This window comes from Leopardus geoffroyi, chromosome C1 (genome assembly GCF_018350155.1).
Source record: "Leopardus geoffroyi isolate Oge1 chromosome C1, O.geoffroyi_Oge1_pat1.0, whole genome shotgun sequence".
Classification (NCBI taxonomy): domain Eukaryota; kingdom Metazoa; phylum Chordata; class Mammalia; order Carnivora; family Felidae; genus Leopardus; species Leopardus geoffroyi.
Genome location: NC_059328.1, coordinates 169,497,700 through 169,786,057, shown reverse-complemented (window position 1 = coordinate 169,786,057; position 288,358 = coordinate 169,497,700). Strand labels below are relative to the sequence as shown.

At 38.7% G+C, this 288,358-nt stretch overlaps 3 protein-coding genes across 7 annotated transcripts; 2 read left to right on the top strand and 1 right to left on the bottom strand.

Annotated features, from left to right (window-relative positions):
* The first annotated feature begins 34,356 nt into the window (after window positions 1-34,356).
* Window positions 34,357-38,581, top strand: NEUROD1 (neuronal differentiation 1). Its single transcript, XM_045480405.1, has 2 exons — window positions 34,357-34,548; window positions 36,197-38,581. The coding sequence occupies exon 2, from the start codon at window positions 36,208-36,210 to the stop codon at window positions 37,276-37,278; it is 1,071 nt and encodes a 356-aa protein (XP_045336361.1). The 5' UTR covers window positions 34,357-34,548; window positions 36,197-36,207; the 3' UTR covers window positions 37,279-38,581.
* Window positions 38,582-52,116: 13,535 nt separating this feature from the next.
* Window positions 52,117-160,561, top strand: CERKL (ceramide kinase like). Of its 4 annotated transcripts, XM_045480400.1 has the most exons (13): window positions 52,430-52,967; window positions 91,782-92,024; window positions 128,139-128,270; window positions 135,713-135,776; window positions 142,266-142,408; window positions 147,539-147,613; window positions 148,590-148,767; window positions 148,848-148,907; window positions 149,503-149,528; window positions 149,624-149,732; window positions 152,393-152,489; window positions 157,875-158,050; window positions 158,702-160,561. In XM_045480400.1, the coding sequence occupies exons 1-13, from the start codon at window positions 52,730-52,732 to the stop codon at window positions 158,781-158,783; spliced, it is 1,623 nt and encodes a 540-aa protein (XP_045336356.1). In that variant the 5' UTR covers window positions 52,430-52,729; the 3' UTR covers window positions 158,784-160,561. The 4 variants fall into 4 exon arrangements, with proteins under 4 accessions (XP_045336358.1, XP_045336360.1, XP_045336357.1 ...); XM_045480402.1 differs by having other exon boundaries at window positions 52,117-52,967; window positions 156,296-160,561; XM_045480404.1 differs by lacking the exon at window positions 157,875-158,050 and having other exon boundaries at window positions 52,126-52,967.
* Window positions 157,615-255,044, bottom strand: ITGA4 (integrin subunit alpha 4). 2 transcript variants are annotated; one of them, XM_045480398.1, is made up of 28 exons: window positions 254,493-255,044; window positions 254,011-254,132; window positions 235,110-235,216; window positions 234,884-235,013; window positions 233,082-233,149; window positions 231,703-231,832; window positions 230,073-230,158; window positions 229,097-229,159; window positions 228,870-229,007; window positions 224,873-224,984; window positions 218,837-218,931; window positions 217,437-217,527; window positions 213,355-213,400; window positions 212,835-212,989; window positions 210,172-210,326; window positions 188,008-188,157; window positions 185,385-185,461; window positions 173,728-173,878; window positions 172,270-172,365; window positions 171,501-171,580; window positions 171,045-171,134; window positions 168,641-168,731; window positions 165,985-166,092; window positions 165,068-165,193; window positions 164,343-164,462; window positions 162,442-162,540; window positions 161,938-162,057; window positions 157,615-161,345 (listed from the first exon to the last, which is right to left on the bottom strand). In XM_045480398.1, exons 1-28 carry the CDS (start codon window positions 254,696-254,698, stop codon window positions 161,247-161,249), a joined length of 3,111 nt encoding a protein of 1,036 aa, XP_045336354.1. In that variant the 5' UTR covers window positions 254,699-255,044; the 3' UTR covers window positions 157,615-161,246. The 2 variants fall into 2 exon arrangements, with proteins under 2 accessions (XP_045336354.1, XP_045336355.1); XM_045480399.1 differs by lacking the exons at window positions 157,615-161,345; window positions 161,938-162,057; window positions 162,442-162,540; ... (6 more) ...; window positions 172,270-172,365; window positions 173,728-173,878 and adding an exon at window positions 182,558-183,141 and having other exon boundaries at window positions 254,493-254,812.
* Window positions 255,045-288,358: the final 33,314 nt, after the last annotated feature.

Sequence of the window (288,358 nt, the reverse complement as noted above, 5' to 3'; positions counted from 1 at the left end):
AATTAACAGGAACTCTGGGAACTTACAATTCTTCAACTGAAAGACATGCATTTTTAATGAGAGCAGTCTAGGAAGAAAGCCCATTTGCAAGCAGGGTGCCACAAGATGGTAGAAACCATTTGCCTCCACATAAAAGCCAAGCTGTTTATATCTCCCAGTTATTCACAAGACTGTGCTAAATGATCAGTGTAGGTTCAACAGTGAGCCCTGTACACGAAGGTGGCAGATACATTCTGGTAAACACATATATGTGCCTGTTTTCACATCCAAACCCTGCAAAAAAAAAAAAAAAAAAAAAAAGAAGAAGAAGAAGAAGAAGAAGAAGAGGTGGAACTTCTTCAAATAGAATAAGTAAAGGTTGAGAGGGTTTTTTAAATAAAAGTGGTCTTTTGAGCTATGTTATTCCTCTCTATGTGCGTGGCTACGGGTACACTATTGATTTCTTATTTACAAACTTTAATTAATTAATTAATTAATTAATTTAATGTTTTAATTTATTTTTGAGAATGAGAGGGAGACACAAAATCTGAAGTAGGCTCCAGGCTCCGAGCTATCAGCATAGAGCCTGATACGGGGCTCGAACTCAATGACTGCAACATCATGACCTAAGCCAAAGTTGGACACAACCGACTGAGCCACCCAGGCGCCCCATGTAACCTTTTATTTTTAAATTAGAGATCCTATAAATCTGTGATACTGTGTTTCCTGAACCAAAAATTTGGGTACAAAATCTGACCAATGATTTTTAGAAATTTCTATATTCATGCAAACTGTCGCTGTTACAAATACATAAGAATTAAATTCCACGTGGCTACATTTAATGAAGCACCTAGTGAAGAGCACAAATATATGAAATCAGAAAAGCCCCAGAGAATCTGGGCACCACGATAGAAAATCAAGTGACACTGCCTTAATTTCCTTTTCCAGGCTTTTCCACAGCAAAGCTCATTGTCCTGCTCACAGACTTTCAAGCTGGATTGATTAGCTAGGCCATCATCTTTGCTATATCCAGTGATAAACTATAGTTTTCAGGAAGACAAGGATTTGGTCACACAATGGAGTTGGCAGAACTCGGTTTCTTATTGTAAAACAAGATGGAGTCATATACTCACTCCGTAGAAAAGTGTTCTTGTTGTCAGAAGCTTACCTTGGAGTCTGGTTGGCTTATAACCTTTTAACAAGCTGTCCTGAAGATGGCGCCACGTGCTTAGCTATGTTACAACCTGTATCATTCGTGATTTCCTTCTGAAACCAAGTCCCTAATGGCGGCACCGATTTACAGAAGGATCTGTAGGAAATGCTACCTTGAAGTGATATTCCTGTATTAAAGAATACAGATTAAACTAAGTCACCCAAGTACTAATCTAATTAGATCACCTCTAAATTTTCAGTTAGAAAAAAGAATTTAGAGGAAAAAATACAGCAAATGCTGTTTGAGTAAGACCCGTGGCATGTTCTGAAAGTCAAAGTCCATCTCTGACCTTGTTCCTTCTCCTTTGTTTCCTATTTGCAGTCAGTGGTACTATCATTGATCAGATTGCTAGAGCCAGACACTGGAGTGACATCTTTGATCCTTTTCTCTACTTTAAATTTCCCCTACCAGTGATGCTCCTTCCAATCACCCAGTCCCATGTATTCTAGTTGGTAAGTGTCCACATCCTTCTGTTCCCTCTGTACCAGTGAAGTCTCAGAGCACAGTCACTTCCTCCCCACACTACTGAAGAGTGTGTTAACCATTTCCCCTTTATCCTAGTTTGTCCCTCTCAGTCTGCTCTCTTCATCTAGAGTGATGTTTCAAAAGACAGACCCAATTATGTAATCCCTTGGTTTACAATCTCCCATGGCTCCCTAGTGCTCTACATGCAGTCGGAAGTCTCCTTTTTTTTTTTTAATGTTTTTTTTTATCTTTTGAGAGACAGAGAGAAACAGAGTGCAAGCAGGGGAGGGGCAGTGAGAGAGGGAGACACAGAATCCAAAGCAAGTTCCAGGCTCTGAGCTGTCAGCACAGAGCTCAATGCAGAGCTCTAACCAACGAACTCGAAATCATGACCTAAGCCAGAGTTGGACACTCAACCTACTGAACCACCCAGGCACCCCCATTCGGAACTCTTAGATAGCCTACAAGGTTGTTTATAATCTAGCTGCCCTTCACCCCCATTTGTCCAGTTTCATCTTGCAACACTGTCACAGTTGTTCTTTTGCCTTAGTCATAAGAGACTCCTTTTCAGTTCCTGGTATGTTCACCTCAGGGCTATTTATTTTCATTGCTTCTGCTTGTGCCTCCAGCAACAGCTCCATCTCATGCCTCCCCACACCCTGAGCCATCCCCCCTCCATCCAATTCATGCTTCTCTGGTGGGGCTCAGCACACACACCATTTCTTCATGGAAGAGACCCCTATAGTACATCAGGACCCGGCACTCCATATCATCCTATTCTTTTCTATTTCTTTTTAAAAATAATTTTTATTTATTTTTTATTTTTTTACTTTTTAGAGAGGGAGAGAATGCGCATGTACATGCACACGAATTGGAGATCGGCAGAGGGAGAGAGAATCTCAAGCAGGCCCCATGCCCAGCTCAGAGTACAACGTGGGACTTTCATCTCACAACCTTGAAATCATGACCAGAGCTGAAATTAAAGTAAGATGCTTAACCAACACAGCCCCCAGGCACCCCTATACTTTTCTACTTTTAGTAGTTATTTTATTTTATAATAATTAATCATGTATTTTTCCCTTGCTAGAGTACAAGCCCTTGAAAGCGAAGACAGTGTCTTTCCCTCTGTAACATTCTTACAGTGACCGATAAGGCCTTGCATCATCTGCCGCCATCACCTTTTCTGCTCTCATTACCTAAATTCTCCCTCATTTCTTCGTTTCAACTTCCTTACTTGTCTCTCTAACTTGCTTTCTCCAGCTTGGCCTCTTTGCTGCTTCTCTAACTTTCCAGGCATGATCCTGCCCTAAGGCCTTCATACGTGCTATCCCCTCTACCTAGGATGTATTTCCTCCAGTTTTCTGTGTGGCTCTCTCCCTCATCTGCTTTGGATTTTTTTTCAAAGGCCACATTGTCAGTGGAGTCTTCTCTGACCATCCGATCTCTTACCTCCCACTAACATTCCTATCCCTCTCCCTGCTTTATTTTTTACTTTAGCTTTTACCACTGTCTAATATACTTTTATGGTTTAATATCATTCTCCCTACACTAGAATGTGAACTCCATAAGGGCAAGGACTTCTGTCTTTTTTCGTTCAACTGTCTCCCCAGTACCTGGAGTTATGATCTAACACAAAGGAGTCAGTGGAACTGTTCCCGCTACTCTGACCCTAGTCATTTTATAAAATAAGCTGTTCATCTTTTTAGGCACTAAATTATTCTAATCACCTGGAAAGTCTTTCATCTTCCTGATTGCTTTAACCTGTTATTTCCAGAATAAGTATGTCTTTGGAGGGGATGGAGAAACCAGAACTAAAAATCAATCTTCTCATGAGAATCTGAAAGCAGAAATTTACTGAGGTCCTTTAAGTTTCAGTTGTATCTGAATAATAAATATCCTGGAAACTAAGAGAACATTTGATGTGAGGCCAGAGCTACTGGTCTTATTAAACATGCCTCCTCCCCCTGGACAGCTCCTAGGGTAATGGTTCCTTATCTTTCTGTGAAGGGAGTAGATGCTCAGGGAAAAACTGATTCTCTCAAGTCACTGATGCCCTTTTTATGTTGAAACCCATGGATTGGCCTGGCAGTACAATCAGCCTGGTCATTTGGGTAGAAATGTGAGGTTTCTAAAGCCAAACCAGCTGTGCAGTTAGATGGAGACCCATTTCCTGAGCAGGAAATGGCAAAGAAGAATCATATTAAATGACCACAATATGGGTATCTAGTCATTTTGTAAAATTCCAACACCTTGCAATGATCAACAACTCTAGGGGAAAACAACATCCAGTCTCACAATATGTAAGCCTGATTCATGACTAATGATTCATCACAGATGTTTGATTCAACTTCCATTTTCAGAGTTATAAGATGAGCAAACAGATGCTCACCACCCTGTAATTTCAAGGGAATATCTTACTGCAACTACAACTAAGCACAGTTTCTATAGGAACATGTGAAAAATTGTTACAGAGAAAACTGGGAATGATCATTTATAACACAAAATAGAAGTGAAAATAAATACAGCAAAATTTGAATTTTTGACCCCCCAAGGTAAAGATCCTAGTTCGTTAAAGCCAAAGAAAGGAGAAAATGGAATGCCATATTTGATTGGGTGTTCTAAACACAAGATTTGCAAAAACAGCTCATGCCATGTCATCATTACAAAATAACAGAAGACTTGCCAACAAAAAGGAAATCATGTGGGTACAATGAGAAAACGGAGTTGAAGAAGCTGTTATTTAGTTAAACGTTCTAACAATGCAGAGGATTTGGGTAACAATTAGGCTGCAAATGATCAGGATAAAGTTTGGGAGAAGAGGAAGATAGCAGCCATCAATTGTGTGTTGCTGGAGTGAAGTTCAACGGGAACCAAACTGAAATGTTTGGAACCAGAATGAAAGTCTACGTGATAATTTAATTAAAACAGACGTCCAGACCAGCAGAGAAGGAAGGAAAAGAGAGAGATGTAGAACTAGAAAAGATAACTTCTGGAAGAATTTCCTGTAATTGGGAGCGATTAGGTGAAATGGTGAAGTATGGTTGTAGTTCAGAAGAAAGGATTAAAAAAAATAGCTGAGATATGAATGAAATTATGTAAACTAAGCTATATATTTATCTCCTTCGTTCCAAAGCACTAATCTTTGGAAGTTGTTAAAGGGATTATATTCTCAAAGATTCTTCAGTTTACCAGGGGAAGGAAAACCAGACAGAAGAGAATAGACTTGGAAAAAAGAAAAAAAAGAAAAAAAGAAAAAAAAATTTCTTAAAATTCCAGAGGACATTTTGTACAACAAAAACCTAAATGATAAAATGAGGACTACAATTACTGATAGCCATTCCTATTTGGTTTTGGAAATGATTACCCTCTATCCTGATCAGAAAAAAAAAATTAGCATATGTAAGTCCTAGACTTGGTTCAAAGACAAACTGACTGGAAGGAAGAGCTAAATCCTGGGGAGAAAAACAAAACAAAACAAAACAACACAAAACGAAACAAAAGTATGCTTGCTTGGTCCCATGTTGGAAAAAACCCTCCCTTATATTGACACTATTAAAAATAAATAAATAAAAACCCATGGAGGGACCTAAAATGAAACATTTTACCCAGTTCCACCATGAGGGGTCTAAAAGCATGAACAAATAGAAATCAACTTTCTCAAAATATGTTCCACTGAATGCTATTATCTGGTGAAGCACGCTGGGAATTTCTGGGTCAAACAATATTTGTTAGAGTTAGGAGAAATAATCCACAGTGGTTCCTGAGCATCCCCACACATTCTTGCTGGCTATGCTGACATTGCAAGCCCCTGATCATTCCTTTCCTGGGTCGCTTCTCGTGTCTCGTCATGTGTTGCAGGGAGCAACTTCAAGTACAAGTTAAGTAACAGTAACTTCAAGGGATCTCTAGGAAGGAGTTGAAGTCTCCCTCTGGGACAGGAAAAGACTTGTTAGAGATGAGGTGGGCTCCCCAAGCTCAGAGGGGAAAGACCTGCCTTCGCACATACATCTCTTTCCATGGCCTGTTATGCTCCTCACAATTCCCACCATTTCAATTGGTCCTTGGGTAAAATGCCTTCTTTCCAGAAGGCTCCTCCTAAAATGCAAACATATTACCTGGGCTTATGAATATATATGAATATATTTATGCTTTAATGGATATTTATTTGTGCTTTAATGTCGATTAACACCTTAACATAGAAGAAATTTGGAGAAGAGAGCTGGGCTCTGAAGGAACATGGAGGGTGGCCTGTAAATTAGGAAAGGTCCTGGGATTGAATTTCTATGTGGCTAGAAGAGGCAAAATAGAAATACTGCAGTGATGCGTCATCCTTTTTCCTTCCATCTTCTCCCCAAATACAGTATCTTGGGCCAGGATTTATGATTAAGATGAACTGTAAATATGTTTATCTTGCCCCTTTCTTTTCCCTTTTAAAATCGTCTGTTTTTCCTTTTGAACTAGAATGTAAGTTTGTCAGACTCACCAAATGTATAGGTAAGAATTTGAATATTAGGTTTTTAAAAGGAGGCTCGAGTCAGCATCATTTTGGGGAGCAGGGGAAGAACTCACAGGCAAGTATTTCAAACAATATTTTGAAATATTTAATATTTATTATTTAAACAATATTTCAAACAATATTTTCAAATATTTTCAAAACAAACTTTTCATTTCTTTGAGGACGTTTTTGGAGGGGCCCAAAAAGCATAAGCAAGGATCTGGGGCTTCAGGCTTACGTTATCCTGACTCTGCCAAATGCCAGCCTTGTTGGTCTGGCATTTTTATTTATGTTTTTGCTTTGTTTGTTTTATATGGGTGTTTTTAAAGCAGGAAACTGGGAGGTTTACAGTAGATATGGCTCAATAATTCTTTCAATTACGATGATTTCTGCTTGAAAACAATGCATATTCTAGCACTCTTACTTGACTCACAACTTTCTAGAAGCTGTTTATCACAGTTACTTAACTTGTACATGATTTTGCTATGTTCTCACCACCATTTGGAGGAAAGTTATTCAGAGAGAATAAATTAAGAGTTTTGTATTTGCTCTTAAAAAAAAAAAAGTTGTGTGTACTCAGCACTCAGGGCATTGTGCTGCAAAGAACTGAGATTTTCCATAAAAAAAAAAAAAGAAGTTTTCCCTGCGGTGTTTACAATGTGTTCCACACATATCAGGTTTTGTGCCAGAGCAAGGACCAGCACAGTGTCATCATGCAATGGCATTTCAAACATCACCATGCCAGATGGGCTATTACAAGAAATATGTAAAATGATCCAAAACAGCCAATTAAATTTCTTTGTGTTTTATAACCAGATCTAACATAAAGTATTCTCTCTGGAAGAAAGTATTTCTAGATCAACCAACTCTCGTTCTTATGTTATATTCAGGGTCATTTTCATTCATGGAAAGCCTTTGAAAAGTCAGCCTGAAAGCTTGACCTTTGGGATAGGCATTGTATAAAGTGCTGGGTCATGTGGACCTGAGAATTCCGAGTCACCAGGGCACATGAAACCCCACTTTAACATTGTTCTCCTCTGGATTCCTACATGGTGAAAGTCCAGACACAATGAGAACTCTCTGGTTCTCAAAAACAAATTCACAAGCAAATTGTGAAAGATAAGACTGACTGCAAGGTATTTTCATTTCTGATTACAAAATTAGGACACTCCTTTGATCATTATAATTCACATCACATTGTACTACTCCTTCCAGAGATTTAACAGCTTTTTCTGGCATAGGAAGATCATTTAAACATTCAGGATCATCAGTGTATTGGCACCGAACCTAAAAGAAGTCACCCACTGACAAATTAACACCAAAAAATATGAATTTTCATTTTACTTTCCAAAGTCTCAAGAGAATTTTTATTGAAAATCTTCCTTCCACTGAAACAGAGGGAGCAAAATATTTTTAGCAGTGGACAGTTTTTGTCATGTTGTTTTATTTTCTCTCAAGGATTATTATTTTTTTCAGAGGGGAAAATGCAATTTCAGTCTACTCAGAATTAAGAGTTAGTAGTAAAAACAGGAGTTGCTCTTCAAATGCAACTAAGTTGCACTTCTATGGTATAGTGTCTGTTATGTTTAGGGCAGGCTACCTCTTTTAGTAAGTGCTTCTTTTTTTAAAGATATTGTTAAAAAGTTTATTTATTTTGAGAAAGAGAGGGAGGGAGAGAGAGAGAGAGAGAGAGCACACACGTGCAGGTGAGTGGCAGAGAGAGAAGGAGAGAGAAAATCCCAAGCAGGCTTCCCCCTGTCATCAGGGAGCCCAGGAAGCCCATTGTGGGGCTTGAACTCACAAACCTCAAGATCATGACCTGAGCCGAAATCAAGAGTCAGTCGCTTAACTGAGTGAACCACCCAGATGCCTCTTAATAACCACTTCTTGCTGGTGCCCAAGCCTGCTGGAATGTCTGTCACTGTAGATACCTTCTTCAGAAATTTCTCTTAGGTTCCATCTCCTTTCTTGTTTCAACTCATGTTTCTTCTATCTGGCTGTCCCCGTTGGTATCCCACTGCCCTCCTGACTTTGATTATGCTCCATCTCGGATGCTGTTGTCATCCTGCCCATAGCCCCCAAGACCTTGCCAGTGTAGTGCACGTTGGCCAGACTTCTAGCTGCCAGCATCCGCATCTCACTGCAAAGCTTGCTCTGCCCATGTGCCTGGGAGTGGCTCCCACCGATGACTGATAAAATGTTAAAGTCTTACCATTTTGTCATTCCTCAGTAAAGCTGGGAGTTTGGGGGGTGGAATTGGTGTATACATACCCCAGCTCTCCCAAACCCAGGTAGAATAGTTCCGAGGCATATGTTCTACAATGGCTCCATGATTTCTCCAGCAGTATTAAGCTTCAGTTACTTACAGTAGTAATTGCTGATAATGCATTCTTTATTAACTTTCTTAATTTTTTTTTGTATCACATCTCCATTCCCCTGCCTATGTTTCCTAGTATAACCTCCCAAATAACTACCTGGTTTTATCTCAAGGCCTGCTTTTAGGGAACCTTAATCAAAATACTTTCCCTGGATTTCCTTCTTTGCTTACATGCTTTCTGTCTCCATTCAAGTGATGTCATACTCCATGTCCCAAGTAGGCAGACAGATAATATCCCAGTGCCAGCACCCTATATATCTTGGGGCAAGGTTGACAATTAGATGCCCTATTTGTACTCAAAAGGCATGATTTTATATGCAATATCTTTTTCTTTTATTATATCTTTATCTGCCTCAGTGAATTGATCTATATTGTACTACTGTGCTAATGATTCAGAAATCTGAGTCTCCAAGCCAGAGCTCTGTCTCATATTTTGAACATGTATATCGGACAGCCTTGGATATGCTCACACCCATTACACTTACCATAAGCCGTCTTTAGCCCAACAAACTTCCTTTTAATCGTTTTTTTGCTCCCAGGCTCCCCTGCACCATTCACCCAATTGCTTAAGTCAGAAACCGGAAAAAAGCTTTGACAGTTCTCATTTAATCTGATATCAAAGACGCACATGGTCAGCTCCATGGTAGACAAGTCAATTTATACATCCTTGATTAAGAGCAGCTTAAATGACATTGCTTTACTTTTCTCACATAACAAGTAGGTTCAAGGGAGATGACTGTGGTATTGATTCAGTAGCTTAACAACACCCAGCATTATTTCTGCAGTTCACTTGGTGTTCCCAATGAGATCAAGATAGAGTTGCATTATTTCTTCTTTGAGGAAAACAGAAGTAGAAAGACACAGCAGCAGGCATGAGTCTCTTCCACCAGGAGACAAAGCTTTTCCTGAAGAACCTCCCAGCAGATTTCTCTTTGGCTTATTTGTCAGAACAGAGCAGATGACTACCCCAGCTCCAAGGGAGACTGAGAAAGCCGACAACAGGATTGCTACCATTGGATTACCTCAGTCAAGTTCCATTGCCTCAAGATGGGCATGTTTCCACCTGAGAGTACCAAGAGAAAAGAGAAAATAGATATTCATTAAGTAATTTGCAGCATCTGCAACAAACTCCATCCTTCTTCCAACCAAGGATCAAGCTGGGTGTATTGTATCCCTTAAATATCAGTGAAATGTGTTTACCTCACCACCGCCTCCACTTTAGTGTAAACTGTCATCCTGCTCAGGACAACAGCAACAGACTCTTGCTAGGTGTTTCTGTGCTTTAAGTCATAGTTCCTTCCCCCGGTCTCTTCTCCAACCCTATCCAGAGTGATCTTTCATGGAGATAAATCTGAACTTGTTATCCATCAGAATTAAACCGCTTCAGCAGCAAATGCCAGGGTACTTAGGTCCTATGCTTATCTTGTCCCCACTGCTTAGAACTTGTTTCACCAACCACTTCCACTTACTGCATTTAGCTAACTCCTAATCATTCTTTAAGATTTTCTCCCTCTTCCCATCCCATCCCTCATCTCCCAGATGAGGTGGGTGCATTTTTATGGGTTCTCAATAGTATATTGATATTGTATACTTGTTCTATATCATATCATATCATATCATATCATGTATCATATTTTATTGTTATCATCACTGTTAGACTTTCTTTCAAAGAAAGGTATTTGTTGCATTCACATCCAGGTCTCCACCAACCAGAAAATATTTGACATATAGGGTTCAATTAATGCTTTTTGAAAAAACAGACTGATTGATTAAAGAAGAATATTTGCATATTGTTAATTGAAAAAGTTGGAAAGTAATTATTTCTCTAGACAGCTGTAGTAAAAGGATGAGCAAGAGACACCATAGTGAAGTTATTGAGAATATGTATTCTGGATTGCTACAGACTAGCTCCACAAGGTCAGCTCTGTGACCTTCTGTTAGTTAAGTTAATCTCTTTGTGTGAATTTCCTCACGTGTAAAATGTGGATAACAGTAATACTTAAAAGGTTGTTATAAGGATTTTAAAAGTTAATGCTTGCATTTGTAAGTAATTCATAGAATGATACCTGATAAATGGTGAATATTACAAAAGTTTTTGAAATAAGTGAATAAGACAGTTGTGATTCCTGTCCTCATAGAACTCATAGTAGAGGCCAGTGCAATCCAATAGAAATATAAGGTGAGCCACATATATAATTTAAAAAGGTCTAGTAGCTACATTAAAAGTAATTGGATTACAGGTAAAATTAATTTTAAAAATTCATTTAAACCTATATATCAAAATATTACCATTTTAACATGCAATCAATCTAAAAAGTCATGAATAAGATATTTTGCATTCTTTATTTTGTAGCAAATCTTCTGAATACAAAGAATATTTTATGCTGATAGTGTATCTCAATTCAGCTGTTTAATTTTAATCTACATTTAGATTTAGTTTACTTACAGTTGTAAGTAAAGTTGTATTTAGATTTAATAAACTTACAGTTGAATAAGTAGACTCACATATCCAAGTAGTTCCAAATATACCTAATTTTACAATAACTGTTTTGAATATAATTTTTAAAATTGAAATTTACTGGGACACCTGGGTGGCTCAGTTGGTTGAACGTCTGACTTTGGCTCAGGTCACGATCTCGTAGTTGGTGAGTTCAAGCCCTGCGTCAGGCTCTGTGCTGACAGCTCAGAGCCTGGAGCCTGCTTTGGATTCTGTGTCTCCCTCTCTCTACCCCTTCCCTGCTCATGCTCTGTCTCTCTCTGTCTCTCAAAGATGAATAAATGTTAAAAAAAAGTTTTTTAATTGAAATTTACTAAAATTAAATAAAGTTAGGGATTCATTTTCTCAGTCACACTAATTTACATTTTAGTGTTCAAGAGCCACATATTGAACAGCAGAGGACTAGAGAAAAATATGATAAGTAAGCAGGTGATTGTAGAATGTGGTGAAATGCTATATTAGGGCAAGGATAGAGTGCTCTGGGAGTACATATAAGGGGTGTTGACATAGTGTAAGCAGAAGGAATTTATAAAAGAATTTCCTGGAAAAAATGCTGTCTGTTCTGAGACCTCAACAATAAGCAAGAGCCGGCCAGCTGACAAGGAGGAAAGAGTGGCTGACAGAAGAAATGGTATTAGAAATGAGAGGATGAGGTCCCAATAATTCATTTTTGCTCTTATTTCTCATCTTTGGAGACACATCAAGTAAGAAGTTGCTGTGGCCGAGGTCAGATATGTTGTTGCCTGTTTTCTCCTCTAGAATTTTGATGGTTTCCTATCTCACATTTAGGTCTTCCATCCATTTTGAATTTATTTTTGTATATGCTATAAGAAAGTGGTCCAGGTCCATTCTTCTGCATGTTGCTGTCCAGTTCTCCCAGCACCATTTGCTAAAGAGACTCTTTTTTTCCATTGTATATTCTTTCTTGCTTTGTCAGAGATTAGTTGGCCATACATTTGTGGGTCCATTTCTGGGTTCTCTATTCTATTCTATTCATCTAGGTATCCGTTTTTGTGCCAATACCATACTATCTTGATTATACCATTGTAGTAAAGGCTAGAGTCTGGGATTGTGATGCCTCCAGCTTTGGTTTTCTTTTTCAACATTACTTTGGCTACTCAGGGTCTTTTGTGATTCCATACAAATTTTAAGATTGTTTGTTCTAGCTCTGAGAAGAATGCTGATGCTATTTTGATTGGGATTGCATTGAATGTGTAGACTGCTTTGGGTAGTATTGACATTTTAACAATATTCTTCCAATCCATGAGCATGGAATGTTTTTCCTTTTCTTTGTGTCTTCTTCAATTTCTTTCATAAGATTTCTATAGCTTTCAGGGTACAGCTCTTTAACCTCTTTGGTTAGGTTTATTCCTGGGTATTTTATGGTTCTTGGTGCAATTGTAAATGGAATCAATTCCTTGATATCTCTTTCTGTTTCTTCATTAGTGGTGTATATAAATGCAATCAATTCCCATACATTGATTTTGTATCCTACAACTTTGCTGGATTCATGTATCAGTTCTAGCAGTTTTTGGTGGAGTCTTTTAGGTTTTCCATGTAGAGTATCATGTTATCTGTGAAAAGTGAAAGTTTGACTTCTTTGCCTATTTGTATGCCTTTTATTTCATTTTGTTGTCTGATTGGTGAGGCTAGGACTTCCAACACTATATTAAACAACAGTGGTGAGAGTGGACATCCCTGTCATGTTTCGTATCTCAGGAGGAAAGCTCCCAATTTTTCCCCACTGAAGATAATATTAGCTATGGACCTTTCATATATAGCTTTTATGATGTTAAGGTATGTTCCTTCCATCCTGACTTTATTGGTTTTTTTTTTTAATTAAGAAAGGATGCTGTATTTTGTCAGATGTTTTTTATGCATTGACTGACAAGATCATATGGTTCTTATCCTTTTTTCTATTAATGTGATGTATCACATTAATTGATTTGTGGATATTGAACTCTTGGGACTTCATCAAGATAAAAGGCTTCTGCACAGCAAAGGAAACAGTCAACAAAACTAAAAGGCAACCAACGGAATGGGAGAAGATATTTGCAAATGAAATATCTGATAAAGGGTTAGTATCCAAAATCTATAAAGAACTTACCAAACTCAACAGCCAAAAAACAAATAATCCAGTGAAGAAATGGGCAGGAGACATGAATAGACACTTTTCCAAAGGAGACATCCAGATGGCTAACAGACACATTAAAAGATGCTCAATATCACCCATCATCAGGGAAATACAACTCAAAACCACAATGAGACACCACCTCATACCAGTCAGAATGTCTAAAATTAACAACTCAAGAAACAACAGATGTTGGCAAGGATGTGGAGAAAGGGGAAACCTTTTGCACTGCTGGTGGTAATTCAAACTGGTGCAGCCACTCTGGAAAACAGTGTGGAGGTTCCTAAAAAAATTAAAAATATAATTTCTCTATGACCCAGCAATAACACTACTAGGAATTCATCCAAAGATACAGGAGTGCTGATTCATAGGAGCATGTATACCCCAATGTTTATAGCAGAGCTATCAACAATAGCCAAATTATGGAAAGAGCTTAAATGTCCATCAACTAATGAATGGATACAGAAGATTTATATAAGATACAACAGAATACTACTTGGTTATCAAAAAGAATGGAACCATATGGATGGAACTGGAGGGTATTATGCTAAGCTAAATAAGTCAGTCAGAAAAAGACAGATATCTTATGTTTTCATGCATATGTGGAATTTGAGAAACTTAACAGAAGACCATAGGGGAAGGGAAGGAAAAATAGGTTACAAACAGAGAGAAAGACAAACCATAAGAGACTCTTGAATACAGAGAACAAACTGAGGGTTGGTGGGAGTGGGGGGCAGGGAGGCTGGAAAAATGAGAGATGGGCATTGAGGAGGGCATTTGTTGGGATGAGTACTCAATGTTGTATGTAAGTGATGAATCATGGGAATCTACTCCAAAGTGAAGACTACACTATATACACTATATGTTAACTAACTTAACAATAAATTATTTAAAAAAAAAGAAATGAGGGGAAATATAACATTTTCACAGACCTGAACATATTTCAGAGTGACAAATTCAGAGTGTACATGTGTGTGTAATAAGTGGAGAGCAGGTTAGGAAGGAGGAGCTGGAAAAGGGACCAGGTGAGAGGGGAGGCTGGGAAAGGAAGCAAGGGAGGAAGACAAGCCAGCGTTCCTGAGATATATGAGGAGCCCGGACGAGCCTGAAGGCAATGAGGAGCCACTAAAGGATTTAACAGGGTAGTGACATGATCATCTTGTGTTTATTAAAGATCATTCTGACTACCTTATGAAAAACATTTGGACAATGAAACTGATGGCTGGCATGTCACACCCATTAGAATGGATACTATTAAAAAAACAAAACAAAACAAGATAGAAAATAACAAGTGTTGGCAAAAATCTGAAAAATTGAATCATGGGAATCCTTATGCTCTGTTGGTGGGAATGTTAAAATGTTGCAGCCACTATGGAAAACAGTATGGAGTTTCCTTAGAAAATTAAATTAGAAGTACCATATGATTCAGCAATTCCACTTCTGGGTATACACTCAAAAGAACCGAAATACCTCTTTGAAGAGGTATTTGTGCACTCATGTTCATAGCAGCACTACACACAAGAGCTAAAATGCGGAAACAATCCAAGTGTCCATTGACAGATGAATGAATAAGCAAAATGTGGGGTATATACAATGGGATATTATTCTTCCTTAAGAAGGAAGAAAATTATGACACATGCTACAACATAGATGAAGCTCAAGGCCATTGTGCTAAGTGAAATAATCCAGCCACAGAAAGATAAATACTGTATGATTCCACTTACACTAGGTATCTAAGGTAGTCAAAATCATTAAGACAGAAAGTAGAATGATGGTTGTCAGGGCCTGGGGTGGGGGAAGAAGAATGGGGAGTTATTGTTTAATGGGTATGGAATTTCAATTTTGTAAGATGAATAGAGTTCTGGAGAAGGATGTTGGTGATTGTTGCCTAACAGTATGAATGTACTGAATGCCACTGAATTGTACACTTAAATATGGTTAGGATGTAAATCTTATGTTGTCTGTATTTTACCACAATAAAAAATGTGTAGGTATCAAGTTAAAAGAGGTTATCACTGGGGGAATGGTTTACCTTTCTCTCTGTTTATAACTTATTTTTCCTTCCCTTCCTGTATGGTCTTCTGTTAAGTTTCTCAAATTCCACATATGCATGAAAACATAAGACATCTGTCTTTTTCTGACTGACTTATTTAGCTTAGCATAATATCCTCCAGTTCCATCCATGTGATTGCAAATGGCAAGATTTCATTCTTTTTGATCACCAAGTAGTATTCCATTGTATCTTATATATCTTCTGTATCCAGCGCTCAGTCGGTTAAGCCTCTAACTCTTGGTTTAGGCTCAGGTCATAATCTCATGGTTTCATGAGTTTGAGCCCTGCATCCGGCTCCGTGCTGACAGTGCAGAGCCTGCTTGGGATTCTCCCTCTCTCTCTCTCTCTCTGTCCCTCCCCCACGTACACTGTCTCTGTCTGTCTCAAAATAAATAAACTTAAAAAAAATTTAAAAAAAATAAAAGAGGTTATCATTGTGATATAGTCAATAAAGAAAGGAGCTGAAATGGGGTAAGAGAAATATGGATGGAAAGAAATGGGTTGATTTCAAGGATATTAGGGGTACAGATAACAAGAACTTGTTGGTGATTGATTTTTGTCAAGTAGGAGGAGAGTCAGAAATCAAGCTACGTCCTAGGTTTCTAGTGGTGAGGGAAATAAACCGTTCACCTTCAAACACACTGATTTTCAGGTGCTTGCAGTGAATCCAAGGGAAATTGTCTAGCAAGGAATTGTAGATATAGGTCATAATTTCTGGAGACAGATCCTGGAGCCACTTTCATACAGAGGGTAATTAAAGCTGTAAGAGTTGATGATTAACAATGAGTATGCCATAGGCATTTATGGTTTGTCTGCCAGCACATTTCCCTTGGTTTTCTTTTGAGTATTTTACACATTCTCACCAACAGTCTGTGTGATTTGGGTGGCAGGGGACGTGGTGGGGAGGAATCCCTTCTGGCCTTAAGGATAGAATATAAGACCCAGGCTGAGGTCAAGTAGAAAATCACATGCACCTAGAAGATCAAATACCCATAACGACTAGGGTAGAGGAGTGGCAGCTTAAGCTAGTTTTTAAAGTAGGAGTCTAAGGACTTGTACTGGAACTACTGGTTAAAAAAAAAAAAAAAAAGTCTTCTATTCTCAATCCCATTAGTCTAGAACCTAGAGAGATATGAAACTAGAGCTATTGCAGCCATCCTTGCTACGATGAGAATGAGAATCACTTAGAGCCTGAGAAGGAAACAAACACATAGATTCGAGATGAAGAAAAACCTGAATTCTTTTTATGTCATTTCAGCCTGAATCCAGCCATGCCTTAAAGAATACCTAGCCTTGCACATTTAAATTATGTGAGCTAGGGGCGCCTGGGTGGCGCAGTCGGTTAAGCGTCCGACTTCAGCCAGGTCACGATCTCGCGGTCCGCGAGTTCGAGCCCCGCGTCGGGCTCTGGGCTGATGGCTCAGAGCCTGGAGCCTGTTTCCGATTCTGTGTCTCCCTCTCTCTCTGCCCCTCCCCTGTCATGCTCTGTCTCTCTCTGTCCCAAAAATAAATAAACGTTGAAAAAAAAATAAAAAAAAAATAAATTATGTGAGCTAAAAAAATTGCCTTTCTTCTTAAGCCAGTTTGAGTTGAGTTTTTAAGATATCTGTATTATAACGAATACAAGCAGTCCTCACTTTGCATGGTACTGAAGGACCATAAAAATGCTCTTTCAAGCGGAAACCAGGCAGTGATCTTAAAAACCAATAGGAAAAAAAAAATACAATTCATCTGCGACCTTTAAAATGTTCTTGTCAAAACATTAAAAAACTCTTTAATTGTTGGAAAATAAAAATGATCATAAAACTAATATTTATTTAGTACACAGAAATTTAAAACATTAGAAACATTGAGAATTAAAGTGTTCTTTTTCTTTGTGCAAAACTCATCAAAAAGAGTTTGAATAGTTTTTGCCTTCTTCTCATGATGTAACCTAAGATATAGAGAATCTTTTCTAGGCCTTGGTGAGCTCTCATATTCCTTTCTAAGTTTGGATCAGCTTCCAATATTTTATCTTTTGTACCTAAATGTCATGAGATTCTCCATGATTTCCTTTCCTTTGGGCATTTTTAAAAAATTTTTTTTTAACGTTTATTTATTTTTGAGACAGAGAGAGACAGAGCATGAATGGGGAAGGGGCAGAGAGAGAGGGAGACACAGAATCGGAAGCAGGCTCCAGGCTCTGAGCCATCAGCACAGAGCCCGACGCGGGGCTCGAACTCACGGACCGCGAGATCGTGACCTGAGCTGAAGTCGGACACTTAACCGACTGAGCCACCCAGGCTCCCCCTTTGGTCATCTTTGCCAGTGTCACTTCCTCTGGGACATCATCCTTGGTGTCCCAACCACGTTCCATACTTATGTTGGTACATTTTCTTTCCAGAAGTTCCTGTGGCTGCACGTCTAGAGTCATGGACAGCAATAGTGTCAACACTCCCACAGTGAGCTATTTCTTTTGTAACTCCATTTACATTCACTTCAAATTCTTCAAAAATCATGCCAATTTCTGAAACAATGAAGTAAGCCTTTACCTGCAGTAAAAGGATCTTATTCAGTCTTCTTACAATTACTGTTTTCTTTCAATGTAGCACCCAACTTCAGCACTTGGCCTAAATGCTCGTTAAACTGATTAGGTATGTGTTTTCCTCATAATCTTCAATCCAAAGTAGAAGTAAAATTTCTGTTTCCACCACTTAGTGGCTTTCTGTTCTGAGTGCAACTTAAACAGTCTTGAAGCCACTTTACCTTGTTTTTGTTCGATTCATCACACTTTTTCAATATTGTTAATTCAGTGGCTTCATGCGGTCCAGGTCTTGTCCTATCTTCGGTCTGCTGTCCCCATTTTCAAATCTAATCACGTCCAAGTTTACTTCCAGAATTAGCATTTTAAATTTCATTGCTGCACTTTCAGCTTATTCCATTATTCATTTTTGTAAAATATCACACAGGTTTATCACTGAGAGACAAGGAGATGACTCAGCTCCAGACTTTGCTGCGTATAAACTGAACAACTGGTATGCAATGGCCAACCATCAATAGACTTTGAAAGAAAGAGTTCGGTTGGTCACTGATCCCTATGTGGGTCTGTTATTTATGCAGGGATTTGTGGGGCTAGCTGTGAAGTTTATGTTTTATGCAATTGTAGTTAATGTACAGTGTAACTAAAATTTGAACCCTTGTTATTGGAGGACTTGTGTTATTTAACTAAACCATGGTAAATAAAATTTGCACACATCAGAACTGTTCAAAGCAATGACTGACTGCCTTACTACCTAATGCAGAGATTATGTAAGGAGAAAACAGAAGAAAACCTAGAAGAGAACCCTGAAGAAAACCAAGATTTAAGGAATGGCAAAAGAAGAGAAGCCTGCACAATAACTTATAAAAAGTGGCCAAAGAGGTAGGAGGAAAACCAGAAGCTTGTGGTATCACACAAAGCAAGGAATGAGATATTGAAATTGCATTTTCTACTTCTTTAAATCAAAATATCATTTTCATCTCATAAAATATGCCATTTTAAAGTGTACAAGTATACTCACAAGTATACAAGTATATTCACAATATATAAGTATATTCACAAGTTGTGCAACCATCACCACTATCTAATACCAGAATATTTTCATCATCCCCAAAAGAAACCCTGTACCCATTTGTAGACCTCCCATTTCCCCTCTTCTTAAACCCTGGAAACTATTAATCAACTTTTTTTTTTTCTTATAGATTTGCCTACTTAGGACATTTTACATAAATAGAATTATACAACATATACCCCTTTGAATCTGACATCTTTCACTTAGTATATGTCTTCAAGGTTTATCCATATCAGAGCATCTATCTATACTTACTACTTTTTATGGCTGAATAATATTCTATTGTGTGGATATACAACATTTATTTATCTATTTATCCAGTGATGGACATTTGAATTATTTCTATTTTTTTGCAAATGTGGCAATGATCATTTGCGTAAAGTTTTTGTGTGAACATATGTTTTCAATTTTTGGGGGGGATATACCTAGGAGTAGAATTGCTGGGACATATGATAACTCTAACTTTTTGAAAAACCACTAGACTATTCCTGCAGTGGCTTTACCATTTTATATTCCTATAAGCAAAGTATGAGGGTTCCTTCATTTTTTTCAAAATCTTTAAAAAATCTTTTTAAAATATGTGGATATTTCCTCTTATTATATTCTGTCTATTTTCTCATTTTATTTTACCAATCATATTTTCTTCTTGTATCTTTGACTTCTATATCCCACATTTGGTGAAGTTACTTCTACCTGTGCAAATAATAAATTTTCTTCATACTGCAAATCATTTATGGTTTTCCTATCCCATAGTGTATACAATTTATTTAAACTATGCAGAGCATAAGGTCTCTCATATGTCTCAAGTCATTTGTCCAAGCTGTTTATAACCACCAAAAACATTTCCCAAGTTGGTTAAATATAGATAAGAACCCTGACTGTATTTACCTTCCTTTCATCTTCAATTCAATTTATTTAATTCAATTTAATAACTTTGGATTTAAAACCTGCCTAATAATCTTAATGGTAGGTGATGCAAAGTGAAGAAAATCACCTTTTACTTTAAAAGAAATATCTGTGTGTCCCCCACCATTGGACCCTCAGAACCTTCACTGAGGGATCAGCCTCCTAAATTTTCCTTGGATTTACTTTCCATCCTCTGGCATGTGTGAACCTTCTTAATGCATCTATAGTATCTGTTGCTTCCTACATTCCACACCTATCGACATAATGCCGTTGATGTAGTAGACCAAAATGACGTTCTATAGAGCAGTGAGGTGATCAGAGTCCTCAAAGACTAAATTACTGAATATGCCTCAAATAGAATATATCAAGGCAAGTTGTTTCTGGTGTTCTCTGCTTATTGGGATAAAGAAAAAAAAATTGTCAGAACAGTAACTGGATACCAGGAATCAGGACTGTGTTGACTTACTCAACTATAGAGATCCTGTGGCATAGCACCTACATTTAAAATCATCACTTGTTTAAATTTAATGTAACTTGCTGACATTCTCCAAGACCCATCTGTCACCTGCATAAACTAAAGAAGAGGTTTTTTGGTTTTGTATGGGGATAACACAGGAATCATTACCTGCATTTGTTAGCATATGAATTCATTTGCTGGAAAGAGATCCAAGGTTATACCGGCATTAACAAGATGAAAATTTGTTTCTCACTAAAGTCCTTGTATAAGCAGACTAGAGCTGGTGTGGTGGTACTATCAGTGACCCAGTTCTTTCTGTCTTATTCTCACACTGTCTCTAGGGATATACCTTGGTCTGCCTTCCAGCTGGCACAAAGGGGAAAAGGAGAAGGGGTAGACACATCACTTCATTATGATGGCAAGATCCAGAAATTGCTGTCATCACTCTCACTCATGTACCATTGTCCAAAACTTAGTCACATTGCCATACATAGCTATAATATGGCAGGAAAATGTAGACATTTCTCCAGAGAGGCTATTTTTCTAGCTAACACCTGGAGATGTTACTTCTATAAGAGAAAAGGGGAGCACCATTGGGGGACAACTGGTAGCTTCTGCCATATCACCTTACACCTCTCAAACTGGTGATGCTGGACTAATCTCTGCGATCCCCTTAGTGTGCAGCTTTGCCCTGGGTAAGGTTAGTAAGCTCAAGATGCTTTATTTGACCCTTTGTTCCATAATAACCCTCGTTGGGTGGGGGGAGGGGGGTTAGGGAGCCAACCTGGATATTCAGTCATCTGTATATGCGGGAAATATGGAAACAACCACAGTGTGGGTTGCCGACCCACAGGTACCACTAAAACAGAATTAAGCCCCCAAATCCAAATGTCATGTCACTTTCATACGTCCCCATTCTGCTAGGTAGATCATAGTGACATCCTAGACTGTGTTACTTCAGAATCAGAGACCAATAATCCCTGAAAGATCCAGCTATTTCCCTTTTCCAAATACCCAGTTACCTTGGTAAATACTCAAAGATCCTTTTGGAGAAGGCTGAAAGATTTATAGGATGTGCTTGTGATAATGTTACAAGGTCTTCCTTCAAGGTTGGCTGATTTCCTCTAGATTCAAAGAGCTGTGGGTTTGGAGTGGATTCAAGTGTGGGAATTAGGTGAGCAGCCATGGTGATATTTGGCGACTTATGATAAGCCTCTATTAGGTTTTATCATTCATTTATTATTATTGTTATTATTATTCTGACCTAATTCATTCCTAGGAAATCCCATGGAAGTTTAAGATACCACCAAGGAATTCTCTTTTAAATTACCCCATTCACCCTCCAGCTCTGCTACACATTATGGTAAAAACTGCACTTTGCTTCTGATTTTTCTATGAGCCTCCCTGGCCTGTTGCTCTAGAACCTGTCATCACAATTGCTATCAGCAATTGCTGCTCAACAGTAAATCACCCTCTTTCCTTCCCACCTGAAGGGGGGCTTTTAAAAAGATATTGTTGGTCCCAAAACAGTGTACACAGTGCTTCTGGTCATAGTCAGACAGAATGAAGAGGTAATCAAGAAGGTTCCAGATAATGATGAATTCACTCTGACCTTTTCTGCTTAAAACTTTGGATTGCTTTTTCTTATATCACTGCAACAAATGTTTTGCATCTCAGCTTCATGCCATGTAGGTCATTTTTGAATGTATATTTTAGTCACCCTCTTAACAAACATTAAGAACTATTCCCGGGGACTTCACTAGCACTTTGGATCCAGAATGACTAATAATTACAACAATATCCATAAATTCAGTCTGATCTGAAGTGGTACTCTATCCTCCCTAGACTAGTATGTTCAGAATCTGTTCCCACACATTTGCCAGTCATTTAGGAAAATAACAAACAAAACCTTGCAATTATTTACTGGCCTTCTGGGCATGCCATTACTCTTGTCTCACCTGAACCCTGCTGGGGTCTAACACAGTCATCAATGAGAGGCAATGAGAAGTGGGAGGAGTGGGACAAGAACAGAATTTCTACTCTCTTGCACGCTGAGTACTTCAGGCAAGCTTATACGCAAACCCAGACCAGCCTCACTGGGTATGTCAGGAGGAGGTGCTATAAGTTGGACATAAGTCGGACATAGGAAGGCTCTCAGTATAATTTGAGTATTCAGAGTAGTTGGAACCATCTCAGTCCTCCCCAGAGTTGCCATTACAGTTTTCAGTTTTTGCTCTTTTATGAAAAAAAGATCTGCAGATGGTTGTGGTGAAATATTGAGAACCTATAGTGGTTCTCAAACATTAGCATGAGTCAAAATCACATTGAGGTCTCCTTAAAACCTAGATTTCTGGGTTTCTCTGTCAGTAATTCTAGAATGAAGCCCAAGAACTTCCTTTTCTAATGAGTTCTGGCTTGGCGCTTATGCTGCTGATCCAGGGACCACATCTTGGGCAACCTACATTTGACATCTGGTTGTATCAGTTCTGTAGTTACAGATGATTGGAGTTTCATACAGAGAAATCAGAAATCCCTAGCTTTTGATCGTCTTTTGAGTTAGTCATGTTCTTTCCTAAAGTTATTCAGTGTACTTAATGGCAGACAGCCCACTTCCATGCTCTTCTATTCCTGAACTCCCATAATGGTTCACTGCAGTAGCCACTCAGTGTGGCATTATTCCCGGTGATCACAGGTGAAAAGTTAACTAATCTTTTGCTGGGTGCCATGGATTACTGTCATCTCTTCTTTTAAAAGCTCTAACCCAACCACATATATTAAAAAAAATTTTTGATCACGTATTCCCATCTTAACATTCTGTTGCCCGTAAACCATTCTGGTACCAATTACTATACAGGGAAGAGTTTTTAATTACAGACAATATGATCAACTCTACCTGGAATCTGTGCAAATAGATTTCATAGTGGTTATAGAAAATTCACAGAAATGATATGAGGCCTGACGAAAAACTGGAGCTGAGATTCTAGGTGTGAGATCCCAAACTATATCACAGAAGAAAAATACTGTCTCTCTAGAGTCAGAAAGCTGACAAATCAAAAAGCCACCACCGCATCTGCTGGCTTCACTACATTGCACCAGAATTTGTGCCAACTGAATAAATCCCCTGTCTTCTGACTCCCCCCCCCCCCCATGTAACTTTGCTCTAAACTCAAGCCTAGTGCATATGATTAGCAAAAACACATCTGGGGAGTGTAGAAAACATTTTTAATGTATTCCTTTGTTGTGGCTCTCCAGCCTTCTCACTCTACAAAAGCATGCAGAAAGGGAGTGAGATTAGGTGCTGAGTGAACCAATCCATATTATCTGTTCCAGGTAGAAAGTGCTGTGTGTAATTTGTATGACTGTGCTTGGCTGGCTAAAAGAGAATAGGCACTGAGAGGATCATAATGCTGACGGGAAAGTGGAACCAGAACATGGTGGGCCACAAAGTTTTCCAAAACGTCATACTTAATTAAATTGGTAATCAACTAATCTGAATAAAAGTAAAGGGTAAAAAGTAAAAGAGCTTCACCCTTTTCTAGATATGTAACTTTGAACCAGATACTTAACTTCTCTGTTTCCTCATCTATAGAATGCCAATAATAATGAAAATAATAATACCTATTCATAGAGCTGTTAAAGAAAAATGACATAACTTTTCTATATCATTTAGCACAACCCCTAACACATACATACTAGTTTAATACTTATTATGAGGTATAGAATCAGTTTCAAAATTCTTGAAATACTTATAAGTGTAGGATATTGATGGAAAGTCTCACCTGAACATATATTTTCAATTAATCAAAACATTGAAATCCCTACTCAATTTGGAAGAAATTGAATTTTTTCATAGTAGTGTATCATTTAACTATTGCTGCCTGGAAAACTAACCCAAAATGTAGTAAATTAAAGAAACAAACTATTATTTCTCATGTATCTATGAGTCAGCTGAATGCTTTTGTTGATCTGGGTTGTATTTGTCAGGATTCTTAAGTAGCCCTTTCTACTCTCATGGACTCTGTTATGCCTCAGATTACATTGTCTCAAAACTAATAGTTTATAGGACTCCCTTCTCTATGTACTAATATTGATGCTTGATTATACACAGTAGTTTTTAGATATTAATATAACAAAAAATAAGAAATTAAGGAAGCCACAACTCTCAAAATCTAATTGCTAAAACTAATGTTGAATTATTTATAAACATAGGGTTTATCATCTTCAAATAGAAAAATAACATACCTGGTTATTTTCAATGAAAGAATTCTATTGCATTCAGAACATAAACAATTTTCCAGTTCAATGCTAAATATTAAAAAACAGTAAGTTTCCAAAGATTATATACTAGAATTAGGCAACATTTTCCCTCAAGTGGTGGTTTGTCCAGACACGCAAGAATAACCAGAAAAGTTATCCATGAACTGGGGGAAAGCAAGGCTTTACTAACCAGATCAGGGACTAAAGGGGAAAAAGAGTTCAAGAAGACACACACACACACACACATATATGTGGAGAAGGGAGCAAATGGAGGATATGAGTGAGTATATGTGTGTATGTAAAAGTAGGAAACACTAACATTTAATGTATAAATAACCCTGAAAACCACATCCAGTATGTTTTCTGAAATAGACAACTTTTACAGCATGGTTTCCATGAAACTAACAATGACTTTCTTCAGCGAAGGAAAAATGGAACTTTATTTTTCTGCTTTCCAGCCATGCATTTGATGTATCTGCTTATTAGCTGCCCAAATTGAAACACATGTATTATTGACTTTCTGAATCTTTTCATGTTTAGAAACTAAGAAGATCATCAATAAACTAATTACATTAACAAGCGATGCCAGGTACAAGGTTTCCCTTTGCTCTCCCCCCATCTCCATGTGAAAGTATACTCCTTTAGGCAATGTGTTTGCTAAGGAACAAGGGCTGAGTTGCAATTAAATAAGATTGTTTTTCTGAATGAAAAAGAAATCTTCAATTCTTTATTAGAGGCTAACGTAGAAGCATATTAAGTAAGGATTTCTTATTTTGAACTAGGTAGGTCCAGAGCCAAAACAATTTGAACTCATTAAGGAAAACAAATTTTAGTGTAATTCTCAAATAATGGGCTTTCAATGACAATGATTATTCCTATGATGTGGAACAATTTGTATGATTTCCTCCAACTTGATACATTTTATCAGTTAGTTTGCCTACAAAACTTGGATGCATAAAACTGACTAAATCACTGGCTACCATTCCACCATTCTTATTTCTAGAAAGACTCAGCAATTTATAGTACAGTTGTATTTATTAATGTTATTTTTAGATTAATTAAAGGATTAAACTGAAGCTTAAAACTGTTTGAAACAAAATTAAAGTGTGTGTGTGTTTATAAAACATAGCCTATAAATAAATCTTGGTCATATCCTTTTTTTTGGTACAATGTAGTAGCTAAAAGGTACAAGCTTTAGAGTCAAGTAGACCTGACATTGGGCATATTACCTGACGTATATAAGCCCAATTTTTCTCAGCTGTCAAATGAGAATTATCATTGTTGTTAACTCAGTGCACTTGGAATGTCTTAAGTACTCAATAAATGTGTGCTGTTGTTCTATTACCTGCTTTGCAAAGTAGGCAGTACTATTAGATTGTAATTTTTTAATGGGTTCATAAGTTATTATTGAATTAAATTAAAGTCAGTATGTTACTTCTGAGGAAACCAACAATATTCATCCAAAGTTGTAAAGAATCATGGTTTTTGGTGGCCATTGGGTAATTCGTGTGAAACCAGGTTGTGGTTTCAGGGTAATCTTTCTAACTCTATCGAAATATGTCCACTAACTTCCTCTGCAACCAGCCTGGTTCAAGTACATCATCTCTTGCAAGGAAAGCTGCAACAGCCTCCCTTTGTTTGACTCACCCTTTATGTAATCAGATTTCTATACTGCGATTAAAATGATTGTCTAAAGGGGCACCTGGGTGGCTCAGTCGGTTCGGCTCAGGTCATGATCTCGCGGTTCAGGAGTTCGAGCCCTATATCGGGCTCCAAGCTCACAGCTTGGAGCCTGGAGCCTGCTTTGGATTCTGTGTTCCCCCCTCTGTCTGCACTCTCCCTGCTTGCACTCTGTCTCTGTCTCTCTTTCAAAAATAAATAAACATTTTAAAAAAAAACTTAAAAAAAGTGATTGTCTAAAAATGTAAGTCCTACTCAAGTTTCATTCAACTGCTCCCAACAGCTCAAAGCTCTTCAGTGGAAAGCAGGCTCTGGGACCTGTCTTCCTTTTGCTACCTCACTTCTTACAATTATCCCTCCTCTCCTTTGTGCTACACTGCATATTTTTAGGTTCTTAAACTTCCTATGCTACTCTTGCCTCAGGCCCTTTACATATATTCTTTCCCTTGCTTGGAAGACTGCCCCCCAGATCAGCCCCCTTCACTGGGTAACATATTTCTCATTGCCTCAGCTCTGCTAATGTGGGGAGCCCTCCCACATCAGTCTTTACCAGGTTCTTTTGTCCTCAGGTTTATGGACTAGTGAGTTTTGTTTTCCTTTCCTGTGCTTTATTTCAAGTCTGATGGGAACACACTGACTTGTGAGTCAATCTTATTAAAGTCCTATTTCTTTCACTAAATAGAAAGCTTTGAGAAAGCAGAGACTAATGTCTGTTTCCATGTGCTCTGTATGCCTAACACGTAATGGTAGCACAGTGCCCGCCACATAGTGGCACTCAATATAGATTTGCAGGATACATGTATTAGTGAAGCAGGCAGTTTCTGGAAGGAAAGTAATGAAGAGACAAGCTCTCCAAAAAATAAACTGAAGCAACTTTAGAGCCTTTGCGTATGTCCAGCTCTGGCTCCGTACATAGCCTCTATACCCCAGCATTGTGAACCAACATGAAAAGATAGGACTTTTTTGCCCCATCAGAGATGATCAATCTTTTCCACATCAAGCCATATGAGGTGGGATCCAGGAGTGAATGTAAAAGAGAAAAAAAAACACATTTGGTTTAATGGAGGACTGCTTTAAATTATATCTCCTTCTCTCTACTTATTATTACTATTATTTTTAGTTCCTTGAAAAATAAGGTTCTCCGCATCCAAAATAAATAGATAAAAAGACCACAAGATTTGTGACTTTCTCCTTGTGCCATCAAAGCATTTGAAAGTTTCAGTAAATGATGGCCAGAGACAGAGCATCCCAAGAGGCTGGACCCTCTTTAGTCCCTAGTCACATATACCACCACCTTAGGACGAGTCTCAACAGTAGTCAGAGAGACTGTAACCTGCATAATACAACTGCAGCAGGACATGGTTCTCCAGCCTCCATCCAAAATATACTTCCCTTAGGCTTATTCATCTATGAATGTCAATACCAAGTACTCATTTTCTTTCACTGTACTTTGCAAGTGCTCCAGGTAGAGGCATAAAATTAAGTAGCATCTCTCTCTTTTAACCTCTTAAGAAGTATGAACTTACAGATTCCTTTCACCAATAAGCATGGACCAGAAAGAGTATAAAGGTGCTTCGAGCACCTGAGGGGACTTGGAAAGGTGTCACCAGTAGCAAGAAAACAAGAACATGTAAAGGGTTAGTGTGGGGCAAAGCAGATGCCAGGGTCTAATTTATAATCTTGGCAATATCGGCTGTAATCTGCCTCATCAAATTAAACCATCATCAAGGAAAAGAAAAAGAATTATGTAGAAGCACATATAGTTACAAATGGGTAGACGAAAATGTGTCTTGCATCAGGCAACTGTGGATGCCTCACCTCACAGCTTCTCACCATATGTTAGGATCACCGGGGTGGCCAATTCCCTTCAAGATAACTCTCAGCATTCATACTCTTCCCCCTGATGCTTTTTTTACTGATGCCTATTTTTCTTACAAACTAGCTTGCCTGCTTAGGAAAGGAACCAGTCAATGAGTATGAGTGATAAAAGTCTCAGATCAGACCATCTCACTAAGGAGCAAAGATCTCACAGGAGGAAAATAGACTGAGGTGTTTATCCATAACCTAGGAAGTCGTTTTTAAAATCAACTCCCATGACAAGTAGATCCTTTTATGACATCATTGTAAAATGCCTAGAGCTTAGGCACATTTGTGTCATTTGGGTATGTATATATGTGTTTAACTATTTATCTGTTTATTTATTATTAGAGCCTAACTTCATAATCAGATCCTCCTGGTTGGGCCCCAAAAGTGGCTTGTCACTGAATGAAAGTAATTTCCCATGGCAGGTGCTCCCAGCAGGTGGCTGCTCACAGTACCTGCATCAAAAAGGTAGATTTAGTCAGAGATTTTATTTTAATATGAAATCTGTATTGCAGCCTGAGCCACTACTGGGTGATGTGCCAAAATTCATGTCTGCAGCATGATTTATTATGTGAAAATACCACAGAACTAATCAGTGGAGTTACTAATTAATACAAATCTGCATTTTTTGCATAAGCAATTAGTGCAAGGAGAGAGCAGTGAAAGAGGAAGTTTGACTCCTTTAATCTCAGTGCCTACTCAAGCAGAAAGACCCACCAGGGCCAAACTCCAAGATCTACATTTGGAATTTCCCCCTTTTGATTAGTTAGAGACATAAAAGGTCAAATTATCAATATTTAATTCATATGAAAATGTATTTGTTAAAGAAAAAAGGAAACATTTCATTTAAAGAAAGTGAGACTCTAGGTGTAAATTCTTGGATCAAAAATAATGTATTTTCCATTTCAATAAAGTCTGAATATTTTATAAGGATTTTGATTGCTAATAATAATGACATTTTAAAATTACATCAATAATGGGGGAGGGGTTTGTGGCATATGTTTCTAAGATGTTTAAACCACCAAGGTGCTTGTTCTTCTCAGTTGTATCTCTACTAGACTTTTCCCAGTATATTTTGGATATCATGTGTATTAAGACACAATATTCTAAATCTAGTATTTAGATAACGTGGCTCACGAAATCTGAGTAAATAATGCCATTTAACTTCAGTTGGTTTATTCCCCCATTAATTTAATAGAAATTATTTATAATATGAAATAAGTTGAGAGTTGAAAGGGTGATGGTGATGGAAAAAGATTTATATCATCAATAAAATGTACACTCCATACAATAAAAGCAAAATTAAAAAAATATTTTTGATGCTCTATTATTTCTGTGCACAGCAAATTTAAGAATTCACTTTGATTTTCATGCTGTGTGGCAAATAAGCACAACTATCTTTCTCAAAGTTACTCAGTCTATCATTTCTTTGTTTCAGACTCCCTAGCTCAAATGATAATTTAAGCCCTTCCCTCGCCTCCCTGGATTTCTAGTTTTCCAGGAAACTTATTCTGAAAAGAAGGTGGCTAATTAAACGCAGATTTACAGGGCTCTCTCATTAAAAGTTCAGATGTGGTGGTCAATGTTTTTGCGAAAGAAGGCAAATAGGAAAAAGCAGAAGCTGCTGAAAGGGTTTTTTGTTTTTTTGTTTTTTGTTTTTTGTTTTTGTTTTGTTGTTGTTGTTGTTGTTTTGAATCTTAGTACCGCGAATTTCAAGGCCAAGGAAGTGGGAATTGTCCACGGTGCTGATACCTTGAGGAAACTATTTTTCCTACAAGATGCCTGGGGCTCTAAACCTGGCTTGCCTGGCTTCTGTGCAATCCAGGAACTTGCCCGGTCTCCTCCCCCAACCCCGAAGCAGCCATTGTTCAGGGCGTCGTCGGTGTTTCTCTGCTCTCCGTACCCGCAGCAACACCCACTTACCCGGGATTGTTTGCTTGTAGCTTTCTTTTAAGGCAAAAGTAGGCGCTTGTCAGCTACCCAGCCCTGTGGTCCCCTTTAGACCTCAAGCTGTGCCTCAAGTCTCACAAAACAGACACGCACCCTCCTTTTACCCTCCCCACCTGAGAACAGAAGCTCCCACAAACACTCATGCACACACTCACCCACATTTAAGCTCACATAACTCAGACACACTCCCTGACACATCACATATACATTCACACACACTCATTCACATACATACAATCGCACACGCTCATTCACACAATCTCATACACTCATACTCAGATCCACACACACTTGTACGCTTAAGCACACTCACACACATAGCTTATCTAACGCACCAGGCCTTGAGCATTCGTGTGGGTGACCTACGCTTGCCACAATGCTCAGAGTTGCTTTGATTTCGCATTGTGGATGTGGGTGTTGGATGGTTTAAGGAAAGCCCCTCACTTCTGACGGAAAATCAGAGACGAAGTCCCTTGGAGCCCTACAGGCGCCAGGAGGGGAGCTACCCAGGCCCCGGCGGGACAAGGAGAACGTAAATAATACATAAAAGAGCCCAGGCAGGCCGAGCTGGGGAAGCCCGGTACTAAATCACTTCCCAAATCACAGCCGCGTTGTGCTCCATCCAATAGCTCTAAGCGATTTGAGGGGTTGGGGGTTGGAATCAATTTTTTTTCCGTTCTCGCAGGTGCAATATGAATCAATTATCTTAATTAAGATTATGCCGCAAGCCCAGGAGATTTGGGGAGGACGGGTTTTGCGCTCGGGGCGACGGCGAGGCATTTTAATAGCTTCTCTCTTGCTCCCGGCTTTCCCCTGCCGCCTGCCTGTCGAGCCCGGGCAGCTCCAGCCTCTGGCCAGGACCTAGGCGCCCAGTGGCCTCCCTGGAGGCATAGGCGCAAACCTGGCGCCGCGCCGGCGATCTGGAAGGAGCCCGTAACATTGTCCTCTGGCCTCCCAAGGGCCTCTGAGCTGCCCAGCCTTTGAAAGACCTACGTACAGCTCTCTGCCCTAGGGCTTCTTCGGCCCCAGCGCCCTATGGTCTCGCCCGCCTCTCAGTCTCCCACCACCTCCCACCTCTGGAACAGGCTCAGGCCAGAACACCCCTTTCCTGGGAGGGGAAGGGAGAGGACGTGAGGGCCACTCGAGGTCGGTGGGGCCACCCGAACCACACTTGAGTCTTTCATGGAACGCAAGCCTCCCTTTGCAAGCAGCAAGCATCTGTTTCCGCGAGAAACAGGTCACCGCCGGAATCGGCGGTCCTGCCCCTGCTCTTTATCTAGGCCCCGCGAAAGCGTTGAACACCCCACCCCCACCCCCCGCCGCCCGCTACACGCTTCTCACTCCCCTCATCCCGACCACAGGCCTCCTTCTATCCCCCTCCCGTACACGGTGGCACACGCCTCCCTCCCCCCATTGTCCCCGCCCAGGCCACAGCCCCCTCTCCCCGACCCCAGCCACAAGCATCCTCCCGCCCTCCTTCCCGCCGGCGCTCCTGATGCCGCTTTAACGGCCGGGACCGCCCGGCCCGCGCCGCGCGCTCCAAGCGGGGACCCGGGGGGCGACAGATTTGGGGCATTGCTCGAGGGCAGTGAGTCATGAAAGCGGCTTTTGTTACCCGCGCGTGCGGTTCGCGTGCCGCTCAGCAGCCTGCAGCGCCCAGTGGGGACCGGAGCTGGAGGAGTACCGCTAACGGCAGCGCGGGCAGAGATGAGAGACGGGGCGAGAATTTAGGGAATCGGGAGGGGAAAAGTGTGCAACTGTCGAAACAAAGTCCAAAGAGGGAGAGGAAAATAAGGAGGCGGGGTCGGCGACTGTGCCTCAGTCCGTCCTTTTCCAGCGTTACCGCCACCACCGTTCTTCTCTGCCCCCACTCTCTCGCGCTGTCCCCTCTCAACAAAAAGCACCTTAATCTAGGTCTAATCTGCACTCCTCCCTTCCCCGCCTGACTACTCGGCTGCCGCCTGGGGGAGGTCCAGCCACACTCTCTGGGCGCCAAAATTCCCTCGCTGGGGGATCGACGTTCCCCGCGCAGAGGAGCGTTTGCACCCAAGCTCTGTGGGCAGGGAAGCTCAGTGAGAGCCACCGTGAGACCGAACCTCGCCAGGATTCTGGAACATCCCGGAGTAGCCTTTTCTTTGTACACATTCCCAGGCCTGGGGAGACGACGGGCAGTGGGATTAGGGGTGAATTTATTAGAAGGAGAGGGAAGGAACGCGTCTAATAATTCCTGCACTTTGCGAATTTGAGTCCAGGCTGGCGAAACACCCGGGTTCTTTCCCGCCTGGAACATCTGGTTCCACCAAGAATCTCCTGCATTCCACAGGAAGTCGCAAAGTGAGGAAGTTTCTGCTACCCAGGGGGAAGAGGGATCCCCTAGGTCATCCCCAAATCTTCGGGCAGCTGGAGCCATCTCTTGCATCCTCCCCCAACATTTCCCCTGAAGCTCCTCTAAGACAGAGGAGTAAGAGCTAGGGCTCGAGTTCCATATCCCAGCAGCACGGTGGACTAGCCCGTGGGGCAGCTGCCAGGATTGCAGGGAGCACCTGGTCCAGCCTGGCCGCCAGTGTCGTGGACCCGCCTCTTCAGTCGGGTAACTTCGATGCCCCTTGAGTTTTAGCCCATCACTGATGATACAGACGGCGCAGGGGTAAATAATGAGACCAGGCTCTTAGGTGCATTCTTTTATCTTCCTCTGTGCTCTTCGTACACTGACGAGCGAACGCAGAAAAGCAAGACTCTCTACAGCTCTTCTCTTGGAAACTCAGTACAATTCATGTCACGCTTTCCGCAGCGGGTCAGGGAGCACACACCCCCCCCCTTTTTCCCCCTTTCAGATTTGTGCTGGATGGGGAAGGGTGCATACACCGCCTTCCAGACACCAGGTGATTTCGATAGAACCCTTTTCCCCTCTCCACAGTGTCCCCCCTCTGGTTCCCAGAGGCACCTAGCTTCAGCCTCTCAACCCTGACACTGTTTGCAAACTCAAGGGGCTTTTAAAGCAACTGCCTTTAAATAAGCAATCCAAGTTCGACAAATTCATTTCAGGGGGCTACAGGTCTGGGAGGGATAGGGGTTTAGTTAAGGGAGGATTAGAGATGAAGCTGGTGGCGAAGGAATGGAAAAGATGTAATATATAATGTATGATTCTAAAACATGCCTTGGTGGGAACGAGTAAATAAAGAATCGCCATTTAAACACAAATATGGCTCCTTCAGAATTCGTCTGGAATCTCTGGTCTTTGCCTGACATGCAAGGTGGAGGTGAAGACTCATCAAGTCAGAGTCTTTGAGGTCTGGAGGAGTCATGGCCATTAACCCTTTCCAAAAAGAAGAGAGAGAAGAAATATTTAACAGAGGCCCATTGCATCCTCCCATTGAAAAGGCTTGTCTGAACCAAGTACCTATTTACAGGCCTAAGAGTGGGGAGTGCCAGCCTGTGGCACGGAACAAGAGGCATCGGATGAGGGCATCCTTTGCAACAATCCAATGGCCTTGGTTAAAAGGCAGAATCCAAGCATCAGAGGAATACCCCAGCTTTCACATCGAGAGCTCTAAGGCCAAAGGAGCCAAGGCCTGAGAGCGTGGACTAGCTTGCGCCGAGGACAAGGACCTCTGTGGGGAGGGAGGTTGATGTGTTGAGGGGTCTCCAGGGACAGAGGCAGCTGAAGGTGAGGGCACGCCAGGTTGCATGTATGGTGAGGTAGAGTGACAGGTACTGTAGAGGCTGGGAGTGAGTGATCCAGGTAAAGGGGCTAGAGGACTAGCATCAAAGCCGAGTGCACAGATTAGGCCGTTTTTATATGGCGTACGTTTTCTTAAGGGTTTGATGGAGAAGAGGAGAAGCCACCCTTTGGCGCCAATAAGCAAAGCGTCTGCCAAGCGGGGGAAACCAAGAGATGGACAACTCAGAGAGGGCAGAAAGTCTTGGTGCTCAGAAAGCCAATGTCTGGGCGCGGCATCCTACGGAGTCAGGACGCTTCACTGAGCACCTCAGTCTCCAGGCTTCCGCCTCTTTCACCTCCGCCCTACTTTCCGCCCCTACGCAGGCCACTCACTCCGATCTAAACCCAATCTACGTTAGCTTTCCCGCTCCCTTCCCTCAATTCCCCTCCCCCCCTTGCCCCCTCTCCCTTCTGCCGCCTGAAAGGGTTAATCTCTCCTGCGGGTAAAAACAGGTCCGCGGAGTCTCTAACTGGCGACAGATGGGCCACTTTCTTCTGGCCACAAAGGGGCCGGAATGGAGCGCTCCGCGGCATACAAATGGGCAGGTCACGTGGTTCCCGGCTCCTGGCTGGACCGGGAAGACCATATGGCGCATGCCGGGGAGGAAGGAGATGGGGCGGGGGTAGGGGTGGGGGAGAGGGGAGCTGGAGTTGGAGGAGGGTGGGAGAGGAGCGAGGCTGAAGGGGCGGGCGGAAGAGAGCGCTCAGCCTGGACGCGTGCGCAGACGCGGGACGCAGGGACCTGCTAGCCGCTCGGCTCCCGGGCCCCGCCTGCGCTCAGCATCACCAACCCGGCTATATAACCTGAGCGCCCGCGCGGCGGGGACACGAGGAATTCGCCCCACGCAGAAGGCACGGCATCCGGAGGCCCCAGGGTTATGAGACCATCACTCAGGACCTACTAACAACTGCAGGTAATTACAACCCTTTCGTTTTTGTTTGGGAATAAAAGCAGTAATTGAAGACCGGATGTACCTACACATATTCTGAATGTGTGCGTTTGCGAGCGCGTGTATGTGTATTGAAGCGGGCATTCCTTCCCTTGATTGCCCGCAAGTACTAACACATTTCGACTTGCCTTACTCAAATACCCACCGCAGGCTTTCTTAAAAAAAAAAAAAAAAAAAAAAAAAAAAAAAAAAAAAAAAAAAAAAAGAAAGAAAGAAAAGAAAAAGAGAAAAAAATGTGTTAGTGTTTTGGTTTTGAAGGGAAATTATAGGAGCTATTTTGAATTAAAAAAAAAATAACGCACAGTAACTCTGATTATTTGCTAGTAGTGATTTCAAAGTCCTGAAAGCAAATAACTACTTCACTTTCTCACTTCTTCCAATAAGTAAAAAGAAAAAAAGAAAAGCCCTTGTTACCAGATGTGTTTTGTGTGCATGTATTTTGTGCGCATTGGAAGTGCCAAGTTATTTTTTCAGTGCATAAAAGGGACATGGATACCTTGGCACACACATCCTGAGAAATAATTGCGTTGAGAGATAGTTTAGTTGAGAAAGTGAAAAAAGGTGGAGAAAGGGAGAGGAACCAACTCCTGCTACCTGTTACTGCTCCAGAGGCAGCCAAGTCCCTAGCAGCCACTGCAGAAGCCAGAAATTCAGTTGTCTCACTAAAGGCTTTTTATTTTCTTTATTAGAAGCGCAACTTCACTATTGCCAATCGCTGACCATTATAATTACCCAATCTTTTAAAAAGAGGTTTGAGACGAACTTTGAAAAGCCCCAATAAAGAGCGGGCAGCTATTTCAATGGGCTGTTTATTAGAGAAGAGCCTTCCGCACCTGATCCCAAGCGCATGGAAGGGTGCTCTGTGCGGTGCCCCCAGCCCTGGCCATATAGCTAGTGCTTTTGTACAAGGTGGAAATTCAGCAGAGGGGTAGTGTTGGGAGGCGAGAAAAGAAAGGCGAGGGTGGCATGCAAGACCCCTGCCCACTTTTGTTGCCAAATGTTTCGTTGATGGTGAAATAATTTGATGGAAACTACTTTTTCTCCACCATGAATTTGCTCTTCAATCTCCGGTTAGTATAATCGTCTTAAAAATCACTGCCACCGTGAGTAAATTACGTAATGTCTCTTAACTGTAATCGCTAAGTGCCAAGAAGCCAGGGAAGAGAAGAGAACAAACAGAATTGCAATTTTCAAAGTCATCATTTTTTGTGTGTGGATTGTGACTTTGAACTCATGCAGATAACCATGAAGTAGTGAAACGTTTGCTCCTTTTCGTGCATATCATCCTGCTACATAATCACCATAAACACACTTTTGCCAATCATTAGAAAACATACACACAGGAGTGCACATACACATATATTTACTCTCTCCCCCACCTCCAGCCCTGCCCTGTCTCCTGTATGCCAGTGGGGCACACACACGCCATTATAAAACAAGCCATTTAACTTTTCCTTAGGGGCATCCATTTTGTAATGAGCTGGTAATTCTCTTCACATGGATTTCTATAAAGTTAGGTAGTGAGTGGTAGCTGAAGGCACAGGTAGTTCGTAAATGTAGCATTTTTCTCCTTTTCTTTCTGTTCCTCTCCCCCCCCCCCTGTTGAATGTAGGAAATTGAAACATGACCAAATCTTACAGCGAGAGCGGGCTGATGGGGGAGCCTCAGCCCCAGGGTCCTCCCAGCTGGACAGACGAATGTCTCAGTTCTCAGGACGAGGAGCACGAGGCAGACAAGAAGGAGGACGACCTCGAAGCCATGAACGCGGAAGAGGACTCACTTAGGAACGGGGGAGAGGAGGAGGACGAAGACGAAGATCTGGAAGAGGAGGAAGAAGAGGAAGAGGAGGACGACGATCAAAAGCCCAAGAGACGGGGCCCCAAAAAGAAGAAGATGACCAAGGCACGCCTGGAGCGTTTTAAGCTAAGGCGCATGAAGGCCAACGCCCGGGAGCGGAACCGCATGCACGGGCTAAACGCGGCTCTGGACAACCTGCGCAAGGTGGTGCCCTGCTATTCCAAGACGCAGAAGCTGTCCAAAATCGAGACGCTGCGCCTGGCCAAGAACTACATCTGGGCTCTGTCGGAGATCCTGCGTTCGGGCAAAAGCCCTGATCTGGTCTCCTTCGTACAGACTCTCTGCAAGGGCTTATCTCAGCCCACCACCAACCTGGTTGCCGGCTGCCTGCAGCTTAATCCTCGGACTTTTCTGCCTGAGCAGAACCAGGACATGCCTCCGCACCTGCCTACCGCCAGCGCTTCCTTCCCTGTGCACCCCTACTCTTACCAGTCGCCGGGGCTGCCCAGCCCGCCCTATGGTACCATGGACAGCTCCCATGTCTTCCACGTTAAGCCACCGCCGCACGCCTACAGCGCTGCTCTGGAGCCCTTCTTTGAAAGCCCCCTGACTGATTGCACCAGCCCTTCCTTTGACGGACCCCTCAGCCCGCCGCTCAGTATCAATGGCAACTTCTCCTTCAAACACGAACCGTCCGCCGAGTTTGAGAAAAATTATGCCTTTACCATGCACTATCCTGCAGCGACCTTGGCAGGGGCCCAAAGCCACGGATCAATCTTCTCGGGCGCCGCTGCCCCTCGCTGCGAGATCCCTATAGACAATATCATGTCTTTTGATAGCCATTCACATCATGAGCGAGTCATGAGTGCCCAGCTCAATGCCATCTTTCACGATTAGAGGCACGTCAGTTTCACCATCCCCGGGAAACGTACCCACTGTGCTTACAGTGACTGTGGTGTTTACAAAAGGCAGCCCTTTGGGTACTATTGCTGCAAAGTGCAAATACTCCAAGCTTCAAGTGATATATGTATTTATTGTCGTTACTGCCTTTGGAAGAAACAGGGGATCAAAGTTCCTGTTCACCTTATGTATTATTTTCTATAGCTCTTCTATTTTAAAAAAGTAATATGGTTAAAAAAAAAAACACCACAAATTTGGTGTAGCTGTTTTCAGATCATATTAATTATCTGATCGGGATAACAAAATCACAAGCAATAATTAGGATCTATGCAATTTTTAAACTAGTAACGGGCCAATTAAAATATATATAAATATATATTTTTCAACCAACATTTTACTACTTGTTACCTTTCCCATGCTGAATTATTTTGTTGTGATTTTGTACAGAATTTTTAATGACTTTTTATAATGTGGATTTCCTATTTTAAAACCATGCAGCTTCATCAATTTTTATACATATCAGAAAGGTAGAATTATATCTAATTTATACAAAATAATTTAACTAATTTAAACCAGCAGAAAAGTGCTTAGAAAGTTATTGTGTTGCCTTAGCACTTCTTTCCTCTCTAATTGTAAAAAAAAAAAAAAAAAAAATTGCACAATTTGAGCAATTCATTTCACTTTAAAGTCTTTCCTTCTCCTTAAAACAAAAACCAGATCCACAACTCTTAAGAGGATGAAAAAAAGAGATTTAGTCCCTATCAAAACATATCAATTCAATACATTACTTGCACAAGCTTGTATATACATATTATAAACAAATGCCAACATACCCTTCTTTAAATCAAAAGCTGCTTGACTATCACATACAATTTGCACTGTTTATTTTTAGTCTTTTACTCCTTTGCATTCCATGATTTTACAAAGAATCTGAAGCTATTGATGTTTCCAGAAAATATAAATGCATGATTTTATACATAGTCACACAAATGGTGGTTTGTCATATATTCATGTAATAAATCTGAGCCTAAATCTAATCAGGTTGTTAATGTTGGGATTTATACCTATTGTAGTCAATTAGTACAGTAGCTTAAATAAATTCAAACCATTTAATTCATAATTAGAACAATAGCTATTGCATGTAAAATGCAGTCCAGAATAAGTGCTGTTTGAGATGTGATACTGGTACCACTGGAATCGATCTGTACTGTAATCTTGTTTGTAATCCTGTATATTATGGTGTAATGCACAATTTAGAAAACACTCATCCAGTTGCAATAAACTAGTATTGAAAATCTGACCAATTGTTGCATTCCTTCTTAAAGTGATTTTTTAAAGTATAAATAATTCCTAAGCATCATAGATGCTTTATTCACTGAATTAAAACTAAATGCTATTTGTAGAATAAAATAAAAGTTTACTTTAGCATAGTCTCCAGTCTGTTGATCTTGTTTAGGGAGTCACCAGCTTTTGTAGATAATGAAAGAACCAACTCATATTTCATTACATGGAATATGAGGCTGAGGGGTGGGGTGGAGAGACAAACAGTTGGGTTTTCATTTTTCTTTGTTTTAAGTATCTTCACTTTTAGCTTTTTGGGTTTTATTCTTTTAAATGATTGTATTTTGATTTTTCCTATTTTTTAAGAAGGGGTATTTAGTTAATTATAACAAGGAGACGCAAACAAGCGCCCTAACTTAGTTTGTCTATATATTTAAAAATACATAAGAAAACTTTACCATTTTCTTAGTGCTTTACTATCTGTATATTTTCCCGAACTGAATTGAAAATCAGTACTATCACAGTACCATTGCACTTTGCAAACCAGCACTATACAATAGCAGCATGCAATATAGTACTGGGTTGCAAACCAGTAATAACCCAAAAGAAAGTTAAATACCTTTAGAAAATGCCAGGAGGAAATGATTTAATTAATTTAAAGAATCCAAGAAGAAGTGGCACTTTGTAATTTTTTAATGAACATCTTGTGATGATTTCAAAATTTTTTTTTCCAGGAGAAAATGATAGTAAGTTATTTGTGTTCAAGAACATACTATTTGTAGTATAATATATTATAGGATGATACAATTGTGTCCCTTCCCTTTTTTGGAACACTAAATACAACTCAGTGGAAAAACTTACAGATGACTCTGCCCATTGTTAAGTCCACTAAAAAAAAAAAAAAAAAAAAAAGTTTGGCATTTCTCTTCCTCTGGATGTACTGACTGACAGGAATGCTTCCTAGGGAATAACATTTTGGCACTTGTGCCCTGGCTCTACCATGGTGCTCTGATTACTGTCATTAGTAACTCCATTGTTCCTCCTCTGATTCGGATGCCACATTGGATGACTACCTCTCTTCCCAAGCTTGTTCCTTTAATCTCCTTCTCATTGGTGATTTAGGGGTTCCAGAAAGCTGACCTCATTTAGCAAACTGCTCCAGAAAAATGTGAGTAATCTAATGGACAGGAACAATTAGCCATACTAATAACATTGCCAATGGGGCTATGTCAAGCTGTGACAGTAGCAGTAAGGAATATTTCAACATTAAAAAATGTTTGAGTTCAATTTAAAATATATCATTTTAACATGTTTTCCATCAGCCTTCATCACATGACAGAAATACTTTTAAGTTAGTCTCAACTTTATCCAAAATGCAATAATCTCATTCCAAGTGAATCAGAGTTGTTATTTTGAAATCAAGCTGTTGCTTCTAGGATTGCTCTCACTGTTCTTACTTTATGAGACATAATACTGATACGATATCTGAACATTGTCAGCCTTCCAGCCTAGGAGACCATGAAGTGAACATTCAGATCTGATGTGATCTATTCAGCAGCTCAGTTTCACCTAGAATTAAAATTATACATCTTCATGCAAACCAAAATCTGTTGCCTTAGTAAACAGAAGAAATAGAGAATGCATTTTAAAGATTCCAGCTTTTAAGACTACAAGCAAGGAAATCTATACTGTGGAGATATATATATATATATATATATATATATATATATATATATATATTTGTATGTAAGGTAGAAATTCGGACTGTAAGCTGGGTTTTTTTCCCTTCAATTTTTCCTATATAACTTCATTCTAAAACATAAGGATTCTTTCAGTCAGTCAAGGAGTAACTCACATGCCACCATCTTTTATTCAAAGGCAGGCACAGATGTTCCTTCTGCAGGGGAGGTTTTAATTTATGAAAATGATATTGTTTATGCATGAATGAACTGAATGCACTCTGCATAACACACAGCACTTCCATCTGATCAGAGAAATACCACAGAACCAGTGCCAATGTCAGAAACATATTCTACAAATTTACTCACTTAAATGTTTAATGAATATTTGGAAGGCATTTTCAAACCACAAGAAACCTTTTCAATTATCTTTTTCTTTTCTTTTTGAATTGCTACCAATGTTTAAAAGAGACACGGGTTTTTATAATTGGCTAATGCCTATATCTAGCTTATAAGAAAAGAAAATATTTTACTAAGTGTAAAACCAGCCAAAAAGAAGAAACACTGGTGACTTTGGCTTCGTGGAAAAAAATGTTTTTTAGTGTTGCTGTATATTGCTTGTTATGAGTAGCATTTAGGGTTTTATGTGTTCCTTCGTCTTGGGCAATTACTATTCCTATCAAATAAGATGCTTAGATCTACTTACTTAATGTGAAAATGTTCTAAAGAGTTATTTCCAGAAAAAAAAAAATGGTATTTAAAATCAGTAGACAATTTCATAGTGGGAAATGAAATTTAGCTAAATATTTTAACCAGTGCATAATTCCTTTTGAATAGAACACTGCATAACTTAGATTTCATTTACATTACCAACTGCATTCATAGAGTATGATCTATCTACTTTTAATCCAAAAAATACAGTTAAATGAAAATTAAAATGAAGGATCATAGTATCTTAAGAATATTTTGGTAATTTTAGGTTTCTAATATGGTACAGTAAAGTAACGCTTGAAACAAATTGTAAATGTTCTAATGTATTAATCTTAAAAAACTCCCCGTGTTTTTACACTCGAAAGTCTATAATTCTTACAAAATTAATACATTTCTGAAAGAAGGTAGCAATTACTAAAATGATATATGGATCATTAGCTAACAGTTTGAACTAAGCTATTTTAGTTCTATAATTAAACAAGAGATTCAAAGTGAAAATATCTATTAAACAGTTAATAAAACTAGGCTTCCAACATAAGCCGATTTTGTCCTAATGGGGATTGTAAAACAGTAAAGCTCTTCTTAAAGTACACTACGACCTCCTCTCTTCCCTTTTCATCTCCCTCCACCATTCATTTCCTAAAAACTGTCTAAATAAAATCTTTAATTCCAGGGTCTGATAAAGAATAAAGGAGCCAATATAACATCTTGTGGAACACCAGGACTGAGAACTCTTGTTGCTACCATTGCACAGAGGCATTCTGGCGTCAGATACACAGTGATTTGTATGGTGGCATAATCATTGGCTCCTCGCCAGGCATTATGTTTCAGAGGACACTATTGTCAAGAACCATTCAACTAGAAATTTGTGCTGTATGCACTGAAAAGTTGAGATCATCTGCCTTCCCATGTCAGGAAGAATTTTGTGCTGGCAATTGACTCATAGACTCTTCACACACACTAACACTTGGTTCAATGACTCTGATGGAATTAGCTGGGTAACCAAACTAGTGGCATTGACAAGACAAGACCACAGCCTCTGGGGGACTTCTGTTTAAATTGCTGATTTTAAAATATCTTAAAATGCAGAGTATTATGTTAATGCTGGACTAAGCCTTCAGATACATTAAATGTGGATGTGGCCATCGAAACATTACTGTACTATTTGCCTTGCTAATATAGAGGTAAGTAAGTGGGGAGTGACAATAATCATTTTTATAGATCCTCAGGTATAGAGCAATCCAAAGGGATGGATTCACTTGTAAAATAACACGTAGAGATAAGAGAATAAATTTTATCTCACATTGATGAGGCAACTTGGTAACTCATTTTGCTGTTAACAAGATTAAAAGCTAACCCTGCTTTAGGCTTTGATGTCTTAAAGACACATCTACAGAGGATGGCCTCACAGGCTTACTGGGTCAGTACTCTCTGCTCTTTATTAATTTACACATTTCATAACCAAAGCAGCCATATGCCTTATTTTACAGATGAATGACTGCAGGAACCTGGGATACCTAGATCCTTGCATTACTGGTTTCCTTTCTTCATTTAGGTTCTAGCGCAAATGCCGCTTCCCCAAATCCCCAGCTGAAGTATTCAACCACTTTCACTCTCACCAAAATCAAAATTATATTGCCCATTCCCTTTTCCAGAGCATTTATCTGATGTTATCTTGCTTCCTTATTTGTTTTGTTTTTGTTAAATCATCTCTCTCCTGGTAGAACGTGGGCTTCATAAGGACAGAAGCCTTGTCCCTTGTTTGTTGTTTCTCTGGTGCTTAGAAGACCTAGGAGATCCTCCATACGTATTAACATTACAAGAAAATCAAACCACACTACTCTAATGCCAAACGTATGTTATAAATCAGGTCAGTTGAGAATGGGAGAGGACCACAAATGATGCTCAACTCAGTGAAAGTTATAAGCATTAATTCTAGAAAAAGAGAACAATTGAAATGAATTTCGTACTACCTAGCACCAAACAGCCCTACCCCCACTCCGCTTTACGGTAAAAGTCATGATTTGGCAGTTCTTTCTTTTTGTTAACATCAATTGGTTAAGTATGATTTTGGAACTGTAATAAAAGAGGAACTAAAATGTTGTAGGCTCTTTCCAGACCCTGCTTTTTTAAAAAAATTCTTTAAGAGCTTGCATGCTACCTTTTTCCTTTGTGTTCATCATTCTTCCAGCAATTGTTCTTGTTCTTGTTGGTGTTACATAAAATTGTCCCGAACTTCCTTACCATCGTTGAAGAATTTAGATGACAGCAGACCAGAATCTAACCCATAAGTACTTTGTAGTCTAGCAATGAGTTTGAGAATTTGAGTAACGTTCAACAAATAAAAAGTAAAATAGGTTACCCATAGGTAGATGATAGCACGGAAGTAGAAATACACACTATAAAAGAGAGTACTGTATCATCACAATAGTTACTTGTTACATTTATCTTCTTTCAAAGTATCAGTTAGAACAGAAAAGTGGTTAAGTTTATGGGGAATGTAATCGTCTTTGTCAATACAACACAAATGAAAGAAGAACACAGAGTGGTTGTTTTTAGCAACATCAGGTATTCATCTTAGCACTGCGCATAAATTATTAGGAGAGGTGCTCAGGGACGAGAAACATCAAAGGATCAGTATTCTTGGGAGGTGATTTTGTTTAAAATCACTGAAAATGAAAGGACAGCTAATGTTCTTTATAATCATTGTATTAATACACATCTTCGTATTAATACACAGTGTGTGTTCCTGGTTGAGGTAAATGCTGCTGAATTACCTAACCTATAATTTCTACTTCAAAATGTTCACTGTGTAAACCTAGCACATCACTATGATTTCTTTAGTGTTCTTTCTAAATGATGTGTCAGTTAGAAGATCATCCCCACTTTCAGTGACTTCAATGAAGGGGTATTACAATGCTTAAGAGACTGTTAATTCCTTACCGCTGGTGTCACTAACAATGGTAGGGCTAGTCTCCTCATAGTAGGGCATTATAAATTTATAATCTGTGGTAGGTTGCAGGTATGTGACCAAGAAATGTTCACATCCAAGACTAGAGAGGGTAATAAAGCATTTTAAAAAGGAGAGTTGGGCTAACATCACTTGTCATTGTTAGGTAACTGAATCAGCTTTACTCCAGACGATGATTAAATACACAGCAAACAATAGTAACAAATGCATGCAAATTATAACTAGAAGATAAGTAGGGTTATTTATCAAAATGTTTCTTTACTGGAAGAATTTCCTAGTTAATAGAGGCAAGGCTGCTTATTATATTCTTTTAAATTCCAACATGAGATTTTTGGTTATAGAAACTCTATTTTAATGTTTCCTTTACTCTGGCTAGCATGTTAAAAATATTGAGGAAAGAGATCTTTTGCTTCCCAAGGTTTCATTTTTGCCTAATTAACAATAACACACTTATCTTAAAATATATTTCCAAGAAAAAAACACACATATATATAAAATATGCATGCATTTGTTATATATATATATACATAAACATGTATATATACACAAACATGCATTTGTTATGTATATACATATATATATATACATACATATATACACATATATACATATACACATATATATAGTACTGAGTTAGAGAGTCCCATATCCCAATTCCCCAAAATTCATGTCCAGCCAGAAATTCAGAGTGTGATCTTATTTGGAAACAGTATCCAAGTAACACATCCTAATGTATAAGATGTAAATTAAGATGAGGTCGTACTGGATTCAAGTGGTCGTTATAGGAAGAGGACTGATGTCTTTATTAGAAGAGGATGGAACATGCAGACAGAACACACAGGGAGAATGGAGATATAGGCAGAGATTGGACTGACATATCAATTCACCAAGATCTGAAAGAATTGTCAGCAATCACCAGGGGCTAGAAGAGCGGCATGAAACAGATTTTCCCTCTTACTCCCCAAGAAGGAACCAACTCTGCAGACTCTTTAATTCTGGACCTTGGTCTTCAAAACTGTGAGCAATACATTTCTGTCATTGTAAAGCTCCCCAGTTTGTGGTCATTTGGTATAGCCATCCTAGGAAGCCAATACATATGCTAAAGTCTACAATAAACTCATGTTAAAAATGCATAAATATGGGAGAGTTCATTTGAATTCTTGTGAGAATATTACCATGAAGTTTTAGTGACACAATACATAACTACTAGCTTATTTCAGTTAATACTAGGTTTGATATTTGAACAAGCTGACAAATAATAGCTATTTCATAAGCATCTGAATTATGTTAAAGTTTATCGGTTTTTATTCATGTGAATTATTAAACTGACATCTAGATTTAGTGAAGTGTGAATGGGCCTACTTAATAATCTAAGGATGATTTTATTTAAAATTCTTAGCCTAGAATTTATAAATATATCTATATTTATAGAATTTAAAAATACAAACTGCCATTTATTCTTCATGTGAAAAATGCCATATTTATTCTATATGTGGGGGCAGCATGTATACTAATAGATGGACCTCTCAAAAGAAAAATATAACATTTTCCCTGTTTTACAAACATTTAACATACAATTCTATGACATGCAAAATTACATAAAATATCTTTTTTTTAATGTTTATTTATTTTTGAGAGACAGAGAGAGACCGATTGCAAGCAGGGGAGGGGCAGAAAGAGGAGGCACAGAATGTGAAGCAGGCTCCAGGCTCTGAGCTGTCAGCACAGAGCCTGATGCGGGGCTTCAATCCACAAACTGCTAGATCATAACCTGAGCTGAAGCTGGACGCTTAACCAACTGAGCAACCCAGGTGCCCCACATAAAATATCTTTAATAATATGGTCCAAGTGAATTTAACTGCCATGACCTCTAAAAGTTCTATCTACCTATTCCAGGTTATTTAGGGCCTGAGCCAATACTCCCCTTGTAAGCTTAAAACCCAAGGATAGGGGTACCTGGGCGGCTCAGTCGGTTAAGCAACTGACCTCAGCTCAGGTCATGATCTCATAGTTTGTGAGTTCAAGCCACTCCAACCTTAGTTGCGTAGGGCAACACATGTCATTAGTTGACTATTTTGATTGCTCAAAATACCAGTTACTGATGATATCTTCTGAAGGTATTCAATTAATCATAAGTTTTAGTTTATATAACTCTGGGATGCTATCTTGCTTTTAATCTTTTCTTTTCTTTGGAAGAATATTGTGTTATTTGGCTTCTTTTAGGGTCTTATCAAAAGTGACAAACAGGGGCGCCTGGGTGGCGCAGTCGGTTAGGCGTCCGACTTCAGCCAGGTCACGATCTCGCGGTCCGTGAGTTCGAGCCCCGCATCAGGCTCTGGGCTGATGGCTCAGAGCCTGGAGCCTGTTTCCGATTCTGTGTCTCCCTCTCTCTCTGCCCCTCCCCCGTTCATGCTCTGTCTCTCTCTGTCCCAAAAATGAATAAACGTTGAAAAAAAAAAAAGTGACAAACAAGCATAATTCAGAGGAGCTACAGAAGGCCCAGGACAGACAGTCTGGCTCAAAAAATATTCGAAGAGCAAGAAGTGGCCTCAAATCAAAGACGAAGTTCAGGCTGCTTCTAGTTAAATAAGTCTTCAGGTCAAGCCTCAATCAAAGGTATGGTTGGAAGACACAGTTTCCCTAGAAAAAAGTAATTCTAAAAACATTAGAAGAATTATACCCTGATATTCTGACTTGGAGTCCAAAGTATAGAGGGACTAATATCAAAGAGATTTGTGGAAATAGCTCCTGTATAATATTATAGAATATGAATTTTTATATATATATATGCACAAATATCATATATCATATATACATATATATATGAACAACATAAAGCTTACAAAATTTCTAAAGGAGTTATACACATTTGGACTAACACTTCAAAATTAAAAGAAGCCTCTTGACCTCCAACTTTTTACGGATAAAAAAAGGCTGAAAAACGACTCAGCTGTCATCGTGGGCAATTTCTTGTCAAAAAGAAGAATGGTATAAAGGGCAGAACCAAAATCGCAGAGGTTGGAGGTAAGAGCTGTGGAGAACAGTGAATTAGAGAACCTCTCCTAGGGAGCAGAGCTGGACGTGAGATAAGGAACATGTGATCTAGAAACACATGCCTGCTTGAATCTCAGAATTGCTCTGAACAAGTGATTGTGATGTGCTTTCTGCCCCACCCTTACCCCCACCCTCGGTTTTCCAGTGGGAGCATTTACTGTGGTTATTCTCTGCACCTCTCCCCATTGTATGTTGATGTGTGGGGGCCGATAACTTATATTTGTAGTTCACAGTTTCCCAGAATACAAGGAGCACAAAAAACCTATGTGATCTGGACTTTGAATCTGATTCTGTAATTTTTGCAGAGACCTTTTGCCCTCTACCTTTTAGGCAGCAGAGGCCAGAACAGCAGGAACATTCTGACAAAATGTCCACTCAGGATGAGAGGGAGGCTCCCTTGGCAAGGTTCCCATTTTGCATTAGAAACACCTGAGAGGGGCCCCTGGGTGGCTCAGTCTGTTAAGCCCCTGACTCCAGCTCAGGTCATGATCTAGTGGTTGGTGAGTTCGAGTTCCATGTTGGGCTCTGCTCTGAAAGTGCAGAGCCTGCTTAGAATTTTGTCTCTCTCTCTCTCTCTCTCTCTCTGTCTCAAAAAAAAAAAAAAAAACATTAAAAAATTAGAAAAGAAAAAAAAGAAATTACTGAGAGCTGGACACAATTAAAGCTCACTTCACCTACAATGTATGTTGATATGGAGAAATTAAATATGTCCTGAATTTTTCTTTTTTCCTTACCCATGAGATACAGTATGTTCAGTGATACCAACAATTAATGCAGGAACTCAATTTATTCCTTTATGGATTCAATGAACATTTATTGAGCATTTATTCTTCTCAAGGCACTCTTTAGGCATGAGATAGAGCCATAAGCAAGCATACCAGGTCACTGCTGTCATTGAGGTACCCATCTGATGGGAAAGGGGAGACAGACAGAAAACAAGTGAACAAAAAAACCAATGACATACACTCAGATAGTGGGAAGTACAATGAGGAAAATAACGTTGAGTAGGGGTAAACTTTTAACTGGCCAGGGAAGAGCCTCTGAGAAGGTGACACGAAGTTGACCTGGGCACCATGCAAAGCCATGCCATAATAAAGATTGTTCCACACAGAATAAATAACAACAGCAGAAGCCCCGCATGAGGACTAAATTTGGTTTAATTGAATAATGGAAAGAAGGCCAGTGTAGTTGGACACAAGTATAGAAAGAATGGAAGAAAAATGATAGGAGATGGGGTTTGAGTGGGTGGGCAGGAGTCAGATCATAAGGAGTCTCCTACGCCATGGTGGGAGTTTGTATTTTATTCTACCTGCATGGAGCAGTCCTTAATAAAAACTGTTCTCTAAAGTAAACTGGAGTTTGCAAAAGACGATGTTGATGGTAATTTGATAACACAGGTACTCAATTATTGCTCACAAAAACTCCAAACTTTGACGCCAACAGAGACTGTGCGAGATTAAGGGGAGTGATCTAAGATTATCCACTGGCCAAAGCTCAGGCGTCAGAATTCTTTGCCCCTGCCCTTAATGCAGTAGATCTCGATGTCTCAGTGGGCTGTAACTTCACCGGCCTCCATCTGTGGAACTAAGGTGTCCCTGACTTCAGGAGGCTGTCCCATTAGGTCTAAATCTCCTGGATTTGCCCAGATATTTAATGATATCCTGAAAACAATGTTAATAGCAGAGAATTTTTCAAAGTCTTTTGCTCAGACATGAATTTCTAAAAAAACAAAAAAAACAAAAAAACAACAGGGGTGGAGATTGTATTTCCAGATCTAGCCAAATATCTTCCAAACATACAGCAACCATGTGCCTGTTATATTAGGACTCTTAATGTTTAGTGCTCTGAAAACTAATCCCCAAGTTTCATCCAAAGCAGGGAAAGCGATGTTCAGGAAGCTGCCTGAAAATTTTCAGAGAGCAATGTTCATGCATTAGTGGATCATATACATGCACCACTTATGGGACAACTGATCCTTAAGAACTAGGGAGAAAACTATTGAGGTACTTTAACACTAGTATTACAAATAAGTGTTAAAGGAATTCATTCATTCTTTCAGATATTTTTTGAGCACATACTACATGCTAAGCCCTGTGCCAGTACTTGAGAATTTAATGAAGAACAAGATAAATTCTCTGACATCAAGGAACTTTTATTCTAGCAACAATAACACTTAACATTTATTGTTTCTTGTATTCCAGCACTGTTACTAAGTGCATTAACTCATTCAATGGGAAATCTAGACAATAAACAAATAAGTAAACATACAGCAAGAGGTAATAAGGGATGTAAAGGAAAATAAAGCAGGAGATAGTAGATGAATGGTGGCCTGCAAATATCTATGTCCTAGTCCCCACAACCTGTGAATGTGTTACCTTCCACAGCAAAAGGGACTTTGAAGATGCAGTTAATGATTGTTCAGATGGGTCCGATGTAACCACAAGGATCCTTATAATAGGGAGGGAAGAAGGTCAGAGTCAGAAACAGAAGATGGAAGGATGGAAGCAGAGAGAAGATGCTTGGCTGCTGGCTTTGAAGATGGAAGAAGGGGCCATGAACCAAGAAATCCAGGCCACCTCTAGAAGCTGGAAAAGACAAGGAAACGAATTCTTCCCTGGAGCCTTCAGGAGGAACTCAAGCCTGTTGATGCCTTGATTTTAGTCCAGTGAAACCAAATTTGGATTTCTGACCCCCGGCAATGTCAGATAAAACATTTGTGTTGTTTTAAGCCACTGAGTTAATGGTAATTTGTTGCAGCTGCAATAGAAAACTAATACACACAGTTACGGGAAGGTGAATGACGGAGGAGGGTCAGCAGTGGTCTCTTAGAGATGGTGATCTTTCAGCAGAAGGAGGGAGCCATCTGGTTGGCTGGCTGGAAAAGCATTCCAGCAAGAGGAAGCGGCAAGTCAAATGCCCTGAGAAGGGACTAGTCTCAGTGTGTCCGAGGACTAGTATGGAGGCTTGTGTGAGTGAGCAAGGTGGAGGGTATGAGTAAGTGACCTCAGAAAGGTAACCAGAGCCCAGATTATGTAGGGTCTTGTGCACTTGCCAAGAATTTTGAGTTTGTTCCAAGAGTGATGGGAGATCAGAAGAAGGTTGTGAGCAGGAAATGATATGATATTGTTACTTTTAAAAAGAAGCAATGTGATTGCCAGGTGGAAAATAGACCCTGAGCTGGAGGAGGCAGTATAGGCAAAAGGGAAAGCAAAGAGCTGGGAGGTTGTTGATGTTGTCCAGGTGAGAGGTATAGAGGCACAGACTGGGAAAGCAACAGGCTGAAAGGAGTGTCTTTTGCAGATGGAATTGACAGGATCTGCTAGTGGATTGGATGGGAGGCCTGAGACAATGAGAAGAAATAAGAATGACATCAAGGATTTTGATGAACCTATTTGCTGAGATTTGGAAAGTTCTGGGAAGGATAGGTTTATAATGGAAAATCATAGATTTGGTTTTAGATATGTTTCCGATGGTTATTGGACAGCCAAGTGGTGATGTCAGGTAGGCAGTTGGACATAGAGCCTCAAGTTCAGGGGAGTGATTAGAGCTGGTGACATCTCTCAAGGAGCCCTGAGGAGGATGGGAAGCCATGGTGCTGATGCCAGTGTGGCTAATCCTGAGGACAGAGACCATGGGCACTGCAACCTTCAGAGCCCTGGGAGGGGACAGCTCATCAAGGGGAAAGACCAGAGCACAGCCATTACTTTCATCCTCAAGAAACATAAAGCCAGTGTTTCTGACTCTGACCTACTGAAGCAGGAGAAAGGGCAACTTGTAAAGGTCCTAAGAAGCAGCCACTGCCTTGGCCTATTTGCCCTGGCTCTCAGTGAGCTTTGAAAATGCCAGTGAGCTCTGTGTTGAGGGTCCAACAGCTGTGAATACAAGATGCTGACTCCAGAGCAGCAACTCCTTCCGCAAGGGCACCAGCCTCCCCAGGAGTGACTGCTGAGCTGAGCCACCTGAAGCCTGCGTGGGTTCAGCAGCAGCTGCACTTCTGCTCCAAGAAACAGCTCTGTGCCATCAGATCAAACAGCGGCTCTTCCCTGCTTCGCTTGGAAGCTTGGGGATTTGTTTTCAGAGCATTAAGCGGTGAGAGTCCCAGCTTAACTGGCACACAGGCGCTTCGGCTCTGAAAGGGATTTGGCTAGGCCTCCAGTCTCCCTCCCTGGTTGTTTGAAATCCAAGTTTGAGCAGAGAACCTTGAGACACTCCTGCTGCCATGCGCTCTTCTGTCTGGCTTTGCGGTGTGAGCAGGACAAGAAGAGAATGAGAGGAGCTTGCGTAGCTGAAGTCACTGGTTCCGCACCAGCACCCTGGAGCTACATCCACGAGTCTTCAAACTCAGTTGGCTCTTTACCTCCCTCACCCCTAACGTTTTCTTGATACAATTATTCTGACTTTCTAAAAAGGCTGCTGACTGACCTCCCACGATGCTCCGATGCTCCTCTTCCAGAGAACTCCGTTTCTCTGTTTCATTGTCACAATTTGTCAGCTCCCTGTGAATACACTGCTTTGAGCAGTGATTCTTAGGCCTAGCTGAACATTGGAATCACCTGGAGGGCTTTAAAAACTCCTGAAGTCTGGGTCCCATCCCCAGAGATTCCAATTTAATTGTCTTCAAGTGTAGCCTGGGCCTCTGGATTTTTTTTCAACTCCCTACAGGCAACTCCAACGTGCAGCCACAGTTGAGAACCGATGCCTCCAGACTCTGTGCTAACAAATTATCAGCTAATTTCATGAATCTCTACTATCAGAAGAAAGGGAAGGATAAACCCACCCCCCAGGGCTCTCTCCATTTGCAGGTAACACTACACTGTAGCAACAGCCTTCCAGAGAACAAGCCCGGCTGCTTGTAATCTCCCTCCAGAGAGTGCCAGATCCAGGCAAAGACGAGTTTGCAAAGGAGAAATCTTCCGGGGAAATTAGGACCCTCAACACTGACAGCACAAAGGCACCTTTTATTCATTAAGGTGTTTTTTTTCCTATTCCAGTATAGTTATCATCCAATATATTAGTTTCAGGAGGACAATATAACGATTCAACAATTCTAAACATTACTCAGTGCTCATTATGATAAGGCACCTTCTGTTTGTCAGGTGAGAATCTGTGAATGTAAACCAGAGACTTTGGCTTCCTCTCGGGGCTTTTGGGAAATGAGCTCTCTCCACCAGGTGCATAAGATCAGCTAACTACCGGGGGTGTGCCAGCACGGTTATATAGCATGACCTCTGCCTTCTGAGGGAGCCCACTGGGAAGCAGGTGGGGAAACGAGAAGCCCTTGCCACTCAAAGTGTGTCCCGAGGACCAGTGGCATGGGCGTCGCCGTCATCCCGGGGCTTCTTAGCAATACAGCCTTTTGGGCCTCCTCTCAGACCTCAACAGTAAGAAACCGCCTTTTAACAAGATGCCCAGGGGGTAAGTTTGAGAAGGGAGGGCTTATAGAACTGTGGGAAACTCAGTGCACTAAATCCTACTGAACAGGGAGGGCTAGGCGGAGGGAGCCACTTCTTCGTCTGCCAGAATGGGGGACCTTTGGTGGTGAGCGGCAGCGACCCGAAGCCGGCGGCCCAAGGTGCGGGACTAGGTCCGGGCGGCCCCGCCTGCCTGCCCCGCCTCCCTCCTGGGTCTCTGCTCTGCGCGCGGTTGCTGTGGCAGCGCCGGACGCAGATCGAGCCGAGGCTGCTGCGGCCTCCACCTCCGCCTCCAAAGGCCTTCCCAGACCCCAGGCTGCCGCTCAGCTAGCGTCTCCGCTATGCCTCGGGGGAGGCGCGGCGGCCGGGTGAGCGCCCTGGAGGGCGGCCCGGAGGAGGAAGCGCCCCCGGCGGCGGCCGCGGTGCCCTCGGCGCTGTGGGCGTCCCAGCTGCAGCCGGAGGCGGCGGCCGGGCAGATCCTGCTGCGTGGCATTTTCGAGATCGGGAGGAGCAGCTGTGACGTGGTGCTGAGCGAGCGGGCCCTCAGGTGGCGGCCCATCCAACCCGAGCGCCCCGCGGGTGAGTGTCCCGGCACCTTAACCTCCAGCCTCGCCTCCTCTCCGCCCTCCCCAGGCTCCTCCCCGCCGCGTCGCGAAGCCCCCGCCCGCTCCTTCCGAACTGGGGAGTGCAGTCTTGTCTCCTCGCGCCCCCGGGGGCCTCAGGCTACCCTCCCCGCCCGCCTGGCTCCCCGCCTGTGGGTGCATTCCCTGGAGCAAAGTCACGTACAGCTTCTGCTCTAGGAGGCCGAAAAAAGAGTTGAGCCCCAAAGGGCCGGTGTTTTCCAAACTGCGGGAAGGTCCTCTCCTTCGCTCCAAACTGGTGGAGTTTGAATCCATCAACCTCTGCCCGTCCCCTGAAAGTATAACCACTTTACAGAGTACATCTACACGTGGGTTCTGAATCGAACTCTCACTTCGTTGACTTCCGAAACTTTAATTCCCTTTTGGGCTCTCTGGACTTCTCCATCCCTCACATTCCTTGCCTTGTCTAGGATCAAGCCCTCTACCTACGTAGAAACCCGTGATTTTTTTTTTTTTTTTTTAAGTGTTGACTTTAAAGTCCTCATGCTGCTTATCGCCCTCGCCTTTTATTGACTTGACTTTAGTTATTTGGAAATGTTACAGTGCTGTATTTACAACAACTATTTCAAGTCTTCGTCGAGAGAAGATTGCTCAAAAAACCTTCGGATGTGACACTGTCTCTCCTGGCTAAATACAAACTTAAATTATTTTTAAAACATTGCCTTCCGTTGCAAAACCAGGCGCCCTGTACTACTTCTAGTAAAGTATAGAAACATGCCACTGTTCTAAAGTTTCCCGTGCAAAAAAAGCTAACAATGCACTGAGTAGGCTTAACTAAAATTACCTTCTACCTTAATTAAAATGTTTTCAGGTGTCATGAAAACCAAGGTAGAATGTTTTATTGAACCTCTGAGTTAAAACCGAGGGATATGGATGTAGAATTATTCCGTGAAGTTCTTAAGTCCGTTTGAATTTGGGAGATCTAGAAGTTTCTAAGTTATATGAAGTTTAGGTGAGCCTACAAGAGCCAGCTTAACCTACAATGAAGGTGAAATACTACATAATTTAAAACGAGACCTTGCTCAGTGAGAGCTCCTATAAATAAGTGTTGCGGTACTGGGACACAAAAAGGCAAATAATGACACCGAAAAAGAAATGCTGTTGTAAATTAAGTGGTGATGGAGGAAAAGCAGGCTTGCTTTGTGTTCATGGAAGTAGAATTTAAAAACTATACAGGTTGAAAGTTTTGATTGTTTTTTTTAAACTTTGCTCGAAACCCCTTACTTTTCTTTCACCAAGGTGTATTACTTTTTTCTTAACGAAGGCCTAGTGTGCAAACCTCTTCAGGCCTTTAAAATTGGAAGTACGGAATCCTAGCACCTTAGTAAGAACTTGTATTTATAAACAGATGTTTTACCTAGTAAAAGAAGTGGGGAAAAGAAAAGGGAATAAGAGGTATATTTAAATGAAATGATCTCTGATGTAGAATTAGTTTAGATGTGAATGCTGAAAGACCAATGAGATTGTCCAGATAATAGAGGATAAGTTGTGCCAAGGTTACCATGCTTGGGAGGACGGGGTATAGGAGGATGTAGTAGGGGAGACCATGGGTCTATTGGTCCCGGGCCCATGACTGGCGGCTCCAGGAAGCGTGGGGGTGGTGTGGTGTGGGATCACTGGGCTTTATTAGATCATACATAGGATATATTTGCGACACCACTCAGTTTTTGAATCTCAGAGTACCTTAGTTGCTGCTTTTAAAAGTAGATTTCATTTTTTAGAGCAGTTTTAGGTTCACTGCAACATTGAGCAAAAGGTACAGAGATCTCCCATGTGTTCTCTGCCCCCTACACATGCACAGCCTCCTCCATTATCCACATTCCTCATCAGAGTGGTACATTTGTTACGATTCATGAACCTACGTGAACACATCATCACCCGAGACCATAGTTGGTGTTACAGTTCGCTCTTGGTGTTGTACATTCTGTGGGTTTTGACAGATTTGTAATGATGTGTGTCTTGGGGTTCCCCGGGGAAACAGAAGCTTGGCTGTATGTTTGAGGAGGTCTACCATGGGGTTACGGAGGCTGAGCTCTGCCACCGTATGCCATTTGCAAACTGGAGAACCAGGAAAGTCAGTGGTATAATTCAGACCAAATCTGAGGGTCTGAGAAGCAGGAGAGCTGATGGTTTAACTGTCGGACTGGATCTAGATGGGGAAAAGGAAAGCTGTTCGGAACCTGTTTTGTTTGCTGTCGGTACCTGGAAGAGTACCTGACACGAAAACCATTGTTGAATGAATTTGTTAACTGGCCTCATGAACCTTACTTTTGCCTACTGCGTTGTACTACTGACTACACAGCTACTTGTGACTATTCATCACCTGCAAGAGTATCCTCTCCCTTTTTGTTAAGGTATTGGAATTCCTTTCCATAAAAACATTCTTAAGCTAATGTTGGCCTACTTCTCCACTGTGGGTATCCTGGCCAGAAGGTTCCATCGTGCTAAGCTGCAAGGTGGTAAGCACTGACCTGGACATAGATTGACCAGGATGCCACCACTATGATACAAAATGTGTACACAAAAGGGCATCACCTGTTCAGAAAATGTTAACCACAAACTGCTTAATGATCTTCCTATTGGAATCTTAAAATTTGACCATTTGTGAAATCATGAGTTTATGCATGTGAGTATAAAGTAATTACCGAGTTAGCTGTGACCTAGAAAGGAACAGAATCCAGAAGAAATAGAGGGATCAGGTGAGTTCTTTGAGGCTTCATGAGAAAAGTCAGGCAAGTCTGGGGCATGGAACCCAGACCAGGCAAAGCAGATCAAGGGTAGTACCACAGTGTGGGTAGCCCCCAACGGTCTCTGAAATTGGGGAATAAGGTGTCAAAAATTAAGGGCACACAGAAAGGGGACATGGGCAGATGTATTAGACAACTTTGCATATTTCACAGCATAGCCCTTCACTTGTGCTGTTACTGGATCAAATATATTCCGAGTTCAATATTTTCAAAAATATCACAGATTGCCTGTTGGCATTGTTCTAAATCTCAGCCAAGGACAAATTTCTAGGCATGTTTGCTTAGCAAGTAGTAAGCTTCTATTTGAAATGTTAGATGGAAGCAGAAGGTAGAAGCATTTTTGTGCATCCCCAAATCGGGATCTGCTTACTGTACTGTGTGACTGGGTGATAATGCTTTCCCATAAAGGAAAAGCTACGGGTGAGGAGAGTCAGTAATGGGTAGGATTACACTGTATTAAGCTCAAATTTTAGTACAGTTAAGAATGATCAATTTAGGAATTTCTGTGACACGAATGTCAAATGCCCAGAAATGTGTCTGCCATTTCACAGTGGGAACTTCACCATTTACTAATGGATAGCACCTTGACATAGGAAAAACACGATGGGATCTTTTATAGGCTCCCTGCTCCAGCTGTCTGTACTCTCCTGTCTGTGATGTAGGAACATTTTCAGGAGTGGGCACCAAAGGATATGAGGTCTTGTCTGCTACTAACAGGACCATAACTGACTTTGGGCAAGTAATTTAATTCCACTTTTTCATCTGCAGAATGAGGCATTTATATTACAGTTGACTCTTGAACAACTTGGGTTGGAACTGTATAGGTCTACTTACACACAAGTTTTTTTCTTTTTTTTTCTTTTTTTTTTTTTTTTGATGCAGTACAGCACTACAAATCTTTTAAGATTTTCTTGACTTTTTTTTTTTTTTTGTAGCTTTATTGCAAGAATACAGTATACAATACATTTAGCATACAAAGTATGTCTTAACCATATCATGGGTAAGGCTTCTGGTCAACAGTAGGCTATTAGTAAGTTTTGGGGGAGTCCAGAGGTAGACGTGGACTTTTGACTGTATGTGGGTCACCACCCCTAACCCTTGCATTGTTCAAGGATCAGGTGTATATAATCATTGAAAACCAACTCTCAAGTTGCGTTTTAAAGAAAATACCTATTTTTATTGACTTCAGATGTTAGGACATCGTAGGTAAGTCTCTGGTTTGAATGCTCAAGGGTCAACAGTGTGATGTGTGGGAGGAGGTGTTGTATTTTCCAGCAGGAGCTTCTCCACCCTAATGAACTTCTAATTAGAAGAAACATGGGAAATACGGGCCCCTTGCTCCCCTTCCCCCAGCTTCAGGGCATAGTGATGAGAGGTGGAGGGTCATCTCAGCACAGGGCCTGCCTTGAGAGAGGAAGAAACCATTTTCTGATAGAAAATTATTGGTCAAGCTAGTCATCAGACTTTTTTTTTTTTTTTTTATGGGCAAAAGGACTAGCTTAGCTTTGACATCATTTCCTCTACCTTAAAAAAAGTTTTTTAATGTTTATTTCAGAGAGCAAGAGAGAGACAGAATGTGAACAGGGGAGGGGCAGAGAGAGAGAGGGAGACACAGAATCTGAAGCAGGCTCTAGGCTCTGAGTGGTCAGCACAGAGCCCGACACGGGGCTCAAACCCATGAACTGTGAGATCGTGACCTGAGCTGAAGTTGGATGCTTAGCCGACTGAGCCACCCAGGTGCCCCTCATTTCCTCTACCTTTTAATCAAAGTTCAGGGCAAGGATTTTACAGTTTGTCCGGTTAGCATCTGAAAACTATGTTTTAAATATTAAAAACAAAGAGTTTCAAATCTTAGGGCTTAAAAATCTCTATTTTTCATGGACTTTCTACTGCAGGTTGCACAATTTCATGTTAGGTTTTTCCAAAGGGTTGTTTGTAACTCCGCTCTTAGCTGAGTTGAAGGAGAGCAGTAACCAGAAAATCTGAGAAAGCTGGGCTACAAATTAAGGTCTCTTTTATGAGAGCTAAAATGATTTGCTTTAGATTTGCTGGAAACTTACCAATGTGAAAGGTAGTGTGGGAAAATGTGAAAATGAGAAAATAATTTAAAAACAAGAGTAAATGGTTGTTTGGGACTTAGCAGGGCTGGGTACATTCTAAGTATTAATCTGCCTAAGCTGTTTGGGAACAGATGTACGTGAAACAGATCCCAGTCTTCTGTTGTGTACATCCAAAGTGAGACATCTGTCGGTGGACCTTGTGGTCAGAAATAATGGAAGCAGGGGTTAAACCCCAAAATGACCTGTTATGTGAATTATTGAAGGATTAATTACTCAGTAAAACCTGATGCTTTGATTCATCAGTGTACATGTTAAGAAAATACTTCTTTAAAAAAATTGACAATCTGTTCCTACACTGTCAAATTTGAAGGAATTTTTAAAAGATGGGTGTGAAAAATCAAGCTCACCCTGTAACTGCATGTACTGTTAATGAAGTTTTTAAATGCTTTGGAAGGTCTGTTAACCTATTATATAAATATTAAGTAGTTATATTGTATAAATATTAGCTTTTCATTAAAGTAAATTGGTCCACACAGAGAAACAAATGCAGAATGTATCTCTAAAGCATGACCGTGGAGTTAAATTTTCTGTGGTGATGGAATGTTCTGTATCTGAACTGTCCAGATTGCACCATCCATGTGTGGCTATTATACCTGAATTGTGGCTAGTGTGACTGAATAACTGAATTTTTATTTAATTTTAATTTGATAGCTGCATATGGCTAGTGGTGATCACATTGGACACCCTGGCTTTAATGCATGCAGAGTTGAAATCGTTTATTTCCTTTATTCCTAGGTATTGGTTTTAATCTTTATAGGAAGGCAAAATTTCAAATCTTAATGTACAATTGATATGGTCATACCACCTGAGCTACCTATTTAAGGATAAATCCACTTAATCCAGAAATGTCAAAGTGGCAAAGTCCTTTCACGTATTTTGTGAATACAAAAAATACTTTGTTTATTGCAAATCATTTGATAGTAAAGTTGAAGTCTTGTCTATAAAAGTTGTATTATTCCTCATAGTTATTATTTGAACTGAAATTCAGCAAACTTAATCTCTTTCTTACTATAAAAATAGTATATACAAAATAACTGCCCTGGCCTGTGTACCCTGACCCCCGAGGAGTCCACATATTAATGTTATTCCTTAACCATGTGGCACTATCTGAAGGCAAGTACTTTGAAAAACTTGATTATGTCCCCCTTCTTTTTGCCCTCCCCTACATGGGATCTTTGGGGCTACAATTGGCACATAAATACCTTCCTAGGAGTGGGGAACAGTACTTGTGCTGAAGCCAAGGGACTTAAAAATTGAGGGTCCAATGGCTGGATCAAGGTCAGTAAACCAGAGAGGTAAATCCAGATGGGATTGTCTGAAGCGGGAAGATCTGAAGTGACTTGCAGAAGTCTAAACGTAAAGCTAAAGAATCAAAGAGCCATGGCAGTAGGTAGAGGGGTTGACAGATACTTTGGGTACTCAGGAGGATAGTATTGCCTCGACTAGGCATTTTTGTGCTCTCTGCAATTTGGGAGAACGGACCATCGTTGTTTAAAAGACTAGGGATACAGCTGGGTGGCTCAGTAGATTAAGTGTCTGACTTCAGCTCAGGTCATGATCTCCCAGTTTGTGAGTTTGAGCCCCATGTCAGGCTTTGTGCTGACTGCTTGGAGCCTGCTTTGGATTCTGTGTCTCCCTGTCTCTCTGCCCCTCCCCTGCTTACGCTCTGTCTCTCTCTGTCTCTCCTGTAGGAATAGGAGATGTCTATTGGGGGCAAATGTCTGGGAAAGATAAAAGGTAGGGGGAGACAGATTGGGAGGGATACCCTTGTGACTCTGAGACCTATAAAAGGAGGATAAGGCAGCCAGGGGCAGGGAGAGCCTTGGCCCATGATGCATATCTGGTCAGGTCTCTGCTTACCTATGGTGAGATTTTGGGGGAAAAGACTGCCCATTAAGAGTCCTGCCTTGAGCATAAATAGCCAAACCTCAGCTGTGTTTAGTCCTGGGAACAGTGTGACCTCAGCAACAAAGCTTAGGAGAAGCCTTGAAGGGACCAACAGCTGGAGGCTGGCTGTTAGCTAACTGCACTCTTTGCAGCAGAAAGGAAAGTTCTTCCTCAAAGGGACAGGACGGCAGCCGCAGTGACCAGTGAGGTTTACTGTCATCGTTATGAACTCAGGTATTCAAATGTATTAAATAGGCTTCAATTTGCAGAATGCCAGTTCTTACTGATTCTCAAATTGTCCTAATTTCTGGCATTTTGGATGAATGGGAACCCCTCCAAGTTGACTTCTAAGTTTTTTTGACATTCCCTTGGCTGTCTCTGATAGCTTTCTTGCTTTCTTGAATGGCAGGATATTCCAGGCTAATCTACATGTCATGCCCCAGACATAGCATCAACCTGATCATTAAAAGGAAGCTTAGTTCCTTTGAGTAGGGGTATTTAGAGACCACAAGTTGAGCTCCAGTTGTGCTCATTGCTAATATTTTCCGTTTTCCAGTTCTTTCAGAAACAGCAAGGAAGTATGTATTTTTCTTCCAAAAAGAAAATACATCATGGAATTATGCTGATACTTTCAGTTTAAATTCAGGACTAAAAGGTGTTTACTTTGTCTCCTTTCTGCTATCCTTAAAATCTTGATTTCTAAGTGCAACAGTATCATTGCCAACCATATCATTGCTCATTTGCTTTATCTTGTAACATGTGTAAATCACAGAATAACAACACCAATGCTACCATTAACAGTACAACTTCTGAAAGTCATTCTGTAATTTTTTATTGTTGTGTATAGAGTACATACCAGGGTATGTGCTGTGTGTAGTCAAATTACTGGGGTTTTAAAAAAATGTTTTTAATGTTTTATTTATTTTTGAGAGATACAGAGTACAAGCAGGGGAGGGGCAGAGACAGAGGGAGACATGGAATGTGAAGCAGGCTCCAAGCTCTGAGCTGTCAGCATAGAGGCCAATGCAGGGCTCGAACCCACGAACTGTGAGATCTTGACCTGAGCCGAAGTTGGACACTTAACCGACTGAGCCACCCAGGTGTTCCAAATTACTGTGTTTTAAAGACGCTTACAGTCCTCCCTATCTGTGATGTTATATCCTCAACCCAGTATGCAGAATTGTCTATTTACGTTTGTTTTTGATTTTTGGCATTACTTCTTTAAAATTCAGTTTTATTTTGTAATTATATAAACTATTTATAGGGTTCCAGACTCAAACTTACTAAACAAACTATATTCTGGGAAATATAACTTTTTATCTGGGTCCTTTCTACCCTTTTCTTCCTTCCTATTACAGGTAAGCTTATTTGTCTTTTCAAATTTGGGGGTTGTTCTTTTGTAAATATAAGCAATCGTGTATATGTATATACTTATATGCATATGTGTATATATTCTCCTTACCCGACTCCTACCCCACTTCCTTAAATGCATCGTAGCATACCATATTTTTTTTCCATCTTACTTTAAATTAACAGTATATCTGGCATATCACTCTAGGGTGAGAGTCTATGTTTCCTTTTATATCTGCACAAAAATCTATTGTGTACTATAGTTTATGGAAAGATTGGGTTGTTTCTAGCCTTTTTTTGCTATGGAAAATAGTGGTGTAATGAAAAACCTTATGTGTCCATTTGATTTTTTTTCAGTATATTTTTGGAATAGATTCCTAGAAGTGGGATTGTTGACTAAAAGAATAAATGCATATGTAATTTTTATTAGATTTTATTTTTTAGAGTTACGTTTTAGGTTCACAGCAAAGTTGAGTAGAACATGCAAAGATCTTCCATGCACTCCATGCCTGCCTGTATACCTTGCTCAGTATTTCCAAATTACCTCATAAGAATCGTACTATTTTGCCTTTGTATCATTGTTGTATCAGGGCACCTGTTTCTGTGAAGTTTCTTCTAAAGAGTATATTGTGAAACTTCTAAAAAACCTATCTGATGAGAAAGGGTATCTCAGCATAGTTTTAATTTATGTTTTTCTCATTAAATCATTCATACTTTTAGCTTCTTTCTTCCCCAGTTAGGGAGCACCTACTATGTGCTGAGTTTTCTGATAGGTTTCAGAGATGCTATAATCAATTCGACATAGTTTTTGCTTCCAAGTGTTCATAATCTGCAGGAAAATTTACCAGCAAAATTACTGATGATCTATTTTATGTGCAATTGAGATATTATAGGGCATTATACACATACATGGAAATGTAACTAAAGGAGAAAATCATTTTGTTGGGAGGCGGAGGAAGAGGTCAGGTAAAGGTACAGAGGAATGTGAGGTTAAACTTGAATATGGGCCTTGAAGCATGGCTAGGGATTGGCAACACAAAAGAGTAAGGAAACCGTTCTAGGAAAATGATAACTTTTTTGGCAGGGGGAATATCAGGAGAGCATGCTTTGACCCATTTGGAAAATAAGACCATAGTCTGTGAAGAGAGTGTTAATGGAAGAGATGACAGTGCTTGGTGATAAGTCAGTGGTTTGTATAAGGCCCTGAATAACAGGCTAGGAAGTTGGTTTCTAAACCTAAGGGTTGAGTAAGGGGTAGCAAAATCTGAAGGTTTTTGTTCTTTAAGTGAGTTTGGGTTTCGAGAAGACCATCATGGAACCAGGATGGATTTTAAATGGGCAGTACACTGGAGAGCCTATTTCAGTGACTAGTATACCAGAAGATCCAGGAATAGTGTGTATGTGGCAGGGAGAATGGAAATGTGAGGCTAAGTGAAGAGATATTGTCAGAGAATTTGGAGGATGTGGAACTTGAGGGAAGGGGAGGAAACTATGGTGATGCCGAGATTTTTAACCTGAATGATGGAATGGATACTGAACACTGCTAAAATTCTCAGATCAGCAAAATGAGAAAGTATCTTACTTGACGTGTATTGTACCATGTATCAACTATGCTGGTGACTAGCAAAATGTCCAAACATAAAGGAAATTGAAAGCTTAAAATTGAATGCATAAGCTGGAGAAATGGCTCCTGAAGGGACTGTACGTTGAACTCTCTCAAGCCTAAGGTCTGTGTTTTTCGTGAGCCTTGGGATGTCTCTTGTGTCCTGTTTCTTATTCAGTTGAGGCTACTTAAAATTTAAAGGTATTTTTGGAAAACATTGTTCATTAAATATTGGAAATAAGGTTATGATCTTTATGCAGCCATAATATTTAGGTATTACTGAAATGAAAAAAATGAACACATCAATTTTTATATGTAGAAAAGAACTTCTTTATCATTTTAAACTCTGAAATTCATTTCGTAAGATCAGTTTTTTGTCTAGTACAAATATTCTATGTTAGACTTTTAAGTGTACTGAATGTTACACATAATTCAAAGTACTTTCTATGTCCATCTGTACAGGAGGAATAAGATCAATAAAACTGAACAACTGTTAGCGTATATTGGTTTCCTTATGTTTTAGCCATGTTTTCATGTATTGAAAGTGTAAAGGAAGACAGTGTATGTTTTGTTGTTTTCATTCTATAGGTAGATGCTTATTATAGTTAAAATCTCAGATATAATGCATTTTTAAAATCCCATCCATAACCAAGTTACTTTAGATAATTTATTTAAATACTCAGGGTATACTAAAAAAATATAGACTTTTGTCTTGGGATTTGATCGATAATCTCTTATTTTAGAAGTAGAAATAAAGTTTTCTCTAAAAATCATATTTCCATTTCTTAGAATTAGCATTTTTCACATTTGGGGAAAAATATCGTGGTATTCTAGCTTTTGCATTGGAGACAAATCTATCATTTTCCAGGTTACTTGGATGTTTTACAGGACTAAGCCTACTCTGTCACAGGGCTTCATGCCATGGAAACATCTTATGGGTGAGCCTAATATTACTCCAATTTTCTTGATACTTGAACACTTTGTTAGGTGTATGCCAAATTCATTCTTCCATGCAGAAGCATTAGATGCAAACTATGTCATTGAAATTCTAAGAGCCTTTTCAAATGTAACTTTGCTATAGTATAACATGAGTCCCAACAGTTAGTGTAAAAAGTTATGCAATGCCTTTTGGCTTTGACTATTGAAAGATCTTTAGTCTATAACAATTAGCATCAGTTGTGTGCATTGTATACTTTGGGGCGATAGGACTAGTTCCAAAGAAATACCATAGAAGGTCTCAGACTTCTGAGGTTGAGGTTGATAATACACTTAATAAATTATTTGCAGTTTTACATTACAGTCGTGACCTAGCAGTTACCAATTGCTTAAATACAGAGTATAGGACACCAGGTTGAATGCATTGATTTTGAACTGAAGAATTCCTGTTCATGTCCCAGACTTATCAAGTATTATCATTAGGTTTGAAAATAAGAGCTGTCTTCACCATTATTCTTGGTAGCCTGAAGAAATCAGAAAACCCATCTTAGAGGCTCTTATAAAACCTTTAGGGTTCTTATTTGGTTAATATTCTGCCTTGATAAGAGTCTCAATAAAATCAGTTAAATGCGAACTCTGAAAATTCAACCTACTGTCTGTCATGTTCAGTTTACCATTAAACAATAGCATGCCCTGGATATAACCCACTAATTTTATTTTTTCACCTTAATGAAAGCACTGGTCATTATTGCTGCCACTGATGCTCTTTTGTCTGCACATACTGTTGCAACATAATGTGTTGTGCATTTGATACGGATATTACCATATTGCCATAAGGAGCTGCTATTATTTTAGACACCAACTGATTCCATGATAGTGTCAGATTTCTTTAACATATGCTTATGTTTTTGTACAAATGACCTCAAGAAACATCTGCTAGTTTTGTGGTGGTATCTACTGTTTCTTTTTTAGAATTTGACCTGTCAGTCACTTTTTAATGTGACTATACAGTATTTCATTATAGTAGGCTGTCTGGTTTCTTATGCTGTTGATATTAATTAATGACATTCATGGCATAATTCAGAAAGAAACTGAAGTCGCCCATGCACGTTATTTTAAAAATATCTTTTCATGGTTGCTGTTTTAACTTTTTTGTCATTGATACTTTAAAATAGAAGAGAGCCCTTTTAGTGGATCCTTTAGGATCCAAAATTTTACGTCCAAAATTGCTTTCTAATGGTTCTGAAATTACTCTGAGTTTTATAAAAATGTGTACTAGTTGTGGCATATCATTAATTCATATCCTGTGCTCACTGCTAATCTTTCTCAGTATCTTCGATGGGTTTAGAAGGGGCAGGCAAAGGAAAAGAAAATTTTCTATGACGTTGTGAAATCTTTGCTTTAGGATACTGGAAAAACTTGTAGAGAATATGAGCTATTGATTCTATTATAGGTGGGATCCCTTCTTTTACTTTGGTATGACCCTGACCAGAAAGCAAAGATCACACATTTCCATTATCTGGAATTTTCTTTTCTGCTTCCTCTTTGTTGATTCTACTTTTTTTCCCCAAGACCTAGCTATTGATTCAAAGAAAGCAATACGGCTGTATATTTATGGTACTTAAAACATCAAAATGAAAGAACTGTCTCTGAATAGCAATATTGGTTCATGTTTTCCAGTGGAAAACCTATAAACAGAATTTTTTTCCAATTCCCTTTATTTTATTAGATGACGCTGTGTATAAAATTTTCTTACCTAGACATTTTACACCAAATCTAAACCCAACAGAGTAAATATATATGAGGTAATAGTCTTAACCATAGTTGATGTCTATGTTCAAATAATAACTAGAACAGCTTACTTTTATTTTCTCCTCTTCCATGCATCAGCTGTTGGACTCCTTTAGACTCTAAACATGTCCTCATTTACATCTCTGTGCTCATTCAGTCACCCTTGCTGCTTTTAGGCTCTCTTTGTCCCTTGGGTGACTTATGTCATTAGGACAACCTTCTGTCCCCTGTTTGCCATCCCTTGGCTGAAACTGAGTGGAGGTCCTTGCCAGTTACCTGAGGTGCTGGCCCTGCTGTGGCTCATCTTTGGCCTTGGTGATGTCTGTGTGCTTTTTATGCCAAAACTTGGTTCTGTGATGGGTGAAAGGGTTACTGAAAGCTTTACTTTCAGTGGTAATACCAAGCGAGGCTATGTTGAGTGCCTAAGCAGCTTTCTTTTAGGCCTGAAATAGGAGAGGCAGGGGCCTCAATGTCCCTTGAGAAAGAGGGATTCCCCTCAGCCTTCTGGGCCCAAGGCTCAACCATTTAAGTGAGCTAGTGGCCTGGACCCAAAGGGGAGTATAATTCCCCCAAATTATGGTTTAGTTTACCTCTGGGTAGGATGGGTATTGGACCATCTAAGTGAAGTCCCCAGTGACTTTTCTTGCCTCTTACAGAGCAGGCCATTTACTAGTTTCCATGCCTCTGTCCCCCCTACCCTATGTGAGACATTGGAGGAACCACAGGGATAGGGGATGTTCATGGTTTTCAGATGTTGGGTATATCTGGCGTTGTATTTGAAGTATAGAGACTGTTTAGTGGTTTTACTTTACTTACTGTCTACGCTTTTTGTTATTAGTTTTTAGTGCAGGGAATTTTGTCTGTATGATCATGGTGGGGTGGAAGAGGGGAAGCAGAATTAAGCATATTTCCAAGAACATTTTATGGTGCCTGGCATGACATCATGAGCAGGTGGGCCCATAACTATTTACTTGATGCTCTTTTTAAGAAGTCCCATTATATCATGGGAAATGGAAAAATAGCAAAAATTTGTTGATGCATTCTTTAGGAAATCTTGTATGCATGTTCACTAGAGAAACATGGGGTTTCTCCCTTGAAGGACAAAGCTTTGTTTTGTTTTTAATAAGACACACTCTTCGTAATTAAAACAAAATCCCAGTGTTAAAGGATTACTGTCTTAAATAATTGGATTTCTTTCATTTGTTTCCCCGATCCCTATATATGAGAATAAATCTAATGGCGTCTTAGGATAATACATATTTCTAGATTAAATAGTTCTTGTAGCCACTGAATTTTATTAACACCTCTCAAGGTTTATGGATAATCTAGAAAATCATGTAAAAAATAGAAAATAATTTAAGGTGAGGAACTTATTTTATGTTTGGGAAGGGGAAAGATCCAGAAACTGGTTAAGAACAATAGAGGCTGTGGAAACACTTGTGAAAGATGATGTGTTGCTCTTTGCAATAAATTATTCAAATAAACTCCTTATTTGCATAACTTTCTTTAACCCTGCCCTTAAAATACCAAATTTAGTATTACATATTTCTTATTTCAGATGGTATTTTAATATCTGAAGATGGTTTAGGTTAAAAATGGTTAAGATTTCAAGTGATACAGGGGAAAAGCAAGATGTCCAGCAGTTGTAACTTGAGAAAAATTCACAGAAAAAGCTCTGTTCCCCTGCCTCTTCTCTTTTTTTTGTCTGCATACTCCAGAGCCCTTTTCTAAGACTCTTAAATCATGTGGGAGCCTGGGGGAGGACAAACACTAGGATGAGTGGTGTAAGAAGGGGGAGTATTTTGCTTGCGGCAAAGTATTCCTCCATATGGGACTTTCTTAAAGCTGTCCCTTCAGCCCCTTAAATCCACATTTGAGCTCTCGGGAAGAGGCTGTGTTAGGGGCAGCAGAGGAGAGTGAAGTGTGAAGGCAGACGAAGGGTCATTTTTCTAGTTGATCATTTCTGGGCTCTGGTGGACCTTTTCAGACTGCCCTGTCTCTCCATTTAATTCTGGGTCAGTCTTGACCCCAGTTTCCCCGGCATAGCGGTGCTCAGCACCCCCTGGGTTTGGAAACTCAAATAGGCACTGGTTCTAGTTCTGGTGGGAGCAAAGATATCAAGGACTTTGGAAAGATTTTCTATTTAATGCTATAGAGAGGCGACATGAGAGAGGAATGTAAATGATACTTTCAAAGCTTACACACATTTCTCACTTAACTTCACCTGCCTTCTCTGGGCCAGATTGTAGCGCTTGCTATTTTGATGAATTCTCACCTAAAATAGTGTCTTCTCTGTGTAAGTCTGGTGTTCTAACTAATGGTAAACGAGGCAAGTAAAGCTTTTAGAAGGAAAAAAAGACATTTGATCAGTTTCTCTGTCATCTTTCGCTTGATATGGTGATAAGACGAAAGGTCACCAGCATGCGGCGTTTTGTTATGGCAACCCTGGCAGACCTATATCCTTCCTTAGGTTTTCATTTGTTCTTCCTGTGCCCTCATGTGGCCTGCCTTCTGTGTGCACATGGGGAAAAAGAGAGCCTGGTTTCTTCCTCTTCTCATAAGGATACCTGTCCTGTCAGGTTAGGGTACCACCCTTATGACCTAAGTTAACCTTAATTACTCATTGAAAGCTCTGTCTTCAAATAGAGTCACATTGGGGGTTAGGGCTTCAACATCTGAATTTTGGAGTTGGGGGATACAATTCAGTCCATGACAGGTGGATTTACTCGTTTAGCTAAATCTTTTCCAACCCTGAAAGTCATTTTACCGCCTCTTCCAAATTCCTGTTAACAGTAAGAGGTATTTTTTTCTTTTTGAATTTTAATATAATGGTTAATGCATGGTTACTTTTACATTGTTTATAACACTAAGAAGTAATAATTGTTAGGAGCATCAATCATATTAAAATGGTTTGGAAATATGGGTTATTTCTTTTAAAGTAGGTTTCCTCAACTCTAAATCTCTATGAAATTGGACAATCTAATCAGTCTAAATGCAGCCCAAATAGTAAGCTTTTGGTTCTATAATAGCAGCTCTTAAAAGATAGTGAAATACATTTGAGTACCACAGACAGAGTCAGGAGTTCGCTTGACCTACTAAACTTTTCTGAAAATGTGCTGAACTTATAACTTGAATTTTTGGTCTGTGATTACAAATGTTTGGTGAGAGATGATGGTGTCTGATTTGTTTTTCTCCCATTAAGGGTTCATTTCAGATTTGGTACTGAAATCAATGTTCACCATCTCTATCTATCTGGAACATCTTGCCAATAAATATCTTACATATTGAAAAATTCTCAGGATTATCCGATGGTTAGGCAACCTTAAAAGGCTATGCAGAGAAGTGATTTGGATCATTATTGCCCTGCTTTCTTCAAGTTTGAACAATTCACGTTTGTGGTGTAATCAAAATACTGACCTACATTTGAAAGTGCAACACTGTCCTGTTATCTAAATCCACTGTGCTATTAAAGGGTGAAATAGAGAAAAGAGGTCACCAGCATTATTTTTTCTTCTGTCCTTGATTATAGGTTGCTTTTGTTGTTAATTGTTCGATGGTCTGCTTCTGACAGATAACTGAAGTAGAAAATTCAACTAAGATTTCTATATGAAATCATAATAAAGATAACTCATTATTAAATAATAAAAAATGATATAGCTGTATTAAAATCCAAGGACTGAAATGAGTTAATTCGATTTGGAAATATTTAAATTAGAAATAGCTTTTACTTTTGATAAATACTGCTTAAAAAAATTCTGTGTATTTAAGCTTTTAATACTTGAATCGTTCTCCCTAAGGTTGACATACAAGCGTGTCCCTTTGGTTTGGTAAGGCTCTGAACATGCAAAGCGACAGATGTTACACCCAGCATAATTATATGTATCCTGGAAACACATCTTTATAGAGTGGAATTGGTTCTTGGGAAAACAAAAATTTGGCAAACAAAGGGCATTAAATTGCTGATCTCAGCAGTAATTACCTGGGATAGATTATAATAATCTTGTGTAGGTGGTAACAGCATCCATGCATTGGAAAAATAATGTAATTCTAAAATACATTAAAAGGAAAATGAACTTGTGTAAACTTTAGCTCATCTATCCCTTTAAAGAGCGGAAAAAGCCCTCAATTTTTTTTTCTTTCTTCCTTCTTCTTTCTTTCTTTCTTTTTTTTTTTTTTTTTAATTATTACAGCTCTTTGGGAAAGATTTCCAGGATTCCAAATCCTAATAATACTGGTTTTTGACCATGTCTCTGTAAGGTTACTGCCCCTTTTTTTAAATGCCCACTAAAAATAGACCATTTTAAATAAATAAATTGATCTCTAACCTTCCAGCACCCAAGTAACTCTGTGAAACGAATTAGGCACTGTAAGATCCATAGTTGGTTGTACCAATAACCATACTAACACAGTGGTTTCTGTAATTTTGGTGTCTTCATCCCAAGGGCATCTTAAAGCACCCACTCTCCCTTCCCCCCAATAGATAAAGCAAAACAGAGCTACTTAGGTCCTGTCATGGAAGATCTAGAATTGTGTGAAAGTCATTTGGAGAACCACTGTATCAAATGTTTCTTAAATATACACCTATAGAGTTGTAGAGGTCCTTACAAAAACTTGAGAAGTTGATGGTGTTGGGTTTTGGTCTGAAACTTTTTAGTTTAGGTTTGTTTAATTTGGGAGAGAGGGAGTGGGGGAGGGACAGAGAGAGGAAAAGAGAGAGAATCTGAAGCAGGCTCCGCAGTGTCAGCAAAGATGCAGGGTTTGAACCCACGAACTGTGAGATCATGACCTAAGCAGAAATCAAGAGTGGGATGCTTAACCAACTGAGCCACCCAGGCACCCTGGTCTGAATCTTTTTTAAATAAGAATTTGTCAATAGTTGTGGTTTAAATACCCATTTAGCACCAAGATCATCTGAATGGAGAGTTGTTTACTTTTTTTCCCCCCACAAAAAGATTTTGAACACAAATGAAACCTTAAAGGCAGACTTAGGAAATTCTGAAATAATTATGCTATGGATCTTGTGTATCTTAGGTGACGGGCATGTATTTTGCTGTTACTGATGATCATTTAGATATGCTATCACCTAGTCTCAAATTTTTAGCAGCTCCTTCACCTGTAAACTGTTGCTATGACATATTTTTCACATCTCTTGAAAAGCTGAAGTGGTGAATTGGGAAAATGGCACATTTCAGGGCTGGTTTGCCCTCATGTCTAGCATTTCTTTCCAGTCAGTGTGTGAAGATTTTCCTCCTCAGCAGCACAGCCTGCGTGTTTCCATAACAAAATCCAGGATCCAAAGAAAAACCACAAGACGATAAAACCAGGTGATTGTGATCAAATTTCTGTTCCACAGAACATAATCATTAGTGCTTCTCAAAAACGCTGTTGTCCCATCCCGGGGGAGAATTGAGGAAGAACTTTGTGTTGTGAGTGGGGCACACAAGCCCTTTTAGGATGAATACAAACTGAGCCTGATACATTTCCCAAAGTATTTGGGGAAAATACTTGTGCCTGATGAGGATCAGAGTAATTAGAGCAATGTGAGTCAACTTCCAGTGATTTTTATTTTTTCCTATTATTTGTAATATATCTCCCCCTTCTTTTCTTTTTTCTTTCTTTTTATTTTTTAGGGAGTGAGAGAGCACAAATCCATTATTTTCTATACTCTCAATTCCTACTTTTCTCCTTCTAACCTATTCCACAAGTGCCTTAGTAGACCCTTGACCAAGTAAAGTTTCCTAGTCTGCTTTAGGGAAGGCACTCAGAGTGACCCCTTCTAATAGGAGCTACTTAGTAAACTTGAAATAAGGCCTGAGAATTTTTGTATTTTAAGTGTAGGGTAGAGTCCTACTCAAATCATTCCTGCCTATTATCATCGGTCATACATGCTGTTTTTCTAGTTTATCTAATTCAGGCATTGGTGTGGTGACTGCAAATGGTTTGTTGAATTATTTCAGGTAATAACAGCCAATACTTACATAGCACATTGGATGTGCCAGGAACGTTACCGGCATCTTATTAACTCCATGAATCCTGACAAAAATCCTCTGAGAGTAGGGGCTATTATCACTTGCATTTTCTAGATGAGAAAACAGAAGAGGAAAACTTTAACTTCTCTAAGGTCATACAGGTACTAATAGGCAGGGGAGGGGAGAGAGAATCCCAAGGACGCTCCATGCCATCTGTCACCAAGAGCCAGACATGACTTGAGTTGAGATCAAGAGTCTAATGCTTGACTGAGTCACCCAAGTGTGGTTCTTTACAAGTTTTCCTGGCTTCTAGAACAGAAGAAAAGAACATGAGCTTTAAAGTCCAGTCTTCGGTTTCAGTTAAGGCTCTGCCATTTTCATCTGTCATTGATGAGCCCCTTTGCCTGAGGATCTGTTTGGTCTCTAAAATCAAGAAACAGGGATGGCTATCTTTTTTTTAATTCTCACTGTAACCTGAAGACAATTTAGAGTCAAATGAGATGGAGGGTCTGATTGAGTGCCTAGCCATTTCTCTGTGTTTCTATGCCATGCTATTTACAACAAGAACTGGCTGCTACTTTGCATGATGATGCAATCTTAATAGAATATATGTATAGTAAGGTAATTTGGCAAAGAGAGGAGTTTTATTGCTTAGTATTAACTTTATATCTACCGAGAACTTGGGGAATAGCTGAGCCTCTGAATACAATATTTTCCTCTCTTGTCTATCATTCTTAGCTGCCTCATAGTAGTTAATAAAGCACAGAAACATTTGGCATGGAGAACTAATTTCAGGCAATGTAAAAACTACAGGTTTGAAATGTTTTTTTTTTTTTTTCTGATTATATGTATACATTGTACTCCATGTAGAAATTTTCAACAAATGAAGAATGTGTAAGGGAAAACATAAAAGCATGTTTCTCAGAGGGAGGTTTAGTTCTCATTTTACCTTTTAATGCAGACTACTTTTTAAAGAGGCCTCTAGAGCACATGAATGAATCTGAATCTCTGTTGAAAAGGTACTTTAGATAGAAAACTAGAGTGACAAATAGAGAAACATATCGGATTGTTGTTTCTTAGAATCTCCAGTGGGTCCACTGTCCTTTTGTGAAGGAGTAATTTGGGAATAATCTGGTGAAGTTCCCCACGATGGTAAATTACCCAGTGAGCTTTTGTTCGCCAATATACTAAACTGCTACAGGGACAGAACCATATCTAATCATCCTTCAATCACTATTTAGTTCAGAAAACACCTGGCATATAGTAGCTACTCAGAATTTGAAACTCCATGGATTATATTATTTCCTGTCTCTAAAATTTATAAAGCAATATGATCTTGAAATAATCTTCATAATACTAGGAAAAGTGCTAGCTCAGAATGGTTCTGCAAAGGGAGAAAGCCAGGTACTCTAATGTCACCATTCTCTGTTGAAAGTGAGGGAAAACAAAATGGCTACAGAGGCTTCCCTGTGCACCTGGTTTCGGCTAAAGGTCCTGATGTAAAGGGAGGGGCTTAATCTTGGAGCTCTACTGAAAATCCCAGGGTAGCCTCAGTTGTAGTCAGACCAGGCAGCTCAACTCTGCCTCCTTTCTTCTTCTGTTTCCTGTAAGGATTTCAGCTCAAGAGCTTTTTTCCTTTTTAATGTGGTTTTAATGTGGTTGTAACAAAGAATATGAGAAAGTAGCTAGGGCTCCTTTATGAAATATTTTAGGGACTGTATTTACTTTAAGTTTATTGGAAGTGTTGATTCTCAGTAGGGTTGGTAAATGGACAATGTGTCTGAGTGACTTGGCAACAGAATAGAAGACACACCCCCACGCCCCTCTGTTAGAGCAACTCTGGAGCCATGTTTGACAAGGCCTGTCTGTTGTCCTATATGGTTATACCTGTGGTGTCTTGTGGGCCACCATCTGAAGGGCTGTTGCTATTTCTCCTACTCCTTCCAGACCTGGTTTTTGTTCACGATACTGTAGTGCTTTGGTTTTCTTTTGACTTTATATCACTATTCACTTCTACTTCCGAATTTTCATTTTTTTTTCTTTTATTCTTGTTTCCCATTTTGAACATTTAGAGACCCATCCAGAAAAGTAAAATAACAGGAAAGTTAAACACTAGTAAACTGAAATCTTTTTTAAAAATTTTTTAACATGTATTTATTTTTGAGAGACAGACTGAGCATGAGCAGGGGAGCCGCAGAGAGAGAGAGGGAGACACAGAATCAGAAGCAGGCTCCAGGCTCCGAGCTGTCAGCACAGAGCCTGACATGGGGCTTGAGTTCACAAACCGTGAGATCCTGACCTGAGCTGAAGTTGGCCGACTGAGCCACCCAAGCGCCCCTGAAATATTTTTAAAAATTTTTTAAGATTTTATTTTTTTAAGTAATCTCTACACTCAATATGAGGCTCAAACTCACAACCCCAAGATCAACAAGAGTCACCTGCTGTTCCCACTGAGGCAGGTTCCCCTAAAATAAAATATTATAATAGTAACTTACCATACTATTGAGAGTGACTAAAGGATGGGTTCCTGGAGTAGTACTGTTACAATTTAAACTTTGTCACTTCCTGTGTGACTGTAGTACAGGTTATTTAAGCTCTCAGCTTGTCTCCCTCCCCACCTTTTGTAAAACAGGGCATAATAACAGTACCTAGTTTACAGTGCTGTGGGGTTTCAGTAATAAAATAAATGTAAATTAATTTATTACTTTTAATTTATTACTATTAATACTTATCAAACAGCTGTTAAAGTATTTTAGAGCTGAAAGAAACATTAAATTGAATATTTGTCATTTTCCTTACCAAAGGGTTAGTTCTTGCCTTTTTTATAAACCACTGTTTAACACCTAAAATAGTATCCAGCAAATAAAGACTGAATAAATATTTGCTGAATGAATAAATGAATCTATCCCAATCTCCTGATTTTAGGAATGAGCTATCAAGCTTAAAATTTAAGGGAATAGCCTCAAGATTGGTGACCAAGCTAGAGCTCCAATTAAGGTCTCCTAAGTCCTACACCAGTGTCCTTTCTGGGAAGACGATGCCATTTTCTCAATATTTATTTTGTGTGGTGAATTCATAGGAAGCTGCACACTGGTATGAGGATGAACTTAATAATCACATGTGCTTGGAAATAAAAATCTAGCATTTTCATTAAATCCTTGGTGCACTACTTATCTTAATTTGCACATCTTCATCTATAAAATAATTTCCACCTTACAGAGCTATTATGAGGATTAATTAAGATAATCCACATAGAGCACTTGGTCCCATTTCTTTGGCCCTTCCCACACACCCTGATTTATTAGTCTAGCTAGACTAATTATACATTCACTGTCTCCACTTAGTTTCTCTCTCTCTCTCTCTTTTTTTTTTCTTGAATCTCCTATGATCAGGCTTTTGACTCCTGTGAGTCTACAGCTCACTTGTCAAAGTCAGTACTCATCTGTCTTGACCTATGGACAGAGTTTTAAAATATCACAGTGCTCTTTCTCTACAATTTTTTCTTACCTTCTAGGACATCACTCTCTTGATTCTGTCCTGTCCCCATTGGCCTGCTCCTTGTCAGTTTTCTTTCTTAGCTGTTCTCATTTTCCCATGTCTGTTCCCTGACCTTTTATTGTCTATTTTTCACTCTCTCTCTGGTTTAGCCTCCTCTAGTTTGTGGCTTCTAATACTATCTAAATGCTGATGACTTTCAAATTTCTATCTTTAGTCCAGACATCATCTCAGAACTCCAGATTTATAAACCTCACTGCCTACTTAGACATACTTAAAAGTCCACTAGATTCCTCAACCTTAGCATATTCGAAAATAAACCCCATATTCCCTCCTACAGCCTACAACTACACCCTTCTATGGATCTTCCCATCTCAGTATGTGAAGATTTCATCTTTGTAGTTACCCAAGCCAAAAACACTTGGAAACGTGCTAGAAATGGAAATGTTCTACTCCTTATCTCTCTACATCCAGTCCATCAACAAATCTTGTGGCCTCTTCCTCTGAAATATATCCAAAATTGAGCAGCATCACTGCCATGTTAGTAAGAGATATCATTTCTCACCTGGACTATTGGGTTACTTTTCACTTTGCCCAGAAACATTTGGAACCAGCTATATCTTAAAATTGAGATGTTTACTAATTTTAGAAAGCTAATGTAGGGCATATATGTGTATGTAACACCCAAAATGAGCCTCAGGTAGCATCCCATAATTGAATATTAATATTTCTGAACGAAACATGAGGAGTACCCATGCTAAGTGGGGTAAAGACTTAAAATGCCATTGTCAGTTTGGGTCCAGTTTTGCTACAAAATGAGGTCAGCTCAGGTTTTGCTCCCAAATGATTTAAGAAAAAATGTACGAGTTTCAGAGCTTTGGGAATTTTGGAATTGCAGATGAGAGATTCTCAACTTGTATTTACATGACTTGTTGCCATATATTTTGTTTCCCCAATCTTTATTCAGTGATTATTGGGTAGTCAGGGAAGATCTCTAAGATTCTCTTTGTAGAACAAACCTGACATGTGGAAAGTATCTAGTTAACAATTATTGAAAGAAGGAATAAAGCTGAAATGATTTTTCACTTAAATATGTGTTATTTAGAATAATGTATGACCAGCTTAAGAATAACCATTGTTGAAAACAAAATACTATTTTATTAGTGATAGTTCAAATACATATTAGATTTTTTTAAGGTTTTATTTTATTATTACTATATATATATTTTTTTTGGGGGGGGGAGAGAGAGAGAGAGAGAGAGAGAGAGAGAGAGAGAGAATGAGCCAGGGAGGGGCAGAGAGAAAGGGGGATACAGAATCCGAAGAAGGCTCCAGGCTCTGAGCTGTCAGCACAGAACCCAATGTGGGGCTCAAACCCATGAACTGCAAGATCATGACCTGAGCCAAAGTCAGACGCTTAACCGACTGAGCCACCCAGGCGCCCCTCAAACACATATTAGTATTTAGAATATCAGACATTGTTAATGGATGAGTCATCTGCTGATATAAAACCCATTATCTACTCTAGTGCCAGGTAGCCTAATTGGTTCGACCCTGTTTCTTGATCTGTTATTGATTTGTCATGTAACTTTAAATCCCTTTTTAGTATAACTCGATCCTTTCCTGATCACCCTGTGTCTTGGAGCATTTCAAGCAATTGATCAAGGATAGTGCCACTATTTTAATGTAATTAAAATTAAACATTTTAATACTCATCCATTTTTAAGTATCCCATATAAAGTTGAAAATAAGTGAATAAGTTTTATTAAAATCACCTGAAATTTTAATATTATATACCTTACATAAAGGAAATTATTTTTCTCTACAGAAAATGTAATAAAGTGCTATATTATTATTTGTCTTAGTTTTGGTTGAATATCCATAGAAGAAAGTCAGGTATGAGTGGAATCATTGTAGTACCACTTTTCCCAGTGGTACTCAAGCAGGAAAGATATTGTATACATTTAGAAATGAATCATTTTTCTCTTCTTTTGTGCTCTTAGACCATAATTTTATTTAAATTGTGAATCTGTTTTTGAAGGATACATAATAAATTGTTTTAACATTTATATGCAATCAGATTTGTAATTTGTATGACTTTTTCAGAACATTGGAAAGATTGAATTTAAGAAAATGAGAAAATGGAAATGTTATTGGAGTTTTACTGTATTTTAAAAAGTTGGCCCCTGATCTACAGACTGAAATCATTCTTCAATTATGAATTTTTATTGCTTTTTCTCTCACAGACTAGATACAGCAGCTGTGATTTTATTTTTTAATTCACATTATGGAGAGAGCTTTCTTTGGGTTCTATGGAGAGGATTTTGTTTCTTACTGAAGTTGTGTAAGAAAATGCTATTTTAAATACAAGCAGTAATTTACTTGCAGCCTTAAACTTAGCAAACATGCCTTTAGATAGTATTTTTGAAGATCTGTGTCTGACCACAATGGCTTATATTCAACAGTGCTATTAAATGAAATAAACATGGATGCCTCTCCTGCCACAGAGGCACAGGTGGACATCTTGGTAGCAAGCCTCATGCGGTGTGACACATGGCGCAACCCAACATGGGGGCAGAGAGCATGCAGCTTGAGCTAGGAGTCATTTTCTGGATACGTTGTTGCAAATTTGTGTTTTTCTATGGGACAGCCATTATTCAAAACATTTACATAATATGGTGTTTTTTAAATTATTATTGTTATTAAATGTTTGTTATTTCTTAAAACATCCTGGCTAGCATAATCTACTCGGGAGCCAAAGTTCCTGCACCCCGCCCCTCGCTATCTATATAAATGATATTTTTGACTCTGTCCTTTATAATGTTGGCACCCTGTGCATATTAGATGTAATCAGGGCTGAAAGGAAACTTGAATCCATCTGGAAGCAATAAACTTTTCTAAAAGACTGCACAGTGTTATTTAATCCTGTGATTTCTTACTGTGAGTGAAATTAAGGTTTGATGCAGTTGTGTCACATCGTATTGATATCAAATTTATCTTTCTAAAAAAAACCTGACAGTAGTATTACAGCACAGAGGAGATGGCTTGCTGTAATCCCATAAGCTATTTTGCTTTGATTACATGTTATATAGTGTAGCTAAATATATCCTTTATCTAGAGTATTTAAGTTTTCTTTAAAATTTTTACACTATCAGGTAACAATTTCTTACTTTTACCCTTAATTTTGTCTTTCTGTCATCATCCTAACTATATGGTAGAAAATATATTATGATGAAATGCATGGAGAAGAAATTCTTATAAAACTCCTTTTCAGTAGGAACACCTTTGCATTAAATGCCATATATGTAGGACACCAAGGTCAAATATTGAGCTTATTTTCATATAGGACTCTGAATTAATTTAAAATTTTTCAGAAAAAAATTAGCTTCCAATTTTTACTACAAAATAGCTTTAAGTTTTCTTTTTTTACTTCAAGTATAGGTAGAGGATCATATTTTGTGTGAATAGTAGCCTAAATGGTATTAACTGACCAGCATAATTTATAGAGTGTGTGTGTGTGTGTGTGTGTGTGTGTGTGTGTGTGTGTGTATGTATGTGTGTATGTGTATGTCTGTTTACTAACACTTACATTTGTTCTTTACATTTTGCCTAAATCCAACTGAAAGTAAATGAGGAAGTTAGGAAACTTGGCTACATTTCATAAGTAATTTCATTGTAATTTTTTTCTTAGTGAATCAATTCTCGCTGGGTTTACTTAGCCAGTTTTTGAATGCCGAAAACAAAACAGAATCCAAACATGTTTGTCAATTATATGCTTTTAATGGTGGAAATGAAATAAGGGCCATATCCCCCATGTGCCTAGCATATTAAAAATAAACATGAACTTTGTCTTGAGTGTAAAATTAGATTTTTTCAATAAAACCATGATAAGCTATATTAAAATTGTGCATTACTTTCCTTTGTCTCCACTAAGCCTAGGTCTGCAAATCCTCCTCAAATGAATAAATATTTACAAATATTTTTAGAAAATCTCAAATTATGTCTTTTTGTTTATTTACATGTAATTGGCATGTAGCATATAAATTTCAGGTGTAGGACATAATGATTGGATATTTGTATATATTCTGAAATGATCACCACAGTAAGTTGACATCCATCTCCATACATAGTTACAAATTATCTTCAGTGATGAGAACTTGCAAGATCTACTCTCAGCAACTTTCAAGCATGCAGTACAGTAATGCATAGACACCATGCTGTACATTACGTCCCCAACACTTACTTATTTTGTAACTGGGAGTTTGTAACTTTTGACTACCTCCACCCATTTTGCCCACCCCCCACCTCTGGTAATGATCAGTCTGTTCCTTGTTATCTCTGAGCTCAGTTTTTCTATGTTTGTTTGTTTTTGTTTGTTAAATTCCACATATAAGCGAGACTATGTGGTATTTCTTTTTTTTTTTTTTTTTTACATTTCCCTTCTTAGTACAGTGCCCCAAGGTCCATCCATGTTACAATGGCAAGATTTCTTCTTCTTAAGGCTGAACAATATTCCACTGTGTGTGTGTGTGTATCACTTCTTTATATTCATCCACTGACGGACATTTAGGTTATTTCCATATCGTGGCTATTGTAAATGTGTACATTTTAAGTTTGCTTTTGTATGTTCAGTATATGTAGCTTCTGACAGTTTCTCTCCCTTCCTCCCCCATGCACAGTGATTCCTTCACTGCAAGAGGGCCAACTCTGGCCCCAGGAAGATATACTGATAGTGAGTTCAGATGTCCTGGAGGCTGATTAGGTGAATCTCTTCCAGTCTGTTTCTGGACAGTCAGGACTGTGGCACTCTGTTCCTGCACTGTCTTGGCTCCTCAGATGAAATTCTTACTTTCTGGTACTAGGACCAGTCCCTTCATCAAGGAAAAGTTACTGCTTTGTCTCTCATGTAATGGTTCTTCCTACTCCCTTCCAACAACACAGGGCTGCATGTGCTTAGTTCAGTAGTCCTGGACTTTGAGTAGTTATTCTCAATATTTTCTTGTTATCTTGGGAGCAAATAATTACTGTCTTCAGGGTAAACCTGAATGGAATTGGTAATACAAGTGGGTTTCTTAGTGTCTCTCAGTAGCAAAACCCATCAGATTATCTGGAGGGCTGTGTGATCTCTTTGTTGGGACTACCGTGAGGTAATGGGGGATCTGACTTGCACAGCAGGGCATTGATGGCTAGTAATGGCAGAGGTGAAAACAAAGTTGGTGTGACAATCTTTGAGGTCCTCAGAAGGAAAAAGCCTTTACCTGACAGAAAGCCCAGACCAGGCTATGTTAGACACTGGCGCTAGAGATCCTCACTCTGGCTTAGATACATATAGTCCTGTTCCCACAGCCCAGCGAGTTCCAGGTCATGAAAGATGAACTCCTTAACCTTTGTTCTCATAGAGACAGTGATCCATGGAGATTGTTAAATTTGTATTAGCATTTTAAGATACACACAAAAGTGCCTGAAATATAGCAGGTGTTCAAATATATTGAAATGGTAAACTTTTGGGCTTACCCTAAAGAGTTACAGTCTCATCTTTAGCTAACCCCTTACCCATTACCATTTTGACCCATCAGTTAGTATGGTAAAAATATATAACTTAAGTTCTTAAAAGGCTTTGAAGGACCTTTGTGCTTTTGCCCTCTGGTGAGTTAGGAACTTCTGATATGTGATTGAATCTCAACTGTGTACTGGGCCATAGGAGCTCAGAAGGACTGGGAAATGAAGAATGTCTCTTAATGTGCTTTGACAGATGGTTAATGTTTGAAAATGGAGTCAAGAAGGCCTTTCGTTTCCTGGGAAATAAAGGAGCAAAGGTTCAGAGGTCGAAATGCATACAGTGTGATTGAGATATCATCTGACTGATGGTAAAGACTGTCAATAACAAACTTCTATTGGAAGCCAAGCCTATGTCCGAAGCATAGCGCAAGGTACTGGGATACAGAGATTAGAGACCAGGAGGACGATGAAGATATTGTTAAAGTGAATTGCTGAGAGACTAGAGAAAGGAAGACCAATTGCTGTACTTCAGAGGTTCAAGGGGTATCTGACAAAGGCCATCTGGTGTGATGTATGTAAACTGTACATCATGGTATGCATACCTGAACTGATAATGCCTGCCAAATGACTAGAGTATAAGGTTAAGATGAATCAAGGCCATATTTTCTATTGGTGCCATTATCAGACACTTTCCCTTTTTATTTATTTATTTTTTTTACATTTTATTTATTTTTGATAGCACAAGTCGGGGAGGGGCAGAGGGAGACAGAGACACAGAATCCGAAGCAGGCTCCAGGCTCCGAGCTGTCAGCACAGAGCCCGAAGTGGGGCTCGAACTCACAAGCCACGAGATCATGACCTGAGCCGAAGTTGGACGCTTAACTGACTGAGCCACCCAGGCGCCCCAGACACTTTCCATTTTTTTTTTTATTTTAACGTTTATTTATTTTTGGGACAGAGAGAGACAGAGCATGAATGGGGGAGGGGCAGAGAGAGAGGGAGACACAGAATCGGAAGCAGGCTCCAGGCTCCGAGCCAACAGCCCAGAGCCTGACGCGGGGCTCGAACTCACGAACCGCGAGATCGTGACCTGGGCTGAAGTCGGACGCCCAACCGACTGAGCCACCCAGGCACCCCCACTTTCCATTTTTAAATGCTTTTCGTGAGGAATTGAAATGGAAGTGAGCATATAAAATGCAGGCAGAGGCAAATATCTAAGTAGATCATCAAGTCAAGGATAAATTGTCCCAAAGGAAGTAGCACATTAGTGCTCTTGCTGAAGTGAAAATGACAAAACCCAATCACATTGCATGATCAGGCCTGCTATAGAATGTGAATTTTGCTAGGTTTCAGATGTAATAGGGACTCATGGAAGAATCTAAGAATAACCTAGTATCATCGTATTTGATTTAAGGTGGTTAAAGATGAAATGCATGAATCATGCCATCTCTAGGCTGCATTTTCTTAAGGTTAGGCCTATGTTCACAACACTATAGTGCAGGGGTTCTTGGGCTTTTCAGCCCTGGGACCACTTTATAGTCTGAAATTATCAAAAACCACAAAGAGCTTTTGCTTATAAAAATTACACCCCTTGGTACTTATGGTACTAGGACTTAGACATTTAAGAATATTTATTAAATATAATAGTAATAAATCCATTGCATTTAAGATAAAATATTTTTGTTAAAAACGATTACTTTCTAAAGTTAAAAAATGCCAGTTTATTATGCCACTTTATTATCTTACATTTTTTTCAAATGTCTTTAATAGAAGACCTAGCTTTTTAAAATAGGATGCTTAATGTAAGACAGCTGAGTTTTAAAAATTGTGTCTGCATCCAATCTATTGTGAATATGTTGTTTTGATTAAAGTATATAAGGAAAATCCATTTTCATATAGATGTGTATTTGGAAGAGAAGTATTTTAATCATGTTTTCAGATAATTGTGGCTATCCTTTGATATTACAACAAAACTCAAGTGCCAGTTTAGTAAGGCTAGTTATAATGTTGAATCTGAAAACACAGCAATGTAGTTATGTAGTCTATTTGAAAATCTACTGGTTTGTCTTGCACTTTGAATAAATCTCTTGTGCATGATTTTATAACATCCTGCATTGCCTATTTGGAAAATTTGATGTAGTGAGTTAAATAGAGCTTCTAAATGTTGACACATTATAATACCCAATATTTAAAAAATATCAGATACATTAATATGACCACCAGTCTCATGAGAAAATTTTTTAAGTATTGGGAAGCTGTCAAACTCATTGTGATGGATACAAGTTTTCTAAAATTCTAATTTTTTACGCTAAAGCTTGAATTTTGTCATTGACAGTTTTAGTTGTTTTTCTTGAGCGACTGGCTCACTTTGCTCATTTTTCCAGGGAATGTTTGCCAAATACTCCTGTCTGAATACCATAGCTTGTCTGTCAGTGGATCTTTCAAGTAAAAATAGTCTTCCACAAAACCAGCTAGTTCAATTGCAACTTAAAAGTATGAGTGCTTTTCCTGGAGACAGTCATCACTTTCATTTGTAGCAGAAATGCTTTATGCATAGTTTCCATTTCATCTCACATAATATTTAAAGAAAAATGTAGTCCAGGGTGGAAATTAAAAAAAAATTAGATTGTTCCTACTTCATCAGGGATAGTTAAGTGAAATGGACCTTTTAATTTCTAAACTGTGAGTTTGGAGTGTGGTAAAGAATGCAACAATACTGGTAAAAGTGTCGCTGCCTTGATGCACACATCACCACTTTTGCACTCGAAACATCAGTGCCAATGCCAACGCGGTGTAAAGGCAAATAACATGTTTAGAATTATCCTAAAGATCAGTTTGACCACGTAAAACCTCTGAGACTCTACATTGAGAACTGCTGCTGGGTGTTTTATTTTAAGTATTTAAATGATTGACTTAATTTGTCAAGTTCTCCTGATTATCTGCTCTGTATAAAATAACAGTAAAAGTATAGACTTACTTTCTATTAATAGAGATTTAGGGGAAAACTGATCTCTAAGAGCTCACTAAGATATTTAGAACATGAATAGGTTCTGACTCAAAAGTTTTAAAGCCGAAGATTGCCTATGATTGAAAGTTAACCTAAATTTTCAATTATACTGTTCTTTAACAATTTTGTATGTTCATGCTTAAAACATACTAAGTAATTTAAAACTTCTCACATCACTTAGCATCATAGGCATTAAATGTTGTTTGGAAGAAGGAATTACATGTTGCCTATATGTCAAATCTGCAAACCAAAGACTGATACTTACATTTTTTTGACTGGCTAGTTCATTTTGGACTTCTTGCAAAAATACGTAAATATCTCCAATTAGTCAAATTTTTAACTCTATCTAAGCTGTTTACACATGATAGAATAAGTGGGGAAAAAAACAGGTAGAAAATGAACGTTAATTTTCTATCTGATGTGATAAAAATGTGACTTTTGGATATTGGATTGGCAGTCTCTCTACTCTCTGTGAGAAGTTTAAAATTTCCTGTATAATTTTTTTTACTAGATAAGAATGCTATATCTTGTCACTCTTGATATGTGTATGTATTTAGAAACCTTTTCTGCTAACGAATGCTGTGTCCTAATTCTTGAGGATAGTAATGCATTGTGAAGGTTTTTTCAGTAAATTATAGGAGCAGCCCTATTTGTTTAAACCCTGGTTTAACCTGATTATTAACAATTAAATTGTGTTTTCTTCTTACAATTAAAGTGTATTCAAATTTATTGGTCCCCTGCTTCACAGATTTATCTCAGTATGTGGTGTATTCAAACAGAATTTTGTATTTTTAATTAGGGGATTAGATAAGTAATTCTGAAGAGCCAAAAAAAATTGTTAGACATCACATTGCTTAACCATGTAATATACCATACGTGTGTCTCTGCACTGTGTTGTGGGAGCTGTGTATCGGGCAGGCCTGTTTTTCAGGCAGTATTTTAAAGAGTGGGCATGTGCAGAAACTGTGAGCACAATTAACGCCAAGCAGATAAATCCCGCTCTAATCCTGTTTATGGTCCGCATCAGACAGATGTGCCAAGATTGATTTAGACAAGCCCTGGGCTTACAGTAATATTTTTAAAAGCGCCATTCACTGTTCTATTTTTGTTAAACCTTTGTTAAATATTCTTAAGTGTTGTTGGTTTTACTCTTCTTTTAACCACTGTAACCTACTTTAAGTAGGTCCTGCTTTGCTCTCGTGGTGACAGGGTCATCTGCCAGGAGAGGTTATCTTTATTCCCTGTAATTAAATTGACTTTTCCCCCCAAGAAAATACAACAATAGGAAGTGGGTGCTGAATTAAATAAATAGCATGATATCCAATAGACATATACTTAAATCCCTTGCAAGAACAGATGGTTCCCAGTATCTCTGTAAGTAATGTGAGAGGACAGTTAATGTTCTGAAACAACTAGCTATAACCAATATGATACTAATGAACCAATAGATTTCAAATAATAAACCACATGCCACAAAGAAAAATTACATGTCATCTGTAAGGTTTACGTTTTCATAACCTGAAAAAAAGTATATGGAAGATTTCCATATTTTTCTCTACTGTTATAAAATACTATTCTATGGATGAAGGTTTATTCCACATTTTTCACCAATAAAGATGTCTTTTAACATTAAGGTAAAATTAAAGTTGCATTTAAAATACATGCCCCAAAGTATTTTTTTAACTCCTCTTGTAACATACAGTTTGCCTGTGCTTGGTTGTATGTGAAAATGTGGGTTTTGCATACAATTATGAAAACATTTGTGTTTTCTTTTTTTTTTTTTTTTAATTTTTTTTTTTTCAACGTTTATTTATTTTTGGGACAGAGAGAGACAGAGCATGAACGGGGAGGGGCAGAGAGAGAGGGAGACACAGAATCGGAAACAGGCTCCAGGCTCTGAGCCATCAGCCCAGAGCCCGACGCGGGGCTCGAACTCGCGGACCGCGAGATCGTGACCTGGCTGAAGTCGGACGCTTAACCGACTGCGCCACCCAGGCGCCCCAAAACATTTGTGTTTTCAAACATTTTATTTGTGGAGGAAATTGGTTGTACTATAACAGAGGTGGCTAGTATGGGGATCGAAGCAGCTATCTTGTGGATGAAAATTTGAGCAGATATACGACCGAAATTTTTTTCAGCACTTATAAATTTATAAATGGTTTAGATATACAAAGCAGTATTTTTTTTTTAATCTGGAGAATAGTCTGAATCATTCTTAAGGTGCTATTACGAAGGGGTCCAGATAAATGGGCAATTTTATAGACCCAGAGCAATAGTATTTTCTCTCAGAATGTTTTTTTTTTTCTCCTTAATCTAGTTTCTCATAAATGTGTGTGTATTCTAAGTATACCCCGAAGAGTAAGTGTTTTGGAGTGGGGATTGAGGAGACACAGTGACCTGAGACTTTTCAGTTTATCCTATTAGATGATCTCTAGAACCGTCCTCCTTAACTGGGGGTTAGCCTCAGGGCTTTCCACCTGGAAACCTGAAGAACCTTGGCCCTAGCTCTCTTTCAAGTCCGGGAAACCAGTGTTCTGCTGCTGTACCGAGCCAGCTGGTCCCCCGCTCATATCTTAAGAACTTCAAAAACAAAACAAAGGCCTAAAAAAGTACCACCCAGTCTGATGTCTGGTTAAACAATAAACAGTTCCAGGCCTTTAAATAAAAACATCTTTAATTCGGGTTCACAGAATTCTAACAAGGTTTATTCCTGAAGACTATATTCAGAATGAAAAAGGTTTTCTGTAAAACGAGTAATACTGTACACATCTTCAAATGTCAGGAAACAGTTCTATCCAAAATTAAGTGAAATCTGATTAGAAAACTGGGCAGATTGACTTATGTAAATGGTTACCATTGCAGAAATAAATAATAGATCAGGGATTCCGTGTAGGAAATTGGCACCTGAGAGATTGATGTAGCTGCTGAGAAAAACAATGGCAAAGAACATCCATCTATCATGAACAATTTAAGTGTTTTATTCACAGATCAATTATCCTTATTTTCCTATCAAATAAAAGGACAATGTTTGCTTTAAACCTGTAGGTCTTCCTCTTAGTCTCTTTTGTCACTTCAGCAAAGTAACCATTCGCATAAAAACCCCCAAATTTGAATCTGTGGGCAAATGTGGGAAAAGACCCTGGAAGCCTGAGCAAAAAGAGTGGGAAATATGGCTCCGAGTTACAGGGATTCGGCATTGTATGTAAATGATGAATCACTAAATTCTACTCCAGAAACCAACTGTATGCTAGCTAACTAAAATTAAAATTAAGGTTAAAATTAAAAAAAAAAAAAGCTAAAGGAATTCTCAGAATGTTCTCTGTAAGCTCCTTGTTGCTGTAATCTAACCTCACATTTCCCTCGTGGTCAACTCAGTCTGATGTAGTACTACTCTGTTAAGGGACACATTTGTTGTCTTGCTGTTAGAGACACAACGGCTGTTCACCTAGTGTTTTAAGTTGGACTAGACTTAAAAACCCATCTAAGGGGCGTCTGGGTGGCTCAATTGGTTAAGCGTCTGACTTTGGCTCAGGTCGTGATGTCACAGTTCGTGAGTTCAAGCCCCACATCGGGTTCTGTTGCTGATGGCTTGGAGCCTGGAACCTGCTTCAGATTCTGTGTCTCCCTCTCTCTCTGTCCCTCCCTTGCTTGCGCTTGTGTGTGTGCTCTCTCTCTTTCAAAAATAAATATTAAAATAATAATAATAAAAACCGATCCAGAAGGTCAGATGAGAGTGGGTTTACCTGAAGAAGCTCTTTAGGTCAGCCCAACGTTGTTACAAAGTTGTAAAGACCAGCTAAAGTGCTTGGATTAAAATCTTGGGTCTGTCCCTAGCAGATGTATGACCATGGACAAGTTACACACACTCTGTCCTGAATTTCTTCTCATTTAGGAAACAGCATCTGCCTCTTAGGGTTGCTGTGAGGATTAAATGAGATAATAATACATGTAAAGCGTTTAGGGCAATGTCTGGCATACAGCACATGCTCATTAAATATTAGCTACTCTTTTTAGGGAATGGAATTTTAAAAATTAAACAGTATCAGGAGCTATTTTAGGATGAGCAAAGGAAACTTTTTCAATTGGTTATAGAATATTCTCATTGTAGAAAAATTAGAAATTCATATATGCAAACAAAATCACAATCTGACTACCCTTCCAAGTTTTCATATGCATTTTCATATAAATGTGCATATGAAAATATATTACATGTACACAATGTATTCAGTAAACATACAAAACAATAATAGAAATGTGCTGTGCTACTTTAGACCCTTTTCTCATCGGATTTCTACATTTCAATGGCTGAATAGCATTTTGTTATATGAAATATACTTTATAGAACCAATACTCTGTTACTCATTTAGATTATTTCTAAGTTTCACTCCAATAATGCTTGGGTAAACATTCTTCTAGTTAAATTGTGCATATTATCTATTCCCTTAGGGTAAATTCCTGGAAGTAAATTGCTGGATCAAACATATGCATACTTTAAAGCATTTTTCCTTTTCTTCATTTTTAAAAATTGTAAATTCAATGCTGATTATAGAAAGGGAAATTATGGAGGTTTATAGGAAACAATTAATCTCCTGTTCCCTCATATTTCTCTTTAATAGGTGACCAGTATTAAATTTGTTGTGGGTTTTCTACTTGAGTTTCTTTTTTCTTTTTAATGAAATTGAGCTTAAATCCCCCAGATTACTTTGTGACCTGCTTTTATTCTACTTATTCATACCTCTTAACATGAATGTCCTAGAGTTCTAACTTGTTCATTTATGGGCTGCAGAAAACTATGGTTGAACCATTCTCCTATTGAAGAACTTGAGCATTGCTTTAAATATTTCTGCCACTCTACATACTGCTGCAATTAACATTTTGAAATCTTTTGATACATATTCCCAACTTGTTCTCCAGCAGCTACCATTTTTGCATTCCCACCAGCACTGGGATTGGTTCCCTTTACGCGCACCATCATTGAGCATTATTTTTGATCTTGTGCCAATCTAAAAGGCAAAAAATGGTATCTTGTTGTTTTAATTTGCATTTCTTTGATTACTAATTAGATTGAACTTTCTCATATGTCTATTGGTCAATTTGCATTTCTTCTTTTGTGAAATGCCTGCTTGGGTCTTTTATGTACTTTGCCACTAAAGTGTTTCGTTCCTTGATTAAATAGATCATTTAATTGTCATGTGTTGCCGATATTTCTGCCTGGTTGGCTTTTGCTTGTGACATCTATTTATGGTTCTTCAGGCCTTTATAAGCAACTGAATAATTTCCTTTCTTAATTGAAGTATAATTAACATACAGTGTTATATTAGTTTCAGGTGGGCATTGAATAATTTTTATGTTACATATTTCAGTCTCTGTATATCTGCCTTTACTGTCACTCTTAAGGCTTTACTAATTGATGATTATATGAAATTCTTTCTACTCTAGAAATACTGGTATATATTATGAAATAAGGCTCTATATTTTTCCTTTTTCAAAAGATTAATCCGCTCTAAATCACCTTTTACTGAATATTTCCCACTGAGCTTAGATACCACCATTATCATATTAGTGATTTTTAAGCGTATACAAATCTCTTTGAACCATTCTCTTATCTATTCCTATATTTTAATTATTATAGCTTTACAAAATACTAATATCCAATCAGGCATATACCCTGCGTCCCTTGTTGCTGTACTTCTAAAACATTTTATTCATTAATGTAATACATTTATTTCAAGAAAATTTGCAAATCATTTGATTAAGTTCCTTGCCCCCTTACATCAAAGAAAATACCATTGAGATTTTGATTGGAATAGCATTATCAGTAGTTATTTAATAATGAGGCATGGAAAAAATGTAATCTTGGAGCTTAATATATTTCCACTTATTTAGCATTTTCCCCCCATACAAGTCCAAGATCATTTTGCTAAATTTATTCCTAGGTATAATATGCTAATTGGCATGGGATATCTTTAACCCCATTATGTCTCCTTCCTGGCTATTGGTATATTTGTAACCTGTTTCCTTACTGGGTATTTTTTATTAGTTCTAGTGATTTTAAAGATATTCTTTTGGATTTTACAAACATACTGTGATATCATCTATCAATAGTTATGATTTTAGCCCTCCTCCTGCCCCTTCTGCCACCTAATTGCCTTTTATTTCATTTTTCTTTCATATACTATCAGCCAGAATGTCCAGAATAATTTGAAATAGTAAAAGTGGCAATAGGTATTCTTGTACTGTTTCCAGAAATTCTTCTGGCTTTTCCTACTAAGTTTGATCTTGGATGTTGCTATAGGATCTTTAAATTTTCAATTTATAAGAGGTTTTAAATTAGAATAGCCATTGAATTGTTCACTGCCAAAGTAAAGCACACACATGATAAAGAATTCAGATTATAATACAGGTCTTCGAGTGAAAAGGGGAGTTGATTTCATCCTTTGCATTTTTTTTTTCTTTCCCTCAGTGGTTCTTTGTTTCCTTTCATCCTTCTTCAGAGCTCTTGTGTGCTATACGACATAAAAAATTAAATTTGTATGAGAGAGGAGGGCATAATCAATATCTTAAGATTAGTCTGGAAGAAGCACCTTTAACAAGCCTGCTATCTCTCATCCTTGAAGGTATGAAGTGTTCTTGAAGTGCTCTAGAGACCCTGGCCATGTGCCTCTGGGTAACAATAATAGAAGTGCGCTGTACTTGAAGCCTGAGCTTTCCAAGGAGATGACAGGCCCCTAAAACTGACTTTGGGTTCACCTTATCCCACCACCTTAAACACTGAGAAAAGGGCTTATTTTTTTTTTCCCCGTGGTATGTGTGCTTTGTGAACAACTGGACATAGTTTGCAGAATGGTTGGGAGAGGCCCAAACAGTCACTGAGAAAGCTGGGAAGCAACTTCTTAATGTACCTGGAAGTCCTTGCTCCAATCTGAGTGTATTGTGTCTGCTCAAGGGCCAAGGAAGCTGAGAGAGGGGACCTCTGATTTGTGGGGCTGGTTACACTGGTATTAGTTCTGCATCTGTTTCTATTGGCTTTTTTTCCTCTTATTATGGGTCATGTTTTGTTGCTGTTTGACATGCATTGTGATTTTTGGTTGAATGAGAGGTACTGTGAATTTTGCCATGTAAAGTTGGTAAACATTTTTGTATCCCTGTATTCTTGAACTTTATTATAGGATGTAATTGAATTACTAGGAGACAGTTTAATCCTTTTGAGGCTTGCTTTTAAGCTCATGGTGGGCATGTCTGTGCCATCTCTGAGCATTGTTCTGTCTCATCCTTTGGGTCTCTCTCTCCCTGGCCTTGCACGTATGTCTTTTATACTCAGCTGAAGATTCAAGGGGGCCCTCTGCAAATCTGCAGAATTCCCACTTATCTGCAGCTTCCTTCTCTACAGTAATTTGTCTAGTGAACTTAGTCCTTGTGGCTTTTCTGGACTCTTACTTCCTGCTTCACCCAGTAAGACAACCAGGTTCCACCAGGGCTCCCGACTTGCACTGTGGCCTGGAAACCCTCCCCAGACGGTAGCCTGGAACACTCCCATGGTTCCTTTGTTTCCCCTCTCTCAGGGAATACTGTTTTGGGCTACCTGATGGCAGATGTCTGGAAACTGAGGTTTCATGTATCTTGCCCACCCTTTTAGTTATTTCAGGCAGAAGGTAAACCAGTCCCTGTGATTCCATTTTGGCCAGAGTAGAAATTTTAGAAGTATTTTTTAAAAGTATAGAGCACTCCTACTTTGAGAGTCCACTGAAATGGTCTTTTACCACAACACACGTTTTCTGACTGGAGGTTAAACATAACCAGTAAAATTTGATGCCACTATAAAATAAAGTCTGACTGACTGTGGTAAAATTCAATTCAGGTGGATGTTTCGTTCTAGACTGGCAGGGATTTACGTTTCATACAGTAATCTTCCTGTTTCCTTTTTGTACATGTTTTACTTTACCTGGAATGTACGTATCTTTTTCCTTACACTTTGCCTCTAATACTTGTTATAAACTCACTTCTGTTAGTGAATTCTGTTCTTTCCATCATTATATTCTGTCTCTATTAGGACCAAGGAGACTCTTTCTTGGAATGTTGCTTTGTCTATATTCTTGAAATTCTTCTATTGAATATTTTCAGTTTTTGAATGTCTTGGACAGGGACTTGATGCCATTTTTCTCCGTTTTGATTCTTGGGAAAATAGACCCAATTTTCCCTTTCTTCCCTCCCCAACTCACACAGGGACTTACATAAAGCATAATTGGTAAAAATAAATATGATAAAGGTTTTATGGGCTTTCACTTTTTATTATTCATACATATAAAATATGGACACTGGTTTTAATTGGAAAATTTAATTTTTTTCAGGTGACTCCAAGTATGATGTTCTATGTAAAGAAGAATTTATTGAACTCAAGGACATATTCTCTGTCAAACTGAAACGGCGTTATTCTGTTAAACAGCAGGGAAGTGGTACCTTATTAGGTATCACACTCTTCATATGTTTGAAAAAGGAACAAAATAAATTAAAAGATTCTACGCTTGATCTTATTAATTTAAGTGAAGACCACTGTGATGTGTGGTTTAAACAATTCAAGAAAATTTTGGCTGGTAAGTACTCCTGGTGGGAAATTTTAATGAGTTTCTTTGCTGTAGGTTATTAATCTCAACATGATGTATTTATGAGTACAGCCATCCTTAATTATGTTAAGATAGTTTGTTTTATTCCTAGTTTGCTGAGTGTGTTTTTCATGAAAGGTGTTGAATTTTGTTACAGGCTTTCTCAACATCAATTGAGATAATCATATTTCTTTCCTTTATTCTGTTGACAATGGTATATTGATTTTTTTATGTTGAACCATCCTTGCATTCCAGAAATCCCACTTGATCATGGTATATAATCCTTTTAATATGTGACTGAATTTGGTTAGGTGGTATTTTTTTAAGTTTATTTATTTATTTTGAGAGAGAGCACAAGTGGGAGAGGGCAGAGACAATCTAAAGCAGGCTCCATGCTGTCAGCATGGAGCCCATTGTGGGGCTTGATCTCACAAACCATGAGATCATGACCTGAGCTGAAATCCAGAGTCAGATGTTTGACTGACTGGGCACCCCAGATTTGCTGGTATTTTTTTGAGAGTTTTTATATCAATATTTGTAAGAGATATTGGTGTGTAGTTTTGTTTTGTTTTTCCTTATATATTTTATCTGGCTTTCGGTATCAGGGTAATGCCAGCATCATAGAATGAGTTGGACAGTAACTCTTTTGAATGATCACTTCCATGAAGAAGCTCCGATAATCTGAAATAGCACAGTTCTTAAGTAATTTAGTCCACTTAAATTGTTTTTGAAAGCATATTTATTTATCTATTCATGTCATTTGAGCTTAAATTAGAATTTATTTTCCTTCCACATATGTTCTGATGACAAGTGCATATATATCCTGAGTTGCTTGAGTTTGTCTGTTCAAGGGTAGACAAGGTTTTTCTAAAAGTTAATATCCAGAGGACAGAGCATATATGTATTAAAATATTATCTCATAATGAATTAAGTATATCTGGAATTTCTAAATGGCATTTATATTTTACATAAATACATGAATACAAATATGCAATTTGAATTTCTAGAATGTATCTAGTTGAAACATAATCAAACTGAGTTTCAGGATTGATTTTTTTTTTTTCCTCAGAGATTTGTAAATCTTGTTTCCTTTTGTGCCCATTTCATTCTGTTTGCCAGATGGATCAGGGTAGAGGCAGCTGGTGTAGTTGATGGTGCAATTTGGTGTAAGATGACACAAGGCAGAGAGGGGTGCCAGACAAAGAGCAGGCACATGGTGATGTTAGAGAGTTGGAGGCCAGGCATTATTGATCAAGAAGTCCGAGGACCCAAGTTGGCCAAGGGCAGCCAACTGAGAAGGTCATGCCCGTAGACAATGAGCTGAAGTGACATATTAAAACTAGGAAACCCTGTTACTAAGTGGACCCATGCTTCCTTGTTGGCTCTTTGGGACCTTCAAGGAGAGCTGTTACTTTCAAGAAGCAAAGAAACTATAGAGACTATAGTATAGTTCAAGTCTCTGGAAATATAGTGAATATATATTTTTAACTAAAAGCAGTCCACTTTAACAGTAGGTCTTTTATAGTGTTCTTATTTTAAATACATGTGAGAAGAGATTTTAGAAAATTTAAATAAAAATGAAAAACTTAAGTTCCACTGAATTAAATTTCTTTGCATGGGCAGGTACTCAGGAGACTTTCATGTTCTGTAAGATAAGACTGTGCCATTTGATCAGGGGAGGCAAAGCTCTTCCTTTCACTGAAGGTCTGAGAAAATTTTCTCCCATGGGGCTTATGAAGGCCTGGCTAAGTGACCTAAGAGGCAACTTGCTCAATGTATCTCACCCATAAAACCAATAATAAGTAAGCAGAGAACATACAACAAAGCTCAATTTAGTAAAAGCAATTTTATAGGAGTAGAGAGACTTGTCTAAACACAACAAAAACCACACATACACAAGGAGCAAACACACCCAAAACGCTGTCCAAATATGTTTTCAGCTTAATGAATGATATTTTGGTTTGGTCTAGGATTAAAATCTAGGAAAATTACAGAAATGAATAAATTTACATATCTTTTAGAATATAATCCTCAGGGAATGTTGCTTTTTGTAATTTTGATTTTGACAAGAGTTGGAGATAATAAAATATATGAGGTCATGTCCCCTGGGAAGTTTCCTGCAGGACAGTGATTTTGCTGATTAAAGCAAATAGATTGACATTTGAAATCAACCAATGCAAACAAACAAAGGAGGGTCGAAATCCTCTAATAAAATGAAGGAACCTAAACAAGATGTTCTGAATGAATGACTGTTGGATCTTTGCCCCCAAGTGGACTTAGCAGGTCTTGTGGAGAAGCCAATTCCCCCTCATCCCCATGCCTCACAAAGACAATCCCGGGTCTGTCTCATCATACACAAATGCACGGTTACAGCTCCAAATCTCTCTACCAAACTTTACATTATACTGACATTTCTTTTTTAAGTTTACAATTTTAGAATATTTCTCTTGGCTTTTTAAAGTTTTTACTTACAAATCCACGTGTTCATTAAAGTGCCTATCATCTGAGAGACAAACACAATTGGCTCAAGTCTCATTCCATAAATGGAGGGGGACTTCAGTATTTCCTCTGGAGGGGATGAGGGCGATAGCTTTTCCTGGCCCTCTCTGGCTCTGATTTGCACAGAGTTGGGTCTATTTGTGGATTATCTTCCTATCTCACAATCACTGTCTCTATTCCATGCTACATTGCATCAGGCTTGGCAGATGGTAGTTGCCGATTTCCAATTTTTTTTTAAGTCCCTACCCAAGGAATTTGTGTTTGTACCAGACTTGATTTAAGTTCAGGAAGGGGGGGCAGAGAGAGGGCAATACGTAGAAATTTACAAATTATAAGTTACAAAATTTACATCACAAAAATATGAACATAAATATATTTGAATATTAGACATCACTATTTTAAGTCCCCAAATCCTGCTTTTAACGGGTTCTGTGGCAAAACCAGATTTAAAAAATAGATTTTTGTATGGATTTATTTTGAATGATGTCTTTAATCAGCAAGTGGATTTTTTTCCTGCCAGTCTTTTACATCTTCCCCCACTCCTTTTTTTTCTCTTAAGATAAATATGCAGAAGACACTAAAATCTTCAATTAGTTTGTCCTTTAGTCTAATTACTTTAACAATTATAATTATAGTATATTTAGATATGAAGAATTATTTTCAAATAGGCATATTTGTATTTTGAACTAAGATGTGATGAGTTTTTGAGGAAAGAACAAATTGGCAGCCCTAGAAGGAGGAAGAAGGCAACTCTCATACTTGACGTTTTAAGACATAGACACTAAATGACCAGAATGAAGGTTATATTTATATTTACATTTATACTTCTTTTTATAAAAAGGGAGTCTTAGAACTATTTCAATTTTTGTTTGAAAATAAGTCCTTTTACATTTTGTTTTTTAAACATAGTTGTGCATGGTATCTTTTTTTATTCTTAGTAATAGAAAAGTCACCTTAATTTTATTGACTAATAAGCAATAGTAGGTTAACTTATCCAACACACATTTTGTGTCAGGCACTGTGTTCATTGCTGGGAATATAAAAATGAATGAGAGGTAAGCCTGTATAGAACCCTCTTGTTCTGGGAGACAGACAAGAAAATATGTATTATAAATGTGTTAAAGGCCCCACTGAAGATATGAACAGACCAAAAGGGAGCAAAACGTTTCATTGATCGTTGATTCAGAAATTAAAACCTCCAAAAAATACAATTGATTAAGGCTGGTATATAGTCACTGATAAACCTAATATATAGTTACTATGGTGAAAGTAATAGTCTTTTCTGCTTTTTTTTTTAATAACTGTGATGCAAAGACAAACACACAACCTTTAAATACAGTCTGTGTGTACACTAGATATATTAATTTTTATTCAGTTAGGGTGTGACCCAATCTCTACATATCTGGTTTCCCAGAAATGGTGAATTGCAAGCTTCTCTGGACCCTGAGCCAACCTTTTCTTTAGAAACCATAACCAAACCAACCAAAAAATTCTAAAGCCTCATGCTCAAGTAACTTGGAGAATGGTAATGTCATAAACAGACACGGCAGAATCAGAACAGTAGTTGATTTGAAGGAAAGGCGTTCTATTCTAGACACATTTGGCATTTATTATAATATCCTGTTGGAGATGTTGAGCAGGCTGGCCTTTTGAGAGGAATACATAAGGACATAAATAAGAGTTGATGTAATGGGCAAGATGAAAGCTTGTAAGGAAGTAATATGGAGTTATTAAAAAAAAGAAAGAAAAGCAGAGAGCTACAGACAGAATCTTGGGGGACATTCCTACATTAAAACAGGCACAGAAGACAAAAGCCAAAACAATAAAAAAATGGAAGGCATGGTCTAAAAAAACAAAAATAAAAACAAAACTGTTATAAAATAGCACCATTGAATTTTGTTATTATATTTAGGTTTTGCTAACTTATTTGTAATGTTTAATAGTTATCCAGAGGCAGTTAGTTAATGGAGGCATTTTTAGCACGTATTTGGTTGAGTGACTTCTGATATTTTTCTGTTTCATTTCTAAGTGCTAATTTCATGAAGTAGGCAAATATAAATGATCCATATTTATTGAATACATTTTGGCCTTGTAATGTAAACTCTCTGTTTTAACAGCCTTGCTCAGTTTTCAGCTATGAAAAATAGAGAAAGTGGAAAAATTACTTAAATACTTATTTTTTTATTCCTAAGGAGAGTAATTTTTTTTTCCTGGTTTCTCCTGAATGTCAAATCTGTTTCCCATCGAATGATAATGTTGGTCTTCACAGGGTGCTTTTTTTTTTTTTTTTCGAGCTTATGTATTTATTTGAGAGAGAGAGAGAGAGGCAGAGGCAGAGAGAAGGAGAGAAAGAGAAATCCCAAGCAGGGTCTGAGCTGTCAGGGGCTTGAACCCACGAAAATGCAAGATCATGACCTGAGCTGAAACCAAGAGCTGGATGCTTAACCAACTGAGCCACCCAGGTGCCCCCAAGGATACTTTGATAGCAAAAGCCAGGGCTTCTTAAAACATTGATTTTGTTTAATACTTATATTGTCTTGTGTAAGAAAATCATGGTGAAATATGTTTTGGTTTTTAATTCAAGCTGTATCATTTATATTATGATGACTCAGGCAGAATTTCTCTTAATGAGAGAACAGAATGATAGGAAGTTTTACTTGGATATGCTGTCAAATGATGTACTTATTAGGAAAAATAAAATGAAAATCAACATTATAATGATTATTTAAAAATAAGCAGTTGTTATATGTCAGATGTGTGATAGTTTCAGACATTTCATTGTGTACTTTTTGAATTGGCAATACTTGTCTCCTTAGGGACAAGTTATTTTCTGCAAAGACGTTGTGTCTGAAATATGGGTGGTTTCTCTTTTCAGTTACTTTTCAAAGTAATTTAAGACTGTTTTATGGCCAGTTGAGTTGGACATCAAAATTATGCATGTCACTTTTGAATATGTTTTTACTATTAATATATGTTAAAATGATATAGACACTGATTGAATATGTATAAGCTTATTTACATATAAATATCAAAGTCCAATCCCACTGGAAGGACTCTGTCCAACAAAGGTCATGTGATATCTGCTTCCTGTAGTGGTTTCAGACTGAGCTCCAGAGTGTCACCATTCCATTTCCCATGACTTGCCTCCTGGATGGGAACCTGTCTGCACCTGTCACTCACCCTTGAGCAAGTGTAGCTCCTAATTTATATGTTTTATATTTAATAGGATTGTGTAGGGCTTTGTTTTGAAGACAGCTTCCAAAATGAAGGCATTTGAAAATCCCTGATTCAAGAATCCCTAAGGATGGTAACCCTGCAGCATTTTTTAACCTGTCATGCATGTCTTTTTTGCTGACTGCTGGACACACAAAGACCTCAGGATGTCTTTTAGCTACCCATACACTCTAGATTTTTAACTATCAGAGACTGTCCACATAATTCTGTAAATTGTGATAAAAGTTGCTTTTTAAGTATATACTTAAATGTGTGTTTCTTTTCTATAATGTTATACAGTATTGCTTACAAATCAATTTGCTGGTAAAGGAAAACATTTGATCAAATTGGAGATTGAAATTCAGTTTAAAAAGTTTACTTCAGGGGTGCCTGGGTGGCGCAGTCGGTTAAGCATCCGACTTCAGCCAGGTCACGATCTCGCGGTCCGTGAGTTCGAGCCCCGCGTCAGGCTCTGGGCTGATGGCTCAGAGCCTGGAGCCTGTTTCCGATTCTGTGTCTCCCTCTCTCTCTGCCCCTCCCCTGTTCATGCTCTGTCTCTCTCTGTCCCAAAAATAAATAAACGTTGAAAAAAAAATTTTTTTTAAAGTTTACTTCAAAGTTTTTGGATTTTTGTTTTCTCTTTCTTGAACTTTTTATTGCTTTCTAGCTGGATTTTCAGAGAAAAACAGTGAAATTAACGTAGCTTCTATTAAATTCTTACTGATTAGTAGTGCTGCTTAGCCCTTCAAAAGATGTTAACGTATTAAAAAGAAAAACTTTTGCAACCAAACCTTCAATTTCATCCAATGTGTAACTGAAAATATAATTGTACAGAAACATTGTGCTCATGCAAAATTTGCTTAATAATGTGTAGGAACAAATACTCTTTATCTTGAACCAGTTTGACATTTTGTACCATTGTTTCATTCTAGCCATTAGCAGTGTGAAAAATCACTGTGAATAAGAGTCCCCAGACATAACAAAAACTTGAGCAGTAGACGCACCCCCAAGAACTTCACATGCTAGAGCAAGCAGAGAATATGAAAATACTACATTAGAAATGATTTAAAAATTGAAAATATAAAAAAAAATGGGGTATAATTGAAAAGGATATAATTTCTGGTAGGGCATGTATGCGTGAATGTCATTTTTAAAAAATGTATTCTTCTTAGGACTTAGCTATTCCTGATTCTGAGAATTCAGAGGTTCTGATTAAACCAGTCTCAAGGAATCAGGCATCATTTTCCTTGAAGTAAGCTTCTAATATGTTGTCAGGGCCAAAAACCACAGATGTCAGAGATTTGACCAATACAAGTTTGATTTAATGAATATATGTAAAACTCTGTACCCCACACTTACTAAAGGTGTCTTTGCAGGGCTTAATTATAGACATATTCTTATTCTTGCTGTGTGAACATGTTCTTAAAGGTTAGCTGTTTCCTGACTCACATAAGGTTATCACTTATTTTCCAGAAGTGTTACCTTGGGACTGATTCAGAAGAGCCTGGTAAAGGCTGACAGGAATGCCAAGAGTTTCTCTTGCCCCTTGAAGTTTCTTTCTTACTAGCGTGAGCTCTAATTCATAGCCATTGCTCCTTCAGCTGAAGGCAAGTTAGAATTAGTTTTAGAGAAACTGTTAATGTTGTTTGTACTTGGGATAAGTGACACGAGACCATCTTCCCAAGAGCTTCTTTTTGGCCTCTGCAACATTTTCATCCTAAGGGAGGGATATGTTTTTGAATGTAATGGACTATAATTATATTTAAAAACAGTTAATTGGTATCTCATAGAAGAAAATTATCTTCCTGCTGCAGTCATTGACAGTATCTTGAGAATAGGAGTTAAGAGGTATATATTCTGAAGCTATTTCTGATATATTTCAAATTCTTGTGCTAGATAAAAGTCCTCTTGACTAAGCCTCTTGTGTAACTAAATTTCTTCTCTGGAGAAAACATTTACCATGTGATTATATTCAAAAGGCTAAATAAGGATTTCTTTAAATATTTCCAGTAATATGTTGCATTAAGTTTTCATGCTATTAAATAAATTAGTTAATATTTCTTCCTTTACTAGATTATAGATAAGTCATTATTTAAAAATTTTTAAATCTTAATGATAATAGCTGACATTTATTAAGCATTTATGTGCCACTTTTGTAAGTAATTTTTATTGATTATCTCATTAAACCCTCATAGTATCAAGAACTATAAATGTGTTCTCATGTAAAAAGGGGACTATTACTTAGGAGTTTTGTTTTGAGGTTTGAGGAATTAAAATAATGCATGACAGCAAATAGCATAATTAACTAAATTATTTTTATTACTATACTCATTATCTCTTGGTTTATATATGAGAAAACTAAGGCTTAAAAATAGATTCAAATTTTACTGATCTGGGGTTAAGCAGCTAATATGTGGTAGAGAAGCTGGGAGCAAAGCCAGACCTGTCTGCATCTTTGGCATGAACCCTTAACTGATGTGCCATTACCTACTGGGTCAGTGGTATACTCTAAAGTTCAAAAGTATATTGTATTACTGTACAATTTGGACTCTGTCTGAAAAAAAAAAAGGCTTTAAACCGTTTTGTTATAAGGGGGGAACTATGTCATCTTGTTTGAAGATTATCACTTTCTAGTATTTTTTTCTTTTTTCACCAGCATTATGATTCAGAACTCTAGATTCTTGGAGTTCTAAAATGTCTTCCCAACATTTAGCATGAGCAGTTGACATTATAACACATTTCTTAATCTTTAAAAAAAAAAATTCCTCATCATGACTATCACAATTATTGAGATTTCTCAAATTCCTTGAAGTGAATTTGGCAAGCACTTATGAAAAAGATAGCTGTTTATTTTTTTAGCCTAAAGGAATTTAAAAACATCTATAAACATAATGGTTTGTGACTGATTTCCAGACTTTGTGTTGAGCAGTTTCCTAAGCAAATCACAAATTCTGTAAGCCTACAGGAGAGATTGAAAGTTGGATCAATCCTAAAATGAGAGTATAATGGATTGTCATTTAACAACTTTTTCACTGGAAAGAAATGAAGTAAAGTAATAAAGCAGCATCCTCACAGTATGTGTAAGTAGGAAACACATAATATTTCATATTAAAGTGACAAATTATTATTAAGCCTCCTGGCATTCATTAGACTACCATTAATGCTAATGGAATTGTGTGTTATTTATATAGATATTAAGTGTAACTCCAAACATTATAATCTTGTATGAATATATTTGTTGCTCTTTGAGGCAGGTAGGTGGATTTTTGTGATGGCTAGATACTAACACATGGTGATAGGACTTTCAAATCAATCATTTTTTTTTTTTTTGTCCTTATTAAGCAGAAAACACCTATTATTTCATTCTTTGAAAAATTACCTTAAATGGAAACTTGGGTAATTTGAAAAAAGTTCACCTTCTGTTTCTGTTACACGTTTGAGTTGTTTTGCCAATGAGAAGAGAACAGGGCACAAGTGAAGCCACTTGTATTGTTGGGTTCCTGGGCTCTCTGCAGCATCTAATGCCAGACTGTGTTCTCTTGTACCTCCGTGCCTTCCCACGTCCTAAGTGGCAAAGGTAGAAACTTCCCTCTGTTTCTATCATCTCCTGTTTGTCCAGTGAAATCCAGTTTGCAGTTCAAGTGGTGTAACCAGAAAATCCTCTGCAAAGCTAACCCACACAGCAAAATCAGGCACTTCTCATAGCTCTGCTAGAACCAGCGGTCGCTTACATTCTAATTGTTGGTTTATGTAGGTGATACCTTATTAGACTGTAGGCTCTTTTGAGAGCAGCTTTTTCTAAGCATGTGGAAGTGGGTTTCACATATTGGAAGTACTCAATAAGTGTTTGTTATGTTATGTTACAAATGTTTACCTAACTCAGTAAATGTTGGGGAAATGAACTGAATATTTCGTCTTTTTAAAAAAAAAATTTTAATGTTTATTTTTGAGAGAGAGAGAGCACGAAAGCATTAGCATGAGTGGGGAAAGGCAGAGAGAGAGGGGGACAGAATCCGAAGTAGGCTCCAGGCGCTGAGCTGTCTGCTCAGAGCCCAATGGAAGGCTCAAACTCATGAACCATGAGATTATGACCTGAGCCAACATCAGACTCCGGCTAAGCCACCCATGCATCCCAATATATTACTTGTCTAATGTGTGTTAGGCATAGTCCTGGCTGCTTTTAACATAAGCCGACTCGTTGAGTCTTTATTACAACACTTAATCGTGGTCAAAACTTTTTTTAAATCCCCACAGATAGCTAAGGAAACAGCTCTGAGAGATTAACTGACTTGTCCTGGGTCACACAGTTACAAAGTGGTAGAATAAGATTCAAACCCAGGCTTTTCTAACTCAAAAACCCATCCAGTTTTCACTATACTATACGGCCTCCCAACAGAAAGATTTAAAACCTTAATATATATATATATATATATATATATATATATATATATATATATATATATATTTTAAGAGAGTTGTATCAGTTTATTAAAAGGCAAAGTATAACAGACCATGCCATGTATCTGGAACTAGATGTATTATTATCAAATATATATGTTTAAGAGTCTGTGACAGTACTGGAAGGGGATGACATCATTGGGCCACGTAGGCTGAAGAATTTCTGGAAGATGAGAATCTGATGAAATTGGTCAGCCGGGAAAGACCGATAATGCCAAAACTTTGATATTAGCAAAGAAGGGGCCCCTGTGAAATCTAAGGAAGTAGAGTTTCCTATTCCCCAAGTTTGAAGCAGCAAGACTGGAAGGTTGAAAACAGTCTGACAGAATACGTGCCCGACTTTCACTAGTGATTTTCTCCCTGAAAGTGTTACTCTTCGTTCAGAAGTATCTATCCTATCAAAAATACCTCCATTTTGCAGTGAGTAAAGACTTTCAAGTTCACACTCCACAAGTTGCTTTGAAACTTAAACTGCTTACCATGGACACTAATAAATCTGTCAGAAATAGGATGACTTAGTTCTGACAGAACAGATAGATGGAAAGGATGATCACTCCAAGATGGCAGCATGGCTGGCTCTTCTTTTTGTCCTCATTTTACTTCAAATTTTTTTAATGTTTAGTATTTTTGAGAGAGAGACACACACCAGGGTGTGAGCGGGGAGGGGTGGAGAGAGAGGGAGACACAGAATCTGAAGCAGGCTCCAGGCCCTGGGCTATCTGCACAGACCCCAACATGGGGCTTGAACCCACAATTGGTGAGATCATGACCTGACTGGCACTTAACCTACTGAGCCACCCAGGGGTCCCTGTCCTCCTTTTACTTAAATGAATGAAAAGTCTATCATTGCTGAGTTTATGAGGGGGTCATTGTGATGAAGAGATTTTTATTCGGTTAGTTGAGGTTTGGTTCTCAGCTTTGCCACTTAATTTAGCTGGTATCTTACCGCCCTAACTTCTCTGAGCCTTGGCTTCCTATCTGTAAACATAAAGTTGATAATGCCAACCTAGCTAGGTTATTGTGATACTTAAATGTATAATGTGTGTCAAACAGTGGACACTCAATAAACAATAACTGTTCTTACCCAAAGCTCTCCAAATTTTTGTTAAGCTTCTTTAGAATTTCTATTCCAGAACCCTTTAGCTCTTCAAAACTAAGTTTAAGCATCATCTTTTCAGAGGGAAGGATGAGAGGGACTATCAGTTCCCTATAGAATATATACTAATAGAGTTCATCATTATTACTATCATCATCATGATTTTTTGGTGCACCAGGGAGTGTACTGTGTCCCTTATACCAATTCATATTAATTTCTACAATATCCTTCGGACGGATACTATTATCATTGCCAGCTCAGGTCATGATCTTGAGGTCCGTAGGTTTGCGCCCCGTGTCAGGCTCTATGCTGACTGTTCAGAGCCTGGATCCTGCTTCAGATTCTGTGTCTCCGTCTCTCTCTGTCCCTTTCCTGCTTGTGCTCTGTCTCTCTCTGTCTCAAAAATAAATGCTAAAATTTTTATTTAAATGAGTTCAAGGTTTGTTGGCATTTTTTTGTGTTTTTTTTTGGGGGGGGTATTTTGTTTTTGTTTTTTTTTTTTTTTTTTGGCACCTTAAAAACATGTGACCTCTCCATGAAGTGATATGGAGTGATTTTCAGTATATGTAGTTAGGTGAAAAAAGCAATGTGCAGAAGACTTTATATTGTATGTTACTTTTTGTAGATAAGAAAATTTCAAATTTCAATAGATTTTCAATTTCAACTTAAAATACAATGCAGATACTGTGCTTAAAAGTTATGTGGATTAGCTTTTTTCCCTTCCTGATAGTCATGTTATTCATTTGACTCTGTATTCTGTTTTAGGTTTTTTGTTTTGTTTTTTGTTTTTTTCCTTTCCTCTCTGTCTTCATTGATTTAATTATATTTTTTGAATGTGTAGAACATAAACATGTTTCCAAAAGAAAAAAAAAATCCTTTTTAATGTCCTCTTCACCTCATCTCTCTTAAGGTCCCAATATGTACTAAGTCCATTGGTTTCTGGTGTATCTTATATTTCTCCTGGCAAAATTACCAGACATATGGATGCTTAAAATTCCTTTCTTATACAAAATGTAACATACAATATAAAGTCCTCTGTACTTTGCTTTTTTCACCTAACTACAGATACTAAAAATAACTTAATAGCAAGTGAATTGGTTTTTTGGCTGTTGGTGGTGGGTTTTATTTTTTGTTGGTTTGTTTTGTTTTATAGCTGTATAAAACTCCATTACGTGGTTTGTACCATATTTTATTCATTACTTTCTCATGTTTGGGCATTTTGATTGTTTCTAATATCTCCAATCACAAATTCTGTAAGAAACAATTTTGTACATATTGTATCTTGAGGGCAACTTTATAGAAGTAGACTTCTGGGTTAAAGGGTAAATGCATATATGGTTTTATTAGATATTGGCAAGTTCCCTACTACAGAATTGGTACCATTTTTCATGTTTACCAGCAGTGTATGAAAGTGACTTTCCTCACCAACAGACTGTGCTTTCATGCTTTAGAAATTTTCCAGTGTTATAGGTGATAAATGGTGGGTTAATATAGTTTGAATTTGCATTTTTAAAAGTTACAAATAAAGTTGAACACCTTTTCCTATGTCTCAGGGCCATTTTAAATATCTTGTGAATTGTCTTCATATCATTTGCACATTGTTCTTATAATACTTTTGGTCTTTTGCCCCTCAATTTTTAAAAGTTCTTTCTTTATATTAGCCCTTTTCTGTGGTGTATATTGCAAATATTTTTCTCCTGATATATAATTTGTTTCTTGACTTTTCTTATAGTGATTTTGATTAAAATGTTTTTTTTAGTTTTTTTTTTTAATGTTTATTTTTTAGAGAGACAGAGACAGAGAGAAAGGGGGGAAGGGGCAGAGAGAGAGAGAGGGGGGGAGATACAGAATCCAAAGCAGGCTCCAGGCTCCAAGGTGCCAGCACAGAGCCTGATGCGGGGCTCAAACTCAGGAACTCTGAGATCATGACCTGAGCCGAAGTCAGACACTTAACCGACTGAGCCACCCAGGAGCCCGTCATTCAAAGTTTTTGTTTTAAAATTTTTACATTGACCAATTTTTCAGTTTTTCTTTATTGCATCTGATATTTAAGTCCTAGCAGAAAGCCTTTCCTTATACCAGGTTATAGAGAAAATCATGCAAGTTTTCTTCAAGTACTTGTAATGTTAAATTTTACATCTCTAATTTATTTGGGGTTTATTTTGTATGTGGTGTAAGGTAGGGACCTTATTTTTTCTCCCACATAATTATCCAGTTGTCCTAACACCATTTACTAAAAAGTCTGCCTTTGTCCCAGAGTTTTGAGATCCTACTTTTATCATATACTAAATGTCTCTATGGATGTGGGTTGATTCATGGGCTTTCTTTTCTGTCCCACCGGGTCTATTCATTCATGTGGTAGTGCTTTTTTTTTTTTTTTTAATTTTTTTTTTAACGTTTATTTATTTTTGAGACAGAGAGAGACAGAGCATGAACGGGGGAAGGTCAGAGAGAGAGGGAGACACAGAATCTGAAACAGGCTCCAGGCTCTGAGCAGTCCGCACAGAGCCCGACGCGGGGCTCGAACTCACGGAGTGTGAGATCGTGACCTGAGCCGAAGTCGGCCACTTAACCGACTGAGCCACCCAGGCGCCCCGTGGTAGTGCTTTTTTTAAAGCATGCTTTAGTATTTGGTAGGATGCATTCTTCTCATAGACCTCCCTCTCACCCCCAGTGTTTCTACCTATTTTTGCAGGTTAATTTTTAGATAAGTACTTTATTGTCTGCTGTCTAGATCTGGAAAATACAGTTTGGTATTCTTACTGAGAGCACATTACATACATAAATAAACTTAAGAAGAATTGACATCTTGGACCAGAGCTTGCATGGCAAAATTTGGTTCAGGCAGCTTCCATAATCTCCCAAAATGAAAATCCTAAATCAGTATCATTTTGATGAAGAGTATCCCTCCAATTTTTTTCTCTGTTTTCTTATACTAGATTGTTAGGCTTTTGGAAACATCTGTTACTATCATGAATAATACAGGGCTAATTTTATAGAAATATCAGGCTTCTGAAATTTCCCCGACATGCATCTGTACACTTCCTTGTAAAGTACGTTTTTAGCAAGAGCCCAGCTAAGTCAGTTTAACTGGTGTCCCCTCCCCCCATATCTAATCACCCTTAATGTCTGATATCTGACATTACTGACATTAGCACTCCATGATATCTGATCACCTGGTCTGTCTTCAGCAAGAGTCCCTTTTACCTGTGATGTTTCCACTTAGTAATTTTCCATCCACTGACCCCATCCTGATCCTTGGGCTATAAATTCCAGTTTCCAGTGCTGTATATACAGAGGTATCTCTCCCCCAGTTGCAACAGTTCTGAATAAAATCTGTTTTTATCGCTTTACTGTTCAGCTCAGGTTTTTCTTTGACAATATGTATTTCAGTATATAAACTTTTTCAAGAATGTTTTTACAATGAAACATATGTTTTTGGAATAATAAATACTGATTATTTTGAAGCCCTGCAGATACCTAAAAACTCTCAGAAAAGACACATTTAATTACTTCTATATAATCCAGAGATGATATGTTGAAAAGGCTTGCTAACTGATAAAATCATTGAATTAAAAAATGGTCACGAAGTTGTTCTCTAACATTTTCATAATTTAATAGCTTATTAATAATAAATGTACATAATTGGAATAACTAATCATATTTATTTATTTTTTAAAAAAATTTAATGTTTATTTTTGAGAGAGAGAGGCAGAGCATGAGTGGGGGAGGGACAGAGAGAGAGAGAGAGAGGGAGACACAGAATCCGAAGCAGGCTCCAGACTCTGAGCTGTCAGCTCAGAGCCCAACATGGGGCTTGAACCCACGAACCTCGAGATCATGACCTGAGACGAAGTCAGATGCTTAACCCACTGAGCCCCCAGGCACCCCTAATTAATCATATTTAAATGCTATTTATTTTAACTAATTCTGTGGTTGACTTCTAAGCAGTGAGGAAAAAAGGACAAGAAACTTTGTTCTATTGATCTTTGTCAATTTTGTGCTAGTACCATACTGTTTTAATTACTATAGTTTTGTAGTATATCTTGAAATCTGGAGTTGTGATATCTGGCTTTGTTCTTTCTCAAGATTGCTTTGGCTATTTTGGGTCTATTGTGGTTCCATATAAATTTTAGTATTTTAGTTCTGTGAAAAATGCTATTGGTATTTTGGTAGGGATCGCATTGAATCTGTAGATGGTTTTGGGTAGTGTGGGCATTTTAACAATATTCTTCAAATTTATGAGCATGGAGTATTGTTCCATTTGTTTATGTTGTCTTCAATTTGTTTTATCATCATTCTATTGCTTTCAGAATACAGGTCTTTCACCTCCTTGATTAAGTTTATTTATAGATATCTTATTCTTTTTTGTACAATTATAAATGCAATTGATAATTTCTCTTCTACTTTGTTCCTAGTGTATAGAAATGCAATTGATTGCTGGGTATTAATTTTGTGTCTTGCAACTTTACTGAATTCATTTATTACTTATTGTTGTTTTGAAGTCTTTAGGGTTTTCTATGTATAGTATCCTGTCATTTGAAAATAGTGACAGTTTAACTTCTTATCGACATGGAAGCATTTTATTTCTTGTCTGATTGATGGGGCTAGGACTTTGAGTACTATGTTGAATAAGTGGCAGGAGTGGATGTCCTTGTCTTGTTGGTGATCTAAAAGGAAAAGCTCTGTTTATCACCACTGGGTATGATATCAGCTGAGGGTTTTTAAATACATGGCCTTTATTATGTTGAGGTATGTTCTATATAAACCCACCATGTGGACAGTTTTTTTGTTATGAACAGATGTTGAATTTTGTCAAATGCTGCTTCTGCATCTATTGAGATAAGCATATGATTTTTAGCCTTCATTTTGTTAATGGGGTATATCATGTTGATTGATTGAAAAATACTCAAGTATGCTTGCATCCTTGGAATAAATCTCACTTGCTCATGATGAATGATCTTTCTAATGTATTGCTCAATGTGGTTGTCTAATATTTTGAGGATTTTGCATCTATGTTCATCAGGGATATTAGCCTATAGTTTTCCTTTTTTTGTGATGGCTTTGTCTGGTTTTGGTATCAGGGTAATGCTGACCTCACAGAAAGTATTTGGAAGCTTTCCTTCTTCCTCCTTTTTTTTTTTTTAATTTTTTATTTTTTGGAATAGCTTGAAAATAGAATTCACCTGTGGATCTATATGGTCCTGAACTTTGGATTGATGGTAGTTTTTGATTACCAATTCAATATCATTACTAGTTATTCATCTGTTTAGATTTTCTATTTCTTAGATTTTCTATTTCTTCCTGATTCAAGTTTGAAACATTTTACGTTTCTAGAAATTAATCCATTTCTTCTAGCCTGTTTGGTTTGTTGGCATATAATTTTTTGTAGTAGTCTCATAATCTTTTGTGTTTCTGTGGTGGGAGCTATTCTCTCTTGTTTGTTTTATTTATTTCATTCCTCTCACTTTTTTTTCTTGATGCATCTGGCTAAAGTCTTATCAATTTTGTTTATCTTTTCAAAAAATCAGATTTTGGTTTCCTTAATCTTTACCATTTTTTTCAGTCTCTATGTCCTGTATTTTTGTTCTGATCTTTGTCTCCTTCCTTCCACTCACTTTCCTCTTTTTTCTATTTTCTTTCAGTATAAATTATTTATTTGATATTTTTCTTGTTTTTTGAGGTATGTCTGTATTGCTATAAATTTTCCTTTTAGAACTGCTTTTGCTACATCCCAAAGATTTTTGGACCACTATGTTATCATCATTTTAATTTGTCTTCATGAGTTTTGATTTCTTTGATTTCTTTGTTGACCCCTTCATTGGTTGTTTAGTCAAATGTCATTTAGCCCGTATGCATTTGTGGGTTTTGTTTTTTTTGTTTTTTTTTTTTTTCTTGTGCTTTATTTCTAGTTTCATAACCTTGTGGTTGGAAAAGATGCATGATATGATTTAAATCTTCTTAAACTAATTGAGATGTGTTTTGTGGCCTAACATGTAATCTGTCCAGGAGAGTGTTCCATGTGCACTTGAAAAGAATATGTATTCTGCTATTTTTGGATGGGATGTTCTGTAAATATCTGTTACATCCATCTGGTCTAATGTGTCCCTCAAAGCCACCATTTCCTTGTTGATTTTCTGTTTGGATGATCTATCCAGTGACATAAATGGGGTGTTAAAGTCCCCTACTATGATGTATTCCCATCAATATCTCCCTTTACATCTGCTAATGAGTGCTTCATGTATTTATGGGCTCTCCTGTTGGGTGCATAAATAGTTACAATTGTTATATCCTCTTATTGGATTGATCCCTTCATCATTATGTAATTCCCTTCTTTGTCTCTTGTTACAGTCTTTGTTTTAAAGGAACAATGTGGGTTTTTTTTTTTTTTATGTTTATTTCTGAGAGAGAGACAGGGTGTGAACAGGGGATGGGGAGAGAGAGGGGGAGATACAGAATCCAAAGCAGGCCCCAGGCTCTGAGCTGTCAGCACTGAGTCCAACATGGGGCTGGAACTCACAAACCACAAGATCATGACCTGAGCTGTAGTTGGACACTTAACTGACTGAGCTACCCAGGAGCCCCAAAAGAACGATGTGTTTTGAACACATTCCAAAAAAACTTCATTTTTGCTTCCACCTCTACATTTTATGTATATGCCATCATATTTTACATTTTTATTCATACTTTTCTTCGTCTAATTATGGCCTTTTCTTTTCCACTTAAAGAAGTCCCTTTGCATTTCTTGTAAGGCCAGTTTAGTGGTGATAAACTCCCTTAACCTTTTTTTTTTTTTTTTCTGGGTAAAGTATTCTTGGTTGTAGGTTGTTTTCCTTTTAGCATTTTGAATATATCATGCCACTTTTTTTCTGGCCTGCAAAGTTTCTGCTGTAAAATCAGCTGAAAGCCTTATGGGATTTCCTTTGTATATGGCTTTTTGCTTTTCTTTTGCTACTTTAAAAATTCTCTATTTTTCCACAGTGGCTGCACCAGTTTGCATTCCTACCAACTGTGCAAAAGTGTTCCTTTTTCTCTACATTCTTGCCAACACTTGTTGTTTCTTGAAAATTTTATTTTATTTCTAATCTTTGATGTTTTAATTATGTGTTGATGTGTTATGGTATAGACCTCCTTGGGTTCATCTTATTTGGAACTTTCTGTGCTTCCTGAACCTGAATGTTTATTTCCTTTCCCAGGTTAGGGAATTTTTCAGCTATTATTTCTTCAAATAAGCTTTCATCTCCTTTCTCTTCTTCTAGGGTTTCTATAATGCAAATGTTTGCTTGATGTTGTGCAAGAGAGCCCTTAACTTATCCTTAAAGTTCTTTTTTTTTTTTTTTTAATGTTCTTATTTATTTTGAGAAAGAAAGAGCAGAAGAGCAGAGGAGGGGAAGAGGGGGGGAGAGAATTCCAAGAAGATCCATGCTGTCAGCACAGAGCCCAATGTGGGGCTCGAACTCACAAACCATGAGATCATGACCTGAGCCAAAATCAAGAGTCAGATGCTTAACTGACCGAGCCACCCAGGGCCCCTTTTTTCTTTCTGAGGTTCAGCTTGAGTGCTTTCCATTACTCTGTCTTCTAGATTGCTCATCCATTCTTTCACACCTACTAATCTGTTGATTCCCTCTAGTGTATTTTTTTATTTCAATTATTATATTCTTCAGCTCTGATCAGTTTTTTATATTTTATCTTCATTGAAGTTCTCATTGAGTTCTTCCACTCTTTTCTATAGTCCCGTGAGAATCTTTATGATCATTACTTTAAATTATTTTTTTAGGCATATTGTTTATCTCTGTTATTTTAGTTGTTTTTCTGAGGCTTTGTCTTGTTCTTTTGTTTGGAATATATTCTTCTGTCTCCCCATTCTGCTTGATTTCTGTTTCTCTTTTCTGAATTAGAACATCTCCTTCTAAACTGGAAGAAATGGTCTTATACATAGCCATCCCCTGTGTAGACCGTGTGTGCCTGGTGACTTTTGTTGGCTGGCTAGAGCTGGAGCTCATGTGGGTTAAGGGTTATGGGGCACTCTGTGTCGGGGCTGCCCTGGTGGGATGGCCAGAACTGAAGCGGGTAGGCCAAGGTGTTCCTGAGGCTCTCTGTATTTAGCTGTCTGGCAGGAAAGCTGAAGCTGAAGTGCTTGGAAGCTGGGGGTTGGCGGGGATGTCCCGGGGCTCTCGTGCAGTAGGTGCTCTGGCAGGACAGCTGAAGCTGAAGTTGGGCATGGGCCAATGCAGTCCCTGGCCTCTCCACACAGTGCCCTGGAAGGACAGCTGAAGCAGAAGGGGTACAATCTGAAGGCCCAGAGATCTATGTGCAGAAGCCCAGATAGCTGAAGCTGAATCTGGGGTGTTCTGAGAACCTCTATGCAGAGGGTACCCTGGTGCAGTGGCTGGAGCCAAGGTATGGGGCATGGGACAGGGGGACATCCTGGCATGACAGTAGTAGCTAAAGCAGATTTAGGACTGGGGTGGTCCTGGGGCTCTTCACAGTGAGGGTGCCCTGGTAAGAAGCTGAAGCTGAAGTGGGTGCAAGCCAGGATAACTTGGGGTATTCTTCCAGGGGGTGCCCTGGCAGGGCAGGTAGAACTGAGGTGGGTACAGGCTGGAGCTTCCTAGTGTGTTCTGATCAGGGGGCAGACTGACTGGTTAGCTAGTGTTGAAGCAGGTGTCAACAAGGAGGTCCTGGAGCATTCAGTGCCGGGGGTGCCCTAGCTAGCTGTCTGAAGCCAAAGTGATGTGGGCCTGAAGTGTTCTGTGTGCTTTGCACATGTGTCACTGTAGTGGGATGGCTGGGGCTGGCGTGGACTCAGGGCCCAGGGCTCACTGAGGTGGTAGGCCATGTAGAGTGCTCAGACCCTGTTCCCATCCATATTGCCAAGGTCAAGGGGGGACATAAACCATGGTGCTAACCTGTTTCTCTGGCCAGAAAGTTCCAGCAACTTCCCCACCATTTGGCAGGATTCTGCGGCTAGTTGTTCTTTTAAACAGTGGCTTTCTTGTCTGTCCCCTGGTCATCTGGGGCTGGTGTGGGCTAGGGGGCCCGTGTTCACTGAGGCAACCCACCAGCTATGGTGGTCAAAGCCCTGTTCCTGGCTGCATTATCAAGGTGGAGGAGGAGTGTAAGCCATGATGCTCACAAACCCCTCCAACCCAGAGCAATTCTGCAGGTCTCTTGCCATTTGGCAGGGTTCTAGGGCTGCGTCTTTTATATACTAGTTGCTCTTATAAGCCATGCCTTTTTTTTCTGTGCCCCAGGGCAGAGGAATCTGCTCTCAGTACTATCCCATCACACTGTCTAGGGTAGGAGTTCTCTTTGTTATTGTGTCATCATCTCTCCTGCTGTTCTCTTATTGCACAGAAGCTGTTCAGATAGCCCTTAGTTGTTCTTCAGGTCTATAAATAGGTGTAGATTTGGTATGTCTATGGAGGCAGTTAGTTCGGGGTGTTCGTACATCTCCATCTTGAAATGGACCTCTGTGCATTTTTAATTGGGGAAAGTGATGTTGTGAATATGTCTACTCTGTAGCATCTTCCAAAATGAATAATAATTTATTTTATGAGGATAATAATAATCTGATAAAAATAAATGAGTAACATAATTGGCTGAAATTTCTTTCCCTCTTTCTTTGCTCTCTTTTCTGTTCACTCTCCCTCTATGTATACTTTTGACTACTTCATTATTAAAATACTGAAGTATTGAGGTGACCATTTCCTGCAGTAGGTGATTCTTTCTACTAATTGCTGTTGAGCTTGTCTCAGCTGTTAGAAATGTTCACCTTGGTGGGCTGCGTGTGCATTTACAAGTTACTGGGTTTAAGTAGACTATAGCATTGAGAATATTTTCATCTGTATATGTAAACATGTGCATCAATAAAATTTGTTAATAAGGAAGTGAAATTAATGCATTTTAATATAAATCTCCTAATATAAAATACCTTTAATTCTGAGTTCTGCTGGGAAGTTGTGACATCTTGTGTGTGAAAGGCTTTTTACCATCATTGTTACATATTAACTGGGCATAGTTTAATATTAATAGCTCCTGAGAATCGTGGTTAATCGAGGTCTTTATTTCTGTATTTGGGTTCTATTTATGCAACAGTTTGGTTGCTTCTTTGTATAAAATGGTTGTAAGTATACCCAATACTATAACAAGGTTCTGGGCTCTTAACTTTGATGAACACCATGTCATTTCCATCGTGCTGCACTCAAAACAGCACAGATGTGAGTCTGGGAGTGGCGTCCCTGCTGCTCTCATGAGCCTTTGTTTGGAGAACACCCTGATTAACCCCCACCCTTCATGGTTCATTGACTCACTGATAGATCAAGTTTAAACTAGTACATATTAGCACATTTGTTACTAACAGAGGAACAGTTGGCCATTCTGTTTTACATTGCTGGTTCATTGCAAACTGGCGTGCTAAAAAGGTCTATACTCTAGAGTGTGAATTGAGAGGTTCCAAGAAGACTGAGAACTGAGTCAGTTGCGTATTAATGTTGAATTATACCTATATTTTAATCTTGTGTTATCTATTTGGGGGATGCTTATACTATTGTGAAATTATGAAAAAATGATTATTATTACTTTGAGGTTCTTTTTTTTCCCCCAGGGCATTCAGGGGATTTAAGTGTCTCAATATCACTTTCATATTAAACAGTTTGTCATGATTCTACGAGAGAAGAGCCAGGTCGTAACTGCCTGATGATTTGTGTTGCATTCTTAAAATGTTTTCCAGGGTTCCTTGTAGCTAGTGATTTTATGTAAGTCTTTATAGTGTACTACGTTTCCGTATTACGTGGAAACGTTTATGGTTTCAAGAGGACTAGAATGTACATGTCTATCATGTCATGAAAAAATTAAACTGTCTCCTATTTGTTTTCAATAAATTAAATTCCTTAAAACTTAACTTTTTCCTCTTTCATACCTTCCTAACATAGTTTTCAAGGTCTGCAAATGCTTTTATTGTTGTTCTAGTTATTTCTATGGCAAAGAGTTTTGCTAAATCATTTGGCACTCTTTGTCTTGCCTTCATCATCACTCACTGGTGCCATTTCTTTAGCCAGCTACTTCTTTGCATTTTCCTTTCTCTTGTGAGATGATGAAGCACAAGTGCCGTGACAGAGAGAACAGCACTCTGAGTCCAAGCCCAGATAAGACCATTGAAGCTGCCTTTCAAAACTAACTAATGCTATGTCTAGTTCTAGAAGATGGCTGAAAGTAATGGGAAAGGGAGCCATATGGATATATGAGGGAAAAATGGTCCAACCAGAGGGAACAGTATGCATAAAAGGTTGAGCAAGAAAGTCACGTACAGAGGGAGTTAAGTGTGGGAAATGAGGTCACAGACATGTTTGGGGGGTAGAGCATGAAGGGTCTTGGCAAGCTTTGTATGGTTTTTTTTTTTGCTTTTGTTGAGAAAAATGGGGGCCATTGGGGAGTTTTAAGCAAAGGAGTGATGTGTTAAAACTTTGAGAGTGAATATTCTGGCTGCTAAGTGGAGAGCAGACTCTGTAAGTGGGGAAAAGGATGGAGGCAGGAGACCAGTTAAATGGAAATTGGTATAATCCAGGCAAAAGTTAGTGACTTAAATCAGAGCAGGAGCAAGAGAGGTGGTGGGAAGTGGTTGATTAAACTTTGGATTTGTTTTTTGAGATAGAGCTGTCTGGATTTATTGACATTGTAGATATGGGGGAGGGATATTAAGAGAGAAAAAGCCAATGATGGCAAGAAGATCTTTTTATCCTATTAGGGAAAATGTCAAATAATATAGAACACCTAAAAAACTGGGCACCTATATTGCTAACACCTAGATTCTACAGTTCCTAGCATTTTTTCCATATTTGTGTTAACATTTTATTCTGTTAGTACGTTTTAAACTACATACATCATGACATTTCTCTCTGAAATACTTTAGTATGCATCTCTAAAGAAAAAAAAAGCGTTTTGCAAGTAACCAAATATCATTACCCTACCAAAAGAATGAACAATAGTTTCTTATTATCATTGAATACCTGGTCCATACTGAAATTTTCCCCATGTTTTCCAAAATGTCTTTTATAGCTGATTTGTACTAACTAGTATTCAATCAAGGATCATTCGTCAAATTAGATACAGTAAAACCTTGGATTGTGAGTAACTTGTTCTGTGAGTGTTCTGCATAATGAGCAAACATTTCTAATACGTTTTAACCTGATAAATGAGCAATGTCTTGCAATATGAGTAGTACATGACACTGTCACATGATCACAACTGAACCAATGGTTCTTGAAATTCACTTTGATATACAAGTGCTTTGGATTACAAGCATGTTTCTGGAATGAATTATGCTTGCAAACCAAGTTTCACTGTATATTTAAACTATAATACTAAACATTCCCCTCCTCATTTTTTAAATTCTGACATTGATTTATGGAAGAGATGAGGTTGTCATGTAGATATCTTTAGGTTGTACTGTAGATTTCCTACATAAGGAATAATTATGTATTCCTTATGGAATATGGATTACTGGTACCCACTCCCAGAAATTCTGACTCAGTGAGTCTCTGGTATGGGCCTTTCTACTGAACTGCTGGGTGATTCTGGGTTGTTCTTCTGAAGACCACCCTTTGAGCAGTAGTGTTGTACCACTGTCTGATTGCTTCTTGGTAGTGTCATTTAACATGTTCTTCTATTCCTTCTCTTGAAAACTGTATTTCTAATATAAAGGCTTAATTAAGTTCATATTGGGCAAGAATACTTCATGAGTGGTACTGGGTACTTCATATTTCATTATCTCAGGTGATATGCAATGTCTGACTATCTCATGATTAATGTGGATAAGATTTCCCCAAGGCTAAGATTGATCCCTGAATCAAAGGGATGATGGCTTGATCTCTCCATTGTAACATTTCTATTTGAAACAGTAGATAATTGTTGGGTAATACTCATGGACCAGGGAGAATAGTTTTCAATAAATATTTTACTTAATAGTTTTATCACTTGTCATCTGTGCCTGAACTAATTGTTTAAATAAAGGTAGATCATGAAAATTTTTATGCTTAATCATTATTTCTAAATTAGTCTTATTATTTTATAAAAAGGGATGTTGCTTCTCCTACTGGTACTATTTGATTACTCATAAATGCAGTACTTACTAAAGAGGCAGGATAATTTCATAACTAGTTATTTGTAATTACCAATTTTCAGAGTAAAGTTTCTGACTGGAGCATGTGGAAAGAGGAAATTCTTATTTAGTGAAATAGGGAAGACTATGGGTAGATAGAACGACCCCATTTGGTAGGGAAAATCAGAATTTCAGTTTTGAATATGTTAACTTTGAGATGTCTATTAGACATCTGTATTAGAGTTCAGTTGTATAATACATAAAATACTCAGCTATTTTAAATAAAAAGCTGTTTTATACAGATAATATGAAATGGCTAGAGGAGAAGGGTCTAGTAAATTGAATATGCTGGTGACCTACAACTGTTACTGCATTGCTTTATTTTTCTTGCTCCCACATAAGTGGCATTGTGAGATGTTTTCTAGAACTAGTAAACTAAAGGAAATAAATGGGTATCTTCATGATACAATAGTAATTAGCCACTGAAGCATACAGCCCCACTGGAGTGTTACTAAAAGATAGGGAAAGAAAATTCTTGTGGTGGGCAGAACTTCAGACAATTGATACTAGTTATTAAGGAGTGATGGCCAGAGGGATAGATCCATCTTAATGCATGGACAATGGTTAAGAGCCTCAAGAACTTGGAGGAAACAATTAGAAGTTTGGTGACAAGGATGTAGGAGGCAGACATATATGGTTGGTTTTCACAGAATAAGGACAGAATATGAGATTTGTGTTTTATGTAAATGCTCACCAAAGAGCATTTATTTCAAAAGAGGAGATAATTAGGCAAGCAAGTTACCCCATTCTACAGATGTAAGTCAGCATCTTTTCAGAGCAACCCTAAGGCTTGCACAATGAGCACATACACAAAGTGGCCTTCATGCAGAGATGGGGGAAATAACAGCCAGTACTTGTGTTCACCAAGCCTGGTTTGACTCCCGTTATTGCTGAGTATTCTACCTGTAAACAGATCAGCCTTGAGTCTAAAGATGACTCTGTATCTTAGAGCAATCAGTCAACCATTTGGTGGCAGGTTGATTACATTGGAATCCCTCCACTGTGGAAAGTCAGTGGTTAGGCCTCATTGCTATGAATGTTTACTTTAGGTATGGATTTGAATTTCCTATCCACCATGTTACTGACAACACTACCATCTGGGACCCTACTAAATACCTTGTTCCATGAATTTACATTCTGTGCTGCTTTTGATCAAGGGACTCATTTATATTAAAAGAAGTGAGGCAATTGGCTGACAACTATGGGATTTGTTAGTCTTACCATGTTTCCTGTTGTATTACATTGTGTTCTACCCAGGAGACAAAATTTTGGGAAATTAAAGTAGTTTCTGTTCTATAAACCAAATACATGGGTCTACGAACCAAGAAGTGAAGATAAAAGTATTATCTCTTAACTTCACCTCCAATGACCCCCTCATAAGATTTTTATTTCCTGCCCCTACAATTCTGTACTCTGCTGCTTTAGAGGCGTTAGTAGGAGAGAAGAATACTTTCATATGGGAATGTGACAATGGTTCAATTGAATTGGACATTGAGAATTAGTTGACTACATTATTGAACCAACAAATGGAAAACTATGAGCAACAAATGGAAAAAATAATAATGAAACTGCTATGCTGCCAAAGGTGATCAGTTCTAATTATCAAGGGGAAATAGTGTAGCTACTACTACTCAGTAAGAAGACTGTGTCTAAACCCAGTGGGCAACCTGGGCAATCCTAGGAGTAGGATGAAGTGAATAAGCCTATTGTCTAGGAAAATAAAAATGGCCAAACTGACTCTAGAAGACATAGAAAATTTAAACAGACCAATTACCACTGAGGCAATAATTTTTTTGTACTCCTAAAGGACAAACAAACAACACTGACTCTGATATTTTCACAGAGATGTCTACCATGCCTTTAAGGAACAGAAAACTTCAATACTATTTAAACTATTGTAGGGCATAGAAAAAGAAGGAAAACTCCCAGATTTTGTTTACAGAGTTTGCATGAAATATATACCAACATCTGATGATGCAGATCCAAAAAAGGAAAATTATAGATTGGTCTATTTATGAGTACCAAGCAACTCTTAATAAAAATAGATGGATATAGGGGCGCCTGGGTGGCGCAGTCGGTTAAGCGTCCGACTTCAGCCAGGTCACGATCTCGCGGTCCGTGAGTTCGAGCCCCGCGTCAGGCTCTGGGCTGATGGCTCAGAGCCTGGAGCCTGTTTCCGATTCTGTGTCTCCCTCTCTCTCTGCCCCTCCCCCGTTCATGCTCTGTCTCTCTCTGTCCCAAAAATAAATAGAGGTTGAAAAAAAAAATTAAAAAAAAAAAATAGATGGATATGTTGTCAACATGATAAATACATATCTCATTTTAAAGGTTCCATGGAGAAACTTTTGAGGTATTCTCAGTTCAATTCTAGAACTGACAAGAGTATCTTTTATCAGCATTATTAGTCATATTCTTCTGGTGGAGCCGACTAGAGAAGAAAATAAATGTGAATAACAGTTGGAAAAGAGAAAGATTACCATTATTTGCAGATGAAATGAGTTTTAGCCTGGAAAATCCAAAAGAATAAAGGAAATGTCTGTGGTGAACAATGAGAAAATTAAGAAATACGTTAGGTGTAGAAATTAATAGTTTTGATAGATGTGGTAGTCAGTTGGGAAGAAATTGGGAGCATATTGACAGTAACAGAAAAGATAAAAAAAAACTAGAATAGTTCAGTATTTAGCTGAAAAATGTTTAACATGGTACTGAGGGACACAGGAGACTTAATATGGAAAAGCATACCATGCTTTTGTACAATTATTATTTAATGCCAATAAAATTCCAGTAGAATTTTTTTTACGCTGGACAAACTGATTTTAAAGATCATGTGTAGGGGCACCTGGGTGGCTCAGTGGGTTAAGTGTCTGACTTTGGCTCCGGTCATGATCTCAACGCTTGTGGGTTTGAGCCCTGCATCAGGCTCTGTCCAGACAGCTCAGAGTCTATAGCCTGCTTTGGATTCTGTGTCTCCCTCTTTCTCTGCCCTCCCACTCACACTTTGTCTCTTTCTCTCACAAAAATAAACATAAAAAATTCATGTGCAAAGATAAGCCGAAATAAACATGAAAATTCTTAAAAGTAATAAAAAAGAGACAACCCTCCCAACTATTAAGTCATTTCAAAACTATAATATTAGAAACATTATGGTACTGACATATGAATTGATCAGTAGACTTCAGATTAAATGGATCAGAAGAAATCCAAGCACATTCAGAAATTTATCTGAAGGTGGCATTTTAAATCTTTAAGAGAAAGATTATCCAATGAATGAATGATGTTGGGACTGGTGGATAGTCATCTGGCAAAAAAAGTGAAGTCAAATTCCAATTTTATACCTCTATTAAGAGAAATTTTAGATAGGATTAAGTAAAAATATGAAATAAAGACCATAAAATTATTAGAAGAAAAATACAGTGTTTTCTTGGATCACAAAAGGAAACTATTAAATATGATAAAACTCAGAAACCATAAAAGTGATAAATTTATCAATAGGTGCATAAAATTAAAACTGTCAGAAAAAATAAAGATCTTTCTCAAACAGAAAAAAAAATGGCATGATTAAAAATTAAAGGCAATGACACAGAAAAGTATTTGTAACTCATGTAACAAACAAAAGATTAATCTTATGGTAATATGGCAAAGGCAATATGAATTAGCTAATGCTATAAACTGACAGTTAACAGAAAGATAAAGGTATCTTAGATACTTTTATTTCTCAGCCTCTCTCATAAAGAGAAATGTAAATTGAAATTAGCATGAGGTACAATATTTCTCTTCTCATACTGTCGAAGATCAAAAAGTTTGAAGATATTTTGGGTTTATAAGGGTGTAAGAAAATAGTCACTGTTCCTGGTGGAGTATAAATCGGTAGTAATAAATTGCTGACTATGTGCCATGTACTTTCTATGCACTTAAATTTGCTTATTAACCATCACAATTACCTTTTGTAGGAAGTACTCTTATTGTCCTCATATTACAGATCAGGAAATTGAAAAACAGAGAATTAGACAAATAACCCAAAGTCACACAGTTGGTAAGTGGGAGAGCTAAGATTTAAAATCATTGACTTTGGGGCGCCTGGGTGGCTCAGTCGGTTAAGCGTCTGACTTTAGCTCAGGTCATGATGTCACAGTTTGTGAGTTTGAGCTCTGCATCGGGCTCTGTGCTGACAGCTCGGAGCCTGAAGCCTGCTTCAGATTCTGTCTCCCTCTTTCTGTTCCTCCCCCACTCTCTCTCTCTCTCCCTCTCAAAAATAAATAAAGATTAAAAAAAAATTTTTTAAATCACTGACTTTGATTCTAACACCCACTTACTGGCAGGGAGGGTGGGGGTTACAACTCTAAATTGTTTCAACAGCAAGTAATTAGGCAATAGGATAAACTCGCAAGGGTGCATGCCCCTTGATCCAGTAATTCTTCTAGAAATTTGTCCTGTAGTTACATGCAAATAGATGCAAAATGATATTCATTGTAGTATTGTTGCAGTAAAGGAAGATTGGAAACAACTTAAATACACATTTCCAGGGAACTAGTTAATTAAATTGAGGTTCATCCAAAGTACTAGTCAGCTTTAAATAAAGTGAGAATGATCCTTTATGTAGTGATATGAAGTCATCTCCAAAATATGGTAAATAGAAAAAAATCAAGATCCAGGATAGTGGGTAGGGATGCTCCATCTATGTAAAAAGTTATAGAACATACACATGCATTTTTATATATGCAGAGAATATTTCTTTTTTTTTTTTTTTTGCTATATTATTATTTTTTTTACATAGAATATTTCTGGAAGGATTCTCAAAGTGATACTAGTGGTTGTCATCCAGAAGGGGAACTGGCTGTCAAGGAATGAGCTGAAAACAGAGATTTTGAAGTTTTTACCATGAAAATGTTTGTACAGGAGACAGCTGACCATGTGATTCTCAAATATAGAACATTTGCACTGAGATCACTGTGTGAAGAGCATAACCTAGTGCCTCAGACAGACTTGGGTTTAGATTCAAACACTGGTTGGTGTACTGAGAGGGACAGAGACTTTGTAGCTCTTCTGGCTCCAGGCAACATCTCTCCTCCCCCAGCTTTGGCATTGGCTGGAGGGAGGATAAATTCTTAGAGCTCTGTGTGCTTGGGGCAAGACCCCACTCCTCATACTCCATTCTCCAATCCCAACTGCTGCAAACAATTCTTATTTCTCTCATGCCGTGTTACTGCCCAAGGCCCTTCATCAGTTGGGTTGCCATTTGTCTAAAGCTCTTTGTACCCTCCAGCCTGACATCGTCCCCCTCTGCTTCGCTCCAGACACTGTTCTGCCCTGTGGAACGAATAGTCCATCATGAGCAAAATCTCCTATATTGTCAACCACTTTCTCCCAAATTTCCCTTACCTTCTTACTTTAGTAGAGAGACCCAGCTCTCCCAGGAGTTTATTTATAGCTTCTCTTGCAGCCCTCAAGTGGTGGCTGTTTTCTCCATCTTGCATTTCAGACCACTGGTCCTGGAGGTGTTGTCAATGTCTCCATATCTGTCTTGCATCTCACTGCTATTTTGAGACCATTTTCTCTCCTTCTTTAAAAATCCTCAGTATTGACGGGGCATCTGGGTGGCTCAGTTGGTTAAGTGTCCGACTTCAGCTCAGGTTATGATCTTGCAGTTCGCATTTTGAGCCCCACATCAGGCTCTGTGCTGGCAGCTTGGAGCCTGGAGCCTACTTAGGATTCTGTTTCCCTCTCTTTCTGTGTCTCCCCCGCTCATGCTCTGTCTCTTAAAAAACATAAAAAATGTTAAAAAAAAAAAAATCCTCAGTATTGAAGCTCAGTCCGTTAGATGTCACTAGCTTAGCTTGTTATCGTCCTGTGCAGACTACTGGTTCGTTTTTCTTACTCCTTGAAGATATTAGCTTCTGTCTTACTGTCATTCTCTCCAACATTATAGCTGCAATAGTTTTATGTGTTTTTTTTTTTAATTTTGTTAAATGTTTATTTATTTTTGAGACAGAGACAGAATGCGAGCAGAGGAGGGGCAGAGAGAGGGAGACAGAGAATCTGAAACAGGCTCCAGGATCCAGGCTGTCAGCAAAGAGCCCGATGTGGGGCTCGAACCCAAGAACCACGAGATCATGACCTAAGCTCAAGTCGGATGCTTAACTGACTGAGCCACCCAGGCACCCCTAATTTTATGTGGTTTTATAGATTTTCTTTCAGTTTTTAGCTTTTCTTTCCTTCAAAGATCTTGATCTACACTTCATCCACCTCCTGTAATTATACTTTGAGAGCAGTGGTTCTCAAAGTGTGATCTCTGGACCCAACATCATCAGTGTCACCTGGGGACTTATTACTAAATTTTCAGACCCCAGATGACTGAGTCTAAAACTCTTGCGCCTGGGAACCAGAAATCTGTGTTTTAAGTAGCCCTTCAGATGATTCTGATGAATATGAAGTTCATCAGGTTTTATTATTGTCATTACCGGTAACTCAGTCTCACTTTCAAACATGCTACCCTGCATGTGGCTATTGGCTTCTGTCTTTCTACCTCACTTGATCTACTCTCCCAACTCCTAAAATTATTCAACCCCTATCCCGAGACTACAGTTAATTGATTATACCACGTTTTCATTAATTCTTAATCCTTCTTGTGTTTTCACTTTCCCCTTACCCACACATTTGACTACTCTTTGACTATTCTCTTTCACATAACACACCTAAAGAGTAAACAAAATCCTGTCAGCTATACCTTTAAAATATGTCTGAAATCTAACTTTTCTTAGAATCTCCACTTCATCCAAACACAGTCATTTCCCACCTGTTCTTACTTTGTCTGTCCGTGTACCTACAGTGTCTGCTTTCCACAGAGCAGCTCGGGTGATCCGTTTAACATGCAGGGTTATGTTGCTATGCTGTTCACAAATCACCATGCTTTTCTTCTCAGAACAAAAGTCAAAGTCCTTGTCAGTGCCTACAAGGCTGGGAGTGATATGATTTTCCCTGGCCAGGAAGTCATTTCTTCTACCTTGTCCTCCTCCTTTCCCATTTTGGGGTTTCATTTTATCCTGAGAACTTATGACCGCTTGACATACTCTAAATTCTCTTATTATTTCCGTCCCTTACCATTAAAATGGAAGCTTCGTGAAGGCAGAAACTTTGTTCACTGATAGAGCATCAGCTTCTAGAATCCTGTCTGGCAAATAGTACACATGCAGTTATTTGTGGGTAAATGAATGGATGCCATTACTATCCATATGGCTAAAGGTTAACACTACCCTTTTATTCATTCATCAAATATGTGGTCATCTATTATATGCCTCACACTAAGGAGATAGGATATGGAGAAAAACCCCAGAGTTTCTAGTCTAAGGTCTGAGAACAAATAATAGGTATAAAAATTATAATGCTAAAAGAATCAAGATTGGAAAGTGTAGGGACCTGTAAGAACAAATGATAAGGGGGAAATGACCTAGCTAATGTCACAAAACCAAGGGATTCATGGAAGTACTTCCCAAGGAAGTGATGACTAAGGCGAGATCAAAACAAAGAGTACAGGTTAATTAAGCAAAGTAGCAGCAAGCATAGGTGGGCAGACAAGGCAGAGTGGGTGAAACGGCACTGTGGTAGAGGGAGCATGGTGTGTTGAAGGAGCTGAATAAAGTAGAGAGAAGCTTGAGGAGGGAGCCTGAGAGCAGAGAGGTTGGAGACTTTTTAATTATCTCTCTTTATTCCACCTAATTAAGAAAATCTTTTAAAAATCCTGCTTTATTCAATAGAAATCCCCCCTTCTGATCTCTAAATAGGTATCAAATTGCTACCTAATTTTTATATACTTAGACTCTAGCTTCATAATCATCATATTAAGTGCACCCAAAAGGAAAATATAAATGAGAAAAATGAATACATGCTCTGGTGAAAAATTGGCTTTGTTGTTTTATGTTTAAAAAGACTGCAATTTATCAGGGTGTCTAAGGAATGGAACATTCTGCTTAATTTATTTAGTTTCTATTGCTATTGTTGTAAACTGGGGCTTAAGAATAAAATTAATTTGTTTAAATCTTTTTTTTAAGCTTGCTTATTTATTTTGAGAGAACATGAGTGGGAGAGGGGCAGAGAGAGAAAAAGAGACAGTATCCCAAGCAGACTCCACATTGTCAGCGCAGAGCCCAATGAAGGGTATGATCTTACAAACCATGAGATCATGAACTGAGCCAAAACCAAGAGTCTGACGTTTAACTGACTGAGCCACCCTGGCACCCCTTTGTTTAAACCTTTTAAGAAAATCTTAATAGTTTTAGCCTCTTTCCTGACTAAGGGGATTGTTTCACAAAGGTTGAATCGGGCATATAGCATACTCTATATTTATATAGTATATGTATATTTATAAGGCTATAAACCTTCAACTACAATGTCCTTATCCTCATAAGCCCCAAATGACTGTTTCTTATTTCCAAAATCTTCTGTTACCTCAGTCATGATATAGAAAGAGGGGGAAATAAAAGTTGGTTTTTATAACATTGATGACTGACATTTAGTGCCTAGACACTTTGCATGCTGGGCCTGAGAAATGAAGCAGGGTCTTTCGATAAAAATACCGGGTAAGATAAATTTAATTTGGATATTTAATCTGAGTCTTGGCTTCTGAGGTGTAGAACAAGTTTCTTGTCCTTGTCACGTTTTAATGAAAGTGAGCCCTAGCTTTAACTGCTTTGTCCTTCGTGGTTAAAAGACAGCAGTCTTATCCTTTATAGCAGGTTTTTGTTTTTGTTTTTGTTTTACCTGATCCAGAATTGCATTTATTTCTCCTCTCTTTAGTCTCCTTTAATCTGGAACATGTCTTCAACTTTCTTTGTTTCTCACGATACTGACATTTTTTGAGAGTTTAAGGCAGTTATGTTGAGAACGCCCCTCAACTAGAGTTCATCTGAGTGTTCTATCATTGTTGGAGCCACATTATGCACCACAGGAGTGTTGTGAATTACATATCACAAGGTATTACAACGCTTATGTATCCTTTTGTACCTTAAGGGTATGGCTAACTTTGATTACTTGACCAAGGAGATGTCTGCTAGATTTCCCCACTGTAAATGTCCCTTTTAACTCTTTGTAATGACAACAATAAAGAGGGACAGAGTTTAACAGTAAGTAAATACTTTGTTCCCCAACTGGCTGTCACTGATGGTTTTACTATCCATTGCTGAGTCTTGCCTGAATCTATTATTAATAGAGCTGGATGGTAAACACAGTGATCTTTCTAACTCTGTAATTTCTTCCTTGTTTAGTAGTTGTCATTCTATAAGACAGAGTTTTTCCTTCTCCTCCTTAGTATGATATATTATAGTCTTTACTCCCTTTCATGTTGGCCCAGGTTTGGCAATAGGAGTTCTGAGATTTGGGGTTTTTCATTGTGTTGTGTGTGTGTAAATGTAACAAAAAGTAGTTAATAGAGGCACACAGAATAAAGTGGGAATGAGAAGCCACAGAGGTGAATTCTGTTGGTGATTAGGAAAGGCTTTAGTGGGAAAATGGTGTTTGAGGTAAGCTTTTTAAAAGTGGCAGAATTTGGGGTACCTGGCTGGCTCAGTTGGTAGGTAGAGCATGCCGAGTCTTCATCTGAGGGTTATGAGTTCGAGCCCCATGCTGGGCATGGAGCCTACTTAATTAAAAAAAAAAAAAAAAGTGGCAAAATTGTCACAGAAATGGTGATAAGGTGGAGTGGAAGGGAAGAAATTGTCTGAACGAAGCCTGACCTACCTGGTATTCGGCAGGTAAAATTCAGTGGTGCCAGAGCATGATGAGGCAGCTGAAATGGAACAGAAAAACCTCTGCACTTACTGCGTTTCGTGCTGGTCTCTGCTTAGAATTTCTTCTCTGGCCTCGCTCCTGCTGTTTTGCTAAGGGAGAGGATGAGGTATGAGGAAGGAGGGAATTCTAAGTAGTGAAAATCCACAGGAGCCAAAAGCCCCATTCAAATACTCCCTTCTCCAGAAAGCCTTTCCTGGATCCCTGACAAGAATTAACCACCCTCTTCTCATACACTCCCATGGTTATTGGTGCCTTTCTGTTAATGATTCTATTTTGTTTTGTGGGGTTTCTATTTTCTGGATATATCTTTCTCCTTTAAACACAAACCACATCTTAATCACTTTGCTCTGGTAGTCAGCACAAATGCTCAAATGTTTCTGGAATGCATGGGAGAGGGAAAGGAGAGGATAGGTTGGAGTTGGTTGGAGAAGTGCTCTGAATGACATGTTAAGGGGTTCAGGCTTGCCCACACGCAGTGAGGAGCCATAGCAGCTTTTGACAGGTACAGGCCTGATGGAGGTATGATGTGGGGGACTCAGAGGAACGGGAAGGACAGTGAGTTGTCCCTGCAGCAGCCGCAGAGAAGCCAGAGGGCAACAACTAGGAAGGCCAGAAGGCTTGGAAGCAAATAGTTACCATCTCGTGGATCTGGATCTGGGCACTGGTTTGTAGGAATGTAGGAATCAGAAGCGGGAAAAACAAACAAACAGACAAAAAAAAAAAAACCACACCAAAAACAAAAAAGAAAAACAAATAACAAAAATGGAAGGAATTGAACATAGTTTTGAGATTTTAAGACTTGACGATGAGATTGACAATGGCCTCTTAGCAAAATAATAAGCACAGGGACAATTACAGAGAATGTAGGCAGTTCAGCACGGTCCTACCTCTTCCTCATCTAATACTCTCCCTGAATTCAAAACAGTATGTGCTGTTGAAAGATTTCCTTCTATCAAATATGATGAGAAATGAAATATTGTCTTCAAGTGCAAAAAAACTGACTTTGGTGTAATGGACCTTTCCATTTGGCTTTAGGAATGGTTTTATTAAGAGCAGATGCTAGTAACTGCTTTCTTAGCCTTGAAACGTGGTCTTATGACAGCAGCTTACCTTGGAAGAAGTGATCTGTAGTGTTCTGGCTCCTCTGTCCCTCCTGCACTTCCTAACAGAAAATTTGCTTTGCACCTGCTCCAACTGGGTCTAAGTGATAAGCATCTTGCAAGCCCAGAAAATTGTAGTATCAAATCTCAGCCCCAACTGTGAAGCAGTGCTCTCATCGAATCCCCACTGAGAGGCTTTCTTTCCCAATTCTCAGGGGAAGAGTCCTTTCTCCCCTGGCCCCTTTTCAGGCTTGAACTTCGACCTAACCCTCTTTTTAGGTCCCAGCATGCATTGCACTGGGTGCTCACCCTGACCCAGCCCTGTGTACTCTGCTCCACCCTGGGCTCATCCACAGGTCAAGCGTGGATAGCCCTGGGGTCACTGGAGTGCCCAATTCCAATAATGAGCATATTTATCTTAGGAGAGGAAGTGAACCTTTCTGTTCTTTGCAGCCTATTGCTTTTTTCCCTCAGAAATAAATACTAACGGGGCATTTGATATATTATCTGTGATTGATAAGTGTACATTGCTTAATAATATTCACAAAGTTGCTTTCATCCACATTTTCCTTCATAAATGCTTTGTTATAACTCATGATTTAAGAGAGATATACCTATTTAACTGCTAGGGAAATGTAAATGTTTTAAAATCATGCCATGTTTGGGAAAACTCTTATAAGAATTTCAAATAAAAACAGAAAATGCTATTTAAATGGGTGAATAACATTCTAATTGGACTTAGTGTACGGTTTTAAAGGGAAAGAAAAAATACCTTTGTCTTTATGTTTTCCTTTTAGGTTTTTCAAATAGACCAAAGTCATTAAAAATAATTCTTAACCCCCAAAGCCACAAAAAAGAAGCTACCCAGGTCTATTATGAGAAGGTTGAACCACTGTTGAGGACGGCAGGAATAAAGACTGACGTAACAAGTAAGTCATTTTCACAGTATAATTTTGCCACTAAAAAATAATACTTAAGGAAGCAAAATAACCTGTATTTGTTCTTAAGTCAAACTGAGGAAACTACCTATGATAGCTAAAGCTTTTTTATGTGCTTCCATAACCTACCACAGTCAGGTCCGGGATTATAACTTATTTTGTTTTCTTTTTTTATTGTGTTATTTTTATTAGAATATCAGTATTTTCTCTTTAGACCCCCTTTTTCAGACTTTAAAAATTATTAGGAATCATTTCAAGAGGAGCTGCATACTTTTTGATACATTCATTGAGATGTATATTATTTACACATTATTTCTGCAGATTCGCAAGCAGTTGGTTTTTGCTCACTTAAATGTTTGTCTTCCCATGGAATCCTTCATTAGGTGGTTTTTGTTCTGACTCTGACCCCTGCTGGTTAGGTCAAAACTAAGCATGTAACTGCAGGTTTAGATGAATTTTGGGAAGCCAGTAGCTTAACTTCATTGCCTAAAATAAGAAAAGTGCTTAGGTTTTTGCTGAGGAAAAAGAAATTGGCCAATGCTAAAGTTAATAGAAAGAAGGTTAGCAAAATCCTTTTCAACTTTTTGAATTTGGTGACCAAATTCCTTTGTTTCCTTTGAGTCTCTTATTTCTCCCATGGGGGGTGGACTGAAAAGGGGAGTTGATGCTGTCAAAAATCATAACCCCAGTTTGTCTGATTTCATTTCTATGTCACGTCACTAACATACAGTGCAAACTTGTAGTAAATTTAAATTGCTGAAGAGTATTGCATAATAAACCTATTCAGGAGACAAAGTCGGAATGTATTTGGGTTCTCCTAGTCCCATTTATAAATTCCTTGGGAAGGGATTCAGAGTGATGTGGTTTTGCTCAGCTGTAACCATGGAGATGGGTTTCACAATATAAATCAGACTTGATGCCCTCACCTCTGACTTGACGGATTGAGGTAGAAGGAAGTTCCTTACAAAAAGTAAACAAAAACAAAAACAAGCAAGCAAACAAAAAACTCAACCACATATTTTTAGGAAGGTCAGCCACTCCAAAAGGCATCTATTACAATGGTGGTTCAAAAGAAACTACCACGAAAAATTCAAGAGGAATTTCTGAACTGAAATAAAATTGTAGTGAGAAGTTAATCTTTTACCTTTGTGGCTTTTGGCTTACTTAGAAGTGATTTGTAAGGAAAAGAAACAATGCAAATCTGTCATCCCTTTCCACTGAAGATTTTCAAAGATTGGTAGAAGAAAAGTTTGAAATTGATAGTAGGATGAAACAATTAAAAGTTGAATAAACTTATTGGTAAACTTAATAATATTAATTATTTTGTTTCATTGATTTAATATCCAGAAGTTTGATGTGGATACTACTATATATCATTCAGTTCAGCATGTGTGTTGTACCCATAATATCTTTGGAATTATTTCATTAATTTGCTTTGGCTTCCTCAGTTTTGACTTCATCATAAATTTGATCTTTTCCATCATCATAAAATGGTTCAGTGGACTGGGTCCTTCTTCGTTCAAATCAAATGGGATGGGGAAAGGTGTGTATATGTGAGAGATCTAACATGCGTTAGTACTGAGCAAGGATTAACATCTCTTCCTGTCAGTGTGACTGTCTTATTATGTGTGACCAACCTGGAGCAGTCAGTCTTTTAAATATTCAGACCCTTTGCGTGGGCTGGAAGTAGGACTCCCTTTTCCTGAAGTCTGAAAATACCTTAACCAAATCTGGCTTCTATTAGGGAGTGGGGAAAAGGTCCAAATGGCTTCTGAAAAGGCTCCCAACAATGTGCACTAGAGGAAGTTTAAATCCAGATTATGGATGAGGCCACACACAGGAGTTTACTCATTATGTATTAATCCGAAGTTGGTGTAAATTTTTTATCATAGAATTGTACTCTGGTTTATTAAAGATGATTCTGCCAGCAGAATAGAGATTAGGAAGGAGGAGAAAGAGAATAGAGGAAAGAAAACTGGTAGACGATGAAACCTGACCTAAGAGGAAATGATCAGAATGTCCTTTCCTCCTTTTGCACTGGAGAGAAAAGTTTTATGTCCTTGGCTCTTTTTTCCCCTAAATTTATAATTATTATTGAATATTATATTTAGTTTAATGTAAAATAAAATTAGGACATTACATAAAGCAAATTTAGAATTTTCTTATATATTTGTGCAGAATGGCTAATTATTAGCTGCCTAACACTCCTCCTACAGGCAAAATTATAAAATTACATCTTTTGCTTATAAACCCACCTTGGTAGGTACATTAGCTAAATATTTATATTTTAAAAGTTTCCTATTTCATGTGAGGGACTGAATAAACATGTGAATGCTTGAAAAATTTTAGAATCTTCTTGCCTGTTTCACAGTATTGTTTTGTAGTTTGAGTCGGGTAATGTATTTGACACTCCTTGTATATTATGAAGTTCTATAGAAAGATGCTATGCGTGTCTGTTTCATAAATCATGTAACAGTAAGATTCAAATCACACCTTGAAAGAAAAAGAATATAGGAAAGACTAAAGCAGAAAAGGTATGTATTTTCTGCACATCCAGTGTGACCATTATTTTAACCTATCTTGTGTGCATTGCTGAGTCTAAATGGAATACAAGTTACATGATAAATTCTACATGATAATGAATTCACAAGGAGATAGTGTCATATAAATGAGGCAGGATTTGAAAAATTCTAGCTAGGTACATACACTTTAAAAGGTTGTTTTCTATATATTTCTTTTAAAAATGAATAGCAAAAAAATTAATAATTGGACTAAAAAATGGGTGAAGGATCTGAATAGCCATTTTCCCAAAGAAGACATAAAGATGGCCAGTAGGAACATGAAAAGGTGCTCAGCACCACTCGTCATCAGGGAAATGCAAATTAAAACCACAATGAGACATACCACCTTACATCTGTTAGAATGGCTGTTATCAAAAAAAAAAAAAAGACAAGAAATAACAAGTGTTGGTGAGGATGTGGAGAAAAAGGAACCCTGGTGCACTGTTGGTGGGAATGCAGACTGGTGCAGCCACTGTGGAAAACATTATGGAGGTTCCTCAAAAATTTAAAAATAGAACTGCCATCTGATACAGCAGTTGTATTTCTGGATATTTATCTGAAGGACATGAAAACACTAGCTCAAAAAGATATCCGCACCCTCACGTTCATTGCAGCACTATTTATAACCATCGAGACATGGAAGCAACCTAAGTGTCCATCAATGGATGAAGGGAGAAAGAAAATGTGGTGTGTGTATATACACACATACTTACAATGCAATAATTGGCCATAAAAAATAAGAAAATCCTGACATTTGTAACAACACGAATGAACCTGAGGGCATTATGCTAAGTGAAATAAGTCAGAGAAAGATAAATTACCATATGATCTCACTTGTATGTGGAATCTTAAACAAAAGCAACTGAACACGCACAGAGAACAACATGGGTGGTTGCCAGAGGTGGTGGGGTGGGAGAAATGGGTGAAGGGTGTCAAAAGGTACAAACTTCATTAAAAAAAAAAAAAAAAGAATCACCACATTAACAAAAATATACTTTTCATTTTTGGTTACTGCTGAAACCCTGACCACTTCTGAGTATGCATCTTTTGAAACAGTTGAGCTGAAGCTGTATTCCCCCTCTGCTACCAGCGCAAATGCTATATCTTATCTAATAATGGTATCAGAAAAACTTCTGGAAGAACTTAGAAAAAAACGGGGTTATTTTTTTCTAATAACTTGATGGCATATGAATCACAGAAAAACAAGTGGTCAGCCCATGCTGACATCATACCATGTCTTTATCTTCCTCTCAAAACAGCAGACTTTAGGAATTACACTGGCTAAGGTGTGAGAGAATTTGTGAAGATCATGGATCCGTAGGATAATTCATAAAACGATAAAGTGAAAAAAGGCAACAGAGAAATCAAACTGGAAGGAGCTTTAGAAGCCATCCAGCTGAATTCCCTGTGGTGGGTGTAGTGATGATACTCCTCGTGGATGAACTCCCAGCCTTTGCTTGAGCACACTATGTGTGTCCCATCTTGCATAGAAGAGTCCCTGAAATACTCAAAACAGATACTGTGTCTGCCCTTGATCTCTCTCATTCATGCTAGGCAGTTCCATCTCCTTCATTCAATCTTTCTGTTAACAAAGCTGCTAGACCTTATCATACTCACTGTCATTATCACGATCAAAGACACTTCTCTGAATTTAGCCTTGATCTCTGTCAGCTCTGGGCCCATGGGAGTGCCTAGTCACCAGATAATTTTTTCATCCTGTCTGGCCCTGGTAGAATTATCATGAAAGTGGAGTTTGTTATCAGTTTCATTTAAAATTTTTTTTTCTCCTTCTAGGGTCGTGAGTTTAACTTTTAATACTTTGACCAAATCTCCTCTTTGATTTTGTGTTTTTCCTCTTTGGCTCTTTGTCTCTCCTTAAAGCCTTCCCTCCTTGGAAATGCCTCTCGCTATTCCTGATCTCACCTAGCAGACAGCTAGGCAATTTGATAAAACTGAATCACAAAAGATGCTAGTAAGTTGAGGCATTCTATCTTTCCAATTTTACCTATATTTTAATAAAAATCTGAAGAGGAACTGTTCATGTATCACATCCAGCTAAAGAGAGATTTCTGTGTGAAAGATTCTTTTTGTTATCCCGTAAATAATTGTGGATTTATTTGGCCAATCTTGTTTCTAATACTCAGATGTCAGGGAGTTAGAGTTTTGTCTCTGGGGACAATAAAGAGTCATCAGTAGAGGTTTTGTAGGAAAAGGATTTGATCAAATAAGTGAGAAAGTCATTCTGGGCAGAGTAGGGTAAAGACTACTATCCCCATTAAAAAGGCAGTGGCTGGATCATGGGCATTGGCTTGAGATGGGATGCTACAGCAATAAAGACCAAAACAACTGGTCTTGGCCTTGGAGTGGTTGGGAGAGGAAGGAGGGGGACAAGCTAGGAATTAATTTTCCTGTCTTGGGCAGCAAGGAGGGGATATTGGAACAATATATTTGAGAGGCAATATGAAGGCGGAAATGACAGATTCCATTTTGAGCTTACTATGAGGCACCTGTAGAACAGGAGAGAAAATTTTATCCCCAGACTAAGAAATGTTACCGTAAGTCCAAATCTCACCTGATTTTACTTCAGCCTATTTCTTCATCAACACTTAGTATCAACCTCATTACTTGCCTCCAATCTTGTCTTCTTGAGGAAGTAATATTTAAAATGGTTAGGGTGAGTGGGGAATCCCAGCAATGAGAACTGAGTTCAAAGCCTTGTAAAGAGTGGAACCTCCAAATTTCCTGAATAGAAGGGGCATAGGGTGTCATTCTCATCAGAAAAAGAAAGCAAGTGAAAGAAAAGGGTAGTAGTAACCTTTTGACACTACATTTGCCCAGCAGTCTACTCCTTATGTTTATTTGGAGTGGGATGATTTGAATCTAGCTCTAATTCCAGGGCCCATAATATTCTGTCTAAATGCATATTTCAATTCCTTCTACTATATCTAAATAGTAGTCCAGATTATTCTCTATCCTTTTTCCCTGTATTATTTTTCTTTATAATCACTTATTGCTACTTTATATTCTATAATCATGTTTTATTTTTTAAAAAATGTTTATTGATTTTTGAGAGGGAGCATGAGTGGGAGAAGAGCAGAGAGGGAGGGAGACATAGAATCCAAAGCAGGCTCCCAGCTCTGAGCTGTCAGTGCAGAGCCCAACACGGGGCTCAAACCCATGAGCTGTGAGATCATGACCTGCATCGAAGTCGGACGCTTAACTGACTGAGCCACACAGGTGCCCCTGTGCATTCATGTTTAAAGTTAGTGTCTAGTGTCTGTCCCCAGAATGTGAGCTCCCTGACATGGAAGTCTTCGTTCCTTTTGTTCAATTTTCTACTATATTGTGATCAAGTTTCTTTCATCTTTTCTCTGTTCCAGGTCACTTTTTTTTTTAACTTTTACAATGTCATTTAAAAAAAATCACTCTTCTTGGGTAATTTGCATCAATATATAGTCAAATTTCACCTGCAAGATCAAAGAGAGTATTATTTAAAATTTTTCCTAAATTAAGATAGTATTTAGCCATAGCATAATTTTAAAGCTAATTTTATATTGGATTTGAAAAGCTTTACCAAAGTGAGCTTTAGCCTAAAAAGCAAGATTTGATCCAATGATTCTCAGCATAAATATTTCTTCATAATATCATTAAGTATTTTCAGTGTATGTAGGTAACATTTTGTATTTTCAAGTTTGCAACTACTTGCCGAAGCTATAAATGATCAACACAATCATTTATGATAACTTAACCTTCCAAGCTTATTAATATTAATATTTTATACTTAGTTTTCTTATAGCTTTCTTCTGATTAGAATTTAATCGAGAGAAGTTTTATTCATGTGACTGTTAACAGCATTTGAATAAGCTGTGGGAGAATTACAATGTAATGTTCGCTGGATACAGAATGATCCTTTTAGACACCAAGACTAATAATTTTTAACAATATCTAAAAACATTGTAGGAAAAGCTTGAACCATGCTGGCACCAGGGACAGACAGGCATGAAAGATTAATGTAATCTTGCATATAATGATGCACATTCTTACACAAAAAATCCATCTGCAATGTCATGTCAGTCAGCAGAAATCTTTGATGGGTGGATACAGCTGGGCTGTCTCTTCTGGCAGTGCTGCCCTAGAAAATGCTAAATGTGGCTGGGATGCTTGGTGCCATCTGCAGTGTGCCAGCTTACCCTGTCTCCACTGGCATTTACAACACTGCATAGGGCATCGTGACCGTAGAGACAGCGATAGGGAGTGACAGATTCATTTCCTCAGAGGATCCGGCTCTGGTGGGTCCATGCCGCCACCTTCCTCGGCTTTGGGTCTGTTATCATTGGTGTTGGCTTTGCTTCCTTTTTTCACATCCAGCTTCTCTTTTTAGTCTAGCAGTTCCAGACACACATTCTTCTAGTATGTAAATCTTACACTAACCTTTCAACTAATTTATCCGTGTGAGGTTGCCAAAGCGCTTTAACATTGACTGTCTTGATGCCAGCTAATATGCCTTATTTTCAAAATACTGCTGCTCTTCGGCTTCTGATTTAAAGGAAATGTATCTTATTTATAATATCAGGAAGGGAACACTGAACAGACAGGCACCAAGATAAATGATCTAACTGCTGTATGTGGGATGTCCCCAAATGACTTACGTAGTTGGAACAAATATATGACCCTCTTTTACATAAAGCTATAAAACACATCAGGCAAGTAACACTTAATCCTCTTTCTCATGATTAAAATATAAATATTCAAGAATAAATGTTGTTTGATGACCTGACCATATGTTTATGATATTATTTTGCCAAACTCAGTTAAAAAGTGTAGATCATTGTTTAAAACTTTCACCTTTTTTGTGTGTTTGTTTTTAAATAGTAACAGAATATGAAGGACATGCTCTGTCACTCCTAAAGGAATGTGAACTCCAGGAATTTGATGGGTAGGTTATATTATCAATCTGTATATGTAATATAGCTTATGTTATAAAATGTTGTCATTAGTTTTTAATGACATATTTGGGACTTATAAATATTTCAGTATTCGTGGTGTATGTAATTAGACTCCATTTCGTTCATATCTATGCAATAACAATTAATGATGATAACATGGCGTGGTCATCTACCTCTCAGGATCAGGCATAGGAAAGCAAAAGGAGAAATCTATAGAAGTACTTGGAAATCAAAGGGTACCACGTTGTACCGACCTACTGTGCATATATTTGCATCGGCAGTCCTCAATTCTTGGCTTTAACCATACGAGTCTCTAGAAAAGCCTTGATGGAAGATACACCGGTCTTATGGTAGAACTGTATTGTGATTCTCTTTTGCAAATTTATTGATGGTGTTCATAGCTACCCACTGTTTAATTTGGCTGTGATTGAGGGTAAATATTTTATAAAAACAAATATATTATTTTCAGTATGAATAAAAGATGCTAATTTTAATTCTTTCATAATTTAGTGGCTACCAATTAAGTGTGTTATCTACAGTAGGCATTGGAAACTGTCGTTGGCAATACGTTGCTGGAGTGCATAGAAATTGTTCACTGTCATGCAAACATTAGAAACAAGGCAAGTGACTTACACTTTAATGGCCAGTTTAAAAAAGTGGCCAAGTCAGTTTGCTAAAGTGATGGATTGATGTGTAAGACACAAACATTTTAGGGAAGATTTTTTGCAAGGGTTAATATTTCAGAGTTTTAAAAGGTGGCCAGCATGTGAATTACTTGTGTCACATGAAGATGGGCAGGAAACAAACAAGTACTCATAATCTCAGGCAAGAGAGTTGTGTCTCTTTAACTGTAGATTTGCTTTTCCCAAAGAACTAGTAGAATGTTTTAGGGAGGAAAGTGATGAGGTTGTTTTTCCAGAAATGCCTAATATTTTTTGGTAAGAAACAATATTAGTGGATGAAGAAGAAAGTTTGATAAGTAAAATAAGACTTTTTTTAAATTTATTTATTTTGAGAGAGAAAGAGCACGAATGGGGCAGGGGCAGAGAGGGTCTCAAACAGGCTCCATGCTGTCAGCGCAGAGCCTGACGCAGGGCTTGATCCCAAGAACTGTGAGATCATGGCCTGAGCCTAAATCAAGAGTTGGATGCTTAAATGACTGAGTCACCCAGGGGCACCAAAACAAGACTTTTATAAAAGGAATTTGAGAAGAGTAAATCTAGATGGCAACATTCTATAAATATTGAGGATGAAGAGTATAAGGTAGGAGACTACTTAAGAGCTTTATACTTAAAGCCAGACAGACTGATTAACAGGCTACATTTGGGAAATTATCTTGCAAGTATACAATTTAAGAAAAGTAACTGGAGGAATCATGCCCATGAGCTACCACCTTAATATGCTGCATAGTCACACAACTTGTGAGTATATGAGTGTGGCTGTATTGCAAGTAAGTCCTTTTTTCAAAATATGATCATATAAATAATAAAGATAACAGATACCGTAGATATTAGACCTGGTCCTGCCCATCAGCATTTTGAAGTGTTCCACTAAATGTGGTGTGTATAAATAAGTTCTGCTGGTAATTATACTAGGTAAGGATCAAGAGAAATTTTGCAGAATGATGAAAGACTATTGCTTAAGGGTAGTATAGTAATGCTGTTTTCTTTAATTGAAAATACTTAAATTTTTGTTTATTTCACATGGCAGGTATTGTTATTTAGCAGTGTGGTCCTAAAAGGCACACAGATCTGTTAGTTATTATCCACGTTTTTTTTTAAACTTTTTAATATTTATTCATTTTTGAGAGAGAGAAAGAGAAAGAGCGCAAGGAGAGAAGGAGCAGAGAGAGAGGGAGATACAGAATCTGAAGCAGGCTTCAGGCTCTGAGTTGTCAGCACAGAGCCCAACGTGGGGCTTGAACCCACAAACCATGACATCATGACCTGAGCCGAAGTTGAACACGTAACTGAGCCACCCAGGCACCCTGTATTATCCACATTTTTTCAACCACAGAGTTTGACCTAACCATTCTATGATATAAGTTCCAGTGATTTAACAGTTTCTGAATTGTACAGCATGCTGATTTATTTAGGACTTCTAATAATTTAAAATGTCTATTGAAAATCATCTATTTTGTAAGATTCTTTATCTCATTTTCATGGGCCCAGTTTTTCCCACTGGGAGCTGGGAAAACTTAATAAAATGCTAATTTTAAGTCACTCCACTTGGAAGTAAATAGGTATATATGGAAAACAATGGAAACAATTTCTTTAGACAGCTTAAAAGAAAAATTCTTCACATGTATGAATTTTGTTATTTTGTTACTTAGATTCCATATGTAAGTGAAATCATATTTATTGTGTTTATCTTTCTTTAACTTATTTCACTTAGCATAATACCCTCTAGGTCCTTCCATGTTGTCATACATAAATGGCAAGATAAGAGAACAGATTGGTGGGTGCAGATGGGAGAATTGGGGTGGGTGACATAGGTGAAGAAGGTCAAGAGGCACAGACTCCTAGTTATAAATAAGTCAGGGAAGTGTAACGTAGAGCATGACAACTGTAGTCAATAATAGTGTTTTGCCTGTTTGAAAGTTACTAAAAGAGATCCTGAAGGTTCTCATCACAAGAAAATAATTGGGGAGGGGGGTAACATTGTATGCTGATCTTCTTGTAAAGATCACTTGGCAATGCATTATGCAGTGCAATGCATTAGTCATTATGTTATATACCTGACACTAATAAAATGTTACATGTCAAATATGCTTCAATTGAAAAGAAAGAGCAATTCTCTCACAAGTATTTGAAAATGGAATGCGCTCTATTTATGGGTTCCCTATTTCTGAACTTGATCAGAGAGAGGTTATTGGAGTACTTTTTGAGAAATAGGTACAAAAGATTCAAGGTTGGGGATAAGGTACCTGCAAGATTCTATGATCTTTCAATGAGAGAGGGGCTCACATTCCTTCAAGAACTTGAGCCTGAAGCATTTCTGCCTGATTAGGATATCACCTAAAGGTATTTAGACACAGACTGGAGAGTTTAAGATCCAAGAATGATTCTGTGCATGTTATTTAATAAAGCAAAATGGTCGCAAATACTGTTTAAGAAATGTCACTTGCTAAAATTTTGGAGTTTTTAATGAGTTACGTATTTTGTATGAAGACACAATATGAGATAAGAGCCAACAGGAATGCATCTCTCAGTGCTCAAGACAGCTGTTGTGCAGCTCTAGTGTGTTCTAGCAAACACTAAGATCCATTGCTAAACCTTGTAGGAGTGTCAGTTTTTACTTGCCCCCTATTTTTACTATGCATGAATAGAAAGTTTTGTAAAGGCAGAGGAAAGAGTAATGTCAGCTGCACAAACTTGAAGCAGTAACAATTGAATTTACAAGCATCAATATGGTTAAGCTAATCTATAGCTCTTATGCAGTTGTAAAAATATCAATATTTTCCTGTTTTGCTTCATAGTATTTTATTTGAATTTGTTAAGTAACAGTTTTTCTCCTTTTGTTAATTTCGCCATTACCTAGACCCATAATGATTTAGACATTGACATTTTATCATATTGTCCATGATACCTGTCTTCCTAAGTAAGGTATTTTTTAGAAAGTACCTCTTTTCAAAAAAGAGAAAGTTTAAATCAAAACCTAATAATATATTGAACATTTCAAGGATGATACTGGTTTATAAACAAATAAACACCCATTTAAAAAAATGTGTCACTTCTTATACAGAAAAGTAAGGTATCAGCCCCAGTGGCACTTTTCTAGGCAGAATCATTGTATTTGGGGGCATGGCAAGAAGGAGTTTACTTATTCTGAAAACATAAGCTGTACCCCATGTGAAAGATTACTTTAAGGTTTATATTTTAGGATAACGCAAGTGTGGTCAACTTGTTATAAAAAGTTGTGGGTGTTTTTGTTTGTTTTGTTTTGTTTTTTGGCATTTTGTTTTGTTTTGTTTTTGCCTTTTCTTGTTATGTCCAGAGTCTTGTGATAGGTTCGCATTAAGTATATCCCTTAGGTTGAGTAACTATACCTGGGGCTGATCCTAATGATACAGTAGTTGTCAACATAAATATGTTTTTTTCCTAACAAATTTAGTTCCACATTGATTCTACTGGCAAACTGATTTTCAAAATCGTAAACCTCTCTCGTAAGGTGATTTTCATTAGGTTTCACATATAGGAAAGGATTATAATCCATCGAATACTAGTAGTGCAGTCTGTAAGGTTGAATTGCCTCTGTTTCAATTCCCCCTTCTGTCACTTACTGTGTAATGACCTTGGAAAAGTTACTTAATCTTACTACGTGCTAGTTCCCTAATTTGAAATTGAAGGTAAAAGCATCTATTGCATGTAGTTATTGTTCAAATTAAATGAGTTCATACATGGAGGGTGCTGAGAACAGTGCCAGTACATAGTAACTATTCACTAAATGTTACTTTATTGTTGCAATGATCATTTGTTATAGTTTCAAAATATTTAACATGGAATGTGTTATGAAAAAATTTCAAAGGCTTTTGTAGCAGAGTATGTTTACAGAGGAGGCATCTCTGTTAATTCTAGCAATGAGTTAACATGTGATGTGCAAGATGCTATAACCGGATGCAGGATCCCAGGGGTGAGATGTTGCTATATTAAATGGAAAAGCCAACTTCTTCTCTGCTAAATTAGATGCTTTGTTGGATTATTTTAGGTGATCCTTTTAGATCACACATACCTCAGCAGGTAGAAAAGGCATGAATCTGATAGTTATAATTACATTTCTAGAATGTTTCTCTGAGACACAGAGATCTTTGAAATCACACTGATTAAGGTTCACAGCAAACCTTGGCTTCCCCATTTATAAAGATGAGGCAAATGCCTACTTTATGGAATTCTGACGATTTGATAGAAAAGAATCAACACATTATCTGACATAAAGTTGACCCTCAGTAGATACTGTCACTTTTTTCTGAATTAGTGGCAACATTGCGAACCCCTAGGATTATTTCAGACATAAAATAATACCCCTAGCCAAAGGTGATCTGGGTGATATCCCATGTCCTGGAGTCTCTTATAACTATGGTGGATCTGGATCTCCCAGGCAGGCTGTGTGCAGCCACTGGCTGAACCTCAGCTCTGTGCAGGGGCTGGAATGCTGAGAGCAAGGTGGAGGGACTCCATGGACCCTCTGGATTCCAGAGCTTCCTAAATTTAGGGAACCATTTAAAACCTGCTGATCATGGTCCATGGGCTGTTTTGTTTGGCACATAGGGGTTTTAAATGTATTGAATACTGGTTGATAATATTGAAAAATTAGGAGACTCACCCGCAAATCAGAATCTGTGGTTTCTCTAGAAAAATCAGAGGATGTGGTCCTCTAGGCTTGCCTCCCAGATGATGTGAGTGGGCTGGAGCTGAGAATCTGTCCCCCCACTGAGACTCAGTGTACTCTTCCATTTTTGCTGGACCCTTATAGGCTTGAATTATAACACCTGCTTTCAATAACACAAACTCTTCCTCCTTTTGTGTAAAGTAATATGATTTTGCTACTAAAGACTATTTTGCATCTTTTAAATACAAATGATTATGAAACAACTTTCTGAAGTCTTATGTATTACTTTCAGAGATTCCCACCACCACCTCTGTTATGCTCTACTTACCATGAGATCTTTTTTTTTTTTTTTTTTTTTTTTTTTTAATTTTTTTTTTTTTCAACGTTTATTTATTTTTGGGACAGAGAGAGACAGAGCATGAACGGGGGAGGGGCAGAGAGAGAGGGAGACACAGAATCGGAAACAGGCTCCAGGCTCTGAGCCATCAGCCCAGAGCCTGACGCGGGGCTCGAACTCCCGGACCGGGAGATCGTGACCTGGCTGAAGTCGGACGCTTAACCGACTGCGCCACCCAGGCGCCCCACCATGAGATCTTAAAAAAAAAAAATTATTAGCAGTACTGTCTATAGTCAAAATGGTAGTAACAGTAATTTTAAAAGTGTCATAGAGGAGGAATGTCCAGGAGAGAAAAAACAGTTCACGTTTGCAATTACTATATTTACATACTGATGGTAAAAGCTTTTTACGTGATTCTTATAGCTGCCTGTCTTTTTGGAGCTATGTTGAAAAAAATTAGCAGTTAAGTGAATTGCACATGACTATTAACATAAACAAAATGAGAACAATATACTTTTGGATATTAACAGAGTAAATGCAGGTTCAGTGTGAATTAACGTGTTGAAATGTTTTAATGTCTCTTAACTCACTTAAAATATTTTGTCTATGGGATATCGTGTAAGTATTGTATTTGTGAAGTAAACTTTATGCAGTGCTGGAAGCTTCTTATTCGTTGACCCTTACTAAAATGTTTGAAGGTATGTATGTGTGATCGTGCACGCGAACATGCAAGATTACCATTTTGAAGTTGAGATTTCATGAATTGTTACCAATTGTTTTAAAGCTGCTGCATTCTCAGTGTCTTGTTTTCTAGTGTTGTCTGTGTTGGTGGAGATGGATCTGCCAGTGAAATCGCCCATGCTTTGCTTCTTAGAGCCCAGAAGAATGCTGGGAAAGAAACAGACCGCATCCTCACCCCTGTCTGTGCAGAGCTCCCTCTGGGTTTAATACCAGCAGGTGAGGGAGTGGCCATGGCTTTGCTAAATGGAACCTCTCTTCCTATCTTTCTCTGTCTTACTTCCTAATCTAGACAGTGTAGCACAGAGTTAAATGCACTCTGAATCAGAAAGACCCGTGTTTGGAATCTCCACTAGCAAATCTGAGACTTTGGACAAGTTATTTCATTTGTTTGAACCTCCTTGTTCTAATCTGTAAAACAGAGATACACATATATTCACTTAATGACAAGGTTATTGGAGTATGTGTGGAGGGTTTGATACATAGGTAAGCAGTCAGTAAGTGGGATGATGATTATTCTACCTTCCAATATAAAGGTCTAATGATTACGCAGTAGCAGATATGAAATTTCAAAACAGGTCAAGCTGTTTACAATGTAAAATGTAGTAACTCCCATAATCAAAGTATAAACATAACCTTGAGTTGAGAATGCCAAAAAATGTATTCTAACGGCTGGGCTGCAGCAGCTAGAATAGAATAGAATAGAACGTGACACGATGAAGCTCAATGAAGTTTATTAAGTGAATGAATGTCAAGAAGACCTAATTACCACTCAAATTAGGCGTAAAAATGGGTAGGAACCTGGACTGAGAAGATGAGGTTGAGTTACTTTCTTCGTTGCAAAAATAATCAATGCCAACATCCAGGAACATTGAGAAATAGAAAAGAGGCCATTTGTCGGGTGATGATGGGATCAAAACAAACCTAAACCATGGTGGCTCCTGGATGCCACGGGGAGGGGTCTGAATTGTATTTGATAAACAGTAGGGAACAATGGAAGATTTAGAGCTAGGGAACAGTCTGCTGCTAGCCTGGGGAGGGGGGTTGGTGATGAGGGGCAGGGAGGGACAGTGGAGGTCCAAGCCTGGGAGAAACACTGAAGCCGCACTGGCATCTAGGAAAGAGGAAAATGTCTTTCACAAGTTGATTACATTATATCAGCCACTCCTCCCAAATTATTTAAACAAACAACAGTGATGGAAAGTAATGATTTCATTTTGAAATCCTCACACATTCTTAGCTCAACAAGAAAAGCAGAAACAATTATTGTTTTCCTATGAAAATAGGAAATAATGCACATGGTTAAAAAAATTCAGTATTCTATCCATTTGATAACCACATTCATTGAGGATGGATTGCGGTATATTTAGTATTAAGTGGCAAAGAACAAAAGGTATGCAAATGCTCTTTTAGACTGTGAAGTCTTTCAAAAAACCAAGGCTTTAAAAAGGAGAGGCATATTTAGATATATCCTGATAATTGTAAAGCAGGTAGAGAAAAACCTTTGATGGTCTTGAAGCAGAAAGGAACAAAATAACCTCAATTCGAGAAAAGAAAATGCTGGCAAAGTGGAGCGGTGCACTTTGACCTTTTCGTGTCATTTTAGTAGCTCTGTCTGTAATGGTGGAGCTTTTCAACATTTCCCTCCATGCAAAGTGGATGTGCTTAGGTCATTTCCTCTTCACTGGTGCTTACACTCCTGAGGTCACTTATTACTGCTGTGAATTCAGAAGTGAAAAGATGGGTATCCTCACAGGTAGGCATTTGACAGAAAGTGAATAGTTAGCTAGAAAAACTGGTGGTTATGCTTATCTTTTTAATATGCCACTTGAATGCATTTTGTTTAGAAAATATAGCCTGTTGCCAAAATTGGGATCCTTCAGAATTCCAGCGTATGGATTCCATCTAACAGGAGGGGAAAGTCCTGTGCAGGATATACTCCTAGGAGGACTCAACGCCCCCATCAGGGCTTTGACAGAGAATGGGAACAAGAGCTAGGCAGGAAGTTTCCAAGCTGCATGCAGAAGATTGTCTGCCTTTGAAGCCATTTGCCTCCTGGAGAGAGATGCCCAGAGGGAGAGTGTTTAGTAAATTACTCCACTGAGCCAACAGACTAAGCCGCTGAATTATGGTCAGACTCACATGGATCAGATGTGGGGAAGCCTGTATTTGAACTGCTGGCCATTAGCAATGGTGTTTGTTGCCATGGGAACTGGTGCTAAGGAACTATACAGAGAGATTCAGATTAAAGGGGTGGGGGAGGACAGAGGAAAAAGCCAGAGAGGACATAAAAATAAAAAAGCAATCCAGTTGTTGTAAAACAAGCCTCAATCCACATACTGATGGCTGCGAACCATATATTCGTATGGCGTTCACATAAATAAATTCATGCTTTCCAATTAATTTGAGGAGAATAAAATATTGCCAAGGGACTGTTAATTTCTATGATATTTCAGGCAAAGAACCAAAATGTAGGTGCAGTTTTCATGAGAATTTTAGATATGCTTGACTAGGAAGTCATTACATCACATTTATCTGTTTGGATGTGGGAGACATTAACGGCCTTATGAATATTCATGGTGTCTGGTTAATTAAGTTAATTGTTCTGCAGAAGTGCTTGCACTTCCAAGGACAATTTTTTTCCTTTTTTCTTTTTGCCTCCATAGTTGCTGCCTGGTACTTCCATCATTCATGCTTTACATGAACTGCTACTTCTGTCCTTACCTTCTTTGCGCTTGGCACCTTTTAGCAGGTCTGGGGAGGTGGTGGTGAGCAAAGTAGCTGCTGGCTGTTAAGAAAAGTAACTTTCCAGGCTAATTAAAATGTTTACCTTGAGGTAGAGCATTTATAACTTTGGTGAGGATTCTAAAATTACATAGTTGTTATTTATGTGAGCAGCATGTTCTTTTGGCATGGAGACATCTTTTCAGATAGATCACATTTTGTTTCTAGAAACTGCACTCTATCTTGTAGATTATCCAAACAAAAATATAGAGCAGTCTATAGTATTACAACTTTATATCCACTTTCCTCATGCACTTTCCTTTTTAATTCAGAATGTAAGAAACCATTCTTAAGGACTAAGGTGCAGGCTAATCAGGGTAGAAGATGACTAAAAGCATTTCCTGACGTGTGGTCATGCCTGTCTGCCAAATTCCATGGAATGAAGTAAAAATTGTAAAAGGTGCAAAGCCTAAGACCTAAAAAAAAAAAAAAAAAAAGATCCTTAATGGTCTAGAAGGATTTGTGCTTGGGCATGGTTAGCATACTTCAAACTCCCAGGGAACAAATGGTCTTTATTTTCTTGAGTCATGATATGTATCATTCTCTATTGCACATGACAACATTACATTATGTTTTTTAATAGCCTTTCTAGAGGAATGCTTTTATGGTCTATTCCTAATTAACCATGGTAATGGAGGAAATGTGTTTCATGGAGTACTGTAATCCATTGATAATCCTAAATATTTCACTCTAATTATGTGGCCTCCTCCAAAACCTTTACCATAAATCTGATTGGGAAGCAAAATAGATTGTTTCCTCTCTTCCCTCCCACCCATTCCAGATTAATTAGCAATTAGATGGCCAAAGGGCAGGCTGTAGATGGTCAAAGGATAATTGGAAAGCCTCCTGTAATTGACTCCTGGGTAAAGATCCACTGAGTAGCAGGTTTCTGGACCACTTGTTCTTAAACCTTAGGGTGCATATGAATCACCTTGAAATCTTGCTAAAGCATGGACATCCTGGCCTCACCTTGCTTGCAGACATTCAGAATCCGGTGGCTGGAGGTGGGACCCAGAAATTTGCCTTTTAAACAAGCTCCCAGATAAGGTTGATGTTGCTGATCCCTGGACAATGCATTCTAAAAGAGTGCTTTAAAATGCAGACTCTGACTCGGTAGGTCTGGAGGGGGACCTGAGAGTCAACATTTTAATAAGCACCAAGGTATTATCGTATCCTGCTGGACTGTGAGCCATATTCTGAGTAACAAAGGTCAGAGCATAATTTGCCCTTTGATGAACCACTTGGAACAGGTTTACTAATTGGTTGAGGTAGACTTTTCTTTGAATTGGTATTGCTAGAGGTCTGGAAATCATTAATATTAGATGAGCCCCTTATGATTATTTTAATGACAGTCTTCATTGATAACATTTGAGCTGCCTCAGCTTTGTCAGCTGAAAAACCCTAGCACACATCAGTTCAAGTGATACGAATTGAATAGATTACATATGACCACACAGAAATGTTCCTGATGAACAAATCCAGGGAGCTGGCCTTTGCCTTGATAGCTGTAGTACACTCCACATCCACGCTTTCGAAGTTCTCGGCTGTTACTGATTTCTTTCTTACGTTCTGTAATTCAAGAAAACCTGTAGCTTCTTAATTTTAAACCCTCTTAATCTCCTGGGAACAGCAGGAGCTAACTGGTATTTTCCCCTTCAGAGGAAGGCTTTTATCCAAGATCTCAGAGAAACATAAATGTTATAGAAGTCTGACTTGAGCGGTGCCTGGGTGACTCAGTTAAGCATCTGACCCAGGTCATGATCTCATGGTTCCTGAGATGGAGTCCTGTGTCGGGCTCGTGCTGACAGCATGGACCCTGCTTGGGATTCTCTCTCTCTGCCCTTCCCCTGTGTTCTCTCTTTCAAAATAAATAAATAAACATAAAAAAAAAAGTCTGACTTGAGAGAGTTCTTTTCTTCTGTAGGCTGGTGGCAGAAATTCATGTGGATCATAAATTATCCTAATGGTTACGGAAATCAGAAATCTGTAATGTCTCAAAGTAGACTTTTATAGCATGGCAAATGCCATGGAATTAAATGTTTTCTTCATCTAGGATACCATTTGTCAGGTAACAGGAGAATCCCCTCGGATGAAAGCTTACCTCTAAGATTCATTAACAGTATTTAAAACAGGTCTTTTGTGCTTTACAGTGATTTTATATTTTTTTCTTCATTACTATTTGGATTTTTTATTTATATATTTATTCATTTGTCTCTGCTTTCCAGAGACAACCTTATGCTGTTGGTACTCATTTAGGTATAGAAATTAGAAACCCACTCATTGAAATTGGACGGAGTAGACTTTGATAGCTAGTGTATTTTGGTAGAAGATGGACATTAATGACGGCAAAAGCTGTGAGCAAGTGGTTTTCTAATTTTAAGTGGTTTAAAGGTTGAACAATACAGCCAACATCTGATGTGAGTTTAAGCTATGAGTGAAAATTTATAAACTTCTATTACTTTTTTATTTGCACATTGCATAGGGATACCTGTGTAAAGTAGGGGCAACTGGATAACTTGAAACATACGCTACATTGTTTTACGTGTTTTAAAACTGATTTGGCAGGCTCTACCAACGTACTGGCACATTCTCTTCATGGAATCCCTCATGTGGTAACTGCAACTTTGCACATTATAATGGGTAAGAATTCTTTCAAAGAAGTTCATGTTTGTAAGGAAGCTTTTTATAGGGAAGTTTTTATATTTATTTAAGGCTATTTCTGTCAAACTTATCTAAGGAAGGACAGGTTCTTTGTCTCTCAATGCAGAGACGTGTTTTACTAAAAACCAAAGGTCAGTTAGACAAAGCTTCACTATTTGGGCTGCCTCCCTTTTTAGAGTACAGGTCCTGTAAAGAACAGTAAATGAAGTTTATGCAAGGTCACAATTTTATAATCAAGAAAATCCGTGTATACTATTTAAGTATATCAGATATTGTTGTTTGACTATACCAAGACTCTAGGGCTGAGATTGTTATTAAAAGAAAAACATAAGAAAAGAAGAAAAATTCATTGCACATCCACTAGAATATTTATCCTCCCAATTGATGAAAAGCCTATAAACTCAGATAAATACAATGCAACACTAGTGTTAAATCTAAGTTTGCTTTGCACACGTACTTCAATTTTACTTTCTTAGCCCTGTTTGATAATTAAAAACAATTTTTTTAATGTTTATTTTTGAGCGAGACAGAGCGCGAGCGGGGAAGGGGCAGAGAGAGAGAGACAGAATCAGAAGCAGGCTCCAGGCTCTGAGTTGTCCACACAGAGCCCGATGCAGGGCTTGAATTCACGAACCATGAGATCATGACCTGAGTCAAAGTCGGACACTTAACTGACTGAGCCACCCAGGTGCCCCCCACCACAACCCTGTTTTATATGAAATAACAATATACTGTGGTATTTACTACTTTCTGTTTCTTCCTTAGTACCTGAAAAAATTACAAATGGCAATTTCAGTAGTTGCAGGGAAAGAGATGAAAAGAAAGGATATTTATTATTGTATGAAGTCACTTGAGATTGTCTATAAGTAAATAAATCGGCTTTTCTATGCTTGCCATCTTGACAACTGGCCCTACTGCACTCCCTGCTTGACGAATATCCAACATAATATTCAAGGACACATACAACCTGTCGATGTCTGCACCTTCAGCACCACTGGCAAATTTCTTCGCTTTGGGTTCTCAGCCATGTTTGGCTTTGGGGGAAGAACTTTGGCTCTGGCAGAAAAACATCGATGGATGTCACCCAACCAACGAAGGGATTTTGCTATAATTAAGGCACTGGCAAAACTTAAGTAAGTCTTTTTTTGCGTAAACCAAAAATTTTGTATCTCAGAGTCAATGAGTGTCAATAGCAAATTTTATTGTATTTTAGGCCTGAAGACTGTGAAATATCATTTTTACCATTTATCAGCTCTCAGGATTTACAAGAAAGGTAGGTAAAGAGCTCAAAGTAATGTAAACATCTATATCTTTCTTTAAATCATGACATAGTTTGATATGCATACTTTATTAGACTTGTGATCTTTGGTTGTTTTTCTAAAATACTAGCAAAGAATATAGAGTAGTGAGATTCTAGTAGGCCATGTCATTTGGCTTTTGTCTTCAGAAACAACTATTCACTCCGTCCATCCATGCAATGATTCATTCATTTATCCAGCGGTTGTTTATTGAATGCCTACTGTATGCCAGACACTTTGGATACATCAATAAACAACAACAACAAAAAAAATAAAACCCCTAGTTTCTACCCTCATGAGAATTTCAGTCTAGTATGCAACACAAACTTTACTCAAAGCTACACAAAGGAAATGTTCTGGTTTTTGAAAGAAATGAAAAATCATTGTTATTGATAATACCACCTTTAAATGAACCAACATCATGTAATGCAGTAATGGAATTACTTATATGTTTTTACTTTGTCTAATCTAAGATAATATCTGACATACTAGGTTCTTGAAATTTCCCAATTTAATAGATGTCATTTTTTGTGTGATGTAGTTTTCTTTGTTTTGTTTTCTTACTTTTAGGAAGGTGGAAGGATCTCCCAAATCTGGTGAGTCTAAATGTACCTCTTTGAGAACAAAATCAGGCTCTATAGACATGTTGCTCTGGTGAGGGAAAGTAACCAATCACTTCCATTACCTTCAGTGAGTAATGATCAGTGGCAAACGATCCAGGGTCAGATCCTGAATGTCAGCATTATGGCAATTCCTTGCCTGTGTTCAGTGGCACCTAGAGGCTTGGCACCTAATACCAGGTTAGTAAGCATTTTTATTGAATAACTGACAGTTTTCTATCAACTAGTTTTTTTTTTGTTTTTTCTTTTAGAATACCTTGCTAACTTTTGGCTGGCTATCATATTATCAATGGGTAGTCTCTCTTGGATTATGTAACACTAGAGATTCTAAGGGACTTATTGGAGCAAGCTGACACCAACTGTTAAACTGGAAATAATGGACAACCACTGATTTCTTAATATTACTGAGGCTAGAATATTTCTGGGGTTTTATTAACATGATTTTATTGTGTCACTTTATGCCTACTTTGCTGATGTTCATGTGCTGGTCATTGAAAACATTATATTCCTGGTATTTCTTATGAACATCTCTACTTTCAAATTTTAGAACAGACATAAATATCCTCAGCATGAAAAGCAGGTATGTGGGTATATTTGGTACCTTTATAGTCAAAGGAAGCTGAATTTCAGTTATTTATATTTAGTGTGGATAGTGTGAATCTATTGCCCACACTTTCTTGAGACATTTTATATATGATTTTATCTATGAAAATATAAATATTTCATCTCTTGTACATTCTTTTCAAGCAGCTGTCCATTACTGCTCTGAAAATGTTTCTCTCCCACTCCCAAAGAAAGCATAGAAGAAAGGATCATGAGTGTTGTATAATATAGTCAAATCTAGATTTTCTCTGGAAGTGGAATAAAAGAATGACTATGTGCTTTGTCAATTTATAACATAATTTTAATGATTAGTTTCATCTTCCCTGCAAAATATTTAACCAGAATGATGAACAGCTAGCAAAGGGGACTGATTTAAAATTTTTTTCTTGGAAGTTGATACAAAGGTAACAGGGAAACATCCAAGGTTAGAGGAGAAGAAAAACTGTGTAGTTTGATACTAATAATCTAGATGCCAGTGTCCTCATTATCTCCAGTGCTGAAACTTGAAAGGAGTATTTTGAAGCTCATGTGATAGAGTGATTGAGCTTAATTGTTCCCTCCTTATACCCTCAGAAATCCTAGACAGCTGTGTGCCTCCCTAATGTGGTTTCCCTCACTAAAAGTGAAAAACAGCTAGCTGACATTGGAATAATGTTCTACGGGACTTGGGACGATACTTACCTAACCCTCCTTCATCTCTGACTGTCATGTTTGCTCAAGGACCTTCACGAGAGGTAGTCTGCTCTTCTGGGGGTCAATTCATGCTTCCTTCAATGCTGCTCCATGCATTTTTCAGCTTGCCTGAATTCCACTACTGATTCTCTCCAGGTTTAATCAGTATTGATGAATTTTTTAGAGGGTGACTAGTTAGAGATTTCCTTTGTGGATTGTAATTAAACACACCATTTTTTACAAAGGCCTTTAAACCAGGTCTTGGCTGACCAGAGGTATTCAGAGATTAATCTTCTGAATGATTCAGGATCATTGCACAGGAGATTCAACTTTCAATTTTATTTTTTTTTCCACAGCAAAGTATAATTTAATTCAAAAGGCATCAGTGCAAATTGCTGATAGAAATCAGTATTAAGTGTTCAGAGAATAAATGCATAATATATAAAAAAAAAACCCATTTAGAACAGTGACAAGTATATAGGGTGTGTTTCAATTACTAATAAGTATTGAAAGTAGACATGAAGTGCTTTCATGTTTCTGAGTAAAAATTCAGCAATTTTTAAAAAAGAAACACACAAAACATTACTCTGAATGTGTTTTGATACTATTTATTTGCAGGTGGGAAGAGGTGGGATGTTGAGTAAAATGAACATTGGACCCTGGCAATTAAGAGATCTGGTACCAGTGATCATTTTGCTTTCAGATCTGTGTGCCTCTGAACAGTTGACTTAAACTTGGGGTCCTCTCTTCCTTCTGTATAAACTGAGGGAATGACTGGATAATCTCCAGGGTCCCTTACAAGTTCTACCCTGAGCTTCCCTAAGACTTAAAGAGCTCTTTTTTATGTTGTTGTTATTCTTGGAATAACTTTATATTTGCCTTGAAATCAAGCTAGAAGTCATTTGCACATATTTCTGCAAACTGCCTTCTAAAGCTACGTGCAATTGTGAGTGGCTTTTTTGGCACTAAATCACGTCTCTAAATTTGCAGTGTCTTATATTAAACTGAACAGTTATGCAAGATTAAAATGCTCAGTCATTTAACTGAACATGTGTGGTAGCATGCGTCCCTCTCATCCATCCAAGGGCCACTTTATTTTCCTATGTCACTTAGATCTGCCTATAAATAAATATTTAAATCACACTAGGTTTTTAGAAAGAACAATCATCATACCATTTGTATTTATTCACTATTTTACATCTTCTAAAAACATACATGATTTCACGTTTAGAATCCTTAAGTAAATACATTGGATTTTAAAGGATGTCTTGATACATGAATAGGATGCCTGATGGTTCATTTTTTTAAAAAGCCCTTAATATAAGAGCTTGCTCAGAAGGGAGTCAATTGTTTAATCGAATTAATTTGAAGGTCTGTGCTGTTTAAAAATAATACAGCGAGATAAGATTTAAGAATTTCAGGTAAATTTAATGTGATGCTGATTAATCTATCTTACCTAAAACTTCTAGTAAACATGATGTTTGTTGGAAGGAATGATACGCGGTAATTTCGGTTGCAATCACTTAATAAACTTCTCAGTTTCCCGTATAAAAATTGAATTTCAGATTAAATAACGGAAGCATGGCTCTTATAATTGCACGAAATACGTCTCGGCCAGAATTTATAAAACACCTGAAAAGATATGCCAGTGTTAAGAATCAGGTATGGTACATTATTTTTGCTACTTACATGCAAAGCTATTAATCATGGAGAGAGATGCTCCAAGAGTTGACATAAAATCCGGCTTCCTAAGAAGGCGTTTTTTCTAAATAGATTAATCTTTTTTTCTCTCCAAATTTGTGTTTCCTCCAAATTTTGAAAAGTATCTACCATATTAATATAGATTTGCCCTTTTTGAGCTAGGAATTGGCAGTTACGTATATTGTGTGTGTGTGTGCACGCGCACGCACACATGCATGCGTGTGCGTGCACACAACGTGCAAAGAGAAAATAGAAAATGTAGTGTTATATTGAAATGTGAAGTAAATTAAAGCTAAAATTATATCCTCAGCTGTTCTTCAGAATGAAAAGTAGTGAAATCTGATATTTTAATCTTGATGTTATGGCAGGAGACTTTCTCTAAAGTTATAACCTTTAGATTTTCCTGCCTTTTATTTACAGATCTGCCTACCTTCGCTAATTGAAATAGATAGGCAGACCTATTTTTAAAACACACCATGTTTAGCCAGTCGTTATTCTATTCAGAACCATGATGTGTGGTTGTGGAGGGAGAGAAGATTTATTTCTACTTATGGGATTTGTTTTAAAGAGAGGCAATAACTATTATAAGCCACATTCTTTTGGCAGAGATTTTGACCCAGTTTTTAGGTAACTGGTCCTGAAATATGTGATTTCTGAAATTACGAGTCTTGAAGTTTATCGGTCTGCTTGTAAAACCCTACAGTCTCACTCCCTAAAGGCATAAAAGTGTACCTGGATGTAGCTGGAGAGAGTAAACAGGAAGACGAGGAGAGGACACTGAGTCAACCACTAGCAGCTGAATCTTGCTTGCAGAAGTGGCCGTGGTGACTCACATTTTGCCCCTTTATAATTTTAAACTTTCATACGCAGTTCCCCTGAAGTTTCAGTTCTCTACTACCCACTACGTTATTGTTATTAGATGAGTGTTTACTGAGCAACCAACTGAATGAAATGTTTAGGAAGTTGTATCCTAAAAATTATAGTCCCAACATAGACAAAGGCAGACTTAAGGTAGGTTGTGAGCTGAAGTAGTAACTTCACGTGTGTGTGTGTTTAGGAAAGGCAGTGATTGTCAAAGGAATGTATGCCTTTTGGGATGTGACTCATATTGTTTGAAATATTATTTTTCTTAATCTAAAGGCTGTACGTTCATTATTTTTCCTAAGTCAGAAAGTAGAAATACTCAAAATTGGATATTCCAAGAGATCATCAGTGTCATTACCTTGGTATAAACTTCTTAATCTTTTTCTATTAAATAAATGTGAGTGCTTAAATGAGTATTAACCTGAAGGTTACTTACCCTGAGAAGCTCTGTATTTATTTTAGGGAGGCACCTACTGCACAAATTATTTATGAAAATAAATTCTTTTGGAATTGCCTGAGGGGCAAATTTCTAAGGTAGTTTCCATAGACATCCTTTTTTCAACATGAAAATAGCTTTCTTCAGATTTTTAAAGTAATAAATACTATAAAAATAAAGGCAATGACAGAGTGAATAGAATTCTATATAGGGAAAGAATTTTTTTTAAAGTGAGATCATGTTATGCAAGATATATTATAACCTGCTTTTCCCTCTTACTGGCCATGTCTTGTTTTTGATGGAAAAACTGTGTGTGTGTGTGTGTGTGTGTGTGTGTGTGTGTGTGAGGGAGGGAGGGAGGGAGGGGGGGGAGCATGGTCATTAGACTTAACTCTGATTGATTTAGCTCTTTACTAAAATGAAGTCCATGCTATTGCTCTGTGATTTTTTGACAAATTCTAAAAATGTTCGATGTAATGGTATATATACGTAAGTAGATGGATTCCCAAGGTCACTGCTTTTAAGCAATGTTAATGTGAGATGTTTAAAAAATACACATATGTACACGTGTGTGTATATTTGTAGTCTCTTAGTGTCTTTCCTTCATGGTGACATTTTCAAAAATGTAAGTTTATATAAATCATGGAACATTATAAAGACCATGTACAGATAAGATTATATATAATTCACTAATTCGTAGTAGTTGTGCTATCCAGAAAGGACAACATGGCACTGCAGCCTCAGGAGAGCCACAGTCTAGGTCTCTGAACCATCTTTTCCAGGTTAACTGAATCTACATATATATTAACAGTTCTAGAGCATAATGAAAACCACTGTCTGTGGGGTGACTAGTTTTGCCTTCCCCATCTCTGCGAAAATAGAAAAATACCACCCTTCTTTTCAACTCTGTCCTCTCACTGGCCTCCATTTCCTCTGTCCTCCATTCCTCCATTCACTTTGACCATTGTTTCTGGTAGGGAGTTTAAGACCCTCAAATGTTAGTCCTTCCTTGAGGACTTGTGTGCTGCCTTGTCGTTCTCTTGTGATACCTTGTCCTGAGTGTGTCCTCCCCCTTGTTTGAACCACCGTCTGAGCTTTGCACACTTTGGAGGTTCTGTTTTCTCTGCTGATCGTAGGACCACTGTGCTTTCCTGTGTGCTCAAGTTGTGAAACCCACGCATCTGGAGTCCGGCACGTTCACAGCTGACCTTATTGTCTTTCCCCTAAAGGTGCTCCTTCTATGATTCCCTGCACAGGGCGATGGTGTGAAACTCTACCCATCCTGGAGTTACTCTGGATTCCTCTCCCTCTCTCAATCCGTACAACCAGCCCACCAATTAGTTCTGTTCGTTCTCCTCTCTGATGTTTCTGAAATTTCTTTCACCTTAATTTGAACCTTAATCCCTTCTTACAGCAACCTCCTTCTGATCTTCCTTTTTCTCTGGTCTTGTGTTCCACACTTAATTCTACAGGGACTTTTCTAAAACACCTGTTTATCTCCTGCTGAATTCTTCAATGCCTTGCTCATTCTTGTCAAGATGACACCTCATTTCCTCAGCATAGAATTCATGGCCCTTGTATTCTGGCCATTATGTTGCCTCACCTCTGGCCATCCTCACCAGATTTCCTATGTTTTGGCCATTGTACTCGTGTTAGGGCTGCCATGACAGATATGATAGATTTGGGTGCCTTAACAGAAATCTATTTTTTATAATTCTGAGGATAGGGGCGCCTGGGTGGCGCAGTCGGTTAAGCGTCCGACTTCAGCCAGGTCACCATCTCGCGGCCCGTGAGTTCGAGCCCCGCGTCAGGCTCTGGGCTGATGGCTCAGAGCCTGGAGCCTGTTTCCGATTCTGTGTCTCCCTCTCTCTCTGCCCCTCCCCCGTTCATGCTCTGTCTCTCTCTGTCCCAAAAATAAATAAAACGTTGAAAAAAAAATTTTTTAAAAATTTATAATTCTGAGGATAAGAAGTCCAAGATGGTGTTGACAGGTCTGATTTCTCCCAAGGCCTCTCTCCTTGGCTTAGAGATGTCTGCTTTCTGGCTATGTCTTCATGTGGTCTTTCCTGTATGCATGCACATCCCTTAGTGTCTGTATGTCCCAATTTCTTCTTTTAAGGACACCAGTCATAGTGGATTAGGGCCTACCCTAAAAACCTCCTTTTAATCATGCCTTTAAAGACCTTATCTCTAACTGTGGTTACATTCTAAGGTACAAGGGGTTATGATATCAACTTATGACTTTGAGGGAGAGACCCAATTCAGCCCATGATACCATCTATGTCTCTAAAAAAAAAAAAAAAAAAAAAAATCAAACACAGGCATTTATATCTTCTGTAAAAGTGACAGAACACCACTATTACAATATCACAGTATGCTCAATGTTTTGTAGTTGTGTGATGATTGCCGTATCTCCATACTTAGCAAATGTTTCCTCTCCAAATCTTCCTCCCTTCTCCTCCTTCAGGCTAACTCTTCTGTGTTAAGACTCCTTCACATGGGAAGCTCACCCAACATCCTGGGCCTGTTTGCCTCTTGTTTCTGTCCTTTAACTCTATGCTTACACCATCATGGCACTTGTATGTATCACAATTTTAACTGTTCACTTCTCTTCCTCACATCTTAAACATACCCTCACATGAGGTATTAAGCTCATGGCTCCCTAAAGTCCCATCTACCAATGTGGCTTTGTAGGACATGAATTTGCTGGGATGCATGGAGCTTCATTTTGCGAAGTATGCACATGAAAACTGAGGATTTAAGATAATAGACTTATGGGTGGTGGCCATCACTTCTTGAAATCTCTTGGCTTACAGTTGTCTGCTGCAGTCTCTTTTGTCACATGGTATTCTTCTCTTTAAAGGACATCAGTCATATTGTATTAGGGATCAACCAGATGACCTCATCTTAGCTCCATCACATCTGCAAAGACCCTCTTTCCAAATATGGTGACATTTACAGGCACCAAGAGTTAGGACTTCTACGTATCTTTATTGGGAATACAATTTAACCCATAGCAGCCAGTTATCAATGACTCATTTAAAACACATTCTTTTTTACAAATAAACATGGAATGAGGTCCCCATGGCTTTATATCTGAGATGAAGGGAAGTCTAATGCAGGGACTGCCAAACAGTTTCACAGAGAGCTACTTGGGACACTCTAATTCTATACCTCAATTAGAACAGCCGATACCACCATGTAAACCCAGTATAAACCATTACGTAATCCACTGCATTATACAGTATAAACTGTAAAATCTGCTGGGCTTAGGTTTCTACATATGTAAAATAAGGGTGTGGGGGAGAATGTTAGTTTTCTGTCAACTTTTAAAATTCTGTACCTCACTGAGGTTCATAGGTGGAAGGGGGGAAAAACAATAGGAGTAAACCCCATGTCATTTACCTAAAAAGTGAAATAAATGAGTTATTCTTATACATTGCTACTAAAAAGGTATTTGGCTATATTATTTATGGGAATAAATATTTTTCCACTAAACTTTCCTTAAACAAGAAAAATGGAAATTTGAAGATACTTTGCACCATGTGGAGTGCTCAGAAAGCAAACAACTGTCTTGCAACATGTGTGCATCTTTAAAGTGGGAAATGAGGCAGGAAGAACACCTGCAAAACTCACATCAGATCGACTTTCTCTTTTCTCCTTCATAAGCTTAGACCGAGGTTCTTCCTAATTAAATTCTAAGTGTGAAACTTAAGAGTTTGCTTGACCTCACCCATACAAGTTGACAAGTTAGTGGATTATATAAATCTTCTGTGTCGACAGGTATTAAAAACTCAGTCTTTAATTGGAAATTGTATGGTACTGTATACAAATGCATACACATCTACTATTGGTCATAAAACAGGTTTGCCAATAGCTAGATCTACCAAAGAAATTGGGGATCCCTGGCCTAGACTTTCAATGCTATAACAATGTCGTCATGCATGTTGATATTTACATGCAAGAGAGAGCACGGTGAACTTTCTTTTCATTAGCAGTGTAGGGATAAAGCAAGTACCATGATGATTTACGTTTGTTTTATTTAGTTCAATTTTCCATTTGTTGAGACTTACACTGTTGAAGAGGTTAAAGTTCGTCCGAGGACTAATAGCGCACCCAATCTAGAGGAGGATGCTGGGAGGCATGCTGCTGCTTCAGAAAACAATTTCCCTTGGAATGTAGATGGTGATTTAGTGGAAGTCGCATCAGAGGTCCATGTTAAGTAAGTGTAATTATTTCCCCGCCTTAAGTGTCCACCAGTAGACACAAAACTGAGTGCAATGGAAATCTCCTTGTCGTGACTATTTTTTTTTTTAGATTAGTAAGTTAGGGAAGCATAAAAAGACCGATGTACAATTTTAATAAATAACTTTACACTTATTCAGTTGTTATATACACCCAAAGCATTTTCATATAGACTCAACCACAATTTATGAGTCTCTATTGGCATTGTAAAATTATCATTCTCCCTAAACTATACAGATAATGCAGGATTACAGTTTACATTTGATATTCCCAGTCTTTCCAAAGCATTCAACTTACTTCATGCAGACACAATTGTACATACTGTATAAGTAACAGGAACAACTGGCACAAACAAGTTTAAGACTATGCAAACTCATTGTTGGTAAGCATTATGCCTCAATGGGTAAAAAGTATGCAGGAGCACACCACTAGCTGTGAGCTTTCTATGGGCACAATGCCTGGATTTTATAGTAATCACTGGTGCTGAGTTATCAGGCCCCCCAGTTTTACAAGATTGCAGCTCTTCCAATGTTTAACTATCGGTAGATTTGTATTGGGTATCATGTACCATACTCTATATGTGAACAATGATAGGTTGCTGAAATAATCACACCTATCTTTTTTACAGATTACACCCAAGACTTATCAATCTTTATGGAGGAAGCATGGAAGAAATGAATGATTCTGAAGTTAACTGTAATTGTTTATAAAAGGAATGTACAAAATAGAATTTTAATGGGAGGGAATATGGTCGTTCTTTAAACATATCCTAATAGGAAACAAAATTCTTATTTTTTAAAGAGATTTGCTATTTTGTTACTAACAATTAGCTTCTAGAGCTTAAAAAAATTAGGCAATATAACCATTTAAATTATGGGTTTTGGAAAGCATTGGAATGGAAACTATTTCATATACTTAAAACATCTAAATTCTTTTACTTTGGAGTTACTGATTTTACAGGATGATTGTTTTAACTTTTCAGGATTTGAGTCCATCAGTCCTGACATGAAATTTCCTGTAGCCTGGTACACGTGGACTAGAGTTTATGTAAGGATGCCCTGATGAGGTACTAATCTAGATTTCAAATCTTTCCAACATCTACATTATTTGCCAAAAAAGGAAAGAAATTGTATGGTACCAATTTTGTGACTATTCCCTGAAAGTTGAAAACTGTTGATTTTCTTTAAAGTGTTTTAAAATTTGTAACACAGATGAAGTTTATAGCAAATTTTAAATTACACAAAATATCACACGGTCTAGGAGATGCATTCTTTGTGCTTCTGAAAGTCCTGTTATCCAACAATTATAATACGTTGGTTTCAGTGTACTCAGTAATACCGAAAATGCTATCATTTCAGAAAAGAGCCAAATTTCAATTGCCTCAGGGATCATCCTCCACCACTGATCCCAGAGGTTCTCCTGAAAGACTTACTTTGTTTTTTAGTAATGAAAAAACAGATCTCTTGCTTATATAAAGGGTACTTTTTAAAGCTTAATTACTACCGGTAGACAGTGAGTTCAGGAGGTTTCCTGCTCTCAGCATTCGAGGAGTGAAACCCAGTCACTTTCACAACCTTGTTCTGGGGTCAGCAATTATATACTGAGGGCTTGTGAAGAGGTAACTTCTAGAAATTTCAGCTGAGAGAGACAGCTGGTGGCAGGGCTTCCGCTAAGGAGATATTTTCCCTAATAGCTAAATTAGAGGGAAGTCTTAGTACCTGATCACTTCCAATAACAGAATTTCAAAATTGCCTACAGCTTCCTTATACAGAGGTTATAAAGACAGAATAAATTCAGATGAAATTATAACCTGCAGCTATCAGAATCTAGGTCATATGCATGAATATTACAAAAAATGATTGTATCTGCAAATGAAAAGGCAGTATTTCACTCGTCACTAAAACCTCTATGATGGAAATTTTGATGGCACATTTTATTCACTGAAAACAAGCAAAATCGGTAAAGTTAGATTTCTAAATTTTGTTTCTCTAGTTCCATGCAGAAGAGAATGCTCTTATAGACCTGATAAAAACACATTTAATACATAGTTTTGAAGAGAAAGAGTAACATCTAAACAAGGAGGTGCATTTGCTTAATTTGATAGTCAATATTTTACTCAGTATCTAATTTATATGAAATACTGGCCTCTAATCAGGCTCTTTGTAGAGTTTTGGTTTTAAGAGTCATTAGTGAGGTACAGTTTCCATATTTTACATATATCAGTGTATTAATATTTGAAATATCAGCTAAAGTGCAACATTCACAATGTTTCAGAATATAAATTAGAATTTTTAAGTATTTGTTTTCATAAGCAAAAAAATTTCACTGAAAATGGATTTTAGAAATTTACTCCTGGGTACCCTTAATAAAAATGTGTTCTAAGATGACTAGCAGATTTATACCTCTATAAACATATATTCTTTTAAAACATTATGTATATATACATAAAGAAAAAAAACCCCATAGCTGTATAAACAATTATTCAGAAGTCATCTTATTAAGCTCAAACCAGTGTATAAGTTCATTCTGAAGTTTGCTCATCAGGATCATAATCCTCCTACATAGTCTCAATAAATCAGAGCCCATCATGAAGGTATTACAAATAAAGGTGTTTAAAGATAAAATCCACTTTTAAAACATTAGTGGTCTTCTTGTATCCATTCAAAAATTTAGGAACAGCTCTCGGAAGTATGTTCTCTGAAGATATTTAGCAGGATTTTTCAAACAAGTCTCAAAGATCTATTAGAAATGAATCATTACCTATCCATGGAATTTATTTTAATGAAGCAAGCACATATGGTAAATAATTTCTTTTAAAGGAATGCTATTTCAAGTCCAAGACTTCTCCAAATGAGTTGTTTACTTCTTCAATATGATTGAATTCAGATGCAATATCTTCGAGGGATTACTTACCTTGAATAAATTGAATGCTTTAGTGTTTTTCTATCCATTTAAGAGCTGAAAGATTCTCTTTGGATGTATTAAATATTCCCTTTGCAGTTATTTTCCTCTCGAAGAGTAATCATTGTGTAGATTTTTCATTTGCATGGAGACCCAATATGTCACAAGGTCATGAGTAAAAGAAGTACATAGAAGAAGTCAGTGTTGTAAACAACATCTTAAGTTTCTTTGGTTAACCTGAGTCCGTTGTCCTCTCAATTTGAAAGATGTCTTCAATCATCATCATTGCTTTTGCTGTTAACATAACTCCAACTGTCTCTTCTGTTTTCTTCTTGTAGGATAGATTTGTACTGTCTTTTAAAGAAACCAACCTGAAAATGGCATTGCATAATCATTAGTGTATTACTGCAAACATATTACACTCCTATCAGATACCTGAAAACTCACTGTCCCGTGTAGACAGTAAAATCTAGATGGGAAATACTGGGTTTAAAGAGCATTATTTTTGTTACTCCAGGACTGCTCAGTGACCCACATTCTCCAAAATGGACATTAAAAATAATATGCAGTGTTTTCCAAATGTAATTTTTATTTTTGAGAGAGAGGGAGACACAGAACCCAAGGCATGCTCTGAGCTGTCAGCACATAGCCTGATAGGGGGCTCAAACTCGTGAACCATGAAATCATGACTTGAGCCGAAGTCGGATGCTTAACCGACTGAGCCACCCAGGCACCCCATCCAAATGCTTTTTTTCTAGAACATCTTTCAAAACTAGTGTTATGGTCGGAATACTGGCTGAAGTCAGGAGAAATGGGAGATCAGTACTATATACTCATTTGGGAATTTAAAAAGTTAAAAGTACTGCAATACTTAAATCTAATAACTTGGGAGTCACAAAAGTCACTTTGTGAAAGGCAAGAATGTTGTATTTGGTTTGACATTGGTAATTATTAATGACTTACCTTCCACATAACATACGAAATCAATAAAAGTAAAATAAGGCCAAGTAGCAAGCTACTTGAAATAATTGCTATTGTGAAATGACGTTTGGGTCTTTGATGATGTAGTCCTTCAAGGAAAACCTACATAAATTAATGAAAAGAAAGAGCCACCAGTTTAAAAGTTGCTTCTGTTCCTTGTGAAGCCCCACCCTCACCCCAACCCATGATTCCCATAGTAGTTTGAACAACCCGTCCCCTTCTCTTGCCGGTTCTAATAACCCTAGGAAACACTGGTAGCTGTTGAGCTGGATGGCCTTGCACCATGGTTCTTCATCTGGTTAATGCTACCAAGTTTGCCTCCTGAACGAGCCATCTGCATCCTTTCCTGGCACCAGTTGCGGAAAATGCCAAATCTCAGTAAACTATTTCAAGCCCTCCATGATCTAGTCAATCTATTTTCCTGACTAAACACCCCAGCAGGTTTTCCCTATAATTGTAATGTTTCAGGTAAAGTGGTAATCTTACATGTGCAACATTTTCATCCTTGTTTAGTTCAATAACTTTTGGATTAGGCTCTGGAAAAGCCGTTGCTCTTATCTCAAATGTGAGCGCTGAAGTCTCATCCTGTTAAATAAAAGAAAGATCACTGTAGCCTGACTCATAGTTTTATTTCATGAAGATGTACTAGTAATTTATCATGATCCTTACCTACGATCTCAGAATTTTACAACTTATCTTCCCCAGTGTGTTTCACCATTTGTGGTTAATTGTAATGCAATGCTTTCTTTGCTTCCAAAGGCACAGCCATGGTATTAATTTTCCTGGCATCATTTTGTTCAAATCCTTTTATTAAACATGACTACTTTGCAGATAACTTGATTTAGGTATTTGTAATAGTTAGCAGTGTATTTTGTTCCTAGTCAGTCTTTTTCCCAAAGGTGACTTTCTTCACCTGATAAATGGTTCCTCAAACTTATTTTATCTAGGCTTTTCTTTTTTTCTAAAACAGTGTTATCATCTTGCTGTTGTAAAATACCTATAGTTTAATACCGTAATGGAAAAATATGATACAGGTAGTTATAGCATGCCAGTATAAAATTGGTAGGTGAACTCTGAGCTTTACTATCTAACAGACGGACTTTATAACCAAGAATCCATGGAGCTCAGGAATCTGGGGATGGGCTCCACAGACTCTAATGACCTTTTACAATTGCATGTAAAAATGAGGGTTTTTCCCATATATGTATTCATTGAGGTAGATGAGAATATGTTGTTTAGGAATTTTACTAAAGAAGTCTATGACCCTCAAAAGTTAAAACTACCGCACAAATGTTATTTAATGTTTTGGAAAGAACACGGAGAATTTTAGGGGTAAAAATAGATTACATACTTTATTAAAGCAGTGGTTTCCAACAGGAATGCTTCTATCCCCTAGAGGACAGTCAGCAGTTTCTAGACTGTCAGGACTTGGGAAGTGGTGTACCAGCATCTAGTTCGTAGAGGCCAGCAATGGGCTAAACATCCTACAATGCACAGCACAGCACCTAACACGCAGGAATTGCCAATAGTGCCCACTGTTTAGTAACCTGGGCCTCAAGAGTAGGAGAGGGCAAACTGCTAAAGTTTAAATAACTTTAATGGTCTCCTAACAATTTTTAGCACAACTGGAATGACAACAGACTTCTTAATTCCCTATCTGGTACATCTATTCCACCCCCCTCCCCCCATCCTCTTTACCACTGTGTGGCAATTTCAAATACTCCTCTTGAAACAAAACAAAACCACTGATTTTCTTTGGCTTACTATATGCCATGCACTAAATGCTTTACAAAAAAAGTATCTCATTTAGTCTGTAACACCCTTGCAAGAGATTATCAGATGAGGAAATGGAAGAACAGAACTCCAGATAAAACTAATTTTATGTCAGTAATCATAAATATGCATACTCATTTCCAGGAAGAAGTCCAAGATGTTTATTTGTTATTGTACATTTCTGTTTTATTGTTGATGAATGTTGATGTTTTAGTTGGGTTTTATCAAAGTTTTGCTTCTTAAATTTTATGTATAATTTCAAGTAGTTTAGAAAAAACCTTAAGGTTAGATAAAATGTTAAGGTAGTCCATTTCTGTGACTTAATCAAGGTTCATAAATAGTTGGACATGCTTTCTAAAATAAACCTCTTAATTATTCCATAGTCTATTCTACAATCTTATCTGTTTAATTACAAAAACTGTATCATTTAGACAATGTATTCAGCTAAAGCGATAAATGGAAACACTTTTAGAGTTCCACTCCCAATTTTACTATTCATACCTTTTTAATTACTTCAATGCCTCCTCACATACCATCCTACCTAAATAAGATGACTGAATCTGTAGATTCTGTATAAACTTAGCCACAAAGTTGTCATTGTATTTTAGACTTACCATTTCTGAAAGAGATGGGCGGCCTTCCAACTGCATGTGAACACTGGCTTCTTTTCCACTTTCCATATTCGCAAAATTACATAAAAGACTTAAACAGTATGGATCAGCTTTTATGCAGAACTTGAAAAAAATACCAAAAAGCTACATTAAAACTTTTTTAAAGACGGCTAAAATATTTTACATGGAATTAAACATCTCCCATTAGTGGAGTTTGTTTTATAAATTATAACAAGAAGTATTTGAACTTGAAGCATGTGGTCTCATTCTTATGAACTTAACCTTTGGAGACAGAGTTACAACAAAGACTCCTAATCAGAGCCTTGCTAAGTCACATGTTCCATACTCCTTGTTAAACTTGGATTATTTGAATGTGAGATGGCTTCCTGGGGGGTTTGTTTTTTTCATAAATTCACTAATATGAAAGGAGTGATAATCTCATGCCACGAAGTCTGCTCAGCTGAGTACTATATCTTGGCCTTCTACAGGGTCTGGAACAATGTCTGGCTGGCATGAAGTAGGCATTGGTTTAGATAAATAATGAAATTGTATAGTATATTTAACCCTGGGTCTATCTCTCCCATCATGTCTATTCCTCCCATGCAAGTGTATTAACTTGTTTCTTTCCTGCACTCAGCTGACAGTTCAAACCCAGTGGTTCTTGGTTTTAAGGTTTCACTTCTGTGTGTTGGAAAGCAAAACCTACAACCTAAAAAAATGAAACTTACCAATAGCTTCTTATCAGTCTTTGACAAGAATCTGAAAATGTCTTTCAGGGTCTCCAGTGGACCTTTATCCTGCTCTAATGCACACTTTCTTTGATAACTTTTAAAATGGCAATCTCCAGCAGTAGTCTATAAAGACAGAAAAATGTTACTCCATATTGGAAAGAACGGCAGAAGCTACACGGTCTTAAAAGGTCCAATTGGTTACCTTTTCTAAAATATATCAAGTATCTCTGAATTGTGAAAATATCTTTTGGACAGATTTGGGAAAGATTAAGTCTCTATGGCACAAACACAAAAACCCAGAGACATTTTAACAAGGTGGGATACAGATGCTAAAGTGATACAGGGCCTAACCTTACAGAAATTAAAGGCAACGAAAAAAAATGGACATTTGGACATTACCATGGAATTAAAATTTCTTTTGCTTTAGACACAAAACAGTAACATGTTATATCAGCACATCCTCCTGTCTAAATCTGGAATTCAAGTAAATTTTAAAATTAGATCTCGAATCTACATAGCAGATTTATTTGTTGGCTGGTTGTCTGGAAGACGGTAAGCTAAAATAATTCTGATGCAATCATCAACATAAGAATATTAATTTTTTTTTAAAAAAAGGCTGAAATACTGATTTTCCAACAGCAGCCTCAAGATTTATAGAGAATTTCACCACCAATTACTTCCACAGGGCCATTTCACAAAGAAAACGCACTGAGGATGGTAGGGCAGAGTTGTGTTCTGTGCTGTATACATCAAATGCAGACGTTCCTACAGCCTGACAGTTCCATGTAATGTATAACAAAGTATATTCAGCAATTGCATGGCGAATTCACAGCTTACAGTGGGACTCAAACACGTTAACAGACATATCCATTTTAGCAATATTACTTAGGTTAAAGGAAGGAACCCATTTTTACCTGGACATCCAAAAGGTTGAACAGCTTATCAGTTTGGGGGGCAAAAGAATTTGGTACCATTATTTCCACACTAACATTTGGAGCCATGCTATGGCCAGTGTTGATAACCTGATAAGGAGGAAAAGTTTTTCTTTTAGCAACTTAAGAATATTTTTCATAAACATAGGTACAGATATCAATGATTTTTCAGGGGGAGGCATGGGTTTCATGCAACATTTATGGTGCTGGTGGTTTGCAGTTGGCAGCTGCATAGCAAAAGGAGACAGAATATCCATATCCAGAACTTTAAAAATGTTTGCTAATAATTTATTCATTATTCCTAGCCCTCTCCTTGATATTGATTAGGCCGAAACGTCCAGGCTGATAATTATTGCAGAAATAGTCTAAAGAAAAAGACAACAGCATACATTTGTATGGGACATTATGTGTCTAAAAAAACCATGATCGATTGATCCTCACAAGCGTCCCATGAGGTAAGCTGACGTTTTATTATTCTCCAGCTCAGGAAAAGTCTCAGAGATGTGAATGATGGTTAAAAAGTGGCAAGAATTAGGACCAAAACTCAGGTATTCTAATTCTCAGTCTTATTTTCACAAAATCACTTTGTTGAGAGGATAATCATCATCACAGTAAGCGAATAAGAATATATTTTAGTTCAGGGTAATGATGATGCTGACACACTCAGAAAATCAGAAGGGGGTAGGTTATTGGGTTTTAATAGTAATGCACATCTAGCCTTTTAAGAATAACGCATGGGGGGAGGCACCCGGGTGGCTCAGTGGGTTGAGCGTCCAACTTCGGCTCAGGTCATGATCTCACGGTTCGTGAGTTCAAGTCGCACATTGGCTCTGGGCTCTGTGCTGACAGTTGAGAGCCTGCTTCAGATTCTATGTCTCCTCTCTCTCTGCCCATCCCCTGCTTGCACTCTCTCTCTCTCAAATATAAATAAACATTAAAATTAAAAAAAAAAAAAAAAAAGAATGCATAGGTATGGGGCACCTGAATGGCTCAGTCAGTTAAGCATGTGACTCTTGGTTTCAGCTCAGGTCATGAGTTCAAGCCCCATGTCTCTTTCTGCCCCTCCCCCACGTGCTCTGTCTCTCTTTCTCTCTCTCTCAAAATGAATGAATAAAGAATAATGCATAGGTAGATGATATTTCTTTATTGATAAATCTTGGGATTTCAGCTCCCTGAAGAAGGAAATTGGGCCAAAATAATTGCCATCTGGGCGTGTAACTACGGAACCAATACAATATCTGATGTTCCACAGAATCTGAATGAAATAGCATCACTCATAGATCTGCAGTAATCTTTAGAATGCACATGACCTAGAAGAACAAACGTGTACCTGGCCTATGAAAACTGCTAGGCCCTGGAGGCACAGGGCACTTGCAAAAGGCAGTTTCAAGCAGTGGGTAACCAGCACTGCCCAGACCCTCAGACGACATCTTCCTCATGCCTGCAAATGATCAGTCTAACCTAAAATATTCTTCACCTTTGTTTGTCTAGTAATGTTGAGACCTTTAAGAACATTTTCAAACTTGCACAGCCTCACCAAACCTAGAGATTCAAAGTACCTCCAGTCCCAGTCACTCCACTGTAATTTAACTGGAAAAAAAACTATTATAAATTAATAAATAGACCTTCTAGAGTTTAGCGCAGTTTCTGTTTTAGTTTAACAGAGCACAAACTCCCACTGGGCTCTGACAGGAGCATTTCTTGGGACTTCAAAGTAGAAAGCTATATTTTTCAACACTGATGTATATTAGTATAACATAAAGTTGGGTATATGTAGACTCAGTAGGATTCCAAGGTCATTCTCTAAATCTGAGGCAGGGCCCAGGAATTTGCATTTTGAAAAAGTACCTCAAGTGATTCTGATTCTGATATCCATTTTTAAAAGCACTGCCTTACCAAAAAAAAAAAAAAAAAATGACCTTACAAAATATTAATGTACCTAAATCTAGACTCACTGACATTCTATAGATTGTTCTATGGCTCTAAGAATGTTTGGGCAGTGCTTTTGGTTCAAAAAATGTTTTTGTGGCCATTATCTCCAATTATCACCATCCATGATGCATCAAAACTTTGACAGTAAACATTAAAAAAAGTTTAGCTTTATATTAATGTTTGGATAATGATACTCTTTTTAAAAAGATTATTTAATAAATGATGCATCACTTATAACAGGCCATCTACCTATGGCCTAAAAGGCTGACCAAGCAGATCTTAAATGGAGATGCAGGAGGTAAGAGCTTCCTTTACTGGGTAACGTCAGTGCTTATATAAAAGCTTGAATCAAGAAGAGAGTTCACGGATTCACACCTCAACCTATCCTGAGTTCTGTGTGCATCTCGAGTGGATGCAGTTCCTCCCATAACTTTGTGTGTTTCAGCAGTTACCTCCATTCCTGTGTTTGCTCCTTCCCACTGTATTGTAAGGAATTGTGGGCTTCAGTAACAGGATAGAGATAAGGGTTGGGAGGGTGGCAGGGGGAAGCAAGAACCCAGGAGGAAAGTCCATGAGTAACCGTGCTGCTGTCAGCCAGGGGGGTCCTGGGCTGAGGGACATCACAGCATATGATGTCCTCTAGAGCCATACAGCAGGAACAAGCTCTCAGTGTGTTACAAATACCCCAACAATCAACTTCTCTTACATGAAAAGTGAAGTTCATTTTCTCTGACATGCATGTTTCAGGCTCATTTTCTTCCTTTGGTCCATACACAAATGAAGTTGGGTTTACAAACCTGAAAGAAACAAATTCAAATTTGATTTGTCTTACTTGATGGGGTATTATCAACAGTCTTTCTCTTTGGTCTGGATTATTGCATCTCTCTTAAATATGGCATTTAAGACTATATTCCCAACTATAGATGCCTCCTAAGCACCACTGAATATTTTTGGTTTCTTGGTAAGATAAGAATTTAGTGAAAAGTAATGAAAGCAGAAAGGCATGTGCTCTTTCTCACTAATATCCTCTGTTTGTCTTCCCAGCACTGACCATTCCTTCTCTCTTAGTTCTCAAATGATTCACATCAATTTGACAATTAGGAGACAAATTCTTAGCTTTTCCCTACAATTCTATTATCTTCCTATAAATCAACCTATTTTACCTATTTTTGAGTTCTTTTTTTTTAAGTTTCATTATTTGGGAAGTGGGGAGAGAGAGTGAGTGAGTGAGTGAGTGAATGAATGAATGAATGAATGAAACCCAAGCAGGTTCCTCACTATCAGTGCAAAGCCTGACATGGGGCTCAATCTCACAATTGTGGGATCATGACCTGAGCAGAAATCAAGAGTCAGATGCTAAAATGACTGAGCCACTCAGGCGCCGTGGAGTTCTTTCTATAATCCAATTCCTGCTGGCTATTTGTAATGAAACCCAAGGTAGGAGAACAGTTCAAACGTCAGTAAGTATGGTCAACTTTTTGGTTAAGAATACAAGGTTGTCATTCTTTTGCCTGTGATTAGACATATACATCAGTAGTGGACTTTAAGAAGTATTTTTCTTGGGAATCCCAACTCTAGCAGTTGCCCTCATTTGTCAGCTAATGTGAAGTAATACACGTTAAAGACTGGTTACACAGAAATACTGAAATGCTATAGATTTAGGCAGTTTCATACTCAGAACATTTCTTGCCCAAAATCATACGTAGAGGACACTCCTCATAAGAGGATCAAGAAAAGGAGGTGAGAGATGAGGCTTCAAAACCAGGAATATGCCATCAGCTCTTCTCTGCTCCCCACTGACTCACTAGATTCTCTCCTGAATGGCTTCCTCTTTCTCCTGCTTGTTTTATCTCGCAAACTTGATGCTCTATATTTTCAGTTGCAGACACCATTTTATTTTTATTAAAAAAATTTTTTTTAATGTTTATTTTTGAGAGAGAGAGACAGAGCATGAGCAAGGGAGGGGCAGAGAGGGAGACACAGAATCTGAAGCAAACTTCAGGCTCTGAGCTGTCATCACAGAGCCCGATGCGGGGCTCGAACTCACAAGTCATGTTCATGACCTCAACCGAACTTGGACACTTAACCGACTGAGCTACCCAGTGCCCCCATCATTTTTTCTTTATATAATTACATGTCATCTCTATGGGTGATTAAAAATGATTGGCGATGGTTTTATTTACAGCAACAAGAAAAGCTCATCAGTCCGTGTGTTTGGTATCTCCTATCTTCTATTCCTTTAATAATATGGTTTTAAAGTCTAATAGCCTGAGTCATTTCCAATAAAATCACAAAAGGTTTTCTCAATACCCCTTAAATCTTTCTCCATACATTTCCTTCTTGATCTGAGGAGGGTCCACACAATCAATCACTAACATTGCGGGGAACCAGTGAATGCTGGCTCCGAGGCCACAAGTGAGAAACTCCATAATTTATGGGTATGGAGAGTGGACAGGGAACACTTTGCAGCTGGCTCTCTCATAACTCAATCGTTTTGGCACAGAAGTAGATGTGGGCTCTGGAGAGTGGTGATTTGACCAAGTTTATGCTTCTCTGAACTTCACGCTTGCCATAGCCACTGAGCTTGATTCATTCCAATTGAATGCTGCCCCACACTGGGACCCGTGGCCTGCACAGCATAAAACTGAAAGGTTGGGCATGACCTGCTAGAGGCTTATGGGACTTTTCCAATAAGAAACCTCCAATTGGGTACTAGTTTGAAGAAGTCTCAGTAATGATTATAGAGTGCATGAAAATAACGAACAGATAAGCAAGGGAATGCAACACTTAAGGTCTGGGCTAAGGGACAGAAACAGCATAGGATCTTTCCTTAAAAAAACTTAAATATATTTTAGACCAATAATGTAAGAAGAAACAGAATTTAAAATCTGCTTTCCGGGTTCCTGGGTGGCTCAGTCAGTTAAGCATCTGACTCCTGATTTCAGCTCAGGTCATGATCTCGTGGTTCGTAAGACAGAGCCCTGTGTCTGGCTCTGGACTGACGGCGTTAAGCCTGCTCATTCTCTCTTTCTCAAAAATAAACCAACATCTGAAAAATGAAAAAATAAAATCAGCTCTCAGCTTTATAGGAGGCCTTAGTATTTACTTACCCATGAACAGATAGCATGACTTCATACTTGAGAGGTATTGCTAAAGTCACTTTGTTACGCTTCAGATTGTCCATTTCTCCTTCATTTGCACTACAGAAGCAAACAGAAGACACCCTGTTAGAATCCATCAAGCATAAAAATCATCTTCAGAGAGAACTAATCAACATACCATGTATACCTAATATACTTGGAGGCTTTGGGGAGCGGAGAAAAAAGCAGATGCAGTAGTAAGAAATGTTTATGACAGGGTTGGCAAAAATTTGCTCCCATTATTTACAGTGTTATTTGCTCCACAGACAGATTTTTTTTTTCCTTAGATCACACAAGCGAAATTTTCTCCGGCAGACAATGGAACACAGCTCCAATGATTCTCCGTAACTCCCCCGCCCTACCGACGCCCTAAAGTCAGGGGTCCATTTCCTTTAGCACAATTCTTTTTTTCACAATGAAACATACCAGGTGGCATGCACTGTGATGTTGAGATCCTCTTCTGCTCTGCTGAGTGAGCTCCCATCCAGGAGAAAGCTAATATCTATCTGTAAAACGCAGAGAGGGACATGCCCATTTTTTTTAAACGTAGAAGTAATTTTTTTTATAATCTGAATTTTAATTTCCCTTAATGTTTATGGTCTGTGGAATGCAGATTTGAGACTAAGTTCTGGAAGCACAGATTACCCCTCTCTTAGGCGGTGAGCTATGGGGACGCTGTTGGGTTTGTGGCAATTTTCAAGCTCCAGCGTTTCCACAAGTGACACTCAGAGACAAAGCCGCCTCTAAATGTAAAGACAGGCAGGTCCAGACTGACAAAATTAGAGATGCTTTAACAACTTGAGTGAGGACTCTTGCCAGTAACACCTTTTTGTATAGCAGAGGTAACATGCCTGGCAGATAGGACCACCTGGGGTGGAGAGGGGTGGGGGGAGTGTTGGAGAAGGGTGAGACAGGGTAGCAGAATCCTGATCCACACATTCACATGCCCATCTTGACACAAACATGTGCCCCCGCTTTTTTTTTTAATTTTTTTTTTTTCAGTGAACATTGCCAAGAATATAGACACAATCTCAAAAATCTCAAGCCCAGTTGGTTGGAGTTTTATTTCATCACTTAGCTGCTTACGCTAAGCAAATAAATAATAATGGTAAATTTTATATTTGCATGTGGCATAAACATGGAAGAAATAGAAAATATTTTATATTCATGTTAGTAAAACATGCTAAATGCTTACCCTTGATAGGTGATCTACATATATATATCCAACACTGCAGTCGAGTTTTACTAAGCCAGCACTGTCTGTTACTTCACAGTTTATTTGTTTCTCTTCCTAAAAGGAAAAATGAAACAACTGGCTTAGGTAAGAAGGAAACCCGAAGTTTATAACATATGTTAGAAAATGGTTTTTTAAAAGAAAATCATCCCTGAAGAATTTGCTCTCCTGGAAGACTTTTTTTTTCTGTTTACTTTGGGGATAAATAGAAATAAAAATAAAATTTATAATTATGTAAATAAAAATTTATAAATATGTGTGTGCATGGATACACATATATTGGTATATTTTAATACTCATGTAAATTTTCCACAGAATACTTCCTGGACCTGTAGCTTTCATCCCTGTTTGTATTCTCTATTTAATTCAAGATCCAGTTCCTTGAAAACCCTTGAAGCAAGGAATTAAGGAAGTCCATATTTCATTGGCCCTCTTGTCTGAGATGTGAGAATGTGACAAAGTATATAATTGTAATAACGGTCATCACAATTAGATATTTATAGTCAAATATTCAGAGAAATGTATATAAATATACACTGTTAGCTATATACTGTAGATGTATATACACTAGACATGTATATATACTATATGTACTATATATACTATATAACATATCACATACACTGAATATTTGACTTTTCTCTCATACTATTGCAAATAGGCTGCCGATGCTCTAGAGAAAAGGGTAACTTATTTCTGAGGAGTCAAAGACCTCTCTACATGTCCTTGGTTTGAAGAGATGGCCTCTGGATAAGAGAGGAATACATTTGCTAAGGGATAAGATAGGCATCAAAAGAGAAAGTGACAGGCTTTTCCCTTTGAAATCAACCTTATTAATGCCTGGATGATGGATTTAAGTGTTGACAATTGAGGCATGGTGGTAAGAACAGGTCTCTAGGTGCTTTAAACTCTTGTAGGAAAAGAGAAATTGCCTGTGATCTGGTTGGCACCAAGATGTCAGAATTTGTGGAAGACTGCTGGTTGTACGGTATTTGGTGGAAGTTCTTTGGGAACAATACCGGGCATGTGAACTTAAAATGAAGAGCAGTAACTATGGGAGCCCAGCTTAGAGGACCAATATTGCCTGTGCAGGGACCCCAGCCAAGAAGAGCAGGATCGTAGCACCAAATGAGCATGTCATCTGTGAGAAAAGCAATGGCACCCGAACAGCTTGCTTGGACAATTGGACAGTTGCGTCTCTCACACAGTAGCATTTGGAAGCAGGAAGCTAACTCTTTTGATCTCAGATCCCAAGGAACTTGTCATTTTGATCAGGAGCATGAACGAAGTCTCAAAAATCAACGGAAGCTTGAGTGATAAGTCTGCATCTACCCCAAATATTTAGGCCTAACATCGATGGAATGGAGTATACCATTTACACTTTAAAAAACGAATACGACTGTGGTTTTTGAAACTTACCAGATCTAAAATCTTAACGAAGTAAAGACCGGAGGGGAGTCTGATGTGCAGAGTCGTTTCGTACGCATCATCTCCAGCATTAAACAAGGACACGTTCAACATCAAGGTCTTCATACTTCCAACAGCAAGATAGGTCTTATTTTCATGTGGCCTGAAAATTGATGTTAATATTTAGTTCTTGTTTGGGAAATAAAAATCCCATCTCCTCGTTTATCCTGAACATACAATACTAATTTAGAAAAACACCATGGGGAGATGATCTCACGCAAGTAGATGCAAATTCATGCTCGAAAGAACTCAATTTCTCATGTTTCAGATAAATTCAGCCAACTATTACCCAGGAAGTTTGTTATTTTTAATTAGTTATAATTAAGCAAATCTGCTTTACATTTTCTGTTTCACTTCTTCTATAGTTTAACAGATTTTTCTCGTATTTCACAGTATTTTTTTTTCTAAAAGTGAAAATGTTTATTTCTTTTCTTTCTTTACCCTTGGAAAGACACTGAACTAGCTGTTGCCCAGACCAAAGGGGGAAATGGGGAGTAGTAGGAGAAAAGGAGAAGAGAGAGACTACCTCCACCAAAATAGAGGATGTTTCGGTGGAATGAGCACAGCGCATGAAAAGGACCGCTAGGCCCAGCAAGTGGGTGCCACTACAGTCTGTCGCGCTACCTTCAATGTCTTAAGGCAGGCTGGCCACCTCTACCAATAACCAGACCAAGTTTAAACACAGAACTGCAGCCATGCTTCATCGTCCCATGAACTGGAAAGAGAAGGTTGCTGTGAATCTAGACATAGGTGTGAGTGAGTTCAAGTTCTGGCTCTGGCCTAGTTCTTTTGGGTGGTAGGAGGTCATTTAGCATTTTTAAGCCTCAGTCACCATCTGTAATAGTAATAATTACTACTCTGAAGGTTTGGCTCATGCACAGTCCACGAAATCCACAGAAAAATACCTTGATATATAAAAAAAACCTGAGGTTTGGCTCATGCACAGTCCACGAAATCCACAGAAAAATACCTTGATATATAAAAAACCTGAGGCTTAAGGAACTGATTCAAAGTACCACAGCAGGAATGTTCTAAAGTCTCAAGGTAAATGTCTGCACAGCCCAGTCTCTCTACCAATTAGAGAATTAGAAGAGTCAAAGAAAACTTGTACACAATGATTCTATAATCTCTCCTTAAAGACAGACATTCTTAGATATTAATTTTTAACCAGTGAAGGATGTGACCCAAGGCAAAGCATCAGGTGAGGATAATCCTAACAATTAGAAAGGTAAATATTCACCTAGTACGAGAGAAAGTTTTCCCATGTTTACATTGTATCATTCTAATCAACATCTGTATAGAAGATTAGTGTTTGGATAAACTAAACATATAGTCTGCACTTAATAGTTATTGCTGAATTGATTTCAAACAAAGGGTGTCTGGGAACAGAGTTTAAGAACAGGTTTCAAAATTTATGCTGTGAAGACACATGAATGACTGATCAACTGTAATTGAAAGCTCCTATATAATCATGATATTCATTATTCCAGATACAAAAATAAATTCCCACCCTTATAGAGCATATATAGTAAAGGACAGATGTATAAACAAAATTTAAACAAATATTATAAATACATGGAAAGGAGTTGTGAATAAGCAGCTCTGGGAAACCAAGGCAGGAACCACTTTTGCCTGAGGGTAGCAAAGGCATGTTGCTTCTTTTTTTTTTTTCTGCCATTCTGATTATTTAGATTTAATTTTGGGAGTACTTTTTTTTTAATATAAAGGTATGAAAACTTCATGATTGAACATGACTTAATGTGGATTATACCCTTAACTGATTTCTCAAGTCCTCCTTCTCCAATCCAGTTTTCACACCGCCAGGGAGGGTCACTTTACAGAAAGCAAACTGAGAAACTTAACAGAAACCCATGGGGGAGGGGAAGGAAAAAAAAAAGGAAGTTAGAGTGGGAGAGAGCAAAAGTATAAGAGACTCTTAAAAACAGAACAAACTGAGGGTTGATGGGGGGTGGGAAGGAGGGGAGGGTGGGTGATGGGTATTGAGGAGGGCACCTTTTGGGATGAGCACTGGGTGTTGTATGGAAACCAATTTGACAATAAACTTCATATATTGAAAAAAAAAAAAAAAAAAGCAAACTTGATAACGTCATAGGCCCACTTAATGTCCTTCAGCGCCTTCAAGACAGAGTGCTAACTTACTAGCACAGCACATGAGGCCTCACTACTCTGCACAACTCATTCCTTTGCTTGAGCCATACTTAACTGCAAACAGGTATCCAAACACCTGCATTCTGTACCTTCTGTGAAGCTCGCTCTCTGCCTTTAACACCTTCCCTCTTCACATCTCTGGGTGATTTGTTCATGTTCAAGACTCAGTGAAGTGTCAGTGTTACTAGTTCTCAGAAGTTTTTCCCGTGGGTACTCAGTGCTAACCCCTATCACTCAGCACTGCATTCTAACAGAAGCAGCTTCTCCCTCTCCCAAAGCACACTGGGCACCCCTATAAGGAAGTATTTTCGCATGGTTTGGTTTTTGTCATCACTAGAATAAGTTCTCCTAGACAGAAGATGCTAAATCATGATTACCACTGCTTTCTCAGAGCCTGCGAACATAACTAGTGTTCAAAAAATATACGTGGTATACAACTGTATCAAACATTTAAAAAGGGCTGGGTAACACTAAAGAAAAGAGTGGAGAAAATGCTGGATACATGTTTGTAAAAAAGTTCATTAACTCATCATGATAAATTCTACCAAGTTACAGTCATGGTTCTGTGTTCTGTGACTTCTAAGTGTTTCATTAAGTAAACATCTACTACATTGACATGATCTGTACCCCATCACACAACTGACATTGTAGTGGCAATACAATTGTTGAATTGACCAATACATTAATGGCAAGATCAATACTGGAAAGAGTATGATTTTTGAGAATTATTTTTATGAACCTCGGAATGGGCAAATTTTAGACACTTCTCCGTACTCTTTAACTTCAAATGGTATAGCTCTAAGAAGTTAGACAGTTCTCTTATACCTAAAAATTCTTCCCCTCTCATCCTGATTTTTTCTTCATTTTACACTTACTTATCACGATAGTACAAAGAGAAAAAATATGCATATCCTAAGAGCACAGCTCAGTAATTTTTATAAACTGAATGCATTGAAGAAAGGAGCACCCACATCAAGAAGACATATTAACGGCAGAATAGGATATTCTGCCCCCCTCCCTTCCAGTTATTGTCCCCACCGATCATCTTCCTTTTATTAGTATCGACTGGCTTTGCCCAGTTTTTTATTTCATGTAAGTGGAATCACTGAGAATTTTTAAATATCAGGCTTTCTGTACTTAAAATTTTGCTTGTAACATTAATTTCTATTGATGCATGGAGTTCTAAATTGTTTATGCTCTCTGGTGTATACATTGCAGTTTGTAAATATACCACATTTTATTTATCCATTCAATTATCATTGGGAATTTGAGCAATCCTAGTCTGGAGCTATTGTCTTTTGGTGAACATATAAATATAATTCTTTTGGGTTAGTCTGTCTCTGAGCAGACTGCTAGAGTTTGTTAATCCAGGATTAACTCTTGAAAGTCTCCAAATCTGGTTAAGTTTGGCAACCATCTTAAATTATACCAACAAACTATATTTAATAAAAAATAGGGAATTACAGTGTATCAATAAATAAAAAATGTACCACAGAACTGTCATGTAAAAAGCCAACATCCCATAGAGTACGGTTTCAAAAACTGCCTACAGGCCAAATTTGGGCCCCCGTCTGGTTCTGTAATAAAGGTGTACTGAAATACAGCCATCCTCCTTCATCTGTGGCCACTTCTGCACTATGATGGCAGAGTTGAGTAGCTGAGACAGACCTTTGTCCCACAGGGCCTAAAGTATTTGCTATCTGTCCCTTCATGGAAAAAGTTTGCTGGCTCTACCACAGACCAATCTGACTGAGAAATACCATTAGTTTCAAAATAAGCATACAACATGACTATATTTAAAATCTGTATTATTCTGGCAATAACAAAGGCTTTGTTATCTCGGATGGCATCAGATGCAGCATCAGAGAAAACAATGCCCCAGACCTCATAATTCCTTGGTTGGTTCGGGAGACATTGAGGAGAAGGGAATGAGGAACATGTTCATACGTAGCATCTCTAGTTTCTAAGCCCTGGGTTTGAGAAGTTGGAGCTTTTCTGCAAGGATGTGTATCAACTAAACAAAACAGTCACTCTAAACCATGGCTACCATTTCAGGTGGGAGAATGCCACTCTGTGGCAGCAGGCTCCATTTTTCCCACCATCTTAGGGAATGCCTGTGACTGATCACTCTTATGGCGTAAACCTTTACGTTACGTAAGTACACGTCTGCTTGGTGGAGCTGTTAGAGGGCAGAGAGGGAAGGTGGGAGGACACAGCTGTCCTACATTATCCCCCACTGCTCTACAGTCCCGTCACAACTACAGGAGCCTAGGAGGTTCTAAAAGTAAACTTCAGCTTGACATTAAAGTTTAATTAAGACTTGCAGAAGAGCTGCCTAGAAATAGACATTTATAAAATATTCTGGCTTGTACCCAAAGCATTAGTCACTGAACACCTTTGGGAAAGAAGTTGGCACTTAGACAAGCAACAGAAGGCGAAAGTACTGCATAAGCAGCTAGGTTCCAAGACAACAGCAAATTAAAGAGAAACACAATGTTCACATTTCAGCGGCTATACTCCTGGTTTATTTTCCATTGTTAAGCTATGTTGCCACATTACCATAATTACAACTCTACTCTCTTTTTTTTTAATATACATCTTACTGTATCTTGATTCACTAACAAGGTGCCGTCAGAAAGATACCCACCAGCTTTTTATGTGAGACATCATAAAGGACCAGGTGCACATCTGGAAGTGCGACAAGGCTGAACCAGAGCTTTCCCCGGGAATCGTAGCTCATTCTTCATTAAAACGTGCATAATGCACACTTGAAATTTACAAAGCAGCCGAGAACCCACATAATTTAAACAAATCAAGGTACTGTGTACATACAGAATCATAACTTAATAAGTGAAAGAGGAAAGATAGAAAAATGATGTATTTCAGCACGAGGCTCTGTTTTCCCTGAGTATTATTTTATAAGAAATCCTCCTCAAGTCTTAGTATAATGAATGCAGTTTGCCTTGATAGAATGAATTAATGCTTCATAGCTAACGTGTTGTTAATCAAGATGTTAGAACCAAATCTAATTGTAAACTGATAATGTACTTGTGTCAAGGTACAGGACTCATTTATTTTTGACAAAAACCTAGCCTGCAGCAAGTGGCCTATAGGTCCATGTGACAAATCATCCTCTTTTTTTCTTTACTACTGACTTCAGGAAAAAAGAAACACTGGAAAATTCTCATCAACCACAATATATCAGTTAACTGACATTTAAGAAGATTGCATTTGAATAGGGGCAAACTCATTGATGTCCCAAGAGGTACAGCAGAAGAACACAGATTGGAAGATACAGTTAGTAATTAGCATGTTTTCATGTATAAAGCATGTAATTCATCTTTCTAAAACTCTGAGATCAGTGAAGCATATATTCCTACCATCTCCATTTTAAAAACAGACAATTTTGTTAGACTTGCTCTTTTGGGGACAAACAGCATAGTGACAAACAAACTGCTGTGCATTGCCCACTGTCCACCCAACAGTAATTTTCCTTCTTAGCTGCTAGAAGAACCCCAGATTATTCAGGCAGAAGGCTGTATTCCATTGAAATTGCAGAAGAGAAGCCCCTAGTTTAGCTTCAGGGAATGAATTATGATTGATCTAGGATGGTCATGATGATTCCATTCTCCTTCCACCAGGACAGATTCAGGGATGAGCATGTGACAAGGTCTCAATCAGAAGAAGAAATCTGTAAAGATGCTTCCCTTCCTAGAAAGGCAGCCTCAAGTGGACCCAGAATTTTACTCTTGCCCCTTTTCTCTTGTTGGGAATCTAGGTGCTGCTATGGCCATGGGGTGACCGTGAGGGAAAAGCCGAGAGAACTAGAAAGATAACCATGCATGTCCCCATTTTGCTACCTGCCCATTTAATCTGCAGCCACTTTCTGCTTTATTTACTTTTAATATTTATTTATTTTGGGGAGAGAGACAAAGCATGAGCAGGGGAGGGGCAGAAAGAGGGGGACACAGAATCTGAAGCAGGCTCGGCTCTGAGCTGGCAGCACAGAGCCCGACGCGGGGCTCGAACTCACAAACAGCGAGATCATGACCTGAGCTGAAGTCGGATGCTTAACCGACTGAGCCGCCCAGGCGCCCCACCACCTTCTGCTTCTTATGCAAAACAATTAAGTGCCTTCCTTGTTTAAGGCACTATTCATCAAGTATCCTTACTTGCAGTGAAAAGCATTCCTAACTGATATGAATGCACTTGCTCAGGAAAAGCTACACCACTTGCCTGGGACACATGACTGAGGTAGACAAGGGAAGCAGTGTCATTTGTATCAGTAATCTATATGAAAGGCTGGATTTGAAACAGCCTATGTGATGGCTAATACCTGCTATTAGATTTGTGATCTTGATAAAACCATCCTTGTTGATCATTTTGCAGTGCAAGCCCATTTGATTGGAGTTTATTGTCCTGAGAATTTAGACATTCGGGGGAAGCCTCCACTTAATGAAGACATGAGACAGAGTGTGCCTGTGTGCTATATAGTTTGCTCTAGGCAGTCTGCTACCACAGTCCTCACAACTCATGGTCTTTACTGAGGAAATAAATGCATTTAGCTAAAGCAGGTTTCTAGCTCTGAGGCACATGAACACCGTTAGTATCAGTGGAGTTATATTCAGGGGAACGTATAGAACGAGTGGTCACGTGTGCTTACTATTACCAACAAGGGAGAGGGGACTTCTAGGTGAGAGAGGCATACTTCTGTCTGATAGCATAGAATTTGTTATAATGCAAAGCAATTTTCAGAACCCTTCATTGTGGGCCTAAAAGTTAATTAAGAGTTTTCATTTGAAAATTTCTCAAGTTATCATTTACCTAACAGAAACAGCCTGTAACTTTCCTAGTTGGTACAAAAGATGTGGGACTTATACCTTACACTGGCATCCTTGCCACCTCAAACCTTGTGAAACTAACAACTTCTGACCCAGTCAATCAGCGGCTTTCTTGGGACATAAAGAGACATTAAACTTTGGGCAAATAACCAGTACATATGTGGAAAATGTTTAGGATTCTTTGGCACTATTTCATTTTATCACCAAACTAAAACTTTTGTTTTTAATTAAAAATTTTTATGTTTTTTTATCATTTGAGAGAGAGAGAGAGAGAGAGAGAGAGAGAGAGCGCGCGCATGTGCAGGTGACCCAGAGAGGGTCAGAGGGAGGAGAGAATCCCAAGCAGGCTCCTTGCTGTGAGTATGGAGCCTGAGGCAGGGCTGGATCTCACAAACTGTGAGATTATGACCTGAGCTAAAATCAAGAGTCCAAAGCTTAACCGACTGAGCCAACCAGATGCCCTAACTTTTTAATCAAAGACTGTACGTATGCCAACAGCAATGTTATCAACAATAACTGTTAAGAACCTTTATGTATTCCAGGCTTTGTGCTATGCCCTCGGTTTGTATCACTGCATTTTATCTTAAAACAACCTTGTAGAGTAGGTATGATTTTACTTTCTTATCAATGAGGAAAGAGGTTTACAGAACTGATAAGGCTTCTCTAAAAAGGTCATTCAGCTAGTAAATGGTAGATCCACTTGAACCAGGTTAGTTTGACTCCGAACCTGAAACTCAACTACAACATCGCTGCCAACATTTTAGTTTGATAAGAAACACTCGTAGCCCTATGACTACTGAACATGTCTGGCCTGGCACCCATAGATTCCTATTTGGATGGTGTGTGGCCTGGAAAACTCCATTTCTCATAAGCATTACAGGTGATTCTCATAAAGGTGACTCAAAGGCCACACCTTCAGAAACACTGCCTTATCCTTCCCCGGCTGCCGTTTAAAATCACAATAAACTTGATAGATTTCAAGAAAAATGATCACTTCAAATTAAAAATGTAAAGTAGGTAATATAATTTATTGTGAGAGAATATCTTAATTCAATAAGGTGTACTTTCATTCTTCAGGAAAGAAGCATCCATGGTGATATTTTCACATAAACTTCAACGCCCCATTTTTTCATCGGCCAGAGTGGTTGCAGAGAAAGGTGACAGAAGGGACAATGCGGGGCGCCTGGGTGGCGCAGTCGGTTAAGCGTCCGACTTCAGCCAGGTCACGATCTTGCGGTCCGTGAGTTCGAGCCCCGCATCAGGCTCTGGGCTGATGGCTCAGAGCCTGGAGCCTGTTTCCGATTCTGTGTCTCCCTCTCTCTCTGCCCCTCCCCCGTTCATGCTCTGTCTCTCTCTGTCCCAAAAATAAATAAACGTTGAAAAAAAATAAAAAAAAAAAAAGGGACAATGGGAGTGTCTGATTTATGAAAATGAAAACATGACTTATTTATAGCTTAGATAAGCTTTCCCCCACACAGCTCTTCTTATCAAAGGCCGGTGACAGCAAAAAACACTAAGAAAACTAAGTGTTTGACAAAGAAAATAAATACATGAATGGGAAGGTTGTAAATTATTCATCTAATAACTCAACAAAGGCACCACATTACATGCTGGGGTACAAAGTAGTTAGTAGTCATTGTTTTTGGGCTCTTTGAACAGCTAATCTGGATAATTTAAGTATAAAGTCCAATTATAAATCAAATAGGTTAGGGCTTCTTGGCCCTCAACTGTGGATGCTCAAGGCTATACTGGCATTGACGAAGTGAAAAGAATTAATTTATTCTCTGCCATATGTGATCCCACCCCAGCAGGGTACTCAACACTGTTTGTCAACCTTTTTACTCATTCCTATCCCATTTATCCTAACAGCTCATTTGAATCTTTTCCCATTCCCTTCAAGTTCTCAAGTCTTTTCTCAAAGCCTTCGCTTTCCATACATAAACTCCCTTTATATCCTGGCCATCCATGAATTCTCTGCATTTCCCTTCTTTCCGCACAGAACTTTCTTAGTCTATTGTCAAGCACCTTTTCACAATTCCTTAGCTCAGGGTAAGGAGAATCTTAACTTCTCTCTAAGGCGAACTCCTGCATCTGAGTCTGACCGCATTACATACTGTTTCCTTAGGCCCTTGCTCTGTTCTCAGCAAACATCCATTAGTCACCTGTAGCATTCCAGGCACTGTGTTAGACACTGGGAGCACTGGGATGAAAAGCCAGAAACCTGCCTTGATGCAGCTCACAGAATAGCGTGGAGATAGACAGTAATGGTGGTGAGCCTAAGTGCAGTGGGACCAGGGTCACAGGAGGACTTGGGTTCGGGTAGCTGGAGACAAAGGGGGCTTTGCCTAGAAAAGAGCTGAGATTTATAAGGTAAATAAGAATTAATCAGGTAGGTAAGTGGGAGAAACAAAAAGATACAGAGGCTCAGGGAAGCATGCAGGGCCAAGCAACTCTGAAGTATCCTGCCATCAATGGAAAAAACTCCTGCAGCATTGCTAACAACACTAGGGAGTTTATGTTAGAAAGCTCACACTCTGGAATCACCCCAGGTAGAGGAACTAGAATACAAAACCAGAGGCCCAAAGGCCAGAAAGTGGGAAAGCCTGGTGATCCAGGGAGGATATTGAGCGCCTGGTTTGGAACAATAGTGGTAGAGATAGAAAAGTAGGACAGATTAACAAATACACCTTTAGGTGGTAGTATCACAGAACTAAGTAATTTATTGTGTTTCAGGGATAAAAGAGAAGAATGCAGGCTGAGCTCCAGGTTGTTGGCCTTGGTAACTATTGGTGTGTCATTGGCAGACAGTGACTGGGTCCCCAACAGGACCTGTCTTAGTGGACAGTTGCCAATGTAGGTGTGGAACTCTGAGATACTGAGCAACAGCAGTGTAGACAGGCCAGGGGAGGTCACAGCTGTGGGCAAGATTACCCAGGGAAAATATGGGAGTGTGAGAAAGGGGTGAGAGAGAATGGTCCAGGAACCCAGGAGAGCCAAAAGCATGGATCCTCCAAAAACAACTGAGAAAAAGCTAGAGAAGTAGGAGCAGAAGGCGAGTTCTATGGCAACATGGAACTTAAAGCGAAAGATGTGCAAAAGGTGAAGTGAGCGGCTGTCACTTGTTTCAGAGGAGAGTTCAGGTCGAGTCTGAAAAGTGCCCCCTGGTTTTAAGGACATTTCTCTCTTGGATTTAGTCTTTCCTCTGCCTTTGACCCTCACGCGTGTTCATGTTTTTCCATGATTAAATAAATAACAGATTTCATCACTACATAAAAATTCTTCAGTTGAAACTACTCGTCCGCAGTATATTATTTTTCCCTTAAGACCTGACTGCCTACTACTGCAATGAAATTCCCATCTCACAATTTGCCAGGGACAGCCTTTTCTCACCCGCCAGTCCCGTTCTAAATGCCAATTCCCATGACCTTTCCTCAGGCATTGTGGTATCTGATCTCTCTACAAAATTTTACGGTATTAAATCCCTCTTTCTATATTCTCCATTGGCTATTTCACGATGGGTTTGGTTCTCTTCTTAGTTCTCCAAAGATACCTCTTCAGTTTCCCCCCAGGGACTCGCTATTCTTGTTAAGATCTTTAAATAAAATCGACTCCTCCCCAACTTGATCCTTGGTTCTTTTCTCTGAAATTCCCATCTCCACGCATCTCCCCACCCCCGAGCCCTGCATGCTCACAAACTGCTAATGGGAGACTTCCAAATACAATCCTGAACTAGATTTTCAAGAGGAAAGCTGCATATATGGAAATCGCACCAGATTCAACATGCCCCAATTAAATTCGTTTCCTTTCTATCCCTACCTCCACAAAATCGTTTACCGTTTTCCTGTCCTGACACTGATTCCTCTTTCACTTCCTGTACACAGTGAGCCTTCAACCTAAGTTTAGACTCTCTCTCTCTGGTCCTCATTTCTCCTATCTTCCCTCTAGTACACAGAACAATTTCCAAATAAGGTATTTAGACGGGATACAAAGTTGCAGTGGCTTATTTCCCATGATAAAATAGTAAAAGCAAGCAACCTTTATCTAATTTTCACTATGTCTTGTGGAGGCATTATTCTTGGCATGATACATGTATTTTCTTTTTACTGTCCCCCCATCCATGAATTTAGAGAAGCAAAGCGGTTTATTCCCTTTCAAATGTGTCATATATACATTTAGGTATTTCTTTTGTTTTGTACATCAGTCTGACTTATGTAACCAGTTTGTGGATGATAAAAAAAAACTAATCCTTATGTTAGTGGATGTTAGCCCGTTTTGCCACCTAAACTCTATTAACAGGCACTTACAATGTCTAAAACATAACTACAATAATGATAACCCAAGGCACAATTAAATCCTGAAATATCTCCTGAGTGGCCAGTAAAAGATTAAAACCTTGGTGCTCACATATTCTCATTCTTTCAAAAAGTGGTTAGCTCTGAGTATATATGTTCAGGGAGGGATATACAGACCCCTTCATCTCTCTCAGCAGAATGTTGTTCAATTCATTGAATGCCTCTAATCCCCAAGGATTAGTCTCTTCAGAACAGACAAGCACACACCCGTTACCCATCTCAGTGAGGAACAGGAAACTACACTTACTTAAAAAATCCAATTCTCCCAGAAACCTGTAAGTCAGCAGAGCAATTTTGGTGGGCACAAAATCTTGCAAAATTTATCTGGAAGTAAAACAAAACAGTATTTTTTATGTTAGTTTAATAAGGAGGTATACTTCTATGCTTTTTTTTTTTTTTTTTTTAGAAAGAAATTGCCATCTGTGGTACATGAGAAAAGTGAAATAAAATTGATGAACACCTCATTTTGTCCCTTTTGGAGTTTGATTTGAGAATTAGTCACAGTTCCAATGACAAGTAACTGCAGGACTAAAAGGTACCAAGTTCTTCCAACAGGTTAACATAAAGCCTAGATGAGTTAAATGGAAAGATTAGTGTTTCTTCTACAATTGCTATAAAAAAATGAGTTTAAGCAGACTGAGGTAGTACCCTAGGTAAGTATTTAAAGCCTGTGCTGCCAGGGTGTCCTTCGCCGAATTCCTCTCAATTTGCTGGTGCTACTGTGCGATCCCACTTATGACTAAGAAGCATGGCATGCGCTTTTCACAGGTGATGGGACAATGAGCCTCCATTTAGTGAAAACAGCAAAATGTAGAAAGTTAGAAATTTTACTGGAGGACCCCTGGAGCTAAATTAAATGATAGTCTATCCTAAGGTTCCAGAACTTATTTAACTCGGAACATTTTAATAGGACCCAGAGATACTAAGAGGTACGTGGGAAGACCTGAGGTCTAAGATAGAGGAAAAAGTGGAGAGAGATAAAAAGGAAGCTAAGAGGAACAGGTAAAAAGGGAAAGATGCTGAGAGAAATCTACCAAGTCAGAGAAGGAGCTAGGTTCATTAAATGGGAAATGACTAGCATGTTGTCAGATAGGGTGTCAGACCACAGACTACCTCAACCTGGGGAAGCAGAAGGGAAGTGTAAATCTTTCTCTAAATGATGAGGTAAATGTGATATTTTTCCTACCACTTTTACTTGTAAAGCAGGTTGTTCTAAAAATCAAAATGCAGGTTATTCTAATTTCTCTTTAACATTTATTTACTTTTGAGAGAGTGAGACAGAGCATGAGTGGGGGAGGGGCAAAGAGAGGCGGGGACACAGAATCTAAAGCTGTGAGCTGTCAGCACAGAGCAGGATGCGGAGCTCGAACCCACGGACCGCAAGATTATGACCTGAGCCGAAGTTGGATGCTTAACCAACTGAGCCACCCAGGTGCCCCCCAAAATGCAGATTATTCTAATGTAACTATAAATTGCTAAGGTTTTGGCTTGTGTACTTACAATATTGAATTTTTCATTATTAAACATATTTAAAAATAGTTGATATTGACAATTGAAGTTCAAAAGAAGAGTGAAAACACTGATTTCCACAATTGTATTCATAAGAGTATCAAGAAAACTTGCTCTTAAGTTATGTTCATTTGATCTAGTATTCTAGAGAGCAATGATTGTAATCTCGAATATCTTCAGGTGACTTAAGGGCAGTTACTCTAAACAGGATATGAACTAGCCCTTTAAATGTCAAAACATAAGAGACCCTTAAAAACTGAGAACTGAGGGTTGAATGGGGGTGGGAGGGAGGGGAAAGTGGGTGATAGGCATTGAGGAGGGCACCTGTTGGGATGAGCACACTGGGTGTTGTATGGAAACCAATTTGGCAATAAATTTCATATTTAAAAAAATAATAAATGTCACTTCTGCCTTTTACATTGTGTGCCATTAGCAAATGCTTTAAAACATGCCTCCAAACATCCTGTTGATGACACTGTTGGACAGTAAAGGTCCGAACAACTGGACTCCTGGGAGTAAACAATCTGCCAGTGAAACGGAGCTATTAGGGGATACGCTAGAAAAAGCAGCCCACTGGTTAGAATGCAGGATCCATCTCAAAATGCAATGGGTCCTGGGATGTGGCTAAAAAGCCTATAGTTGAATATGAAAAAGAAATTCCGTATGTATGTAAATGAGGAAAATACTTAGGTATGTAAATGAGGAAAAGCCAGCAAAGGAACTTGACTAACAAGATATGAGTGTATCTGTGTGTAGGGTGACTGAGAGGAAGACAAAACGAGAGAGAAGGGGACAGAAAATGAAACAGAGGAGGATAAAGCTCATGAGTGTGACTCACTGTCATTGGGAGTGCTCCCTAGCAATATATTTTCCTCATGGGCCAGGTATCAAGGAGGGAAAATTAACATCTCATGTATATGGGAAGCCATTTCTTGAACTAAATGCATATGGAAACACACTCAGAGCTCAATATCCTAAAGGGAATATAAAAAGTAAAGAAAAGTGGAAAATAAGGCAGAGCATAAATCTCTTCGTATATTAAGAAAATTGATTTAAAAAATGTTAAACTGAGGGTTGGTGGGGGGTGGGAGGGAGGGGAGGGTGGGTGATGGGTATTGAGGAGGGCACCTTTTGGGATGAGCACTGGGTGTTGTATTGAAACCAATTTAACAATAAATTTCATATATTGAAAAAAAAAAAGGAAAAAAATGAGTAAAATGTTTAATGAGATATTAAAAAAATTAAAAAAATAAAAAATTTTAAAGAATTCAGAAAGAGAATTCATTTCCCCAGAATTATGCAATATTTCAAAAACTGAGTTATATGCACATAATGTTTGGAACAAAGGAAAATATTCTTACCGTTTTTTCAATTCTGTCTTTTTCTTTCTTTTGCTGAAGAATTGGTTGAAGTGGGGGGAATTCCTCTGTACTTCGTTTACTGATGACGTGATGCCCAAGGTGGTAAGCAGCTTCAATCTGAATTGGGGTGAGGATGTCCCGCACATCTTTCTAAGGGAATATAAAGCCATCAGTTAGAAATCAGAATAAGCATGTGAATCAAAAAACATAGACATAAAGCTCCTCTTTTCCTGCATTAAGGCCAAACATAGGAAAGGTAAACAAACTATTTACCCTTTCATCTAAATTGTTAAAATACATTGAATGTGGGTTTTTTCCACATTCCATAAGCATTTATGTTTATTGGAAAGACACAAAAAGTGTAAAAATAGAAAAAAACCTATCTATCCTGTAATAGTTACATAGTTTTACATTTGGACATACTTTTGTGATATTTTCTTGGCATACTTGTCTTCACCTGACATTATATCATAAGCTTTTTCCATTACAAATTTTTTGTAAATCATTTCAAAGAACTAATCAACATTTTAGTCTACTTAACATTTCTGTGTAGCAGACCTGTAGAAATAAGAGATCTCTCTCAATTTATTCAAGTTTTCTTTTTATATCTCTCAGTAACGTTTTAATTCAATGTGATTCATTTGATTTTACTTTTATTATTAAATATATCATTTTCTTTGCTATTCTTTGTGGAGCTTTTCCAATTATATTTCTAAATAGATTATAAATGGTATGTAGGAAAGTTATTTCCTATATTTTCAGTTAGGCATCCAACTTCAGCTCAGGTCACGATCTCACAGTTTGTGAGTTTGAGTCCCGTGTTGAGCTGTCAGCACAGAGCCTAGAGCCTGCTTCAGATTCTGTGTCACCCTCTCTCTCTTCCCTTCTTCCACTCATGCTCTATCTAAGATAAATAAACATTAAAAAGTTTTTAAATTATTTTTATATGATTATTCACTAGCCTCCTCATTAAAAAAGAATATACTACAGAGGGAGTAGTCAGGACGGCAGTGTAGTAGAGGGACCCTGGGCTAGTCTTGTCCCTTGAACACAGCTAGAGCAATATCAAATCATTTTGAACACCTAGGAAATCGATCTAGGGATTAAGAGAACAATCTGGGCTAGTCTTGTCCCTTGAACACAGCTAGAGCAATATCAAATCATTTTGAACACCTAGGAAATCGATCTAGGGATTAAGAGAACAATCTTCATAATTTGAGGTATGAGGTGCAGAGACATGAGGTGGGGGAAAGAAAAGCTATAGTGCCATGTAGGGTAGGGAACCCTTTCTGCACAGGAGAGAGAGAGAGAGAGAGAGAGAGAGAGAGAGCGTGCGCACAGGAGCAAGAGAGTGTGAGCATCCCATTGGGTTTAGGCAAAAAAAAGCATTCCCCTAAAACCAATGACTGGGGAATTGGGAGGAATGGACTATCACAAGTTTTTGCCAACATTAGAGCTCAAATTCTGAGGTTCTGGAAGTTCGTGCCATTCACCGGAGTTGATCTAGGAGGGTGTCGGTGCTCCTGGGGAGAAGGAGGGTAGAGGCCCCTGAGAGTGGACAGAGTGGTATGGGGATCCCCTGGGTCACTCTGGGAGACAACATTCTGCTTCCTGGAGTGCATTTGGAAGGATATATTTCCTAAGGACAAAAGACCTGGGTGGCACCTTTGAGTAGCCATTCAACAGCAGGGATAGAAGCATGTGCAGAAGGTAGATAACTGGTTGCAGCTTTTCTCTGTGCTTCACCATAAACTCCAGGCACCTGCACAGTCCTGCAGCTGCTTTTCTGGGACAGAAAGTCACCAGGCACAGCACTGCAAGGCTCTACTCCAGAGAAGAGGAGTGTAATCCTTTAAGATTTAGAGTTTTGCGATAGCCAAATTATGGAAAGAGCCTAAATGTCCATCAACTGATGAATGGATAAAGAAGATGTGATTTATATATACAATGGAATACTACTTGGCAATGAGAAAGAATGAAATCTGGCCATTTGCAGCAACGAGGATGGAACTGGAGGGTATTAAGCTAAGTGAACTAAGTCAGCCAGACAAAGACAGATACCATATGTTTTTATTCATATGTGGATCTTGAGAAACTTAACAGAAGATTATGGGCGAGGGGAAGGGGAAAAAAAAGTTACTAAACAGAGAAGGAGGGAGGCAAACCATAAGAGACTCTTAAATACCGAGAACAAACTGAGGGTTGATGGGGGGTGGAGGAGAGGGGAAAGTGGGTGATGGGCATTGAGGAGGGAACTTGTTGGGATGAGCACTGGGTGTTGTATGGAAGCCAATTTGACAAATTATACTAAAAAAAAAAAAGATTTGGAGTTTTGAATCCCAGCCGCGCACTAGAACTAAAACACAGAAGAGCTGTGGCGCCAGGCATGTCAATGGCCCAGGCACAGACGGGTTGAGTGCAAGGATCTGATGGAAGTCTGGGGCACAGGAGGGGAGATTGTGTGCGTGTCTGTAAGGGTTTCCTGAACAGTGGCTGGTGAGAGCTCCCAGACCTGGGGACTAGAAAGCAGAGTAACACCATCTTCCCCCCTGCCTACCAGCGGGGTTGGACTTCAGTGAGCAACACAGTGCCCCCAGTGGAGGGTGGAGTCACTTATACCAAACCCCACCCCCACCCTGCAGGAGCATCTTTACTAGGTCAGTTCTGTGAGCCAGCACAGCGGCCTCTCCCCCAGACACTCCAACCAAGTCTACTGATCACAGAGTACTCTAAAGTATCAGTTTCAGTTCTGGTGGAAATAGGAGCAGGTGCTTTTTTTTTTTTTTCCTTTTTCTTGTCTTTTTCCTCTCTTTCTTTTTTGGAATCAGGCTTATAGTTTTTTGTTCCTTTTTTTTTTTGATCAGGCTTCTTTTTATTTCTTTTCTTTCTTTTTTTCCCCATCTTTTTTTATTTTCTTTTTCTTTGGAATCAGGCTTATAGTTTTTTGTTTGTTTTCTTTTTTATTCCTTTTCCTTTTCTCTTTTTCTGGATGAGGTTTTTTGTTGTTGTTGTTGTTTTTAAATCAGGCTTATTTTAACAAACAAATCAAAGCACACCTAGTTAAAGATCCAAACACTCCCTAGTGAAAGCAAGGAGGAACTCTGCAGAGGACGGATCTGGGAGAAAGCAGCAGAAGCATTTCACACCAGAAGCATTTCCTGAAGCACCATGGTCTAGACAGAGTATTGCCCCTTCTTAATATAGCATTACACTTAGGAGCAGAAAATACAACAAGCTTTCATTAACACAAAAGACAGAAAACTAGATAAAATGACAAGACAGGGAATTCTCCCCCAAAGAAAGATCAAGAAGAAACACAGCCAGGGATGTGCTCAAAAAAGGTAAGTAATATATCTAAGTAAGAATTTAGAATAACAGTCATAAGAATACTAGCTAGGCTTGAAAAAAGCATATAAAACACCAGAGAAACACTTGCTGCAGAGAAAGAGACCTAAAAACTAGTCAGGCTGAAATAACAAATGCTATAACTGAAATGCAAAACCGACTGGATGTGATTAAAGGATGGAGGAAGCAGAGGACTGAATAGGTGATATAGAAGATAAAATTATGGAAAATAATGAAGCTGAAAAGGAGAGGGAAAGAAAACTGTAAGATCATGGATACAGACTTAGGGAAATCAGTGATTCTACAAAATGCAATAACATATGTATCATAGGAGTCCCAGAAAAAAAAAAAAAGCAGGAAAAAGGGATAGAAGGTTTATTTGAACACATTATAGCTGATAACCTCCCTAATCTGGGGGAAGGAAATAGGCATTCAAGTCCAAGGGACACAGAGGATTCCACTCAAAATCAACAAAAACAGGTTAACACCATGACATATCATAGTGAAACCTGAAAAATATAAAGAAAATTCTGAAAGCAGTTAGGGACAAAAGGTCCTTAACCTTCAAGGGTAGACACATAAAGTTAGCAGAAGACCTGTCCACAGAAAGTTGGCAGACCAGGAAGGAGTGGCATAATATATTCATCATGCTAAACAGGAAACATATGCATCCAAGAATACTTTATTCAGCAAGGCAGTCATTCAGAATAGAAGGAGAGATAAAAGGTTTCCAAGACAAGCAAAAACTAAACCAGTTCTTCAAGAATTATTAAAGGGGACCCTTTAAGTAGGAAAGAGAGACCAAAAGCAACAAAGACTAGAAAGCAACAGAGACAATCTAAATGTACAGCAATTTTATAGGTAATACAGCAAAACTAAATTCATATCTATCATATCTATTGATAATTACTCTGAATGTAAATAGACTAAATGTTCTAGTCAATAGATAGAGGTTATCAGAATGGATTGTTAACAAAAAAAAGACCTTTTGATATGCTGCTTACAAGAGACTCATTTTAGACCCAAAGACACGTCCAAAATGAAAGAGAAGGGGTGGAGAACCAGTTATCATGCCAATGGACATCAAAGAAAGCTGGAGTAGCCATACTTATATCAGACAAATAAGACTTTATTTATTTTTTAAATGTTTATTTATTTTTGAGACAGAGAGGGAGTGTGTGTGTAAGTGGGAGAAGGGCAGAGAGAGAGGGAGACAGAGAACTCGAAGCAGGCTCAGCAGTGTCTGCCCAGAGCCCAACATGGGGTTAGAACTCACAAACCATGATCACGACTTAAGCTAAAGTTGGATGCTTAACTGACTGAGCCACCCAGGTGCCCCCAGACAAACTAGATTTTAAACCAAAGATGATAGTAAGAGATCAAGGATACTATATCATAATAAAGGGGGCCTATCCAACAAGAAGAGCTAATAATTGTAAATATTTATGCCCCCAACTTGATAGAAGCCAAATATATAAATCGATTAATAACAAACTTAAACTCATTGATAATAATACAGTAATAGTAGGGGACTTTAACACCATACCTACATCAATAGATAAGACTTTACAGATAAGTAATAGTAGGGGACTTTATATAAGTCTTTAATATAAGACTTTAATAGATAAGTAATAGTAGGGGACTTTAACACCATACCTACATCTAAGAGAAGATAAACAAGGAAACAATGGCTTTGAATGACACACTGAACCAGATGGACTTAACAGATATATTCAGAGCATTTCATCCTAACACAACAGAATACATGTTCTTTTCTAGTGCACAAGGAACTTTTTCCAGAATAGATCACATACTGGGTCACAAATCAGGCCTCAACCACTACAAAAAGATCGGGATCGTACCATGCATATTTTCAGACCACAACACTCTGAAACTTGAAGTCAACCACAAAAAAAAAATTTAAAGCCCTCAAATACATGGAGGTTAAAGAACATCCTGTTAAAGAATGAGTGGATCGGTTAACCAGGAAATTAAAGAAGAAATGAAAAAATACATTGAAGCCAATGAAAATGAAAATTTAACAGTCCAAAAGTGTAAAGGCAGTCCTACGAGGGAAGTATATAGCAATTCAGGCCTTCCTCAAGAAGGAAGAAAAATCTCAAATATACAACCTAACCTTACACCTAAAAAAGCTGGAAAAAGAACAGCAAATAAAGCCAAAAACCAGCAAAAGAAGGGAAATAACAAAGATTAGAGCAAAAACAAGTTATATAGAAAGAAAACAAAAACAAAAAAACAGATCAACTAAACCAGGAACTGGTTTTTGAAAGAATTAACAAAATTGATAAAACCCTAGCCAGACTTACCAAAAAGAAAAGAGAAAGGACCCAAACCGATAAAATCATGAATGAAAGAGAGACCACCACCAAAACCACAAAAATACAATTATAAGAGAATATTATGAGCAATGATATGCCAATAAATTGGGCAACCTGGAACAAATGAATAAATATCTAGAAACATATAAACTACCAAAACTGAAACAGGAAGAACTAGAAAATTTGAAGATACCCGTTACAAATAAAGAAATTGAATCAGTAATAAAAAAAATCTCTTAATAAGCAAGAGTACAGGGCCAGATGGCTTCCCAGGGGAATTCTACCAAAATCCAAAAAAGAATACCTATTCTTTTGGAACTGTTCCAACAAAAAGAAATGGAAGGAAAACTTACAAACTCATTCTATGAGGCCAACATTACCTTGGTTCCAAAACCAGACAAATATCCCACTAAAATGGAAAGCTGCAGACCAATATCCCTGATGAACAATGGTGCAAAAATTCTAAGACACTAGCAAATTGAATCCTCAGTATATTAAAAGAATTATTCACCATGATCAAGTGGGATTTATTCCTCAGAATCTGCAAATCAATGTGATATACCACATTAAGAAAAGGAGAAGAACCGGGGCGCCTGGGTGGCACAGTCGGTTAAGCGTCCGACTTCAGCCAGGTCACGATCTCGCGGTCCGTGAGTTCGAGCCCCGCGTCAGGCTCTGGGCTGATGGCTCAGAGCCTGGAGCCTGTTTCCGATTCTGTGTCTCCCTCTCTCTCTGCCCCTCCCCCATTCATGCTCTGTCTCTCTCTGTCCCAAAAATAAATAAACGTTGAAAAAAAAATTAAAAAAAAAAAAAGAAAAGGAGAAGAACCATATGGTTCAGTAGATGCAGAAAAAGCATTAGATAAAATACAGTATCCTTTCTTGATAAAAACCCTCAAAAAAGTAGTAATAGAAGGAATATACCTCAACATCATAAAGGCCATATATGAAAGACCCACAGCTAATATCATCCTCTAAGGTCAAGAACATAACAGTAACATCCACCCTCACCACTGTTGTTCAACACAGTACTGGAAGTCCTAGCCTCAGCAATCAGACAACAAAAAGAAATAAAAGGCAGGGAAGAAATCAAACTTTCAATATTTGCAAACGACATGATACTCTTTGTGGAAAACCCAAAGACTCCACAAAAAAATTGCCAGAACGGGTACATGAATTCAGCAAAGTCACAGGATATAAAAACCAACAAATCCATTACATTTCTATACACCAATAATGAAACAGCAGAAAGAATTATGAAGGAATCAGTCCCATTTACAACTGCACCAAAAACCATTAAGACACCTAGGAATAAACCTAACCAAAGAGGTTAAAAAAATGTGTATGCTGAAAACTATAGAACACTTATGAATAAAATTGAAGACAACACAAAAAAATGGAAAAAACACCCCATCCTCATGGATTGGAAGAACAAATATTGTTAAAATTTCTATACTACCCAAAGAAACCTACATATTCAATGCAATCCCTATCAAAATAGCACCAGCATGCTTCACAGAGCTAGAGCAAATGATTTTAAGATTTGTATGGAATCAGAAAAGATCCCGAAAAGCCAAAGTAACATTGAAAAAGAAAAATCAAATCTGGAAGCATCACAATTCTGGACTTCGAGCTGTATTACAAAGCTGTCATCATCAAGACAGTATAGTACTTGCACAAAAACAGACACAGATTAATGGAACAGAAAAGAGGACCCAGAAATGGACCCCAAATGATATGGTCAACTAGTTGTTGACAGAGCAGGAAAGAATATCTAATGGGAAAAAGACAGTCTCTTTAGCAAATGGTGTTTGGAAAACTGGACAGCAACATGCTGAAGAATGAACCTGGACCACTTTCTTACACCATACACAAAAATAAACTCAAAATGGATAAAAACCCTAAATGTGAGACGGGAAACCATCAAAACCCTAGAAGAGAACACAGGCAGCAACCCCTGTGACCTTGGCTGCAGCAACTTCGTACGAGACAAGTCTCTGGAGGCAAGGGAAACAAAAGCAAACATGAACTATTGGGACCTCATCAAGATAAAAAGCTCTTGGCAAAGGAAACAATCAACAAAACTAAAAGGCAACCAATGGGATGGGAGAAGATAGTTGCCAATGACATATAGGATAAAGGGTTAATATCTAAAATCTGTGACGAACTTATCAAACTCAACACCCCAAAGATAATACAGTTAAGAAACGGCCAGAAGACATGAGAAGACTTCTCCAAAGAAGACATACAAATGACAAAGAGACACATGAAAAGATATTCAACATTACCTATCATCAGGGAAAAACAAAAACCACAATGAGATACCACCTCACACCTGTCAGAATGACTAAAATTAACAACCCGGGAAACAGCAGATGTTGGTCAGGATGCAGAGAAAGGGGAACCCTCTTGCACTGTTGGTGGGAATGCAAACTGGAACAGCCACTGTAGATAACAGTGTGGAGGTTCCTCGGAAAGTTAAAGATAAAACTATCCTATGACCCAGCAATTGCACTACTAGGTATTTACCCAAAGGATACAAAAAAGGTATTTACCCAAAGGATACAACTACATACTATCAAATTTGTTTCCTAACATACATATATGTACCAATAGTAAAATAAGTGACAGGAAAATAACTTTGAAATCATTTAGCATTCAATTAAAGGATAACTTTGATAGTAAGATTGTTCTAGAATCTCAGGTCTATAAAAAAATATGGGAGTCCAGTAATATATAAAACATGGTATCACTTAAAAAGCCCTTAATCTGAGCCCTGTTTAGACCGAAATGAGATCTTCAAAGTGTACTTGACAAAAACAGACTCCTTTCTTTTTCTCCTTCTCTAAGTAGGTAGGCAAATAAAATTTTACTGATAAAGTAATCCAGGAGGATTTTAACAGAATTCAGGAGACAATTTAATTAAATTGCATGAAATGAGATATGTTGATGACAAACCTATAAAACAAGTATCTTAAGCACAACAAAAATTAAACAGAGACATTATATCTCAGGATTTGAGAATGCAGTTAACAATCAGTAGATAAAGTCTATCTACATGGAACTAGACCGTTTTTACTTTTCTTGATATTAGAATTGTTACTATACTCAGGAGATATTTGAAGAATTAGTTTCTTTATATCACAGTTTGACTCTACTTTTCATATACTCGTTTCAATCTCTAGGTTCTTCTCCTTTTAAAACATAAATTCAACAAAGTTCCTTTTAAACATTAAATAGACTCAAGTGTTTGCATCAGGGCTAGATATATTACCTTAACCCATAATTGAGGTTTCTATTTATTCAGTTCCTGAGTAGATCCATGGCATTGTTATTTACAGAACTCCTAGCCCATAACGTTAGTGGAACAAGGTTTTAGTACCTATAAACATTTTAAGATTAGAATATGGCTTAAACATTACTGCCTGAAAGCAAATGAAGAACAAGTAATTTGTAAAGCTCAATTAGTAATCCCGAATGGGTAGGAAAAAATGCCTGTAATACACATGATGGCTGTGCTACTTACATCTGTAGTAACTTTGGATACAGTCAATGAAGTAAATTAATCAAGAGGATTTATCACTTAAAAGACTATTCTGTGTCCTTATGTAAATAAAAAAGATAATTTTTCTTTTTACATTATTTATAACTATCAATATATGTATACCATGCTTAAAAACAAGAGGCCTGGAGGTACAGTGACTGGGCTTCCAATCTCAGGTGCAACCCTATCTGTATCTGTGTGACCTTGAGCAAATTGCTTCATCTGTCTATGGCTCAATTAACCTCATCGAAAATGGGGATAACGATGATTCTCATGATGCCTATACCTGTTGTTATGAGAATCCAGTGGCATGATGTTTGTAAAATACTTACTGAGAACAATGCCTGGCATTTCAGATATCAACAGATGTTAGAGATTGATTATGTAGATGCCGCTTCAAAATATAGCTATATAAACCAATCAAGATATTACTGAATTTCAGCTTCTTATAATAGGATATTCAGGTGAACGTTTGGAAGGAATTTAATGAAAAAGAAAATTTGACTATTGCCAATCAATGAACATTAAGTAGAAAATGAGTTACATACCAAGTATTAGACTTGTATTAATTAAGTGGTATCTGGACGATTTGGGGCATGAAACAGAGTACCTGAGATCTCTCATTACTTTTCCATTCTTATGCATGGAGAGGATTTTATTAAATTACTTGAAAAGTGATCATCTCAACATGAAACTTTGACCATATAGGAATGCTGCAAATCAAGGCCCAAATCCCAAGTTATCAACTTGTGAAAACCGAACAGCTTGAAGCCCTGAGTATTACAATAGCAAACTTGATTAAATTATTCCCTAGGTGTAGGAGCTAGACAGCCACTGATTGTCCCTCCACATGTCCACTGTTTTAATTCTTCTCAACAAGCTTGCTTTGACCAAATCACATGTTACCTAATTCATACTAATTTTCCACAAGGTCTTCTCTACATCTGGTGTATATTACTTTCATTATCCTAATTAGCTATTAATTATGCTTTTCTCACAATATATAAAATGTACGTGCACTCTTGCAAGAACTGTGTTTGACAGATACTCACACTTATTTAACTTTAACAGCTCCACCTAAAGACAAGAATAGCAAAAATGTCTTGAAGTGACTAATTACGTATTTGGGAGGGAAAAAGTAGATTTGCTTAAAATTTTTCATTTTGATGGTCACGTGCTATCTATATTAAAAATAATGAAGATTCCATGCCACATTTTTATGGACATTACATAAAATAGGGCAACCCATAAGCATGCAAATTACCACATGTCTGAAATTATTCAAAGTCTGCCTTCTTGTTTAACTTTTATAGAAATTTGTATTTATGGCCACTAAGCAGCAAGTCCATGTCTTCCTATTGTGTGTATGCAATGGAAAAACCTAAAGGGTGGAGCCAGACATATTTATAAGGTTTACTGAATGAAAAATGATACTGCACTATAAACATTTCAGTGTATCTATTTGTGGGTCTGCCAAGTACAAGGAAGGCTCTGGGGACACAAAACTGAAAGTCAATACCTATGTCAGCATCTATATAATCCATAAATCCACATACAATGTAGGGTATGAGCATTCCAGTGTAAGTACACACAAGTACAGAAGAAGGAGGGGCACCTAATCTACACTTAAAGGAGGACTGGAGGGCTTCCTGGGTGGCTCAGTTGGTTAAGCATCGAACTTCGGCTCAGGTCATGATCTCACAGTTCGTGAGTTCAAGCCCCGCATCGGGCTCTGTGCTGACAGCTCAGAGCCTGGAGCCCACTTCAGATTCTGTGTGTGTCTCTCTCTCTGCCCCTCCCCACTCATGCTCTGTCTCTCTGTCTTAAAAATAAGTAAAACATTAAAAAAAAAAAAAAAAGAGGACTGGAAAGTCTTAGAAGAATTTTAAGCAAGGAATATGATCAGATTTGTAGGGTTTTTTTTAATGTTTATTTATTTACTTTGAGAGAGAGAGAGAGAGAGAGAGAGAGAGAGAGAGAGAGAGAGAGAGAAAGCAGGGGAGAAGCAGAGAGAGAGAGGGAGAGAGAGAATCTCAAGCAGGCTCCATGCTGTAAGCACAGAGCCTGACGCAGGGCTCAATCTCATGAACCATGAGATCATGACCTAAGCCTAAATCAAGAATCAGTTACTTCACGAACTGAGCCACCAGGTGCCCCCAGATTTATGTTTTTGTACAAATGGTACAAATGTGGGAAGTGGATCGGGGAGGGAGAAGGTAAGGCTGAGGCATAGATTGGAACCTAACCCAGGACCACCATCTGTAATTATAACCACTCTAGCTAGTATAAGCTTGCTTTGGGAAGTGGAGAACTGTCAAACAGCTGGCACTACCAACATCCTGAGAAAAGACAGCAGCCCCCAAACAGGTGCTCTAATCCTAACACCAATAGAACATTCTCAGATTTTCCCTTATAGAATTCTTTAAATAGCACAGAGAAACATCACTCATCAATTTTAAGAATATTCATGGATTTCTACCTTATGTAAGGAGTTGTATTAACTCTAAGGGAATGCAAACATACAAAAAGTAATATTCTGTCTTCAAACACCTTCCAATCTAACAAAGAATTAACATATCCTGGAATAATTAATCCCCTTCCTGACTACCATAATGTCAGTATAATTATATAGTCTGTTTGTACTTGGACAACTATATGCCTATATGGATCAGTCCATAGTTTGCTGTGGTTAATATATAATGGCTTTGGTTAATATATAACGGTTAATATATAACGGCTCACTGAATTATGTACTAGTACAGTTTAACAATATAAATGAATACATAAAATACAAATAAAATATAATTACAAACCAAATATACCTTAACTTCCTTGAAGTTATTATTGAAAAAGATGGGTTTTAGAAGTTGCCTAAAGACTCACATAACAAAATAAAACTTTTAGTTCATAAATCCAAAATCCAGAAAGTTCAGGAATCAAGGGAAAGAACAAACTAATCTACTATACATGTAGGCAGGTTGATTTCATAATTATATAACATTGCTAAGGCCACTGAACTCACTGGGTCTCTCAGATTATAAACAGTGGCAGGCATTCCTGATCAGATGCCTAAGCTACATATTTTTAGCTTTATTGGAAATATTGCAAGCAGGGAGAGAATCTTGTTACTTCACTTGTCATCCCACTTTACCACCCCTCTTCTCTTCTTAAACATCAGTGAATAATTTGATGCAGAGATTCCATCAAGATCAACCAATAAATACCATCTATAAAAGCCTTAAGCAAAGTCTCACTTCACCACGGCTGCTCCAACATTTCTAAAAACTGCTGCCAATTGTTAATTGAGTTTCCCTAAATCAAAGCAGCCTCAAAATTATCCCTTGTTCTAAGATCTTGTTTTCGGAAATCATTAAGATCTAATAAAGTTATATATATGAATATGGCAAAGGCAAAGATTCATCGTCATATATTTACATGGACAAGGAACATTATCATAGAGGGAGAGTGACATCTAATAGAAGAGAATTTCAACAGATAACACACTAAGATGTAAAAAATGAAGCATTTCCACTAGAAGAAAATTATAAAAGGGAACAATTTCACAGGCAAATGTGATCGCACAATAAAGGTAGCAGATTAATCACTTATGTAATCAAAGAACTCCAAACAAGCAAAAAGCCCAGGACCAGCTTAACAGATGAATTCTACCCAACGCTTAAAAAAGAGCTAATACCCATTCTTCTTTTAACCAATATGGAGGTTAAAACACAAAAGTTGTGAGATCAATTTCATCCACAAAAATCAGTCAAGGAATACACAAAATAAAAGGATGCAAAATATAACATCATATACATACAATGTGGAGGAGAAAGTAACAATTTAGTGCCTTTAGAATGGGATCAAACTTAAGTGACCATCAACTGGATACAAATTGCTGTATACTTTGGATGTTATATATGATCCTCATGGTAACTGAAAAATCAAAAGCCTGTAATAGATACACAAAAATAAAGAGAAAGAAATCCATGCACAACACTAAAGAAAGCCATAAAACCACAAGGGAAGAGAACAAGAGAAGAAACAGAGAAGAACTACAAAGCAATCATAAAACAAGCAATAAAGTGGCAATAAATACGTGCCTACCAATAATTAAAAGTAAATGGACTAAAAGCTTCAATCAAAAGACACAGGGTGATTGAGCGGATTCAAAAAATAAGACCATCTACATATATACTGTCTATCAGAGACTCACCTCAGACCTAAAGATACTACGTGCAGACTGAAAATGAAGGGATAAAAAAACATACATACATGGAAATGGGGAAAAAAAGCTACAGTAGCAATACTTTTATTAGACAAGATACTTAATACTGTAGCAAAAGACAAAGAAGGGCACTACATAAGGGGTACAATCCAACAAGAGGGTGTAACAATTTATCTATGCACTCAACATGGAAGCACATAAATACATAAAGGAATTATTAACATACATAAAGGGAGGAATTGACAGGAATGCAGTAATATTAGGGGACTTTAACACCCCGTTTACATCACTGGATAGATCATCCAAACAGAAAACCAGGAAATAGTGGCTATGAATGTTACATTAGATCAGATAGACCTAACAGATATATACATTCTATCTAAAAACAGCAGAATACACATTCTTTCCAAGTGCACGTGGATCATTCTCCAGGAGTGACCACATGTTAGTCCACAAAACAAGTCTCCATACATTTAAGAAGACTAAAATCATATCATGCATCTTTTCTGATCACAAGGGTATAAAACTAGAAATCAATTACAAGAAAACAACTGGAAAAAACACACATGTGGAGGCTAAGCAGCATGCTATTAAACAACGGGAAAATCAAGAGATCAAATAGGAAATAAAAAAATACATGGAAACAAATGAAAATAAAAACATAACTGTCCAAAATCTTTGGGATGCAGCAAAAGAAACAGTTCTAAAAGGGAAGTTTTATAGCAACACAGACCCACCTCAAGAAACAAGAGAAAACTGAAGCAAACAACTCAACCTTACATCTAAAGGAGCAAGAAAAATAAGAACAAAACTCAACACCAGTAGAAGTAAGGAAATAATAAAGATTAGAGCAGAAATAAGTGAAATAGAGACAACATACACACCCACACCCACACACACACACACAGAGGGAGAGAGAGGGAGGGAGGGAGGGAGAGAGAGAGAGAGGGAGGGAGAAAAGATAAAGGAAACCAAGAACTGGTTGTCTGAAAAAATCAACAAAATTGATAAATCTTCAGACCAGACTCATCAAGAAAAAAAAACAAGAGATAAGACCAAAGTAAATAAAATCAGAAATGAAAAAGGAGAAAAAACTAACATCACAAAAATACAAAAGATTACAAAAGAATGTTATGAAAAAATTATATGCCAACAAACTGGACAGCCTAGAAGAAATGGCTCATTTCTAGAAATGTGTAATCTTTCAGACTGAATCAGAAGGAAATGGAAAATTTGAACAGACCAATTGCTTCCAATAAAATTGAAAGAGTAATCAAAGAACTCCCAACAAACAAAAAGTCCGGGACCAGCTTAACAGGTGAATTCTACCCAATGCTTAAAGAAGAGTTAATGCCAATTCTTCTCAAACTCTTCCCAAAATTAGAAGAGGAAGGAAAACTTCCAAAATCATTCTATGAGGCCAGCATTACCCTGATACCAAGACCAAAGACACTACAAAAAAAGAAACTTATGGGCCAATTTCTCTGATTGACATAAATGTAAAAACCTTCAACAAAATATTAGTAAACCAAATTCAATAATACATTAAAAAATCATTCAACACAATCAAGTGGGATTTATTCCAGGGATACAGGGGGGTGGGGAGGACTCAATATTCACAACTCAATGTGATACATCAACAAGAGAAAGGATAAAAACCATATGATCATCTCAATAAATGCAGGAAAAGCATCTGACAAAGTACAATATTCATTCATGATAGAAACTCTACAAAGTAGATTTAGAGGAAACCTACCTCAACATTACAAGGCCATATATAAAAAACCCACAGCTAACATGATACCCAATGGTTAAAAACTGAAAAGTTTTCCTCTAAGATCAGGAAGAAGACAAGGATGCCTACTCTCACCACCTTTACTTATTAACACAGTATGGGAAGTCCCACCCCAGGAATCAGCTAAGAAAAAAAAATTAAAAGGCATCCACACTGGTAAGGAAAAATTAAAACTTTGCAGATGACATGGTACCATATGTGGGAAACTCTGAAGACTACAAAAAACTACTAGGACTAATAAATATTTTCAGTCTGGTAACAAAATACAAAATTAATACAGAGAAATCAGTTGCATTTCTATATATTAATAATGAAGTAGAAGAGCAATTAAGAAAACAGTCCCATTTACAATTGCACAAAAGGAGTAAAATACCTAGGGAATACACCATGCAGGTGAATGACCTGGCCTCTGAAAGTGATAAAACATTGATGAGAGAAATTGGAGAGGACACAAATGGAAAGATACTCCATGCTTATGGACTGAAAGAAACTGTATTGTCAAAATGTTCATAAATAAATCTGTTGCACTTTTATACACCAATAATGGAGCAGCAGAAAGAGATATCAAGGAATCAATCCCATTTACAATTGCACCAAAAAGCATAAGATACCTAGGAATAAACCTAACCAAAGAGGTAAAAATCTGTACTCTGAAAACTATAGAACACTTATGAAAGAAACTGAAGACAACACAAAGAAATGGAAAACAATCCATGATCATGGATTGAAAGAACAAATATTGTTAAAATGTCTATACTACCCCAAAGCAATCTACACATTCAGTGCAATCCCTATCAAAGTAACACCAGGATTCTTCAGAGCTAGAACAAACAATTCTAAAATTTGATGAAACTAGAAAAGACTTCCAAATAGCCAAAGTAGTGTTGAAAAGGAAATACCAAAGCTGGAGGCATCACAATTCCAGACTTCACACTGTATTACAAAGCTTCATCATCAAGACAGTATGGTATTGGCACAAAAACAGACGCAAAAATCAATGGAACAGAAGAAAGAACACAGAAATGGACCCACAACTATATGGTCAGCTAATTGTCAACAGAGCAGGAAAGAATATCCAGTGGAATAAAGACAGTCTCTTCAGCAAGTGGTGCTGGGAAAACCGGACAGCGACACGCAGAAGAATGAACCTGGACCACTTTCTTACACCACACACAAAAATAAACTCAAAATGGATGAAAACCCTAAATGTGGGACAGGAAACCATCAAAATGCTATAAGAACACAGGCAGCAACCCCTACGACCTTGGCTGCAGCAACTTCTTAGGAGACAAGTCTCTGGAAGAAAGGGAAACAAAAGCAAACATGAACATGAACATGAGCAAAAGCTTTTGCACAGCAAAGGAGACAATCAACAAAATTAAAAGGCAACTGATGGAATGGGAGAAGATAGTTGCCAATGACATATAGGATAAAGAGTCAGTATCCAAAATCTATAAATAACTTACCAACTCAACACCCAAAAAACAAATAATCCATTAAAAAAAAATGGGCAGAAGACATGAATAGACAGTTTTCCAAAGAATACATCCAGATGGCAAACAGACACATGAAAAGATGCTCAACATTACTCATCAGCAGGGAAATACAGACCAAATACCACGATGAGATGCCACTTCACACCTGTCAGAATGGCTAACATTAACAACTCAGGCAACAACAGATGTTGTCAAGGATGCAGAGAAAGGGGAACCCTTTTGTGACATTGGTGGGAATACCAACTGGTGCAGCCACCCTGGAAAACAGTATGGAGGTTCCTCAAAAAAGTTAACAATAGAACTGCCTACAACCCAGCAATTGCACTATTAGGAATTTATCCCAAGGATACAAAAATGCTCACTTGAAGGGGCACATGCACCCCAATGTTTACAGCAGTGCTATCAACATTAGCCAAACTATGGAAAGAGACCAAATGTCCATCGACTAATGAATGGATAAAAAAGATGTGCACACACACACACCCAATGGAATATTAACTGGCCATCAGGAAGGAAGGAAGGAAGGAAGGAAGGAAGGAAGGAAGGAAGGAAGGAAGAAAGAAATTGCCATTTGCAGCAACATGAATGGAACTAGAGTGTGTTATGCTAAGCGAAGTGAAATAAGTCAGAGAAAGACAAGTATCAAATAATTTCACTCATGTGGAATTTTAGAAACAAAACAGATAAACATAGGGGAAGAGAAGGAAAAATAAAAGAAGATGAAAACAAGGAGTCAAACCATAAAAGACTCTTAAATACAGAGAACAACCTGAGGTTTGCTGGAGGGGAGGTGGGGGGGGGGGGAATAGGATAAATGGGTGATGAGCATTAAGGAGGACACTTGTGATGAGCACTGGGTGTTATATGTATGTGATAAGTCACTAAATTTTACTCCTGAAACCAATAAAAAAAATGTTCATACTACCCAGAGCAATCTAGATTCAATACAATCCCTATAAAAATGCCAAAAGCATTTTTTCACAGAACTAGAATAAACCTAAAATTTGTATGGGACCACAATAGACCCCAAACAGCCAAAGTAATCTTGAGAAAGAACAAACTAGGAGGTATCACAATTCCGGATTTCAGGTTATATTACAAAGCTGTAGTAATCAAAACAGTATGGTACTAGCATAAAAATAGACACATAGATCAATGGAACAGAGTAGAGCGCCCAGAAATAAACCCACAAGAATATACAATAGGGAAAAGACAGTCTCTTCAACAAATAGTACTGAGAAACCTAAACAGCTACATGCCAAAAAAATGAAACTGGACCACTTTCTCACATCATGCACAAAAATAAACTCAAAATGAATTAAACATTTAAAAAAAATTTTTTTCAACGTTTATTTATTTTTGGGACAGAGAGAGACAGAGCATGAACGGGGGAGGGGCAGAGAGAGAGGGAGAGACAGAATCGGAAACAGGCTCCAGCCTCTGAGCCATCAGCCCAGAGCCTGACGCGGGACTCGAACTCACGGACCGCGAGATCGTGACCTGGCTGAAGTCGGACGCTTAACCGACTGCGCCACCCAGGCGCCCCAAAATGAATTAAACATTTAAATGAAAGACTTGAAACCATAAAACTAGAAGAAAATATAGGTAGTAATGTGTTTGAAACTAGCTGTAGCTACATTTTTCTAGACCTGTCTCCTGAGACAAGAGAAATAAAAGCAAAAATAAACTACTGGGATTACACCAAAATAAAAAGCTTTTGCACAGCAAAAGAAACAATTAACAAACAAATAAACCTACTGAGAGAAGCTATTTGCAAATGATATATGCAATAAGGGGTTAATATACAGACTACATAAGGAACTTAAGCAACTCAACACCAAAAATTTTAAAAATCCAATTAAATAACAGGCAGAGGAACTGGATAGACATTTTTCCCAAGAAGACATACAAATGGCCAACAGACACATGAAAAGATGTTCAACATCGCTCATCCCCAGGGAAATACAAATCAAAACCACAATGAGATGTCACCTCAAGCCTGTCATAATGGTTAAAATCAACAACACAAGAAAAACAAGAGTTGGTGAGGATGTGGAGAAAAAAGGAACCCTTGGGACTTCGGGTGGGAATGCAAACTAATGCAGCCTATTAGAAAACAGTATTGAGGTTCCTCAAAAAATTAAAAATAGAATTACTATATGATCCAGGTATCCCATTACTGGATATCTACCAAAAGACAATGAAAATACTAATTCAAAAAAAATATGCACCCATATGATTAGTGTAACCTTATTTACAATAGCCAAGACATAGAAGCAAGCCAAGTGTCCACTGATAGATGAATGCATAAAGATGTGGCATGTGTACATACACACACACACACACACACACACTGGAATATTAGCCATAAAAATGAATGCATTCTTGCCATTTGCGACAACACAGATGGACCTAGAGGGTAGGATGTTCAATAAAGTAAGTCAGAGGAAGACCAATACCATATGATTTCACTAATTTGTGGAATTTAAGAAACAAAACAAAGAAAAAAAAGAGGTAAAAACAGACTCTTAAGTATAGAGAACAGCGGGAGAGAGGTTGGGGACATGGGTGAACCAGATAAATGGGATTAAGTGTACCCTTATCCTGATGGGCACTGAGTAACATATGGAACCGTTGAATCACTACATTGTACAGCTGCAACTAGTGAAACACTGCATGTTAACTACCCTGGAGTTAAAATTTTAAAAACAGGACACTTGTGATCATCACTAATGCACAGAATGATTGAATCATTATATAAAACATTTAAAACTAATCTAACACTGTGTGTAAATTATACTTAAAAAAATAAAATAAAATGCACCCTTCATTTTTTCTCCAGCACTCCACAGTTTCCTGTACTCTGCCCTTTTTAAATTTTTAAATGTTTATTTATTTTTGAGAGAGAATAAGAGAGAAAGAAAGAGAGAGAGAGACAGAGAGACAGACAGGTGGAGGGAGGGAAGGACGGAGGGGCAGAGAGAGAGGGAGACACAGAATTCGAAGCAGGATCCAGGCTCCGAGCTGTCAGGACAGAGACTGATGTGGTACTTAAACCTACAAGCTGTGAGATTGTGACCTGAGCCGAAGTCGGACGCTTAACTGACCAAGCCACCCAGGCGCCCCTGCCCTTTTCTTTTTTGATCATGTTTATCTTGTAAAATAGTCTAAAATTTACATTTTTATCATGTTGTTTACCTCACTCCACTAGACTATAAACACGGTGAGGGCAGTAATCTCTTTATATTTCATTCATTGATATATACAAGTGTCTCAAACAGAATGTTGGTACTCAAATACCTACTCAATTAAGTGGAGCTTATCTGGTATGACCAATGCCAAGGACCATAGGAGGAAAGTGTGCCCAACTGGCAGACAGTCCTGTGAGAAGTGGAGGCTGTGGGCCAGGCCACATAATTAACAAGTGTACCTCACTTCATTGTAAGTGACGTTGAAGTAGAATATGACCATTAATATTCCTGATACTGGACAAGTTTTATGGAACAAAGGGACAGACAATCCAAGCGTCCTGACCACTGCTCTTCTTTTTTTTACTATCATTAAGAAGGCAGAATAATATCAGTTTCTGGGGTGCCTGGGTCACTCAATCAGTTAATTGTCTGACTCTTGATTTCAGGTCAAGTCATGATTCTAGGGTCATGAAATGGAGCTCCACAACAGGCTCTGTGTTGACAGTGTGGAGCCTGCTTGGAATTCTCTCTCTCCCTCTTTTTGTGCCCCTCTCCAACTCTCTCTCTCTCTCTCTCTCTCTCTCTCTCTCTCACCCTCTCAAAATAAATATACATCTTCTAAAAATTAAAAAAAAAAAAAAAAAGAGTATCAGGTTCTTTTGGACTCTAGCACAGTAGTATTAGCATTGTGAAATACCTTCAGTTACCAGGCTGGTGGGAATGGACAATGCACTCATTATCTTTCCATATCTTCCTGAATAACAACTAGACCTGTTTTAATTTTAATAATGGTTTCAATCACTTTTTAAAAAGTCCCTACTGTGTACCAATCCCAGAGGTAAATGCTTTTGTTTGACATTGACAATATGGCCGAAAGTCAATCGCTGTTAACCTGCTACCATCAACACCAGGGTAACATTACAAGTGTGTGTCAAGAAACCTCTGCTAAATTGTCATTTCTACTACAAATGTATCCCAACGAAAACACACAATTTTTGATGAACTCTTACTTGTTGGAACAATGCCAAGAAACACAGGAGTAACTAAGTAAGTCAGATCAATTTCCTGTCATACAAATTCAACACAATGTTTCTTTGCAAATGTCTAATGTCAGCCCTTTTACTGCCTTGAAAATGGTCTCAATGATAGGTGAGTCAATTTTGGAGACTAAATACAATCTCAACTATATAGTATTAAAAAAATCCCTCTTTCATCCCTAACATATAAATGATGGTTACATTAGTATCATTCTATGTTTTTGGTTCTCAACCATCTCATAGCTTTATTCTAGTACAATAAAAAGTGTTAAGGGAAATGAGGAAATAGCATAGGGATTATTGCTCTTAGCATTTAATAGTGTTAGAACCTTGATGCTTGTTTGCATTTGCTTGGAATAAGTATCCAAGGGAAAATTAAGTTCTAAGCGGAGGCTACTATTTGCAATCCCAGAAGGGGCTCCTGGGAATAGTTTGGCTTCTTTGTGGCTGTAGATTTTCTGATGAAGTACACCATTCCCTAATGAAAACGACCTGGCACTGCTCCATAGGATAAAATTTGACCAACGCAAGGAACGTGATGATCAGTTTGGGAATGAGTATTTTAATAAAAGAAACATGAAACTGGCTGTGCTTTGGCAGGACATACCCCCAAACATCTTGAGAGTCATTGTCCTGGCCCACAGATGATCCCTACCACGCTGCAACTGTGCGAGTTCCCACTGACATCACTAACAATGCTGGCATGGGGACAAAGACCTGATCCAAACGCAGTCACGATGGCTTCTGCTTCATTAGAGTCACACGAAAAACAAACCAACTTCCCTGCCCCCACCCTACCCTTCCCTACCACACCCCTGTAAAGAAAAACCTACCTGGAAACAGATCTCAGGCTCAGCAGAGCTACTCAATATGTACATTTCTAGGGAAGCATATAAAACAGGGATAGGAAAATAGCAATTGTAGAAAGGAAAAGGCAAATCTTTAAAAAGAATGACACAGTAAAAATGTGATAAACGTGAAATAAAGAAGATGCAAAATGCGGACTGTGCATTAGCCACATCACAGGATTGCCGAACATCTTAGCCCTGTAACAATAGGCCAGCTAGTTCAGGAGGGAATCACATCTGCTTTTAAACCACATTTTATAAAAAGATACCAATGCAGTAAGATTTTCACTGTAGTGGTAATACTGAAGTTTACACGTTCATTAATAAAAAACTAGTCTACATTACCCGCATAAATGCTTGATGTGTTCTGCAGTTAGCTACTTTGCTTGACACTTTCATGCTGCTTGTAATCACATCAGATGTTCCATTAGAAGAAAAGTAAAATCTTGATGGAGATTCTATCTTCCGGTTCACATCCAGACTCATGTTATAGAACAAAACTGCAAAAATGTAGAGAGAATTGCAGTTAATGCAAATAAGTACCTAAAAGCATTTATTATTTTTGAAATGAAAATAGTCAAAATGATATCCAGTATTTTCTTATTTCAGTGGCTTTTCAAAACTAACCTGAAATCTGGAAGAAGACACATATTGGAAACACAAGTTGAAAAAATTGTTATAAAATATCAATCAACTTTTCTCTAGGTTTCTAGTTTTAACTGTTACCATCTTCAGGTATTTACTTAATCTTCCTATATATGTTTCAAAACTACAATACTAAAATTGTAACTACTCATAAAAGTTCTAAGTTTCATATTTCTTTGGAATCCTTCTGTTCTTAGAATGTCCAACTAAAGAGCCACAGACAATACTGCACTCACATATCATGTATCACTAATTTTATACACGGTGGGGTTCATTGTTGTTTCTGACTTGAGAGGTGATTGATTTTTATTATTTTTCAAAATGAAAAGTGAACAAATTGTTCAAAAGTCAAACCTATATAAACAGTTCACCCAAAGGCGTCTCCTTTTCCAGCCCTAGGCCCTGATTAGTCTCCTCCATGTTTTTATTGGTTTCCAGTTTGACCTTCCAGTGCTGGTTTGTGCCAAATATAGACATCTTCTGAATATTCTGGCAGTTTAGTAATATTTACTTCAAATATCACATGGTAGATAATCATCTGCTGAAGAATATCCTCAATAAGCAAAAATATAAGGAAATTTAATAAGTATCCAAAAAAATTCCAAGACAGATATTACAAAGAAAGAGCGATTTTTTTTAATCTAAAAGAATTCGTTGCAAAACAAGCTACATTAACAGTCTGCTGAGATATCGCTCATTATATAGGAGCAATAAATTCATAAGTGATATTTTAAAGAATTTATATAATTCCTGAAGTTTTCGTTTACATCTTGGGAGGAACTTATTCTTTCGGAGCGATTTTATCTACTTTTTTCAAGGAAACATAAGGATAAAGCCTGTATTACTCCTACAAGTTTCAAATAAATCTTTTAACCTGACTTTTATTTATAAAATAAACAATGAAGTCCCAATCAATTGGCTTCAAAATTACAATAGCGGAGATTCAGTGTCTCAGAGAGGAAAGAGTAATTGAAACAGCCATCCACAATTCATCACCAGGAGTTCAGGCAAAAAGTAAAGGAAAAAAGGGTGAATAAAAATCCATTCACAGTAAGTGGCAAAACATCGGCTTTTATGAAAAATGCTTACCATGTGAATTATTTCTCCCAAGGACTCATTCTATGCAACTCTAAAGCTTGCTTTTGTAACAGCGCTGTGATTATTTACGAGTGTCATACATTTGTTTTCAACCATTTTTAAAAATATCTGGTCACAATGGAATCAGTAGTACAACAAACACGGATTTTACATAAAGGGAGATAGTCGTATCAATTCAACGTCTGTCTTTCAGCTAATCCATCAATTTGTCTGTGTTACTGGGGTCATGCCCTGAAAATGCCACTTCTTGTAACCAGGTTAAAGTTTTGCCCACTTTCCTACTACTACTATATGCCTAGCCAGGACTTTTGCAGTGCACAATGAAAAGTGAGTCTGTTCTAAAGTAGATACACTACGCTCATTCTATACCTCTCATTGTAGGCTGATTCAGAAGGAGATTTCTGTTACATATCCATAGTTTGATTCGGTGTATTTGCTGCCCTTTGTGATGTTTAGATGATGAGAGTCTGCAGGGTCATGAATACAATCAACTCTGGATAGGTCCTGGGTGGCTCATGAAGTTTATCTAATTTTAATGTCCAAATAATAAACCCAAGTATGCCACTCTCCTACCATTGGCTAGTTTCATTAGTAGTTATTCTAATACTAGCTTAAGTATAACATAATTAGGAACATAACCTGCTAGAAAAAATTTAATGTGTATAAAGTCACATATATGTGATTTGAGATTAACCACAATTTTGCATGAGCCCTATCAATACTCTCTTCTCCAGAGCGGGCAACTGAGAGCTACCTATATAAAGGGAATGGACATGGCTCTCAGAAGCTGACAGTCATAGGAAATCCTCAAGAGATGTGTGTTATTTATGGAAATTGAAATCAACGTCTAGGTTTGAGATAAGCTTCTTCACTCACTCAAAAGACAAAATATAAAGAGAACAATCTCCCTCTCAGGGCTTCCAACTTAAGCCAGCTCCAGCTGTGAAAGGAGCCCAGTTAAACAAAGAAGAAGCTGTGGTAATGTTCTTTCTATTCTAAAGATATTTCATATATTAAGCTCAGTTTAGCTCACCCCAATACAGCAAGGTGATACTCCTGATTTACTTCTTGTCATAATTTTCAGAAAACTATATACAGCCTCTTACTGTTGCCCACTCATTGGTTAGAGTAACTTGAGAATCCAAAAGATGAGGCAGAAAGGAGTATTCACCTCTAAGGTGAAACAATGTCAGGGCTCAGAAGACGACCATGAGATTAATGAGTGAAGTACACACTCAGGGTAAATTCTGTAAGGCCATCCTTACCAATATAACCTGGAACCTCTTTGCCCTTGTATGAGAAACAGAGTGTTAGATCCATGCACACAGAAGGCAATCCATTTTCAACACAGTCAAAATTTGTTCTATTTACTGACTCAGGATGTTTTAAAGAAGCTTCAACAATCACTACGGGTCTTGTCCTAAGAAGGAAATAAAATTAGCAATATTACTTTTCCTTTAGAAAAAATTGGATTTGTTTTTTCAGTTTCCATTGACCAAGTAACTTCATGAAACTCCCTTATTAGTAGAAAGTGCATATATACTCAATTACATTTCTGTGAATGAATCAAGAGAAATTTTGAGTTTCTAAAAATACTGGCTTTGCCTGAGGATTTAATTATAATAGCCACGTAAGATGGAAATACAATCCTAAAGTTCAATAAAATTTCATAATACCAAGAAAAAAGCATTATGAGGTCACCACAACTGCCAATTTTAAAAACTGCCTCCCATCATTTACAATTAAGCCCAATTGTCATTAAGCAGTGAAATGCATCAACCTTACCTCAGCAGCACAGCAGAATCAGACCGAAAAGCACCAACTGCCACATCTGGAGTATGAAAAACAACAGATTAATGAACATCATTAGTCAAAGAGAATTGCTTTTCAGACACAAATACCTATGTATCACCTTATGACTGTATCAAAACACTATTTACAGAAAATTAATTACAAAAGATATACTTACATCTTAGGATTCATTCCACATTTATCTGAGTCTATTCATCTGTAATAACATTCATCCCTTTACAATGTAAACAAACTTCATGATAAAAACTTATAAAGTTTACTAAAAAATTCAATGTTTAGACTACACATAGTCACCCAGGAATCTCCTCTCAAGGTACAAAAAAGTGTCTTTTTTTCCAGCACCTCATGTTTGATTTTCATGGGTGCCTTTCATTTTTTCAAGAACAAGGGGTAGTACCGAGAGGGAGGAAGATGGTGGCGTAGGAGGACGCTGGGCTCACCGCGCATCCTGCTGATCACTTAGATTCCACCTACACCTGCCTAAATAACCCAGAAAACCGCCAGAGGATTAGCAGAACGGAGTCGCAGGAGCCAAGCACAGACAAGAGGCCCACAGAAGAAGAGGGTAGGAAGGGCGGCGAGGCGGTGCGCGCTCCACAGACTGGCGGGAGGGAGCCGGGGCGGAGGGGCGGCTCGCCGGCCAAGCAGAGCCCCCGAGTCTGGCGGGCAAAAGCGGAGGGGCCTGACGGACTGTGTTCCGACAGCAAGCGCGACTTAGCGTCTGGGAGGTCATAAGTTAACAGCTCTGCTCGGAAAACGGGAAGGCTGGAGGACAAAGGGAGGGAGAGCTGCTGAGCCCCGGGACGACAGAGCTCAGTTTGTTGGGGAACAAAGGAGCTCACCAGCGCCATCTCCCCCGCCCATCCCCCAGCCAAAATCCCAAAGGGAACCAGTTCCTGCCAGGGAACTTGCTTGCTCCGAGCAAACACCCAATGCTGTGCTTCTGCGGAGCCACCCCTCCGGCAGGCAGCCGGTCTGATTCCCTCCTGCTGCCACAGGGCCCCTCCTGAAGTAGATCACCTAAGGAGAAGCGAGCTAAGCCTGCCCCTCCTGCCCCCCGTGCACCTTGCCTACCCACCCCAGCTAATACACCAGATCCCCAGCATCACAAGCCTGGCAGTGTACAAGTAGCCCAGACGGGCCACGCCACCCCACAGTGAATCCCGCCCCTAGGAGAGGGGAAGAGAAGGCACACACCAGTCTGATTGTGGCCCCAGCGGTGGGCTGGGGGCAGACATAAGATCGGACTGCGGCCCCGCCCACCAACTCCAGTTATACACCACAGCACAGGGGAAGTGCCCTGCAGGTCCTCACCACGCCAGGGACTATCCAAAATGACCAAGCGGAAGAATTCCCCTCAGAAGAATCTCCAGGAAATAACAACAGCTAATGAGCTGATCAAAAAGGATTTAAATAATATAACAGAAAGTGAATTTAGAATAATAGTCATAAAATTAATCGCTGGGCTTGAAAACAGTATAGAGGACAGCAGAGAATCTCTTGCTACAGAGATCAAGGGACTAAGGAACAGTCACGAGGAGCTGAAAAACGCTTTAAATGAAATGCAAAACAAAATGGAAACCACCACGGCTTGTATTGAAGAGGCAGAGGAGAGAATAGGTGAACTAGAAGATAAAGTTATGGAAAAAGAGGAAGCTGAGAAAAAGAGAGAGAAAAAAATCCAGGAGTATGAGGGGAAAATTAGAGAACTAAGTGATACACTAAAAAGAAATAATATACGCATAATTGGTATCCCAGAGGAGGAAGAGAGAGGGAAAGGTGCTGAAGGGGTACTTGAAGAAATAATAGCTGAGAACTTCCCTGAACTGGGGAAGGAAAAAGCCATTGAAATCCAAGAGGCACAGAGAACTCCCTTCAGACGTAACTTGAATCGATCTTCTGCACGACATATCATAGTGAAACTGGCAAAATACAAGGATAAAGAGAAAATTCTGAAAGCAGCAAGGGGTAAACGTGCCCTCACATATAAAGGGAGACCTATAAGACTCGTGACGGATCTCTCTTTTGAAACTTGGCAGGCCAGAAAGGATTGGCACGAGATTTTCAGTGTGCTAGACAGAAAAAATATGCAGCCGAGAATCCTTTATCCAGCAAGTCTGTCATTTAGAATAGAAGGAGAGATAAAGGTCTTCCCAAACAAACAAAAACTGAAGGAATTTGTCACCACTAAACCAGCCCTACAAGAGATCCTAAGGGGGACCCTGTGAGACAAAGTACCAGAGACATCACTACAAGCATAAAACATACAGACATCACAATGACTCTAAACCCGTATCTTTCTATAATAACACTGAATGTAAATGGATTAAATGCGCCAACCAAAAGACATAGGGTATCAGAATGGATAAAAAAACAAGACCCATCTATTTGCTGTCTACAAGAGACTCATTTTAGACCTGAGGACACCTTTAGATTGAGAGCGAGGGGATGGAGAACTATTTATCATGCTACTGGAAGCCAAAAGAAAGCTGGAGTAGCCATACTTATATCAGACAAACTAGACTTTAAATTAAAGGCTGTAACAAGAGATGAAGAAGGACATTATATAATAGTTACAGGGTCTATCCATCAGGAAGAGCTAACAATTATAAATGTCTATGTGCCGAATACCAGAGCCCCCAAATATATAAAACAATTACTCATAAACATAAGCAACCTTATTGAGAAGAATGTGGTCATTGCAGGGGACTTTAACACCCCACTTACAGAAATGGATAGATCATCTAGACACACGGTCAATAAAGAAACAAGGGCCCTGAATGAGACATTGGATCAGATGGACTTGACAGATATATTTAGAACTCTGCATCCCAAAGCAACAGAATATACTTTCTTCTCGAGTGCACATGGAACATTCTCCAAGATAGATCATATACTGGGTCACAAAACAGCCCTTCATAAGTTTACAAGAATTGAAATTATACCATGCATACTTTCAGACCACAATGCTATGAAGCTTGAAATCAACCACAGAAAAAAGTCTGGAAAACCTCCAAAAGCATGGAGGTTAAAGAACACCCTACTAACGAATGAGTGGGTCAACCAGGCAATTAGAGAAGAAATTAAAAAATATATGGAAACAAACGAAAATGGAAATACAATAATCCAAACGCTTTGGGACGCAGCGAAGGCAGTCCTGAGAGGAAAATACATTGCAATCCAGGCCTATCTCAAGAAACAAGAAAAATCCCAAATACAAAATCTAACAGCACACCTAAAGGAAATAGAAGCAGAACAGCAAAGGCAGCCTAAACCCAGCAGAAGAAGAGAAATAATAAAGATCAGAGCAGAAATAAACAATATAGAATCTAAAAAAAACTGTAGAGCAGATCAACGAAACCAAGAGTTGGTTTTTTGAAAAAATAAACAAAATTGACAAACCTCTAGCCAGGCTTCTCAAAAAGAAAAGGGAGATGACCCAAATAGATAAAATCATGAATGAAAATGGCATTATTACAACCAATCCCTCAGAGATACAAACAATTATCAGGGAATACTATGAAAAATTATATGCCAACAAATTGGACAACCTGGAAGAAATGGACAAATTCCTAAACACCCACACTCTTCCAAAACTCAATCAGGAGGAAATAGAAAGCTTGAACAGACCCATAACCAGCGAAGAAATTGAATCGGTTATCAAAAATCTCCCAACAAATAAGAGTCCAGGACCACATGGCTTCCCAGGGGAGTTCTACCAGACGTTTAAAGCAGAGATAATACCTATCCTTCTCAAGCTATTCCAAGAAATAGAAAGGGAAGGAAAACTTCCAGACTCATTCTATGAAGCCAGTATTACTTTGATTCCATTTTTTCAAGAACAAGGAATAAAATGTCAAGTAACTAACACGGTACAACTGACTAATTATTTGATCATTTCTGACCCATCCTTGCATTCAAAAAAGCTTTAAAAAGGAAAGAAACAAATTACCAGTAAATTAGGACTTTTCCATACCAGTTCTATGTACTTTGTAATAAGGCAACACCCCAAATGAGCTCATTTCAATTTATGAAATAGTCAATTTAATACTCACCTACATATCCATTATTATCTGCATCAATTTGTCCAGATATAGACTGTCCAAACATACTTAATGATTGGCTGATTTGAAGTCCTTCAATTCTCTGAAAAATCGGTAAGTAGGAAGCAGTTTTTTAACACTCAAATATCTCAAAGAATATCTCAAAGCAGCAACGATCTAGTTAAATCATGAGCCTTACAACACCTAGGCACATTTAGTAACAAAATGCATTTAAGTCAAATACATGCATCTAAAAGAAATGAAAGTTGCCAGCTTGAGTTGGGCAGATAACATCTATTTTTTGCCAAGAAAAAAATCACTTTCTGACTAGAAAAAGTCACAAAGAGAAAATTATACAGAAGGGATCTTAAACAGTCCTGACTCTCTCTCTCTCTCCCCAGTCTTCTTTCAGGCTTTGTATTTATTTCCCTACTACTCAGGCTTATGATGAAAGCCACCCCATTTGGCCAGATTGCTTCCTAGCGTGTGACAACTGACATCGGATACGTGTTTCCTATTCCATATGTCTAATTTCACATCCGGATAGATTTATTCATGTCTGGCCACTATTCATACTAAGAAAGTCAATAGTTTTTACTAGACAAGTACAGAGGTTTCATGTTCAATATGGAGAACGATTTACCTATTTTGCTCAATCAAGAATAACAGTATTAGCTAATATTTCCACAAAAAGATCTTTGGAAAAACTTTTCTTCTCTGCATATGTATGGAGTGTTTCCTATACACTGAAATATCCCGATTTATCGAAAGACAAAAGTCAAGTCTGAGTTAGACCAGGGAACTTTATTAAAAGCTCCCATCTTGCGGCTGCTTCCTGAAAGAATCAGAGTATCATGTGTTTGCTCTCCCTGTGCGACCTCCCTGAAACATGGGGCTTTAGGCACACTGCAAGACACAGTTAATCAAATCCACATGGGCTTATCTGAAAGAGTACAGATACTATCTCAGAACATAAATTTGATGGAATGCAGAGGAAATTTTTTTTTCAGCTTATTTATTTTGAGAGCAAGAGAGAGAGCACGCATGCATGTGTGTGAGGGAGGCAGGGGCAGAGAGAGAGGTAGGAAGAGAATCCCAAGAAATCACGACCTGAACCGAAATCAAGAGGTGGAGCCACCCCAGAGCCCCCAGAGGAAATCCTTACTAGATTAAATACAAACTAGAATGGATGTGAACCAGAACTCCTAGTTATGGAGAAAACATGTGATTCCAAAGAGTTATTAATGACCTTCAAAATGAGACCAACTACTGTTATTATAAGAAAAAGGGTGAAATAGAATACATTAAGTACTTGAAAGAGGAAATTAAGAAAAATAAATCTACGTTAACCCTGGAAGTTTCAGGAACCGTTTATCATCAATGCTTCTCTTGAAAGCAGAATAGTATCCTACCTGGGAGAACGTTGGTGAGACCCCATCTGCTCGGCCGTTGTAAATATAAATAGCACCTCTCAAGCCATCTTCCTGTGGAGCTCCAATTGCAACATCTGTTCAAGGATTTAAATGGCAGAAAGAATGAATTCTTAATAGAAAGAATGCAACTCTGAAGACTTTCATGCTACTTAATTCATATCACATATGAAAGTTCCTTATCAAGAAATGAATACTCACTACACAGAAAACAAACACCACAAAATGCATCCGTCATCATAACAATGTGCAGAATGGTATAAAACAGTCTGTGTGTGGAAGAAGAAGAGCAAATGGCTCTGAAAGACACTCTAGTAATGGTTAAGGGCCCAGCCTCTAGAGTCAAACCACCAAAGCATGACCCCCAGCAGGGCCCTCTTCTTAACCTCTGTGTCTCAGTTCCTTCACAGATAGCCTAGGATGAGAGAACTCACCCTCAGCATAGGACATAACTCACGTACAGTGTTTAGAGCAGACCTGAGCACATAATAAATTATCATCTGTGAATATTATAACCATAAGAGTCCTTATTTTGAGCTCTGAGTTTTACTTTATTTGCAAATGACCTCTAAATTCCTGTTCTAATGAAAGTAATTAAGGTATTTGTTAAGAACATCTGTATCCACCCACCCGTGTATAAACATGCAAACTGGATTTTGGAAACTGAATTTGTTCTGTAAAGTAATGACTACATCATCTTTATGACTTTATGGAGATTCGTATCAGGTTATGATGCCAAGAGAAAAAATAAAAGAGTTCATCAACTGACATAAGCAAAAGAAAACAAACTAGGAATGACATGATTGCTTAAGGGCCATAAGTATACAACACACAGGAGAAAAATAATTTTCTACAGCTGCAAGAGCATTTCATTAGTTTTACATTTATTTGGGTTTAGTCATAGGTTCATTTACATGCAATGTTTTCTTATTACTTTCATAGAAACCCAAGATACAGAAAGTTTGCTTTCATGATAGTCAATACTTCTTAGTTTATCAGATCTGAAACCTTTTTAACTGCTACGGTGGTAATTGCTGACTGCTATTTCAATGAGAATAAATACCTCTTTGATTCTATGCCAAATGCTGTACAATTTCTAATAGCATCTAAAAGTAAATAATAGACATACTTTATATATTGTTTAAACATAATAAGGTTGTGCTCTTTTGACTTGTGCCAGTTATTTTAAATCCTCATGTGCATTTATACCCATTTGTTGATTTATTCAGTGGAAAACTATTGAGCACCTACTGTATTCTGGGCATTTGACAGAAACCAGCTATACAAGAGAGGGCCATGAAAAGGGACTGTGGTCTAGCAGGGAAGAAGAGAACGTAAAACCAGAATAAAAGCACCACATATGAGAAGGTGGTAGAAATGAGGAAAGGCTTCACACAGGAGAGGACACCCAAGCCGAGATTAAAGTAGTGACAGGTCATAGCCAGGTGAGAAAAAAAAAAAAAAAGGGTAAAGGCAGTTTAGACAGAGACAATAGCCTGCATCATGACAGGGGACTAAGGGGCAGCATGGGACACAGGAACAATGGCAATGAGTTTGAAATAGCTGGAGCCATACCTGTGCAAACTAAATACTCACAGGTAGATAAGGGGAAGGAGTGGGAAGGAAAAGAAGGAGAGAGGAAGAGGGAGGTAAGGGAAGGAGTGGGGGGAAAGCATCCCGTGGACACTGAAGGCAAGACCTGTCACGGATCTCAGTAGTCAGGGCTGGTTTATACTTCAACTACTATGGCTACATCATTAGTAAACTAGAGTCCTGGATCTTCATTCTTGATGCTACGTAAAGCTAACGAGCCTGGGGCTATGAAGCTGTTGACACACAGAAATTCTCGCAATAAGTCACTAGCACTAGTGATGAAAGGCACAAGTCTTGACACGATACAGATGTGCCCTTTCAAATGAAATATAAAAAAGCCCAAACCAATGTCATTTCAAGCAGAAGACTTGTGGACTATATTCAGTTTTTTCCTTTCTTATATATAGATCCAAATTCTTATTTCCTATGATTACATTTGGATCTGTTACAGAACATACTAAATGTTAGCAAACGTTACAGGAATAAGGAAAATACGTGTTATTAATAATGTTTTTTTCATGCCTATCCAAGTCAGTTTGGGACACAACATGTAGAGCAAAACACTGACAATTTTTAGAACATTTTATTTCATTGTTAGTGCAAACTGTAACAATTATTGGCATAATCAAAATAATTGTAACATCAGCTAACAATGGAAATAAACATAATTTTATTATAATGCAGGCACTGTAGTAGGGGCTTTTCTCATGTAACTCTTAAACTTTATCAAATAAGTACTTTTTGATTCCAACTTGGATGAGGAAACTGAGGCACAGAGTGTAACTTGCTAAAGGGCACAGAGCTAGGATATGAAGAAGCTGGGATATAAGCACTGCGGTCTGGCTCCCAGAGCCTGTGTTCACCCATCAACCACGCTCTACGGAATCATGAACACTACAGACTATCTCCAGTGTTTTCCTCTCCTGCAAACTCCTGCAGTAAAAAGAACTGCTCAATTAATGATATGATAATATTTCAACATTTCAGGGGCACATAAATACACAGTTTATACTTCATTATGGCTCTGCTTAAAAAATATTCAAACATACAGTCTAGAAGTCAATGCTCAAGGTGAAAAAACTTAAGCCAAAATATAAGTGGTTTTTCCATATCAATTTTATGGATGAAATCCAAAATGCTGTCAGTTGTGTCCATCATGTAGGTTTATTCATGTACCTATTCCCTAACTTCCTCACACTCTTGATGAGATTTTTATGCTGGACTCTTGCCAAATTGGTTATCTCCTTAGAAAATGGCCTACATTGCTTTTCTAAGTACACAGGAAATTCAGCCTGATTTTTCCTATTGAATTAAAAAAAGAAAAAGGACAGGATATAATGAATGCAAAAATAACTTGTCTCCTCTACAAAGCACCACGAAAGTGTGAATAGTAAGGACTCTAAGTCTGTTTGCATCTATGACTGGATGTGGAAGGAAAAAGAACAGGTGAGATTTTCATCCCCTTTCTACACAATCCCACACACTGCCATGAACAAAACGTAACTTCACCCATCTACTCCAGAATAATTAAATAAGATAGAAGATGCGGTAAAGAATAGGGAAACAAAGAAATACAAGACAAGGTTCCTTGCTTTCTCACCTAGGCAGATATGGTAGAGAAGAATTAAAAACCTCAGTGAAGTACAACACGCTGAGCCCACTTGCAAATCAGCACAGTCTTGTTAAGATCGAAACGTACAAAATGCTTACTCACTGGCAAAAATAAAAGGCTACCTTGGCCATAAAAAAGAAATTAATCCTGCCATTTGTGGTAACATGTATGAACTCAGAGCATTTTACTCAGTGAATTAAGTCAGTGAAAGACTAACACGGTAGGATCTCACTTTTACATGTGGAATCTAAAAAAAATCAGACTCACAGAAACAGATCAGATTGGTGGTTGCCAGAGTTGAGGGGGAGGGGGAATTGGGTGAAAAGGTCAAGGTACAAACTTCTAGTTCTAAGATACAGTTCTGGAGATGCAAGGTACAGTGTAATGACTAGAGTGAACGATATTGTATCATCTGTTTCAAAGTTGCTAAGAGAGTAGATCTTAAGTTATCACAAGGAAAAAAAATTAACTGTGAGGGAATAGATGTTAACTAGACGCAAGGTGGTAATCATCCTGTACTACATCCATATATTAAGTCATTCTGTTGTATACCTTCAACTTACACGATGTATTTCAGTCACATCTCAATAAAACTAAAAAAAAAAAAATTAGAACTGATAAAGTAGAAAAAGATAAGCATGCACTGAAGTGAATCAGCATTAATAGAGTCACTAAATGTAAATATGAGGTAAATAATAAATGAAATTGTAATAGCACAAAAATATACTGAAATATGAGAAATAATCATTTGAATAGAATCCTAAATCATATAATCATATGTGTTTGAATAGAACACATAAAGCCATTACCTTTAGGAGTCAAGAGCCGAAGACTTTAGGACACAAAGTGCTGTCTGAAACCTAGGTTCTCACATGCAGTCTGGAAGACCGCCTCGTAACCCCAAGGTCTCCCCTAGTTCTTCTTCCTAAGTCTCATGGACAGAACACTTTCTGTCCTTCACACGCCACTGGAAAACTGCCTGGGATTCTCCTCGATACAGGAGTAATGCCCATGACCTTTTCACCACTATATCTAATTTTAAGAATTCAGGTTTGTCATTGACATTTTGATGCCACCAAAAAAAAAAAAAAAAAAAAAAATCACTTCTCATGTGCACTCACCCATGTTTTATTTTAGTACATTTAAAACAGCAAATGGTTTTCCTCAAATGTCTCAATTAAAACAAGATGTATAAGGAATCATAACTAAGTATCTTACTGAATGATTTTCTTTTTCAAGGAAAGAACTGCATTATCTCATAATATCTATGAAATGTCAAGGTGCATCTACATGGCTTTATCCATAGATATTTATTAGGTAAATTCCCTAAATTTCACCACTTAAGGTTTTTTTTAATGTCTTAATTTTGTATTCCATTTGATTTTAAAATTATAGAAAAGGGTGTCACTATTTCTTTTAATTACATTTATTATGGCATATACTCTCCACCTGGCATGGTACATCTGACACAAAGTAAGTGCTCAATAAACACCATAATTGCTGACTCTTGTGAAATACAGCATAATAAAACCTTATAGAAGTTTTAATGTAAAGCTTACACATAACCATAACCTTAAAAATATATACTTAATTTCCTTTATTTTTAATAAGATAGTAAAACTCTAGAAATGGTAATATTTGTATACCAAATTATACTCTTACATTTAATAGAGTCCATATATTCCATATGTGATATCTATTCAATGTATATTCAAAGTATTCAAAATATATAGTCAGTAACCCACTAACTTTCTTCTTGAAGACCAACACATTTTATTTTATTAATGTTTATTTATTATTGACAGAGAGAAAGAGACAGAGCATGAGTGGGAGAGGGTCAGAGAGGGAGGGAGACACAGAATCTGAAGCAGGCTCCAGGCTCTGAGCTGTCAGCACAGGGCCCAACGCAGGGCTCGAACTCACAGACTGCAAGATCATGACCTGAGCCAAAGTCGGATGCTCAACCAACAGCCACCCAGGCGCCCCAAAGACCAACACATTTTAAACAATTAGAGTGAAGCCTTTTGGCGTAAGAGGTATTAAAAATAAGCGAGAACTTATAGTACTCCCTCATCTATTTCTTGTATCCAACTCAGTTTCAACTTATTACCATATACCAATTGCTAATGATTACATTAAGATAGACAATTCTGAGCCCTGAAAATACCAAATACTTATTTGCTGAACTCTACAAATTGCACACCCTCCTTTCAAACCCATTCATCATCCTATGCACAATTTTACCAGACTTGGTTACCATTCCGTATTAGACTGAAAAAAGTAAATTTTAAGAGGAAAGGCTGGTAGACACAGGTATTTCAACAGCAGGGCTGATATCCAGGCAATAGGCACAGTTATGACAGAACTATCTAGTGCATTAGGGAGTGGCTTCCATATAAGTTGGTCAATAGCCAATATTACTGGGTCTGCCAGCTGTCCCTCACTACTGCTAAGCGTGCTCTCCTGCCATTCACCAAATCGTCCCACAACGTAGCACCTGAACAAGGGATGCCTGGCACAACGGGGTCTTCTAGAACCCTGCTCCAGCTCTGCAGCCAGCCTCTGTTGGGTCTTGTCAGTGTCTTTACTGTACATAGAGTTAAATAGCCTGGTCTAAGGAGTCTGCAATCAATTAAGAATAATTAACCAGTGAGGAGAAGTCAGGTATAACACCAAAAAGAAAATGAGCTTAGCATAACATTTTGGCTCCATTTTCTACAGACAGGCAAACAACTTAAAACTCCAATCATATTATCTTCCATGTTCCATTTTAAAAGCAGAAGTCAAGTACCAAATTAGATACTTTTCATTACCTTCAAAGCCATCATTATCAAGGTCTCCAAGATTAACAATAGATTCCCCAAATCTTGCAGCATATTTGTCACTTCCAAGGAGCTCTGTTTCCATTTCGTTCATTACTGCTCCCTAGACAGAAAAGGGGAGAAAAGATGTCATTATAACCCTCTCTGACAACTTTACACATGATTTACTGTTGTAATTGGATATGGATTTTTTCTAATGCTTCAAACAAGTTGGACAAACTACAGACTGAGCTTTAGTACACACATCTCCGTTCCATTCAATAAATATTTATCAAGTATGTCAACACATTTAATAGTATGATTAGAGCTCAGAGGACATAAAAATTGTCGAACTCATGATCCCTGGCTTTGAAAATCCAATAAATCATTTTGATAATTCAATTTAGCAAATATTTATTGAGTTCCTACTAAAGGCAATGCACTGTGCAAAGAGGAAAGGGGCGAAGGAGGACCAAGCAGTGTGTGTAGGAGACAGTCTCCCCTTCCTGAAGAAGCCCAGTTACATGGAAGGCTTAGCACGAACATGGAAATGACGGAGAAGCACAGACTGCTTTGTATTATCAAGAACAGCATATCTAACTGTAAAAGCAAGGAGAAATTTCGTAAGAGATGGTATTCAAGGTGGCTGTTGAAGGATGGACATAATTTTAATATGCAGAGAATACAATCAGCAAAACAAATTTCCAAAGAATTTGGCTGTTATGAATGGTATGTAGAACGAAGGAGACAAAAAAAAAAAAAACAAAAAAAAAAAAACAAAAAAACGAAGTGTTATGGTGTGGAATTTTGAATACTGAGGGAAATTTACTTCCATTCAGGGAACAGGAAGCCACTGAAGGCTTCTGAGTTGAGGAGTTGGCACAACGGAAGCCAGCCTTGAGCCTTATCCTAGCGGCAGTGAAACATGGGTTGGTCAACTGCTATCTCTTAAGTTGGAAGATGAGGTATTACAAGGAGACATTCAGGGGCACCTGTGGGCTCAGTCGGCTAAGCCTCTGACTTGAGGTCAGCTCAGGTCATGATCTCACAGTTTGTGAGTGTGAGCCCCTCATCAGGCTCTGTGATGACAGCTCAGGGCCTGGAGCCTGCTTCGGATTCTGTCTCTCTCTCTCTCTCTCTCTCTCTCTCTCTCTCTCTCTGCCCCTCCTCTGCTTGTGCTCTGTCTCTCAAAAATAAATTAAAAGAAAAAAAAAAAAGGAGACATTCAATAACGTTGCAATATTGAGCCACTGCAGTAACAACTGCCAGACCTCTTTCTAAACTCTGATTATGTCACTCCTTTGTAGTAAGAAAAAAAAATGCATGCACTCATCATAGATCCTTTCCTCTTCTTAAATAAGTCTCTTCATCATCCCCTAATCACACAGGTTCTTTTCCTTCTGATTACGAAACACCCTTCCACTTTTATTTTCCAACCAAACAATTCCTAAACTTAAATTCTTTGCTCTTATGTTTGTGTCTTTTCTAGACTTGAGGTCTTAGAGGGCAGAACTAAGATTATTCTCAGCTATTTCCATAGGTTTTGTTACATTTCAGATATTTGCTCAGTGTTTTTTTTTTTAATGAATCATCTCTGCAGACAAAAATCACTGGCACCGAAAACAGAAATTATCTTATCAGGGAATAAGGGATGAAAAAGCTGGACTCCAAGGGAAATCCTAACTTAAAGAGAAGGGAGAATGGGCTCCAGAGAGGACGAGAAGGTATAGACCTAAAACAACAGAATGGCACTGAAGTTCCACGAAGAGGGTTTCAAGAAGTAGTGATCACTCTTCAAGTATTCTCCAGTCAGAAAATGGTGACCTCTGGCGACCTCTAAGAATTATTTTCGTAGAAGCAGGTGGAAGCAAGATTCACTCAAGTATCATTCTTCCTTCAGTTCATTCAGAAACAATTACTGAGCACCTATTTCTTCAGTCCTCTTTCAAACCCTAAAAACACAGCAGTAGAAAAACACTTCCAGAAGAAGATCAGACAGTACCAAGCCAAACTAATATATTGCCAGGCAGTGGTTAGTGCCATTTTAGAGAGGGAACAAAGAAAGAATAATCTAGGTCAGAAGGGTTAAAAACTGCAATCAGTTATGAAATTACCCCATGTTCAATAGTGGTGCCTCCAGGTAGGAATGAGAGAAGAACAAGAGGGTAGCCTAACGGGTACAGCTCCTTCCTTGCCCTTTAAATCAAAGGAACACACTTTTATTTGTTTTTCCCATTAGGATTGCTTAAGACTTCAATGAGGAAAAAAAGATCACATACTTCCTTATTGTAGGTGTATAGGATTACTTTTCAAGCTGTTTTCAAAAAGTTTAGTTTATAAAGAGAAGTATGCATGATGAGGATGTAGCTAGTATAAGATGACCATTTATTAGTAGGGAAATGTGAAATATCTGTGCAAAAAAATCTAATGCTTGATATCACTGTTAAGGAGATATGCATGATCACTTTGTCGATGATATGCCTTGACTATTAAATTTAAGTGGAAACACAGTCTAGAGAATCCCAATTAACAACTTTGCTGCTCTGTATTCGGAACTTTGAAAATCTTGTAACTGTATAAGACTATTCATTCTCAAATCATAAAGTGTTTAGGCTAGTGCTTAATATAGGACCTTATCAAATGTTCTAAAACCATTTTAGACCTAAATATAGACCTAAATTTAGACCTTAATATAGACCTTATCAAATGTTCTAAAACCATTTGTAGTACACTACAAATACTTTCTTGAAAGATTTTACTTTGTTGAATCCTGACTAAAAATGCTGTGTCTTAAGAAATTAGTCACTTTTCTCACAATTCCGTTCTTTCTCTTAAATCAAAGGAACAGACCAAGAAGACTCCATCAAGGCCCTATCAATTCTTTGTTTTTATTTAATGCCAAGAAGACAGACTGGCAAGATAAGGTCAACAGAACTCTTTAAATTGAATTGTGAAGTGGTTAGTTTCTACTCCACAACATCTCCCATAATTTATAACTCAACCAGAAGCAGTAATTACTTACTTGTACACCTACTGTATCTACTTTGGAATGAACTATGCCCATTTTTTAAAATGTGTGTTTATTTTTGAGAGAGAGACAGGGAAAGGAGGACAGAGCAAAAGCGGGGGAGGAGCAGAGAGAGAGGGGGAGACACAGAATCCAAAGCAGGTTCTGGGATCTGAGCTGTCAGCACAGAGCCCAGTGTGAGGCTCAAACCCACCAACTGTGAGATCATGACCTGAACCCAAGTTGGACATTTAACTGACTGAACCACTCAGGTGCCCTTTATATTCAATATTTTTTAATGTTTATTTCTGAGACAGACAGACAGACACAGAGTGTGAGCAGGGGAGGGGCAGAGAGAGAGGGAGACACAGAATCTGAAGCAGACTCCAGGCTCTGAGCTGTCAGCACAGAGCCCAACATGGGGCTTGAACCCACCAACAGCGAGATCATGACCTCAGCCGAAGCCAGACACTTAACCGACTGAGCCACCCGGGTGCCTCCCTTATATTCTTATATCAAGAATATCATCTACATAAATTGTGTAAATTAACATTTTATCCAAACACATCTTGTTTCCTATTCGTTTCAAATAAATAAATTAAAAATATTTTCTACTTTATCTTCTACTTCTGATAATATTTGTAAGCAAAGACATGCACTACAGAACCAATAATAAATCTACATTTTGAGGGATAGATAAAAATCATTCTTTCAAATGAGATTTGCATTATAATAAAACTAAAAGAAACTTTACTTGAAATTCAAGATGTCAGTAGAAAAACACCAGAACAACTAATCTCCTACTTCTGGAACGTCAAAATGGGACAGCTTCCCATCCACCAGAATGTTCCATTTCATTTTTAGAGCATTAGTACAATAGCAGAGTTTCTACTTTCATTGGTAAAATAAGCCTGAGAATCTATAGCCTCAGAAGCCTGAACTAACTTCAGTTTGTATCATAATACCATAGACGGCCTGCAGCTGGTGAGTGATTGGACTTACTGAGCCAGAGTTGATATACACAAACACTCTGCCTTCCTCCCTGATGATGCTCTGCATGGGAGCTCCCACGAGGAGGTCTGAGAAGCCGTCTGCGTTGAGGTCCACGGCACAGACAGAAGCTCCAAAATAGGAGCCAAGCTGCCCAAAACAAATCAGATCCCGTCACTGAGAAAAGCAGCAGGGTGATTCACGAAAGCCCTCGGTGATACCAAAGGTGGAGACATTACCTTTTTACCTTTCATTTCATGTAAGATGTTTAGTTCTCTGGCCTCGATGCTGAATATGTATGCCTGCAATTAGGAACAGAGTTAGAAAAACTGAGACTGCTATCACGTTAAAAAAAAAAAAAAAAAATCCTCAGGTGATCAAAACATCAACGTTCACAACTTGTAACTGCCCAAAGAGTTAAAAAAAAAATCCTTTTGGGTGTAATTCAAAAGCTTTAGGGAACCACATTCACATTAGTATGCCTTCCTTGAACTATCTTCTCAGGGACTACGGTCTTGATCCCTTAGAGCACAAAGTGCTGCTTGCCTCACTTTCCAAAGTAAGGCTCAGAAAAGTTTAGTGATGTCCACACTACAATGGAACAAAAACCCAGAACCAGAAAGAACATCTGATTCTTTCTGGTCTTACACAAAACATACAGCTCGCTCAATATCCCTTCACCTAGAAACGTGGTAACCAGTAAATATATTCCCTAGACATCTTGAGATCTTTTTTTTTTTCCGAAAACAATTTACTCACAAGAAAGAAAAGCCTCTGGGGCGCCCAGTTGGCTCAGTCGGTTAAGCGTCGACTTTGGCTCAAATCATGATCTCACTGTTCATGAGTTTGAGCCCCGCATCAGGCTGCATCGGGCACTATGCTGACAACTCAGAGTCTGGAGCCTACTTTGGATTCTGTGTCTCCCTCTCTCTTCCCCTCCCCCGCTTACACTCTGTCTCTCTCAAAAATGAATAAATGTTAAAAAAATTTTTAGAGAAAGAAAAGCCTCAATTTGACTTTCAGAATTTTCCTTTAAGCTATTCTGTTAAATTTAATCTAAAAGCCATACAACTTTCACCATGAAAGGCAGTGCACAGCTCATCACTTTTAGTTTTCATTCCTTAGAATTTTTGCAGTTTCTCCTTTAGTATCTCATTCTCTCATGCAGCTTCCTTGAAGTTTTGTCAAGAATTAATGTAAAAATGTAATTCTTACTTTACCAATCTGTTCATGTTGAGGGGCTCCTCCAACTACTTCGGTAGTATGCGGACTCCGAAAATGACCAGCTCCAACTGAGTAGCCTTCAAAGAAAGTGGACAACAACCATGGGAATCATTATTTGTAATGGGTAAAATATATCATCATAAATCCATTCACAGAATCAAATGAGACTGAATTCCAAAGACTACACTAAACGGTTTAAAGAATATTTAGCATAGCAATATTCCAAACTATTCATTTATCATATGCTTTAAGCAATTATTAGTCTGTGTTATGAAGCTAGGCACATGGCTTTCATTTCCAAGTCCTAGAAATTAAAGAGAGCACTTTTACATCTGGTCTGTTGGTCTCCATGTAGTACCAGAATATGCTAGCTTCTAGTATTACAAGTGAAATATTTTAGAGATGTAAAATTTAACATGTTAAACTTTAAGCAAAAACTCCCTAAACTTCAACTCTTTCACCATGGAATCTTCCTCCAGTGATAAAACCGTATGAGGACACAAATGGTAAGATATTTTGTTATAAGACAAAAGGCATAATGCTAAGTTATATTTCTTATAATACTTCAAGATATACTTCAACCACAAACAAGTAAATGTTGAATTGTAAGCAAATTCCCTCTGTTTGAAAAAGAATTCTTACTGTATGAATGGGAAAAAATAACACCGCTTTTTCTTATTGTAATTATTTCTGAGTATAGGTTGCTTACATTTGAAGCACGTATGATTAACAAATCTGTATTTTCTAAAAAGCTATGGGAAAAGCATCCCTTTTTACTGTAACAGGAATCAATGCTGAGAAATCTTGGGTTTCTGTAGAAATACAGACTATAAAGTGTCTTACTACACAGGATGAGGAGGCAATGGAGGGGGAGGAAGAGGAGAGGAAGGAGAAAGACAAGAATAAACTCTGGGAAATATTTTCTAAGAACATATGAGGCTAAGGTCAATGAGCTGTTTTTAGATCTGTATGCTTCATAATGTTACTCATTGTGTAGAATGCTGTCGATAGCCCCACTGACTTTCAGCTGGTCCTTTAAGAAACTACACTTACTCATACATGATTCAATGAATTCGTGTCGAATGCCTATAAAAGTTCCTTGGTGGGCGCCTGGGTAGCTCAGTTGGTTGAGTTTCTGACTCTTGACTTTGGCTCAGGTCATGATCTCATGGTTTGTGAGTTTGAGCTCCACACTGCTGTCAGCACAGAGCCCATGGAACCTGCTTGGGATTCTCGCTCTTCTCTCTCGCTGTCCCTCCCCCACATGTTCATTCTCTCTCTCTCTCTCTAAAATAAATAAACTTAAAAACAAAAGTTCCTTGGATACGGTAAGCACTCAATAGATGCAACCTTTACGATAACATGTTTACTGCATCAAGATACAAGCTTGTAAGAGTAAACTAAACCAGTTCTCTAGTCTAACAAGTAAATATTAATATTTAACATATATAATTACAATCATTAAGTTAAAGTTTCATCGATTATATCCTTAAAGTGACAGTTTATGAACTCTTTAATTGCTATTGGCCATTTTGATCTTTTGAAGAGACTAGTAATCATAAGTAAGAGAAATAGTATCTATAAGACCTAAAGGACTGGAGTTTGTCCATTTTTACAGTACCTAAATAACTTCCAAATTTTACTTCATTATCTTTGTCTAAAAAAGCCTTGTACTTATTTGTAGTTATATTGTAGACAAAAAGAGAGCCAGTCCAATAAGATGATCCTGGGGCTCCCATCACAATTAAATCCTGTAAGAAAAAAAACAATTTATCATCATTTCAAAGTTTAATCCACTCAAAACCTCCTCCAAATATACATTTTAAGTAGTGACAAGAATACATTTGGATAATACATTTCTAAAATCTGAGCATTTTATGAATTTAAAAACATATCAGAAAAAAAGCCAGAGAAGCTAGCTAATGAATTTTCACCTACAAGCACAATCTCATAGAAGAAACTCTCCCTTCACACTCATCAGTGAACCTTAAAATTGAAGAAAGAATCATGGAATACTAGAGAAAGCTTTTGGGAGACAGGTAATGTGGTTTCTAATCAAGTGAATCGCATCTGGATAATTCATTAGTGCTTATTATGGAGATAATCACGTGTTGCTAAAGAGTAAAAAGTGGATTTAATTTATTCCTATTTGCTAAGAGTCAATGATTAGTTTCCTTAACAACGTTAGCTTAGAAAAAAACAAATCCAATGGAATTTGGGGGCATATTTGACGATAAATACAAATTTAGGAAAAGGAAACAAAAGTAAAGTCAGAATGAACAGATATATTTGGTGAAATATGAAAACTTACAGCGATCAAACCTATTTAACATATTTCTAAATTTCCTAAATGATCCTGACCTTATAAAAAAGGTCAATTTAAGTATAAAGTGGGTTTTTTTAGGTAATATTTATGGAAATTGTTAACTCAAGGCTTGATAGTCTGACTGCATAGATCCAGAAAACATTCAGAAATTCCTAATGGGTTTTGAAGGTAAAATGGGAGATTTGGAAGTTGAATACAACTGTGATCTTTGATTGTATATCCTGCCTGGAGTGTTAGAGAAAAACAGAGTTTGGGAATACGTCTAATTTAAAAGGATATTAAATTCTTCAATCTCTCAATTCTCATAATTTTAATGAAAGATGTGGATTCATATTTTTTTCCCCTCAACTAGTAATTAAAAACATATTTGAATATTTTAAATGTATAAGTTAAAGCAAATAACAATAGCTTCCTTTTATTTTTATTAAATTTTTGATGCAAGGCATATTCTTTAGTGTAGACTTTTAGTTGGTCTTGCATGACACAGCCATCTTAAGTATTAACCGGTTTTCAAAATATGTTGAATATTGAGTGTTGAAAATTAAGCTGTAATATACTCAAATTTAAGAAAACTATTATTTAGGTGTTATACAATTTTTACCATAAAGCGTAACACCTGTAAACCAGAAGTCTGAATCTTAAGAATTAAAATTCTGTGTTTTAGGAGCTATTACCTCAGTGTAAAAACTAGATATTCCAGCTTGACATGATGCAAAATTTTCTCCAAATTTTCTCACATAATCTAAAATGAAGTAAAAAAACAAAAAACAAAAAACAATTCAGGATTTCATTGAAAAAGACAAAATTTGCATAATTTTGTTTATCTTATAAATCCTTACTAACATACCTTTTAGAGTCTATATTTTTTATTAACCCATTTTTAAGATAGTAGCTTTGATAAAATTTAAGATAAAAAAATCTCTTCCATATTAATCCCCAAAAATATTCCTGCAAAATAGCAATAAAAACAGCTACCTCTGCCTCTTTCTCATGGAAAGAACATGCAGCATACACTCGAAAAAATTGTCAAGTGAGTATCTAAGACCGGGGTAGAATTTGTGTCTTCCAGTCCAGGTCTGCATTAAAATAGATTTCCTGGGGTGCCTGGGGTGACTCAGTTAGTTGAGCAGCCAACTTCAGTTCAGGTCTCCCACTACCCATGAATTGGATGCTTCTGGAACCTACTGGGAAGACAATGCTCTGCTTCTCCCCGGGAACGGATGTAAGTAAACCTCGATAGAAGAATCAGGCCCACATCCTTGTTTTGGCTTTGCTAATAGGAAGAGTTAAATCAATTAAGTCATTTGTAATTAATAGTCCTGGGCATGATTTTTCACTCCTTTTTATATCCCCCCGCCCTTTTTTTAAATAAATTTCCTCATAGTTTTAGGTGTTTTAAGTTCAAGGTAAGTTTAATGTTTTGCAGGATGTGGCTGGGTATAACTGAACAACAGCACAAAATTCTACTCTGAGAAGGTTTTAAAGTGTCAACCATACACCCCGGAGAAAAAGAGAAGGATAAACATACAGAACACTAGACTGAGTTTCACTTTATTAAGAATTTAAAATTCACCTTTTGTCTTCTTGGATGTTCAAAGGCCAATTAGAGATTAGGAGTTTTTCCAAGACATCCCATACCACAGAAGACCCCAAAGTTAACAGAATAACTGAATTTGCATGCATGGTCAAAATTTTGTCAGGTAAGGGAAAGGTTATTTGGACACTGTAGTGATCATTTTGGTTAGAAAAAGTGGAAAATGGAATACATATATATTTAATTATGAGTTTTCCAAGGATACATTTTTAGAATTTTAGTTCTGTTAAGATAGGTTTTAATGCTCTGTTGACATTCACCCCTAATTTTGCTCACTTCAGGTGTTAATGTCCCAACTCTGCTTACATTACTGCTACCTAACAATCTAGAATTTTCATGGGAAAAATTTTCAAAGTTAAGATACCAATCCCTTGTTGTTTCAAGGAATATATGTGAATTAAAAAAATAAATAAAGACACAGTGAGTGGGAAAGATTTGCTTACACTTACACTTGAATCTTTCTAAATATTCTTGAAGGCTAACGATAAAACAAGAAACCTAAACAGTTTTCATCTTCCCAGACTTTTCAATCTCAAGTTTTTCATCATAATTTCATGATTTTAAGTGTCCTCTATATTCTGGACATTAGACTCATTCATGTGGAGTTCAAAATATATTTAGTGCAAAAGTGGGTAATTATCAACTAAATTCTAGAATTATTCAAATGTAACCGTACAAATTTCTATTCCTAAAAACACAAAGCACATTTTTTGCATTCACACTACCGCAATTGAAAAAGAAATACTTTGAGTAGTTAAAAATACAGCTATTTTAATAAGATTTCTTCTCCTCTCTCTGCATATGCAGAATTGAAAATTAAAAAAATATTAAAGGCATTCACTTGTTTTTCTTGATCCGGGTAGTACCAAAATGATTCCTTACCTTGATAACACGGAGCTATTCTTTTGCTCAGTTCTGTTCGTAAATCAGGGGGCATTCCATAGCAAACACCTGTAGGGAGCTTATTTTCATTCTTTATATAAAATATATTTTTCCATCTATGCCCACAAGCCTGAATAAAACACAAACGTAGATCAAATGATGTGAACATCACACCCAGAATATCTGATCCCCTGATTTTCTGAGTGGATTAATCCCAATAGCGTACCACGATGGAGCCATTTTCTCCTGGCTGTCTGGAAAGTGTGACCCCCAACCACTGATTGTCTCTTTCTTCCAGACAAGTCTTTCCACAAGGTTCTCCAGTAGGGCTACCTACAGTATTTGGGGGGGAAAAATACCATCAGTTATCCTGAAAACCATAGGACAACAGAGAAAATAAACATGCTTATCTCCAAGTTTTCTCCTTCACCACATATAAAACGTCCTTGACTCCTGTTCCTCTATCACCTTATACTCAGTGCACAGTATGGGGGGGGGGAGGGGACAGTGAGTTACTCTGTGCCAACATAACTTTTCTCTCACCAGGTGGTTTGTGTTTGTAGAACACAACATCTCCAGCTGGTAACATCATGAAGCAATGGGCTCAATATAGGAGACGGGTAACCAACACGACTGGGGGGTAGAGGGTGGCATGGAGACCAGTTGAAACCCACACAGGCTGTGCAGATACAATTACAGGGTGTCATTTGTGGTAAAGAATGTGCCTTTGTTTTGACCATTTGGCTAGCATTACAGGCAACATTACCAGAGCACGTTTTTTTATGTTAAAATTTTTGATTTCAAGTTTTTAATTGAATTCTAGTTAACATATGGTAAAATTGCTTTCAAGTGTAGAACTTAGTGATTCAACACCAGGTGCTCATCACAAGGGCCCTCCTTAATCCCCATCACCCATTTAGCCCAGCCCCACCCACCTCCCTCCATCAACCCTCAGACACTTTAAAGAACAAGCTATCAGAACACTTTTATTATTTTTTAAATGTTTACTTATTTTGAGAGAGAGAGAGAGAATGAGCAGGGGAGGGGCAGAGAGAGGGATACAGGAAATCCCAAGCAAGCTTCACACCCTCAGCACAAAGCTGGATGTGGGGCTCGAATCCATGAACCATGAGATCATGACCTGAGTTGAAACCAAGAGTCGGACGCTTAACTGACTGAGCCACCTGTGCGCCCCTATCAGAGCACCGTTAAAGACATTTCTTGCATTGAGACTTTAGGAATAAAAGACAAGAATATAGTCCTCAGAATTTAAGTCACATTCCAGCATTGAAGCTGGGAGGTGATGACTGAGCACATGGAAAGTGGCTGTGTCTAATTAGCAGCACATTAATAATGCCTAGCATTGAAGACAAACTGCCCTACAGTTTACATTTAGTTTATTGTGACTATTTTCAAAAAAAAAAAAAAAAGACTGGAAAACTTGATTTTTTTTTCAGTAGTGAATAAAACACATGAAAAGGTACTTTGGCAGGGCTCCTGAGTGGCTCAGTCCATTAAGCGTTCAACTGGACTCTTGATTTCCCCTCAAGTCATGATCTCAGGGTTTTAGAGTTTGAGCCCCTTACCAGGCTCTCTGCTGTCAGTACAAGCCTGCTTCGGATCCTGTCTCCCACTCTCTCTGCCCCACCCCCACTCATGCTTGCACTCACAAGCATGCTGTCTCTCAAAAATAAGTAAACAAAAAAAAAAGTTATTTAGGGGCATCTGGGTGGCTGAGTCGGTTAAACGTCTGACTCTTGACTTCGGCTCAGGTCATGATCTCACGGTTTGTAAGTTTGAGCCCAGTGTTGGGCTCTGTGCTGACAGCTCAGAGCCTGGAGCCTGTGTCTCCCTCTCTCTGCCCCTCCCCTGTTCATGCTCTGTCTGTCTCTCTCTCTCTCTCTCAAAAATAACTAAAAAAAAAAAAAAGTTATTTAAAAAGGTACTTCGGCAAATGCATGAATAGCCAGAAAACCAAACATAAATATTTTCATGGGCAATATAGCACTTCTAAACTGTACAAAAGAAAGTGATCTTCCCAATGATAATTTTTTTTTTCTTTTGCTAGAGTGACTTCTTTGCTTTATAGCTAGAATCCTATTGACATGCTTTAAAGTAAGTGATTTTGGGGTAGAGTAAGATGTAGTATCTTAGGAATCCTTTCACTGACCTTATGTCTACCCTCTTCAATTGCCATGTGAGAGTTCCATTTCACCTGAACTGAATTTCAAAGGCAGGTGATTACATTTTCATCAGCTTAACTGGATAAGGATGTGGAACTTGGGTTTGTTTACTTAACTCTTAACACTAGTCACTTGTACCACTTTACATATATTTATAGTGACCGTTCTCAAAATCATCAGGCACTCCATCTCCTATAACCTTGACATAAAGCTTCCCAGGCAAACTCATACTAACTACATAGATAAGGCTAGTATTTTGAAAGTGAAATTATTTGCAGCAATGTCCTGAGTAGGAGGAAATTTTGTCTCAATGAGAATGGGAAGATGTTTGTGTATACATTTGTTCTCCAAAACGCTGTTCAGGACAAACAGTAAAACCCTTCAACACAGCTGAACTGAACCAAGTTTCCTAGCTGCTCCCCTGAAGGTTCTGATTCAGTAAGGCCAGGTGAGGCCCAGACTACCCCAGTTGACTCTCATGCTCTGGAATATTGTTCCAATAGAATGTGGATAAGAGTTTTCTGGCCAGGCTTCTTACAGAGTTTTCTACCAGACTTCCACATCTTGGTAGCAGCTCCCCGGAGCACTGGACTTGAAAATGATTAAGTATAGGTCTGAAAAAATAATGCTATTGAGAAGCAATGTGTACCTTGAATGAAAAGGGGGTCTGCTGCAGCCCAAACCTTGATAAAAGACAGTCCAGGGAGAAACAGAAGATCCCCATGTTAAAAGTAATGAAGAAAGGGAAAAAGAAAGAAAAGGAGAGAGAAGGAGGGAGAAAGACCATTGTGAGTGTTGGGTGGGTAAGGTCTAACAGAGTTAGCATGGCTACATGATGCCAACCTAATTGAAAAAAAGTGAAAAAGACAGTGACAAACACAATATTTTAACTCACTGTGATGCAACTTCCAGTTTAAATTTTTCACCAGAACTACCCATTATTTTTGCCAATGTCAAAAATAGATAAATGGTAGATTCTGTCTACCTGAAGGTGAAGTTCCTAATTACCACAACAGACATCTAAATAAACTATCTTCTCTGAAAACACCAAAGCCTTTGTAAAACTGCCACGTGGTTGACTAAGGCACCTGAGCAAGAGGAAAATTAAGGACAGGAGAGAAAGGAGGTCAGAAATAACACCTGATCGCTGTTTTCATCATGATTGCACAACTGAATACAGCCAATAGTTAGAAACAAATTTACCGTTCTGGAGCTGCTACCCCAAAGTTAAATAAATATGCAGTAATTCAGAGCTGCACAAAATATCCTGTAAGTTGCTCGATAAAAATGGCCAAAAATTTCGTCTGTGAACTGTGAACTTCCGTCAAGTTTAAAATGAAAACCAGCGCCTGAGGGGCTCAGTCGGTTGAGCTTCCGACTTCGGCTCAGGTTATGGTCTCGCAGTTTGTGGGTTTGAGCCCCGCGTCAGGCTCTGTGCCAACAAACAGCTCACAGCCTGGAGCCTCCTTCGGATTCCGTGTGTGTCTCTCTCTCCCCCCCTCCCCTGCTCATGCTCTGCCTCTCTCTGTCTCTCAAGGATGAACAAATGTTAAAAAAATGAAAATGAAAACCAGAGAAACTGTTGTGTTAAGCCATTTCCTGGAGCCACAGAGGATTCCACTTTGCATCAGCTTCACCCGGTGACGTGGCAGAATCATCACTGCTCAGAACTTCATCCATCGTAGCCAAACAATTCATGTTCCCACCTCTCTCCAGGTCACTTTCCGCAAATGTTTTTCTCTCCACATCTTTGTGTAGCTCTCAGACCTCTGGACTTACACCAACCACCCCCCACCTCCTGCCCGCTGCCGCTCAGTCCTTGGGCCTGAATGACGCTACTGACTTTCCTGGTTCTTCAGCTTGCAGAGGGCAGATCATGGGACTTTCTCTGCCTCCTGAAGGAGCCAATTCCCATAATAAATCTCTTCTTATATCTATCTACCTACCTATTATCCTCCCACCCTACTGGTTCCATTTCTCTGGAGAACTCTAATACAACTACAGTTATTTATTCACAGCTAGCCTACTTCCCAAACTTAGTCACTAACAACCTAGTTCATCACGTCTAGGACCACATCTTGCTCACCATTATCCCACCCCCAACACAGACCCCAGGAACATGTGCTGAAAATGGGTCAGTAAATTAAAAAAACAGTTCGGGGTGCCTGGGTGGCTCAGCCAGTTAAGTACCCAACTCTTGATTTTGGCTCAGGTCTCCATCTCAAGGTTTGTAAGATCGAGCCCCGCAGCCGAATCTGATTCAGCTGACAGCACCGAGCCTGCCTGAGATTCTCCTTCTCTCTCTGCTCCTCCCCCTACCCCCGCTCACACATGCAGGCTCTCTCTCAAAATAAATAAATGAACATTAAAAAAAAAATAGTTCAAAGCTTCCGTGGTAGTTTATCTTCTATTCATGTTTCATATCTTAACGGGAGACATGTACGAAAGGATGAATGCATAGGCAGAAAGAAAATTCACAAAGTCATGAAACAATTATTCTTTCAAATGAGAAATAAAAACTAATTCCATTAAGTGAACACACACTCACATTTATATAGGCTTCTCCTTCCCATTTCCAGACACTGCTTTTGCCCCGGAGGCAGCACCCAACAGCAAAGGTCCTGCCAAGCTACTCTCTGCCCTGGTTTCAAGACAGGATCCATTCAAAGAACAGCCTGTCGGGCCACCTGAGTGGCTCAGTTGGTTTAGCGTCCGACTTCGGCTCAGGTCATAATCTCGCAGTCTGTGAGTTCGAGCCCTGCATCGGGCTCTGTGCTGACAGCTCAGAGCCTGGAGCCTGTTTCAGATTCTATGTCTCCCTCTCTCTCTGGCCCTCCCCCGTTCATGCTCTGTCTCTGTCTCAAAAATAAAAATAAATGTTAAAAAAAAATTAAAAAAAAAAACAAAGAACAGCCTGTCAATCATCATCACTGCTCTGGGTCTTTTCTTCAACTCAAGGAAGTTTTTACCCTTGTCTTCTGGAGTGCTTGCAGAATCATGTCAGAGAAGCAAGACCTCTGCATCATCAGCCTATGCTCAGGACCATCTTCAGCGCTCTCCCTTAACCTTGCCTGCCTGAGTTCACGCCTCTAGCACGTGGTTCTCAGCCTTGACTGGACATTAGGATCACCAGGGAGGAGTTCCAAATAAGTACCAACACCTGGTCCCCACTTTCTGGAGGCTCAGATCTGATGTGTCCTAGACGTAGAGTTTTTGAAAGGCTCCCCAGACAGGTGTATGTAACTGGGCTTGTGCTCTACAATGTTAACGATTGTGCCTTCTCCTGGACTACATCGTATCTGAAAATACTCTATTTTCAAAATAGTAGTACTAGCTTTTTGTCCTCCTTGGTTTCAGCTAGATACTGAAATAGGATATCAAGTGTTAAGCAAACTTTCTTCATGTGGAAATACAGAATTTGTAATGTGTCAGAAATGATTATTAGAACCGTCATGAGTTAATTCTCGTGAATTTCCCTGACATAACATCATAAATAAATTCAGATTATCTTTATATTTTATCCAAATGTCATACTGAAATGATTTGTAAGCAGGTTTTCAACTCAGCTCATACATTTCTAATCTAAACTCTTAGTAAATCAAATCAGCTTCATAATTGAAAAAGTACTTTACATGGTTTCACATAAAGGAGGGAAGCCAAATTAACATGTGATAATTTCCCATGCTTTTATACAACTACAATGACTAATCTTAGCAAAGTTTATTGCATTTTTTCAGTATATATTAAAAATACGAAACCACATAAAACCATATCCTTTATTCGAAAAATTAGGCTAGTTTTGCTTTTTCCATTCTTTTTCATTTGTGAAGGAACATACAAGAAGTGTGCTTGTTACTTCAATTTTTTTATTTCTATCTACTGATTTGGGTTTTTTAAAAATGTTTATTCATATATTTTTAAGAGAGAAAGAGCAAGGGAGGGGCTGAGAAAGAATCCCAAGCAGGCTTTCCACTATCAGCACAGAGCCCGACTCAGAGCTTGAACCCATGCATGGGAGATCACGACCTGAGCCGAAATCAAGAGTTAGACCCACTGAGCCCCCCAGGAACCACCACCCCACCCCCCCAAACCCCTGCCCCCACCATCTGCTGATTTTCTATCTGTAAATCCACATGTGTATAAATGTGAACAAGCAGTTAAATTTGTTAGATGAATATAAGTACATTCGTCACCATCCCTGTATTTGTTGTTACTTGTATCACCAGTTTTCACATCATCGCTCAAGTGCTAAAGTATGACAGACCATGGAAGACTAGATATTCAATCTTGAATGTCACCTCATGAAGGCAGGTTGGCTATTTTGTTGACTGCAACATTCCCACAGAACAGGACCTTATGGACAGTAGGCAGGAGCAAAATACGTATCTGCTGAGGGAGGTAATACCTTTTACCGTCAAATCTTGAATGATGATATGCCTACAAAATTTTCACCAAACTCTCAGGGATTTAAGCTTTGGAGAGGTCTTCTTCCTTCACTACTCTGTCTCTCCTCTGAAATATTAACTCCCTTAACTATTAAGACAGTAACAGATGGTCTGAAGGGAAACCACATTTACAGGTTTGAAGATCTTTACAATGTGTGCTCTGGGAATAGGACGATTTAAGGCTGAGAATCAGCTGGGGCCTCCAGGAGATGCCTATCTCAGAGGGTTTCTGTGAGGATTTGGGGGAGTAAATGAGACACCCAGGAAGTGCTTGTGTCAGAGCCCAGCAGAGGAAGCACGCAAATGATAGTTGATGTTGACATTATTATTACTTTAAGGATTAAGCTAACCATGTTTAAGCTGCATGTATGTCCTTTCATATATCCTCCTCCGTAAAATATTTATGGCACATCGCGGTCAGGCCTTATCATTCACATTTCACTCATTTAATTTTCACGGGAGCAGCAGAGGACTACGTTATCAATCCCATTTTACAGATGAGCAAATTGAATCTTAAGGAAGGAAGGTAACTTCCTTGAATCCATGGGGCTGATAAATGAAAAAGATTAGAATACAAAAGTCAAAAACTTGTCAGAAATCGAAGACCTCTGTTATTTCACACTACTCTGTGGCGTATACAATAGAACTCTACAAATATTTCAGAGGTGTGAATTAACTGAGATCAATTTCAGTTTCTAAATCTTTTGTTTCAGCTTCAAATGTGTAGAATACCACAAACTTGCCGGTATGTGGTCCTAGACATAGTCAACTGTCCGGTGCTCAAGAAAAATGTCACTGACTTAGTCCCTATCTCATCCCGCCCTTTTCCTCAATTTGGATCAGTTCTCAGTATGTTGGCATTTCCACTGAAGAAGGCCCAAGGGGAAAGATCAGACCCCAAGTTCTTCTTTCTATAACTTGTTGAGAACTTGGGTGAAATACTTTGTGAGTGAGAGAGCCTGGGACTTTTTCATGCAATGACATGTTTGGTTTATCTGCCTGCATCACACTGCTGTGGCTTCCCCGTTAGGGGAAGCACTCAGTCTGACATTCTCCATACTACAACAACATACACATTTATCTGACCTTTCCAAAATGTGATGTTAATTTTAAGTTTCAGAAAAATATTGAAAGCCCGTCCCCCACCAATTACTTTTTTTTTTTAAGTTGAAGTTCCTTTCCATTGAAAGATGAGTCCTGTATTTTTCAAATTTTTCTTAAATAATCCTGAAGAATGGATGAACATTGTTCTCTTCTCTGTTGTATAAAGAGTCATTTCTTCAGCATATCTTTATTTGTAGAAGCAATAGTTATCGAGTAAAATTAATCACATAATTCTTTCCTCTACCTAAATTCAGAATATCAGAAAAACATATGGGATTAAACTGAAAAATTCAATTCAAATATTAAGAGTATAAAATATACCATTGGAGGGTTATGAGGATTATATAAAATTTACTCTTAACAGATACAAGACTGCCTGGTACCTAGTAGGTGTTCATTAAATGGGAAATGCTTCTGTTCCCCAACATCCCCCCACATTACATTGATTTGGACTTTACCAGCAGAGGGCGCTCACAGTGCTGTGAGATTTAATCAGTGGTCTTCTGCTCCTTAAGCCAAGTGGCCCCTTTTAGTTTTTCTTATCAAATTCTAATTACTGTTAAATCCATTATTTTTACTATATTAAACTATGTACTTTTCCCACACACCAAATAAGATATGGCGATGATGCTTCTAAAAGATAACAGTGATGTTTATGAACTCAGTAGCAATAACAATAATTTTGAGTCATGAAAAGGAAAATATCCAGGTTTTAGAGATGATATGGGACGTGAGAGTACTGAACTTCCAAGACCATTTCCTCCAGCTTGTCTGGAGTCAAGATATAAAAATAAGCAAACAAGAGGCAAGATATCAAAATAAACACCAAAATTAGAAACCAGTCTCAAAGTATTTTCTTTCGGGGAAAACACGTATTTACACGCCATATTCTCAGGCTTCCTGGTCCATATCTGACAATGACTGATCATCACACTCAGTTTAGGTGAGACAGGGCTGATATAACCACAGGGCTGAAAAAGCCTGCTATTTGAGTCTTCTGTTTCATTTTATTTAGCCCTTTTTTACTTTATAATTTTATTTATTATACTTTATTGTATTCAGAAAGAGGTGGGTGTCCCCAAGCAGAAGAGCCAAGTTTTAGGGTTGCAATTTTATAAATCTGGGTTGATCCTGAGTCATCACTAGACCTCAAAATTCTAGAAAACCAGGTCACTTATGAGCTTAATTCTAGGTTCGGGTTCTCCTCCAGGGACTTTAGGCCCAAACTTCTTCAAATTCCTACAGAAAACCTAAACAAGTTTTATTTTTATTTTTATTTTTTACTAACTACAGCAGTAAAGTGTACCGCAACTGATACATTTGGTGAACATAATTTAAAAAGGCACTGTTGTCTTACAACAACAACTAATATTTATAAAATGCTTCCTATATACCCAAGCACACTTGTAATACATGCAAACATATATGAACTCATTTAATTTTCATTATAGCCTTATGAGCAGATATTGTTATTATCATAATCCAAATTTTACAGAGGGAGAAACTGAAACAAAGGGAGATTAAGCATCTTGCTCAAAGTGGGAAAGGAAGGATTCAAGTCCATGCTGTCAACCGCCACCCTATACTACCCTTCAATGATTGCTATTAGTACTTTTCCCTGTGAAGCAGGGAAAGAATCCAAATATTGACATTATTAACAAACCTATACTAATTCTCTGTCTATAATAACCTACTATTATAACACTAATTTCCAATATTAGGAAATAAGGAAAGAAAATTCTCTATTTCCATGGTTTGCAATTCATCTCTTGGACTTAGGGGTTCATCTGAAAGACTATCACTAATATACGATACCATTTTGGGTGTCTTTGAAACAAGAACAATACAAAAGTGTAAAATAGAAAACAAAAACAAAAACAAAACCTCCAGGAAAACCTGCCCTCACTCAATGGTAGGTGGTCAATATCGAATCACTGTGCTTGGTTTTGGAATTTACACGGTAGGACGGAGGAGGTCCGGAGGATGCAAGGTCTGAAGTACATGAAAGAAAAGTCAGTCAGGAACTCCATGGCATCATCCAGTAGAGGGTCAGACTGAGATGAGGAGTTAGGGATGTCAGAGGACATGTCTCTGTCCAAGGTTTAAAGGATGGGATAAGATGTTATGGAGACAACGGTTTGTAGGCAAAGTGATGTGCTCAAGAATAGTAGAAAGCTTTCACAAGAAACCAAGAATGGTATCAGGTGAGGTAGACCTAGAATGATTTCACAAATGTAGGGTATACACTGAAAGAATCTATATAGGGTGTAATGCTAAAAAGGGCACCTCTAATCCATTTCACACAATATTTCCCATAAAAGAGATTCAACTAAGTCTGCATGCTTACTCTTTCTGAACATATTTATTGTGAATTATAGTATTTCAAATAATTTACAAGAAAAAGATTCCTTCCCCCCCCCCCACCCAATTCTTGGGGGTTAACAGAACAGACATCAGATATCAGAACAAACACACTGCATCACTGACCACCTGTAAGTCCACTTCCATGGTCCCATTTGATGCTTCCAGCTATCTTTAAAAAAAAAAAAAAAAGCCCTGTTTTTAAAGATGGTCAGTTCCAAGCTCCCTATCTCAGGAGTGCCCATTATTGTTTATATTTCCTGGTATGAGCAGACAGAATCTCTGGAAACCAAGGCTGGCCCAGACCTCCTGGGATGATCCTCACGTGTGCAGCAGAGGAATCACCCAAATCTGAGAAATGTATCCATCCATTTCACATTTATTGAGCTTTTACTACACTCTCGTCAAAACTGGTCAGAACTGGCTCAACTACTCAGGCATCTGCTCTTCCACTCATCTCATCACCCAAACAATTTCCTCTCCCCACTGTGTCTCCACCATCACGTTTATTGCGTATTCTCATAATTAATGATCTAACGTTTACCTGTCTCTCATCATTTCAACTGAATTCTTTGCAAGCTTCAAAGTCTTACTCAACTTTGTATTCCCAGTACCTGGCATAAGTAACCAATAAAATGTGTTTAATCAACGAAGGAAGAAACCAGATAAAAAAAGTTGTTGACACCTGCTACCAATATTTTCTCGCTCCTCGCTTCTCAACTCTCTGTAGTCTGGCTTCACCACTAAAATTGGTCTGACTAAAAGGTTATTCATGAACAGTTTCTCTCTATATTCAATGAAATCTCTTAAGTTCTTACCTTGCTTGACCTCTTGGCAACTTTCGATACTGCCAACCACTCATCTCTTCTCAAGATCTCTCACCTTTTGACTTCCATAATGCCATACTGACCAGATTTCCTTGCTACCTCTTTGGCTCTTCCTTCTTAGTCATTTTCTCAGGCTCCTCTTTTCTTCTCCAGTTGTTTGAAACCATGGATGAATACTGGTGTCATCTGGGGACCTTTGGAAACCCTAATGCCCTACTAAGGATTCTGCATTCAATTCCATTTTGTAGAGGGTGGGGGTGGAAGAGTGGTTTCTACACCAGCAACAAGCAATTTTCTGTCACTAGCTGGGTCAATTCACTAGCTACAACTCAACTCAATTCTAACACTATCTATCCAGAGATTGCACCCAATCCCACAGGTTAAGGACTTAGTCCTACAAGACTGCCCCTCTCCCAATACACATACACATACACATACACATACATATACACATACACACACAGACACTTCAGAGGCCAATTGAAAGTCTAAGTTATCAGCTATACTTCTGGCCACCTGGTTCTCAGAGGTTCCAAATTCTCCATCCCTGGGTTTGATTGATTTGCTAGAGCACCTCACAGAATTCAGAAAGGCATTTTACTTACTAGATTACTAATTTATTATAAAATGATATAACTCAGGAACAACCAAATGCATAGGGCAAGGCATGAGGAAAGTACTTTCTCTAAGTACTCCACTCTGTTCACTAGCCCAGAAGCTCTCCCAACCCTGTCCTTTTGGGCTTTTATGGCCACTTCCTTACACAGACATATCTGATTAAATCATTGGCCATTTATGATTGATTCAACCTCCAACCCCACTCCACATCCTGAAGATTAGGGGGTAGGACAGAAAGTTCCAACCCTCCAATCATATGTTTGGCTCCACTGGCAACCAGCCCCCATCCTTAGGTAGGGTCCAAAAGCCACCTCATTAACAAAAGACACCTTTGTAACTTTCTTAGAAAATTTCAAGACTTTTAGGAGCTCTGTGCCAAAAACAGGGAATAAAAGCAAATATATTATTCTTACTATAAATCACAATGTCACACCTATCTAGACCCACCTGCAAAGATTTCTATTTATTTAGGATGAGAACTGGTACTCTTAAAGCTCTGCAGGAGAATCCAAGTTTCAGCTAGAGTTGAGCAGCACTGCTCAAGCCAACTGTCAAACTGTAGGAATCCTCTGGATCTATCCTGGACCCTCTGATCTATTCAGCCTAGAGTTTCCAAGTTAAACTCATTCACTCCCATGGTTTTGATTACCATCTCTATGTCAGTTGCAGTGAACTCTGAATTGCCAGTACAGACCTCTCCTGCCCAGCAGACCCATACATCCAACTGACTACTAGATATTTACTCCTATGTCTTCTGTGGCCAACCATCATCCATCCAACAGCCCAGGTCGGAACCTTGGGTAACGCCTTTGGAAACCTCCTTTTTCATCTCTCTCATTTAATAATTACCAAGTCCTATTGAGTCTGTCTCTTAAATAACAGTAGAATATCTATTTTGCTCCATTCTTGCTGCCAGTGCCTTAGTACAAGCACTTATCATAGGTAGCCTAAAATATAACAAAATCTTTCTACAACTGTCTTACTACCTTCAGCCTTGACTCATTGACTCCAAAGCATTCACTATTCTGCAACCAGAAGTATCTGTCTAAAACACAAATCTGATTAGGTCAGTCCCCAGGTTCAATTACCAGTGGGTAATTCATACTCCTTAAAGACAGCTCACAAAGTTGTATTAAAAATAATCTCCAACCTACCATCCACTTCATACTCCACGGTCCAGTCGTATGCGTATTTCTTGCATTTCAAAGATGCCATGCTCTCAAAGACTTCAGGTCTTCATACACACCGTCGGCTCTGTCTGGCACCCTTTCCCGTAAACCTCTTCTTCTAGCCAACCCTCGAGTTTTACTCAGTTCTCCAGTTGAACATCAATTGCTCAGGAAGCCATCACCTTATTTTCTATTTCTAATTAGATTAGATGTTCTCACCCTACTTTCCTATAAGAACCTGAGCTAGAAACTGTAAACCCCCCTGGGGGCAAGGATCATGTTTCTTTCTTATATCCAAATTCTAGCCCTTTTGCAGTCCTCAGTAAATGACTGAAAGAATAAACAACCCACGTATACAATGGATTGCCGTATCTGGCCCTAGAACTGTTGCTAAGGGGAGATATTCTTAATCATTAGGAATATTAGTGGGTGACCAAGTAAACTCAAGGCAAAAAGCAAAATGCATTTAGAAAACCTCACCTCTCAAATTCAATGGCAAGCATTCTTTAAAGACGAAGTTTGGGAAATTTCTGGAAATCAGGGAACTTACGTTTCTTAACATGATAGTTTATTAATGAAGCTCTCTGTCTTGATTTTCTGCATGATTAGAACCTATGTTCAGGGACAAGTTTTCAAAATGACCAGTCTGTATCAGCTTCATAAGCTACAATTTAAAGAGTTTGCAAATGAAAAAGAAAAGTTATCAAGAACATTATTTGAAGTGTGAGGTTTGTTTGCCCTTCAATGTTAAGCTAATAATTCCTACAAATCAGGCAGAAGTGAGAATGAGGTAATCATTAGTTTAATGGCACAATGCTAATTAAATTCACCTCTTCCAAACAGGTTATTTAAAATGAGCCAGGAGGCTGACTAGGGTGATAAAATTCTAGAAAGAAATCTGAAGGGGAATAATGATAACTAACTTGAGATGGATCACTGTTCTTTCCAGTAAAGAAAAGAGAGGCACAAGCAAGAACCGTAAAGGTCTAGTAACTATACAGCACTTGTCTGGGAAAGAAAAGTGAAAGTCCTATTCATTTACACACAGACGCTGGGGAAGCACCTGCTACAAAGTTGGTGTTTTCTCATGCAGGGAATTTATAATTCTCTGGGGCAGTGCTGTCCAAAAGAAATTACTATATAAGCCATATGTGAAGTGTTCAATCCTATAGTAGCCACATTAATTTTTTTTAACATTTATTTATTTTTGAGTGACAGAGAGAGGCAGAGCATGAGCAGGGGAGGAGGAGGAGAGAGAGAGAGATACAGAATTTGAAGCAGGCTCCAGGTTCCAAGATGTTTGTTAGCAGAGAGCCCGATGCAGGACTCAAACTCACCAAACTGCAGGACCATGACCTGAGCTGAAGTCGGACGCACAACCGACTGAGCCACCCAGGGGCCCCTATGGTAGCCACATTAAAAAGTAAAATAAACAAAATTAATTTAAAAAATCTCCTTTATGGGTCGCCTGGGTGACTCAGTCAGGTAAATATCCTACTTCAGCTCAGGTCATGATCTTGTGGTTTGTGGGTTTGAGTCCCACATCAGGCTCTGTGCTGATAGCTCAGAGCCTGGAGCCTGCTTCAGATTCTGTGTCTCCCTCTCTCTCTGGCCCTCCCCCACTTGCGCTCTGTCACACTCTCTCTCAGAAATAAACATTAAAAAAATAAATAAAAATAAAAATATACCTCATTTAACACACCCAAAATATTCTCATTTACATATGTAATCAATATTAAAATATTTATTTTGACATATAATTAATATCTAAAAAATTAATGAGTTATTTTAATTCTTTTTTTTTTATACTAAGTCTTTGAAATCCAATATTACAGCACCTCTCGCTGCAAACTAGCTACATTTCATATGCTCAACAGCCACATGTGGCTACTGGCTACCATATCAGGCAGTGTGACCGTGTAACTTTAGACTTTTATTACCCAGATAAGTGTGTGTGTGTGTGTATGTATATGTGTGTGTGTGTGTGTGTGTGTATGTATATGTGTGTGTGTGTGTGTGTGTGTGTGTGTGTGTGTGAGTGTACCAAGCATATAATGCTATTACTGGTGACTCCAAAGTAATAAAAGACCTGAAATGTCTTCTGAATAACCAAATAAAAACAATCTGTTTAGTATAATTTTAAAGTCATTTATGTATTTTATTATATTCTAATGCTTTGAATATTGGTAATCCATGGACAGTCTATGATTACATACAGTTCTGGAGTCATCTGTGATCACAGTTTCCTTTAAAAAAGCCTCAACAGGGGTGCCTGGATGGCGCAGTCGGTTAAGCGTCTGACTTCAGCTCAGGTCACGATCTTGTGGTTTGTGGGTTCGAGCTCTGCATCCGGCTCTGTGCTGACAGCTCAGAGCCTGGAGCCTGTTTCTGATTCTGTGTCTCCCTCTCTCTCTGCCCCTTCCCTGCTCATGCTCTGTCTCTCAAAAATAAATAAATGTAATAAAAAAAATTTTAATAATAAAATAAAAATAAAAATAAATAAAAAATTTAAAAAGCTTGAACAAGAAGTGCCTGGGTGGCTCAGTCAGTTAAGTGTCTGACTCTTGATTTCAGCCCAGGTCATGATCTCATGGTAGTCAAATTGAGCCCTGAATGGGGCTCCACACTGAGCGTGGAGCCTGCTTGGGTCTCTCTCTCTCGCTCTCTCTCTCTCTCTCTCTCTCTGACCTTCCCCTACACACACTCTCTCTCAAAATAAATAAGTAAACATTTTTTAAAAAGCCTCAGCAAAGACACAGAACATCTGAGTGGAAAAGCAACTGGACATGTGAAGTCACTATGGCCTCCTCAGACACAAAGTGTTCATGAACATATCTGGGCTCAGGCCTTCCTGATGGGGACACCACCTTCCTTTGGCTGGCAGAGGGAAGGAGGGAAGAAGTGAGAGAAGAGACACTTCTTAGGCAGGCAGGGAGGTGGAGGAAGCCTGTTTGCACGCAGGATGCAAAGTGCCTCTTCTACAATGAATTCACTTCACTGAAAGGCGTATCTTACTCTCAACACCTTACACCCTGGACGTTTTAGACCAACGGCCATCTGCTGCTCACTTCTGATTATGGCCACAGTGAATACACCACAGTGTGTGACAACATCATCCAGGGGTGGAGGCATGTAATGGGAGGGTATTGATCTCCTCTTTCAAGGGAGGGGTCCAACTGATTCAAACTTTGATCTGAAATTCTGAAACCTAAACACCAGTCCAAGTGAATAGTATTGAAATTACTAGGAGATGGGCACCGTTTTAAGAGACCTGCCAACTTCATTTCCTTGATAGTAAGTGAAGCCATTCCAAGTGAAAGAAAACACCTTACTGACATGGCAACCATAGCTCAATATTTAAGTGTACGATTTTGTTGGTTGAGTCAACAAGAAAATATTTCTCACCATGTTTCATCTCAACTGTTACCTCTTACTTTATGCATGTAACTTTTTGTTTTATTAATTACCTATTTATTACCCTCAACCTGACTATAACAGATAACATACAGATAGAGATTTAAGTAGAAAATAGAGACTAAAAGAAAGAAATTAATGCTTTTTAAATATCTGTTCTATGTCAGGTATTGAGCTAAGCATTTTCTATACATTATAGTGACCCACATTTGAGACAGGAAAACTGAGGCAATCCTCATAATCTACAGAATTAGAATACTGTGTGTGTCCGTAGTTACATAAATTTTTCTTAAAGCTTCTTCACAGAAAATATTACATAGTTCACAAACCTGAAAATCCTTAAATGTCTTTCATGACCAATTTATTGTTTTCAGTGCTTCTCTGCTAGACTTCATCCCCAATCCCTTATTTCACAGCTTCAAGTGACTTGAGTTTGTTCTGAATGGAAACACGATTTCCTTATTTAAGGAACAGAAGGTACATTGTTTAAAATGTTATAGGAGAGGCAACTTCAGTCAATTCTTTTGCAAATATGCCAAGCTATTACCAAGGCTATAAGTGTTTCAACCAATGGATTGACTGAAAATCTCGTCTTCCTTTTTGCTGTTTATCTCCATCAATATCTTTTTGTATTGACTGAAAATGTGAAAGTTAAAAATGTCATTTGGTGGGGCACCTGGGTGGCTCAGTTGGTTAAGCGTCTGACTTTGGTTCGGGTCATGATCTCACAGTTCATGAGTTCAAGCCCTGTGTCAGGCTCTGTGCTGACAGCTCAGAGCCTGGAGTTTGCTTCGGATTCTGTGTCTCCCTCTCTCTCTGCCCCTCCCCTATTCTCTCTCTCTCTCCCTCTCTATCAAAAATAAATTTTAAAAAATGTCATTTGACTTATCATTTCTAATTATTCTCCTATTCATCAATCAGGTTGATGACAATCAAACTTCCACTTTGCCTTTGTTCGTTTATCCATCCAATAAATCTTCACTTAATTCATTCTTGTTCCGTATCTACCATGGATACATTTCTCTGAGGATATTTCTATAGTCAATCTCTATGCTCCACATGCCCCCAAATTTAGGTTTTTCTTCCATTTTGACAGGCATTTTAATCTCAAATTGTGTGTAATATTATGACGTGATCTTTCCAGTGAAACACAGACATCTAGAAATAGATTCAGTGCCCTTCCAGACAGGAAGTAGGTACTAAAAGCCAGTAGTTATGATGCCATGGATCAGGAAACCGTGACAGGACAACAGAAATGCAACTTCTCCTTGCTGAGACTTTGTCAAGATCCTCTGGCAGACCAACTCTGTGTCCTCCAGTCGCTAATTCTTCATCCCACAACTGTCTCATACAATGAAAATTAGGCTTTGCAGAATTATTCCAAATGGGTAGGTCTGTGAACGTGTTAGACTTTCCTAGTCTGCCTTTTGGGGATGGAAGATAATTAATGAGAGGCTAGGGTTTATTCTAGATGCTGCACACAACTGCTAGACTTTTATGGATGCTGTCTGAGTTATGGGCATACTCTCTTTGAATTCATTCTAAATGAGGGAAACCAGCTTCCCAGTTGGAGAAAAAGCAAGGACTACTCTAAAAAGAAAAAGGGATTAAAGATGCAGTAGCTTATCCCAATAGTCTATTTATGGCAAAGATAAATAGGAAAAAGGTACCAGTTGTAACCTTTTATTCACCATTCACAGAGAACGTATCAGTACAGCAGACAACATATTGGACTCTTCATTTAATTTTGTCTGCACTGAAGACACACACAGGAAAGGAAAGGGCTTGGGCTTTGGAACCAAGCTGACTGGACTGACCTGAGATCCCGTCTTTCACTCATTAGCCGAGTAACTTTAGAAAAAAAATACTTGCAACCCTCTGAGTCACAGAATTTTCACGTGTAAAGTAGGAACAATGCCAACCATGACCCACTGGTGCTTTGAGGGGGAAAAAAAATAAGTAACATATACATATAGCAGTGTCTAACAGTGTTTGGAACAAGATAGGTCTAAATTAATATTAGTTCCCCTTTTTTCCTCCACGTGTCTACAAAACAAATTTGTTTTTGGCTTTGACATGTGAACTTTCTCCCCTCCCCCATGAAAACACATTTGTTTTTGCCTGTTTGTTTGTTAAATGGTTTTATTTATTTTTGAGAGCGACAGAGACAGAGTGCAAGCAGGGGAGGGGCAGAGAGAGAAAGTGAGACACAAAATCCAAAGCAGGCTCCAGGCTCTGAGCTGTCAGCACAGGATCCCACCTGGGACTCGAACTCACGAACAGCGAGATCATGACCTGAGCTAGTTGGCCGCTTAACCCACTAGACACCCAGGTGCCCCAAAAAACACATTTGTTTTCAAGTTGTCGCATAACTAAGAAGAGACATTAAGAAATGACTTCAAATAGATGTATTCATTTAACAGAGTTTGGGGAGAGAAAATTTGACAATTATATCTTAGTCCTCATTTAAATTATATTAACAATGGAGATGCCAATTTTTCCTTGTTCTCTTCTTTTACATTTCATATTCTAAATAAAACTATATCATTTTCTTTTTTAGAAAGTCCTTAAGCTAAATGTCAGGATATGGGATCAACTCCAACTGCTTTCCCTGATCTGTCCCTTAGCCTTTTCTTTAACAAGGCTGATAGGTCAAAGATGGAAATAAAATTCTTAAGTGACGGCTTAGCTGGATCCTGTCCCTAATGTGCTGAGAGACTTATTTAAAATGTGTCTTCCATGAGGAGGAGAGAGGGAGAGGTGAAGAGAATGTATCATAAGGAACTTTCCTCTCCAGAGTTTGGCAGAGTACTGCAATCATTCTCATAAGCAAAAGGGAGAAAAATGTTGGCAGAGAGAAGGGAGTCACTTTTACACTACCAGGGTTAGAATGGTTTCGAGGGAAAGGTGAAAATCACTCACTTTAAACTAGAATAGGCAACATGGAGTTTTCCATGACTTGTGCTACCCCAGGGTCACTCGCCCCTGGTCCCAGGCCCAACTCACCCAGCTGGAGCTGTTCGCACGTCAGGTCTGGATTCTCTCCGATCTTGCATCTGTAAATCGCGCCAGGATTGACCACTGAAGCGTTGGCGAGCCAGCTGGCGGTGGGCGCCCCCACTACGAGCCTAAAGCGAGAAATGTGCACGTGCACGCAGACGTGAGCCGTGCTGCCCACTGAACTCCTGGTCTCTACACGCTTGCAGCTGGCAGCGGGGCGATCCCCCCCCCCCCTCCTCCGCCCACCGCCTCGCGCACTGAACCGCCACCCCGGACCCGCAGCTCCAGAGCCTTGCGCCAGAGCGCACCCGAGGCGTGCCATCCCGAGATGGGCTCGTTTCCCGAGCAGACCCTACGAGCTGGCCGTCGCAGCGCTCCCCTTCTGGCTCCTCCAGAGGGAGGAAAGTTTGAACCCGGCAGGGAATCCCTGAGGCGCCCTTCACTCGTGACTCCCAGGTGCCCAGAGCGCCGAGCCCCACTCCACTCACCATCGGTTCGCCCCGTGGCTGTGCAGCACCACCGAATAACCGAACAGGGTGTTGGGGGGGCCCTGGTAGAGCAGCGCGCTCTCGGTGTCCACGTTGTAGGGGCGCCCGGTCGGGACGCCCAGGCACAGCAGCAGCAGCGGCAGCAACACCGCCTCCGGGACGGCGGCCCCTCGGGGACCCGGCCAGCACCTCGCTTCCCCAGCCATGCGCTCTCGGAAGGGAACATTCAACACCAAAAGGCCGCTGTCCCAAAGTTGCGCGGGATGAGACGGCCGGCCAAGGGGAAGAGCGCCCCAAGAGAAGTGCAGCGTGTCCGGCGCCGGCGGGCGGGAGGGAAGGAGGGAGGGAGGGAGGGACAGAGGAAGGGAGGGGAAGTCGGGCCGCCGCGGGCGGAGCAATCTGAGTTGATCTGGGATGCAGCACGCCCGCCGGGCCCCACGATCCGTTTCTGCAGCCGGGAGGTGCGGGCGCTCGCGCGGTCTCGGGGCGCCCGCCGCTGGGTGGGGTCCCGGGCGTGGTGCGGAGGAACAGGACCCTGCGCTGTCTCACCCCGCGCGTGGCTGTAGGGGGCGCTAGGGGACCTCCGCTGTGTCGGACGCGCGCCCGGGCCGGGGCCTCCAAGCCCGAGGAACGCGGGATGACTTCGTGCTCCCGGGCTTTGCAAGAGTGGAGCTGGAAGGGACACGAGACTTAGCCTTTTAACAGTTAAGGCCTGTTTGCGCAGCGGCGTGGCCCCAACCTGCCCCGCGCGAGCACCGCTATGAGCATAGGGTCTCTGTGGCCTGCCCAGCGTGGCCCAAAAAAAGCCAGCCACAAACTCTGGCACCAGGACGGAGGCAGGGAACCGTCTGGATCCTTCGTGGATAGTTAAGGTCTGTCTCTGATTTGCAGGGGCGTAAGCAACCGCTAGAGAAATTAACAAGAGGGCCGCAACTAGAAACAAAAAGAACTCCCTGAAAGCTCCTGAGGCATATTTTGGTGACAAAGACGTTATGGCTATTCACTTCAGGACTCAGTGCCCTGCACCCTTCTATGCCCACTTCCTTCCTCCCCAAGCTTCCTCTAAAGTACCGGCTGCGTTCCTGAGGCAGACTAGTGGTGAGCTGGTCAGGGTGAATGGCACAAGGTTTATTTAGGCTGTTGCTGAGTCCAACAGGGAGGCTGGGTTAAGGAAGCAATGACTTGCCTCACTTTAACGGATATCTCCTTCTGGTTCTTGATGCTCCTACTTTCAGGTATCCATCATTGCCACCGGACACACCTGCCATCAGGGGTCTAGACCCACCCAGTATGAGGTGAAGAGACAGATACCATAAGAAGCCCCTGAAAATGCGCTGGAGACCCACAGCACTACATACCTGAAATGGGTAATGATTTTTATCCCAGTGCATTCCAGATGTGCCTTAAGTTTCCAGAGCAACCAGAAAGACGCCATAGATAGTTAAGCTGATATTTGCAGGAGATGCAGGTTCAGTTATTAATTATTGCTGTATGGATTTTAAAAAAGAAAGAAAAGAGGCTCATTAAAACCAAACAAATAGCACATCTTAAGTTGTAATGGCAGACACATAATTAAAATACTTGTTCATCTTTTCAGCATATTTATTGAGCAGTCACTATGCTAAGCCCACAGGATACCACCGTGAGCAAAGCAGGACAAGCCTTCAGGAAAATTTTTAGCCAAGTGGACGATAGACAAACTTTGCATGACTAGGAAAAGTTCTGAATGCCTTGGGAACACTTTAAATGATAGTTTAAGGACAGAGGAGTGAGTTAGGCTGAGCAGTTCGAGAGGAGGGAGGAGGGATGTGCCCAGAAGGCCAGATAAAGGAACATGGAGAGGAGGCCTTGGCTGGATCATTTATCTGCCCACACACAGGTGAGTACTACAGGAAGCTGACTTGGGAAGCAGGAACACATCGTGAACATCCTAAGCCAGGTTAGGAATTTTTAACTCTGTGCTGGGGTGGATAGGAAGCTATTGAAGGATTTTTCTTGGGTTGCAGGTTATCAACAAAAAGACTGAATACAGAAAAGCTAATTTGGGAGGCTCCTGCAACAGTGCATGTCAAGATGGCATTGCCCTAAACTAGGAAGGGGGATGAAGGAAAAAATAGATTCAAGAGATATCTGAGAGTTAGAACCCAATAGAATTTGGTGATAGTACTGTTAAATATGAATGTAAAGCTGAGAAGTCAGAGTGTGTCCGTTTGGGATCTGGGTATGTGGTGCTAATTCATAGAGAAAAAACACAGTGGGGGAATGAAGTTATGCATGTGTGTGTGCACAGGTGAACGTGTATGACTGGCAGGTGTTGCTGAACTAAGTTTTAAACAGGTGGAGTTTGAGATGTTTGTGGAATGTTAGGATATTCTAGCCATATCCAATCCAATTATTTTTACTCTTTGGCCAACAGACAAAACAAGAGGAATAGTAACCCTCTCTCATTATTTGCAACAAAGTAAAAGGAAAAAAAAAAAAAAAAAGCTGTGTTAAATCTATTGTAAAAATGAAATGAAATGGCTTCCAGAAAAGTAGCTATGAGGCCCATGGTGAAGGGTCCCACTCTGTTTTTCCACTCAGGGTATATTTCTTTCTGGGTAGATCTATGTGCTGATTTCAACCCAGTCTACAACTAGCTCAGGTTGTCATCATTCTGAAATCAGCGGTCCCTCTGGTTTGCAGCCACAACATTTTCAGTTGAGGCTTGAGAAGCAGATATATCAAAAGCATTCCCACACCCTCCAGACTCCAACCATGCCACTGACCTCAACACCTACCTCTTTCTTTCCCTCCTTTACCAAACTCTTATGCAATGAAATCCACTCAACATAATTTTTTTCATCACATAATTAAGAAGAGTAGCAGTCAATAGGGCACTTAATAAGGCAAGAACTTATTTCTGTGATTATGGTTATAATTTCACCACTTTTGCAGAAAAACCACCCATAACTACTTCACACCCTATGTTAGTTAGCCCTGAGTTTCCTTCCTCCAAGGCTTATAGAACAGTTCACTTTTCTTAAGTCAGTAGAAATAAAGGTTGTTTGTTTCATATTGCTTTGCAAAAGCCTGAAGATACTGCTATGTCTCTAATCAATGCTTTTGTAGGCAAGTGTGAGAATCATGTGGGGGGAGGAGCACGGGTGGGGAGAAGAGGAGGACTTTTCAAAATGACTTATGCCTACATTTCACCTTCAACTAAACTTAAATGTGCACTCATTCAGTTAATATGTATCATTTGATCAATAGATTTCAAGTGCCCACTGTGTGCCAGGAGCCTCAGCAAGGACTCAAAAGATGAAATAGCAGGTCATCTCTATCCTTAAGTCCTCCCCAGTAGAGAGGACTCTAATAAAGGCTCACCAGCTTCTCAGAATAAACATTCCTCTTTCTTCAAAACCTCCCTTCTTGGAATACTACCTTTTTGAGATTTTTTTCCCCTTTTCTATCCAGCCACTATGAGTGTCCTTTGCTGGCTCTTTTCTCTACACCACATGTGTTGTAAAGCCCGGGGGCTCCATTCTTAGCCCTCTTTCCTTCTCTTTCTCCTCTTTAGGAGATCTAACCCATTTCCTGCGTCTTTCAGTACCAGCTACGTAATATTATTAAATACCACCATGAATCCCCAATTCATGTCTCCACGTTTCTCTTGAGAGCTCCAGGTTCATAGGTTTTATGAACATATGTTTAGTGCCTCTCTACTTGGATGTCCAGCGGCCATTGTGAACATAACATATCTAACACTGAGTTCCGTTCCTCATTCAAGACTAAACTTTCCCTCCACCCAGTGTCTTCCTTTCGAACAAATAGCACTCCATCTGCCCACTTGTTCAGACCAGAAGTTTGGCAAATAATCCTTGATTTCTTCTTCTCTCTATTCCCCACATCTACTCCATCAATCGTCAAGGTCTATCAGTTCAACCTTCAGAATATATCTCAAGTTCATCCGTTTATTGTCTTCTACCCTGCTGGTATCCTCTTCCAAGTGCAGAAACCTCATCTGGGCTTCTCACCTGGTTTCCCTACTCATCTCTCTCCACACTATCAATTTTCGACAAAGAAGCTAAAGTGAACTTTTAAATTCTATCAAATCATGCATGCTACTCCCTAGCTTAAGTCCTTTAAATAATTTCCCACTGCTTTTCCAGTACAGACTCCACGGGGCTGACACGGACCCTAGGACTTTGCAAAATTGCCCTTGGCCACTTGCCCCAGGTCACTTTCTTTAGCCACACAGGCCTTTGTTAATTTCCTAAATGCATCACAGTGTTGTCACCCGAGGGGCTTTTGTTCATATTGCTCCCTCTGCCGGGACACACAACCTCTGACTTTTCACACGATTCTTTTCTGTCTTCAGTCTCAACCTAAAGGTCTCCTCACGGAGGATTTCCTTGCCTATCCATTTAACATAGGCCACCACATCGTTCTTTCACAGACAATGCTCTCTATTCTCTTCAGAGCTCTTTAACTCATAATCGTACACGTATTTACTTCATTTTGTCTTTCCTTCTAGAATATGAGCAGAGAACACTTGTGTTGTGTTGTTGCAGTTGTTCACCACTAAATCTCCAGCACCTGACATTCTGGCTGGCACAGAGCAGGTGCTCCATAGTAGTTTTTGAACGGCCCTGGCATGATTTGGACTTTTTACATTATTAATGCCATAAGCAGAGAGAAACCTGGATGTTTATGAGCTTATTGTCATGCATTATTACACGCAAAGCAATGTATGAAGTCTCTTGGCAGATGCAAAGACATATAAAGATAGGTCTTACTCTCAAGCAGCTTGTAATTTTCAAGGAGACAGATGACATGCCTCACAGAACCAGACAATACAGTCAAATATGAATGTCATATACACTGGGGAGAAGGGACAGTTGGTTGCTAACAAATGGTGTAGGCATAAAGGGCAGTCTCAAGACCCAGATTTAGGTAAGTATAGGGCAGGGAAAATGAAAGAATTGGTATGATACATTGGGTAAAAACTTGACATGAATTGCCAAGTACAGGTAATATAAGGAGAAATAAGGTAGCAGGGGCATTTTTAGGGCAGGTGACCAAAACAATGGTGATACTGAAAATAACAATAGAAAAAGCAACAGAGGAAAGAGTGGGAATGGAGAGAAAAGAGGGAATGTGTTTGGATAATGCTGGGTGAGTTTTAGAGATGAGCCTGAGAAGGTGGAATAATTATAGATATGTCTACCAAGTGTTATTTTTTTCTTTTTGCTTTTTCTTTTTTTTTTTAATTTTTTAATATTTCTTTATTTTTGAGACAGGGAGAGAGACAGCGTGAGTCGGGGAGGGGCAGAGAGAAGGAGGTATAGAATCTGAAGCAGGCTCCAGGCTCTGAGCTGTCAGCACAGAGCCAGACACGTGACTCGAACTCATGAACCATTAGATCATGACCTGAGCTAAAGTTGGATACTTAACCAACCGAGCCCCCCAGGTGCCCCATACTTTTTCTTTTAAAAAAAATTTTTTTTAAGTTTATTTATTTTGAGAGAGACAGAGACAGCAAGTGGGGGAGGAGCAGAGAGACAGAGGGAGAGAGAGGGAATTCCAAGCAGGCTCCATGCTGCCAATGCAGAGCGCGATGTGGGGCTCGAACTCAGGAAACGATGAGATGACGTGAGCCAAAGCCAAGAGTCAGACACTTAGCCTACTGAGCCACCCAGGTGCCCCAGTTTTATTTTTTCTTTACTTTTCAAAATAATTGAAGTAGGGGAACCTGGGTGGCTCAGTTGGTTAAGTGTCTGACTCTTGATTTTGGCTCAAGTCATGATCCCAGGGTTGTGGATTGGAACCCCACATCAGGCTCTGCACTTAAAATGGAGCCTGCTTAAGATTCTGTCTCTCCCTCTCTCTGCCCCTCCCCCACTCATGCCTGTGCGCGCTCTCTCTCTCTCTCTCTCTCAAAAAAAAAAAAATAAATAAAAAATTAAAATTACTGAAGTATGCAATATGTAAAACATTTAGTGATGCATAAAGAAAATGTTTACAATCTCTCCCTGCTTCCTTTTAATCCACCCTTCTGAGGCACCTCCTTCCCTTCCTTCAATAACTTGACTGCACTCAAGTGCTTGTCCCAAGGTCTGCTCTTGGGGCATTCAAACTAAGACAATACAAGGCTTCTTTGTTGTTTTGTCTTTGCAGTAATAAAGTTCTCAACAACAAACAGGAAGCTCCAATTCTTTTATCCTGAAAGGTACTATTAGATCAGATTTCCTGATTCTTGAATGTGAATATCAATGGCACGGTTGCTTTTAAAGAAACATGAACCAATGCATCTTCTCAGTCATAAGGGTTGAGAAACCTGCTGTGAAACTGTGTGGAAAACACCTTAGAATTTCTCACTGGGAAAATGAGTCCGTAGCATTTATCCCAGGACTCACGCTCTACTGGTGAAAGTTTGACCTCCCCATACCTACAGATTGCTCCTGTTTGCAGGCAAGCACACTCCCAGGTGCTGGAGAAGTCCTCAGGCAGAGAGGAGAGACACGGGCTCCCTGGGAAGCTGCCAGTGGGCTGAAACTGTCTACCCAGCAGGAGGGGAGCTCAGGTAACCCCAGGTACTGGTCATTGAAGGTGTCTGTTACAACTGCCAATCGAAACTTTGGATGGTTTACTAGTGTTGCTCAAACCTGGTTTTTTATCCCTCAAGTTTTCTCTGGTTGGTTGGGGAAAATGAGTAAAGCACTTAATACAGTGCTTAGCACATAATGAATACAGAATAAATAACAGCACTTACTCTTTCATCCTTCCTTTCTTATCATCATCATCATCATTAGTGATACAATTTATGTAGAAATAAAGTACCTATAGAAAGAAACAATGTATGGAAATCTGAGCTCAGGGCTACTGACTCATGTGAAAGCTTGTCTATGTTAATCAGAGGCATTTTCTGTCTGTAATTGCTCATATTTATTTACTCACTCAACAAACGCTTAATGAACACTTATTATGCGTGGTTGAGACACACTGTGCATAACATGGTATAAAAATTTGGGATCCTTGTCCTTTTTTACATGTGCATTCCAAAAGGCAATAGGCAATAAATGATAATAAATATTTCCTCTTTTTAGTTTTGTGACTTTTCAACACATTGACATACATACGTAGATGACATTTTTTCTACAGCCTAACTATGAATAAATACATCATTGCCCTGCTCAGGGACTCCTAATGGTTCCTTCCCCAACTCAACCCAATTAAATTAGAATTTCTTACCTGGGGTTTAATACTGTCCATGCCTGGCTTCAAACTAACTTCCTTTTTACCTACCCCAAACATAGCCTATTTCTCCTTCCTTCTGGAAATGTTCCCTTTAGTTTGGGAAATCAACAGATGAAGAAATAACTACTTAAAGCAGTAGGTACCAAATGCCATACAAAATAGTATTTATAATGGAGAGATTCAACCGACAGAGGGACTTCTTCTGGCTGGGGTGTTTGGGGCAATTTTTCTGGAGTAGAAGGGCAATTTTGTGAAATTTTCTTTTTACAGTCTTTTCAAAACTCCTGAAACTACTGATACTTTATAACTTCTTAAACCAAGTCTATTTCATGCTTCAGTTCAGAAAAAGAAACAATTGCTCCTGTTGTTATAGCATATAGAGGACCTGGTATAAAACCATTTTCCCCTCAGAGCACATAGTTATTATGTGACAACATTTTATCTCATAAGTAATCTGACCTGGAAGATTGGATTTGTGCACTGGAATGATTTAACAACTGGTCCACGCAGGGATCTCAGAGGTTCACATGACACACAGATAGTTCACAATCTCTTCTATTATCAGAGGGTAGAGTCATTGTAAAAGTGCTATACAACATGTCTTGTCTGAAACCTCTCATACGAAGACCTCACCAGGAAAAACAGTGTTCCTTGGCATTCTGGAAAGGGAAATGGTGAATAAGCAGTGTAAAATTGGTTAATCGTGGGTGAAGTTATATCACACAACAACCATTTATGTACCTGTGTTCCAATCACTTTGAAGACACGAAAGAAGTTAAAGATATGTTGTTATTCTTGAATTTCTGGCAACCTAACTAGACAACACACACTAACTTGAAACCAGAAAACAATTTCAAAGCAACAAACGAAATGCATTGTGAATATGGCACAAATTATATAATGTAATAGTGATGTGTTCAAAGTAGCTAAATGTAACAAAAAAACAAAGTAGCTAAATGTTTTGAAGGAGGACTAAAGGAAAAACAAATCTAGTTTAATCTTCCATTTATCTAACTTTCTTTCTTTTCTTCTTTTTAAACCACACCACTTTGGGAGAACATAAAAGATTATGCTTTGTAGACCAGATTAAAGATAAGAGAACAGCAGAGACTAAAATATCATTGGTAAATGGGAGGAATGTAAATAGTGGAAAGGGGCTATACCACTTTGTAAGGATAAGAGTGAGAAATAAGAAAAATAATGTATCAAAGTTTCCTGAATTGTTTAAAATCATACAGAAACTTCAGAATTATTTCTGATTTGGATTAGCAAAGTGTAATGAATTTTGCTCTAGCAACTAATTTTAGCCCTATCTCATGTCTGTGTGTTGGAAAACCAGCAGACAGACTGGATGTTCTATTTTTGGTGCACACTGAAAATCAGCTTGGTTTATAACAGTTGCACAGTATATTGACCCAGTAAAGTAAATTTCCTTTGTTTAAAGAAACTAGAAAAACCATCTTGGTTTTAAAGCCACATGTTGTTCATAAGGAACTCATTAGATAGTGGGTACATGTGAAAAAGAATCCATTTCAGACCCATCTTTTTATTATTGTCCAAAGGACGGTAATACTAATTCAATATAATAATAATATAAACACTTTCCTTGTGGACTGTAGAGATATTTCTTACTATTTTCATGCTTCACATAGGAATAGGCGGGCTTGTTTTGTTTTATTTATGTTGAGAGAGAGAGAAAGCATGACTGGGAGAAGGGCAGAGAAAGAAAGGGAGAGAAAGAATCCCAAGCAGACTCCATGCTGACAGCATGGATGCTTAACTGCTAAGCCACCCAGGCACCCCAGAATAGACAGGCTTTTTTTTTTCTTTTTTTTTCTCTTCTTATTTTTTAAAAAAATGTTTATTCATTAATTTTGAGAGAGAGAGGGAGCGAGAATCCCAAGTAGGTTCCATGCTGTCAGTGCAAAGTCTAACACAGGGCTGGATCTCATAGACCATGAGATCATGACCTGAGCCGAAAACAAGAGTTGGACACTTAACCAGTGAGCCACCCAGGTGTCCTGGAAGGCTTTTTTAAAACTGGTTTTAGACCATGCAGTGATTTGGGAAACCCGAAGTCTAATAATGAAGTGGTCTTTATATTTTTTTATAGCTTCTTTGTTATTAAAATGAAAGGTTTCATTCAGATTGTCATTAGTGTTCTTTCCGTTTCCAAAATGTTACTGTTTTTAGTCACCATACACAGCTGGAGAACTTTGTTCTTTCAGAACCTGCAACAGGAATCAGGAAATGACATAGACAGACAGGCAGGTGTAGGGTGTTCAATTCAGTTGATAACTATTGAAGAAGGTGAGATGATGCAAGCAAGAAGAAAAATATGAATATTGAATAAATGTCAACATTTATGTATCCACATATCAAAATCTATAATTGGCTGCATATCTATCAATCAATCATCTATCTATCTTTTCTTTATCATATGCTGGCTTAGTTAAATATGTGCAAAATAGAAATGTTTAACTTTTCTTTCCAGAGTTGGATAACACTCTTTTCTAGCTGTGATACTATGATATAATAAGAAATATGTATTTTGCTCTTTTTTTTTTATAAAACATTTTATTTATTTATTTATTTAGTTAGTTAGTTAGTTATTTTTGTTTTGAGAGAGAGAGAGAACAAACAGGCAAGAGGGGAAGAGACAAAGGGAGAATCTTTTTTCTTTTTAAGTTTATTTATTTATTTATTTTGAGAGAGAAAGAGATCATGGCTGGGGAGGGGCAGAGAGAGATGAAGAGAGAGAATCCCAAGCAGGTTCCACACTGTCAGCTCAGAGCCCATGTAGGGCTCAAATCCACAAAGCATGAGATCATGACCTGAGCTGAAATCAAGTCATATGCTCAACTGACTGAGCTACCCAGGTGCCCTTATAGTTTGCTCTTTGTCCCTAGCTCCAAGCCCAGGGCTCCTAAAATCTCATAATTTCATAAGTGATAAAGATGAAAGAACCATCTTGATTATAGTATTTGGGTTTTGTTTCCAGCTCCTTGAGTAGCTGTGTAAGGATGAAGTTGACTTTTAGAAAGCCTCTGAAAACGAGGGCTGGCTGCCAGATGAACCAACCATGTGACTTGAGGGTTGGAACTTTCAGCCCCATCCCCCCAACCTTCAAGAAGAGAGCAGGGAGGCTAGAAATCAGGTTCCAGAACTAAGGACTAATGATTTAATCAGCTGTGTCTATATGTTGAAACGTCATAAAAATTCTAAATGTTGGGGTGTGGAGAGCTTCTGGGTTGGTGAGCACTGAGGTGCTGGGAGGGTGGTGTGCTCAGAGAGGACACAGAAGCTCTGCATGTCCCTCTACCCCTGTACCTTGCCCTATGCATCTCTTACCTGAGTTGTATCCTTTGTGATAAACCAGTAAAGATAGTGTTTCTCTGGGTTTTGTAAACCAAGCTAGCTAGTCATTGAACCTAAGAACAGGGTCACAGGGAAGCCTGAGTTTTAACCAGACAGTCAGAAATAGGGGGGGCTCAGGCTTTTGACTGGCACCTTTTTTGTCGGATGGAGCCCTTAACCTGTAGGGTCTAAACTAACTCTTGGTGTCAGTGTCAAAATTTGAACTAAATCTTAGGATATCCTGATAGTGTCTGCAGAGAATTGGAGAATTACCTGGTATGGAAAACCCACACATTTGGTGTTAGAAGTGATTAATATAAAGAAAAGAAATAGGTTTTTCCTTTAGTAGTGTTTCACAATTGCCTTCCCCAAGACTCATTTCCCTTTATACTCTTCTAGATGTGGTCTTCTGATAAATGATCAAAAAAAAATTGTACTTGTATGGATCTTTACAATTTACAAAGTACTTTTTCCAAGCTGCACTAAGGTAGCTGTGAAATAATTATCAGTGAAGCCTGAGATCCCAGGGGTATTGTATAGGTGCAAAGGGAAACAATACAAAATGCATCATAGTAGCCAAAGCTACACTTTTAAATTAAAAAACATTTGTATAGGGACATAATTTTCATCTCAGGCTTAATCTGGAAGTTACTCTTCTCATGAATAGATGGGCAACTAAGAGCAGCACTGTCAACTCAGAGACATCTAGACAGGTCACAAACACTTAGATCTCTGAGACACAGAGAACTGCAGAGACAGAATATTTCTGGAGCAGTGCAGACCAAATTGAAGACCATTTTGTAGTATAATTGGAGAACACTGTAACCTCTATTAATGGAGATCGAGGTTTGAGGAACTGTATATAAAAAACTGAGAAGCCTCTATACTTAGGATTAACTGACCTAATAGAAGGAGGTGCCACCACAGGTCTTATTAATGTGATGCCATCACAAACTGGGGCATAGAGGTCAAGAATGGGTAGGAACCAGGTCAAGAGAACAGATAAGAGATAGCACTGACCCCATGCTAATAACCATTTTTGTTTGTGTTTTCCCCCCTAGCCACAACAAAGTAAAGATTACTACCAATGCTTCAGAGAGGAGAGATTGAAATTTTAGTATCAGAAGTCTGCAACCTAGGGGTGCCTGGGTGGCTCAGTCAGTTGAGCATCCGATTTCGGCTCAGGTCATGATCTCTCGGTCTGTGAGTTCGAGCCCCTTGTCGAGCTCTGTGCTGACAGCTCAGAGCCTGGAGCCTGCTTCGGATTCTGTGTCTCCTGCTCTCTCTGCCCCTCCCCCACTCATGCTCTGTCTCTCTCTGTGAAAAATAAAATAAACATTAAAAAAAAAAGAATTCTGCAACCTAGCTGATATTTTTTAAAGTTAATAGTATTGTATATAGTTCACTTTCCTCTGTGAGTTTAGTTAATCCTAGTTGATCTTTTATTCTTAGTACAGAGTGCTGAGATACCAGTTTTGATAACATGTAGAAATCTGACCTAGAAGCATCTCAACTAAAAATTGCAGTCAATACTCTGCTACCAAGAATACTTAACCAGTTAAGCAGGAGGTAATGCTGTCTTACCAAGTGTTACTCTTGGTTCCTTAAGTAAACTCTCTATTATAGGTTTAATGTTCCACTTTTTTGACCCTTAGAAGGAAATATTGAGTGAGGGAGAATAATTTCTTTCATTTTAGAGATGAGGCAATGGCTTCCAAAGTGTTAACTGGCTGGCTCAAGGCCTGTGACTACATTCCTGACCCCCTCACATTCCCTTATAAGGACACTAGATTGGCCTATCTAGAGGGACAGCCATCTGAGGGGGTTGCCAGGGTTCACATCTCCGGGAACTGCATTAGGCAAAACCAGAAAGACCTTTCTCAAGTTTGAGTTAGAGAAACTAAGATTAATCCATTCAAATGAAGAATAGAAATGGTGGGGGTGTGGGGGGAGGCAAAACTAAGTTTCCAGAAACAGGTGGAAATGGGCAAAACAAGAGCAGGTCTGAATGTTCCTGGGTAATCACTGTAAACCGAGCTGAAGCATGTATGATTTTCTTGACTGGCTTTGATATCTTAAAGATATGGAGAATGGGGTGGGAGGGAGGGGAGGGTGGGTGATGGGCATTGAGGAGGGCACCTGTTGGGATGAGCACTGGATGTCATATGGAAACCAATTTGACAATAAATTTCATATTAAAAAAAAAAGATACGGAGATTGCCCAGGGAGCGGGGCATATTACAGTGTCATTACATGACTGAGATAAGATTCAAGGTCTGGTCCGCTATTCAAATTTACTTTTTTATTTTATTTTATTATTTATTTATTTATTTATTTATTTATTTTACTATTTATTTCCAATACACTTGAAGGCTTATGCTATGTATAGAGGAAAGAAGCTCAGTATCTAAAGAAATCTTGCCATTACAGGTTGACAGTACTTGTTTAGTTCTAAGCTTAGTTGGATTCAGATTTACATTTTTTCCTTATAAATTAAGGAAGCCTTGGGAGTTCAAACTCTTCACCACTCTATCCAGGTAGTTTTGAGAAGCCACTCCACCTAGCCTCGTGCCTTGCTTGTGCATAAGAGGGAAGTACTGGAAATAAGCCTGAAAGAATGAAATTACACAGAATGGCTTTCTAGATCCATGTAAGTCCAATTTAATAATGAGACTTTTTATTAAAAATAATTCCTGGATCACCCGACCGACTTATATTCAAGAATAAAAATAGGGGCACCTGGGTGGCTCAGTTGGTTAAGCATCTCTTCTTCTTTTTTTAATGTTTATTTTAGAGAGAGACAGTGTGTGAACATGTGTGCGTCGGTGGGGGAGGGGCAGAGAGAGAGGGAGAGAAGGAATCCCAAGGAGGCTCCATGCTCATTAGGAAGCCCAACGCAGGGCTTGATCTCATGACCAAGAAATCATGACGTCGAGATCACGACTGCGAGATCACAACCTGAGCCTAGATCAAGAGTCGGATGCTTAACCCAGTGAGCCATCCAGGTGCTCCTAGCACCTGACTCTTAATTTCTGCTCAGGTCATGATCTCACTATCCATGAGATGGAGCCCCACATCGGACTCTGCACCGACAGCGCAGAGCCTGCTTGGGATTCTCTCTCTCTCTCTCTCTCTCTCTCTCTCTCTCTCTCTCTGCTCCTCCCTCACTCATGCTCTCTCTCTTTCAAAATAAATAATTAAAAAATTATTTTTAAAATACATCTACTTCAACTCTTATTCAGAATAATTTTCAGGTTGTTCACACTTGAGACATAATTGCCCCTTCTATTTTCTGCCAATAATTATGGTTATCCCAACATTTAATTGAACTCCAAAAAGTTAATAGTATAAAGAATGCACTCCAAGGCTTCAGCAAGCTTGCGTAATTCTTCAGGGGCAGCTGACACTGGTTGGTAGCAGACCCATGAGCCCTGTGGTAGACACAGCACGGTCTGGGCAGAAATGATCCAAATGTATGTCGCTGCTCTTTCGTAACAGACGCTTCCTCAGGACTCACGTTTTATGCAGACATGGAAAAAGTTATTAAGTGGCTTTCAGCTGTTAAGTCATTTTGGAAGTGTTCATAAATCTTTATGAAATCCAATTCAATCTCCAACTAGTAATAGTTTAGGGCATGAGAAAAAAATGCTTTTATAACTCCATTGAAAAAACTTTCATTGAGTCTAATGAAATTTTAGTGGCTTGAATGAAATGAATCCTTGTTTTGGGATCAGCATTGGTATCGACAGTAATTACTGCCAATGGGCATGTTAGCAACTCTGAGCCCCTCAGGCTGGTTATAAAATAAAAACCAGAGAGCAGAATGGAGGTAGGGTAGGAGAAAGTCTCTTCCACTGCCCTCATCAGACTCCCATCCTAAAGCACAGTGTTACTAGCACCAGCCCTGGTTTTAAGCCAGGAGAAGTATCTTGAGAGAGAAAAAAAAATCTCTCAGATTCCATAACTTTCATTTGATAATCTTTCACAGACAGGAGTTTCAAATGGCTTTTGACTCCAGCTTAGAGGAATTCATCATTTTTCACCACAGAGAGCTCAGCTAGAAGAGACAGGAGATACACACAGGCGATGGATATTGTTTGAAGTGAAATGATAGTCTGACTTGTAAACAACATCAAAAGGTCTCCTGTATGGGAGCTGAGCCTAAGAGCGAAGCATTAGTCTGAGGGTAAGCCTTCTTGTCCTTTTGTGCTGCTCTGTATTTGTAACTCACATGTCTGTTAACAGATAAAATCTGCCCCTCTTCTCTTGGAACCTCCCTGACCACTTGTCCATGCCCATATCCTTCAGAGGATATCCTTCAGAGGCCCACATCTGCTTCCTCTCAGTCCCCTCCATCACAAGAATGACTCTGATATCTTTTCTTCAGCCCATACTGTGAATGCTGTCTAGTCTCTCAGAGGCATTTCATTTTAAACCTGGCTTTTTCATGAAAAACAAATTTTATGCAGCAACAAGTAAACTATAGACAAGTTCCCTGTTTCCCTCATATTCATTCCATGCCTATATATTTATTCTTTCTCTCACCAATGCCTACCCTATGTTGGGCACTGTGCTTGGTGCTACAAATGCATCAATAATAAGACAGGATCCCATACTCAAGGAAGTTACAGTATGTGTACATGAGGTCAACATACAACAGGTAAAGTACTGTCCTTTTTAAAATTGCAATTTTCCATGTGGGGACAAAGAAACGAGTGGTTAACACAGAGTTGAGAAAAGCTTATTTAAGGGAGAATGTAAGTTGAATCTTTCCATATAAGTAGGTGCTTACTGGATACAATGGTAGAGCACTAAGACAGCATGAAAGACAGTGCATTTAGGGGGACTTGAGGTACTTGGCATAGATCAGGGAGCAGTAGGAAGAGAGGCAAAAGAAGTAGGCAGAACTTAGATTATGCAAACCTCATATGCCATGCTAAGGAATATGAATTTTTATTCTATTCAGAAAAAAACAATTATGCAGTAGGAAAACATGCCTGGAGAGATGGTAGTGAAATAGGAAATTAGAAGCAGAGAGTCTACATGGCTGATGGATTAGTAGAGGAGAGAGATACCAAGAGCCCAAATTAAATGGGCCTTAAAGGGCTAAAGAGAAAGGAATGAGGTGAGGGCAACGGAGGAAGTAAGCATGGTATCCGCAGTCCTCAGATGCCATCCACTGTGACAATGGGTGAAGGAGGGGAGCAGATCTGAATGGGAGGATAATTACAACAGGGTTGGTTGTGTGGAGTTGGGGTTTTCTGAGAGATGTGCAAGTGAATATTTTCCAGAGACAATTACACAGTTGGGGGCCTCAGGGGATACACCTGTGCCAAAGATATAATCTTTGTAGCATCATAAACATGCAGGTAGATGACGGCAAGCACATGGGAAAAAGAGAGAAAATAGAGCATTGGAGAGAATCTTGGGGTAATACCAAAGTTTAGGGTAAGAAAGAGGAAAAGCAACCCACAATTTGGCCTAAGAAGAAATCATTAGAAAGATGAGAGAATCAAAGAAAGGTCATATTTCTGAAGACCAAGAGGAGAGACTATTAAGAAGAGAGTGGCTTCTGGGGCACCTGGGTGGCTCAGTCAGTTAAGCATCCAACTTTGGCTCAGGTCATGATCTCACAGTTCTTGGGTTTGAGCCCCAAGTCAGGCTCTCTGCTGTCAGCAAAGAGCCCGCTTCAGACTCCCTGTCTCCCTGTCTCTCTGTGCCTCACCTGCTCACATGTGCACTTATCTCTGTTTCCCAAAAATAAGTGAACATAAAAAAAAATAATAATGAAAAATGAGAGTGGCCTCCATGTTCAATGGTACTGACAGAACAAACACGATGGGAATTTAGCAGTTCGGAGATCTATGGAGACATGATTTATAAGGCTTCTTTCAAACATTTAGGGTACCTGGAGGAAGCTGGGTAAGAAAGACGGGTCGTGGGGATGACCCTGGGGCTGCACATCTGCTCCATTCCAAAGGGAGGCCTGAGTGAGGGCCCCCTGAGTATCACATGCTTATACTTGGGACCAGAACTAAAGCCAAAAGTCAGTCCTGGGAAGGAAGACCACTCCCTGAATGCTGGTTTATCTGCATGGCTGGTTTCCTCGTTTCCCTCCCTACCCTTTTCAGACAGCGCGTACCTCATCTCCTCTCTTTCCCATGATTTCACCAGATGTCAAGCCCTCCGTCAAATCTCACCTCTACCAGCCTTGGTCCTAACGTTTAGTTCCCTCTATCATCCTCTAAGAGAGCAGCTAAGGGTGACCGCTGCCCATGGGCAACTTCACTGATCCCAATTCCAGCTGACCTCAGTCTCCTCAAATTTAGGAGTTGGTTCTTGGAACAAGATGGTGGGCATATGAACGTTAGTGCTTGCAAACCTCACATGGAGAATGTAACTGTACCAAGGAGTGTTGAAAAAAGGAAGGGAAGCAAGAGGGTCTACATGGGAATGCCAGGTCTTGGGCTCAGTGGAGGAAAAACGAAAGCAGCCAAGGATGTGGTTGTACTTCAACGTAACACACTGAATCATGTTATCAGATGTCAGATCTTCCCAGTATCATTGACCTATGGTGTGCTGCTGAGCTGACTGACCAGCATGTGATAGCGCGTGGAGAAGGCCAGGCTCTGAGAAGATCGGAGGCTCTTGACATTTTAAGTGAGCTCACGCCACCCAGGTAATCTGTGACTTCTTTGAGAGTGGGCTGAGTTTTAAATAAACTTGGGGGTTTTAGAAAAACTTGGTTCAGAAATTTGGTTCAGAATCTAGAATGGAAGCATTTCAAAGGGGCCAAATGCTACCAATAAAATGGGGATCTTGTTCTGGGGAACTCAATGGCTAAAGACTTGGCTGTTTGTATTTTTGCTAATTGGTGAACTTGGAGTCCAGGCAGCTCACTTGCCCTCTCCCCCCACCCCTTCTCTCTCTCTCTCTCTCTCTCTCTCACACACACACACACACACCATGCTTTATAAACTTGTGCCCCATTAAGTAAGACTGGGTAGAAGATATGAAATTAATATCTATTCACCATTTATATACATTTTCTGTGTATTGCACATTACAAATTTTAAGTGGGTGCACAGTGAAGGTGTTGAGCTATAATCTGTGTTGCGATCTCAGGAAAACCTGGTGATCACCCCCAGGTGTTGGCAGAACAATCCTCAATGATAGTAAAACACCTGGAGAATGTCTTCTAAGACAGTGTATCTCAAACTTTCATGAGCCTATGAATCACTTGGAAATCTTGTTAAAATGCAAATTCTGGTTGAGTAGCTTTGGGGTGAAGCCTTAGATTCTGCATTTCTAACAAGTTTCCAGATGATGCCAAAGCTGCTAGGCTATGGATCACACTTTGAGTATAAGGTTTTAAGAGAATATTCTTTTTTTTTTAATGTTTGTTCATTTATTTTTGAGAGAGAGAGACAGAGAGACAACAGGAGAGGGGCAAAGAGGGAGGCACAGAATCCCAAGCGGGCTCTGCAGCTGTCAGTGCAAAGCCCAATGTGGGACTCGAACCCATGAACCATGAGATCGTGATCTGAGCCGAAACCAAGAGTTGGACGCTTAAGTGACTGAGCCACCCAGGCGTCCCTAAGAGAATATTTTTAGTTGACTTTCATTATACAGTTATAGCAGCAAAGTATAAAGTCTATTGTCAGAAATGCCAGCAAAGAAAATCGGAACTGAGCAGCTAAGTGTACATCAATCTTTTCTGCTAACATCTTGTGGTTGAGAAATTAAATTAGAATATCTAATATTCTAAGAATATGTAATGAAAATCTATTTTGACATTTAGTTATAAGCCATATTAATCCTTTTTTATGATGAGATAAAATTTAGCAGCATGCTGTCTTTTACTACCAAATTCAATGAATTATACTCAGAAATCCTATCTCTCCCTATGAGTGTCTGTAAATTGTCATGGTAAAATTTCTAGTGTAGTTCATATTCTTTACTTACATGGTTTTTAAAATAATAATGGAATGAGCAATTAGTGAAAAAAAAAAAACTCTTAACTGTTTCTTTTCTTCCTTCTCTCCCTCCTTTCTTGGGATGAGGGTAGTAGCTTCCATAATAACTTAAGTTCATAATGAGTCTATTTAAAGAGAGGAAGATCCAGGAAGCAATTTTCCGGCTGTATCCTTATGAGTTGACTCTTTTTTTTAGAAGTTTATTTATTTATTTTGAGAGACAGACAAACAGAGAGAGAGCAAGAGTGTGGGAGGGGCAGAGAGAATCCCAAGCAGGCTCTGCACTGTCAGCACAGAACCTAGTGTGGGGTTTAATCTCATGAACCAAGAGATCATGACTTGAGCCAAAACCGAGAGTCAGAGGCTTAACTGACTAGACCACCCAGGCACCCCTGAAATGAGTCTTCTAATTCTTGAGAATAAGTAAGATTTATGAGAATCCAAATCTTAACACCAAATATCTATGTTGGTAGATTCTCCCAAGTAGTTGATCTGTTTTTATCTCAGAAGACATTAACACTTCTATCTTTAGATATTTTCAGCCTGCTTTGGGTTCTCTGAGCACATCACTGATATGCCATGATTTTAAAGAATATTATTTGGTTCTGTAAAATTCAGTCTTTTGTCCAATATTACCACAATGGTGCTCTGAAGAAGATTAGTTCTGTGAACTGGATTATTATTCCCCAAATGGGAATTCTATGGTTGCATATGTTTAGAAAAATCTATGTTCTTTATCTCTCTCTTGGGCATACGTAAAATACACAGATATTCAAAATACTTTGAGAATAAACCTATTGCACTCTATCATAATGTTTCTCAAATTCATTATTTAGAATACACGAAATATGCTTTGGAAAATCTTCCCCTTTTCCATTTTCTTTTTGATCAAGTTGTTGGCGTGAGGAGAGCTGGATAGAATGCCTTTCCTTCTATCATCAATAAGAGGAAAGGCTTCGTAGTAGTGTCCTCCAGGAAGCTTTCTCTGAGTTCTTTTTGGATAACCAGGATATTCAAGCTGTGTTGGGCAAGTGAATGTGTAAAAAGGGGTGATGGGATGGTAAGGATACCATTACCACCCTGGGCTGGTGTACCAGGTTAATACCAGGGGACTATTAGTAAGGAATGAAAGGGGGGATGGCTTCCAGGAAGGCATCTAACAAAGCCTTTAGGAGATTTTCAAAAAAAATGTGTTCACCTTCACCATTTTCATACCAGTTCAGGTCACCATCTTTTTTCATTTCTGTAAAAGCCATTTTCCTGGTGCTTCCATTCTTGTCCCCTTGCAATCATTTCTCCACACAGCTACCAGAGTGGTCATTTCAAAACATAAATCACAATCCTTCCCTGATCAAACCCTTCCAATGGCTTTCCATTTCTTTTAGCATAAACTGCAGATAGTAGTCCTGGCCTTGTAGTCCTGGCTTTTTTTTTTTTTTTTTCCTGTTTTTCCAAAATGCCAGACTATTTTTCTTTTTTCTTTTCTTTTCTTTTTCTTTTTTTCTTTTTCTTTTCCTTTTTCTCTTTTCTTTTCTTTCCTTTCTTTTCTTTTCTTTCTTTTCTTTTCTTTTTTTCTTTTTCTTTTTCTTTTTCTTTTCCTTTTTCTCTTTTCTTTTCTTTTCTTTTCTATACTGTGCCCTCAGAACTTTCTCTCTTCTGCCCTGAAGTTTCATTCTTCAGAGTTTCATAGCACTTGTTCCCTTATTTCCTGTTCACATGGTACCTCCTCAAGGAGAGCCTCCCTGGTCAGGGTCTGCAAGACACCCGCTTTATTTTTCTTCTCCACCTTTTTTTGTCCTATACTTTTATACTTGTCTATTTTATATTGCCTTCAGGGTCTTAAAACATGAGTTTGCCCTTGTATGTTCAGCACTTAGTGCATCACATAGTAGGCTTGCAAATGTTTACGGAATGAATAAATGAATGAGATTTATAAAGCTGAAAGAGAAAACCATCACAGCCAGTTAAAAGAAGTGATAAGATGCTTGTAAAGATGACAGAGTAGTAGAAATCATTTGGAGACCTTAATTTATAAATTCTCTGTGTAGAAAAGAACAGAACTAGTTAATATCCTTAAGCTTCTTTAAACCAAGAGATGAGGATGAATTTGCTGGGTGCTAGCAAGGCTAAACAATTCTATTTGCAAAGGTTGATTTTGAAGTTCTCTACCTTCTATTCCATTGGAACCACTGTCTGAGCCTCCTTGTTGACATCCCTTGAGTCTACAATACTATCATACTGATGTTGGAACCAGAGACTTTTTCTCATCACTATAAGGGAGAGCTATCTTTAAAGATTTAGGAATGGGAAAATGATTCTTAAAAAAGTATCACAGGCTGAAATGGACAAAGAAACAGCTCAGCATTAGACAGAATCTAAGGTGTCTTCCACATATTGGGTTTTGAATTTCAGTTTTCCACTCAGGCCAACACTGATCCTTTCCTTACATTCAAATTCTATTTAAAGAAAACTTCCTTAAAAAACTTCTTACAAGATATTAAAATTCAAGTCTAGGTTATTCATAAATTGACCAGTTTTATCTGGGCTGTGCATTGGTTTACATACAAAGAACCCAAATTAATTTTCCTTATATGTAAGAACATATTGAGTATAGATGACATGGTTAGACTTTAACACGTAGCCTGATTGCTGTCCAAACCAGTATTTTAAAAGCTTATGGCTTGTCTGTCAACCTTGGTCTTATAGTATATATTAAATTCAAGGAGCAAGATTTATATTAGAAGTTAGATTGGAAATCTGGAACTGATTAAAGACATCCACTTTTAACTTATGGCCTTAGTCCCAGAAGTTTCATATTAGCAATATAAAGCATTCCAAGTTAATAGAAAAATTGGATTAAAATTAATGTGAAGTTATTTTTCAAAAGCCTTTGTAGTTATGTCAATGACCTGCTGATAAATGTTCAAGGAAAATTTTCACCAGTAAGAATGCTTTATACACAATCATTGCATCCTGGGCACACCACAGTCTGTTTTTGGCCAGTAGGCACAGAAATATTCGATAAACCAGAACCAAGAAGTAGCCGTGGCAGGGACTGCTGGCTGTATACCAGTGTTTATTCTCTCTTGATTCCCTAGCAATGCAGTTAGGCTAGGGGTCTGACTACCAAGTCAAGGACTACATTTTCTAGCACTGCCACCCTTCCCCCAATCCTTGCAGCTAAACATGGCTATGTGACTTCATTTTCACCGGGGGCGGGGGGGGGGGGGAGTCATTTTTAAAGCTTCTCTACTGTTAAGACTGACTTGCATAGCATTGTGGCAGCTTAGCCTTTTATACTGAATAATAAAGGTGTTAAAGCCATCCTTGGTGTCCCCCCACTCTCCTGTCACATTCTGCTCTGTGTTCATGATGCCATCTCACTCACCAGGACCCTTGGGAAGCTACCTGAATGTGTGCTCTGTTCTGGGTTCTTTCCTTCATGCTCTCAGCCTGTTTGACTTCTAAGTCCCAAGTTCTGTTGCATTTATTCTTTTAGCTATTTTGCACTTTTAAAGGACTCTGATGAACTTAATTTTTTAGAACCTTGTATAGGCCATTACTTCACCTAAAAGTACTTATTGTTTTCCTAAGAGTTGTGACTTAATCCAGGTGAACATATATTTTTTTGTTGTTGTTGGCAGAAGTTCAAGCAGAAGTCCACAGACCATGCCAGTGTCTAATTATATCATAAAATGCTAGACTTTCCCTTGTGTTTGAAATGGAAAGAAGCTTCTCTTACCAGATTCTCAGGGTAGAGCAGGGCTCAGCACCCCTTCCAAGAGAGAAAGAGAGAAAAAAAGAGGCTGGGTTCTTCTCATCTCTGCCACTGCTTCTCTAGGTGACTAGAAGTAACAGCTTACCCCAGTTTTTAATCTGAGGAACATACAGTGCATTTATAATCTCACAGTCGTGAACCAAATAAATACCAATCGCTATCTACTATCTGTAAGTAAATTTAATGAGATGATGTGATCCAATTTATGTTTCAGGGGTTTCCATTTACTTTCCTCCATGACTTAAAAGCTCAAAGTTCTTGAGCACTGCCTTCTATCTTCCAACTTTCTGTCTTTGCAAGAGTAAAAGTGAAAGAATTTGTAGAAGGCACTGATCCACTGATCAATGAGAGTTCATGTTCTCTTAGCCACCCCTACTTGGAAATCAGAACATAAGAGCTGCTCATTGTATATGTCATTCTTTATAACACATTTTAATTTACACTGGGTTGTACTCTTTAATGGGAAATGGAATAACCTATTGGGTCATGGTTGACATACAAAAAATAGGATGAATAAAATAATAATAGTAATAGTAAAGCAGTGTTTTGGGCTATAATTCCAGTAAATATTGTTTCATGGAATTGAGTTTCAATTGTATGTAACTGCGTGTGTGTGTATGTGTGCATGTGTGTGGGTTAGTATGTATTGGGTTGTGATGCAAGAATGTATTTCTTGCTTCATCCATCAGCTCATTTTGGCAACAGGATTCCTCCTCTTCATGGGACCTGACTACTACCTTAGTGTCATTAAATGGAGTTTCTTCATTTGATCTTGCAAGTGCTTCAGTGCCATGGATTTATAAACTACACATTCATGTACCAGAGAGTTGGTTCCAAAGCTATCATTTGCAAAATCATTTAACTCTCTCTGACTTTGTAAAAATCAATCCCCAAATCTAGCACTGTTCAAGCTTACTATGAATAATACCTAGAAATGAAAACATGCCCCCACAGTATCAATATGTTAATGGTCACTAACTGAATTAAGCGCATGGAATAAACATATGCCCTCTAATTTTAAGTTTTCTTAATCATAGACAATCTCATTCTGTAATTTCTCAAACTTGCAGTTCCTTTCCGAGAAAGTACCAATGTACAATTGAACATCAGCTCAGATGATGGATTATTTATCTCAGTAGGAGGAATTTGGTCATCTTTATGCTCAGATCCATATGTAGATTCTGCTATAGATTATCTTTTAGTGGAAGGAGGTTAGGGAAACATTTTTATTCTAAATGCAAAAAAAGTACATATTACTTGGTAGTATCTTAGTGTAAAGTAAAATTGAATAATACATTTAGATTTTAGATTTTTAGGTATAGCATTATTTATATTCCACACAAAATGACTTACAGCTGCATTCATTTATTTAATTACTGTACATATTAAAATGTAAAAAAAAAAACATTTGCCAATATATTCAGAAGCATAAATCAAAGGAAAGCAGAAATTCCTGACCTATTGCCTTAGTTAGAAATACAGACAAGCTAGTTTATCTTATGAATGATCATATTTAGTAGCTCAACTAATAAGCTGCACCATTTTCTATTCTACAGTGAAAAGAAAATTTGACCACAAACATGATTGAACAGTGAGCACGTGAAAATGTTTATACTGCCCTGAAAAATGGTTTAAAATATTCTGCTTTTCAGGAGTCAGTCTTCTGAGAATAATCTGTCAACTCATTAATGTACTTAAAAGTACCAACTTTAAAAATGAAAAAAAGATTAGGTTGCCTGGGTGGCTCAGTCAGTTAAGCCTCTGACTCTTGATTTCGGCTCAGGTCAGTATCTCATGGTTTGTGGAGTTGAGCCCCTTGTCAGGCTCTGTGCTGACAGCACTGAGCCTGCTTGGGATTCTCTCTCTCCCTCTCTCTCTGCTCCTCCCCCCTTGCACTCTCCCCCTCTCTCTCCAAATAAATAAATAAGCTTAAAAAAATGAAAAAAAGATAAAATATCAGAATTTATGCCCTAAGAAGAATAAGTTACAATAATTTTAGTTATTCTAAGATCCATACTCTTAATACTTCAACTGAGGGCTCACTGTTCTATGTTTGAAGCTTTATGCAATGGCTTTATCCTTTTTCCTATGTAACATTATTGAAAAATGGTGTTCAAATAATCTATAGGGTTTACATACTCACTAAAACTTCACCATAAAATAAATCATTTTGTGCTAAGACAGTTTCTGTGAACAGAGTAGGATTTGAAAATATGCAAAAAATAAAAAGCAAAGACAACAAAGTGAAGTTTTCAATCTTCTTGAATGCAAAATTTGTGATTATTCATATCAGACCTAAGGTGTGGTGTATCTTCACATTCTCTCTTGAGGAGAGGGAAGGGGGGAAGAACAGCTTGTTAAGAAAATGAATAGTGTCTGTCCAGCACTGAGGGAGGACTGTTTTGAAACACTTGAGGGGTGTGCAAACACTGAAACTGCCACACAAAGACCACCCTGCTCAACTCAGGTTGGGCTTTGACACGGAAACTATAGCTCACTCCTTCTTTTAATAAAGCAGGATCTCCAGACAGCAACTTTTAGGTACTACTAGTTTATAGAGAAAATAGACTTCTACTTTTCCAGACAGTACGTTCTTCCTAATAAATTTAGATCACAGGTAGTTTTTAGTGCTTTGCCTTGAGCTCCCTTGCAATGCACCAAGGAGGTGTAGTGCATTGGCCTCCCAACCGGTGGATCATTAATATCAGTGAGTCTGCAGACGAATTTCCAAAATTGCAGACTTTTTCTTCTGTCCCTAAAAATGTCCCTTAAGCTCCCTTTTAACTTTGAAAGGTAATTTTTGGATTAGCATTATCTTGTTACTTGCAAGATGTGAACAGTGACAGTGCTATATATCCATGAGCTGTAGGCTTAGCTGTACATAATCATTTTGTGGGAAATATTTTGTGGCCTCCTAAACAGATACACATAAAGTCAATTTACCCTCTTGAAGATGTTAGCTTTAACAAGTGGACACTGTAATGAGTCCCAGGTATTCAAAGTCTCAAAAAAACATCAATGACCAGCTCAAGGAGAAATTTGGCAAACAGAAATTCTCTATAAAAAGAATGTTCTTGGTGTATCAGGAAAGAGATGAGATTCTCAGAAGGGGTAAATGAAGGTAATTTAATCAGGGAGCTACTTAAAAGAGTGAGGTCAAGGTTATGGGTAGGTAAAAAGGATGGTTGAGCACCTGTATCATCCATTACTTGACTCAAAGTGCAAGGCAAGGAAGCAGTTACTGGATCCTAGAGAGAGAGAGAGAGCGAGCGAGGTAGAGCTAATAGACAGCTATACCATAGGAGGATTTTCCTACTGAGGAACCAAGCTGCTGATAGCCCATGGTCTGACATTGAATAAATTCCCCAATTCTTTCCCCTGCATCCTTTAATCACTTTCAAGGCCCTCCCAATGGCTAAGTCCAACTAGGGCAAGAGGCAGGGTTGTAAATTGATGCAGACTATAACTGTCGGCCTCTCAACGCTCAGAGCAGAATGAAGATGCTTAAGGGATGGGCCTGGAGAAACAAGACTCTCCAGTACCACTCAGATCTCCTAAAACTCGAGTAGCTTGAGAGCTGTTGGTAAAAGAAAAATCGCCGCGGAAAAGCATGTGTCAATGTTTCTGAAAAGGCATTTGTGAAACTTTTGTAATTTCTTGATCAGCCTGATTTCCTTAAGGAAGAGGCCTGGACACCTTCATGCTGAATAAATGGGATGTCTTTTAACTCATGAAAAAAAATGGCCTCCTCATTCTCTCCTTCTCCCCTATCCACTAACTTAGTTTATCCACACTGATGAAAAGATTTGTCATGGAACAGACCAATTGGTTAGTGGTGAATAGTCATAGACTTGAACCTTTTCTAGATCTAAACAACTCTTTACTGGTGCCAAGGCAATAGATTGCTTGGCTAAACTCTTCTCAAGTGATCAGTGTTTACATATGGGGTGGAAGTGTAGTTAGGGGTCATGCAAATTCTTGTGAAGATAATGCCTTGAAAGGTCTTCAAAAGATTAATCCCAGGCTCAAGATCAACTTGCAGGAGAAGCACTTATTTATCCTCTGGAGGGCCATTGTCTCTGGAATTCCTTTCATCCAACAGAGTCCTGGTTTATCTACATTCATCCTTGGGTAAGACAAAATTACAACATACGTAAGGCATCTTTGTTTTGCTTGAACTGTTACAGAGTGATGTAAACACCATCACCAACTGTTATTTACTAAACCCTGACTACAAGGATTTCTACAGAACTGATATTTCCTGCTAGGAGAATAGAATCTTTGTTTTTTTGTTTTTTGTTTTTAAGCAGCTTTAAGGGCATATAATTTGCATGCCAGAACATTCCCTCATTTTAAGTGTACAGTTCAGCGACTTTTATAAACTTACAGAGTTGTAAGACCACCACCACAATTTGATGTTAGAATATTTCCATCATCTCATAAAGAAAGACTCCTTGACTTTTACATTTGTGAAACAAGCACAAATAAATGACTCCTTTTTGAGAGCACAATGTAAAAATATGATTATAGATGCTTTAATGTGAACAGTTATTTGATTCGTGGATTTTTGCAACCCAGAATTCCTGAGTTGACAGACTTTGGGGGTAAACATGGTTTCTGTGAGTATACAGCCAAACCATGAAAATGAATGAAATTTGAACTGCATTACTTTTATGTTGCATCAGAGTTTGGCCAAACTAAATAATTTTTTCCGCCAATAAGAAAAAGCAAATATTTTGATATACGCATCCCTACAAATAATTCTACAAGGCGTGGTCATCATTCTGAGAAATGAGACTGTTTCCCCTTAGGACTGCTAAAGAGCACTGGGGCTTGCAATGTATTTAGATCAATACTCAAGTCAGAAAGAAAGAGCAATTTCTGGCCTGACACAACTGTTTTCAGCAGCAGTCTATATATCAGCACCCAACTTGGAAGCGCCACTCCTCCAGAAAAAGACATCAGTCCAAGCAACTTTCTCCATCAGGCAACTACTTTAGTAGAGGCCCGAATCTCAGAAGAAAACTACCCTATTGTTTCCATGTTCACAACTGAAATGGTCCTTTCTGCGTGTGTTAGTTTCCTAGGGCCACCCTAACAAAGTGCCACTAACTGGATGCCTTCAAACAACAGAAATGTATTCTCTCGTAATTCTAGAGGCTGAGAAATCTGAACTCAAGGTGTCCGCGCCCCCCCCCCCCCCACCTTACACCTTACTCTGGACAGAATCCTTCCTTGCCGCTTGCTGGCTTCCAGAGAAGAATGCCCATCCTTGTTTGTAGCCACAGCATTTTCATCTGTCATCACAAGGCCTTCTCCCTGTGTGTGTCCCTGTGTGTCTCTGTCTTCACATGGCATTGTCTCTCCTTATAAGGACATCACTCAGACTGGAGTAGGACCTGCCCTCTTCAAATATGACCACATGTTAACTTAATTATGTCTGTAAAGAGCTTTTTTTCCAAATAAGGTCACAATCCCAGGTGCTAGGGGATATGAGTCCGCCATATCTTTTGAGGAGTCACATTTCAACCTACAACAATGCAGCTTTTCAGGAATAATCTGTTCCATGCATATGCCTCTATTGTGAAGCTTAAAAACATTCCAAAGAGCCAATGAGTCACTCTGAGGTGATATGTCAAGGTTGAAATGAGGTTTTCAAAATTCAGGCCTGTTCCTACATCGTGTGGGTCCTTCTGCACATAAAGAAACAAACAAAAAAAGCTGAAGGAGAAATTTGTAGTCCTTATCTATTTCAATATCTGAAGAATTTTGTGGAACATACTTCATGTTTATTGAACTAAACATCCTTCATTAGTTCTCTAGTTTTTTAAATGGAGCACCCATGCAAATAGTCTGCGATGAAGTCATATGACTCATTTGTTTCTCTTGTGAGTGTGCTTCATAGATGGAGAGAATCGTTTATTTTCCCCTTTGAAGTGCAGTATGGGTTTGAAAGTACAGTTTCTATGGAAACAAGAGCCACAGGTGGGGTTCCATGAGTTTTCCATGTCTTCTGCACTTGCGCTTTGTCGTCCTACTGGTCATAGTTTTCCTTTTTAGCCTTCTCTGAGCTTTATTGACCCAGATTTGTCTTACAGCCAAATATTAATTTGGTGATTTGGGTAAGTGTTTAATACATATCTACATTTCAATGGTAGCAGAATGTTAAACAGGGCTCTTCCTGTTTGGGTTTTAGCTGAGGCTTAAACCAGAGGTGACAAATATACTCCTACCTCACATGCGAGGTGCTAACCAACTCCGGCTGCACTTGTACCAGAAGGAGCTTTTGCTACTCACAGGTAAATACCTGATTCCAACTTATAAAGAAGCTTGGAAGTTCAAGAGAGACGACAGGGTTTCCAGGAGGATTCTCTAGAGAGAGAGAGGTCAGAGTATTTGTGAATCTTTCTCATGAGGAGAAGGTAGAGAGGCATATCCTAGTTACCTCTAGTCAAGTGAGGAAGGCTTGAAGGAAGCCATAAAGGAAGTTTCATATGTATCTTCTGGAACTATGGAGTCATGCCTGAGAGTCTCATGAGAACAATTGGCTGGCTGCAGTAACTCAGCAGGGCAGTAGAGGAGAGTGCCGCTCTTGGAAGTCACTGCATGGCCAGCAGACAGAGGCCCAGATGGGGGCCACATATAAGAGTTGTCAGGTTTTTATTTGAGGGGGAGGGGTTCTTCCCAACAAGGCTGATGGAGCTCAAGGAGGCCTGAGCTGAGAGTCTCGAGGTGACTTTGCTAAATAACCAGGGACTGAAGGAGAAATTCCTGGGGACCAGCTGAAGAAGCTGGGAGACAAAAATGAGATCTCTCTAGTGATAGCGAAACTCAGAAGAGTCCAGGAAAATACCCATATGAGAAAAGAGTCACTTTAAACACCTGTCAAATAACAGAAACTGAAAAGTCACAGACAGCTCAGGGGGCGGGAAAGAGCCAGCCCCACAAAACAGCTTTGAATGGCTGTGAGGTAAAAGAATAAAATTGTTTTATGATTTGTAGTATATATTTTGCTTTGTTCTAAAAAAATGACTCAAATATCCTTACGTATAGTAGGGATCCTTTGGTCAGATGGTGATTGCCTTCTTCTCCTGTGGAGCCTATGGAGGTCACTTACGAAGTGCTGTTACATGCATCACGCACATGTACACAGATTTTCCAGCATGTGACTACTAAACAACTCTTCCCTGAACATTTCAAGCATGCTGCCTATTAATTAACAAGCATCCATTAAAGGCCGTGTGCTGAGACCAAACACAGCAATTAGAAGCCTGTGTTTAGTTAAGCAGTGGTTTACAACAGCAAAAGCAAGGATTTGGAATTTTCTTCGCTGTCCTTCAACGATTCCTCTGATCAGAGAGGTGATGCACAGCACACGACGCAGTTTGTACCTCTCTGTCCTCTGTCCACCATCATTAAAAGTCTTGCCAGGACTCAGAATTTAAGTAGCAGGAGCTCACAAAAAGAACTCAGGTCCTAAAGTGCTTCTTTTCATGCCTGACAGCATGTTTTAGGGCCAGAAGAAAAGTCGTGTCCCTTAAGAAACCACATAGATATTTCAGTCTCATCCTATATCCCATTTCTCAGAACATTCTTACTTAGATGTTATGACCTTATCATAGTCTCTAATTCTCTTTATAGGTCTCCCTCAAATAAATTCCCCTTTCTAACTTCCCTATTCTGGTAAGTGACAGAACTGTTTTCTTTAGTTACCAGGATGGAAATCATACTCATGTTTTCCTTCTTCCTTCCACTTAGCCTGTAACGTCCAACGGTCGCTCTTTATATTTGCCAAAAAGCTCCCACAGCTGTACCTGTTTTTGCAGTCTTATAAAGTATCACCTGTGGCTGGAATTTGCTCAGTCTTCAAAATTGTTATTTCAGCTTCCAATTCTCTTCACTTTTGGTTTATTCCACACAGAGCAGGAAAATTACAGTCTCTAAAATACAACTTCTGCTTATCACTGTTATTTTAAAAATGTTCTGTGGCTTACCACTGCCCTTAGAATGAATATGAAACTTCAGACAGAACTATAACGCCATCCATGATGCAACCTCTTTGAACTTTGTCAATTGTCTACTTTACTCCTGCTCTGTCAAATGCCTTTATATCCTCAAAGGCAATTTCATTCATTAAAAAAAAAAAAAAAAAAATGCCTGTGATTCTGCTACATGCTGGGGACGCAGCAATGAGAATCAGAGACACAGTCCCTGAGTGCATGCCACTTGGAGTCTAGGGCGGTGTGCACACAAGGAAACACGATGCGCTACAGGATAGCAGAGGCACATACCCAGAATACTCAGGCTTGGCTTGCCAGAGAAGGCTTTTCTTTTTCTTTTCTTTTCTTTTTTTTTTTTTCAACGTTTTTATTTATTTTTGGGACAGAGAGAGACAGAGCATGAACGGGGGAGGGGCAGAGAGAGAGGGAGACACAGAATCGGAAACAGGCTCCAGGCTCTGAGCCATCAGCCCAGAGCCCGACGCGGGGCTCAAACTCACGGATCGCGAGATCGTGACCTGGCTGAAGTCGGACATCGTGACCTGGCTGAAGTCAGACGCTTAACCGACTGCGCCACCCAGGCGCCCCCAGAGAAGGCTTTTCAAAGGAAGTGGCATTCACACTGGGGCCTGAAGGCAAAGCAGGAATCCTCCAGCTGAACAATGGGCTAGCGGGACACAAAGGAAAAGACAAAGAACGTGTCAAGATTCAGAGGTGAAACTGAGCATACCCTATTTAAATAACGGAAGGAAAGTTCGCTCTATTGGAATGTAGTATGGCGGTGCCTAAGAAAGGAGAAGAGAAATCCTGAAACCACGATTAAACATCCGGGCTTTATTCTAAGAAAAATATAGAGCTACTGCAGGTTTTTAAAGTAAAAAATACAACCAGCAGATTTGGCTTAGACACTACATTCTGGCTGAAGGGTGCAGAATGGGCCAAGAAGAGAAGCAGAGGACCGGGTAAGAAGCTGCTTCTAGAACCCAGATATGAGTTTGAGGTGGCCTAGATTTGAGTAGTGGCAGTGAGGATGAATGTTAACCAATAAGACTAAGGAATAGCAGAGGCAGAAGTTACAGGAATTCTAATTAATTGTAAATGTGGTAAGTCAGGGTTGAATCCCAGGCTTCTGTTTTGGACAATCGCAAGAATGATGGTATCCTTTTCAGGAGCACCCCGGAGATAATGCAGGTTCAGTTCCGGTTTACTGCAATAGAGTGAATATTGCAATAAAATGAGTCAAATAAGTTTTTTGGTTGTCCAATACACGTAAAGGTTATGTTTACACTATACAGTCGTCTATTAAGTATGCAATAGCATTAAGCTAACAACATGTATATGCCTTAATTTACAGATACTTTACTGATAGGAAAAAATGCTATCATCTGCACCTTGAGAGAGTTATCATTTTGCTGGTGGAGGGTCTTCGCTCAATGCTAATGGCTGCTGATGGATCAGGGTAGTGGTTGCAGAAGGTTGGGGTGGCTGCGGCAATTTCTTAAAATAAGACAGCAATAAAGTTTGCCACATTGAGGGACCCTTCCTTTCATGGATGATTTCTCTGTAGCATTTGATGCTGTTTGAAATCATTTTACTCAGAGTAGAGCTTCTTGCAAATTGGAGTCAGTCCTCTCAAACCCTGCTGCTGCTGAATCAGCCAAGTTTATGTCACATTCTACCTAAATCCTTTGTTGCCATTTCAACAATCTTCACAGCATCTTCACCAGTAGATTCCATCTCAGGAAATCACTGTCTTTGCTCGTCCATAGGATCCAATTCCTCATCTGTTCAAGTTTTATGCTGAGTTTTCAGCAATTCAATCACATCTTCAGGCTCCACTTCTAATTCTAGTTCTCTAGCTATTTCTACATCATCTGTGGCTACTTCCTCCACTAAAGTCTTAAACCTCACCCATGAGGGTTGGAATCAACTTCTTCCAAACTCCTGTTAATATTGATATTTTGACCTCTTCCCATGAATCACGAATGTTTTTAATGGCATCCAGAATGGTGAATCCTTTCCAGAAGGTTTTCAATTTACTTGGCTCAGGTCTATCAGAAGAATCACTATCTATGGCAGCTATAGCCTTACAAAATGTATTTCTTAAATAATGAAACATGAAAGTCAAAATTACTCCTTGATCCATGGGCTACAGAACGGATGTTGTGTTAGCAGGCATGAAAACAACATTAATCTCGTTGTACATCTCCATCAGAGCTCTAGGGTAACTAGGTACATGGTCAATGAGCAGTGATATTTTGAAAGGAATCTTTTATTCTGAAAAGTAGGTCTGAACAGTGGACTTAAAATATTTAGTAAACCATGTTATAAACAGACGTACTGTTATCCAGGCTTTGTTGCTTCATTAACAGAGCACAGACACAGTTGATTTAGCATAATTCTTAAGGCTCTGAAGATTTGGGGGATGATCAACGAGCACTGGCTTCAACTTAAAGTAGCTATGTTAGCCCTTAACAAGAGAGTCTGCCTGTCCTTTGAAGCTTTGAAGCCAAGCATCGACTTCTCCTTTCCAGATGTGAGAGTCCTCAATGACATCTTCTTCCAATAGAAGGCTGTTTTACCTACATTGAAAATCTGCTGTGTAGTGTAGCCACCCTAATTAATGATCTTTGTTAGGTCTTCTGGGTAATTCACTGTAGCCTCTCCATCAGCACCTGCTACTTCCTTCACCTTGCACTTGTATGTTACAGAGACGACTTCTTTCTTTAAACCTCACGAACAAACCTTTGCTAACTTCCAACTTTTCTTCTGTGGCTTCCTCACCTCTCTCAGCCTTCACAGAATTGAAGAGCATCAGGGCCTTGATCTGGATTAGGCTTTGGCTTAAGGGAATGTTGTGGCTGGTTTCATCTTCTGTCTAGACCACTAAAGCTTTCTCCATATCATCAATTAGACTCTTTAGCTTTTGTAATATTTGTATGTTCCCTGGAATAGCACATTTCATTTCCTTCACGAATGTTTCCTTTGCATTCACAACTTAGCCATTTGGTGCAAGAGGCCTACCTTTGGCCTATCGTGGCTTTTGACATGCCTTCCTCCCTAAGCTGAATCACTTTTGCTTTTGCTTTAAAGTGAGAGATATGTCGGGGCGCCTGGGTGGCGCAGTCGGTTAAGCGTCCGACTTCAGCCAGGTCACGATCTCGCGGTCCGTGAGTTCGAGCCCCGCGTCGGGCTCTGGGCTGATGGCCCAGAGCCTGGAGCCTGTTTCCGATTCTGTGTCTCCCTCTCTCTCTGCCCCTCCCCCATTCATGCTCTGTCTCTCTCTGTCCCAAAAATAAATAAACGTTGAAAAAAAAAAAAAAATTTTTAAAAAAAATTAAAAAAAAAAAAAAAAAAAAAGTGAGAGATATGTGACTCTTCACTTGAACACTTAGAGGCTGTTGTAGGATTATTAATTGGCCTCATTTCAATATTTCTTAATTTTTTTTAACATTTATTTTTGAGAGAGAGACAGAAACAGAGGGCAAGCAGAGGAGGGGCAGAGAGAGGGGGAGA

What these genes read in the sequence shown, in the direction of transcription:
- CERKL (XM_045480400.1), top strand. Translation starts at nt 52,730, where the DNA reads ATGCCTCGGGGGAGGCGCGGCGGCCGGGTGAGCGCCCTGGAGGGCGGC. An exon ending in TCTGGGTTTAATACCAGCAG is followed by an intron (nt 142,409 to 147,538) that starts GTGAGGGAGTGG and finishes CTGATTTGGCAG; the next exon opens with GCTCTACCAACGTACTGGCA. An exon ending in ATGCCAGTGTTAAGAATCAG is followed by an intron (nt 152,490 to 157,874) that starts GTATGGTACATT and finishes TGTTTTATTTAG; the next exon opens with TTCAATTTTCCATTTGTTGA.
- NEUROD1 (XM_045480405.1), top strand. Translation starts at nt 36,208, where the DNA reads ATGACCAAATCTTACAGCGAGAGCGGGCTGATGGGGGAGCCTCAGCCC.
- ITGA4 (XM_045480398.1), bottom strand. Translation starts at nt 254,698, where the DNA reads ATGGCTGGGGAAGCGAGGTGCTGGCCGGGTCCCCGAGGGGCCGCCGTC. An exon ending in TCTCACCAACGTTCTCCCAG is followed by an intron (nt 217,528 to 218,836) that starts GTAGGATACTAT and finishes CCGATTTTTCAG; the next exon opens with AGAATTGAAGGACTTCAAAT. An exon ending in CACATCAAGCATTTATGCGG is followed by an intron (nt 188,158 to 210,171) that starts GTAATGTAGACT and finishes ATATTCCCTTAG; the next exon opens with AAAGATGTGCGGGACATCCT.